The sequence below is a fragment of the Chlamydotis macqueenii genome, chromosome 9, assembly GCF_036417535.1.
Source record: "Chlamydotis macqueenii isolate bChlMac1 chromosome 9, bChlMac1.mat, whole genome shotgun sequence".
NCBI classification, from domain to species: Eukaryota; Metazoa; Chordata; class Aves; order Otidiformes; family Otididae; genus Chlamydotis; species Chlamydotis macqueenii.
The window spans coordinates 27,630,811-27,919,168 of record NC_141564.1 but is presented as its reverse complement, the minus strand read 5'-3'; the positions used below and the strand labels follow the sequence as shown (position 1 = coordinate 27,919,168).

The following is a 288,358-nucleotide window of genomic DNA, read 5'->3' as shown; positions in this document are numbered from 1 at the left end:
TGACAGCGGATAGGATTTTTAGGACTGGGTTAGAAAATTTGCTCTGTCTATACTTACAAAAAGTTGCCACCTTGTGTAATAGCGAGAGTATGCTTTTATATTGGCATATACAAAGCAACTCACACCTTAGGGTAGATGAAATTAAAATCAAAATCACAATATGCATAATGCTGCACTGTGTATCTGTGGATTTGCTGAATGGCCGCATATGGTATATACTTTTTTTTTTTTAAATAAAGAAAAGACACAGAAAATGGCATATGGATTTAAAATGAAGAGTAGCACTACTAGAATAATCCTTAGGATCAAGTGTTTACCATGTACAAGCAATACCTTGAACAGCAGTGCCCTCTCCAGCCAAGTTTCGCAATATTAAGACGTGATCACATCTATTCTTTATTGTGGATAAAACTAGCTCTTTCAACCTCTCCTGGCAGAATCTTCAAATCAAGATTTTAATGGTTTGTCTGGACTGGGTAGACCAACTAGATTGGTCTTTACTTTTCTCCGTATGAGGTTTCCAAAACAAGAGACTCCAGGCAAATTACTGTACAAGCAGAACTGAGAACAACAGAAGCATGACTTCTTGTGCCTTACAAGGCATACTGTTAATGAAACCGCTTCACATGGGCTTTTTCTTTTTTCCTTCTAGCAGCACAGGAATGTTGACTCACCCTAGTCTGAGGCCCCCCTAAAACCCTGAACCTTTACTCCAAACAGATAAAAAAAAAATCTACCTATTAAACATCATAAATAGGCCAAAAAATATAGACATAAAAACAAGCATCACTATTTCATAAGGAAACTTGAGGTTACTCGGCAAATTCCTAAGAGCTGAAGTCCTTCTTTGGAGTAGCTCCATGATCTAAGTCCTCCTGCCAACCCAAGACCACTGAGAACAGAACAAAGCACCTTCTGTCTGTCAGTGCTCAAACAAGGGAAAGAATTGCATTTTCCAGTGTCTCCTCTCTGCACATCTTGTCCCTCATGGTAGTATCAAATAGAGGACAGGAGAAAACAAAACAGTCTTGCCAAAGTACAGAAATGCATTCCAGACAAGCACAGATGTAAAAGCATTGCCTTGGAAAGTTAAAACGAGAGGACTCCATCCTTTCCTTTCAACCTGCACTTTTGCAGCTGGCTGCCAGCCTCACCAACCCATCTTGCCTTCACTCTGTGGTATATTCCTCCTCATCTCATGACAGGAACACCATCTCCTTACTATATATCTTTACAGCATCTCCTGCTGTCCCTTGCTCAGGCTCCTGATGAACTCTGTTCTGCTCCTCCCTGTTCCTCTTGCAGGTGCAGAAGGCCACAGCACAGGAGGTACCTGCCCTTTCTGTTACATCTCTTATGGAAGATCTTTCCCCTGAAGTCTGTTTTTTGCCTTATCCATGACCTATTTTAATAAGTGTTATGAAGATACTGATATCTGAGGCAACTGGACTGCTAGAGCTACCCCACAGCAGCTGTTGGTCTCCCTCACGAATGGAGGAAAACATGTTCTAGTTGAACCTGAAGTGTCATGGCTTAAACTAATCCCTTTTACCATGCCACTGGGAGGTGCCTCCATCACGTACAATGATCAGATGATAGTACAAAAGAGGAAGCTTTAGTACCCTGCTGACACTGGCCAGTATAACTCCTCCTAACAAAGCCACAATTCTGTTCCAGTTTGGTGCCTTCAACAGCTGAAAACGGAAGTGTTGGACAACATAGTTCACACTGCAAATCTGGTCTTTTCTTCTCTAAGTTTTTTTTTTTCCTCACTTCTTTATAATATTTGCCTTTTGCTTCAATTTCCTGGATGCATCTTGGCATTTGGTAGCTAGAGGACAAGGCAGTACGCTGGTAAAGAAGTTCATCTGTACTGCAAAGGAGAACTTAAAAGAACCCACACATCAACATGCCAAATCAGTTTAATTAACGCAGAAGAGGGACCTGTGTGTCAAAGGCCTACGATGGCATCTGAAATTAGAGCTCAGCTAGACAACATGTATGTTACCTGGCAAAGGAAAATACTTTAACTCCTCCAAGCTGACCAAAGACCCTTGTAGCTTCTGCAGAGGAAAGCTCCAGTCAATAGCCTGCAGAAGCAGGAAGGCACAGGAGGGATGCACTGGCAGGCAGAGACAAGAAGCATTCTGGGGCCTCCTCACAACAAAAGGGAGGAGGACCTGAAATAACTCTAAGGCAACTCTGCCCTCACTTTCCATTCTCTCCTGGGCAGCACGTACTGAAAGAAAAAGCTGTATAATCATATTACACAAGCCCTATAGCCTGTAGTTCCCACTGTCATATCTGCAAACTGCTGTGGCAGCAATAAGCCCACAAAGCATGACAGAATTTTCCTGGTTTTAACATTTCCATTTGCAGAGGGATCAGACATTTATTACCACACAGCAGGGAGAAGCAGGATCTTGAAAAGATGGAGCCTTAGGTTGTGCCTTGCTGCTGCAGAGTTCACATTTTGAAGCAGAACAAATGTGCCCGTATCAAATATAATCTTCTTCCTTGCAGATATGAATCAAACAGCTTGGGATTACAGAGTAATAATGCTACTGCATTCACCCACTGTTATCCCAGAAACAGTATTTGCTCATAGAAAAGTTGCACTTGTGAAAGCCTAAAGCTCATCCAGAGCCTCCTGGCATCAATAATCTTTGGAGTAGACCCAAAATTATCTCCAGACCTTTAGCAGATGTAAATCATCTAAGCTCTACTGATATCAAAATATAAAACACTATGGAAAACCTGAAAATATTATTACGAGGATCAAATTTATACTTGCTGCATCATCACTGATTTCAGGGGTTGCCTGCCCCTTTTACTGAAGCAGAAAGATCTTAAGTTAAATATGTAGTCAGATGAAAGCACTGAAGCTCTCCTGAGGACATACAACACTCAAAAGTCCATTTTCCTCCTCTTTGCTCTTTTTCAAAGTTTACTTTAGAAACAAAACTACTTGTCAGAGACCCGAGATCTGGATCAGACAGCACAGCTGTTCTCTCCCTGGCTTGAAATAAAGGCAAACAAAAATCAGGTCCCCGCATTTGAAATAATAAAGGGTCTGGTACCTGACTCATGAAGAGGGAGTGCAGCCACACTAATTACCGGTAGCTTCAAGACATACTCTTTTTCCTTTTTATAGTTTTGAAAACAGCTAATAGCCCGAGTGGGCAACGGCAAGATTTGTGACAAAGAAAAACTGCAAGTTTTTACTTAGAAGATCCAGTGCTGACTTTCAGCAAAGTTCCTACAAGCAGACACCACTCAGGACCAGTGATTTATCAGGACAGTCACACTCCAAGTCACTATCCCTCACATACTGGGGAGCCCTCAGGCTGCTGGGCTCCCCAGAGTGTGCACTGTGTCCAGAGGGGCTGGAGGTACTGCAGCTGCTCCACCAAAACCCGTGGGCTGAAAGGAGGAGACGTGCCAAGCGCAGTTAAAGAGCAAGCGGAAGGGAGACCACCTAACACATGGATGCTTTCTCCACTTCAGCCATGTCAACAATCATGGGGCAGCCAAAAATATTTATTCTGTTACTTCATGCCAAGTCTCTCGTGCCTCTAACAAAGGCAGCAAGGCAGGCCAAGCTCCTTTTCCAAGGCTGTCAGTGTCATTTGAGGTCACAATGCACACCAGTTGCCCCACAGCCTGTCTGCAATTATCTTGCTCTAGTGCCTCTCCAGTCTTATTCAGGCTCTGACTTGTCCTTATGTCTGACCACAAATTCTCTCCTACCACAAGGATTAAACTACACAAGGTCAACTCAAGAGGAAGAACATCTGGTGATGTCCCCGATGACTGGAAGAGAGGGAACATAACCCCCATTTTTAAAAAGGGGAACAAGGAGGACCTGGGCAACTACAGGCCAGTCAGCCTCACCTCTGTGCCTGGCAAGGTCATGCAGCAGATTCTCCTGGAAACCATGCTAAGGCACATGGAGAGCAAGGAGGTGGTTGGTGACAGCCAACATGACTTCACCAAGAGTAGATCGTGCCTGACCAATTTGGTGGCCTTCTTATGACAGGGCGACAGCATCGGTGGACAAGGGACGAGCAACGGATATCATCTACCTGGACTTGTGCAAGGCTTTTGACACATGGCAAATTTGAAACATGTTAAGGTAAAATAAAAGGGGGAAGGTGTCTCTCCTAAATTTGCCATACAGAATATTCATTGTAAAATCTGTGTTTTAACATCTGGCCAGATAAGAAATCACTGCAAGTCCATGTGGTGCATAGAAACACATTTTGGAAACCAGAAACAGTTTTGTAAAGAGGAAAGTTTATGTTATAGAATCATAGAATGGTTAGGGTTGGAAGGGACCTTTCAAGGCCACCCAGTCCAACCTCCCTGCAAGGAGCAGGGACATCTCCAACCAGACCAGGTTGCTCAGAGCCTCATCCAGCCTGGCCTTGAACATTTCCAGGGATGGGGCATCCACCACCTCTCTGGGCAACCTGTCTACAACCTTCATTGGAAATTTTTTTTCCTAATATCTAATCTAAATCTACCCACCTCTATTTTGAAACCATGACCCCTCATCCTATCACACCAGGCCCTACTGAACAGTCTCTCCCCACCTTTCCTGCAGCCCCCTTTAGGCACTGGAAGGCTGCTCTAAGGTCTCCCCAGAGCCCCCTCTTCTCCAGGCTGAACAGCCCCAGCTCTCTCAGCCTGTCCTCATAGGAGAGGTGCTCCAGCCCTCTCATCGTCTTCGTGGCCTCATCTGGACCCTCTCCAACTAGTCTGTGTCCTTCTTACATTGGGGGCTCCAGAACTGGACGCAGTACTCCAGGTGGGGTCTCACCAGGGCAGAGTAGAGGGGGAGAATCACCTCCCTCGACCTGCTGGCCACGCTCCTCTTGATGCAGCCCAGGATGCGGTTGGCCTTCTGGGCCACAAGCGCACATTGCCAGCTCATATTAAACTTCTTATCTACCGTCGCTCCCAAGTCCCTCTCCTCAGGGCTGCTCTCAATCCATTCTCTGCCCAGCCTGGATTTGTGCCTGGGATTGCCATGACCCATGTGCAGGACCTTGCACTTGGCCTGGTTGAACTTCATGAGGTTGGCACGGGCCCACCTCTCCAGCCTGTCAAGGTCCCTCTGGATGGCATCCGTCCCCTCCAGTGTGTCGACGGCACCGTACAACTTGGTGTCATCGGCGAACTTGCTGAGGGTGCACTCTATCCCACTGTGCATGTCGCCGACAGAGATGTTGAACAGGGCCAGGCCCAGCACAGACCCCTGAGGGACGCCACTGGTGACCGGTCTCCACTTGGACATCAAGCCGTTAACCACCACTCTGAGTGCGGCCATCCAGCCAACTCCTTATCCACCGAGTGGTCCGTCCATCAAAGCCACGCCTCTCCAGTTTAGAGAGAAAGATGTCGTGCAGGACAGTGTCAAATGCTTTGCACAAGTCCAGGTAGATGACCTTGAAAGGAAAACTTGTGGGTTGATACAAAGACAGTTTACTCCAATAGCAAAGGAAAATGACAATAACAACAAAATATAGGGATACTAAAATATACAAAATGAATGATACACAATTTCTCACCATCCGAAGTCCCAATGACCAATACAGCCCATCCCAAGCAATAATCACAGAAACAAAACTCAGCAGCAAAAAAAGGAGCAAGAGAGCTGCCCCCTGGCCAACCCCCACGTGTATACTGAGCATGACATTTATGGCATGGAATACTCTTTGGCCAGTTTGGGTCAACTGTATGGGCTATACCTCTCCCAGCTTCCTGCACCTGCACATTGGCAAAATCTGGGAAGCTGGTAAGTGTCCTTGGTCTCTTTAGCAACAACTAATAATATCAGTGTATTTATCAACATTCTTCATATACTAAATCCCATACTAAATCCAAAACATAGTGGCTACTGACAGCAAAATTAGCTCCATCGCAGCCGAAACCAGGACACTCTCTGACACCACTTCTGAGACAGAAAAGGGTTTTTAGGAACCTTACCTAGTGGTTCACACAGTACAGCTGGCTGTGGAGCAGGAGGCAAGTTTACTGCAGCAACAGGTAGAAATCATCACTGCTGTCTGCTTTCTGCAGGCAGGACTACGTCTCCTCCAGAAAGAGCTGGAAACTAATGGGCCAGCATGAGGGCTGCAGCCTCGAGGATTGGCTGAGCTCACCCTGCAGCCCCTTCCCTCCCTGCCAGACTTGCCTGGGCATAGCTGGGGCACTCCAGCTGGAAAAGCAGCTTGGTGACCTGGCACAAAGTGCCAGCCATGCCCAGGCTGTCCCTAAGTGTGCTGCACAGGGCTCTGACCAGGAGATAGCTCTCCATGGCTTGCAAGGGCTGAGGGCAGGAAAACCCCTGCCATTACCCTCAGATACCACCTCAGAGGGTTTCTGTGTGCCTGATGAGCCTGCCATTCCACCAGCCACCTCCCCAGCAGCATTACCTTGGCCATCAGTTTGTAGAGAGCTGCCAGGAGGGGCAGCTGGGGCTATGCACGGCTGGGACATCTGCGTCACCAGGAGCTGCTTCCACAAAGTGAAGGCACCACCCAGGCTTTTGGACAGAGCTGAGGGCACATGATGGGTCTGAAACACCTTGACCTAAAATCATGCGCTCCTGGAAAGCCTCTTCACAAAGGGCCCGAACCAACCAGCATCCTCACCGGTCTCTATGGCCAGGTTGAAGGAGATGCCATTGTACAGGAATCTGTCCTCCAGCAGCCTGCCTTCATAGTTGAGGTCGTTAGGCTCAGAGTCATGCAGGTTCTTTAGCCCCTAAGCTTTGGCTCTCTGTTCCCTCTTTGTGCTCTGCAGCAGGGGAGAAAGCAGTGGTGACATATGTTAAGAGACACCATGGGTTTTCCAGCAGGGTCTGGGTGGCTTTTGGTGGCCTCAATGCAGCGCTGAGCATTGCCAGCAAGGCTGAGGAGGGTACTAGGCATGTGCATGGAGCCTTGTGGCATTTCCGGACTGGGATCCTTTTCTGGCATCCCACAGTCCCCCTCCACCATCCCCACCCACCTTCTCCAGCTTGGACTCCAGGGTGCAGATGTAGAGCCAGAGCAGAGCCTGGTCCTGGTTGTGGCCACTCCCGGGCAGTGACTCCAGCAGCTGCAAGGCTTCACAGAACGAGTTCAGGGAGTAGCCACTGGAGAGAGGGTTTAGAAACAACCTTCTGCCCCCAAAACCCCTGGAGCATCTTAAGAGGAGGAACAGATACACCCTGCAACCCCAAAGAGAGCAAACAGCCTGAGCAATAACACTCCAAATCCTTAAGACTCTCCCTGAGGGCCCTCAAATGCTCCTTGGGGACTTCTGAGGACACAGAGAGGTGATCCCAGCATGCCAGCATCCACCCACCAGTCCACTGCTGGGCATAGGTGTGATCACACAAGACCTGGGCCAGTTCTGTCAAGCTGACAGCTCACTCATGCAGGCAGCCACTCTCCTCCAAATAGATCTCCTGCATGTTACAGAGGACTTTGTACTGTTCCTGCTCCATGTCGGCTCAGACCGACTTGTAAGCTTTCAACTCGGCAAAGACAATGGTCACCACGGTCTTTGTATCCACACTGTGGCCCTCCAAGCCTTCCTGGGGGAAAAGGGAGCTGTAGGGGGGCTCTGTGCCCCTCTCCCCAGCCCCTTAGGGGACCACAGACGCCCCAGCTCCGCTCCCCGACTCCCCTAGGGCTCACAGTTCCTCCCAGTTCTACTTCCCGGCCCCTCTAGAGCACACAGACCGCACCAGCCCCATTCCTCAGCCCACTGGGGCACACAGCGGGCCATAGCCACAGTCCCCGCTCCCAGCCTCCCTCCCCAGCCCCCAACCCCACTCCCCAAATGCTCACAGCCCCTCCGCGGTCTGGAGCACCCCTCGTCCACCTCCCCGTGACGTGCAGGCCCCGACCCCCGCGCTGGCGGGGCCTCATACTCACGCCGCCACCGGGCTGGAGGGCCCCGCCGCGCGCCCTGGTCAAATACCACCCGTAGCCAATCAGCGCGAGGTTGCGTAGGGCGGCGAGGCACGTCGGGAGTTGTAGTCCCCAGTGCGGAGGGGGTGCGCATGCGCAGAGCTCCTGGAGTAAGGGAGATGGTTTTGCAGGGACCCTTGTGCAAGGGGGCGGTCAGTGTGCGGAGACTCTCGTACAATGAGGGTCAGTGCACAAGGACTCTTATGCAATTGAGTTGGCATGCAGGGACCGTTGTGCAACGGGAGGTCAATGTGCAAGAACCCCCCACGCAATGGTGGTGATTGTGCAGGGACCCATATGCAGTGAGGGACAAGTGCATGGGGACCCTTGTGCAATGGGGGCTGTGTGCAGGGACGCTAATGCAAAGGCAGTGATTGTGCAGGGACCCTCGTGCAATGGGAGGGTAGGTGCATGGAGACCCTTGTGTGATGGTGGTGGTGGTGGTGGTTGTGCAGGACCCCCATGCGATGGTAGTGGCTGTGCAGGCCCCTGCTGTACTGCTCTGGCCAAGACAGAGTTCTTTTTCTCTGCAGCAGCCTTGAGTTTGGGAGCAAAATAGCCAGGGTCTGATACAGTTGGGCTGTTTGGGGTGCTGCTGAGCAGCCTCAAGGCCACCTCTGGCTTCCACGTGGCTCCCACAGTATGCAAGGACCCCCCTGCAATAGGGGTGGGTGTGCAAGGACCCCCATCTGCAATGGGTGTGGGTGTGCAAGGATCCCGGGCACTGGGGACGAGTGTGCAGGGAACCCCTACGCAACAGGTGTGGGTCTATGCGCACCCTGTGCAACAGGTGCAGGTGTGCAAGGACCCCCATGTAACAAGCATGGATGTGCAGGGACTCTTGTGCAATAGGGGGCTGCTGGTATGCATGCAAGTAGCATGCAACAGGGTGCTGATGCGCAGGGACCAGTACACAACAGTGTTATGGTTATGAGCAGCTCCATACCAGCAGCTGAAGGAGCTGAAGCCTCAGGCCCACAGGAGCTGACGCAGCCCCAACTTTCTGATAAAACTAATGCTTGCAGACAGAACTTGCTGGATCTGGCAGATGGAAGCAGAATGAGAAGGACCAAGGAGACAATTAAAAGAATCACAGGTGAGAAGGGACCTTTCCAGGCCACCCAGTCCAACCCCCCTGCCAGGAGCAGGGACATCCCCAACCAGATCAGGGTGCTCAGAGCTCCATCCAACCTGGCCTGGAATGTTTCCAGGAATGGGGCATCCACCGCCTCTCTGGGCAACCTGGGACAGTGCTCCACCACCCTCAGTGTAAAATATTTCTTCCTTATAGCTAGGCTGAACCTTCCTTCTTTCAATTCAAAACCATTCCCCTTGTCTTGTCACCACAGGCTGTACTAAAAAGTCTGTCCCCGTCTTTCCTATCAGCTCCCTTTACGTCCTGAGAGGCCACAATAAGGTCTCCCTCGCGCCTTCTCTTCTCTGGGCCAAACAATTCCACTCCTGCAGCCTGTCCTCATAGCAGCCCTCCAGCTGTTTCTGTGGCCTCAGACCTCACATGAACCAATGAGACCCCAGGGTCAGACCCTGCCACGGTGGCCAGCATGTATAAATCCGTAACAGTGTGCAGGGACCTCCCCCTGCAATGCCAATGGGTGTGCAAGGGCCCTCGTGCAACAGGAAGCTGGCATGCAAAGACACCTGTGCCCCACGTGTGCAGGGACCAGCGTGCAATGAGGCTGCTGGTGTGCAGCGAGGTGCCAGGATTGCTGCCCAACACAGCAATGGCATGTGGGAAAATGTGCAAGGGGGCGTGTGCCACATGGTGTGCAATGGAGTGCCTGCAGATCAGTGTGCAATGAGGTGCTGCGACATGGCTCTGTGTGGAGTGGGACAGCCACGTATTGTTGTAACAGAAACCCTGGCAGACGCAGACACTCAGTCCCTTGTGCACAAGGGATGATTGTGCAAGAGAAGTACTGGTGCACACGGAACCCCCACTGTGCACCAGGGATGACTGTAAAACATAAACACTGGTGTGCACAGAAATCCCCATGCACCAAGAACAGTGGTGCAAGCATGGCTGGCTGCACCGCTGCATGGGACAACAAGGTTCCAGTGTGCGACTTGCACATGCCCAGAACCCCATGCTGGGCAGGGGGCAGATCTGGAGCTGGTTCCCCCAGAAAAATGGGGGGGGAGGGCAAGGATCTGCAGAAATACCTTTCTTTTAAAAAAGAGGGAGAGAGAGAGAGTACATCTCCCCACATGCCTCCGCCCCCCTCCCCCCCCCCGGCTACCATGGAGGCGTTGGGGACAAGGATGTTTAGAGGGTCAGCAGCCACTTGGAGGGGCCACTCACCCTGTAGCAGTGGGTCAGGGTGTCCCCACGTCCTCTGCCTGGTCCCTCAGGGGGGTGACACCCGTCGTGGGACCCCATCATGGTTTGAGTGTGGCATCAGTGTTGTCTTGTCCCAGTGGCACGGGCAGGCAGAGCTCAGCCTCATGGTGGCTGAGGGCAAAGAGGCAGTCGATGGCCAGCTGCACAATGGCCGAGCAGATGCCAAACATCCTCCTGATGTCTGTCTGCCAGTCGCTGACTGACTTAGACAGGCCAGTAAGTTCAGGGGGAGGTGAAACCAGTTCACCAACCCCAGTTCACCAGTTTGTGTCAGAGGAAGTCCATTGCCAGGAAGTAGAGCCTGCAGGAGAGTTCAACAAGGAGGAAGGTGAGGAAGGACTCGGCCAGGCTCTCCTGGCTGAGGCTGGTGGACAAGGTGAGCATGAAGAGGGAGAAGAGCAGGAGAACAGCGAGGAAGAGGAGGTGGATGGGCTGGAAGTGGTACCTCTGGGAGATGGCCAGGCGGTGGAGCAAGGAGCCCAGCACACTGGTGGCCAAGAAGCTGGAGAAGACGATGCCCAAGTGAGCGCCATCCAGGATGCGGCGCCAGAGGAAGATGATGTAAGTGACGCTTTCAAACAGAGCCTGGATAGTGCCCAAGAGAAGGATGCACCAGTCAGAGAGCAAGCACTTCAAACCATCGCTGGATGTTTTGGAGAAAGCTTGTTTCTTCCCATAGTTTTCCTCTCAATTTTTCACGGCAAAGATCCCCAACAGCACCAGGAGGGTGATGGAGACCATGAACGGGGCCACTGGGCCCAACCACTTGGCTGCACCCCCCAACCCTCCTGGTGATGACGTTGTTCCAAAAAGCCACCTGGGAGAAGGTGATGGCGATGCCTTTGGCCGGAAAGTCGTACCACTCCATGTGCTCATGGATGTACCACTCCTTGAGGGTGGAGAAGAGCAACGCCATGCATAACCCCCCTAAAACCCTCTCTGCCACCAGCACCAGATAATCCCAGGAGAGTTTGGCCAAACCACAAATCAAGTAGGTCGAGGAAAAAAGGATGTAGGATTTTTTTTCTGACTCAGGTGATCTACTAAAGAAGAGGAAACTGTTTTCCCTTCATTGCGGAACAGGTTCATGCCCGGTGCCTCAGAACCAATGAGCACAGAGAGCTGAGATCCACTTTCTAACCTTTTATGCTGTTCTGTACAGAAAAGGCTGCTAGGCAATAATGTGCAAATCTAGCACAACTCTTTGGAGAGGTCATAGGCTTTTTATACAGGTTACAACAAAGGAGAAGTTGCACAAGTCTTACTCATTGGTCAGCTTTTAGTTATGTAAGTGGTGCAGTTCTGCACAGGTCCTGATTATTGACTAGTTCATTACACAAAGTTGGTCAGACATTAACATGTAGGGTGTCTTCCCAGGAGTGTGATTTTTATCATGCTAATTAGTGCTAGATTACTTTCAGGTAACCATACTATGACTCATCTTTGTCGATTCCAGCTCATTCCATACCCCCTTATCTCCCATCTCCCCTTTTGGGAAGTGACATATCTTACTGTAATTCTTCACTCTGAAGCACACAATTTCCCCCCCTTTGAGACAACAGACCTTACTCAGAGGTCCCATAGTTCTCACCTCCTTTCATACTTGCTAATTTCAAAAAATATTCCATGTTATCACTTCTCACCATGATTGGTTGGAGCCTATGACACAATTTTTTGGAAAATTCCTGACACACAGGTAGGCATTGTAAAATACAGTAGCACACTATAATTACCACAAGCAAAAATATAATAATAATGAACAATTGTTTTAACCACCCAAAATTCAGTAACCGTGAAGTCAACCATGAAAACTCAATCCTGGTGTTTTGTTTAATTTCCTGAACTAATGTGTGTAACTGTCCAATCCTTTCCTCAACCAGCTGCAAGTTATCTGACAAATTAAAACAACACATCCCTTTGAATTCCTCACATCCACGGCTATGTCTGAACAGAAGGTAATGTATGGCTGCCCTGTTGTTGAGGGTAGCCTCCTGTAGCTGGACTATTTCCTGACTTCAGGCTGCTAATGCCTGTGAAGTAGAATTTACGCTTTTGGCCATCGCACAAGTGAGATGGTTAATCAGGTGGCAATTCATGGCTACGCCTACTTCTGGTGTAAGGAAGGCAGCCGGGCCTATTTCTCCTGGACTAAAAAGAGTTATTTCAGATTTACAGTTTGGATTGCTTCTCTTCTCTTTCTTTGAATGCCTTTCTTTGATCCATCAGTTAAATCTTCTTTGGAAGGTATAAGCATAGTTAACCTGCCTATTGTACAATGGCCACCTGTTGTTACCTGAAGTTAACTCCCGAAACACACACAAAATATGTTTAGAGACGAGACATTGCATTACTCTGTGCAGGATGCAAGGTGGAAGATTTCCACTAATCAAGCACACCTACTGGAGTTTTCAGTTTAAATTTATACATTAAAAGTCAAAATATCATGCCTATTTAATACATATGCAGGCCTATCTAATACATATTCATTATACGGAGCAAGCATGACATGTTGCCCTCTTTGGCAATCAACCCAAAGTCTTTTGCGCCTGCTCCAGGGTCTCTGGTGGTCTCAGGTGGTCATTTGGGGAAGAGTACCCTTACTCCTTTTGTCCTTTTATGGTTATGGGTCATTTAAGGACACCAGAGTTCTTGTTTTTCCTGCTAACTTCTTGTAAGAAGCCTTGACGTGTTCTTTATCTGGTGTTTTTTTAGCTTGCTACCCAAATATTCCTTAAGCATTATCTATTCAAAACAAGTCAACTTTATGTATAGTCTAAACAATCCTTGGATAAAACGCATACCACGAATTCCATGTGTTACTTTTTTATTCCTTGAATTATATTACCTTCTAAAGTGATTAATCTATTTTATAATCTGTATTATTTCTATGTAATCTAAATTATTATATGTATTTGAGGTAACACTGTGACATTTGCTGGGATATAGGTATAGGCTTCATGACTACATAGTAGGAACCATCTTAGGGGCAATTTGGTATTTGAATATGCAAAAGATTGTTCCCCTATTGTGTTAACACTTTATGTGGGTCAAAGAATGGGTGAAGTTTTCACACTTTCCCGTACAACTTACAAACTTTACGCATTTTTCTGCCGGAAATGCACCTTTGACGTTTAGCCTTATCGTATCTTTATCCAGCCGGAGTGGGCAGGAGACAGCCCCGCACCTGCCAAAGGGGCTCGCTCACCTCACTGCTGGTCCTGGCCCCCACCTGCCCCTGGAAAGCGCCCCCGGCACACTGCTATGCTGTGGCATCAGCACAGAAGGCGGCGGCGCTGCTCTGTCCCAGCGCAGGGCCGACGCTGCAGTTCCGCGCTTTGCGCGCTGACCGACTGCTGGCACCGCGCCCGTGGGGCGGCAGCGATGTTTCCTTACCGGGAGGGAGCAACAAGCACGGCGGCACCGCACCGCAGCATCGCATGGCCAGGACCAGCGGAGACTCTGACCAAGAAAGTGACAGAAGCAGGGTTTTGCCTCACTCACACTGCTTAAGAGACAACACAAGTGGCCCAAGTCAAACAAATCTTGCTAGAAAGTCCTAGCGACAGACAGAACAGTGTGCCAGAAAGCAGAGTCAGGTTGTTCTGGTTTTATTTAGTGAGGGTGGGCTATGGTGGCAGCTTCTGTAAGAAGCTTCTAGAAGTAGTTTCCCCTTTGTTCAGTGGACTCGTCTGGGCCTAGGGCGGACATGCTGCTGGCCAGGGCCAAGACAATTGGTGACAGAATGTTCCCTGATAACGCCTCTGTGACAATTTATTTAAGAAAGGGAAAACTGGGGAAAAAAAAGGAAGATGTGAAGAAGCTGGAACAGGGGCAGAGAGGGGGAGGCGCAAGCCTTGTGGGCCTTGCACCCCTCACCCTCTGGCCTCCCGCTGGGCGGCCGACTGGGGCCGACTCGGCCTGGCCCGGCTGCAAGAAGTGGAGAGAAGATGTGAGAGAACCTGAGAGGCGTCTTCCTGCCCATTGTGAAGAATTTCTGGTGAGAGGAACACCTGCAGACGCCAAAGTCAGTGAAGAAGGAGGGGGAGGAGTAATGCGGCTCCTGGCCAAGATTCCCCTGCAGCCCGTGGTGCAGCCCATGGTGAGGCCGGCTGTCCCCCTGCAGCCCATGGAGGTCCACAGAGGAGCAGAGATCCACCTGCAGCCCGTGGAGGACCCCACGACAGGGCAGGTGGAGGCCTGAAGGAGGCTGTGGCCCATGGAGGGCCCGCTGGGACAGCTGTTCTGGAGGGACTGCACCCCGTGGAAGAGATGATCCATGCCGGAGCAGTTTCACGAAGGACTGTGGCGTATGGGTGGGACCCCACGCTGGAGCAGGGGAGGAACGTGAGTTCTTCTTCCCCTGATGAGGAAGGAGCAGCATAAAGTGACAAGCAATGAACGGACCGTAACCCCCATTCCCTCTTCCCCCCCTTTGTCATTTGGGGGGGAAGGTGGTAGAGATAATGTAAAAATGTTAAGCCCGAGAAGAGGGAGAGGTGGGGGGAAGTTATCTTGCTCTCTTTCTCATTATCCTGCTTTGTTTTTAATAATAAACAAATAGTTTTCCCCAGGTCGAGTTTGTTTTGCCCATAATGGTAACTTTAAAGATCTCTCCCTGTCTTTATGTCAAACCTGGAGCCATTTTTCTTATATTGTCTCTCCCTATTCTCTCGGAGGGTGGGGGGAGCAAGAGAGAGACTGCGTAGTCTGGTAGACGTGGCTAAACTATGACACAGGTCCAGGTTTCTGCTGCACACAGGCAGAAGCAGAAAGAAGCTGATGCAAAGAAGACACCAGTTTGCATTAAGACAGATCCATCAGGAAACAGGGCTTGATGCCAGTGTCATGCGCATGATGCAATCCATGCTGGGAGGTAACCCTGCATGGGCACTAGAAACAATGCTGTAATGGCAGACTGCACTGACATGGAGCACAGACGATGGCAGCTCCAGACTGCCCTACCACAGGCACCTGTCCTAACAGCCAATCAGGCTGCGCATCAGAGTGTGGGGTTCTGTCCCAGAGGGGAGCTGAGTGTGTATGGGTGCTCTACGTGGCTGGCTGGTTGCTTTTGGGTGCCTGGGGGGACAGCAGAAGCAACCTGTGACCCACTGGCACACACAGGACTGGGGAGTCCCACGGCTTTGGGGCAACTGTATGGGGCAAGCAGGGCTCAGGGAGGCCCACTGGAAATTTTCATTAGTTGGGCAGGCACCCACAGTCTGTGCCTAGGGGTGGGGAGGCCACAAGGTGCTTGGAGGTGCCTTTCTTTCAGCCTATCTTCCTGCTTCCCCCAATTCTCAGGTTGCTAACTTGAGGATGTACTTATGTACCTAATGAGTAGGACTGCCACAGCAGGACCAGCTGCCCCTCCCCAGCAGGGAGCCACTGCTCCACTATCCTGCTCCAGGGCTTGCCCGTTGCCCCACAGCTCCCAGCTGTCAGTGTCCCCAGGACAGAGGACACACACCAACTGCGGGGGAGAAACATGGCCCCTGAAGGGAAGATAAAATCTTCCCCGTGCTCCCGGCAGGCTCAGCCTCAGGCACCCTGTGACTGAGCGTCTCCAGGCTGAGACCCTCAGTGCACTGCCTCCAGGAAGGGATGGCCCCAGCAGGCAGGAGGCATCCGCAAGCCCGCAGCCACTGAAAAGTCTCGCTCACCTCACTGGCGTCCCTGAGCACTCAGCACCAAGCAGTCCCAATGCTTGAGGCCTGCATGCCACCGTCATGCTAGTTGCACGCACTGTGCATGCACCAGCTGCCGACGCTGCAGGTGGCAGGAAGCAAGGTAGAGGCGGTGGGAAATGATCGTAGCATGGTACTGCTCTGCTTCTGTCCTGTCCCCTCTCCCCGGCACTCACAGTGCGGTGCCACGCCGGTCCTGCTCTCTGTCGTGCTCCCCTCGCCGCGCTCTGAGCACGGCTCACTCGCACATGCGCATTGGGGCCCGCTGGGCATGCCACTGCATCGCGGTGCATCAGCAAGCGGTGCTGCTGTAGAGGTGTGTGAGTGCCGTGGAGCAGCTCCGAGACCAACTGTTCGTCCCCAAGACAACGGGGAGCACCAAGACGCCAAATCAGCCTCCTGCCGAGCTGAGCGGCGGGAAGAAGCGGCGCACACAGCTGGTGATCCTGCTGGCCTCTCGCGGAGCACCGCGCACGCGGCGAACTGCGCCGCTCGGCTGTGGTGAACTGGGGGCAGCGCTGAGCAGGACGGAGACAGCGTGCGCGTCGCCGCCCCACATGCAGTACCGGGCTGTGATCGGCCGACGGCAGCAGTGAGCCGGACGGCGGCATTGCCCGTGCGTGTGCCCCCACGCTGCATGACTGGACTGTGATCGAGAGAGGGCACCAGGGAGTACGGTGCGAGCTGCAGTACGGGGTTGTGGCCAGCCGGAGGCTACTGTGAAGACGGCGGCCGGCCGAGGCAGGATGCTGGGATCCGCCACGGGGAGCGGTGCGCAGCGCCGCAGTACTCCGCATGCGTACACCCCCTCCCAGCCCCGTACAGCAGTGAATTGCGATCAACGGTAAGCAACCGTGAGGCGGAGGCGGAACTGCGCATGCGTGAGAGGGCTGGCTGCAGTGCTGTGCTGGGATCAATCGAGGGAAGCGCGAGCGGGGCGCCGGTACTGCGCATGCGTTTCCCTCCCCAGCTGCAGTACTCGAGACCGATCAACTGGCGGCAACAGTGAGCACGATGGCCGCAGTGCGCATGCGTGTCCCCAGCCGCAGCACGGGGTCGGGACGAGCGGAGGGCGGGCGAGAGCGCGGCGGCGGCTCTGCGCATGCGTGAGGTGTAGAGTTGGCAGAGCGGCGGGAAAATAGCGATGCGGGCTGGAGAGACTGATTGGGAAGAAAAGAGACAACGGGCAGGACAGAGCGTCTGGGACAGGAAGAGAAAGGCAGCGAGCAAGCTCGGCAGACGGCTAGAGTTGGTGGGAAGGACAGTCAGGCAGGGCGATAAAAACAGAGGGACAGGGAGCTGGACAGAGGGATGGAGAAAGAACCTCTGCAGCTGCAGGAAGCCTCTCCGCGTGCTGCCACGCAAGCCGTGTGCACCAACGCCTAGTAGTGCTCAAGGCTAGCAGGCACTTTCCAACATGTATCAACTCCACTGCCTTGCTATCCGTTGTGACAGTAATTTGTCAGCTGCTGCTTGCTGACAGACACAGTAAAAGGCATCATCCTGTAAATGGATAAAGCCATGCAAAAACTGAAAGCCCTGGAGAAAAGCACAGGAAACCAAATTTAGTATACAAACATAAATGCTAATCTAATACACACAAACTAGGTAAAGGAGAAGATGCAAGCCACAAATGCTGCCCCTCCACCCCCGTTTTGAAGACTACCACAGCATTTGGGTTTGCTGCAAGAAATAGATCAGACTAAATAGTCACTACAGATTAACCTTTCAGAAACTTCCTGTGTCGACATTTTTGGCATAACTGTGCCACAGCCCTCTCTCAATTCAGGCATGCAAAAGCAGATCTACTTCTTCAAACACTTGCCTAGTTACCTCCTGCTCATTGCCTCAGGTCAGACCACAGAGCTGAATGCTGGCTAGCACCAGGGGAAAGATTTGAGCCCTCTAAAATGGTTCACAGTGTGCTGCTTGGGGTTCAGGGCTGACAATTTATTATCTAAGGATTTGCAACTTTTCATTTAACAGTAAGCTCTAAACCCTGAACTTTAAGTGTTAAACTACATATTTTAGTAGTATTATAGAATATATTTTAGAACCCCAACTATTGTTGGTGCTTTACAACTTATGGATGAGGTTAGATATTAAATCCCGCACCCTGATCAGTAAATAAGTAAACTGTCAGCCCTGACTGATAGATACAGAGTCCCACAGAATAAAGTCATAAACTGCCACCTGAGTGAGAAACTGTAAACAATGAACTCTAAATAGTTCACGGAATGTGAGTGACCGAACCCTCAGTTTTGAGCAATACATGCCAGAGCACATAAAAGCAGGAAAACGGTAAAAAGAAGCTGAGGAATTCTTGCCCACAGCTGTTAAAGTTTCCACTTCCTTTGGAAGTGTAGCAGAACAGGCGGATAGACACCAGGATGTGTTACAGATGCTGTTTGTAGGTCTGATTTTAGCCACCATATGCAAGAATCAATCCATAGGATTGCAGTAAGCTGCACTTCCACTGAACCTACCTGCATCATCACAAGCACTAACTCATCTCCATTAGAGACAATTAACATAATATTTATGGTCCCCTCAGCTCCATGGTCCAACATCCAGAGGCAGGGCCACTGACAACTACCAGCTGATTTTAAACTGTCTTGTCCCTTACCAGCCCTCTCAGGCAGGCCTGCCAACAGCAGGACCGTTGGCCCCCCAGAGTGCCACATCACCAATCCTGCTGCAGGGTCTGCCTTCCTCCCCACAGTTCCCATCTGTCCGTGTCCACATGGCCGACTGCACACTCTAGCTGGTTCTGGGGAGTAACTGGGGCCTTAAAATCAGGGCAAGGGGTGAGGAAGTCAGATCTGTGCTCTCAGCAGACCCTGCCTCGCATGCTCCTGCACCAAGCGGGCCTGGACCGAGACCCCTCAGCCCACACCACCACTTCCAGGCAGCCACAGTGGGCAGGAGCCATCCCCAAGCCTGTGGCTGCCAAAGGTCTCGCTCACCTGACTGGTGTCCCTGACCCTCACCTGCCCCTGCCATGGGGAAAGGGACCCTGCCCTCTGCCATGCCGCTTCTGGGCACTGCATATGCTCTGGCCACAAATCAAGGAGGAAAGCATGTTCCCAGGCACTGTGAGGTAAATTGAGACCTCAGTCTTATTTTTTTTCTGTCTCATACAAGATTCCTCAAAGATTAAGGCAGCCTCCTCTGTCTTTTACTTACCAGTCTGCGTATAGCACATGCATCTTAAATAACTGTGTTAACTATGAAGAGAAGGCTGAGGAATACGTTACTTTAAGAGTTATATTTTTTTTCCCAAATCAATATAGTAGGCAGAGAAAGTCAAGACTGATAATACACAACAGCATGTAGTTTTAGCACAGTTCCTCTTCTGTGCAGTACTTTGCAAATCTAATATCCTTAAGTTGTATCAGATACTTTAACCAAATCTTGCACAATAAACAGTTTACAGTGGTCAGTATTTAAAAGAAAAGCAAGAACAACTGAATGCTCTTCAAGGCAAAATGAATTTTTTTTTTCACAAAAACTTCACACAGCAACAAAGAAAGAAGGACTCCAAAAATAACTCATTAACAGTGCTTTCCTCCTCCGTGCTTAAATGTAGTTGCACTCAAATCTTTGCTCATGAAATGAGAAGTATTTATGAGGAGAGACTGACTGTACAGGCCCAGCATCAAAATCATACATGGGCTTCAATACAAATGGGGTTTTGACAACACATATAATCTGCACCTAGCTAATGAAATCTGTACCTAGCTAATGAATCTGTCAACATTATCAACCAAATCCAAGACACATGGATTAAAGTGGAAGAGAAGAGTCAAATTCTAAATCTCTCGAAACAAATGTTTCAGTTCCTACAAGGAGCAATGGCTAAAGAAGTTCTGGAGTGGTTAAATGTGTTGTTTAGATTTGTATCTCCTCCTCATCCACACTGACGGGCATGAATTCCCCTTCCCTAAGGGGTACATTTTCATTTTATACTGCATGGGTAAATACAGGGTGGCTTGAAAGCACTTATTTCCCGAAGTCTTACTATTCCACAGCCAGCACTGTTTTTGAGACAAGATGAGCTCTCCACCAAAATGAAAAAGGAAAGACTCAGTCCTCAGTAAAAGTACACAAGTCTTATGAGGAGCGGCTGAGAGAGTTGGGATTGTTTAGTCTGAAGAAGAGGAGGCTCAGGGGAGACCTCATTGCACTCTATAGCTTCCTGAAGGCAGGTTGTGATGAACAGGGGTTTGGCCTCTTCTTCCAGGCAACAAGCAGGACCCGAGGAAATGGCCACAAGTTGTACCAGAGGAGGTTTAGATTGGACTTGAGGAAAAACTTTTTCTCTCAAAGAGTGGTAAGGCACTGGAACGGCCTGCCCAGGGAGGTGGTGGAGTCTCCGTCCCTGGCAGCGTTCAAGAGGCGGCTTGATGAGAAGCTACAGGATATGGTTTAGTAGCTGTGGCAGCAATGGCAGTGGGAAGACGGTTGGACTAGATGATCTTATAGGTCCCATCCAACCATGTGATTCTATGATTCTATGATTCTATACAATTTCAAAAGTGACTATGTCTGTGTATGCCAGTTTTCAGACCCATAGCTTGTCTGGGAAAATGATCATTTATGAAAATTTAAGCTGAATTTTCAAATTTTAAAATATGTATTTATAGCCAGATAAGAGGCATACTAGTTTCTTGCTATTTCAGCCATCAGTAACAGGAAAGGTGATGTTATCTGAGTATTGAGTTTTATCATCATATTAAATGCAAGTACAATGTGAGACAATGAAACATATGCTGCATATAGACCCACCAAGAATTGTTCCAGCTAATTCCATTCCTTTATTGGAAAGTGAACGGAGTAGTAGCTCTGCTAAGGAAAGATGGAGCAGAAAAGATCTAATTGAAGCAAAGTGGGATACTAAGTATCCTGCAGCATTAGTAGCTGTATGCCAGCCCCAGTGAAACTGCTGACTGCATCTTACTCTTGCATATCACAATCCCCTGCTTTCCCAGGGAGGTCTTGCTTTAAAGAAGCTTGGCTAGTGCCCTTCTTATTTTCCACAAGTCTTTCTGGGCAATGGTTTCAAGAGTTACTGCCAAATGTCCCTACCTAACACAGCACTCCAGCTTGTCTTCAGACTTCTCTCCCATACAATTCTTTAGCTTCCCTATTCTCTTAGCCTCAGCACTGAAGAATTTTTAAAATTCATCTCGCTTAGTGTCACAGCCAAAGTCCTTGATTTTGTCTCTGCTCTCTTCACTACATCATTGTAATATCATCGCCAAGAACCCCGAAAGAAACAGAAGTTTTATTCTTACAGGTCTCTTCCTTTTCCAATTCTGAAAACTCCTTACAGCTGAAATTCTTCCCAGCCTTTCTTTTTCAGTTTCACTTATTCTCATTTATACTATGCCCTCTCCAGTTTCTCCTCAGTTTCCATAAATCTCTGTTTTTCCAAAGCCTTTCTTATGTTTTTCTTTCTGTCAACCATTTCCCTTTCCTTTACAGCTTTCCCTGCATTCCCACTCATTATATAGATGCAGCGAAATTGGTTTTTACTCCAGTGCAAGCTCGGCAACTGAGTCGCAGACCCATTCAGTTCAGCTGAGCTCCATCACTGTTTGGCCTGACTACTGTCTTCCATTCCATTATAAAAGAAGTCAGGGAGCTAGGCCACAGGATAGAGAAACTATTATCTCCTGTATGTTCTGTCTTTGTTGCAAAGGAACACTGAGAAATCTAAACAGACAGTTTCAGCTAGCACTGGCAAAAGGTAGAGCGAGATTTGTGTCACTCTATAATTACAACTGAGGCAACCTTGAAACCAAGAATAAAAATATTCCTGCTGCAATGTCCTAACATGCTGGGTCATTCAAGGACTGCAACATAGCAACATAGCAGATGCTGAGAAGGCCCAAAATACTCACACACTTCTGTTTTCATGTTATAAGGGACACATTTATCATTAAGTGTTTGTCACTGGATGTATCCGTAGCAAACTCAGCCATGTGAAATGCATTTTCAAAGAACCAGAAGTCCTGCAGTGGAGTCTGAACAGAAACTTGGGAAAAGCAGATAGAGGAAAAACAACATTGCAAATGTGCATGACTTATGCTCTTTAAAGATTCACCCCAAGGGGATGGGGGATATCATTTTACTGGTTTGATCTGATACTAAAGGTCTGGCAACAAAGAAGGGCTGGGAACAACGTCAGTGGTGGCCCTCGCATGAGGAGGCGTGCTTGCTTGTCCGGGTTTACTGACAGTCTGAGAACTTAACTAAGGTTACCTAGTGGTGCCTGGAGGTGATATCAGATAGTCTGTACAAATACTGAGAGCCTGCCTGGTTGGGTGGGATAACAGTTTGCTGTTTTACAGGAGGTTGACTCCTATACATGGTGTGACTGAATAAACAGTACTTCGCTTTAGAAAAGATGAGATGGTCAATAACCTTGTTGTTGCACAGGAAAGAAAGCAAAGCTGTTGCACTAATTACTCCTGCTACATCCCAGCACATTTCAGAAGACTGCACTCTGGAAGGCAACAAAAACAAATTTCTGCCCCACTAAGCTCGCCAGAGTACAGCCAAAGGTCTAAGTATCACTGAATATGCCTAAGGAGACAAGAAAAGGGTGAGAAATGCACTTAAATCAGAAACTGATATCAAAATCTGTCACAAATGTTACATGACCCTGGAAATGTTTTGCCTTCACAATGTTCAGAGTAAGACATACTTATATTAGGGATTACAAAGATCAGCATTTCTGGACTGCTTTCTTCTATGGTAAGCACTACAGGCTTGAAGACAAAAGTAAAGTGTAATAGTTCTTAAATTAACTATTTATCCTGTCACTGCTGTTTTCAGTCTAGTGGATCCAGTATGTGTTCAAGTTTTTCTTCATTCATTTTCTCATCCCTCAAAACTTAATAATTCGATTTGCAGATAGAGGTATTATGCTGCATTAAACCAGTTGCTGCAGCTGTAAAAAAAACCAGCCAAGCTTTTGAACACTCAGAGGCCTTCAGCAGGTCCAAAATAGATGTGGCAGACCTAAATAAAATTAGCTGAGCTAAATACAACTAGAAAGCAATTGCTCAGAGTTTAGCTAGGTGCATATCAGTTGGATCATCTCTAAAAGACAAGATAGCTAACACCTTAGAGGTAAAAGAGAAGTTATTAAGGGGATAAGAGAGGAGACAATGCTCAGGAAGAGAAACAGGTGGTTTGTTCCCTATGGAACAGAGAGGTTAATGAGGAGGTCTATTATGATACGCCATAAACCAGTAAGGCTATTCAGTCCATGGTTTTATTTGAGACTACAGAAGGGCTCATGTGTCCAAAAGATTGTCTAGTCTACTTTCTCCTACTAAATCAGCTGATCTAGTAAAAGACCTCTACTTACATATTCTGTTTCTTATGTCCTGCTCTGTTGTCCATGGTCATGTTTCACTAGCACAGACGTCATATGTAGGAAAGTGGAATTCCAGAGGTCACTCCCCGTTAAAACTCTCTTTGTACCAACCATGATTAGCTCTGAAGGTGTTATTTGGACACTAGGGTCTTTGAAAGATGTGATGAGCAGTTACAAGACAAGCATTATCTAGATTTCCCTATCAGAGTTGTTTAATATGAGCAGCTTTTAAAAAGCTGGATTAAAAATTCAAAGAAGCCTACTGTAATCCATAGCTTTTGGTCCTGTCCATCTCCGTTTATCTTCTTTATATTTTAATGACCACATTCTCCAGCATGACTCTGCAGTGCGTAATAGCTCTCCTACCAACTATCTGACATTTCCCAATTCTTTCTTCTATCACAGATGCTCCATACCACTACTCCAGCTGCTGTCTCACTTCTCCATCATTTTTCACTTCTTATCTGGACCAATGCACGGATTTGATCTGTCTTAACTCTCCAATAAGCAATACAAAACTGAAAAGATAAATAGTGTATAAATAGTAATCAACAGAAAAAGGCAGCGCTCTGTCCTTCATTTCTGTTACTCCAGAGCAAAACTCTGTCCTCTTTAATACAAATAAGTCACAAAAGGGTCTCATTAAAGATTGCTATATAATATTTGAAGCCTACCAATGGCTCTAAATATACCTAAAATACTAAAAGGTAAAAGCACATCAATTTAAGTGAAGCTATGGACATTAAATGCATGAGGGCTGAAGGAGACACTGGAACCAAAATATTTTGTACTATGCTTTTTGTAATTGTCACTGGCTTCATAAAGAGAGGTTTACTCTTTGCTGTCCCTTGACCTAAATGAAGCACATTTCCTCAACATGTAGTCACATAAGTGATATTGTGCTGTATCCAAATGGGCCTCCTGAACATAAGCCATATCAATGTTAAGTGCTTAATAACTGTAGGGTAAATTGTATGATTGCTTCACTGGACCATTATACCCATTAAACATTTAAAAAAAAACAATTTTCAACTCATGTACAAGTGGGGTGGTTTTATTTTTTTAAGCAAGAATCATGTCACAAATAATTCTGTACTATAGCTTTTATAAAAGCTATAAAATATATATTTAAATGAAAAATAATGGCTGGGAATTCCTACCTACAAAATTTTAATGCCTCTTGTAGCAGAGAACACAGCAATAAAATCCAGAAACTTTGTAGCATTCCTATGGGACCTAAAATATTCAGAACATCCCTTGTAAACAATGATTATTAGAAGAACATATAGGACCTCTGAAATAACAAAAAAGATGCCTTTAACCTTTCCTGAAACACTGAAACCATCACTGTAAGCATGGTTTCTCCAGAAGATACTAGGGAACACAAAATGGGAAGGATCTGTTGCCTATACTTAGCACTGACAAAATGTTAACTAGTGGAGTTTGCTTTTTAAGATGTTATAGTCAGAAGCATTGGAGGGCTTCTAAATGTTTTATGTATTTACAGAAAATAAAAATACGACCATAAAAACAGTACAGGAAAACTCTAAGGTTCAAAACCCACCTGCATCAGGTCTTAAGTGTCAGGCACAACAGCTATATCAGTGTAAACTGCTGTAACAAACTGACTGTCATAGGCAATAGGCTGCATCAAAATATAAACAGTTACTAGCAAAAGCATCAGAAAGAAGCAAATGGAGTTTAGGCCCTCTTATTATGTCAATCCTGGCTTTTAAAACAAACAACCAAGTGTCCGTCCATCCTCAATTAGTACTAGCTATGATTAAATTTGTCTTCCTATGAACAACTAATGTAAAGAATGCAGGGCATGGGTAACGTGACTCCTATTGCCCAGCCCAGTGAACAGAACTGCTGCATCTGCATTGTGAACAATCTGGAAGCTGTGGGGAAACATTGATGAAAATCCTGATAAAAGACAATGAAAAAATAACCGGACTGTACAGTGAGAAAAGCATGAGGTGTTTCAGTGTTTGCACAGGATAAATAATGCTATGATCTGTGTGAAGTATGCAGCTAGAAAATAATCATTGAGCCACGCCTGATACACGGGGACCAATTCATACGTGACGTGACGGCGTTGTCAAACTAATTATGCCCAGCTTCCTAATATAGCCCCAAAACATTTTTAAGAAACCCACTTCATATAGCATATACTGTAAGGTAGCTACATTTGGCAGCTATTTTAACTATGATGGAGGGTAAACTTAAGGATCAACCTTTTAACCTGGTGATATTTACTTGGAATGATACACCTGGGATAGCAAATGTACCCAGCACAGCCAACGTGGATGCTGTAAACATGACACAGCAAGAAGTTTTTCTCTGCAGACTTTCAACAGTAAAACAATTGCCCATCTCTTAAATGGAATTTACAGCACACAATCAGTGTGAATGAGGAATTCATAAGGCTGACTCAGTTAGCACACCTTTAACTGTTCACCAGGTACATTTCTGTTTATGTCCACCCTAAGTATTTTTCAGCACTGTGACAAGACCTCTGTCCTTCTGCACATATTACAGCGATTTTAGCAGAGAGGTGAGGTTTAACACCTAAAGGCCATTTTGCACTGCAATGGTTTTGATAACAAGGACTTCAGATCAATGTCTTGTAACCTTGACTAATGACCTTTTTCTTATGCAAATCTGAACATCCTAAGATAAAACTCCACTTCAATAACACCTTACTGATTAGCCCTTGAGCACACTGGCACACTTAGGTCAAGAACCCAGGAATGTGTACCTCTAGGCTCACATCATTCTGCTCTGAGAAGTACAAGACCTTGTCAGTGGGGTCAGGTGTGGAAGCTCTTACACCACAGATACATATTGCTGATGTTCTGCACAGTCCTGAGGAAGTTATGTAAGAAAGACCAGTGTTGCCTGAACTGATGGTGTTATGCAGAAACAATTATTCTGAGGCCAACTAAAATGACCTCCCAAGCAACACTGCTGTTGCTTTATGCTAGCATAAACTGCAAACTATCTTCCCATTGAATCTAAACGAGCCCTATAATCTTCTTCATTAAAAATGGATGTGGTAATAGTTAACTGCTCAGAGATAGGGGATTCATGCTTATATAGGTTTTCGAGAACTATAATTGCTGAGTATTATTGTTAATGTATCACTTCTCTAGAAACATTCTAGTCCTATACAAGGACTCTGGGTTTATCTGGTTTGGAGAGAAGGAGGCTGAGGGGTGATCTCATTGCTCTCTACGGCTTCCTGACGAGGTGCTGATCTCTTCTCCCTGGGATCCAGGGACAGGACACCTAGGAATGGTTCAAAGCTGCACCAGGGAAGGTTTAGACAGGATATTAGGAAGCAATTCTTTCCTGAGAGGGTGGTCAAATACTGGAACAGGCTTCCTAGAAAGGTGGTCAATGCCCCACACCTGTCAGTGTTTAAGAGGAATTGGGACAATGCCCTTAACAATATGCTTTAACATTGGGTCAGCCCTGAAATGGTCAGGCAGTTGGACTAGATGATAGTTGTCAGTCCCTTCCAATTGAATTATTCTATTCTATTCTATTCTATTCTATATTGATGCTATTATACTTCTTCAGCTATGAAAGAAATTGAAGCATCTGAACTTAATGACACTAAGGTTTTCCAAAAGGGACTAATTGAATTCACTTAATCAGAAATGTCACTTGCAGTATATCATCCTGATCTTTTTTATTATTTTCACATGATACTAAAGTTAATTACGTTGCCTAAACCGGAGGAAGCACTAGCTTGAAATACAGCACAACTCTAGCATGGAACTAGAGCACTGTTGTAAGTCAGACTAACTTCGTGAAAGTATTACCACTGCTTCTTCCCAAATCCCTGCTAGAATGCATCTCCAGGAATTTTATAATCTGCTAGTTTGTTTCAAGTATTAAGAATTTCAATGCTTCCTATAGTAAGGATTGAAATGCATGGTAAGATGAGGTACTAAAATCTTCTATTCTGTGAGAGTTTAAGATTCTGGTCAGCACATTTGTGCAAGCAAGAAACTGTAAGATTGATTGTTACCTACTGAGGCAGTAGCACCTACAGCCTGGATACATGACTGGGAGTCCCTTGTACAAATACATTAGGAAAGAAGAATGTGAAAGGTTGAAATGGATTGTGAACAGCCCTGAGGAGAAGCACTTGGGAGTGCTGGCGGATGAGAAGTTCAACATGAGCCGGCAATGTGCTCTTGCAGCACAGAAGCCCAACTGCATCCTAGGCTGCATCTAAAGCAGCGTGGCAGGCAGGTTGAGGGAGGGGATTCTGCCCCTCTGCTCTGCCCTGGTGAGACCCCACCTGCAGCGCTGCATCCAGCTCTGGAGCCCCCAGCATCAGAAGGACGTGGAGCTGTTGGAGAGGGTCCAGAGGAGGCCACGCAGATGATCAGAGGGCTGGAGCAGCTCTCCTGTGAGGACAGGCTGGGAGAGCTGGGGCTGTTCAGCCTGGAGAAGAGGAGGCTCCGGGGAGACCTGAGAGCAGCCTGCCAGTGCCTAAAGGGGGCTGTGTGTGAGGAAAGATGGGGAGAGACTCTTCAGCAGGGCCTTTTGTGACAGGACAAGGGGAATGGTTTTAAAATAGATGGAGGTAGATCCAGACTAGATAGAAGGAAAAAAATTTTTTTCTAGTGAGGTGGTGGAACACTGTCCCAGGTTGCCCAGAGAGGTGGTGGATGCCCCATCCCTGGAAACATTCCAGGCCAGGTTGGACAGGGCTCTGAGCAACCTGATCTGGTTGGAGATGTCCCTGCTCCTTGCAGGGGGGTTGGACTAGGAGGCCTTGAAAGGTCCCTTCCAACCCAAACCATTCTATGGATCTATAAATAAGCTGGAATGACAGCATGATATTTTGATTATTCAAATAGAAACACCAAAGCCTATTCGGTCCTATTGGAATAAGTTACATTATATTGAAATTGTAGCACTAGGAAAAAAATTGTGCCAAATTTTAAAATTCTATGCAGATTATTTTAAGTTCTCAAATAATAAATGTCCAGTCTAGCTTCACAGTAAGGTGAAGGTGAGAAGGGCTTCAAAAAGCTGAGGGGATGATCCAGAACAGCCTTTGTCATCAGGGAAGTTTGTGAGAGGGCAAGACAGAGAAGGTAGGATGAAAAATGGAAGCAAGCCTCTCACATATCCAGCTATGCACTTCACACTGTGGAATTCTCACTGTGGAATTACCATTTCAGTTGCAGTGTTGTAAAAACTGAATTCCAGTACTTTAAACTTGGACTGAATGCATGGAGTTGACCATTTTTCTTTTTTTTTTTCTCCAGATATTGCAGAGGCAGAAATGTTTTATTCTGAAAGTTTCCCTATAATGTTTTATTACTTCAGTGGTTGAACTCACTGTGCACATTTGCAAAATTATTCTATAGCTTAAGTGTAAATGGCTAATAAAGTGCTTTAGAAGTTTACACTTAACACGGTCCATTTACAGGGATAGCAGTTTCTGTTACTGCTGTATAAATCCTGTATTTCAAAGCTACTTCTTAGTATTTGGTGTTTTGAAATGTCTTTGTACTTAGGTTATAGACAAGCTCCTACTAAAATAACTCTATTAGTCATTAAAAGAAGGAAGTTCTATAATATGCAATGGTAATTTGACGTCTGTGACATGCATTTTGATGTAATGTTTTAATTGCATGATCACAGACTCATTTTCCATAGGACTTGCACCTCATTCAGTGCACCAGTATTCACCTAATGGGCTGCTATGTAGCACTTTGTCCATTCTTTCTGAATGCTGCCTGCCTCTTTAACCAGGAAAATCTTTTCCTTCTTCCCCTTCACCAGATTTTTATCAAGTCCTATAGTATGCTGACAAGTAATACAGTTTCCCTGGCTAGTTCCCATCCTCATATACTTATCTTTCACCTAGTCTTAAATTTATCCTCTTCCATCAAAACTGAGGCGAGTTTATTTTTGGCTCCGCTTATCCTAGGCTTAGATGCTTTCCTGTCTTAGCTCTCATCTCATGAGAGCTTGTCCCAAGCATTCCTCTCTTTTCCTGGCATTTTTCCGTCTATTCTCCTGTCACATAATCTTTTCTTCCATTTGATTTGGAAGCTAATGGGACACCTGATTATCTCTCAGGTTCTTCCTGTGACTTTACCCCTCCAGGTTGTGGGGAAAGGAGTGTAACCAGTCAGTACAGGGGCAGGGATGTATGTGCAATCCAGTCACACAAGGGAACCATAGAATTTACAACCTGTTCAAGCACGAACATCTGAAAAATCTCAAGCAAACATGTGCGAACAGCTGTATGCATAGGGGTGGGGGGAGCATTTCTCTGTCACATTTTCAAGCTTAACACTGACAAACCTAGGGTTTGGTTTTGTTTGTTTGTTTGTTTGTTTGTTTTTCACCTGGAAACCAGAAGGAATGACGCTTTTTTGCACCACTCTAACATAATACAAAGGGGGGGGGAGGGGCGAGGGCAATCACCAACAGTGGCTCTTCTATTGTTTTCTCTCAAAAACTTGGCAAAGCAACAAGCTAGACACAGCTGAAATGTGCTGGCCAAAAATTTCTCAAAACTTTCATCTGAGACAGACACAAACCATGCCCAACACCATCATGGAGCAAGTTTGTCAGAGCCACAGATACCTGAAAAAGGGCTGTATACCAGAAAATATTAGTAATCCGTGCTCACATACAACATTACCAGCTTTGCCTATAGTTATGATTCACGCATTTTTATGCATGTGATTTTTCATAAATTACTCGTATGCTCTAAAAACTTTTTTTTTTAATTGATGCTCAAGGACCACTTTCCTCATTTTGGTATTTTTAAAAGTAAGCAATTTCATTTTAAAACAGGTCTACAAAAATTGTCATAATTTCCCATATTGGGGAAATTTAGAAATGGTGTTCTTTGTTCATCAGTTTGCATTTTTGAGGGTTTGTTTCATTTTTAAATCCTTTCATGACAAAACCCATTTGCTATTTCAGGTTAGAAAGGAAACCCCTTCCTAACAGACTTTCCTCAGTTTAGTCTGGTGAAAAAGCAGGTATAGGTCATTGTCTTGAGGAAGATAATGGATTGCAGAAAAGGACCTGGGGGTCCTGGTGGACACCGAGTTGAACATGAAATGAGCCAGCAACATGCCCTTGCTGCACAGAAGGTGAATGGTATCCCAGGCTGATTAGGCAGCGGGTCGAGGGAGGGGATCCTTCCCCTCTGCTCAGCACCGCTGAGGCCACACCTGGAGGACTGTGTCCAGCGCTGGGCTCCCCAGTACAGCAGAGACATGGTGATACTGGACAGAGGCCAGCAAAGGGCCACAAGGATGACGAAGGGACAGGAGGGCACCTCTCCTGTGAGGACAGGCTGAGCGAGCTGGGAGTGTCCAGCCTGGGGAAGAGGAGGCTGCGCGGGATCTCACCAATGCACACAAACCTCTGCAGGCAGGGTCCCGAGAGGAAGGAGCCGGGCTCCTTCCAGTGGTGCCCAGTGACAGGCCCAGGGGCAATGGGCACAAACGGACACACAGGACGTTCCCTCTGAACGTCACAGAACACTTTGTCACCGTGAGGGTGACCCAGCACTGGCACAGGTTGCCCAGGGAGGTGGTGGAGTCTCCATCCTTGAGACATTCAAAAGCCATCTGGACACGGTCCTGGGCAACTGGCTCTGGGTGACCCTGCTTGAACAGGGGAGTGGGACCAGATGACCTCCAGAGGTCCCTTCCAACCTCAGCCGCTCAGAGATTCTGTGATTCTTTGGACTAACTCATCTCTTCAGTTAGAGTATCTTTTGTATCTATACCCTTCACTATTTTTCATCATCTATAATTGCTCAGTTTTGACTAGTAGGTAGAGTCATGTAAATAGCTCAGGACCTATGCTACAGTCTTAATACTCATAATTCTTGCAAGAGTGATAAAGAAGAGCACAATAAACTTATTAGCACCCTTCCTATATTCCTGAAATATACAGCTTAAATTTCTTCAAGGACTTAAATCGAGCCATAAAGAAAATTACTAAGTATGGGCATATATCCCCAGAGGTGCCACGCATCGCAACTGTAGCGGGTATGCTGTCTTAACAGAGTCATGACAGTGTAAGCCTTCAAATGAAAGCACTTGCCTTGCACCTTTTCTAGGGCCCCTCCTGCCACCGTGCAGCCCCCTGCAGTGACCACCACCTAACTGCCCATAATGCGGCATGCATCAACAGCTGCGTTTCAATGTCCGGTGGCGATCCCAGCCGTCTGTGCAGCTGCCTCATCTGGCTCAAAGCACTCCTCATGGGAACAGCATCCTCAGCTGCCATTTTGCAGCGGCATCACCAGCGGCCACAATACCCTAAGCAGCTGCAGGACTGCGGGTGTCTGACATGTGCATATACTGTATATGCACTACCCACTGCTGCAGGTGGCCCTGGGCCAGGCATGGTTTTACTCCATCTTCCTGCAGGGCTTGGCGACCTGAGGAGCGACGCTCTCCTGAGCCACCGGTGCTGCCAGCCTGAGCCACAGCACCCTGACAAGGGCTCCCACATCCGCACAGTGGAACATTCTCAAGCTCCGCTTGGCCTAGGAGGCACCGGCGGAGATAAGAGGTCCTGACGGCGCGGTCCCAGACCCCGCCTCCGCGCCTGGGCCGGGCTGCCGCCCCCGGCGCGCCCCGTGCCCCCTGCGCGGGCCCACCCCCGGCTGAGGGAGGGGTGACGTGCCGCCGCCGCGGGAGGCCATGGCGGAGACCCCGCCCCACGGCGACGCGGGGATTCCTTGGGGCGGGGCCTCCGCCGCCGGCCAAAGACGCGTCGCGCATGGCCCCGCCCCTATATAAGGGGTGGCCGTGGCACAGCCCCCGGAGCGCGGCCGCCGCCTCTGCTTCGGCCGTTCTGCGGAGCTGGCACCATGGCAGGTCAGTGCGCGCGGCCACACCTCCCCGCGGGCGCCTAGCGCGCGCACCGCGGTTCGCGAGGGCTGCTGGCGGCGCGGGCCGCGCTCGCCCAGCCACCGCGCGCTCCGTGGCCGCGTTCCGTCCGCGGCGCGGGAGCAGGGCGGGCCGCGGCGGCACCTATTTTTAGGCAGCGGCCTCTGCGAGCGGCCGGTGCTGCGGCCAGTGGGGGCTGGGACTGCGGCCGCCCGCGTGGGGGCGGGGAGGCATCCCGCCAGGCACCGCCGTGCGGGTGCAGAGGACGCTCGCGGTTCAGCAGTGCTCCGCGCCGCCTGCTTTGGGGCCGGGCCCAGGGCTCTGCCGTCTGACGGGAGGGACGCGGCCAACCTAGCAGAGGGCAGGGGGGTCCGGAGCGGCCGCTGTACGGCCGCAGCAGCGTACAGAAAGAAACCTCGCCCTCCCCCGAAACGGTAAAGAGGGCATGTAACTGCCGTGCATTTTGATACTTCACGGTGAGCAATTCCTCACCGCCTCTCCAACTATGCCTGGCTTTTTTCTTCTGTGTTGTTTTTGTTTTTGTTCCCCCCCCCCCCCCCCCCCCCGATTCTTATCTTACCTGAAGCTGTCAGTGGAGTCGTTTTCACTTTCAGATCTGGAAGGCTGGAGGAAGTCCGGTGCTCTGCCTTACAATGCATGTCTTGATTAGATGCTCCAGTCTCTTTAGGAATCCTATAGTCAAAAAAAACCCAAACAAACAAACATCAGATGTACTAGTATCTAACTGAAAGAACAAAGGACTAGGCAAACACCTGTGAACTCTGGCTATGCCTATGAAAATGCTTTTGGGGAAAGTTCTAAAACATCTGGAGCAAGCACTCTAGTCCCCTCCTGCGTACTGTCAACTGCAGGATTGCTCAGGCTCCCAGCATGCTCTTAGGTGTGTGAGGGCTACTGCAAAAACTCTTGTGTACAAATGCTGTAGCCTATGAACTGGGCAGCTAAGTTGTCTCTGAAGTAGTTCGGTTTTGCCTGGATAAATCAATTATGAAGCTATGCAGCTGTCTTGCATTCTCTGTGTTTTTGCAGCCACACTATTATTAATAGTTCAGTATGCCTCAGGCATAACAGTGATGTCTGTGCGAACATAACCTACTGTGGAGGAAATGTTTACAGAGAATGGAGAAGGGGGAGAGGATGGGAAGGGAGACCCACACAACTGATACACTTGTTGTTTAGGTAGAATGGATTAGTCTTTTGCAGATGTAACTTCTATATTGAGCAGCAACTGGTCATGCCCAGATTGTAGTATGGACTCATACACAACACAAGTCTGAATGTACTTGTGAATGTACTTTAGAGAAGGTATGAAATAGAAAGTTTTTTCAAAACTTTGGAAAGCTGTACTGACTTGGATGCTCTACAAGTTGCCAATATCCTCGTCTTGTCAAGCAGCCATGAAGTTTCCTACTGCAGTTGTGATGTAATAGGGGGCTTCTTAGCCTTTACTCCATCATTACATTAAGTCAAAGGCCACTAAGACCTTTGTGTGTGAATACTCAGTTTCAGTAAGATGAGGAGACATGGTAGAAGTCTACCTGCTAACAGTTCAGTGAAAAAGACTAGTCTTACACTGCTGGAAAACAAGACAAAAAACATTCAGATGAGTGTTGGGCACAATCCCACTTTGTCTACACTGGATTTTTAGTGAACTGTCAGCATAGAGTGGCAGACTTCTATTTATTGAGTAGCTGAGGAGTAACATGCAAATTCAGTAATAAAAAATCCTGTCCTATGAGGAGGATGTTCACACCACTTAAAATGCTACACACTTGCCATTTGTTAAGCTTCAAAGAAACACAAAATTGTTCTGTAGATTTGCTGAATTATATGAGCTATTACAAATTGGTAGCTAAAGTGAATTGAAAAAAAAAAATCTTTATTCCTGGCATTGTAGAAGCTTTTTTGAACTTTATAATTGACCACTATAATCTAAATCCCTTGGGACTAGTTGGTTTTGCTGCTAAGCAAAATAGAAGGTTTTGTAGCTGGTCTGTAGAGCTTGCAAACCAGGTTTGCAGAGCTTAGAGACAATTACAGTACATGACTCTCTGTTGTCAACTGTTAAGATGGTATGAAGTTAAAAAGATACTGATTACTGTCTCATCAGACTGGGCTGAGGAGTTGTACAAAACAGCCTCTCTAAAAGTACAGCAGTCAGGATTTTAATCTTACTACTAGATTTGATAATAAACCTTTAAGTGCCCAAAACCCTCACTCTCAATCCTGATTGAACCTAGTTAACAACTTCTGAAAAGAGAAGAAATCAGTTGCTAAAATGAATTTGATTGTGTAAATCTACTCTTGAAATTCTTAGGAAGAAACTACTTTGATGGTAGGGCCAAACCAAAAATGGTTTGGTAGAAAAGAGCACATTTTCTGCTGTAGCTTGGAAAGGATATATACATTATTATAGTTAACAGTCAGCTGAAGAAGTTTAGAAGTCACTTGTTTGCTTTTGTCAGTCCCACCATGGCAGTTTAAAACAATATGACAATTGAAAGAATGCAAAGCTTGTATTTTATGGCCTCAATAAGCAGTATATGGCAAAGTGATCCATCTTAATCTATTTTTAAGACACAACTGGAGCAGAAGATTACAGTAACAATCCAACCTTACCTCTTTTCACTTGAAGAGCGAAACTGTTGTTGCAAGTCTAAAATTGCTTAACATAGTACTGGTTACTTCCCATTTAAATCTTGCATTCTTGTGACAGAGCTGCAGCCATGGGTTCCAGAACAACTAATCTGCAAAATCCTGAGCTAGCAAACCTTAATACTGTTCTCCAAGATCTAATTCAATGCTTACTTTCATTTGAAAATTAAATGTAAGTTTTACGCTGCCCTAACTTCAGAGTTAAGAGCTGAGGCTAAAGTAACTCTACAAAACTCTGCTGTTACTAACTTTAGACCAAATGCAAGCTTGCCAACTCCAGTACTTTTAACTTAAAAATAGTACATTAATGGCCAAAATAAGGCTCTTTACACCTTTTGGATTGTCTCTGACATTTGGCATGACTTAGTTAACCTGTGGGCAAACTGGAACTGGCTTTCTCTTGCAACAGTCTTGATTTTGTGGCTTTCTTACTGCATTTTGCCATATGTCAAGTTACTAATAGCGAGTATAGCTATGCAAGTACAATCTGCTTCGTTCAGCCATGCAGGTAGGCCAAATATGCAGAGTTAAAGCGCGCGTCTTAGAGGTCTCACAGCATGATTACCTAACAGTACTAGGTTTCTAGTGTATTTGTCTCAGAATAAAGCAGTGGATCATGCTAACTTGACCAAGTTCCTTTCTTCCAGACCAGTCTTTTGTGACTTTAGCCACAAATGACTCCTATGTGAAAGGAGCACTGGTACTTGGTTCATCCTTGCAACAGCACAGAACAACAAGGAAGCTGACCGCACTCATAACTCCTCAGGTGTCAGATCTCATGAGGTAAGGTCACTTATATACTTCAGACTGCCACAGTTCCTGCTAATGTGAAGGCTGAAAAAAAAGAAGTTAAATTTCTTAATAGTAGCCTTCCTTAGCTTAACAGCTAAGCTTAGCAGAATTATACTATCTGGAATTCTGTAAGTTCTTCAAACATGAAACTGTTTGTGTGGGGTTTTTTTGTTTTTGGTTTTTTTTTCTTCCATATGATGAGTTAACAAATACTCTGTAGTTAGAGCACTGAACTGTGACTTGATACTGATATTTCAACTGGATCTTTGCTCTTTCATAGCCCTACTTAGAACTGTCCAACAATACAATATTGCCTGTGCATTCATTAGTGCTGTGTGTATGCATGTGGAAGTGGGAGTAGGGGATTGGCATTTACCTGTCTTGCAGAAGCGTTCCAGATGGAGATAATGTAACACAAGCTCTCTTGAAATCTAGCAGACACTTCAAATAAAATTTTATCGTGAGAGGAAAATAAGCAGAACTAAAGTAGCACCAAGTACATTAAATCAGGTCAACAGAGGCATCTAAGGAGGTCACAATAGTACAACAAATGAAATAAACAGGCAACTGCTTCCTACAGCCTCTCTAGAACAGTCTCAGTATGGTGTGGAATGGGTGTTCTTCCCACATGTTAGGGGAGAGTAAAAAACCAATTAACTTAATAGCTACATGAATTACAGATAAGTTAAGATCCTACATGGGGAAGTTCTTCTGAAAAGATACTGTCTCTGTAAATTACTTCTCTTAATTTACAGAGACAGTAAAGAAGTGGCTCAGTAATGGGGTGATTCTCCTTGGAGTCCCTTGGCAGCTAAACAGCCTTATCAATATCAAGATGTTACATATAGGAACACCCATTCTAGCACGTTAGATGAGTGTGCTCTTCTAAGGTGAATCATAGATGTGGCTATTTGCTAATGCAAGCCAGCTTGTATTATGCCCTTAGACTGGTGATACCTACCTACCTAGTGGTGTAACTAGAACTTGCATTTCTCATTCTCTATCTACTAACAAAGTATGCTTTAAGTTCAGAAGCAACTATCCGTACCAAACTGCCAGTATAAAGACAGCCTTGCAAGGCAGAGTTCTAAAATTCATTTACAAGCTCTGTGGCTGAAATTGTGTTGATAATTGCTGAGCATTCAAGGTACGCTGTAGAATAATGAGACTTTACAGATATTTTAAACAGCATGAACTCCTTAACCTCTCTTGAACTAATGGTCATGCTTTATTGATGGTAAAGCAAAGGTTGGATATCTGCCACAAAATTTCACTACACTGTCTGAAAGTTTGTTTCACCCTTAGGTGAACATGATGCTGGGTCAAAACACTGCTGTACCCAAAGCCATGATTAAGTGAGTCTTTAAAACTTTATGGGATAAAGAAAGTTTTAGCAACTGGGTCTAGTCAGATGTCCCTAACAGCCACAAATCCAGAACAGTGTTGTCATAACTATTGCGTAAACTTCTGTTTCAGTTGTTTATGATTCAGCTACTGTCCTGCTGAAGCTACTCTAACAGCTTCCCATTTCTTAATTACCTGCTCAAAGTAGACTTAACTTGCCAAAAAGCAGAATCTGGCTGAAAAAAAAAAACCTATGTGGAAAGTTTGTACTACATAGCCATGACCTACTGGACTTGATAGCAATGCTAACTAAAGCCTTGTTTGCGGAAGACAAAATAACCCAAACAAACTTCACTGTCTCCCAGAATGTGTCCATTACAGACTAGAAACCTTGAGGCAGACAGGTGTACTCATGCATTCCAACACATGCAATCAGCCATTATTGATGGCATAAGAAATACTGCTAGGTTCCCTGTTATTCCACTTCTCTTTATGGAATCTGTCATGTGGTCTAGTGCTGGAGCAACAACAGAACTAAATCTTGGCAATTGACTTTTTCCCCAGGAGAGTGCTGGAAAAAGTCTTTGATGAAGTCATATTAGTAAATGTCTTGGATAGTGGGGATTCAGCACACTTGGCGTTAATGAAAAGACCTGAGCTGGGTGTCACACTAACAAAGCTTCACTGCTGGGAACTGACGCAGTTTTCAAAATGCATTTTCATGGATGCAGACACAATGGTAAGTAATGGTAACTCTTAGTGACCTGGTATGGGGGTTGTGGTTTTTTTTTTTCCTGTGGGTTGTTTTTGGTTTTGTTGTTTGGGGTTGGGTGTTTTTTTGGGAGGTGGGTGTTTTTTGTTTTTTTTTTTTTTTCTTTAAGAGGAGGGCTAATAGAGACTTTTTTGCTATTTGGACTAGTATCTCTAAAAATGTATGTGCCTTTTAATCTAAATTAATTGTAATGATGTAATCTGTGGGGACTATCTCCTTAAAGTATTCCATAAGATGAGAGTATTGATGTGAGAACTTTTTTTCGTGTCTTAATGTGGATGTCAAAATCCATTAAAACATGATATCCCAATTCCTAATGTAAAAACTAGAATTTTTTTTAACTCCCTTTACAACTAGGTTTTGTCAAATATCGATGAGCTTTTTGAGAGAGAAGAGCTGTCTGCAGCACCAGATCCAGGCTGGCCCGACTGTTTTAATTCTGGAGTTTTTGTTTACCGACCTTCCATTGAAACATACAACCAGCTGTTACAGTTTGCTACAGAGAAAGGGAGCTTTGATGGTATGTGTTAATTTGTATTTCAATAAGTTAGACCAAAGTGGTAATAGTGGTTGGGATGGCTCAAGAACTACATACATGTAATGGGGACTCTCCTATTATAGGATTCTGAACTCAGTGTAACTACATAAAAATCATCCTTCTCACAAGAGGCTACCATTACAATATATAGTAGAACTACTTTTTTTTCAGACTTCATGAAATAAAAAACCTAAGAGTTTGGCCTCCAAACTAGCAGCTGTAAGCATTAGCTATGTAGAATCACATAACAAGAAATCTTAAGATGTAGCAAGTACAGCGCACATATTAGCAAATGAAACTGCAGGACTACACTTTGTGCATAACACTCAAGGCTTGAATGTTCAATGCTAACTCAAGTTGCTGTGTAAAAAATAGCACTGATCAACTTGAGTGCAGCTTCAGAGAAATAAACATTTGAAGATGAAACTGTCTCTTCGTATGCTCTGTGGTAGCTTCCTGTCATTATAGGGTGGTGGCCATCTTTCCCAATATCAAGTGCATGTAGCCTTTGCTGCTTCCCACTATAGGTCACTTGGGATCAGCCCAGATTTAAGCTTGAGAGGCCAAGTTCTGCTGTCCTGTAAGCCTCCTAAATCTACTACCATTACATTGCTTGAAGACTACTGTAGTTAAAGGCTTCTGAATGACTATTACTGTCTTGTGTCACTAAATTTCATTATGCGGCTACTGTGATACAAAACAAAGTCTAAGTGAAAAGGCTACAGAAGACTACATAAATAAGATCATTAAATGGAACTCTTAATAGAAGGTAATTAACCAGACTGTTGATGTAACTTTCAGTGCTTTGTAAAAAGTAAAAATTCTATATGTCACTCCTAGTCTGCAGAGTAATCCCTGTTACTGTGTGGACTCCTGTATGTGGCCTCCTAAAGAACATTAGTCACAGTTGGATGCTTAGCGCTACCATATGAACAAACTCCAGTGAAAATGAGTACTGCAGTGTAATGAAGGGTCTGTCTGTACCTTGCTACTGACAAGGTAGCTGTTGGTAGCTCAGGGAGTGCACTCAGATATTGGGTGTAAACTGGTCACCAGCTGTGGCAAAAGCTGTAGCACAGTACTGAATTTTTGTATTTAAAAAAACTAAAAAAAAAACCCAACAACCCAACGAACCAAAAAACCAGAAACAAACCCATATCTTTGTAAACTGACTGTTGAGTAGCTCCAGGAACATCTGAGACTTGGTGATTGTCTCCTCTGAGCTTTGTGTTTGACTGCTAGTGGACCTCATCTTCTAGGCCTAAGGCCCCTGTCCTTTAAAAGAATAGAACTGCTTCCACAATATACTTTCTGACTTGAAAGCTAAAGCCACACAATGGTGAAACTTCCTCAGTATCCTAAACAAGAAGCGATTGTTGCAGCTCCTGGCAGCAAAAATGGTGGGCTACTGGTTTAGGTACCACATTTCTAGAGCTGTAATTTGTACTTCAGCTTTAAAATTTATTAAGTTTTTATTAAATGGTAGCACTGATCTGAGTAATGAGAGCATGGAGACTTGCACTTACCTGCCTAAGCTGCTGCAGAGCCTATGAATTTGGTGGGGAGAAAGGGAACTTAAATTTATCTAGACAGTAATAAAAGTTCCTAGTAAACTTTTAATAAGAGAAACACCTGTGAAGGCTCACTGCCCTTAATAGGACACAGGGATGCAAACTCAACAAGCTACCAAGCTATGCATAAGTCAAGTCAAGCTCTAAGCACCTAATGTGCAGTACCAGTAAACAGGGAATGCAAGACTTTCCAGAGTGTTTCATGTTTCTAACAGCAGACAGATGCCTCCTATGTAATGCTGTTGTCCAGAAATGGTAGTGATGGCTAACTAAAGAAAAGAAATAAAAAGAAAGCTGGTAGTACTGATACCTTAAGAAAAGAACATTGCTATTGCTTCAGCAATCCTCTGGCTCTCTAGCATGGGATCTAAAATGGTGGTTGTTACATATAAAGATGTAATGCAGCAAGACGGTATCTGTAGATACATAGGTAATTAACTACTGCCCGATTCTTTCACGGTATGTCTAAGGTCCAGTTCATACACAAGACTATTGTTGAAGTCTGAAGTAGGACAGCTAAATGCTGCTTTCAGTGGCTGCTTTGGCATAAATGCATGCAATCTGAAAAAAGCCAAGTATGTAAAACAATCTGAGTGAGAGAAAGTCCTGCAGAATAAGTTAAATACATTGTTGCTGCCTATTCAGGTATGAGGTATTTGTTCTGAGAGGGCATCTCAGACTTTCTTCTCTTTTAGACGATCTTACTGTTAATATACACATTCTTAACACAGTATTAAGTTAGAAGTTAAAATAAAACATAGCTGAGTAAAGACCATGGGACTTGCCTGGTTTCTTTGACTCTGTTCTCTTGTGATGAGCACAATTTCAAAAGTGCTTTCCTTCCTTTATGGGTTAAGAGGCAAGTCAGAGGTTTGAAATTACTGGACCACATCTCTAGGCAATTTCTCTACCTGCAGTCTGCATGTATGCTGACAGCTGTAACAGGATACTTAGAATTTATATTTGTCAGTGTACACCTAAGTTTATACCCAGTGTCTAGATACTTCAGTGGCAAAAATCAAATTCTGCTCAAACAGCAGTGAGGGTGTAAACTTTAGTATGGCCTGAAGTCTTTTTATTGGACTATAATCAGAACTTTCCCGAGTCATCAGAGACTGAGTGCTTTTGAACATTGAAGATTAAAATAAAACATTATCTCTTTTCTAGCTAAGCTATCCGCTTACCTATTCTTCAGCAATGCTACTTGTGAATGCAGTCACAGGTGAAGGGAAGACAACAAATTAAAGTTGTGGGACTCCCTTCAGTCTCCTTAAGAGGAACTATTAGCACTTAAAGATTAATTATATTAACTGCAATAAAGAAATAATGAATATAAATAAGTAGCTTTTACTTCTCAGTAGCTGCTTATAAGCTAGTCTGCTTTGGGCCAGAGACAATTTTGTTTTGTTTTGTTTTTCTTAAGTTACTCTACTACTGATCTACCAAGCAACTTCAGACTCATTTGACCTTGTTACAACCCTGACTTGCAAACTAAGAGGTGACCCCTCCCAACACAGTCAGTCTGGCCATAACTTAGCTTGCTATCCTCACTTACGGGTTAGTCAGCAGCTTTTTAGTACAGATCTAGGAATGCCTACTGCCTGTTAAGGGATTTGATGAAGTTTTTACTAGAGTTGTCACCAAGACAATGTACTTCCCTTATCAGATCATGGTGTAGGCAAATGCATCCAGGGCTAACAGACCACCAATATGCAAACTCCAGTGTTGAGATGGTGGTCATGCATCTGTAAGCATAAGTAATAAAATTAATTGTTGGCACTTGATGATCTGAGTTACAGCTTTCCTGAAGCTGAACAGTACTTGTCAAGTCTTGGTTTTTTTTGCTGCTTTATACAGCTTGAACTTAAGCTGTAAAAGAAACTGAATGGCACGGTTTGTGAGCAGCTTGCTATCTTTTAGCAAAAGTAACACCACACATACTATCTCTTTCATTCTCTACCTTCTTTTGATTTTTCCAAAGGCTGCAAAGTTTACAGAGTTGTGCTAAACTCCTACTGGACATGACAACTGCATTACCAACTCTTTAATTAGTGAAATGATTGAAAAAGATCCTAAAACAGCTATCTGATGCTTGTAGCCTCTTAATGCTTTCTCTTTCAGGTGCAGATCAGGGGTTATTAAACACCTTCTTCAGCAGCTGGGCAACAACAGACATGAGCAAACATCTACCATTTATTTATAATTTGAGCAGCACTTCCGTATATTCCTACCTTCCAGCATTTAAAGCGTAAGTTCAAAATTCTAAGATGACTTTCAGAGCTTATATTTCTTCTAACAGAATGAACAGGCACAATGTGAACTTACACAGTTTTTTCTAAAGGGAGACCATTATTGCAACTAAAAAGTTATAACAGTTTCCTGTCTTTACAAAAAAAGGTTAAATTAATACTAGTTAAATGAATAGTCTCATAATAAATGCAGAGAGAAAGCTGTATCTGTAGCTTAAACCACTCACCTCTGGTGGTAACACTGAAGTTGATTTAGAGTAAGCACATTTGACAGGCCACTTGCAAAACGAAGAACCACTACTCCAGTATGGGATACTGTCTATTACAGCTCTAACCAAAGGCAGTAGCTCTTGAATCAGCTTGAGTTGAACTTCAGAGTGTCACTGGTGGTATTGTTCCCACAGAGATAACTTGCCCTTTCCTCACTCAAGTTACTTAGGGTATTTAATGACCAGTAGTTACAGTTCATCTAATCAACCTATACCATTCAAATAAACATGGTGAACAAAGACCTTGTATAAAGCTAGAATTCTCTCCCAACAGTCTTTCTGGATCTCGGACAGTTCTTCAAGTAATAGCAAGATGGAACAAAGACTATAGCCAATCACATCGCATGTTCCCTGTGTAAGGAAAATGACTGTATCCTCCCTAGCTGGCAGTATAAGATTTTGCATCTGACTAAACTCTGTGTCAGTGGCAGGGCTACTCAAGTCTTAAAATAAACACAGGAGGAAGGAGGGGAAGCATGGGAAGCTGAAATGTTACACAGAAACTCTTATTCATTAAGACATACATAAGTCAGGGGGAAGGGAAAGTACCAATTGCATAAAAACAATCTGATCTCTGAATGACATCAGGTTACTAGTGTCTAAAGCAGCAGCTAGCATAAGCAGGACTATTGCTGGCTCAAGATGAAACTGTCTTGTGATCAGAATACCATTTGAAATCCTGTCATGCTAAAAGTGGAACACTTATTTAAAGAAATACATGCAAGCTTAAGAATGACAAACTAGTTGGATAGCATTTGATAAGCTAACATCTATTGTAAAGTATGTCCTCTTTGCATGGCTGGCTGGTTGTTAGTCACATAGCCCTAAATTTACAAGTGACCTTGTTGCCACAAAAGACTAACTGTATCTGGGGGCTTTTGATAAAAATTCTATTTAACTGATTGAATCAGCCGCCTAACTGAAATCAGCCAGCCTTCAAAAGTAGAATGCTGGAAGTGCAGCCCTTTTAAGGAAATGCTCTGCTCAATAGGTGGAACAATTTCCCTTGGTAAGATCAGCAGCTACACGCCTGATAATCAGCAGTTGGAATAAAGTGAAATTTAAACCTACTGACATCAATAGCTAAGTTTTTCGCAGCTTTGTACAGCGAGACTAGATTTCACAGCAGTCTCAGTAATCCTTTTTCCAAAGGAAAATGCCAATTCATGACAAATGCTCTCTAACTTCAAAACATTGATGAAGGACTTTTCTGGGAGATAGGGAAAGACAGATTAGTTGCTGAGGCCAGTGTGGACATAAAGCTTCCTAACAGTTGAGCTTAAATGTCAAAAGAAAGTATTGCAGATCTAGAAAGTATCTAGAAAACAAATACTGAAAACACGATAGAAGCTTGGCATCTGTCAACTGTTGTACAGGTCTTAAGTGGACAGAATACTAAGAATACACTTCTCTCTTTGCAGCAAGTGTAACATAACACTTCTTAGGCATTCTCTAGCTTAAATAGCCTTGATTTTTAAACAATGACGAGTTTCCTCAAAACAGCAGCAGCCTAAGATGAAGAAAACTCAGGCTGTTAAGTAGTGCTGTGACAGCTAATAAAACTAAAGTAGTCCTGTTATGCCAAATCTTGACATACAGAGTTTAAAGTGCAGGAACTGACCTCTTTAAGACAGGTTGGTTGTTTTTTTTTCTTTTCCTTGCAGTTAGTGCAAATACTTGACCTTGTTTCGTACACGCATAGCTTTTCATTCTGCAGTTCAAAACACTGAACATGAATATTGAAATACAGTACAAAAACCTCCACCCAAATGCATACTGCCTTGTTTTGAATATTCTAAATTTTCTGAAACACACCTCCATAGTCCCCATATATAAAACTCTTTAAACATCTGAGTCCTTGTCAAAATCACCATGGCATGGTTAACAGTGTTAGACAAAGACGTTTGGCATTATCATCCATTCTAATCATATTATGTTGAGAAGAAATTCTAAAGTGATGTGAACTAAACTAGGTGAGACAGTCACTGTTTACTAGAGAGACTGGTATTGCTTATTCACAAAATTGACTCGAGCTGAACTCTAGTTCTGGAACCACAGAAGAATGGAATGAATGCTGTCTCTTTTAGTCTGAAGTTCTTCAAAAGGGGCGCATCTCCTCTACACTCTTAATGCAAAAGCCCATAACTGGTAACATTTGGGACAACGCTAGAAGTCCATTTTGAAAATTGAATGAAAATAGTTTTAAAAAGAAACAAACAAAAAACCTACCACTACAAGTCCCACCCATGCCTAAACTAAGGTTATTTAGAAAATAATGGTTGGTTGTTCAGCAAGACCCTGCTGCACCAAGATCAGAAATCCTCCCGAAATGCCTAGGTTATACAAAGCTATTATTTTGCAGGGATGGTCTTCCTGCAACAGGGCCTTCTAATGATTCTTTTCTATAGGGCTGTAAACTGAAAGGCTAACTCTTAACACTGACCCCTCTCTACATAATGCTTGTAATGCCTAACTATCTGGATCACTGACTTTGGAGTAGAATCTTTTTCACTCTTAAAACCAGTTCTGATTGCAACGGCTGCTTGAGACTGCTCTCTCCTGAGCTATGGACATCATTCTACCTAAAGACTTGAGTTGGCTGTAAGTACTTAAAGAGCCCAGACCATTAGGTTTTGGCTGTATTCTGACTATTGTAATGTAGAATTCAGTTTGCATTTTTTCTGTTTTATAGTGATGCTTTCAGTCCCAGTAGGCATGCCAGTTTCATCATTTAGTGTTTAGCCTCATAGTTTTGTTTTCTGGACACTTAGAGAAACTGCAAGTTAAAAAAATCTGTCTGCCAGTCAAAACTCTTGTTTTCTAGGCATCTGCACAAACTGTGGGTTCTAACTTTTTCTGTCCAACAGGTTTGGTGCAAATACTAAAGTGGTGCATTTCCTGGGAAGCACAAAGCCGTGGAACTATATATATGACTCCAGAACAAAAAGCATAAAAGGCAACATGGATGACCCTAAAATAGTTCACCCAGAATTCCTCAACATGTGGTGGGATACCTATACAACTAATGTTTTACCATTACTAGAACAGCATGGAATTGCTAAAGAAATTACTACAGGTGTAAACATGGTATGTGCTTTAATAGTCTTGTAGAAACTACCCAAGTATGGATGACAGGTTCTTTACCATTCCACTGATTGCCCTTCCCTCTGTCCAACTCAAAGCATGAGTGGTTTAGTTTGTGGGGTGCAAGTTTTTTTGTTTGTTGGTTTGTTTTTTTTTCTTTTAAGCTTGGAATAAATAATACTATAGAAGAGAAGCATGCTATAGCAGTCTTGAATGTCTGCTTGCCTAGAACAAATTATGTAAGTAGCTAATGGTGCACCAGAAACTATATTGTAGTAACTTCTTTAATATATACAGAGAAGGGCCCTATAACTCTTAATGTGTTGCAGCTAGTAAGGTTCTCAAGCAGAAGAACCCTAGTTCAGCATGCAATATGTACATACAGATCTTGCATGGTGAAACCAATCTAGGTAAGCCTAGAGTAACTTGGAGAATGAATACTTATGTAGACTGGCAGTGATGAATCCCAATACTTGCCAAAGCCAAAAGTAACGCTTCTAACTCTAGTTCTCATTCACAGAGTTTAGTAGCTTGCATCTGCAAGCTATTAAGACTGCAGACTTTATAGTCACTTAGTACATGGGCCAGTTTAAGTTCTCAACCTTTCTGAGACTGAAGTTACTGAACTCTTAAGATGCACTTTCTCTTGTTAATCTTACATTTTTCTAACAAACTATTTGCAGCTATCGGGCTTGGTCTATACTCTGGCTTTCTCTTGTGGCTTCTGTAGAGAGGTATGAAGAACTTAAACTTTTCTTTTTTTTTTTTTTCTTTTTTCCTTTTTTTTTTTTCCCCCCCTTCCCTGCTAACTTCTGTAACTCTGCTTTGTTATTTTGCTAGGAAAGCTGTACAATCCCTGCCCATTGGCAATGCTTGCTGCTGCGCATGATAATATCTACTTAATAGTCTCATTCTATGTCCTATTGCTCACTTTATCGATGCAAAGTATTTCTATATTTTTACTCTGCCTTTCCTTTTAGGCAGAGGTTACAGAGGCAGTGTCCCACATATCAATATCAACACCATCACCAGTATTACCAACTGTATCTTCAGAAGAACGCAAGGAACGGTGGGAACAGGGCCAAGCTGACTATATGGGAATGGATTCCTTCGACAACATCAAGAAGAAACTTGATACCTACCTTCAGTAGAAATACCTGTCTCAAACAGTGGTGATGCAAGGACTTGTTCCAGAACTAACAGCTAGAAAGGTGTAGATGGTGGTCAGTTACACTTGCTAGTAGCTTGATGAAAAACTTCTTGGCTGAAGGCCTCTGCAGTGCTACAGATGAAGACTGAGCAAAAGCTAGGAAGCAGAATTCCTTGGGCACCTATAACTGCCCAATTTCCAGTTCTCCCTACTAGGTAAAACCAGGTATTTTCAGCTTAAATTTTCTTCTGTTGTGATCAATTGGCTCAAGATATCCCTTGAAAGTGGGTTTGTTACCTCTCCCATTAAGGTGACTAGCATTGATTCCTTTGCTTGCTGTTTTAGATGTAAAATGTAATTCATGGGATTGCTCATACACTAGAGTGGTAGCCATTCTGCTTTACCATAAATCTATTAATGACACTGGGATACATACAGATGTAACAGTAATAGCACTGCTTTGCTCTTCCAGTCACAATTGCACTGAAGTTTTGACCAGGTTCTTACGCACAGTGCCTACAGCATGGCAGAATGCATTTTTCAGTTCTGTATACTATGGGACTAGTAAACTGAGTTTTATCTGTTACTTGCAATGTTGCACTTGATACAAAAATAAAAAGTTGTCATGCATTTCTGGCTTCCCTAAACTCTTGAGCAATTAAAAAAAAAAAAAGAAATAAAAAGAGGGAGCTCTGAAGCAGTCCAACTAAAATATTCAACAGGTATAACCATTAGGCTTTGCTAATGCTACTCTAGCAATCATTACCAAATGTCCATCTTTTAGTTCTCTAATTATTTACAGAATATACAGTCATTTGCCGAGGAGCTGTTTGGCCCTAAGTATAGGACAGGGCAGTAGAGGATGTACTTGCTGAAGCTACTCATACAGGCAACATGGAGCTTGGGCAGAGGGAGTCTTTATTTTGGTTACTAAAGAAACATCATCCCTAATGTAAGCCCTGTACACTGTGAACTTGTTTTTAAACACCATGGTAATGCTATTTTGGCAAAGAAAGACTAAATAGCTGCTTAAGTAACTGTACCTACTCTGGTTAGGAAAACTACTCTTTCCATGTGTGCAGAGAGTAAAAGAAAGGGCTTTTTTTTTTTTTCCACACTCAGGCTACACATTGTATTCCAAGACACATGGAAAAGCAGTAAAAATGCAACAATAACAAAAGCATGCTAAAGACGGACAGACTGGCTGTTATCTGTACTTTTTCAGATCCATCCTTTAGCCAAAAGTCTAAATAGAAACAAATTACTGAGTGTTCTGTCTTTGACAGCTATACTCTGTACTAGTCCATAAACACAAACAAAATGCTATTTCATTATTTCCTAATAAAGGAGGATTTTGACAGGAAGCTAGTGAGGGTGATAAACTTTTAGCCTAGAAATAAAATAAACAATCAACAAGGTCTCACCATTTGCTGGTAAAGTAGAAGACATAATCTGGGTATGAGACTTCATTTGTTTTAACTTGTTTTCACTACTTAATTGCTCTAGAATTTCTTGGTCACCATTTAGCAAAAATGCTAAAGATGAGGTCCAAACCAAAGTAGCTTATAGTTATTTAAAAGTACATAGCATCTGAACTCCCAGTTGTAACTAGCCCTTTCCTGTGTGGGTTTTTCTTTTGCTGTGTTGGGTTTTTTTTACTGATAAATTTGAAGTTGTGTGAAAGCAGGAGGGATTACTAGTTACAATCTGTAGTGACAAAAGTATACCTTATCCAACAAGTACAAATACTGGAGTTCTGCATGCTCACAAAATACTCTATGGAAAATGGTAAAATACTCTTTTGAAGACAACTAAACAGTCTTTAGTTTTGCTCCCCTTGTCTGTATTCATACTAGAGAACAGGCACGTTACTTCTTTTTAAGCTTAGTTGGAGAGAACTGAAAGTGTAAAAGCATGAGACTATATCAGCCTGAAAATTTGGTTTAGCATGTATGTTTTGTTACGTTAATACAAGAAGATACGAGAGCTGATGCTGAATAAGATGAAAACTTGCATGTTTTGGGTTAACAAATATAGTTAGTAAAGAAAGAAAACCTATAAAACCATTCTGTCCTAGCCTCTGTGACTCGTACTATGGTCAAGTGTTTACCCACAGCCTCAGGAAAGTGAAAGGTGTGACATCTATACCAAACTCTATGCAACTTATTTTCAATAAAGTGACCTTTATGTCATTATCTGCCACTATTTCCTTCATAATTACTGCAGGCAGCATTTGCAGAAAAAGATAGCCCTTTTTATCCCTTGTAACAGTATCACCTGATACATCAAACAATTTTCTGCTCTAAACCATAGGTACTCAAAGCAGTAACTGAATTAAAGCACTACACTCAAAACATCATTAATCAAAAGACTCACAGCTCTGCTTAGATTGAGACTCAGGTATTGAACTCCATTTGCTTTTTAAAAGCATATAATCTAAGGTGTTCCTTAGATGGTGACAACTCAGAGCAACTCTTCAAAGTTTAGAAGCTTTTTTTTTTTTTCCCATTTACATGTTTATTTTATGTAGGGGATTAAAAAAAAAAAAAAAACCCAAAATGATAGACTACTAACTCAGTCTTTGGAATTAAAAGTGTTAAGTTCATAGTTCCAAAAGCTCATTTCCTGAAGATACCACTGGAACTCCCAGAAAGAGAATACCAATAGCCAAGCACTACTTACAGATCATCAAAAGCAAAAAGAAACACCAAACATCCAGAAAGCTATGGTTTTTAACCACGCAAGTAACTGAACAGCTCCAACTGAACAGCAGGACTTTCCTGCTCTCAGCTTTGACCTTCAACTGTTCTCTCAGATACATTAATGGCTTTCTTGGGAGAGAACTAGCCATATAGCTTAGTACTAACTCCAGTAAGTTTTTATTTCACTTTGCAACAGGGAAACCATCATCAAGTAGAGGAAAACAGCACACTATCAGCACAACTGTTCTATGATTCTGTGAAGATGCGCTGATGATGTGGCTGAAAAATGATACTAGTAATTGTTTTCATAACCATAACTCAGCCACTCTGCAAAATGTCAGCATATTTTAACACAAGTAATCATGTTGCTTGACTAGCCATTGAAATGGGTCTCTCCCTCATGGAATTTTGACTTGGAAAATTAAAAGAATGACACAAAGCCAAATCTCTCATTCATAATCAGGAATTATTTCTCCAGCTTATCTCTAAACACCAGAATCTGAACCACAAAAACCAAAGAAAGTTTAACTTACATAAACTCTATGGAAAGAAAATAAGGGGGAAAAAAAAAAAAATAAATCACATGTAGGTCTGTGTGTTTTTTTGTCAACTTTTCCAGTGACAACCAGTTACTGGAGTTCACACGGTCTTCCATCATTCATGTCTTTTTCATTCTAACTAACTTAAAATACACCTTTCTCTATAGCTAAGATGCTGGGTCCCCCAAAATGGCATCAGCTTCTTAGGCACCATATTTTGAATTCCTTTCTCACTCCTTCCATTGTCTCACTGTTTCTCCAAACATCAGACATCTTCCCTTTATTTCTCAGTCCTTTTCCATTTCCTATGTTTCAATCTTTATAATCAGCTGTCTGGTGTGCCAAGACAGAAGAAAAGGTGAAAGGCATTAGAAGCAAATCAGATTCCATTTATCTGCTGCCAAATGCACTTCCTGAATCTAAACATAGGACCTAAACATAGCAATCTCTGCCTCCAATTGTAAGTCTGAGCATTACAGGGAATGCAGCAGTGTTAAGAAAACACGTAACAGAAGACTAGAATCAAATGGAAAGAGAAAGAAGGAATAGACAAGAATACTCAACTGTTCTTGAACCAAAATTCTTCAGTGCTATTTATTACTTTGCAGTACATGAACGTGAGTAGCTTGGCAAATTCTTCCTCTTTAAATCAAGGCATGTGCAGATCAGTATACCATTAAGACATATCTATGGGATTGGAAAAGCACTTAGCAGTGCAATAACGCTGTTAGAAAGCTGGCAGCTACTAAGATAGTATGTTTTGTTTAATCTATTTTGCAAGGGCTAACTGATATACCACTCATATTCTATTTTGCATATAGCACAGTTGTTCAAAGTGTGTACAGAAATTATTAGTGTGTTATCAATACAAGCCTATGATTCTAATTTTATCAAAATCACAAAACCTTTACTTTTACAAAAAAAAATCAGTGGAATTCTGATTAAGGGAAGTAAAATGCTAAAAGAAAGTGGTTTACAAATTTAAGTACTTAATTTTCACTAGCTTCTCGGAAGTAATCAACAGAGGAACTCCTTGCTGCACCTGTGTAGTATTCAGAAATACTAAAAAAAGATTTTGAAATTTTGAATTAAATACCACCTTTGAACATAGTCTGCAAAAGTGAGAATTCCTTATGAAGTGATCACAGACCACCTACTCTGAAACAAACAATCCACATGATCTGTTTGGTTATTAGGAAACATTGGAACACTAAGCTAATTCATTTCTTAAAGGTTTTGTCTGACGGACAAAACACGTTTACCTTTTGTTACCTTTTCACCTCTAAAAAGAGATTAAATTATTGCAAGGTAGAAAGCATAAATACGCATTTCTGCTTTGACATATTTTTATGTATTCTTATGTGTTGTACTTAATAAGCAACATTTCAAAGAAATGAACACTGCAAAGATTTCAGCAGTGCAAAACAAGTTTGTGCATTTCTCAATTAACATTTAGGAGAAAAACAGTTTTTGTAATTTATTTGAAGCATATATGTTTTGCCCACAAAGGCGGCAAAACTAAAAGTTAGCATGAGACATTAGCAATATTAACTAAAATATTAAATATTTACTCAAAATACCACAGTTTCAAGCTATAAATCGATTAGAGCCTTAATTTCATTAATTTTGGTTTGTTTTACTTCACTTGCTGAGGGCTTTTTGGTAGCAAAGGCTCCTGCTGCAAGTTCCCGCTTCTTCTTCTGAATTTTCAGCATATTTTCTTCCACTGAATCCTTCACAATGAACTGAAATACAATAAAAGCCCCACTGAAGTAAAGGCATTCTTTCTTTTTTTTTTTTTAATTAGAAGTTTAGAATGAGAAATGTAGGTATTTCGAAAAAAAAAAAAAAAATTAAAAGCTAAGTACCCTTAAGCACAGTTACATTATTTCATTATTACTTTGTAAAGAAAACACAAGAGGGTAGGGTTATAAAACAGCTGGAGGAAAAGGTTGGCATTTTAATTTTTTTTTCTTTTTTCCTTTTTTTTTTTTAAACACTTATTTGAAGCACATCTATCTCCTCTTTGCTACTTATATTAGAAGAGAACCTGCCTTCAGTTTCCCAAGTAATATTTTTGTGACTCAATATCAATGAGACAGACCAGCTGCTCTTCCAAAGCTAAACAAGCTGCTATGACTAAAGCAAAAGTGTTCTATATACCTTCAAGACAATAAACTGTAATAGCCAGGCTAGGCAAGAGCAATACTACCCCATTTCAGTCACTCCAGAGAGTTCAATGGGGACATCTAATTTCTAAAATTATTACTTCACAGGAAATAGATTACATACAATAAAATCTTACAATCCAAAGCCCACGCTTCAAAAAAAAAAAAAAAAACAAAAAAAAAAAACAAAACAACTCATGACAATTGAAGTTTACTGGTGAGACATATGACATCACAATTCATTTTAAAATACAGTGAAGCTTTTTTGAAAATTATTTATTTATTCATAACTAGAAAACTGTTCAAACAGATCATCTCTCAACTCACCTTAGTAATAACAACATCATGCTTCTGACCAAGCCTGTGACACCTGTCAAAACACTGGTCTTCTGCAGCGGGATTCCAAGCCTGTAAGTAGCAGCAATGAACAAGTTAAATAACCTCCCTTCGAAGTACACAGCAAGATGTGCATGGAATCACAAAGAAGTTACTGTACCATTAGCTCTCAAACAAATATTGCTTGCAGATTAATTATGCCCAACCTAATGTCTCACTCCTTAAGTATCCTGCTATAAAGAAAGCTTTGAGAACTCCTGGTTCTATATTCATAACAAGCAGGAACTTCAGGCAATTGCTTTAAAAACTAAGGTTGTCAGGAGTCTAGGAGACATCAAAACAATCTCATTATAATTTTAATTCTCAAATAAATACTGCATATATTAAGTGCCTCAGTACCCTTTTCCTGGTAGCAAAATCTAAACCAGCTGAACACAGGCAATTACTGATCAGTACAATAAGTCCTCTGACTGTTAGGAAAGCCCATGTATACTTCCATTAGTATATGCACTAATCACCAATTTAGGTAAACAAGAAACTTGCTGAACAGAAAATGGTAGTGTAGCAGTTCCTACTTATCCTTATGCTTAGGATAGAACACTAGATATAACGATCTGAAATGCCAAGTGCATGCTCCGCATTTTTCCAGCATGGTTTTTTTTCTATTTAAAGGTACAGAACTATTAGTTCTCACAGAACAGATATTTACATCTACCTAAAATGTAATAATGTTCTGTCTGTGCTAAGCAAGTCTCATGCAATGGGCTCACCTTGCCATGTCACGCACATACTGAAAGTTATCTAGGAACTCTTCTTAATGACTCCTTCTATAGAACCAGGGGCCGAGGGGGGGGAGGGGACGGGGGGGGACACGACACACGGACGACAACACGACAGCACTAGGCTAGCACAAAAAATTCATTTTAGATTCTAAGAGTCTCTGGTGCCTAAACACACTTAAGACATCAAACTGCAAGATAAAAGCCAAACAAGTCTTGTTTCTCCAGTCAGCTGAAGTGCAATAAATGATCCGTTGCTGCAAGATGAACATTCCTGGCAAGCTATGTATGGCAAACCGTTCTAATACTAATGTTACTACAAACAAGATGATGTCTTGAGGAAAGACCTAGCCCAGATGTTCACAAGCATGTTCCATTTTATCTTTGCCGTAGTCGAGGAGGACCAAAGGGTGCTACTCCCACTCTTGTTCTCTCGTCAGTCCAGCACAGGAAAACTGAATTGCAATACCTCTATGCCTTTCTGCAGTATCTCACACAGAGGATACTGTATTTTACATGGGGAAAATATGAAGAAACGTGGGCCTCGGAGTAACATCTGTAAACTTGTGATACTCTCACATTAAATGTCCATATTTCTTCCTAAAGGCGAGAATTCAGCAGATATTACTACATTTAAATAAATATCTTTTTTTTTTTAAAAAAGGAAGAAAGTAGTCTATGGCTGGAAAAATGTTCCTCCCTTGCACTGTGATATAACACCTCTCAGAGAAAGAATGGAGACCTCCAAGCTACAGTTCTACAACAAATCCACAGAACTTGAGTAGAAAAACTGGTTATTCCACTGGCTCCAGAGGTATTTCTGCTTCTTAAATTCTATTATTGTTGCTTATTCACTTCAAGGAACGCTAATGCACGACCAAATCTCATTTGGCACTGAACAAAGTGGGGTCATAAAGGATCACGTGGTCCCACTGTCCCTTCATCAAATACAAGTAGTCAACCGCTACCACCTGGGACAGTTACTGTCACAGGATGGTTACCTGCAGGATGAGAAGTTGTTCAATGGTGTATAAAGGCTGCAATTATATTTGGCTCTGGTTTGTGAGGTATAACTATATACCGTGGATGACTTAGTGTTAACAATGCTTAGCTTATTCTCTTACAACTGCTTGCCACAGGACAAAGTATGCATTATACCTCATTAATTATCTTCACAGAAAACAAAAATTCTCTTGGACTTTCCACAAGTTTATGCATTCAGAGAATTGGAATTTTTTTTTTTTTAAAGGCAGTTGGACTAGATTGTGTTGTACGTCCCTTCCAACTGAACTATTTTTTCAATGCAACACATACAGAAACAATACTTGTGAAGATGTACCACAACTAATGAAAAAAAACTTTTTCCAAGGCAACTTCTCCATACTTTCATTCGTATTTACCTCCTTCAGCTTATTAAGTAAATAGCTTTTGTCTTCATGCTGTTATTATCTCTAACCTGATGTCCAAGCTAGTACTTTTTCCTTACTATTGGTGTTACCAGATGCCCAAGTCCAAAGCAACACCATTATTTTTCATTTACTTTGGGTTTGTTTTCAACTGCATAAACCACAGAATTTATCGGAGTTTCCAACTGCCAAAACACTAGGACATCAGAGCAGAGGAGTAAATAGTGGGGAAGGGAGGAAGTAAACAGAAAAACTTTGATTTTGTACAATGCCACAAGATTATATGAACCAATTATGGGAAGCATCCATTTACATTTTTATTCTTTACAAATAATTTTGCAGTCTTGAGTGCTCTAATGAAAGGAAAAAAACTTCCTACATTTAGATGTCACCATCTTTCTCAGTCTCTTACAACCACAAAAAGTAACCTCAGACTACTGTCTTTATTTATAAATTCGCAAAAGTAACAGAAGAGACTAGAGCAGAGAAGCACTGCATTACAACCCAGAAAAAAAATATACTGTTCCTGAAATTCCACTTCATGGCTTTTGAAGTTATTAAATACAGCACATTCAAAAGTATCAAAAAAAGAGCAAGAAATAAAGAGGGGGTATCAAATGCTACACTGTAAGGTGCCACACCACATTGTTAATGGTAGCAATAGCATTCTTCCCATTCACGGTAGATAAACGGACAGCACAAAAATACTGTGTTAAAACAAAAACATGCCAGGGACACAAATGAAGAAAAGCCCTATTTGCCCTTTAACAGATACTCATCAGTGTTATCCATTCTCAGAGGGGCTTTCCTTCTGTCTCTTGGGAAAACGCCAAAGGAGCTTCACCTAGATTAAGCCAGATTATTATGAACAACCCATTACTCACAGGATCCATTAAAAACACTCGGGAAGCTGCTGTCAGATTTAATCCAACTCCACCTGCTTTCAGAGACAAAAGCATTACCGTTGGGGATCCTGCTTGGCTGCTTTGGAAATATCGAATTGCTTCTACTCTTTTCTTCTGTGTCATTGACCCATCCAAACGAGTAAAGGCAAACCCTGATTCTCTGGGAAGTAAAAAAGTTCAATTTAACCATCAATTTTCTGTGACAATAGGAAATAAATACATTAAAATCCTGACCTCTACTTTTCAATACATATTTAAAATTCTGCGTTTAACAGGTGATATACATTAAAAATAAATGAGACCCATAGCTTTATTCCACTAAACAAAGTATTTAAGTATTTTGTTCCTCTTCTGAAGTTCTAAAAATCAAAAGGATACTATATTCTTCGAGAGATCAGTCTAAAACACTGTAAAAGCACGTGTTTATTAAAAATTACAGTAGTTCTACTTACTTCAAGGGATTTTCTAACAGTGACAGGAAAGTTGTGAACTGAGAAACCACCAGACATTTAGCAGTTGGATTATCCCTTCGTAGTTCTATCAAAGCATGCATGAGAGCATTTATCTGAAATCAAATGAAGAATTATGCAGCTTAATCCGACTTGGTTAGATTTCACTCCTACAGATGCTTTGATAAAGTCCACATCAATTGAACTGTTCACCAATACTTTTAAAATGAAGGTATAGTTTAATCTTAACTTCTGTGGGTAGGGTTTCTTTTAGTTTCCAAAGGAAAGGGTTGAGCACTTTAACAGTCACAAACTACAGGGTGATTGATGGTGCTCTGGGGAAGAGGATTCATAGACCCGCTGACTCCTGACAGTGGGAAGTATGCCTGGTAAACAAGTCCCCTACCTCCAGAGCATATGAAAAAAAGGAACAGAATACTGGCACTCTGAGAAGTACTGCTTAAGCAAGGGACAGCCACAAGGCAAGCGCTCCTCTACTGCAGCGATATTCAAGATGCAAGAAAGCCTTCCCCAGGAATGTTCAAGTAAATAGCTGTTCAATCACAGCTATGCAAGACCCTTCACTAGGTAAGACAGAGGATAAGGAGGGACCAGAAACACTCTTGGGATCAAGCATGAGAAGAAAAGGAGCAAGGAATTGGATTTGACGCAGAACAACATTGCCAGTTTTCTCATGTAATGTTTAGCTATGATGAGGTAAAGAACCACTAACTAGAGAATGCAAGTAACTGCACCAGGTAAAAAATAATTTAAAAATAAAAAATAAAAAAAAAAATCTTAGTTTATTCTAGAGCACAGTATCCTAAGTTAGTTCTTAGGTCTCCACACATAGATTTTTAGAGAATAAATCTATAAACAACTTTGGAAAGAAAAATAACTTCATTACAAATTAAAATTAAAAATTTAGTATTTCAGAAAAGCAATCTCAAAACAAAAAAGGTCAAAGTACAAGCAAGAAGATTTAATGTCTGGCAGCAAACGCATAATGAAGGTGAGGCAAAAAATGATGTGGCCAACCTTGAGAAACAGATTTGCAAAATAAAATAAAAATACCTCACTAGTTTATCTGACAAGTGTTATACTGTACATATGATCCCCATTTAGTTTTCCCCTCCAGAGCAGAATATATATTTTAGACAAGTTTTAAGAAAGAAGGCCTTATTTAGATTTTTAGTCTCCAAAAGTAAATTAAGAAAGAGCTGAATAGTTTCAGTGGTTATAGGCCTACTCTATCTTCAGAAACAGAAACAAAAACCAAAGCAACAGCTCTTTTACTGAAAGTTTTATTTAATTTATACACATTTATGTCCTACACAATGACCAGCATCAAATTACAACTGGTGATTCTTTTGTCTTGTTTCCTTGCTGCAAAATGTGTTTCTGATGAGATTTTATTATGCATTTTCTCCTGTGCTGGTGAGACATACTGTACAGACTTTTAAGTAATAATTTAAAGTACGTTATGCATATGTAATGTATGTTCAGCATACTTACGTAAAAATTCTAGAGTGCTCTACAAAACCATAATGAAAGCCAAGTAAGACACAAGGGAACATACCTTTGAACTGGACACCCACTCCTGATCAGACTTCTTGCCATTACTAGAGTCTATTTCCCCTTCTGATGGACATTCCACCAAGTGCTCTACTCGAAGCTCTTTCCTACAGAGAGGGCATTTGGCATTTGGCTGCGAAAAAGCACAAGTAACATTAGAAGAAACATATTAAATCAATTATTTATAGTGAGTACTAAAGATCATCTCTACCAAGCACCTTTTATGAAATTATTCTATTGGTGTTCATACAAAAAAATCCTCAAGGAATACATGCATTCTTGTAACACACTGCTTTGTCATTCCTGAGATAACAATAAAAATATTTTATTTGTGAGAACATCAAGGTGACATAAACGCTACATGTTTTAAAAACACCCAGTCTTCCTTAAAAGTGATCTTCTTTCTGAGCATATTTATTGAAATAAGCAGCTCAAGATTCAAAATACTTGGGCTACAGGGAGAAGACTTTAAAATATCAGAAAAAATAAACATCTTTCAAAGACAAGATCTTTCTTAGTTACAAACAAAGAATGACCTTTTACCCTTTTTCTTCAAAGCCTGTACAGAAATAATAGCAGTCTGATGAAATATGCTTTGTCAGGGCCAGACACAGGGTATCTTCTCTTTTTCCCAGCAGACATGAGAAATAATTTAACACCAAAAGCTTTTTTTCTTTGAAGCATACTTCAGAGAAGTATACATATTTTGGAACTTAATGCAATAGCACTTCCATAGGACTACTCACAAAATTTGACAAAAGACTGTGCACTATACAAACACACAACTTTGTGAAGCAAAAATAACAGACGTGGAAAACTTTTGCCTAGCAGAGCAGCCCTTTGAAGTTAGCTAACTCAGTTTATATAGCAATCTGGCCAGAAAAACCAAGGCATATTTAGACAGGCTGCAAAGCAGACCTCACAAAGCAGATGAATACCAGGGGCTGCTAATCTGGAATGAACCTTCTTGTGGTTTTGTTTAGTGAGGGGGGGCCTAAGGTGGTGGCTTCTGTAGGAAACTGCTAGAAGTCGCTCCCCTTTGTTCAGTGGACTCGGCCGGGCCTGGGGCAGACCTGCTGCTGGCCAAGGCCGAGCCGACTGGTAGCAGAATGGTCAGTGATAACGCCTCTGCTATAAAGCATTTAAAAAGGGGAACACAGGAAAAAAAAAAAAAAAAAAAAAAGGTGAAGAGAAGATGTGAAGAAGCTGAGCGGGGGCAGAGGCGCAGAGGGGGAGGCGTGAGCCTCGTGGGCCTTGCAGGCCTCACCCTCCGGCCTCCCACCGGGCAGTGACTGGGCCCAACTCGGTCCAGCCCGGCTGCAAGAAGTGGAGAGGAGATGAGATGGATGATGTGAAGAGATTCTGAGAGGCGTCTGCCAGCCTGTTGTGAAGAACTTTTCTTGTGAGAGGAACGGCTGCAGATGCCAAGGTCAGTGAAGGAGGAGGGGGAGGAGTCATGCAGCTCCTGGCCAGAATTCCCCTGCAGCCTGTGGTGACAACCATGGTGGAGCAGGTTGTCCCCCTGCAGCCCATGGAGGTCCACGGAGGAGCAGAGATCCACCTGCAGCCCGTGGAGGACCCCACGACAGGGCAGGTGGAGGCCTGAAGGAGGCTGTGGCCCATGGAGGCCCCGCTGGGACAGCCGTTCTGGAGGGACTGCACCCCGTGGAAGAGATGACCCATGCCGGAGCAGTTTCAGGAAGGACTGTGGCGTATGGGTGGGACCCCACAACAGAGCAGGGGAGGAACGTGAGGAGTTCTTTCCCCGACCATGAAGCAGCGGCGTAAAACAACGCGTGATGAACTGACCGCAACCCCCATTCCCTCTTCCCCCTCCTGTGCCACTCGGGGGGGGGAAGGTAGTAGAGATAATGTTAAGCTTGGGAAGAGGGAGGGGTGGAGGGAGGTTATCTTGTTCTCTGTCTCATTCTCCTGCTGTTTGTAGTAATAAATGAATAGTTTTCCCCAAGTCGAGTCTGTTTTGCCCGTGATGGTAACTTTAAGGATTTCTCCCTGTCCTTATCTCAAACCTTGAGCCGTTTTTCTTATATCATCTCCCCCTATTCTCTCAGAGGGTGGGGGGAGCGAGAGAGAGACTGTGTAGTCTGGTCCTGATCGGGGCTGAACTACGACAAACCTGTAGCCAGTTTCAGAGGCTGGGAGTCACAGTCTGCGTATGTGTATTTATGGCAGAAATAAAGACATCCTTTCAAGAGACAGAATCTTAACACAAACAAATATGAAAGAACAGTCTCCAAAACGTAGTTACAAAGGAACCATTCCGGATTTGGCAGCTATCCAAAAATCCTGCCAGGATGTGACAAAATAAATGAATTTAATGAATCTGAAAAAGTTTTCTGTAAAAAAATCCTAACAGTGCTCATATTTTTTTTTTTAATTTAATAAAAGGCTCACATCTTTCTGCATCCCTTCTCCAATTCAGTACTGTAACTAAAAACAACAGACAGGCCAAAATACCGCCAAACAATGCCAACACATAGGGAAGAGGACTTGCAGTGAAAGCATATGAAAGTGACAAAGCGTGTCTCAGAATCAACAACTAGGGAAAAAAAAAAAAAAAGATGTTTTAATGCATATCTGGCAAGCTGTTACAAGAATGCAGTTAAAACACAAAGACATTAGATCACTGCAGAGATTTTATAGCTTTATTGGGCCTTCTGCATAGGATCATTACTTACTTGCACAACTCTGAAGCTAGCTTCAATGAAAGACTGAAATGAAGAAGGTGTTACTCTCAAGCTGTTAATTGTTAAAAAGTTTTTCCAATTTCAGTAAATACTTTCACGTTAACACAAGGAAGATAAAATGGTCTCCAAGTCTGTAATACAATGAAAGGCCAAACTTTTCACTCAGCAGTTTCCTGTTGGCAGTTTCACATCCCATTCTTTGCTGATGGCTTAATGTTCTTATTTGTATTTTTAATGGAAACCACAGGCATCTTGCCAGGAAGAATCCTGTTTGAACACAAGCTGTTTTGTGTGTGTTGGTTTGCTTTGTTTTTAAGGCGGTAAGTATCATACTTTCCCGAGCTATTTCCTAGGAGAGAGCTGCATTGTAACTATTTAGGCACAGAAACTACCCAACAGGAGATGCAGCGCTAGGATAAATACCTATCACGTGGAACCAGTGAATTCATTGACTCTGGAATTCAGGTGTCTGTTAGTGTTTTGGCTGGAAGCTGCAAAAAACTTCCTTGGAAAATTAATTCAAATCAGGAATCATTCTGAATACAAGAAAGGCTGGCTCACTCACTGCTTTATAAACTCATGATAGTTCAACTTCAAAAGAGCATAAGCTACACCCACCTCTGTTCAGACTTCACTACTATGTAAGCAATCTATGGAACAATGTGGGATTGGACAAAGGCCCTAGTTCTGCAGATTCCAAGGTCCTCTCTAGGGAAAGCATTGTAAATAACTGGACTGTACAATCAAGCGATATAGGTTCCATCACGTCATAACCTGATTTACTTCTCTGCATGCCTAAATACACCAGGAAGTTGAGTACAGGCACTGACTCTGCTACAGACACATGAAGAACATCTGCACTGGAACAAGGCCTCTGAAAGTGCTCTTCCCTTAGAGAATAATTTCACATCACTAGTTTTCCTCAAAATTCTCAGAATCTCTCAACTGGGATACCAGTTGATATAACAGACGAGGGCCACGAAGATGATGAGACAGCTGGAGCAGCTCTCCTGTGAGGCCAGGCTGAGAGCTGGGGCTGCTCAGCCTGGAGAAGAGGAGGCTCCGGGGAGACCTCAGAGCAGCCTGCCAGTGCCTAAAGGGGGCTGCAGGAAAGATGGGGACAGGCTGTTCAGTAGAGCCTGTTGTGACAGGATGAGGGGTGATGGTTTCAAAATAGAGGGAGATTCAGATTAGATACTAGGAAGAAACTTTTTACGCTGAGGGTGGTGGAACACTGTCCCAGGTTGCCCAGAGAGGTGGTGGATGCCCCATCCCTGGAAACGTTCCAGGCCAGGTTGGCCGGGGCTCTGAGCACCCTGATCTGGTTGGGGATGTCCCTGCTCCTTGCAGGGGGGTTGGGCTGGATGGCCTGGAAAGGTCCCTTCCAACTCTAACGACTCTATGATTCTATGATATCTGCATCAGAATCCTGTGTGTCTGGCAATGAAACAATGTCAATCTACATGCCAGACAGACAACACTTCCTACCTTTGTTTGTCTTGTTAGGTTGACTGACTACGCACAAACAGGGACCAATTTGTCCTCTGTTGGCTCCTATAAAGAACACCACCTAGGTTTAGCCTGGAACTTGCAGGTCTACTGTGGCTGAGTAGGAGCCAGAACAATTCCAGAAAGGAAGTGCAGCAGCACTGGATACAGATAGTGAGACTACCACGCTCTCAGATTGCCCTAGAAAGAAAAGCAGGAACAGGAAAGAATAGTATAGCTTAGAAGTGCATTAAAAAAAAAACAAACCAAACCAAAACAAAACCCTCTATCAAAAGATGCTCATCCACAAGCTTATTCTGGAGAGAGTCCAGAGAAGGTGCATAAATATGGCCCTCTGGCAAGGCAGGCATTTCACTGTAGAAGGTTATCAGCTTGGAATAAGGAGAGTAGACATTATTTTAGTTCAAAAGTCCCCTTCCAATACACAGCTTTTGTCTCTTTTAAGCACAATATATACATGCATCACATCACATACAAGTGGTGAAGAGGCACCCAGCTATGTAGAGGTCTACAATGCTGCACTGGAAGCCATCACAAAGTAAGATCAGCACTAGGGAAGAGGTCTTTGAAAATACTAATGGACCTTAACACTGTTGAGATTGACAGCTACTCTCTCCGTAGTCTGACTTCAGGCCAAGAGTTTTTACAATCCAGCTGATAACTAGGTTTATACCGTTTACCATTTATGATTTAAAAGAACAACAACAAGATGGCCTTCTGGTGATACCAGTTCATTGCTTTTGAATAGCTATTGCAATTAACTGTAACCATAGAAGAACTAACCTGTTCACTTCTGATGACTTCAAAAATGCATGGCTTACAAAACACATGCGCACAGCGTGTTATCACAGGAAGAGTCAGTGATTCCAAGCAAACTGCACATTCTTCATCTGAACCAGAGCTCAGAACCAACTTCATTTTACTCACTAATGTTTCATGTAGTTCTCCAGGAGTTTTATCTGCAAAAATAGAAAGATACTTAAAAATAGAGATTTCCATACAGGAAACACTCAGCTGGCACAAACCATTGATCAAAATGCAATTAGGACAGTTTATATACAATGAGGATATAGCCTACAACGTATAAAAACACAAAGGTGCCAAATACTACAGAAAATTCCAACCAACCTACCATTTTGAAATATATTAAAAGTAAGATTACTTGGAAAAAATGGTAATTAGAATTTAAAAGAACCTTAACTGCATGCTCAGGGATAAGTACATGTGCAAGACTGCCTAATGGGAACACGTAATTTTCATATGACAGCTGTTTAAATAGTAACAATCATACGGAGATGACACTATTTATAGTTAAGATTGCTTTATTTTTTAAGTAAAGAAATTCAAATCATACTTACTAGTTACTAATTAATTTCTAAATAACTATTGAACAATTTTCCAATCATGTCTCTATCCTGTATTTTTCAGGAAGATAAATGACAACCTTCTAAAAAAGGTTCTGATTATATCTCATTGGTCTTTTGGCTTCCTGAAAACCAAACAAAAAAAAATCACACCTATACCAATGGCATCTCAAAATAGGATTTTTCAAAATATTAAATTTGAATCAAAATCTCAAATTTAGTGTATTCCAAACAGACTATACTTTCTTCTGAAATAAATGCATGTAATTTTTTAATGCTATGCAGCCATACAGTTCCGGTTTGTCAAAAATAAAATTTGACTCTCCTTTCAGTCCTCTATGTTCACCCTTCCTTACAGCCGTAACAAAGTGAACAGTTTCCTATTCTGCTGAAAAGGCAATGGTTCTGCTGACACGGCTACCAATCTACAACGCTCCATTCCCCAACGCTCCTCTACATCATCTCTCCTGAGGCAAGGGAAAAAGAAAAAAAATGCTGTAAGAGCACTTCTGTAAATTATTACAACAGATACATGGCTTTTCAACAAGCCTTCTGCACTTGGGTTTGCAAAGTTCCTCTTCAGTCATTTCCGTATGGGCCGTTAAACCTTATTAACTCCTGCTTCTAGCCTTTGCAACTACACATACTTCATTGCTTTCGTTCATATTTGAGTGCTAGAGTACCCAATTCTCAGACAAATTCAAACATATTATGGTATGAAAAAAATAAAGGTATCAAAGCTAAAAGTTCAACATTCCAAGCTGAAAAGAGGAAGGCTGAAGCTAGAAACCATGAAAAACACACAAATGTGTTTTGTTCTTGAATGCAAAGTGCAAGTCCTGTTCTTAGAAACACAGCAACCAAAAGCATTCACTTACCAGCTGAAAAACCAGAAGATGTATTTATACAAAGATGAGGATGACAACAAAGCTGCCTCAATCTGAGCAGGACACCAAGGATGTCAGCATAGTGAGCTACCACAGTCCCTTCACTGAAAAATCTGAAAAAAAAAGTTTTATCCTTAGTGTGAAATGCTACAGCCTGACGTAAGAGATGACATCAAGTGACAAAGTTTAGCTGTTAGAATGATATTCTGATTTTTCACTTTCGTGTTTGAATGTATTTTCTCAAATCCTCTTCTGAAAAAAGGTACAAAATGCTACCAGCAGCATGTTCTACAAGAACTGCTAAAATGCGGTGATGAAAATTTTAAGGCCATTCTTTATGTATTTGGTATCCCTTTCTTTCTCACAAGACAGAACTCCTAATATATAGCTCTGCAACGGTCTCTACTTCACTCTTCAAAACTGAACAGATGCTATGCTATGCTAATTTGCCATTACTGGCTTATGGCATACAAGCTGACACACTTGGCTACTAGAGCCAACACAATCAAAACTTCCAAACAAGTCTGAGATCTCAAAAATCAACCTTCAGGATTAAGAAAGCCTTCTGCTTACCTGCTAATAGCAGCTTTGCCCTCCTTCTTCACAGACTGATAGACTTGTCTCTCTTCTTCTGTAAGCGTAACATGCTGAATAAGTACTTTACGTTCTGGTAAATCCAAAATGGGTTTTCCTTTAACTTTACTTGTTTTAGTTCTTCTAAGGGTAATACTTCTAATCAAAGACTGTAAACGCCTAAAAATACATATAATGACAATATATTACCCAGCTGGGCTTGGTTTGCAGTTTGGTTTTTTTTTCAGTTTATTCATAAATACATGTTCTCTACAAAATCCAAGCCCAGTGGTACAATATAATTCATTAATATGAAATATTAAATAATTTCAATAACTTAATATTTATTAATTTGAACTAAAAAAATTGAAATAAGAACTGATAACACACGCCTTTCAATCTTAAATGTGAAACACTAACTGGTCACATTGCCCAAGCACTGCCAATCATACTTGTTCACAAACTCTTTGGGAACACTTCATACCAAAGTCCTCCTGGAGCTCCCATTGTGACTGGACGCTGAATCGTTCTGTGCCACCACTCTCGATCAGTAAAAGGTTTCAGTTTTAAGAAGGAAATAAGAGACCACAAATCTTTTACAGAATTCTGAATAGGAGTGCCTGAACAGAAAACAAACAAACAAAGACTGTAAAACTTCAAAGAAACAAACAAACAAAAAAAATACCACAAATTTTTAGTGTTTAAAAAAAACAAAAAAACAAAACCACAACAAAAAACTCTGTGCTTTCTCCAAACCAAACAAAGTCTCTCATAACTAGGCTGACATGTCACTAAGTATAACACGTATTATTTTTTAAATTAAAATATTACAAAACACTTAAGTATGTAAATGGCTTTCAGCACTAGGAAGACTTGAATGTTTATCTTTCCATTTCAGCTTCACCAGCAGTGGTTACATCTTATCTAACTACATTTTAGGATCATATGCTTGCATGGGCCCTGGCAGTTTTTAGGATGACTATTAATTACATTTCAAAAAGCTATTGAGATTCAGACAAGTACATAAAAGTGTGAGCTTCTAACCAGATGTAACATGCCAGTTCATAAATAGGTCACTTTTTACTTGCACTTCCACCAAACCTTTGTATCAAAAAGTTATTCTAAAATTTGTGTCTCTGAACCGAATAAAAACAAAACAAAACAAAAAAAACACGCTCACAAAAAACACAGAAAACCAAGAAAACAAAATAAAAAACAACTAAAAGAAGACATATCTAAATCACTGCTCAAAGACAAGTTTAAAAACATTCCAAATGAATCTGACACAGACATACATTAACCACCTCCTAGCAAAAGCCAAAGGGGAAACACCAAGTGGGAAACACAAGATGGTGTCATACCAAAATGATTTGCATTGCATTTCCTCTGATGTCAAATATTTTACCTGTAAGTACCCATCTTCTGTGTCCCTCCAGATTTAAGGCAGCTTTAGTTTGCTGAGCATTTGGATTTCGTATAATGTGCCCCTCATCCAACACTATTCTCAGCCACTTGACTTTGTGCAAAGGGCTGTCACCTCTGATCTGAAACACAGTATTTTTTTAATCTTTGACTCAAATTAAAATACTTTTTTCCATATGGAAAATGGACTAGAGAGCAAATTAAAATGTCATCTTATATTTAAAGATGTTATCTTTAAATATAAAGATAACAGGCTTTTAAAATGGGTGGAATTTCTATGAATACATCACTTCACAAATACATCCCATGCAATGAGCTACTTGTTTGCAGCCCGTGTACAACAAGAACTATGGAATTACGTTTTTATATGCTCCACATTCTTTGAATTTGATAGGGGAAGGCAGAAATGGGAGCCTCATGCCACTGAAATTTGGGGAGATTTACACACTTGCCATCCTTTTCTATTCCCAACAAGTGTCCTCTTTAAGCTGTCATAATTGCAGATAAATTATTTTCTCTACAGAGGCAATCAATAAAAGACTCCCTTCATTACCACAGCTAATTCATAAGAAAGTACATAAAGCAAAACTATAACTATAACCTTTTGATTGCCTACCAGAACAGCACTTGACCATGCTGCCATGATTAGCCCAAATACTGGGAGTCTTAAACAGGAAGGGATCTTCAAAGAACACTTTTTCTCATTTACTTACTCCGTAATCAGCAGCTAAGATGTTGTATGTTGTCAGTACGATGTCTTGTACTGAAAGAACTGATGGGTCTTTGCTACGGTCAGAACCATAATAAACATAAATATTTACACGAAAATCTTGGTGGATATGTTGTTCAAACTGGTCCTGAAAGAAAGTTGTCAAAAGAAATCCAACAGATACTGTGTTACTACATGACTGTTAGAATAAAATTCTTGTAAGCTACCTTAACTAAAATCCAGTTCCTCTAGCTCTCTGACATCCTACATCCACTTACATTAAAAAAGCAATCTGAATTTGTGGTGTTTGTTGGGTTTTTTTTGGTTTTTTTTTTTTTTTACCTCTCTACCCAGATAAGCAGAGGGACTAGAAGTAGTCAACTCAGTCATCAGTAACAGACGCAGTATCACATTCTGATAACTAGCTCTACTTCCTGCACAGTATGCACATCCTGATGGCATACACACTTCAAAAAGCACTGTTCCTCCCAAACTGTAACAGAAGAGCGTTTATGTTCCTTTTCACTTTCTACCTTCATCTTTTCTTTCTTTATTCTTTCACTCTTCATTTAAAGCTTCTTCCCCTTACTGAGTTAACCACCTAAGTTTTAACCTAAATGACTGCACAATTGTCAAACTATTCATTTTAAAGCCAGTGTTTATATTCTCTACATTTGTTCTGTGAAGCACTCAGCATACAGTAATCTCGACAGCCAATAAAAATTAAAATTTCATTTTTGAAGCACCAGACACATAAGTTTTCTTTTTAAATACCTAATTTGGTTTTGCATTGACAAAACGACTACTTTTTTTTTTTTTTTTTTTACACTATTGAGGTCTCCCAGTTAAACAATTTTAATAATTTACCTACAATCTAAGACTAATTTGCTGCCTTTTCTTATTAATGTTCTAACCACAGAGAGCAAAAACTTCCAAATAAAACAAAACTTCAAGGTATCCTCTTAAAGTTTGTATTCAAATTTGTCATGAAAACAAACAAAAAAAATTAACTAATGGCAGACAGAACTAGAAGGGCCCTTCAGCCTGTTCATCCTAGCAGATCTGCTCCCACAAATCACCAACAGGATCACCAAATTACTGAACAGCTCTACTAAATGAAAATGACATGTATTATCAATAATGTACAATAATATTTTATTCTGAGCATGCAAGAGAGACTTGTCTCCTCCACATTCCTCATCTGATTTAAGGAGTTAAATCACACGAGTTCCAGAAGTGACAAAGAGAATCTGCCTAGTCAAAGCACAGAATGGAAAGTGAGCTCGTGCTTTCTGATAGTGGTGACCTCGCTGCTCATGGAACTGCACTCTCATTACAATAATACTTCAATTTTTAAGTTTCTACTAAATAAACCTCCCTTGTTAAAGCACCTCTGTTTCATAAAAAAGGAAACCCATGACCTTTTACTAGCATGAGAGACTACAGGGAGCACTATTGCTACAGCATCACAATCAACATATAACACATTTAGACATTAAAACAGCTTAGCACTTACAATCCAGTTGCTTAGGACAGATAGAGGACATACAATCAGTGTTGCTCTGGGGCTATCATCAGAATATTTCTTCTCAACTGACCGAATGCTAGCGGTACCTAAGAAAACAAATCATATTTAGTAGTGTAACAGTTCACTTTAAAGCAAAGTAGAAGTTCAAGAAACTTACGGTTGCCTGAAGTCCTTTCTAAATTTCTTCACCTGAACAGTATCAAAGCAATTTACAAAGACACAAGCTTCATTTATTAAGTCAAATATGTATAATACTTCAGCTTCAAAAAATTCAGAAGTTATTATTATCCATTTATCCCTTCATTACCTTTTCTCTTTGTTTGTCTTTTTAAACAGCTAGATGAAGGTAGAACAGACGTAAAGCCTGTATCCTCTTTGGTAACACAGGAAGTTGCTGCAAAAAGCCAGACAAATGTAGATTTTTCACACCATGCAGAGCATATGCATGCATTTATTTTTATGACAATTTTCATAAAAATCAAATTTGTTAACCGAATTACTTCCCCTCTCCAATATAATAATGTAGAATGTCTTGAGTTAGAAGGGACCCATAAGGACCATTGAGTACAACTCTCTGTTCCTTGCAGGACGACTTAAAACAAAACTATACAGTTAAGAGCATCATCCAGATGCTCCCTGAACTCAACAGGTGTGTATGCAGAAATATAGTGTCTTATACATCTATTTCAGGTTATTAATCTTCAGAGGAATGCAGTTTACCAGTCATTAAAAAAAAAAAAAAAGTCTAGCATAGGTTTCACTGCAAGTACTTTAAACATAAACTTAACTGCTTACTCCAGAGTACCTCTAGCCCTCCCCCCTCCTCCCCCCCGATACTTAGTTTAATAAATGACATGTTCTTGCCGCTTCATAATCACATTTCAGGTATTTAACACAAAAGGTGGACTTTATTTTTTGTATCTGTTTTTCCAACCCTAGTGCCCTGACAACAAGATTGCATCTAATTCTAAAAATCTTAGCAATTCTGTTTTTCACCATCTGTTTGACCCTGCTCATAGCTTGTTACACTACCACTTGTTCAGCTAAGGAAACAAACAACAAGACTTAGGACTAAAACATTGCTTTCCCATTCAGCAATTTCTAAAACTTTCTGCCTAAAGTTTTGGTTGAATAAAAAGAAAACCCCAAGTAGTTTAGTTAATTCCTCTTCCAGTTAATTAGAAATCCTCTTCAGTTTGGCTTCAGAATGACACCAGGTGTTACAGTAAGCAATTTAAAAAAAATTTCCTTGCAACTTACCTTCTGTTTGTTGCAGTAGCCATTCTTCAGACTCTCCCAAGTCACTGCTTCCTGAATACCTGGGTTTCTTGGCTTTATCTCTAAGGTATCATAATTAAGAAAACAAACAAACAAACAAAACCAAACCAAACACATAACTCTATTACTGCTTGAATTCACAGACTAAATCTCAAGAGCAGACAGCAAATGAAACTGATATTGCAAATAACATACCACTGTGATTTGAATTTTTTCTCTTTAGAAGGGTTAGAAAAAGTGAAAGCACAGAACACAGCTGCAGAGTGAATAATGCTCATGAAACTTGGTACAGATTATCACTGAAGTTCACATCAATTACAAGGAGAGGCTAGTGTGGTGGGATGGTTCAAACATATTAGTAAGCGTCACAACTTCATCAGCTCAAAGCTATCTCTCTATCAGAAGGATGCCTGCAAAGTATTTCCTAGCCACTTAAAAACCCAGTTGATACTAGAAGAAAGATTACGTCACAGACAGCGTTTCAGATGTCACACACTGGTGTTATTCGATACCTTTACTACTGAAAGAGACATCCAAGCATGCAGTCATGCAAGCCATGTAGAATGAGTTAATGTTTTTTTAATACCTTCCAAAGTGCAACACATATACAGAACACTTTTGATACATGTAAGCAGAAGTATAGCATACTGAAAGATGAGGAGAGAGCAGGAACAGATTTTAGGCTAAAGGTTAATCATAACCAAGTACCACTTTATTTTTACTTAGTATCTATGCAGCAAAGCAACAAAAAGATTATTTCAACTATCTACCTTTTTGGAAGATAACTTGAGTATTTCAGTGGAGTAGTTTCAGACTTTTTTACATTAGAAACACCAGGCTCCATCCCATTGCTAGAGTCTTCATAAAGAAGAAATGTGTATTAATAAAAAATATACATAGTCTTCAGCTTGGTTATCAAACCACATTTAGCGTAAGTTGATCAAGAGCAAGCACAAACTTCCTTTAAAACAACCTTAGTTCTGCACGGGACAAGTACTGTGATACTGCGATCACAAATGAAAAATAAAAATACTTTTAAAACAATCTTAAATATTTACAGAATCATAAAATGTGTACTGAGCTCACATGTGGTCAAAAACAGTCAAGACAAGAGGAAAAAGCAAATGTTAGCATTGTACTGTTAACAGTAAGAGTAAAGTTCTAGAAAGAAGTTTTAAATAATGCTAAATGATAAAAGTTTTTTTATGGGTCAAACGTTACTAATTTATGATTTCTACATTGTCTAAAACTAAATGAGTAATGGCAACATTAACAGGAAAAAATGCGCTAACATCACAGATGAACGTAAGGGGGGTTTTGGTGGGGGTTGCTGGGAGGGTTGTTCTGTCTACCAGCTCTGCCAATAACAGCATAACAGAAAAAGAAAACACATTAGGACAGAGCTGATATCAAAACTGAAAGCAACAGCGCTTGCAGAAAGAATTTTGCTCTAACTCAGGTAAGTAAATTCATGCTTGAATTCCAGATTAAAGCTTCAATAAAGATTAATTTTAATATAAAAAAAAAAGTTTAATACAATCTTAAAGACGGCAAAACTTGCAAAGACTCAAGAAATAGGTATCAATTTCAAGTATAAGAATGAGAAATGGGGGTGAGAGTTGTAAGGGTTTGAAAGACATCATCACTTTTTCAGATTAAATAATAGTAGAAACAGGCTCCCCTCTCACTGCTTTAAATAGTATCTTGTTAAAATGCTTGCTGCTCTGGAAAAAATAAATATACAAATACTCCTTATTAGTCTCTTTTATTTCTCTTGTTCTATCAGTTAGGCCATTCGTATTAAAATTCCTGGCATGGGAGGAGAGCAAGGGAAAGTTACTGCAAGAAAACTTCAAGCTCCATACATTTCTTTGGTCGCTTTCAAGAGCATGATGAGTTACCAAAAACATACTAACAGCAAATATAATTTTTCATGTACATCTATAAATTCTCCTAATACAACCTGAAAAGTACAGGTGTGACAAGATAAATTCTAAATACTTGTCATCTGCTCATTACTTAAAAAAAGAAAGTGACTTAATACAGAACTTAACTACAATTTAACTATTAATGTTTACTGTTTAAACAAACAAGATTCTAACAGATGCATTAAGTGCTCCTGTTTCATCTACAAGGAAGGAAAAAGGAAAGCAAAAGGAATCTTGAATCCATTTCCTGGATGTTTTAACTCTGCTGGCAGGGTGCAACTTTCTCACAAAGCACTTAATCTTCTCACACGTCAATTGAAACACCTTTAAAGGTATATTTTTAACTACTTCTCCGAGATACTTAGTTTGTCAAGAGTTTGTGAAGACTACCACTGACCACAGACTAACAGTACCCCAGGTAATAACATTATAATGCAAACATTACTGGACTTTTTGTAGTTTGCCATCACCTTTACATAGTCTGCGTCCAACGGTGTTCATGCTGTTAGTACCAGATTCCTATTGAGGAATGGAAACTTTTATTCTTTAATATAGCAACTGGAAAAAATGCCAATAACATTATTACACCTGTTTAACCAGTGATTAATTACTGCTCTGAAAGATGAAAGACTTCCTCAGTGGCAAGTGAGACAGTTACTTAAAGGTGCTGAAAAAGCTGTATTTTTTTTTTAGTAGCCACACACAGAATTAAACTGAAACTGTATAGAGGCAGAGGAAAGAAACTCAAGTCTACACAGCTATGCTAGAAAGAAAACACACTAAGAACAATTCTGAGGTCAAATACAAAGTATTATTTTGTTAAATTTAGACAAGTATGGTAAAACAAAACAAAATCCCCAGCCTTAATACCGTCAGGGAATATTGCACAATAAATCACCTAATCCTAGCATGGTCTTGAAAATCGTACCATAAAAAGCAAAAGGCACGTGAACTACTGTATCTAAGAAGAGCATGTGCTTTGGTGTTAGTTCACTAACTATAGTTTTCCCTCCTCTCTTCATTTCAAGTGTTCGGCAAAAACAAACTCGTATTTATTTATGTATTTTATACTAAGACCCCCTGCTTGCTGTTTTAGCTGTTCCAGGCACGTCCACCAAACCACACAGGAACTATGCATACACACCCCTAGAAGAAAAATAATTTCTATTTGTGCAGTCACAACTTGCCTATAGGAGAAATTTATAAGGAACTTAAGAATTTATAAAACTTAACATTAGACACGGTTACACGTTCAAAAATTCTTCCCAAGTATACTTAAGCATACATTCCTAAGATAACACAGTCTACAGCTCAGTTATACACTCTGAAGTAACACAGTCCACCTATCTTCACCTAACCTACCCTATTCTTCCTTTTACTTGATATAATTTAATAACTTTTTCTACAAAATGTATACAAAGTTCACCATGCAGAAACTTACTAGGTACAGGTTTTTTTAACTGCTATATTAACTCTGTTAAAACATTTTTTTTTTCTTTCATCTCACTCACCTCATAAAACTTATCACTTGTGATCTTTTCAACAGGAAGAGGCTTGCCATCTTGAAAATTTGTGAGAATCAACGCAATAGTAGTAAGCGTTTTACCCTGCATAACAGAAAATAATGTCGTATTTTCCACAGATTAAAACAAACCCAATCATCAACCAATCAAGAAAAACACATATGTGTTCTGTGTTAAAAAAAAAATTCAAGCTTGCTAAGTATTATTACCAGTCCCATATCATCAGCCAGTATTCCTCCAAGAACATTTTTAGGTCGACACTTTTCTGCAAAATGTGTAAGTATATTGTAATAGAAGTTACTTCTCTCTTCCCAAAATGGTGGCAAGTCATTACTGTTCTCACGTGAAACCATCCAAGCTAGAGCCTGCTTCTGATGAGGAAGCAAGTGTGTGCCAACAGCCTGCAAATTAAAGAGATACATTATGCACTATTCACGTATTAAATACAACATGCCATTTTTGGAATTTTTTTTTTTTTATAAAGTCCTTTGTATCTACTAATTATTTTTCCTGATTCAAGCATCTCCTGTGTCCAAAGCAGCCAAATATGCATCTAGATATTTAAGTATTTATATTTTTATAGAAAATGGCTTCTAGCTTAAGAAATACCTCTGCTCCTTCCATTTCACAAGTTTTATCATCTTCCTTCAGATCCTCAAACAATTTGTCAAATTCGCTTTTAAGCTGCATAAATGAACAAAAAGATTGCAATTAAACTTACTGCAATTAGAAATAACCTCACTAAATAATCAACGACTCTATTAAATTAGAATTACCTGTCCTATGGTAATCAGTATAGATAGCCTACCACTTCAGACTTGATTTGCTGGAATATATTTGTTAGCTACTGCAATATAAAAATTCAGTTTTTCCACAACAAATGCATGCCAAAACAAGCAAGAGCTTGAGAAGGGATAGCTAAATACATTCACATCCTTGTACAACACTCACTGAAGTAACTACTTCACTCTAATGTGAAAGAGGAAACAAAAAGCAAAAGCAAACGACCACCCAACTCTTCGTGTATCACCCCGGGCCAAATCTAAAGATCAAAGTCCGGAAGTCTGATTTTATTTTCATTTCAGAACGTAACATACTTGTTATGTGGTAAAGCACTAGGACAGAGAAAACACACCACTACAACAATATTAAAAAAAAAAAAAAAAAAAAATTGAACAACCCAAACCTCCCAAAATCACATGGGACTCAACGCTGTCACAGCTAAAACATCTGCTTACAGTATAAAAATGAGAAAGTTCAAAAGTTCAAGATGAGTTCAAAGCAAATCTGTGGTTCAGAAAAAGAAAACAAAAAAAAAAACCAACCAAAAAAACCCCACCCACAACAAAAAACAACAGACGTCCACTTCACAAGCATTGTTCTATTAAAGAAAAACCTAAAGGGCCCCCCTTGTTAAAATTCCAACTTCCAGGTGTTTAACTGTGAAATGCAAACCTGTTCAGTTGTCAACTGCACAGCAGCATGAACCGGAGCGCTGTAACTTGGACCAGCTCTCTCATAAATCCACTTTGATCCAAAACCAAATCCTGAACCTACTTGCCGTTAAAAAGATAGCATTTTGAAACACAACAGTATGATGACTTCCCAGTCTTAACCTTAATTGACTCATAAGTACAATGCTGATCAGATTGTGCATTATAAGACAGTATCACCATTTGTCTTTTAGCCTCAATTTATCCTTTACTTTCAGTGGGCCACAAATGCTTTCCACAAAGCTTCCCAAGACTCATGGGCAATGAGCTATGGGTTTGGGATCATAGAATGGTTTGGGTTGGAAGGGACCTTTCCAGGCCTCCTAGTCCAACCCCCCTGCCAGGAGCAGGGACATCTCCAACCAGATCAGGTTGCTCAGAGCCCCGTCCAACCCGGCCTGGAATGTTTCCAGGGATGGGGCATCCACCACCTCTCTGGGCAACCTGGGACAGTGCTTCACCACCCTCAGCGTAAAATATTTCTTTCTTATATCCGGTCTGAATCTGCCTCCTTCTGTTTTGAAACCATTACCCCTTGTCCTGTCACAACAGGCCCTGCTGAAGAGTCTCTCCCCTTCTTTCCTGCAGGCTCTATTTAGGTACTGGAACGCTGCTCTAAGGTCTCCCCGGAGCCTCCTCTTCTCCAGGCTGAACAGCCCCAACTCTCTCAGCCTGTTCTCACAGAAGAGCTGCTCCAGCCCTCTTATCTTTGTGGCCCTCCTCTGGACCTTCTCCAACTGGTCCATGTCCTTCTTGTGTTGGGGGCTCCAGAACTGGACACAGTACTCCAGGTGGGGTCTCACCAGGGCAGAGTAGAGGGGGAGAATCACCTTCCTCGACCTGCTGGCCACGCTGCTGGGGGTGCAGCCCAGGATGCGGTTGGGCTTCTGGGCCACAAGCGCGCATTGTCAGCTCATGTTGAGCTTCTCATCCACCAGCACTCCCAAGATCCTTTGAGAAGCAACAGCGTTTCTTAAAAACTGTTGTGTTACGTAAAATTTGACTTGGTAACAGTATGATGACTGATAATGCAAAATGCTTTTTTTACGCCAAACTCCTTCTCTGTACCTGCAATAGGACCTGTAAAATAAAAACTGAAAACTTGCTCTCTGCAAAACAGATCTACCCCTCATCAAGTGCTTATTTCTGCATGAGTCCTCACTCTTGATGACCACTGCTTCAACAAAGCCTAGTTCCAGGAGCATAGGTGCTTTTTGTGCAAGGTTGGCTTTGCAAAGCATCAGGTCTGCTAAGCTTATTTGTTCAGAGACATCTCATCTCCTCTCTATTTGCTCACACCTCACTAATAGGACACATGTCCTAGCAGTCTGCTAAAAAGCAGCACTGTCCCCGAAACCCTCACCCGATGAAAGGGTCTAACCTGTTTCTTAAAAAACTTGTTTTTCCCAAGTCTGGAGAAATGTAGGGAATCATTACGGATTTTTAAAGGAACTTACAGAATCAAGTATACTTCTGAGATTGCTCAAATGCCTCTCCAATTGCCGCAGGTAACATACTAGATAGGAAGTACACTTTTGTGTCCTGTGAAGTTTAAAATTAACAGCTGTGGGCTCTGCATTACTCCCCATCTAAGTTAAAAAAATCATTTTGTGAATGAGAAGACTATGATGAGGATTAAAATCTTAAACATACCTTCCAACAAGTGGCAAGTTCAATCTGAATATTTAAAAAAAAAATAAAATAAAATCCTAAACATCAAGACTTACCTTTCAGAGGAGGAGCCAACTTAAATCCATGCCTTTTTAGCTGATCTAGCACTGCTTCCTTATTTTCTTCTCTTCCCCAAAAGCTCATTTGTACAGGCATAGTAAAGGCATTTTTTGCTCCAAAAGGGACAACCCTGACAAAAAGCAGGAAAAAAAACCCCACAGCAGTAATCTTTTAATTGTTTATTTTTTTATAATAACTCTTGTAATTTCTTCAGCAAGAGGTACTCCAAAGTGCTTATTTTCATCAGAACACAGAATGTTACAGATAGGTACTAGCACTCATACTGCATAAACCTTTTATAAAATAACTGCATCTGGTCTTTTGTAAGAGTTGCACAACAATCTTTAAAGAACCTGCTCTCACTAGTGTCTCTACATTTTAACATATATGGGAAAGAACAAACAGTATGCAAGTAGTTCAACAGAAGAATTAAGAGTCTGAAAACATGAAGCTTTAATCATGTTAACTAGAGCTGTCATTTCCATCAAAAAAGAACACTTATAGTTTTCAGAATTAGCTAGTGTAGCAATAAAAATAAAAGTTTCCATTATTTATATTCATAGAATCAAAAGCATAATCTTCACACTTACCCTTCAACTAATGCTAGTTTGTTGTCGATAATGGCTGCCAACGCTGCTGCTAGTTCTTTTTTTATATGGCCTACCTGGTCTCCATTTACATTATTTACTTTCACTGCATTTTTATCATAAGGATTATTGGGCTCCCTCTGAAGTGCAACCATTTCATTGTTATTAACCTAACAAAGCAAAACAAACAAACAAATGCCAGAACACATTAATTGAGTTGCAAATTATTTGCAGAAATATCTAATATATATTTACTCAAATATTATGAAGCTTAAAGATTAATTTGGTATAGCATTCTGTTCAGTCAGTCTAACAACCTCAAAATGCCAAAAGCATTACAGAAGAGCTACCTGATAGATGTCAGCAATTTCAAAAGTATTCCTGAGAGCAAGAACTACCTTCAACTGCTAACACATTTTATAAAGCAATAAAACATCCCTTTTTGTCCATGTAAACAAAGACCTAATTTATTTTCAGTCACTTTCATTTTCCTTATGTGGGTGAACAGAGCTACCAAGTAACTAAATCAGATTTGAAAGCCTGCCACTTTTAATTAAATTCTGAATTAAAGTTTTAGATTAAGTACTTCCCGTGAAGAATATTGAATGCAGCAAGTTAGGGAAAAAAAAAACAAAACAAACCTATTAACATTAGGCTTGGTCAAGAGTTCTAGGAATTTTTGAAATTTAATTAAACTTATTTTTTCTGAAGTTGACAACAACTTCTTCTGCTTTACGATTTATCATGCACTTACAATCCCCGTATAGTATCGTAATCCAACAACACTTCCTCGCAAAGTTCCATATAAAATAGCTGAGTCTGTATCCTCCTCTGTTCCAAAAGTGTCATCCACAGAGTGGAAGTCTTCCAATCCAAGATTGGAGTAAAAATCAGAAGAGGAAAAACGGGAATAGTTTCTCTCTCCTCTGCAGATGTTATATTGAGAGCATCCTCTTGCAGAATCTCTGCAGAAAGACAAAGCGTGAAATATTTGACAATAACTTTAATAATAACAATAGCATTTTTATTATTCCTTGTAATCTATTTTACCCTTTCATATAAGGCTATGTATAAACCCCAGTTTTACAATTTTATTCAGACAATATTTATCTAGAAACATTTTTTAAAAAAGCTTTACATTAAAAAATGGCAGGCGAAGTTTTCTTCTAATCCCAAATAAATTAGTTTAAGCCAATTACAATAAAGAGCTGACAACTTAACTGGCTAAACTACAGTATTTGTGCATTCTGCCCCATCTCCCTGCACAGGATTATCTTTGTCAACAACATTAATAATTCTCCAGACTCAGTTACACCTCTAATTATACCTGGCACAGCAAAATTTCCATGTATTTTCCTAACACCATATTTTGTCGTTGAAGAAAAAGGTTAAAAATTCCTGTTCGTAACTGATTAACTCTGTATAACCTCATGTCTATCTTCAGAAAAGTTGAAATGCTAAAAAAACTCTTCCCCATGTATTGATTAAGTTTACCTTCACATCTTGACATCTATTATTAATACTTTATCATAAACTTGAGAGATAATCAGCTACTCCAACCCAACCCGTGTATTTACACTACGTATCTCTAATACAAACTTCCTTCAGCCAGGTTCCACTTTTGGTGGAGAGTAACACCTAGTAACTGTCATTACTGCACACTGAGAGACAGACACATCTCTGGGCATGCATTTAATGCGTGTTGAGTGAAAATCTACATACTAACAACTGTTTTAACCAAATAGTATGTAATAATAGACTCTCAGTACAACTTTCAACTGACGCATAATAATGAGCTTTGGTAAATCCCAAAACTATCCTACCGTGTTGCTGGATTAATTTAAGAGTACTGCCAATTTAAATAGTTAGTTTCCATATGCTTATTTTTTAGAGCTTGGTGTAGTAAACTTTGGTTTCTGTTGCAAATAATATCTAAAATTACTGCATAGTCGGCATTTCATTTTCTCTGACAAAAAAAAAAAATAAACAGTTTAAGAGGCTTTTCTCCGAGCTAACTGCAGATGAGCTAGCGAGGGGTTAACCAGAAGCCATTTTGCCACTGCCCCCGGGAGCCCTGCCAGAAGGCAAAAGCCACGTGAAGGACCTTAGCACCCAGCATAGAATCACAGAACGGTTCGGGTGGGAAGGGACCTTTAAAGCCCACCCAGTCCAACCGCCCCTCAAGGAGCAGGGACATCTCCAACCGGATCAGGTTGCTCACAGCCCCGGCCAACCTGACCTGGGATGTTTCCAGGGATGGGGCATCCACCACCTCTCTGGGCAACCCGGGCCAGTGTCCCACCACCCTCAGCATAAAAAAATTTTCCTAATATCCAATCTGAATCTGCCTCCATCTATCTTAAACCCATGACCCCTTGTCCTGTCACACCAGGCCCTGGTCTCTCCCCGTCTTTCCTGTAGGCCCCTTTTAGGCACTGGAAGGCCGCTCTAAGGTCTTCAAGCATCGACGAGAAGAGGGCGGCGGAGGCTCAGTTTCTACGCCAGCACCTCAGTCCGCCCCGCCGCCCGCCAGCACCTCGCCGCCCGCGGCGCCCCTCGCTTGCAGGACACGGCGAGAAGCGGCCGAGCGCAGGCCGGACTCGCCGCGACGCGGCTCAGCGCTCGCCGCCCACCACCCCCGCCTCACCTGGGCAGCCTCCACGACATGGCAGCTGCAGGGCTCCCGCCACCGGCAAAGCCCAGCCAGCTCCACCCTGGCCGCCGCTCTCCGGCCTTGAACCCGCGCTCCAGCCCCGCAGCGGCAACCACCAATCCCTGCCACAGCCTTCACAGACGCCGGCCAATGACGGCCCCACGGCCGGGAACAGGACGCGTCTTTCCACCCCGCCCCCAGCGGCCTTCCGGCGGCGCCGTGAGGCACCCTTCTCCCGGCAGCACCCGGCGCTCCTCCCACAGCCTCTAAGCTGCGTCAGAGCAGCGGCGGTGCCGAAACCCGCTATTGACACTGGCAGAGGACGCGGGCAATAACCGTTACTTATCGACAAGAGTTTGCAAAGATGACAATTAAAGAGGATGGCAAAGGGCAAAGCATGACGTTGTCGGAATGTGATTTTCTGAAAGTTTATCTTGTAATAAGAGTCTGATTTAGAAAGCAGCATCTCTGATACACTAAACAAGATAAAAGCATATGGTACACTGCTTTATGCAGAAATAGTATGTTGTTGAGAATTATTGAAGTATCTGTGTGTGCAACTCATCAATCATTGCCATGGTCAGTGATAATTAAAAGCATTTATATCCTTGCAGGATAGAGCCTTTTGAAAAATATTTTCACGTCACTGAAGTGAAATCACTCTCAAGTTTCATAGAATCACAGAACGGTTCGGGTGGGAAGGGCCCTTTCAAGGCCACCCAGTCCAAGTCCCCTGCAAGGAGCAGGGACATCCCCAACCACACCAGGTTGCTCAGAGCCCCGGCCAACCTGGCCTGGGATGTTTCCAGGGATGGGGCATCCACCGCCTCTCTGCACAGGTCGCCCAGAGACAAGCTGTTTCCTACAGCTGTTTCATACACCTTGTCCCAAAAATTGTAACTGAATGAGCCGTAATTTAAGTCAGATACTTGCTGTAACCAACAACAGATGAGGAAAATGGAGTTTTTCTTCTTCAGTGGCCTACTATTAAAAAAAAAAAAAAAAAGACTAGTTTTAAAAGCTTCCTTTGCTGAAAACTGAATGTGTACACCCACCATTCCGAAGTGCTGTTCCATTCCATTAAATCATTGAAAATAAGTACTCCCATGAAGTTACTGAGGCAGCCACTGCTATCTATTGAAAAAAAAAAGTTGTGTCAAAAAGGGATTTATGCAGCAGTCTTACTGGATAAACCTAGATGCAAGAAAACTATATAGTTTTATCTAAAGATGCAGGCTAACATTAAAAAAAAAGGGCAAACAAAAAAAAAAAAAAGAAAAAAAAACCAACAGAAAAGAAACCAAACCCCAGCTTTTCAATTACTTATCCGTAAAACTTATTTTGTGTAAGGATTATCATCACGGCAAAGTGTCCCAACATTAAAATCTAATGTAACTGATGTATAAATTCATTGGCTTATAATATATTTGCCAGACTAACTTTATCAGAGGCAAACACAGTAAAGGAAAACCCAGACTGTTAAGATTGATTTTTGATAGAATTTTATTCTATCTGAATACATAATTTCTCCTCTTTATATCTGGAATATAGCTTTGTGCAGAATTCTAAACACCAAAGTTAATGAGAATTAAATTTGATCAGCTTTAGTTAGGTAGTAATAAGAAATAAAAAATGTGCATTATCAGAGGCCTAAAAGAGCTTGGCTTACTTAATGGACTAAGACAAAGACTGAGAAATAGGGTACGATTAATTTTTATACACATAGCAACAGAGCAAACCACTAAGAGAGGAAAAGGATTTTGTAATCTAACCAAAATTGTTCACACAAGCACAATGGCTGTAGCTACTCATACATATATTTAGACCAGAATTCAATAGAAAAGATACTAACATAAATTGTTGGGTTCTAGATAACCCCTCCAGAAGGAATGAGACCAACATAAATTGTTATCTTTGAGATCAATATATGATAGCAAATCTGTGACATAGCTGTATCTGTCAGCAGGGAACTCTGCTTAGTAAGTCAGCACCAATGACATACCAGCAAACGTAAGAAAATTTGTACGTTCCTGTAATCTGGTACTCTCAGAAAGTCAATGGTCTGAAGATGCAAGAAAGAACATATCTGGAGTCTTGAGACAGAGAATGAAACAGATCTATGGGTCACTATGAGAGGAAACAGGAGGCATCTTGGGAGTATGGTAGAGCTCAAAGAGTCTAACTCACCCTGTGGAAGTGCCTCACAAATGAGTTGCTCTCGTAAGCTGTGCATGTTACATGGAATGGACAAGGGCCTCTGCCCCTGCTGTGATTCAGACCAGCTTGAACTATTGTCACACCGGGCAGGAATTTGAGGAGTACACAGCAGATTTGCCTAGCAACAATTTGACTAACATATTCATGCATCCCTAAAAAAAGAAAAAAAAGTTAACAAGCTAAGGTGATTTTTTTTGAAATTACAAAGGTGGCAGTGTTCATCTTTGCATGTTTTCTATTATACTTACCTTTAGAAAAACCCAGAGCACTGCAATTAGAAATACATCAGCTCAGGTTAGGCTCATGTTTAACATGAATTAAGCATCATTTCATTGCCTTCAATTAATTAACAGCAATTTCTTCATCTTAATTTTTACCAGTTTTTATTGCTAACTGCAAATCTGTCATTTACTTTTCCTTAGGATTTTGGAGGGTTTTTTTGTTGGTTGGTTTAGGGGGTTTTGTTTGGGTTTTTTGAGAAAAATAAAGAAGTTGCAAGATGCAACTGACTGATGTTAGTAGATGCTTTGCTTACATTTATTCTAGGTGGAACCTCATTTGAAGTAGTATCTTCAAAGACTGTTTTATTCTAAATCATGCTATAATTTTATACAGTTTAACAAGAACAATACATTAAAAGCATCAGTTTTAGTCCAATTTCACTACCGTTTTAGCTACTATTTCTGGTAAAAATGAAAAAGAAGTAATGACATTGTTCTCCTTTCTTAACAGTAAAAAAAAAAAAAAAAAAAAGAGAACTTAATTTATTATCTTGATTGTAAATATCCTAAAGTTATTACAGGGTGAGTTTTTTTTTCCCTGTTTGCTTGGAAGCTTGATTTCTTCCTTTTTTTTAAATTGTTTTATACTTCACACAGGAAATAACACTAATTACCACACAGAGTACTTTGTTTTGCTTGCCAATTACAAAAGCATAATATAAGGAAAGGTCTAGAAATTAATAAATTAATGTAAACAATGTTAGTAATGTAAACAATATTTTAATCACTGTAATTCCCACTGTAAGAGGGAGTATGTTTTTTAAAAATATAAGTTAATGTTGTCCTCTGTCATCTTGATGCAGCTGAGAATAAATGGGAGCAGCAATTTCATTATAAAAAATTCTATAGTACAAAGGAATAGATAACAAGTATTAGATCTTAAGGGTCATTAATTATTTATTAGTATAGCCTATATAGTAAGCAAGTTTGATGAACGAACAAGAGGTACTGATTAATGGAACCCCACAGTGCTATCAGATCTACTTGCATTTTATAGCCTAAGAAGAAAAGTGTATAATCTCTCCATTGCAAACCAGTGTAACCTTGAAAAAATGCTTGCTTTAGTAATTGCATTTGTGGCTGCTTCTTTACTAGATGTGCTATTTTATGGTACTTTTATACTAGAGAATCTACAAACAGGAAGACAGATTTCTAGTATTTACTAGTGAATTATTGAAATTTCTCTGCCAATTAAGGCATACTCTATTTGTGAGTGTTGTGGTTTTGTTTAGTGAGGGGGGGCCTAAGGTGGTGGCTTCTGTAGGAAACTGCTAGAAGTCGCTCCCCTTTGTTCAGTGGACTCAGCCGGGCCTAGGACGGACCCGCTGCTGGCCAAGGCCGAGCCAACTGGTAGAAAAATGTCCCATTATAACGCCTCTGCGATAAAGTATTTAAGAAGATGAAAACAGAAAAAAAAAAAAAAAAAAAAAAGAGACAATATGAAGCAGCTGAGCAGGGGCAGAGAGAGGGAGGTGGGAGCCTTGTAGGCCTCACCCTCTGGCCTCCCACTGGGTGGCTGACTGGGCCCAACTCGGCCCAGCTGCAAGGAGTGGAGTGGAGTAGAGTAGAGTGGAGTGGAGAGGAGATGAGATGTGAATGAGATGGAAAAAGATCCTGAGAGACATCTGCCAGCCTGTTGTGAAGAACTTTTCTTGTGAGGAACAGCTGCAGACACCAAGGCCAGTTCAGAAGGAGGGGGAGGAGTAATGCGGCTCCTGGCCAAGATTCCCCTGCAGCCTGTGGTGACGACCATGGTAGAGCAGGTTGTCCCCCTGCAGCCCGTGGAGGCCCACGGAGGAGCAGAGATCCCCCTGCAGCCCGTGGAGGCCCACGGAGGAGCAGAGATCCCCCTGCAGCCCGTGGAGGACCCCACATCGGGATGGCTGAAGGCTGCTGTGGCCCATGGAGGGGCCGCTGGAGGGACTGGACCCTGTGGAAGAGATGACCCATGCTGGGCCCAAGCAGTGTCTTGCCTAAAGTTATGTTGAAATGTATTAGACATATGGATGAAAAGTTAAGAATTATATACTTGTAAGTGTTGTCACTACTTAGGAAGTCACTGGAAATAATTATACCCCAGGAATGATGGCATGCTAAAAATGATGTTATGGCCACTTTTGCCCTCTCCACTTTTAATCCCTATCCCATCGTGGGTGCAAAGGATTAAACAATAGGCTTTCGTTATTGGGTCCAAAGACTGGGTGATGTTCCACCAACAAAGGAATAATTTACAGATAAAATAGTAAGAAAATGAAAATGTATAAATAGAAGTTTTTTTTTTTAAAATGTGAGAGGACTTCCAAGAGGAAATCAAGCCTTGTGGGCAGACCCCTAAAACAAAGAACATCTTTTGCTCAGCACAGCAATCTTAAAATACAGAGCAAGGATATAATTTACAGGAATAGAATGTGAATAGGTTGACATTTGTAATAACACATGGAATTTCTTTTCCCATTTCAACTTTCAGGCAGCTCTCTTAACAAAGTTTTTTTCTTCAACTTTCATTCACTCCGTCATAAACATAATAATCTGGACTGAATATTTCTATTGCACACAGCTGTTAATAAGCTGTACCCAAGTTAAAAAAAAAAGTCTAAATAGAAAAAAAAAAAAAAGGCCAAATAGATTGCAATGCCTTTCTGTCCAATCTTGACTAGAAGTATATTAAAATAAATGAAGATTTCTAGCTAGATTTCTTCCTGCAAGATTTCTGTTGGCCTGTTAGGCAGAACTAACGTTACAGAAAAATAATCTTCTCTGCTGATAATAAAAAAATTCATAGAGCATTTGCTGCATTTCGTGGACCAATCTGATCTCCTGCTCCAGCCTCACGTACCTACCAGGAAAAACCTCCCTGCAGGAATAGTACGTGGGGAGCACTACAGAGGATAGGTTGACCACTGGAAACGAACTACGTTTTGACAGAAAGGAAAGGGACAAAGGGGAAAGAAAGGGACAAAGACCCCACCTGTGGCATGGCTGCTACTCCAGAAAGCAACTGAGTGTATTCACTTCAACTCTGGACATCTCGCTTCACCTGTCCAGCTACCGGCCTCCTTCTGCTGACAGGGATTCCCGGGCAGCCGGAGGTCTCCCCCCGTCCGGAGCTGCACGCAGCCGCTCGGGCCACCCCGGACAGGCAGCAGCCTTCTCGCGCCCTCGAAAACGACCGTCACAGAAGCCCGCCGCCGGCCGCACCTCCCGCCGCCCCACGAGCCGGTGCGCGCGGACCGGATCAGGACGAGCGCCACCACCGCAGCCCGGAGGCGCCTGCCCGCGCCCCGCTGTACCGCCGTGCCCTGACACTCGCACGCTCAACGCAGATCAAGCCCCGCCCGCTGGCGACACCCCTGCTCGCGCGCTTTCCGGAGATCATGTGGCAATCAGCGCCCGACCTAGGGCGAAGACGGCCCTCGGCTAATCAGCGGTCTCCGTTCACGTGTAGACCGCCCAGGTAACAGCCAATGAGGAACCAGCACGCGAGGGGCGAGGGGCTCGAGGCAGTCAGCCGTCGGCAGTTGGTGCGGTTCGACAGCCGGCGGTGGACGTCGTGCGGCGCAGGCGGAGCCCCGCAACTTAGCCAGGCATCATGGTGGGGAACGGGGTCCTCGCGGCTGGGGAGAGGAAGGGTGTTTGGGGGATGCTTCTGCTGCGGCAGTATGAGGAGTTTATGACTGCTGCGGGGGGACTTACAGTCTCTGGCTGAAGTCCCCGCGATAGCAGTAAGGCCGGAGGATGGAGGAGGAGAGAAATTTGTGTAAGAGGTAATAGTTCAAGGGAGGCGGGGCATAGAAACTAGCCGGTGGCTAGGGAGGCGAGACAAGTAGAAAAGCTCCAGAAGGCTGTTCGTAGTGGGCGCTTCCCACGTGGAGAGGTGTGGGGCAGACTGAAACCCAACGCAGGCGGTAGAGGGACGGTGGGAAAGAGCATGGCGACGAGCAGCCGGATCCGTCCGCCATTTCTGGGTCCTCTTGGCGCGCAAAGTCACAGAGGCTTGCGCGTAGCCAATCAGAGGAGAGGAGTATGACCGACCCCCAGCGGCGTGGCACCGCATGCTCTTGAGGGGGCAGCACTGACGGGGCGGGAGCGGTGCTTGTTGGCGGGAGCCTCTCCCGCGGGCTGTGGGAGCAGCACCTCTGCTTTTTCATAGATAGCCTGTAACGTTAAGCTAGAAAACCAGCTTATTTCTGTCTGGGGTGTAAGACAAAATTGAGGTATTGAGAGATAAAATGTACGTGGTACAGCTGCTTTGAATCAAAGGAGCTGGCTAAAAGTGGGCAGATTACATTTGATTCGGACTTTCAGAGTATTTCATAGAGGAAACCAATGGGTATGAATTGCCAGAAGCTATATATCTCTATGCTTATTATGAAGGAAAATATACTAAGTGGTCCTATGCAGGAAAGATTCTTGCATCAGTTACGCAGTACATGATTTGGCAACAAATGAAGGAAACTTGGAGATGATATATTAAGAAGTCTTCCAAAACTAAAGGAATGTGAAGAAGAGACAAGGCACAATATTAAAGATAAAATACATGTGCAGTATGGTAAGGGATGGTGAATCTGTATCCACCCTGTGTCTTTATAGAGATGATGTTCCAATATTCTCCAAGTCAGCCCAGGTCAACTAAAGTGAGTAGAGTCTTGCCAGCAGCAGACAATTTGATGAGTTAAATTGTCACGCAAGCAACCTGGGAACACTGCGGCAGAGAAAGATCATGGAAAGACAGATGGGTAGTTATTATGAGAGTAGAATCTAGAAGACGGGTAGCTCTGTATCTCATCATTGTTCTGTTTTTAACTTGCAGCGTGAATGCATATCCATCCACGTTGGTCAGGCTGGTGTTCAGATTGGCAATGCATGTTGGGAATTGTATTGTCTTGAACATGGGATCCAGCCTGACGGTCAAATGCCTAGTGATAAAACTATCGGAGGTGGAGATGATTCATTTAACACTTTCTTCAGTGAGACGGGAGCTGGTAAACATGTTCCCAGAGCAGTGTTTGTGGACCTAGAGCCAACTGTAGTTGGTATGTACTCAGTATTAAAGATCTTCAGTGTAAAAGGGAAGATCCCCTATGGATTCTCTACAGTCTTTTTTGTTTGTTCAGAACACTATAGATTTTAAAAGATGTGTGTCTGGATGCTGTTTTCATATTTGAGGTTATTGTTGTTTGAAATAAATGAAATAATGCTCTACAGGTAACAACATTTGGAAAACAACAGAACTTTTTTACAGTCTGGATAATCTTTCTAGACTGCTGCACTGCATCCAGAGTTTTGTTTAGTTGCTGTATGCAATCTTGTCTATATCTATAATGTAGTTTTCTGAGTGACCTCTGTGTTCTCACGTACAAATACTGCTTTGTGAGTGCCTGATGTTTTCCCCTAAACACAGGGGCTGAAATTATGCCAAAGTTTTAGGCGAGTCAGACAAGCTGGGTATAGTCAGGAATGGTGTCTACGCTCTTGACATGTGCACTTAATGTGTAGTCACTAGGCAGCACACACAGAACTGATCAAATTTATGTTGTGCTTTGTTTCTTTGTAGATGAAGTACGTACAGGCACATATAGGCAATTATTTCATCCTGAGCAGCTCATTACTGGGAAAGAAGATGCAGCCAATAATTATGCCAGAGGCCATTATACCATTGGAAAAGAGATTGTTGATCTAGTGCTAGACCGCATTCGCAAATTGGTAAGAATTCATGCTGCAAGTCAGTATTTAAAATTATTGATACAGCTCTATAGCTCTCTTTAATGATAGTTTGCTGTGCTTTTTCCCCTAAGAATTTTGTGCATAGTTGATTGTTTATCTCCTTGCTCCCACCTACCCCCCTAGTTAAATAAAAATTCAGTCAGTAAACCTTAAAAAGTTTTAGGCTCTGAAATACCATTATTTGAAAGTATTTTAAGGATACCTCAGAAACATTCTAAAAGCCTTAAACAAGTGTAAAAACCTTGTTATAGTTTTTTGTTTGTTGTTTTCAGTTTCAATCATGCCATTATGTGTCACACAAAATATTTCTAGTGCCCTGAATCTCAGGTTCTGGTTGAATGCTTAGCAATTTTAGCTATTTCTCTAAGTTGGGTGGGGGTCTTTTGGTGGTTTGTTTGGTTGGTTTTTTTAAATCTTGGCATTGCATTGTGAGAAACCGACGTAGAATGATATTCAAAGCCAAACAGTGATTCTTTATTACAAAAATTAAAAACCCTCTTGTTTTCGCCTTCTAATTGATACTTGCTGAAAGCTAGAATGGGAACATAAACAGATTCTAAAGCTGTAACTCAGCTGTAATTTATAGTAACTTGTCACAGTGGTGCAGAGCTGCTCTTACTTACAGTAGTATTAAAATGGCATCAAAGACAATAAAGCAACTTTTAAATATTAAAATACTCCTATTCAGAAAAAGTTATGCAGAGGCACTGGTACTTTTGAGTAAAAGACATGCAAGAAAAAAGGAAGACTATCTTTCAAGAATTTGAAATTTATTGTAACTATCTAAAACTAACAAATGCTTTTGAAAGATTATTTTAATACTGCTTTCTCCAAAATAATCGATAACTTTTTTTATCTCCCACTTTTTTTTTCCACCCGAATATAGGCTGATCTGTGCACAGGACTTCAAGGTTTCCTTATCTTTCATAGTTTTGGAGGAGGCACTGGTTCAGGGTTTGCATCTCTGCTCATGGAAAGGCTCTCTGTTGACTACGGCAAAAAATCTAAACTAGAGTTTGCGATTTATCCAGCACCACAAGTTTCCACAGCTGTAGTGGAACCTTACAACTCAATTCTAACTACTCACACCACATTAGAGCATTCAGACTGTGCCTTCATGGTAGATAATGAAGCCATTTACGATATATGCCGTCGTAACCTTGATATTGAACGTCCAACTTACACCAATTTAAACCGATTAATTGGGCAAATTGTTTCATCCATCACAGCTTCACTGCGTTTTGATGGAGCCCTCAATGTAGATCTGACAGAATTTCAAACTAATCTTGTTCCATACCCACGAATCCATTTCCCCCTGGTAACATATGCCCCAGTCATCTCTGCTGAAAAAGCATATCATGAGCAGTTATCTGTGGCTGAAATTACTAATGCTTGTTTTGAACCAGCCAACCAGATGGTAAAATGTGACCCTCGCCATGGCAAATACATGGCCTGCTGTATGTTATATAGAGGTGATGTTGTTCCCAAAGACGTCAATGCAGCTATTGCTACTATCAAGACTAAACGTACCATTCAATTTGTGGATTGGTGCCCAACTGGATTCAAGGTACTTGCATAGCTTTTTAAGTGCTTAATATTTGGATTATTAGGAATTCTATAGTATTTGGAGGTAACAGTCATTCTACAGTGTTATAATGTCCCTGCTAAATATTTTGATGAAGTGCAAAATAACTGTAAGGTATTTTATTTGTTTGTAACCATGGTGATTTTTAATAGTTAAAAGAAGTAAGTCTTTAAGCCTTAGGACTCTTAAGGAAAGTTTTCATTTATTTTCTTTAAGGTGGGCATTAACTACCAGCCTCCAACTGTGGTGCCGGGTGGTGACCTTGCAAAAGTGCAGCGGGCTGTGTGTATGCTGAGTAATACAACTGCTATTGCTGAAGCATGGGCTCGCCTCGACCACAAATTTGATCTCATGTATGCAAAGCGTGCCTTCGTACATTGGTATGTTGGGGAAGGAATGGAGGAAGGAGAATTTTCTGAAGCCCGGGAAGATCTCGCTGCCCTTGAGAAAGATTATGAAGAAGTTGGCGTAGACTCAGTAGAAGCGGAGGCGGAAGAAGGAGATGAAGATTTAGAAAACTAAAGTCTGGAAAAATTGATGTAAAAAAAAAAAAGCAGAACCCTGTTCACTTGTTAGATTGTTTTCAAATAAAGTTTTAAAGGTTCAACCTTCAATTTTTTTCTTCTTTACTAGTTATGTATATACTCACTAAGTAAGGACCATTTGAGATTGCAGGTTTTGGTAGCATCTAGTCCCGTGGAAATTACAGAACAAATCAGGAAATAGCGTGCACTGTCCTGTGATCCCAACGTGTTCTGAGACATACTGTCTTTTATTTTTGGTTTCTCACAAGCAGGAAACTGTTTCTACCTCAGGCTGTTATAGTACGAACAATGCTTAATATTCCAAGCCTGTCTACACAATACAAAGGAACCTAATCTTTCCTAAAGATGTTTTCCCAGTAAGGCTGGCTTCACAGAACACTTATGTTAAAATCTCCAAAGTTAGTCAACAGAGTAATACTGTACTGAAGTGATTTACCTGATGGTAATAGCAGATGCCATTATACTTTTGAACAGAGCTAGCACTTATTACCAGCAAGATTACTTGCTGATGACAAAGTAAAGTTTTCCAACCAGCATGCCTCCCCCCCGCATTTGATTCAGATAAAAGAAAATAAAACAGTAGATCTGTTACCTGCTTTAGAAGAGCATTGCTATTTTCTACATTCCTATATTGGCCTACTAAAAAAAAAAATATAATGCCCTTTAACAGTATGTTCAAATGAATGTAGCTTTATAGACACTTGGAAACAGTTAAATTACCTGAGATACTCAGCTCAGGTAAAAACTGCTAACCCTCCATCTTAAGTTTCTTTTTAGTCCTGAATCCTGAAAGAAGAAACTTTAGAGGTTTTGTAGGTTTAGTTTTGATTTTTTTCCTTCCCTACATGTTCTGTAAAACCAGGAGGAAGAAAAAAGGCTGCGTACACTAAAGATACCCAGAAGTAAATTATTTTCAGATGGGCTTTAATATCTGTAGAGCATACCGTGTATGCACAATTTATGGAGTGCTAAAGAAAGAATTGCTGTATTTAAAAGCAAAAATGTCTTTGTTTTTGCAACTGGGAGACCGAAAGATCGCAGGTGACGGCAGCCTGATGCATGAGGCAAACTGCTGCTGGCGGCAGCTTCTGCAGCTCTCAGCTGTGCTCCGAGTCCCCGCAGTCACCCGGCCCAGAGAACCCACTCCACCTCCCACAGCCCTCCGCAGCAAGTTTTGTATTTCTCAGCCACCATGCCTAGTCCCGCCTCCCAGCCTTCCAAGCTTGGCCTCACACTTAGGAGCTCCGCCCCGCACGGAGGTGCTGGCCGCGGCCGGCGCCAGGCGCTGCGGTCGTACGGGGTCCCTGAACGTGCTCACACAGCAACAGAGTCACGCTCACGCTACACAGGCGTTCTTACGGAGCAACCCGCCACAGGCCGCGAGCTGTCCTCACGGCGGGCACGCGAGCACCTCCGCGCGCCACCGCCGACGGCGCCGCCGGGCCCCGCTAGGCGGCACGCCGCGCGCCCGCAGCCGGAAGGCGGTTCTGGCCGATGCGCGCGCCGCCCTGCCGCAGGCCCGGGGGAGCCGTGCGAGTGTAGGTCGCCGCGGCGGCCGGCGTCGTCGAGCGCAGCTCCAAGGGCTTCCGGGTGCTGTCTGCTGCTGTAGCAGGGACCATGGTGCAGCTTTACAACTTGCACCCGTTCGGGTCGCAGCGAGTCGTGCCGTGCAAGCGAGAGCCAGCGCACTTCTGCTGCGGCCGCGATGTGCTCTTCGTGGCCAGCACGGCGGCCAGCTGCAAGGTAGAAGTGTTCGCGGTGCGCGACCAGGGCCACTGCGAGCCCCTGGGCTCCTTCGCCACACTGGGTCCCGTGCTGCGCATGGCGCACAGCCAGGCAGGTCAGTGTCGTTCTCCACTGCGCCAGGGAGGCTGGGACTGGGGAGGCTGCTACGTGTCCGCCTCGACTGCGGGGAGAGGCCTACCCCCTCCTCCAGGCGGAGGGCGGGTGGCCTCCGTCGGCAGGGGCGAGGCGAGCGGAGGGGCTCGGTCTGCGCCGGGCCGGGGCGGGCGGGGACAGGCGGCGGCGCTCGGTCAGCGCAGGAGCACGTCCCGTGTTGGCGGCGCGGCGGGAGGAGGGCCTCGCCCTCCTTTTCCCGCCTCCCGGGCGCGGCGGGCCGGATCCGGCGCCGCTCTCTGGAGCGGGCCGGCTGCCGCGGGCCGGGTCGGGAAACACGGGGCTGGCACTTGCTGAGGCGTGGACACCTCTACGAGCTGCGCGAGAAGCTGCGAGTGCATGGCCACGACGTTGCTCTGCTTTTTTTTTTTTGCAGTCTTCCTCCGCCCCGGTTGGAGTCAGTGGTCTTGCCCTTGCGTATTTTTAGTTTCAGAGTATGGGGTGGGTGGTCACTGCGGCTGACAGCTCTTCATGAGTCTATGACTTTGCCTAGTCTTTAGAGGACAAAACATTTCCTCACTAATGGATGTTCTGGGGACACCCCCCCCCCCGCCTTTCACAATCACATCTCATGAAGGGGATTCACTTAGGAGTTAATCTGGACCTAGATCTGTAAGTCCTTATTTGTAATGGTATTTGAAGTGTGTTCTAACCCAGCAAAGAAACTTGCACTTTTGATTTTATTAGAGAAAAAAATGGTGAAAACTGTTTTTGGAATTTTATTTATGAGTTGAGAATTAGAGGTGTTCTTTGTAATAATATACTACAGGAGGTAAAGAGCTCAAAAGCTTTGTCATCTATTCTTTAATGATCTGTCAGTACCACTGCTTTCTTTTAAGGAGACTATCTGGTGACAATTGAAGAAAAAAGCAAAGCAACTTTCCTAAGAGCGTATATGAACTGGAGGTGCATGTCTGCTGGGAGTTCCCGTGTTTGTGTTCGGATGGTAGGTCACAAGATGGAAGAGTCATACAGTGAAACTTTAAAAGAACAGATGTCAATTGTGGAAATGCCACTTTCAGATCCTCCGCTGTGTGTTTCATGTTGTCCTGTAAATGGAGATCTCCTTGTGGGCTGCAAAAATAAACTGGTCATGTTCTGTTTGAAATACCTGGTCATAAACCAGAATTTGACTGTGTTAGACTTTGAACGCTCCTTAATTTTACACGTTGATAACCTCATTCCTGCTGAAGTTGCATTTTGTGCCAGACATATAGCCATAACAACAGAGCTGGATGTTCTGATCCTGAAACTGGAGCTGGTCGAGCAAAGTGCAGACAGGACAGAGCAATGTGCACGTAGAATTAATACACTAGAAAAGCCTGTGGATGGAGGTAAGTACAGAAATTACTTTTTTATTTTTTCAAAGAATCTGCTAACTGATTTCTGTTATTCTCAAAGTAGGCTGAAACAAGTTCATTGCCCTTCAGAAAATATTTCCAGATTGTTTTAGGACTGTCAGCTTAATATTCCAGTGCATGAAAAGTTGTACCACTTGCTGTTTTAAGTAACACTTAAATATGTCATCATTCTGCAGACACTTACAGGATAATGCAGCCTCCACAGACATAGAATTGGGGTCCCACCATGGGCCAGATCAAAGTGGTAGTAGTTCAATGTGCTGTGTTCAGAAAAATTATTCCACTGTGTCACTGCCTAAATAACTGTGTCTCTTCTATGGGAAGAAGCATCTCGTGAACTTTAAAATGGACCATGTATACTGGCTTACACTTTTGAGAACACTTCTATGGTGATGCACCGGCACTTTTGTAACTGTTAGTAGGCTTAGAGCCCACGTGAACAAGGTGTCAGCCAAGTCATCTTTTTTAGTCCTTTGTCTTATTCAGGGGCTTGCCTTAGGATCCTAGACATCCCAGAAATAGGTTTACGCAGTAGGTTTCATTCCCATGTATTGCAAGAAATCAATCTATATGTAATAAGTTCCTTCTTTTCCAAAAGTATCAGATGAACACCAACAAACCTTAGGAAGATCCTCCATTTATAATTGAAGAAACTTAAAACAGAAAAGGATGGTCTTTTAGAAATGGAAACTGTACCTAGAAAAATTTTAAAGGTAAATAAGGCTTGTCAGATAGGGAAAATGTAAACTGGAGTGTTCCGCATGGATCTTAACTCAGGTAATGGCATCCTGCCCCTAGTTGTTTTTATTACTGAAAACTACATAGAAAAGTTCAGATTACTTTCTGAGTGCTGTTAGGATTTGCTCTCCAGAACTTAAGTGAGTTAAAGGTCATGCAGCTTTCTGTCATTACCTTTTTCCTTCTTAAAACCTCTCCAACCAAATGACTTTTTTTGATGGCCAGCCATTTGCAGCACAGGTTGCCTTGGACTTACCTTATAATGAATAGTTTACCTGTTCTTTCAGAAATCTTGACTCATAGGTATTCATACTGTTGAGGCTTAAATGAAGGATTGTTCTCATATTCTAGCATAGCTGTTTTCAAAATCTCATGGTTTGAGGAGGCCAATGCTAGCTAGGTAGCTGTAGCTGGGGTGTTTAATTGTTGCTATGTCATAATTTTCGTACTGCTAAATTGAATGGTTTGAACACTTAATATAGCGTTTTCATTGTTAAGGTATAAAAGATGAAGGCCCTTCAACACATGCTTTGCAGCTTGAATTAGATGAGTTCATCATATGTCAGAAGCCAGTGGAACTGCTTGGGGAAGAAAGTAAGCTATGTGAGATACCCATCACACTGGAATCCACAGAGTTACCTACAGAAGACACAAAGCGTTTCCAAGTGTGTTATCTGCTTTTCAGGTATTACAAATTTATTTTCCCCTTTATGGGTTAATTTACTACAAGAAAGCAAAATGAGCTGTGCTTCACATCTTGTTGAAAGAAAAATCCCAGTATTTTGACCTGTGGGGTTTTTATAAGTTGGTGGTTTTTTTTTTTCTCTCTCACTGCAGAAATAATATGATACGAAAGGAATCCTTTTATGGAGTATAATAGGATATTTCAGTTGGAAGGGATCTGCAACGGTCATCTAGTCCAACTGCTTGACCACTTCAGGGGTGATGAAAAGTTAATGCATTTAAGGGCATTGTCCAAATGCCTCTTAAACACTGGCAGACATGAGGCATGGACTACCTCTCTAGGAAGCCTGGTCCTAGAGAGTGTTTGACAGCCCTCTTGGTAAAGAAAAATTTCCCGATGTCAAGTCTGAACCTTCCCTGACAGACGCAGCTTTGAACCATTCCCAAGTGTCCTGTCCCTGGATCCCAGGGAGGAGAGATCAGCACCTCCTCAGGAGGGTGTAGTGAGCAATGAAGTCGCCCCTCAGCCTCCTTCTCTCCAAACTAGATAAACCCAAAGTCCTTAGCCACTCCTCAGAGGACATTCCTTCCAGCCATTTCACCAGCTTTGTTGCCCTCCTCTGTATGCATTCGGCTGCCTTCACGTCCCTTTTAAATGGTGGGACCCAGAACAGCACACAGTACTCAAAGTGAGGCCACACCAGCACTGAATACAGCGGGATAATCCCCCTCTCTTGTCCAGGTGGTTATGCTGCATTTGGTGCACCCCGGGATGCAGTTTGCCCTCTTGGTGCCAGGGCACGCTGCTGGCTCCTGTTGAGCCTGCTGCCCACCAGCCCCCCCAGGTGACTTTCTGCAGGGCTGTTCTCCAGCCACTTGTCTCCCAGTTTGTGCTTGTGCCCGGTGTTACTCTGTCCAAGGTGCAGAATCTTGCACTTGGACTTGTTACATTTCATGCCATTGGTGATTGCCTAATGCTCCAACCTATCTAGATCCCTCTGCAAGGCCTCGTGTCCCTCAAGAGAGTCAACAGCACCTCAACAGCAGTTTGGTATCATCAGGAGACTTACTAATGGTGCATTCAACTCCTGCATCCAGATGATCAAAATGTTGAACAGCGCTAGCCCTAGGATTGAGCCCTGAGAACAACACTGGTGGCTGGTTGCCAGCCAGATGTTGCTGCATTCACTACAACCCTTTGAGCTTTGCCATCCAGCCAGTTCTTCACCCAGCTCACAGTTTGACAACTTTTAGCCTTGCAAATCCAAAGTTCATTTTATTTAGGGAATGCAACTAGTTGTTAAAATACAATAGAACTTTGGTGATTTTGCAGATCTAGTGATTTCAATGTCTGCTTTCATCATACATCTTTGTATGCTGTGAATGAAGAGCATGCATTCTTTTGTGATGTATTGGAAGGGATGGTCTTTTGTCAGTGTACAGAATGACAGAATCATTTAGGTTGGAAGGGACCTTCTGTGAGCATCTAGTCCAGTACCCCACCCCCTCCTTTCTCAAGCAGGGTCAGCTAGAACAGGTTTTCTAGGACGCTGTGTAGTCAGATTTTGAATGTCTCCACAGATTGAGACTCCGCAACGTCTCTAGGCAGCCTGTTCCAGTGTCTGACCACTGCCAGTTTTTATACTTTCATGCTGAACTGGCAAAACCAAGTTTTACACACCTTATTCTGAAGCAGCTTGTGTCAATTTCTGTTACTGTTTAGAGAAGCGTACTTTAAAGGATTGCAGACTGGACTGATAGGCAGTCCTATCTGTGTGGCCATAATCAAGGTACGGCCTTCTGTTTCTTTATTCTGCAGCTTTCATCAACTCCAGCTGAAGTGGTACTTATTTGAGTACTTGTAAAAAAAAAAAAAAAACTCCCTTTCTCCAGCTAGCGAAGGGAGTTTAAGAAAGCACTAAGAAACTATAGTTTTTACTTTGTTAATGATCAAAGCCATTAAACTTTTATCCAAAATTGAGGAAGTTATGGTGTTGCAGTCCAGCGGCAAATTCCAAAACAAAGCAGGAAAATGGATGATACATAATAGGAAACAAAAGTAGGATTGGAGATGGCACCCTGTTACTTACAGCTCAGCTGAATAAAAAGAAAGGTCAAAAAAAAGTTAAATTGATGTTCAAATCAATTGCAAGATGTCTTCCAGTGATCTGAAACTTTGACACATGTCTTGTAAACAAGCAAAGAAAGAGGATTTTTGGTTGCAGGAACTCCAGATAGTTGTTTCTTTGTGTGCAACATGCTTCTTGGCATTGTCATGCTAATTACATTAGTAGTAGGAGTGCACGTTGTGGTTGAGTGCGAGCTGAGAACATCAGCTGCGCCTGTTAGCGGTAGTGCTCTTTACTTCTCCGAAGTAGCTGATAATAATTTCTCACTAAAATCCCCTGTTGTTGTTTTGGACTTCTTTCTTCTAGACGTTTTACACCCGACCAGTCGCCTTTTGGGTTTTGTGAAGAGACAAAGTTGCACTCTGTTCAACTGCTTCCTGTGTACCAGACAGGTATATGGCTATGCATGGATGCATTATGGCCTGTGTCACGAGAGACTTGGGAAATGAAGGAGCTGCTTTGTATATTCTGTTTTGTACATTATTTCTGTATGATTTGTTTTTAAATGAAGGTCCTTCCTCCCTTTTCAGTGATTTAAACTGAGCTTCTATTAACAAAAAGGTCTTTAAGTTTCTCCAACTTGAACTAAAATGTCTATTCACCACACCAAAAGAGGAAGACTAAATCAGCTTTTATCAGTTCTCTGCTAATTAATTTTACGTCACAAACCAGTCACTCTTCCCATTGCATTAATAAAATTATCCTCAGTGTTATAAGACACTAGGCTGCCTCTCATTAGTCAACAGTGGAAATCAGAGTAGTAAGCTGTAATAATCATTAAGATAGAGGTTACCTGTCTGCCAGGCTTTAATTAATACTGCAGGTGATGAATGGAGATTTTTAGGGGTTCACTGATACACAGTAGCTTAAGCCCCGTCAGACCCATGGGAAAATGTAATGCTGTATGTTATCAGTCAGCTTTACTGACTGCTCACCCAGTTTGTGGTGGTTGTCTGTCTGCTAAGGAGTGAAGCCTCATTTAAGTTGCAGCTGACTCAAGAGAATGAGCTACTTGCCGGCTGTCCTATGTTCTCTTGTGATTCTCACTCTTTGACGAGAGGGTCTGTAGAATGTGAACACAGCCTCTAGCTGCCGAAGGGGCTTTATAAATAAATTCTGCCTTTCCCAGCCTTTCTTTCCCTTAAGTGAGGACCTGTATTTTGGTGCAGTTGCAGCTCTGGATGAGCATCCATCCCGGCTCACAAGTAGTTGTCAAAGATCAGGCTGATCATTCAATCCATGGATGCTTAGTTGTGTTGAATCTGCCGGGACTCTCAGATGCTATTACACCTATAGAATTTCTTTACTTGATGGTATATCCACACTTTTGTTAAAAATATCTCCAAATGAGATAACACGACATACAAATTTTTGATCTGTGAACCAATCTGACCTGTACACTGATTTTCACGTAGTTCTTTTTCTCTTCACTAGCTACAAACAAAACCAATCTGCAGCCTGGGCAGTATCTTTTGGGCATCAGGCTTTCAAAGGAATTGCCAAGTTTTGATTTATAAGGTATATAAAACGCCTTTCTTATTGTTACATCTAGGAAGTTCTGTGGCAGCCCATGAGGAAACTGAGAACAAGAGAGAACTACTGAGTCTCTTTTGCTTTTTCTCTTTGCCTTACGTTGGATATCTCTACTCTGTTGGGAAGTTAGTAGAACTGATTTCTACTTACCAATATTCAGAGAAGTCAGAGCAGGCAGTTCTCACTCCACAGTTCCTGCACGTCATTACAAGGTACTATGTTTATGATTTCGCTGATAGTATTACTGTGTTTCTCTGTGCTGCTGCCTTTTTTTTTTCCTCTTCCTTGGATGTGTCCTGCATAGTCTCCTGGAACTCTCTGGGTAGACTCCTGTGTTAGTGCAGCAAGCCCTCCTGCTTAGGCTTCAAGGCTCATTTCTACAAAGGAAAAAGATCTGATTCTTTGTAGTCTTGGCTACTTGATTTTTGCAAGTGTTCATTTTTTTCCTTCATCGTTGTGGTTGCTTCTTTCCCTCTAGTGAGAACCTGCAGTGTTTCACAGTGCGATGCAGTGCAGCAGCAGCTCGTGATGAGGATCCATATATTGATACGACCGTGAAGGTGCATCTCTCATTATCTTGCTAAAAGAATGGGGGTAGTAGTATGGTACTTAGTTTCCTTATGTTTCCTTCTGAAATCCTTTTCGTTTCTATTGGCTGAACCAATAAATAAACATCCAAAATTAGTATTTTACTTCAATCCATTACATATTGTATTTTAATGGTCTACAAATGTCTAAATGAAACAATTATTATTGCCATTTAAGATTCTAGACTGTTAGTATTCAAAAGCATCAAAAGCTATACAGTCACTTACATTTTAAACTAAATTTCATGCTTTTCAGTATAAATCTGACTGAAGGGTGTGGAGTTTTTCCTTACTGTGGCTGATGATGTTTCCGCTCTCAGGTCTCCTTGAAAAAACAGTATTTGTAAGGACACTTGAACAAGTCTGCTGCCAAATACTTACTGCATGTTTTTTAGGAGGAGAGCTTTTGATCCTTGGAGGTCTAGACTTTTCCCCTTCCTTAAATTTCTTATCTGTAAAAATCTGTTGAAGTGTAAAGGTTGGAATATACATTAATAAAAATGCTAGGAAAGATAGACTGAAGTGCATTTGAAGTTAGCATTTAAGGATTTATTTTGAACGTGTAGACAGGAGGCATAAAGAAACCATTGGACAGTAGAAGTCGTATAAAGTTGTCAAGAGCTGAATGCATATTCTCTGCTCTCCACAGAGGTACTGAGATAAGAATACAAACACGTGACACAATCTGTCAAGTCCCTTCTCCAGTGTCAACTTTCTGTGTTTTCACTGTGGGTTGCATTCAGTCTATCACAATTCCTCCAGTCAGGCAACAGGCTGCCTCCTGCCTCATCAGGAGGTTTGAGGAGGTGTGAACATAATGGTGGTCTGCAGGCTGCAGTCCCTCATGGATAGCCATACTGCAGCTTACCCTCCACAGACTGCAGACCCACTCTGGCATGGGTCCTCCATGGGCTGCAGTCCCTCAGAGGTGTCCCTGCCCTGGTATGGATTGTCCATGGGCTGCAGTCCCTCTGGGGTCCCCCTGCTCTGGCGTAGGTTGCCCACAGGCTACATTCCCTCAGGGGTGTTACTGGCCCAGTGTGGGGTTTGAAGTGTGGTTATGGTTCTTATTATTATTTATTATTCTTGTTTTTCTTCCTGTTTTTTCACATGAGTTTCAGAGCTGGCTGGTTCTGGTTCTGACTAGCCCAGGGCAGTTTAGAGCCTCCTGATCACCATTGCCTCTTTACAAGAAATTTTGAGATGTCTTCAAAAAAGCAGAGTACCCCTATGATGCTGTGTTGCCTTGCTTCACTGTATATGTTAATTTGTAAATATGGTATTTTATCTTCTTAAACCTGTAAATTTAGAATATTTTTGGGCAAATGAGGTTGCATTTTTCCATTTTTAGTCCAGTATAGATGATGTATCAAGTTTTACCTGAAAGGTGCATATTGAACAAATCAGGGATGTAATACTGGGTATGTAATGTAACGGTAGGCAAGCAAGTTTAATACTTGTACCTATAATTGCTTTTTATAAGCAACTGAAATAAAGACTTCTGTAATTACCTCAGGCAATCTTTTACAAGTTGGTTAAATTAAATCTATTTGGGATTAAGTTTTCTATATGTTAGGCATCTCCCTCAGGCTCAGTTATTTTGAGACACACAGCTAAAACTGCGTAGTTGCTATGAAGAGTGAAATATATTTTTTTTTACTCATTGTTAAATGATTTATGTCATAGTTTTATGAGTATTTTTATTCTTGCTTAAGTGAAACACTCAAAATTAGGAAAGCCAATGAATGTTTTTAGTGTTGGATCATTGGACAAAGGTTACATTTTTTTCTTATTTATTTACTTATTTAAAGATGCAAAGTACATAGTAACTGAAGTTACAAAACAATCACTTTCCTTTATAGGCTTGTCCACCTGTCGCACTGGATGTTTGCACGTTAAGAATGCAGCTTTTTATAGGACCAAGAGCTATCTGTCATTTCAAAAACCATATAATTCTTTTGACTAAGGCGGACACAGAAGATATTACTGAAAGAAGAAAGCCTACAAGAAGGATGCTGTAAGGAGTTCTGTCTTTTAAGGAGGTGGTTTATAGCTCTGTGTACAGTGCTGAATTTGTGAGTGCTGGAGTTGAAGAGAGATTCCTCTGTGGAAAACCTGTTTGGGGATAGTTCCCTATTTGGTGCATGAGAAGAGAAATCAAGCATTTATTTTTTTTCAATTCTACGTTATTAACTGACATAGGAGAAATGAGAGTAGAATCACAAATGCTTGAAATAACAGAATAAGTTACTCAAGATTGTAAAAAACTTAACTTTCATAAGTAATGTTAAAATAACATTGCTAAGAACCTATATCTGCTACAGAGAAGAAAACATTTTTATGTTGAGAAACAAAAACATGTAGGAGTACCGAAGCTACAGGCTAACAAAAAATGTGTTGTAGCACACAACAAATATGTCTACATTTAGCTAAGAGTTCTTTCCAGGAAAAGTTATGAATAACACTATAGTAATCCATGGCGAAAGAAAGATCTGAATTTGGCCCAAGATGCTCTTGTAGCATGTATGTAGCCAGAGGCATTTGTAACTTTTTATCTATTTCCATGAGAACTGCTATTCCCATTGTTTTTTGAGGGCTTTAGAATGGCTAAACAGGTATTCAGAAATCACATTTTTTTAAGTCAGTTCAAGTTCATTAACAAAAGTGGAACAGCTATAGTTGATTGACGAGTTGTTTGAACCAGTATTTCTTAAAGCCTAGAATAAACATTATTGAGGAGAAAATGAGGATAAGCCCATCAAGAAGAATGGTAAATCAAAATGCTGTGGGTTTCTGTGTATAAACCACAGTTTCCTCTGCCAGTTGTGTTTTACTTCAAAGATTACAGGTAGTATTTGAGGAAGATACGCTTTTTACCTTCTGTAAAGAACATAAGTTGAACAAATACTTGTCTGCTCAACACAATAATTTGGAAATAAATATGTAAAAATCCCAGAACAGTTAAAACAAAACCAAAACCCCCATAAACAGAACAAAAGAGTCTGTGTTTTCCTACAGTGTTTTAACCTTAGGACATTACTAGACCTAGCCGATGTGTTAGAGTAAAAACATTCAAGTACTTTTTTTATGCCGTCTTGGCAAACACTTTAATGAAGCTGGAGGGGCAAGCAGTCAGTAAGTCCTTACAGGAAGTAAGTAAACGTTTTGACTAATTGGAATTACCTAACCTCATGTAAGTATCTGATACTACCTGGTGTTAAGTCTGGGAGAAGATGTAGTAGACAGATAGATAGTTTTGATGGTGTTCCTGGTGTATGAACATGCCTGTCCCCTTTTTGTTATTAGCCATTATGACTGAAGTTCACAACTTAACTCTCAAGCGTTTGCTAGCCTGCAAACATATCTATGTATGCATTTAAATTATCAAGTGAGTGGGGGTTTTTTTGGCTGCATGGTGTTTATTTGGACACTGATAACTCAACTCTTTTCCTTCTCTCTAGTTCCAGAAAGGCTGATGGCATCAAATCCAGAACAAATTCTGAGTCAGAGCCTGGTTGGAATTTATATATTATAAACACTGTTTCAACCATTCAGCTTTACAGAGAAATGGTATTGCCCAACTCCCGTTTTTGTTGTTTGGTGACTGAAAATAAGTCATGTTAATTAATCTCTGATGCATGTCATTGCTGAATATAATGCAATGTATTTCTCATGAATAGCCCATAATCCTATTTCAAATGGTGGCTACCTTCATTAGAATTGTTCCTGTATATTCTTATTTTTTACTAGCAGCCTAAGCATATCCTGTGTCTGTTCTAGGTAGATTATAGCAGAACTTATGAAAATGTGAAAACAGAGAGTTGCATCCATCTTCTAAGTGAGGCTCACTTGCTGGTCAGAGCAGCTATAATGGACCCTAGTTCCCTTAAGTCAGATGAGAAAGAAGAACTTCTAAGCGCATTCAGAGAAAGTTGTGCCTTCTTAGGAGACTGCTACAGCAGGTATGTTTTAGATGTCAAAATGATGTAGGTGCACTTCTGTTTCCAACAATGTAACCGTAAAAGGAAAATCCATCGTTCCTTGCTGTTTTACGTTAGTATTGTATATATACGTATTATGCTTATTTAGGTCCTATGAAAACAGCTTGATCTAGTAATCTCTTCAGTATCTGGTTGTCTTTATTGTCAGTGAATGCAGAGTACAACATTACATTGAATGTGAGCTATGTATTTGAAGATACTGGTATGTCTGCAACTTCGTTTATGTATTATTTTAGTTCTTAGAAACAGTGATGGCAAAAGTCTTGCCCTTAGTTGCTTTGTTCTGTTTTTCCTTCCTCTCTGTTACCTTCAGGTTTGACACAAAAGATTACCACCTTGCTTTGCCGTACTACAGAATGTCAGGTTTATCCATGACTGAAGTTTTAGAGAGACTCATTTCAGAAGGTGAAGAAGTGCAGACATATGCGAGAGGATTTATATTTTACTTAACTCACTCTCTTAGTGAAGACTTAAATGAAGAATTAAGTAAGGTAGAAACAATATTCTTTTTCTTAATCTATTGATTTAATTCTGATTTTAAGAACTGTGCATCAAATTTTAATTAAATTCCCTTTGAAAGTGCTGCTCATTTAGTTTTACAGTTGTTCTTTTTCACATGGTTTTTATTTTTCCATTTTTGTTGACAAAAGAGCAAGCAGCACCTGTGATGCTTTGGGCTGCTTTCAAGCGATGTATTACGGGTTTGACTGTCAGGATGCATGTTGCTAATGATCTGGTTCCCACTTGCAGGCAGAGATACTTCTGTTCTAGGAAAGCTTTGCCTCAAATTTACTTCATCTCCTATTTCTGTAACAAATAAACTGTTTCTTTGAACATTGCCAAATTTTACGGGTTCGTAATACCAATTCACTGTGGTGGTGGATGTTCTCCTACCACCTTAGAATATGAGTTGAATCACTGCCGATTAGAGATCATCTGCTTTTACCAGTAGTGAGGAAAGAAGCAGGAAAGGCATTGTGATTTGATGGCTAAGCTGTACTGGTCTATTTTACAAAAAAAAAAACCAAACAAAACAGAACTGAAAAACAAACCCACAATACGTTCAAATGGGTTAGAAGACTGTATATCTGGAAAGGTCTAAACTGTGAAATGGCTTTCATTTTAATAGGAATCAGCAAATAAAGTTCTCCAGATATTCTATCTTGCTGACCCTGTGCAGCTGCCTCATGTCCTCTGCAGCCCCTGCATGAAAAATGTATGTCCTTTGACAGCTGTGAAGTATCTTCAGAAAGTAGAAAAGATAATGCCATCAGTGGTCCTAACGCTTACTAAGGCTTTCATGGCTCTGAAAATGGGAGACTTGATGATGTATGAACATGAGATGGACTCCTATAAGGAGGTAAAGTATACTGAAAGCATGCGCTATTCACACTTTGCAAAGCTCATGTCAGTAGGTTTGGCTTGTAGTTGTATTTTACAGTAAAATAAACCTTCAATCACACCTCTTCCTCCATACGTGCTGTGTAGGCTCCACTGAATGTCTGCAATAACAGTGCAGAGCCCGTGCTCTTCAGCAATATGGCTGAGTTGTATAGTAGCATTTTTACACCCCTCCAGCTGTAATTAATATGTGATGTGGCCATGAAAACACCATCTGTATGCAAACAGCCCTTACAAAATTACTTTTGAAGCAGAGTGTCAATGGTGCACACAAACTATAGTTTCCGTATACAATTTTCCATCTTTCCTACATGGAATCAAAGCATTTAATCTTTGTTAAGACCAGATCAGGTCCTACTTCCGTGCTGTCAACGTAAGAATTCCACATCAAGGTGGGAGAGAAGTGTTAGTGAAGCAGTCTCGGCCCTAGATGTTCACGTGGTTTTAGACTGAGATCAGTCTGTAAATTTCTTCTTGTTAAAATTGATCAGGACTGGTGAATGAATATTCAAAGGGGACAGAGCTTGAAGTAACATACTCTTTCTGAGAGTGAGATACTAGAAGTCTAAAACTTTTAAAATAAACTGATAGCTGTTCCAAAATTTGATATCGTGCTTTGGTAGAAGTCCTGGAGAGCTTTCAAAGTTAGTAGTTTTTGAATTGCAAGGTGGGTAGTGTGGAGAGCTGTATAAACAATGATAATCAGCACCACTTACTTTCTAACCATTTGCAGCATGACCAAGTGAAATTGCTGTGTTGTGAGCAAACATACGTTTAGAGAATAAGGTGGCTGGGGTTTGGGTGTTGGATTAGTTTGTTGGTTTTGGTTTTGTTCTTTTTAATCTGATCTATTACAAATGTTCTATTGCAGCTCTCCTTTAAAAAGCGTTTTGTTGTAAAGTAGGAAAAATAAATAAGAAAGGAAAGATTGTTGGTATGCATAGCAGGGTGAAACCTGAATTTTCTTCCTATGTCTGCCTTACATTTACTGTGTAATTAATTTAATCTGCTTAGGCATCATTTCCCCACTGCCTTTAAGTGGAAATAGTGTCTTGTCATGCTTACCTTCAAAAGCACCCAGATGTCCAGAAACAACTTACTGTTGCACATAGTGCAGCAGCACATTTTGGTCATTGTTTCGTGGGTATTTTTGAAATAAAAGTCATACTTTAGCAAAGCAGTCTACTGAAATTTAGCAAAAAGTAGTCCATTGAAATTTCAGCCCGTGATTTTTCAAAACACCCTGTGTATTGAATGTCTTTGATTTCGTAGTAAAATCTATCCTTCTTATGTGCACAATAACTCCCGATTTCAACAGCATGTTACTTTCAGTGGTCAGGCAAATGGCCTCTTGCTCAGGAGTCACTGCTCCGGCACGTGGTTTGGACCTTGGTTTCTGGAGATCTGTTCTATAAATTGTAGAAAGGATTTAGTTCCTTCCCTGTACTGTCCTTCATTTAATCTATCATCTAAACTTCACTGCCTGAGGAAATACCAAGTTTGCTGAGTTGAATCATACACAGATTGAATTCTTTACCTGACTTCTGTCTGACTGTGTTTGTAGACAATACTGGCTTGTGGCTTCATTGGGCAACCAAAACTCTTGAGACAGCGTAAGGAAGGAATTGTTGTTCCAACTGAGTTTGCTGTTCACCTGAAGGAGATGCAGCCTGGTTTACTGGTGGCTGCCATTGTGGCTTTACATGAGAACAGTAAAATTAAACTGGAAGAAGCAGACGCCTTTTTCAAGGTTGGCCTGTGATAATTTTTTGCTTCTGTTTTTGTCATAGTGATGTTGTTACGGGTAAACAAAGTCGCCTCGGTTGCTCCTTCACTCACATTTCAGCATTTCTTCAGAAAGAGGGAGATGAGGGTTTGGCATATTCCAGTCATGGTAGGTGACTATGAAAAGGTCAGAAACCAGACTTTTTGGAAACAAATACTGGTTAAATCAAGAAAAAAAAAATTCCATGAAGTTCTTTCTTTGTTTTGACCCTGTCATTCACATGGAGAATACCCTCATCTCAGAGGTCTTTCAGTGGCTTCCCAGTAATTTGGCTTCCTCAGGCTACTGAAGTGTAACAGATTTTAGATAAATCAGTTCCCTAAGGACCTTTTGAAGAAAACATTAGGACTGAAACATACTTCTAAAGAAAAGAATCAGACTGAAATATGGAGGTATATAATGTTGTGATGTTCTGTATAAATTTCTGAAAGAAGAGTGCGTCTCTGCAGTTTATACAAAAGATAAATAGAATAGTTTTTCTGGTGTCACTGAAGTTTTCTTTGTTTAGATTAGATTGGAAATAGATAAACCTTTTCTCTCTTCTCTACAATGAGTAACATCATTGTTTGTATTCAAACTGTGTGTTCTTCAATGTAGGTATGTTGCAGTGTTACATCTGTTACTGTGAAAGACCTGTATGAGAAATGCCAAGTCATGAAACTCAAATTAGAACAAGCGTTGTTGTTTAAAGCCAGTTGGAAACCAAGTAGAAGTCGTTTTTGCTGTCACACCAGACCTTAAAGCATATTTCTTGTGGGTCCTACCATTATATGCAACTGAGCTACGGCCTTTAGATTCTTCTTTTGAAGATACCTGCTTGGCTATTGGCATATATGTAGTTCTCCGAATTAGCAGTCTGTAAATACTTGCTGACACTGTGCTGACATTTCTGGCAGTGGAGTAAATCTTGAGGCAAAAAAACCAAATCTGTCATTCAGAATTGATTACCTTAAAATAATTCCATTAACTTTTTACTTTGCCTAGCACTGTATTATGTAGAATCACATCCATTAGAAATACATCAAGACAAAAAAGGAACCAAAATTCTGTTTCTAGTAAAAGTGAAAAACTCTTCATCCTGTCTCTTCTAACTTCTGCTACTAATAATTACCATAGTCTGTGCTAACTTGCTGTCTTCTAACGTTTTTGTTCTTAGATGCTGTGTAGTAACAGTGAAAACACTATTCCTCAGCTCTTGGTGGATTTCTGGGAAGCTCTTCTTGTAGTGTGCTCTCAGGAAGAAATACTTCAGGAGCTTTTATTAAGGGTTACTTCTCAGTATGTTTGGAGACTATCAAAGCAGCAGCTTCCTGAGACTAAGCCGTTGAAAACAGCAGAGGATCTGGTAAGTGTACCACTCAGAGGAAGTTTTATGATTGCATTGTCCCTCCAAAATCTATCCAAGTACTATCCTTAGTATTTTAAGTCTGGACAATTTATCTTTTAAAAGAAGCAAGACTTAAAGCAGATAAGGTAGTGTGCAGTTACCAAATAGGTATTACTGGCTCTGGGGAGTCCTGCTCTTTGGGGACATTTCCAAATACACTTCCAACAGGAATCTCAGCTCGGGACAGAAATAAGGGCTAAAATGAAACACTGGGAGTTTGTCAGGTAGAGTGTTTGCAGTTTTACAAAGCTGACTAAATGAGAAAAATGTGAGAATGATTAATTTTGAAGTATTCTGAATGGGAAATATGAAATACAGAATTAAATAGAAGTTTCCACTTTATTTGTTAGTAAATTATATGAACCAGAAGGAGTGTCTGCTGTTCTGAATTACGTTATTTGAAAGTGAGCTTTTCTTCACTTGTGATGGGTTTCACATGGAACTGTCACTAATGGAAATATTTCTGTTATTGCGACTTGATTCTTTCTTGTGTAGATAAACTCCTGTAATCACTTTGGGTTGATTTTTCCATGGGTAACTTCCATAATGTCAGTGGAATCTCCATCTAATGAAGATTACCATGACGATATCTCAAAACTGCAGGTATAAAAACCTTAAATCTTACTGCTTACACCTTGGATCCATTCTGCAAATGTTCATATATTTATGAACAACTTTCTGTAGCAGACTATCCTCCTTCCCCTCCTGATTGTCCAAGTTGAACTAAGAGGCTCATTGAAATGACAGAAGAAAAAAATATTGGAGAGATGTGTTGATAACAATGATACTTAACATTTGCAGTCCACTCTAAACTTGCTTTCTCAGTTTTCAGTAGCATTTATTAAAGGAAATAGTAGTTCAAAACTATTCTGATTAGTAAGGGCTTCTGTTCTAAGGTTATGGTTAGCTTTTTTTTTTTTTTTCCAAATTTGTCTTAAATCCACACAATACTTCTTCTTGTCTTCAGTCTCTTTTATGTAGTCAATCAATCAGTATAGCTTCAGCTCTGCCCGTCTTGGAGCATCTGGCAGAGGCCGGCAATGTTGGCCTCACCATCCACGTACTCTGCAAAACCCGACTAGGCAAGTATGAGGAAGCCATTGACGAGCTTCTCAAAAGATGTCCTGATGCAGCTGTATTATATGCTCAGCACGAGCTGAAAGATGACAATCGGGTGAGCTACTTTCATTAGTTGTTTGGTATTTTTTTGTTTTGTTTTGTTTTGTTTTTCCCTAACTAAAATGCTGTTGTGTACAGATGGACTCTGAATGGATCAAATAGCCCCAGCTCTCCAACAAAGTGAATTGCTTAGCTTGCTTTGAACCTCTTTTAATGGAATTTTTTTTTCCCCAGTTTCTTCTGTGGCTTCTTGTATTCATTCTAGTAAATTTAAAGCATAGTATTTTCATATGACAGAGTGCCTCAGAAAAGGGGGAGTAATATGTTCTCTCTCCACTGTAAATGAAAAATTAGGTAGATTCTCACTAATCAGTGTTCTGAATTGTTTGACAGTGTTGTCTAATGTAAAATGTCTTATCACCGTTAAGACAACATGATCCTTCAAATAAAATCCCACTTCAATATGTTCTTCCTGTGTTCTAGTGACATCTTCTGATTTTATAACATCAGAATGGTACTGGTGCACTAGTGGAAAGGTTATGTTCTTTATGTCCTGGTTTCCCCTTAGGGCTCTATACAGTTTTAATTTTGGAACTGATTTTATTCTAGTGTCCCAGGAGTTTACTTCCACTGTCTGTCACAGTTACTCAATTAATTGTACACAGTTTTGCTTGCCAGCGTCAGCAAAGGTGCTCCTCTACCAGCTGGATGTACTAGAAGTTTGTTCAAAACCAGATTTGTGCTTTTTTTAGTCAGATCTGAAAGAAGTTTCTTTGATTGTTTTCACCTTAGTTAGAGAGTGGAATGTGAGGTTGCACTACTGAATCTGAACACAGGTGGGAAAAAAGTTATCATATTTAAAAAAAGAAGGAAAGTCCTTCCCCTCTCTCCATTCTCATCAACAAAATAATTATACACAAAACATAATTCACTGCTACAGCTGTTGGAAGTAGACAGATTAGGTCAGGAGACAGAGCAGTGTTCTTGTAGTAATGTCATTTATCACTTTGCATGGAGCTGTTGGGGGGGGGGGGGGGGGAAACAAAACAACAAACACACCACTCCACAAAAACAAACACACCTTAATCTGACCGCATCAGTCTTGCTAATTCTGTGACTTTTTTCTTACATGAACTTTTATCTATAGAGGCACAAGGGGGCACTGTGTAAGAATGTTCAAGTATTAAAAAAAAAAAAAAAAAAATCACACTGAAAATTGAAAATACATCATGTGCAAAACCACTTCATTTCAAAGCATTATATAAATTAATTACTGAGTTCATTGTAACCTTCTTGTATTTGTCCATATCTGAGTTTAGTTCAGTGTACTTGTAGCAGGTCTTTCATACTCTTAATTGCAGTCGTTGTCAATTTACACTTGTGCTGTGGGTTTTTGTGGATTAGGCTGTGTTGTGGAACAAGCTGCTTCCTGAACTTTGCAAGAGAACCAGACTTACTGGAAAGGACTGCCCTGCTCTTATCTCATCACTGAAAGGTAAATCAATTGATTGCAAGGTAACTCCAGAAGCCTTTGCGCATCAGCTGTCGTTCTAAATACTGTTCAGGCTAAGGACTACTGATGGGATAATTTGGAAAAAAGGGACCTTTTTTCTATGATTAAAGCTAAGACAGCTCAGCAGGCTTTCTAGTCATTAGCACAGGATTCTGCAGTATACAGTGTGTTGCCTCATATAAAAGTCATGGCATTAATTTTGTTTTGCAAACAGTTAAATTGTGGGAATCATATTGTTTCTATATAGGTCAAGAATAGACACCATTAAAACAAACCTTACTAAATAGAGCTAATAGATAGTAATTGTTGGGGTTTTTTTTCTAGGCTAAGTGATTATATGGTTCTAAGCAATGACAGCTAACAGGCTGCTGTTGATAATACAGTGGGCGTTTACATTTGTATTGATGATTAGGTCAGTGACTGAAAACAACACACTGCGTTACTACTAGACGTACATAAACCAGCCTTGGTAGTTGGTGTAGTCCTATTGTTATGTGTGTGTAGGAAGTCAGTAACACTGTGTGTAGCGGAGGGGCCAGTGTGTGTCTTGTGACAGAACATGAAGATTGACTGAAGCACTTTTTTCTTTTTCTTTTTTTTTTTTTTTTTTAAATACCATCGTAATGCCTGAAGGCAGAAAAACCACCATCACCAGGTTGCATTGTGCAGCACTGATTGCTATGCTCTATCATAAAGTTCAGTTTCTAGTGACAGCAGTTCTTCTGTGGAAATGTTTTCATGCAGTAACTGTGCTGTAATTGCTTAAGGACATAATGTTAAACAGCTTGGTCTGAGAAGCTGGTTGCAGAACATCCCATTTTACAGATAATGCTGAGCTAAGGTACTAGTACAGAGTCCTAGAGCGTCCATTGCATTTGATACAAAACACGTGAAGTACTGGATCGGACATCCATGAGCAGTAGTGCCAAACGTAGACCTGATGAGTCAGGATAAAAATACAGTTTTAATCTAAGACATATTTTCAGTTTACTTTCGAGATTTCCTAGAGCTGTATTTGTTCCTAAATGGATACGTCTCAAATTTAATTCCAGTTGCAACATTTAGATAATTTGATTACTTCAGTGAGTAATTACATTGTTAATGTTTTTTTCATTTCTTTGTTCTAAAACAAAAAAAAAACCTAAATATTTTCTCCCCTGCTCTGAGCAGAAACTTTATCAGTTGTTGCAATGGAACTGGAACTAAGGGATTTCCTCAGTCTTCTACCAGAGGATGGAACTGCAGCATTTTTCCTGCCGCATCTTCTTCACTGCAGCCAGAGGAGGCTGCTGACCTAAACAAATAAAGGTCTGCTATGCATTCAAATACAAAGAATGCGCTGGAATAAACCAGTAAATGAAACAAACAGTAAAACTACATATAAGGTACTGTGGAACTTCCCTCACCTGAATCACCTCATTTCTCAGTTGAAACCTTATGACAACTAGGAATGACAGCTAGTGTCTGAGGCAAAGCGTCTGTTTTGAAGCTAATACTATTACACTCTGACAAAGGTCAGCCAACCAGAACTTCTGCCAGGTAGAACTGAACGGTGGTTGGACTGGTAAAAACATAATTATTCAGCTGTTAGGCAGGATCAGTCATCTTCTCCATGAGAGCAAACTGAAGGCCAAAGCAGCTAGAAAATAGAGACACTGCAGTCCAATTGGACATACAGTGTTCACTGAAAGTGAAGCAGGAGGTCAGTCTGAAGTCTAAGTTAGTTGGATCGCTAAGCTAGGGAGGAGTTTTAGCTCAGGCATGCGTCTAATGGTATGAGTAAAAGTAAGTGCAAGTGGAATTGAGCCCCACTTACTTCATTTTGCAACATAGACATGCCCTTGAATTACAGCTGGTAAAAACTAGCTGCGCTGTCATCTTAATTACATACCCATGCAAGTATTACACTGAAAAAAAAGTTTTCATTTAGCAATTCACAAAAAAAAAAAAGACCACAAATCAAAGAGAAGTTGAAGTGTTCCCAAGGGCAGTGGAAGATACAGACTACTGCTTGCTTGGTGTTTTTTGTTTTCTTTCTCCTGTTGTATTCAGGCAGTAGGCAAGTATATGAAGTATCACTAGGTCACCAACCCATCTGAAAACTCTTATTTCTTCTAGTTTCTTTGGTAAGCATCTGTCGTGGTTTTGTTAGTGGGGGGGGCCTAAGGTGGTAGCTTCTGTAGGAAACTGCTAGAAGTCGCTCCCCTTTGTTCAGGGGACTTGGCCAGGCCTAGGGTGGACCCGCTGCTGGCCAAGGCCGAGCCGATTGGTAGCGGAATGTCTCGTGATAACGCCTCTGCGATAACGTATTTAAGAATGGGAAAACAGAAAAAAAAAAAAAAAGAGAGGAGAGAAGATGTGAAGAAGCTGAGCGGGGGCAGAGGCGCAGGGGGGAGGCGCAGGCCTCATGGGCCTTGCAGGCCTCACCCTCTGGCCTCTCGCCAGGCAGCCGACTGGGCCCAACTCGGTCCAGCCCAGCTGCAAGAAGTGGAGAGGAGATGAGAAGTGAATGAGATGTAAAAAGGATCCTGAGAGACATCTACCAGCCTGTTGTGAGGAACGGCTGCAGACGCCAAGGTCAGTTCAGAAGGAGGGGGAGGAGTAATGCGGCTCCTGGCCAAGATTCCCCTGCAGCCTGTGGTGACGACCATGGTGGAGCAGGTTGTCCCCCTGCAGCCCATGGAGGTCCACGGAGGGGCAGAGATCCACTTGGAGCCCGTGAAGGATCCCGTACTGGGGGAGGTGGATGCCTGAAGGCAGCTGTGGCCCGTGGAGGGCCCGCTGGGACAGCTGTTCTGGAGAGACTGCACCCCGTGGAAGAGATGACCCATGCCGGAGCAGTTTCAGGAAGGACTGTGGCCCGTGGGAGGGACCCCACGCTGGAGCAGGGGAGGAATGTGAGGAGTTCTTCCCCCGACCATGAAGCAGCGGCACAAAACAACATATGATGAACTGACCGCAATCCCCATTCCCTCTTCCCCCCTGTGCCGCTCGGGGGGGGGGAAAGGTAGTATAGATAATGTTAAGCTTGGGAAGAGGGAGGGGTGGGGGGAGGTTATCTTGTTCTCTGTCTCATTATCCTGCTGTTTGTAGTAATAAATGAATAGTTTTCCCCAAGTCGAGTCTGTTTTGCCCGTGACGGTAACTTTAAGGATTTCTCCCTGTCCTTATCTCAAACCTTGAGACGTTTTTCCTTATATTTTCTCTCCCTATTCTCTCAGAGGGTGGGGGGAGTGAGAGAGAGACTGTGTAGTCTGGTCCGATCGGGGCTGAACTACGACAGCATCTCAGGTACTTGTGCATGTGTGTACTGATGTTTGTCTTTCTTTTGGGTGGAAAACATCCTTCTGTTCCTTCAGCTGGAATTCGATCATAATAAACTGTCACAATGTTTATGACCTTACTGTCAATGCAGTTTGGTTTTTTGAGCATCTACCACAAATAAAACAATGACTCCATGGTCCTGGAACTATCTGACAGCCTAATTAGCTGACATTTCACTGAAGCTGAATGTTACTTAAACCTGTGGAAATCAGTCAGAAAAGATAATCTACCTTGCAGATAAAAATATATTAAGAAAAAAAAAGCCAAACTCAATGATCTAATGTACTAGTAGAGACTACGCTGGTTCCAGTGGAATCATTCTACCTTAAAAAAGGCCAAAGCAATTTAGACTTGTTACAGAGAAGCACCTTCCTTTGCTCTGGTAGCAGTAAAGCCTGAATGTTTTGCTCTGCCTGCATGGCTCATACATCCTTCCCTCTTGTTTGACACAGGTCTAACATACGTGGAGTGAGTTGGGCTATTGAAACACAATGCAATGGCAAGATGATGCCTGCTCCTCCTGCTTTTGTTTTTGACCAGCACCAGTCATGCAGTAATACTGCTGCTTCCAGCTGTCAAGAAATGCTTAATTTCCCTAGCTCTGCGCTATGTAACTAACAGCAAAAAGCTTCTGCTGCAGGAGTTGTTAAGATTCATCAGAGCAAAGCTTCACTGCCTGAATTTCATCAGGCTTATTTCAGCATAACTTTGTCTGTCTTGTAATTATTTTCATAACAGAAAACCAAAAACATCTTGTGCAACCATGATCCCTCAGCCATTGTATCTTTTAAATCCACTGTTTTGAAAGATGTTACTGGATAAAGTTATAAAGTAATTCAACAAAAATAATAGAACTATTTTGTTAGCTGTTCAGTTATACAACAGTATATATATTTTAAGTAAGTGTGAACCTACGGCTGAAGTGATAACCAAATTCCTATTTTCCAAGCAAAATAGTAAAATGTGACAGCACATACCCCCAAAAAATTTTGCTGTTACACAAGGTTATTTACAAACTTTAAAAAAAAAACCCAAAAAACGAAAAGGAAAGTACATTTCATTTGGCTCTTCCAGCTGTTTGTCAGCAGTTAAATAACATGCATTAGGTATCACCTAGAATATGTTTTGCTCGCAAGAGACTATTTTTATTTAGAGAAAAAGCTATTTATAAGTTGTTACATCCATTCAGCTGTCTTGGTCTGTGGCCCTTTGTTAGCTGTGGGGCCACCAACTGAAATCTTAGAAAACACACGTGGAGATGAGTTGTCCAGGAGATAGTGTTTCTGAAGAAATGCTTCACATTGGAGAATCACTGCGGTGAAATGTTTTTATCATTCTAGTGTGCCTGCCATACCTTTACACTTGAACTGTTTGAATAATCTTGGGAACAAAGACGATTTGTCTGTAAGGGGGAAAATAGCTTTTGTTAGACACATCTCATTAAAACAGTAGTCTATGCACATGGACCACAGAGTCCAACATGAGAGCAGCGGATCCCAGTACCTTCTAGACATTGTGATTTAGATTTTCAAACAGCTTTAAAATGCACTGAAGAGTACATTTTAATGCACTTTAGATGGCTGGTTGTGAAAAATCCAACATATTGCTTCTACAAGTTAAAGTCTGAGTCTGCATCTCATTTCTGTGTATTCTTAAGTCAACTTTTTAATCATCTGTGCAAGTCTGGCACAATACATGCTGTAAATCAGAATGGTTTGTAAAATGGAACTAGATTGCATTTAACATTCCAGTCTGTGTTTTTAGTATAGACACGCATGTACGTTGTATATAGTTGTATAGCTATGTATACATGCACACATTTTGGAATGCTGCTACTGTTTTCTTTCTGTCAATTAACTGTAATGCATACCTGTTGCGCTCTATCTTTGAGTATAGGAAAGTATTGCTTATAAAATTGTATTAACTTTCTAGAAACAAGAACCTATAAAATCCTTCAAGATTCAAGCTTTTTCACAGGTAAAATTGCTCAAGTAAAGCAGTAATGTCTGCAAAGCTAAAACGTCCTTTAGAAAGAAAATACTATTTTAGTTTTTTGGTACTTTAACTGTTAGGGATGGTGACGTCAGCTTTGTTTACCAACTGTTCTTTTTGTTTTAAATGAAGACTGAGAGGGAGTCTGACACTACCGGAACTTCTTGGGTACAGAAATACTCTTGTCTCATGAAGAATTCTTTGTAAATAAAAATCTCTCATTTTGGTTTCACTGATGGGAAGCTGAAGTTAACATCCAGCCCTTCAGCTACTTCTGTTTTCTGCGCAGCAGCGCTAAGGTACATGTGATTGGCTGGCTTGCAACGTTCTGTCCTCCAGACATCAATATTAAGCCACGAAATAATGCTGGATGCCTGAACCGGTTCCGAATATGACAGCCTGTCTGTGAGCCCCATTCTGCATCTTTAAACATAACGAAAACTGTTGAGATAGATAAGCTCCTACCTTCCCTTGGGAGCACTGTGTAGGTTGCTTCCATGCCTGCATGGATATGGTCAGTAACGTGACAGTGTAATAGCCAGGTTCCAGGGTTCTGCGGGGTCATTTCCACAGTTTGAAATGTCCCAGGGAACAGATCAAAGACATCTGCCCGATAAACCCCTGTTTGCTTCAGGACAAAAAGAAAGAGTGGTTAAACACTGTGGCATTACAAGATGGCAGTAATTTAAGCTACCTTTTATGCATACTTCCATCAAACTTTTTAATCACAGTTGAGTGAAAAGACATCTACTGTATGTCGTTTCTACAGAAGCATCACTTTGCACATCACTTCATGCTTAAAAGATTAATAAGCTAGCAACTAAGTGGAAATGAAGGAAGAACTACAACTGCTGTCTTACTACAGCCATGAAAATTCACAGCTACCTTGTCAAAGCCACTTGTGAGGTTACCAGTCAGCAAATGCTACTGGCAGATATTCGCTCTCTCTTGTATGTTGATCAAATACAGATTTGGGGCATAAAAACTTTATGGTCAAATTACAAGTCCGGCTTAGTGTTGTAACATCTAATGTTTCCCTGGAAATTACAGTCCTTGGTATTTGATCTACCTCTCATTTTGAACACAGCAAGAAATGAATGGAAAGGACCTGTTACCTTATACTCAAAGCTGTGGCCATGGAAGTGTGCTGTGTGAATGTCTATTTCATTGCCCATTCCCATCAGATACCAGCTTACTTTATCTCCCACATACATAGTCAGACCGTGTAAATTTCCAAACACCTTGCCATTAATGGCTAAAAAGAGGGAAAGAGCAAGACAGAGAAAACAAAAAAATGATTTTGTGTATTGTTGTTCTCTAAACTTTAATAGAATACAAGATTTGAAAGCCAATGCTAGGCAAAAGTAATGGCTTTGAATGGTACATAAAACAAAACAATTAGAGTGCGTATTATGAATGGGTCATATTTAACTGGGAAGTAAGACTTAGTTAAAAGAAAAATCCTTTACTGTACACTAGTGCTAATAGTGCTGTTCTTAAAGATCTGCATTTCCTGCAGCTCTTTGAAAATGGTAAGATTTACCAGGACATGTTTTCAGGATGCAGATTGCCTTTCCAACTTAGCCAAAAGAGTTGTTTGCTGACATAAAATCAAAATTCCAAATTTCAACTTTACTCTTGCGCTCCTCAAAATTTCCGCGTGGAACCATTTTTTTTTTTTTCTCCATAGGTTTTTTTTAAAAAAAAAACAAGTCATTCAGTGGCATTAATGTTTGCAGATAGTTTGAGCTAAATTTTTCAGGCCTTCTGCCTTGGAACTGGAAATTCAGAGGGGCTGAGAAAGTCAAATTTATATGCAGTACTTTCAAATGCATAATTTTATAGAGTTTCTAGAGTTACATTAACTAAATTGGGAAACATACCATGCATTTTATTACTTTCACGGAATTCCTCGTCCTCTTTGTCAACAAGGTGCGGGTTGGCAGAATAGTTTTTAATGTTTTCATCCAAGTACCATGATTCATTTTCATCAAAAACCATAAAAAGAAGAGCAAATTGAACTTTCTTTTTGGTATGAAATGATGGCAAATAATGTCTATGACACACAACAAGAGTGCCTATTAATCCACTGTAAGTGTCCTGAAATTACAAATGAAAAATCATACAGTTACAAGATGTGACTAAGCAGAAGTACTTTCAGTGCCAGCCATGAATCTTCTTTACTACTTTTACTGCCGTCAGTATCTGGGAATACAGGTAGCCAGTGCCAGATAAACAATGTTATTTCTTTACTGTTATGTGGTACCCATGGATCAAGTTCAATGGACTAGGAAAAGTAACTGCCTCTTTGTCATCTCTTGCTAGGAAATAAACATTTATTCCATTTTACTTCCCTGCTCATCTTTTTTTTTTTTTTTTCCTGAATTCTTTGTAGGCTTTAGGAGTTTGAGCTTGGATTCCATTCAAAATAAACTTGACACTTTTTCATTTGTGTTTGCTGAGGTATGAAGGAAAGAATACATTAATTACCATTAAAAATTATTAGTCATGTTAATTTAATGGGTGCTTGTACAAAAGTGGCAGATTTACGTTCCACAGCTGCATGTTAGTTTTCCCACACGAGTGATTAGATGCTAAGCAAGCTATGAAGTGCTAGCTTTAGGAATGAAATTGGAGTGAGGTGATCTATACTAACAGCAGAAGAACCAGGGAGCAAGAACACGAAGAGCTGTGACTCCAATTCTGCCCTGACTTTCTTGCATTATTCAAGAGAAATTTAAGTTCAAAGTATGGTAATGGAGGGAGTGACCTGACAGAAAGCAGAAAGAGTTCCAAGCTCTTCTCCCTTTTGCTTTGAGTGTATTTGTGTTGAATTAATAAACAAAATCCTTTAGATTGACAATATACCTTAATGCTGTCCACTGTTGAATGGTATGCCCATGCAATACAATCTGGATCTCCTCTCTCAGAACTAGATCTCTCTGGGATTTTCCAGACATACGTTTTTGTTTCACCTGAATTAAGCAAATATCAATCAATTTTAGAAGTTTTCTGTGTGCTGATCTATAAGAGGCCATTCTGAAACATGTTATCTCCCATTTACAGCTTGTATTTGTCTTGAACTTCCCAATTACTGCGCTGGCTAGCTTACTGTTACTTCCTTTCTGCAGATCCCTGACTTCTTGCCAATGTTTTTGGCTACACTGTCCAGTTTACCATACTTAATACAAACAATTGTCTCTTTCATAAAGATCACAGAGGAAATAATAGCTAGCATAAGCTGTGCTCTCCCTGTGTAGCCAAATCTGTTTGCTTTCATGAAAGGTGCACGCTGCATCAAAAAATTACTGATCTGTCAAGGGCCAGAACACATAACAGTAGTCAGCAGGGCCATTTTAATTGTAAAAAATAATTGTCATAATCAGCATAAAATATTTAAAAACCTGAAGTAAAAACAAACAAACAAAATCAAAGTCTTTCCTGCTATTCTAAAATGAAAGCTTGCTAAACCTTACTGGAAGGCTTGATGTTACCTGTTCAAAGTAAACAAGGATGCTTTGATACCTGGATCAGTTGCAGCAACAACAGAACTGTCTGTTTTCACTCCATGGGCATGTATAGAGTAAGGTCTTGATGCCAAGTTCTTAAAAACTATTCTGATTTTATCTCCAATGTTTGACATAAGTAGTGGCCCTGTTGGATTGAAAAGAAATGTTAACTTGGTTTTACAAAAGATCAGAGCAGAGAGAGCGAGTTTGTTGTGTTCAAATACACAAAGTCACTGGCTTATAATTCAGCTAAAACTATACATGGATAATGTCATTCCCTACAATATGCCAACTTGAGCCGCAAGTTAGGCATTTCAGTAGAAGCCTAAGTTTCAAAAGCTCTGAACACCTACTGTGTGTTTGAAGTCAGTTTGGATGTTGCTGCCCAGTTTTATGCTTTGAAAATACTGACCTGTGATCAGGCAGCAAACCAGAAGGGTTTTTTCTTGTAAGGAAAATACCGTAATAAAAGTGGCAATTCCACGCAGGCTTAGGGGCTTTGTGCGAGTAGAACTGTACTAGGGATTATTCAAATAGTACCTTCTTGTTTTGTTTCACTGCATTTTTCACAGTTTCAAAACTGAAGTTCATGATGACTATACCTTGAATTTCCAGGTGCTGCTGCTCCTCTGCTCTGTTTTTGGGAGTACTGAACGTCTCATCAGTGTACTCGCGATATACTACCTTTCTGTATTTTGAGCCAATGAATTTGTCTTCTTTACTTAAAAATGGATTGCCAGGGCTAAAAAAAAAAAAGAAAGAAAGAAAGAAAGAAAGAAAATACAGATAATAGTATGTTGTACATTTCTTCATGTATTTTAAAACATCTTTTGCAGATATGTCAATTAACAATCAGACAAAAACCCAGCTCAGTGAAACAGTAATCTCATAGACTGCTGGTATCTTCAACGTGAAAACCGTCTTGTTAAGCTGGGAGGTTTCTCTTAACCTGGAAGGTTAAAAACCACTGTAAATAGACCAAATCTATCTAGTTTTTGAGAGAATGCTGAGTACTCAGACTAGCAGGTACTTCAGATTGCAAGAAGTCATCCAGCAACTTGCATACTGAAAAACAGACCCCTTCAGTGACTTCTGTAGATCTGAAATGAAGCCTAAAACTTGTAAAGCTTAAGTGCCTTGCTGAAATGAAATGTGAAGGACTGATCCTCTGCTGAGATCATGGGGGCTGGAGAAAAGGAGGGGGAAAAGGACTGATAACAGCGTAGTCCGAATTCTTGTGCTTAGAGCTATGACAGAGTCCACTGTGGTGTGCAGGGCAAAGAATGTGCTATGAAGCTGAGGAAAAACAAGAAAATACAATTAATTCAATTTAAAAATATAGGCAGTTACAATCTACTACTTCAACCTCAAATGAAGTTATACAGGTGGAACATATAAATTAATAAGTTGTTTAGCCTCTTCTGCTAATTGACATGAATTATTTGATCCAATCACTTCCCTCTCATTGAGATTCAAATACTGGGAATAAAACACCAGGGCAACAAGCTTCATAGTGAATGGATTTGGTCATGGACTTATCTTGTGTATGCTAACAAAACTGAGAGGCATAAAAAAGAACGTTACTCAGCGTACAGAAAAACATGAGACACGGACATATTACATATTGTACGTAATCAAATATCAGGACTAAGTAGTCGTCGTACCTAGAACTTAATGAACATTTTAAGCATTCCACATCAAGGACTGAACCAACATCAGTAAATAATAAATGCACATGCGTTAGCCATGATTCATGAAAATCTGCAGCTGCCCCACATAAGATTTATGCTGGACCATTTCACAAACTGTCTGGCTCACAGTTACATAGCAACATTACTGGAGAAGGACTAGAAATTCAACTGAGCCCTAAAAATATATATGCAAAGAAAGTGTGTCTAGAAGTGCCTGGAGGAGGAAAAGGTTGAGAGAAGCGAGTTGCTCCTTTGCTTTTTTGCATTTTATCCCTTGTGCATATTCCAAAGTACCTTTCCTCATGGTATTGATGCCGCTCAAATTCCCATGTCCTGTTAGGAGAGTAGTCCCATTCAACTTCCACTGCAGCAATGTAGTAAGTCTTCTCATGCAAATACATAGATAGATCCACATTCCACCAGTGGCATTGTTTCACCTTGTAGTTCTGCTTCATGCCTGCTGCGTAGTGATCTGTTGTCAGGCACGACACTTCAAAAACTCCTAGAGGTCGTACAAGAAACAAGGACTTGAGGATAAAAAAAATCTGTTACTAGTAGATCTTGAGATTGTATTACCTATGCTGATTTTGTGTTTAGAGACTGAGACACAGGTTATTGCTCATATACCAATCTTGATAATAATTCTGTGATTCTGAATTCTGAAATTCTTTGTGTAGTGTGGATACTTGTAACAAAATTTAGCATACACCGAAGCTAGAAGAATCAAGGCTTTAGCATTACATCCTATGAAAACAAGTTTGCTGCCCTCCAAACACAGCTGTACATAGTTTTAGCACTCAAAGGATCAAAATATCAGCTATTCGATATTTCATGTCTGCCTCTAAGCATAAAATATTCACAGGTAAACAGTTCCTACACTAGTAACAGGATTTTTAACCAAGACATTTACCTTCAGAATCAGGCTTCATAATAGCTGTAAGAAATGTATGTGGAAACAGGTTTGCTGTATCCCTTCTTGTTCCTTTAGTTACGAATGTGTTTTCTGAGAAGTATATCCCATGGACATCAACTTCTGACCCCAAGCCCATCAAATGCCAGGAAACCACACTTCCTTTACACATCTCAAGAGCAGGTTGATTTCCGTACATATAACCATTAATAGCTGTCGAAAATTTGAGGAAGCAAACCCCACTTTGATTAACACATTACTTAACTCTGCAATACTGAGTAAATAATACACACTTCAGATGTAATGTTATGCCTTAGACTGACAGAGGAATACCGATAATAAAATACTTTATCACATCAGCGAAACTAGAAAATCAGTTCAAGCAAAACAACTTACAAAACCAAGCAGTTGAAAACAATTTCTAACTGTTCTCCTTTTTAATGTCTAGAGCACAGGCAGCTGACTTGACCAACTGGAACTTCCACTGCTTTGTACCCGTGAAGGATGCGGGATGCAGAAAGCATCCTGCTGTATCCCCTGCGAGACCCTCCGGCCAGTTTGAGTTACTAATCCTTTCTAGCTACTCCTGTGCAAAGCTTTCAAAGCCTGGGCCTCACAGGTACTACTGCATGCTCAGTATCAAGGCTCTGTAAATGGTAGGAATGCCCCTGAGGGCAAAATTCAAGAAAGGGCACAAGCAAATATTTTTAAAGACTAGGATTTATTTGCAGGACTATGTACTGAAGATAAAAATGTTCTTTCACATGAAACTTGAAAGACGTTTCTACAGTACTAGAAAATGACCAGTGTGAAACTCAGCTCTGAGCTCCTAAAAAGCAAAGGTTTTCATTCTGAGGGGGCCACAGCGCTGCTAAAGGAATCCAGACTCAGCCACGGACACAAAATGAGCCAGCAATGCGCCCTTCCTGCACAGAAGGTGAATGGTATCCCAGGCTGATTAGGCAGCGGGTCGAGGGAGGGGATCCTTCCCCTCTGCTCAGCACCGCTGAGGCCACACCTGGAGGACTGTGTCCAGCGCTGGGCTCCCCAGTACAGCAGAGACATGGTGATACTGGACAGAGGCCAGCAAAGGGCCACAAGGATGACGAAGGGACAGGAGGGCACCTCTCCTGTGAGGACAGGCTGAGCGAGCTGGGAGTGTCCAGCCTGGGGAAGAGGAGGCTGCGCGGGATCTCACCAATGCACACAAACCTCTGCAGGCAGGGTCCCGAGAGGAAGGAGCCGGGCTCCTTCCAGTGGTGCCCAGTGACAGGCCCAGGGGCAATGGGCACAAACGGACACACAGGACGTTCCCTCTGAACGTCACAGAACACTTTGTCACCGTGAGGGTGACCCAGCACTGGCACAGGTTGCCCAGGGAGGTGGTGGAGTCTCCATCCTTGAGACATTCAAAAGCCATCTGGACACGGTCCTGGGCAACTGGCTCTGGGTGACCCTGCTTGAACAGGGGAGTGGGACCAGATGACCTCCAGAGGTCCCTTCCAACCTCAGCCGCTCCGAGATTCTGTGAAAAATCCTCCTTTCATCTACATCATCTGTAGGGCAGAGGTTGGTTTTCTCTTGCTGCCTGGTTGCATCCATAGGGGTTGCACATGTGCTACAGGCCTAATTCCTCCTTCTGTCTGCTCCAAGTGATATACAACAGTGCTAAATGCTCAACTGCCATGCAAGACACTGAACAGCTGGCATTATGTTTTGAACTACCACATTTAGCTGAAATTGAATTGCATTCAAACATGGTTTTGTTTCCAACAGAAAGGAATAAAAAGTCTCTGCCACTATACATACAGTCTCCCAGTCTCCAACATGAGATCACAAAACTAAAAACCTTATTGCAGAAATGAATATTTGGCTAATAATTTTCTTACAGTGCATTTTGTTAGACTCTTGGAAGTCCTCATCATCTTTGTCAATTTTATTAGGATTTAGTGTAAACATCAAAATATTGTCATCCAAGTACCAGCTCAGATTCTCATCAAATACTGTGGCAAGTAGAAAAAACTCCATGTTCACATTTTTCTGTTGAGAAGAAATAGCACAAAGGAAAATAGAAATAAGTTAACAGAAAATGTCAGGAAAAAAATTCTATGTACATAACAACTTATGAATATAATTCACAAAGTAGGATAAATGCATACATTGATACTTCATAGACTCATAGAATATTTTGGGTTGGGAGGGACCTTTCAAGGCCACCCAGTCCAACCCCCCTGCAGGGAGCAGGGACATCTCCAACCAGATCAGGTTGCTCAGAGCCCCGGCCAACCCGGCCTGGAATGTTTCTAGGGATGGGGCATCTAACACCTCTGTGGGCAACCTGGGACAGTGTGCCACCACCCTCAGTGTAAAAAAATTCTTCATTCTGATAATATCAAAGATCTCTAATGGCTGTAACTGGTGACTAGATATCTGCTGCTAATGAACTTTCTACCAGCAGGAACCACCTCTGTAAATTAATGTGTATTTGATCTTTAAAGTCTACATTTTTCTAGTCATTCTCATCCTAGCTGAGGCTTCAATGCCAGTGGTTGCTTCCTGAGACAGTAGTTTCGCAATACAGTGTCTGTCTATTGGGACCCAGACTGATTTTGCTTTTTTTTTAAAAAAAAAAAAAACAAAAAAAAACCCAACAAAAAAAAACCAACACAAAAATAAAAAACAGACCCACTTTCTTCAGGAAGCTAAAGCACATTTAGCTACGATGCAGATGCTCCCATTTTTCTTCTTTGACTGACCTGTTTCCCAGAAGGAAGCAGAGCTCCTTTCCTGCACACCAAGAGAGGACCCACAAGGCCAGAACTGGTGTCTCTGACACTATCCACAGCTGAGTAATAAAGCCAGGTTAAACAGTCTGGATCTTGGTCTGTGGGGCCCACATCTTCCGGCACGTTCCACTCATACGTAAACGTGGCACCAGGACTCACATTAGAGGCTGGCGATTCACTACCTATTAGAGAAATCAACATTAGGATTTATGCCTAGTAAATATTGTTTATTTTATCACCTTTAATATATCAATGTGTACAACAGTTTCTTCTCTGCAGGATCCTCACCTATAGGCACACCTCTGGAGGCAGCACCATACAATGCCCCCTCGTCACTCTTGCGGTAACTCACACCATGGGGCTGAATGCTAAACGGGCGGCTGGCATTGTTTCGGAAGGTCACCCTGATGCTCTCACCCACTTCAGCCTTGATAACAGGTCCTAGAAAAAAGCACATGGTCTAATTACAAGATGTTTCTATTAAATGACATACACATCACTATGACCTTATAGCAATCAACGTCTGGCTGCTTTTCCATACGGCACGTCCCTGCCATGTGGCCTGAATTACAAGGCAGCCCAGCCAGCAACTGGACTGTTCCATTCCCAGTTCCTCACGGATGCCCAGTGACATGCAGGACAGGTCCTCTCTTTGGAAAGGGACATACAGACATTAGCACCAAGCTCAAATTCAGTTTATAGCCGTGCCAGAAGCAGCTAGGTTATAAACAGGGCTAGACCTGCCTAGCCTGGCCTTGTAATTCAGAGCCTGACCTTCAGAGACCGTAGTATATTCCCACAGGCAAGTTGGAGACAACCACAGCATTGCCTTCAAGAGCTTTCTTACACCCTGTGGTGTCTCTTGGAGGAGGCCACAGGCACCAGCATCAGCAGTAGGCGGGGAGAGCCGAGGGCCCCTCCCTTGGAGGTGGAGGGGCACTGTTGGCTAGCCACTGGAAGCGATAGTTTACTCTCACAAATCTTTGACATTAAATAATTTTAGATATCTTACCTAAGAGTCCAAGATGCGCTTCCTCTGTGAGTCTTTTTTTATGTTCAGTGAAGGAACCGTCTGTATATTCTTTGTAAATGGCTTTTTTATAAGAGCCACCAATTCTTGTCTCACTTTGTTCAAAAAATATGCGAGATTCACTGTGTAAAAGAGATGCAAACAGTTCAAGCCATAATGCTTAGCTTTACAAAGGCAGTTAGGACCTCAACTCTATTTTCAGAGATGTGACGTGCTGAGTTTGTCTTTTGGGTCTCCTTTCAGTGATCTGGCCACACGCTTCTATGCAGTCCCATACAAGGATGTGCAGGAATTCATTATCACTAAACTATCTTTAAGAAAAAAATGACTGTGCTGTGTTGCCCTTTTAAAGCCAGCATGCTTAGAGATTCATCAACAATAATTTCTAGTCCACATTTTGTAACCTAACGTTTACTCTTATTTTTATTAAAAGTTACAAATAATTCAAGAACAGTAGATACAAACATCAATAATATTTAACATCTAAATAGAAAGTGAGAAAATTTAGTCTACTCTTTCACTCTTCAAAAAAGGACCTTTCAATGTTTTACAAGTACTATTCAAACAGTGAACTGTGCTTCGTCCCTTGTGGAGCAGGTACGTGTTCTTTAACTCACAGATGAAGGAATCAATTGTGAATTGATCCAGGTCTTAAATACGCCAACTCAGAGCAAAGGGTGAAGCTACCTTGTGCAAGTCATTTGGTAGCTGAGACAGCAGCATGATTTTCATCAGCAAAGGAGATGATAATGAATTCTTAGTTTTGTTCTCTAACTCAGAATAATCAACCATCCTGAATCATCAGAGGTCACTGCCTACATATGACATAGCAAGTGATCTTCATCCTAGTGAAGTTACTAACATTGCAGCAAAATTTACAGTAAGGTTGCAAGGAAAACAATAGACCTAGTCTGCTCTGATATTTATCTTGGCATTAGTATTTAAGCAGAGGTAAGGACAATGAGAAATTCCGCTTAGAAGTCAGTTCTACCATATGGCTTACCTTATTTAGCACGTCTATATCAAATCTGCCTGGAAAGTAAAACTTCTTTAATTAGAAGCATCTACCTGTCAGCGATTAATTCTTGTCCTGTAAAATGGTTAATTGCAGATGGCCCGTAATTCCAGATGATCTCTTCAGCAGCAATGAAGTAGTGTCTTAGCTTTGTACTCTCATTGTGAACTGTTGTGGATTTCCTACAATCTTTTACATTAAAAAGGGCCTGCATACCACCTGGAAAAAAATGAGGAGGTAGAAAAAACTAGGGAGAAGGAACTGCACTTGTTTTCTCTTTCCCCGCTTCCACTAGCTCTTCTCTTCCCTGGCGAATTCCCATACCATTGATGGATAGGCAAATCACCAAAGAAAAGGAAGATGAATGATACAAAAGAATGCACATTAGCTGAGCTAGGCTGTAGCAACACAACCATGGTATTTACAGTAGGCAGACAGGTGTGGGGAAGTGCATTCTGCTTGTAAAGCTGCAATTGACAGGACAGTTAGAGAGAAGATTGGGGTGGAGTGTAAACAGTACTGTCAGTCAGCACTTCAGTCAAGGCCAGGTGCTACCAGATTGACCATCTTCCCTCTAAATCTAATCAACAGCTTACTTGTGACACTCATGGGTCTCTGCACCCTAGGAGAAAGGTCTTTTAGCAAATCTGCTTGCTGGAGACACAAATAATACAATCATAGAATCCCAGAATCGTAGAATCTTAAGGTTGGAAGAGACCTCCAAGATCATCAAGTCCAACCACGAACCGAACACCACCATGTCCACTAAACCATATCCTGAAGTACAGCTATGGATTCAGCCAGTTTGTAGAATTTAAGTCTTTCCCAGGATGCTTCAACCACATCAGGATGCTGCTTGAAGTGATAGCTATTTCAAAACTTACAACCTCCGTGTAGTTGAATCTGTAGGTTTAACATACTCCTTTTTATATCACAATTTTCAAATCTTGGAGAATGATTTTGAGTTCTGTGTTCCTTCCCACTTCTGTGACAAACTACTTCTCTAACTCACATATAAGGGTATAGATCATGGAAAAGTGTGGAATTAGCTTCTAAGTATGGTTAACAAACACTGGAAATACAGGAAGATACAGGGAAGAGAAATGCAGATCATCTCTGCTTATTAGCCAGTGCACTTTCCAGAACATGTCTTTGTCAGCAGGCAAATCTGCTAGCCTGCCTGTCCTCTACCCCTTGCCCAAACATGGAACGAGCCCCAAATCTTTTGTTGGCAAGCAGAAAATTCTGATTAATTATCTTCAGTAAGAGGCCAACATCATGCTAGTGTTTGTCTGAAGTTGAGGCTTGCAGAAGTGCAGCTGTGCCAACTGCTGTCAACTGGTAACAGTTTCCATTATAGACAAGAATTTCCTTGATCTGTGTGGCTACATGCTCAAGCCCATCTAATACACTTCTAGGCTTTTCAATTACTATGAGAGTTTCGTTACCTAGAGGAAAATATCATCTGGCATATAACCAGGTCAGGAGTACTGCTAAAGTGACACAGTAAGCTGTTAACTCAAGCAAAACAAAATTCTGATCACTGGAATTTGTTCTGTACCTTCGATATGGTCATTCACTTGGCAGCTGAGCAGCCATTCTCCAGGACCCCTTGGTGTCATGACAGCATCAATAAACGTGGCTGGGAAGAGGCTGATGGTGTCAACTCGATGATGCCTTTCTATTAAGGTCTGTCCATGAAAGTAAGCTGAATGGATATCAGCTTCATTGCCCATACCAAAAAGATGCCACTTTACCTTATCTTCCACACACATTGTAAGGTTTGGCAGGTATCCATACATGTACCCGTTGATTGCTAAAAGAAATGTTATTTGTTACAGTTACCTTCACAGGCCTTAGGTTGTTTTCTTCAAAAGCAGGTGTCATACAACCATTGCTCTATTCTTCAAAACAGAAAGGGGCTCAAAACAAGACTCCGCACCTTTGAAAGTGAGCAAATATCAGACACACACTTCATCTGCACAACTACCTGCATGACCAGCAGTTCCTGCTATGATTCTGGAATCCATGTCAGAGTCAAAGGTATCTTCTTTCTTGACACTAACAGTAAAAACAGTTTTTATCAACTATGATATTATAGTAGAGAGTTAAGGACTAAGAAACAGAACAAAGTAACACAACTCTGTTCAGAGCGCCTGGGAAATTATACCAGCAAAGAGGTCTTGGCCCCTAAGAATTTTATATCACAGCTTCAAACATTTGATTGTACAATATGTGCTATCATTTTAATGGGTTTTTTTTGTTTATTTTAAAAGGGTCTTTCTTAATCCTCCAAGAAAAAGCCCTGCTTAAAAAAAAAAAATTATCTCTAGTTCATCTTTAAAAGAGACAATACATAAAATTATTACTTCACCATAGCAATGACAAGCAATGTTAGTATAACGTTCTCTCACAGTGCATTTTATTGCTTTCCTGGAAGTCCTCGTCATCTTTGTCAACTTTGGAAGGCTCAGAACAGTATGTCCTGATATTATCCTCTAGATACCAACTGAGATTTTCATCCATCACAGAAAACATAAGGATAAATTCAGCATCAAAGTGTTTTTCACTGCCCTTATTCATTGTTTCTGAAAAAGAAAGCAGTATATTAAAAGGCTTTGGCAACTGACATTATCTTTTCATCAGCTTTAAGTGCAGTATCAGTAGGACTGGTCACTGTTTACTTCATGTTTTGCCACTTTTCTTGTGTACACATAAACTTACAGACATGCTCAGAAAACAAAAACTGGTTTTGATAGATAATATAAAATAACTTTCCTAAGGATAAATATTGCATGTGATACGATTACAGTAAATCTGTTTCTCGTATCAGTATTTACACATCCTTTTGCATTACTAGCATGAACACGTCTAACTCATACGGATTTGCGGACAAAGTATTCCGCAAATTATATTTGCTGGCACACACAAAATCAAACTACTTCCTATACTATTGAAAGGCAGCTAATTGAGAAGACAAAAAGCTGCTATTTCAAAATTAACTGTGATCTTCTCCTCTTACCATAAAGTATTTCACTGATATTTCTCAATAATTGTTATTGATCACCTTGCATATGTATTAATTTACTTGTTATTTATTTATGGTTTACCTTTCCTGCAAATTATTAAAGGCCCAACAAGCCCTGAGGCAACATCTCTTGGAGCATCTATGTGGGAGTGGTAAACCCTGGTTATGCAGTCAGCATCTCCCTTAGCTGGACCTTCATCTTCTGTCACATCCCATGTATAAGTGTACTGGCCTCCAGGCTCCACAGCATCATCTCTCTTTTGCAAGTCTTTGGTGTTGTCAGGATAGAAAGCACCTGAAGAATGCCACACAGCCACCATTAACACAACACATTCACCATACGGTATCAGGATAGCACCTGCAATGCTTTAAAGCTGACTACATGTTGACTACATGGACAGAACATCTGAATACAGGTTGAAATCATTAAAATCAGGTAAGTAGATATTTTCTTTCTCTTCAGGTGACTCTTCATTTGCCTTTGCATTCCATGGGAGTGCTTCAGTTAAGAGCACATTAAATTTAGTCCTCAATTTATTAGGAGGGCACTATGTACTTCTGCTAAAAAGATAACAATTCAAATATTTGTAAAACATTTGTTAAATATTAATCTTGGAAACTGTTCTAAAATATTGCATATGTCCTCAAGGAATATAGGTGTCACTGGAATGAGAGCAAGAGAAAAAAAAAAACATTTAAGCATTGTTCCAAAATTGCCTGTACTGCTACACAACACACTGTTCTGCTCCCACAGAATGTGTCTATATCAAGCCACATATTAGTTGCAATTTAAAACTTCACAAAATATTAGAAGTTAGGCTGATACTTCATAAATTCTTCTAATGAAAAATTTTTAAAGACTGCTTTTGAGACATCACACACTGTTTTTAAGGGCCACTAATAAAACAGCCATATTCTGTTGCTGTCGGGTGCAGGAAATCCCCCATTGCCTGAGTGTGACAAGACCAGCTGTGGCAAGGGCAAATCATCACAACAGCACCCCTACACTGCATCTTAAAGTGTGTCAGAGTTTTATCTCATTAATTTATTAATAAGCATCAGCTGTTTCTCCATTTTAAAAAATTCTTGTGTATCTTGTATACAATATATTCAAATTTAGTGTTAAGAATTTGGAACTGTAAGCTATCCCTGTTAATAGTATCTTCTTCACAGCAGCATCAATTTTGCCTTTACATGTCCTCAGTACTTGCATCTTATATACCTTCATACACTTACTTGAGGTGAAATGCAAATACCCTTATTTCAAGTGAAATGTTGATCTAAAATGCCTTCTTTATGAATTCCACTTTTGGCTTTGTATTTCACTCTTGAAAAAACTATCAAACATCTTAGCTCCTGTTTTAAGTTGATTGTGTCCTGGTTTAAATATTTATTTACTTGAGCAGTCTTCTCTTCTATGAGAAAATATCACTTACAGAGAGGAATCATTAACTTTTGATAAATTCTGGCACAGAATGGACTCAAGTTTACCTTCATTTTCCTTTGTGTATCTCACACCGTGTGGATGCAGCGTGTAGCTTCGGGAAGCAAAGTTTTTTAAGTGAATAATAATGGAATCTCCAACTTCTCCCTTAATGATAGGGCCTAAAAAACCCAGCCAAGAGGGTTTGTCAACTATCACATCATATAAATGATTGGTGTACTGAGTGTAGACAGCCTTCTTGTAAGTGCTTCCTATCCTATGCGGTCCTCTTTTGAGAAAGACTCCAGCCTGCCTGTAAAGAAAATATACAAACACATCTGTAGTGTCAGATACTCATCCTATATTTGAATGCTGTTAATTAGAGTCTCAAATAAAGACCAGGTTTTCGTAGCACTGTACACAACTGTATCTGTGTTTAGGAGCAAATATGTCTCTTACTGTACAGAGTGAGGCCTTCATATAGTAATTAAATATTAGGCACTAACCTGATTTTTTTTTCTACTTGTTTTGTAGACCAACGATAAGGGTATTTGATACAATTTTGATCAAATTTGAGACCATGTGGACAAGGCAAATAACAGTTCTTATTTCTCAAAACTTCTGTACTGGCATACTTAAATTGCTGTATAACTTTCCATGGTCTGTTAAAAATAATAATTTCCATCATCATACTATTATGTTGACTGTATAGTCCTTGCTCCATTGCAATGAGGAGCAGACTTTTCAGCTGTAAAATACATTTAAGATGTCTGGACATGAGCAAAACTACAAGACACTGCTAATGTCCAGTGTGTGCATGGGGAAAGTGGGACATGCAGAGTGCTGAAACGAGTGAAACCAAGCCCTCAGTAGTCATAGATGAAGAAGAATCGCAGCCTCAGAGAGCTTGATACGGATTTACCCTAATAAGGTCTAATTTTTACAGATTCAGTCCAAGAACATAGAAACAGGTTACATGACAGCAAGGAATTAGCAATGACCTCCTCAATCACTAAACGCCTTAACTACTGGACCATTGTTCCTCTCAATTAATTATCAATTATATTACGATTAATTATATTTGAAATGACAGCTTGGTTAGCAAGGGAACAGCCTAGCCCATGAGCTAAAATGAGACTGATGGCGATGGTATTTCCCGCACGCGGTATCCATACCTCTGAACCGCGTGGCTCTCGTGGCTACGCTGCCCAGGCACCACCGGCCGCAGGTGAGAGGTCACCTCATGTCCCTGACAGCTATCAACTGGGACCGGCTCTGGAGCCGACCTTTGCCTGTGCTGAGGATCAAGTAACTTTCATTAAATATTTTAGTCTCTAAGAAGAGCTATCTTTGTGGAAAAAGTGCTTATATTCGCTAAGTACAATGGCAACAGAAACTGCCAGCGCTGGGTGTTCAAACCAGTAGCGCTACTGTTCACAAATGCTGTTAGCCCAGACTCTACAGGCTCTTTAGCCACAAATCCTCCCATGCGTTTCCCTGCCTGTTTCAGGAGGGTTAGCTGTGGAAGTCAACCTACTCCAGGAGGAGGCAATCCCGGGAGACAGAGCTACACTGCCTGAAGTTCAGCAGCCTCCTGATTTCTCATCTTCCACGACGAGGAATGAAGCCAACCTGGTTTCATATTCCCAGTAGGCCGTACTGTGAAGCAGTTAATACTGCCCAGAAACGCAGTGTTTCCCACAAGGCTGAGCATTGTTGGAGCATGCGGGGAAGTAATTGTTTGTACGTTGGCAAGCACAGATCTGAAGTGTAATTAAAATGCCAATTCAGAGCTCCATGAAACGTGGAGACCATAAACTGAGCTGCAAAGACGCAGTTAACTGAAGTCTGAGTGCATGAAGCTTTTTAGCCACAAACTAAATAAAAAAAATACATGATGGCTCTTCTTGGACTGTTTAACCTGCTACCATTTAATTGTAGAACACTCTTTCTAGCAGGCACACCGCACTCTTCCCTTCTGCTCTTCCCTGCCTGTAGAAATAACAATCTCAGTACAAGCACAGCCTCATAGCTGAAGGGTTCAGGAGAGGAAGAATCAGAGAAGCTGAAAATGAAAAGTACTATACAAGAGACCAGCTTCATTGCAAGCATACAGCCGCTGAAAAACTGGAATTCATTCAGCATGCCACAGGTTGTCACAGAACAGAGAAAAGCAGTGAAAGTGTAGTGAACAGTGGTAGCTTGTTTTATGACAAGGCTGCTCTGCAATTTTCAGACAAAACGCTCTGCTTCCACCATTTATCAGAATTACCAGCCTACTGAATCACTGTCTGTGTCTTACACATCACTCGCTTTATGAGTTAAAAGAAAAAAAAAAGTTGACTGCTTGGCCTTATGCCTGATGAAGTGGCCAATTATGGCTGATATTGTTACTCTCAGTAGAGAAAATAAACATCTAGAGACTAAATGAGAACTGCAGTTTTGAGATTTTTTTTCTAATTTCTCATTTATCTCATTTTTATTTTAGTATAGTCCTATGTAATTTTAAAGGCACTGAAAAAAAATAGAAGGAAGGAACATTTTTTCCCTCACAAATATTTCTCTGATGTTTTTTATATCTAAGTTTTCTTTATTGATTATTCCTATCTTGAGGGTGCTCCCCTCCTCCTCACCATACTTATCCTCACCCTGCGTGTCGCACTCGCTCTGCACAGGACCCTCCTTGCCTCCTAACAGCCATCCAGCTCCTTCACTGTGAGGGGAAGGACCCAGGTGTGCTGCTGCACCTCCAACGAGGGAAAATGACCACTGCCAACAATGAATAGCTAAAAAGGAAACCTGTGCCCAACAGGAAAGTTTTAAATTTGTCAATTTTCTGCATTTATAAACATGACAGCAAAAGCCTTCTCTTCAGCACTGGCACCTCAGCCATTCAAAATTAAGCATAATTTGACATTCAGGTCTCTACTTAGCAAATACTTCATTCCCACAAATTCACAAAAAACCTGCATATTCCAATGCTTTTAATTAGCAGTGTTGGAATTCAATTCTCAAGTAAGCCAGGAAAGAATAACAATTCCCTTAAATGTCTGACAGAAAATCCACTGACATCAACTTCACCTGCTGCCTACACCAGCTTTTCACTCTGGTCCTAGAGTCTAAAGCAGCCAATGCTGGAAAATCAAACTCAACCAGTGTAAACTGTTTTACTTACTCTTCCTCTGCAAAAAGCTGTCCAGATACGATATTTGTCTTGCCAGGTGCATAGTTCCACTCTGTCTCTGTAATGCCGATGTAGTACTCCCTGTTCACTGCCCAAACTTGGCAACAGCAAGAAACCAGCAAGCAACTTAGGAAGAACAGCTTCATTCTGCGTTCATGAACCTTGTGGAAGATGTGAAATAAAAACACAGGACGGGCACAAGCAATTTCCCTTTATATGTTCTTGTCTCTCCCACCTCCCACCCTCCTTTCCTTCCCCCTCCCTGCTCCTGTTTGCTTTGGTGAATACAACAAAATGTTGCACAAGGTCTCTGTGTGTCAAGAGTAAACAAAAGATTCTGGTAACTTCGTCAGTTCAGATAATCTTCAAAGAAATTTTTTCAATTTCTGCCAACCTACTATCACGCAAATTACCATTTAGACAGTTATCGGATTGTAAATTTTGTAGTTGAATTGAAAGTGCTGTAGATTTAAGCAGATTTACAGGCTTAAGCTTAATTACATTCTTCACTATCTTTATCACTCTCTACAGCTTCTTCCCCTCCGTGCAGCAATCACTAACCTGGTGCGACACAGACAGATGAGGGAGGACTGAAGTCACTGGTGTCAGAGCAGAGCTTGCACACTGATGTACACGTGGAGTAGCGCTGCTAACCCACCACGCTTCCCTTGGAAATGTAATTTCAGCACAAAGTGTAGCATACATAGCCAGAGAAGAAAAGGACCAGAGGAGGTCCGCTCTGTTCGCAGACGGAGGGGAGGCGTGTTTGCATCTTATTTCCAAGGAATTTCAGTATTTCCCAAATGGAAATGAGGCTCAGAAATTCCACAAAATTAACTCCCTGTGTTATCTTCCTCCTAGTCTACCACCAGACAGGATAAGCCACATTCTTCAGTGATTAAAAGCATAATAGATGTATAAAGCTCAAGATAATCTTAACTGCCACCATTTCCTAAACGTACTACCCAGTGCACAAGGCTATACTTTTGCTTTAGTCAAGTTCTGTAAACATTTTGTATCTGCTAGTCTCACTGAAAAACAAGAAGAAAATCAGACCTTAAACATGGGACATTTAAAAAAGCACCTAAATGACATTTGCAATTGCGCTTTTTTCAAGTATACATCCATTACATCAGGGTTGTGTCTGAAGCTTTGGACATACAAAGCCACCCTATAAACTTGCAATTTGTGAAGACTTGTATTAAAAAAGATATCTCTTCAGTCACTTGAGAATTCTTAAAAAAAAAAAAAAACCTCTTCTGCACTGACACAGTCACACTCATTCTAAATGACACTTTTCATTGTATGCCAACTTAAAAAAACATGTAATAACCACAATCTTCTTCAGATATCTTCTTAATGGTCAGAAAAACTATGATTATTTTGGACAGAAGACTAAGATTCAGAACATAACTAAAGGATGACAGGTTTCCTTTAATGACATACAAATCAAAATCTTATTTACCAGGATTTTGTTATACAGATAAAGTATAATTTTAATCATTAATATTAAAAAAAAAATATCAGGTACTGCCAGAATACTGAAGTTCATAATCTCACCTTTTGGAACCTTCTACAAATCTGCAGTAAGTGGAGGAATCTGCTTCTGTCTAAATGACTGTGGCTGAAGCCAAGTTTTCAAAATCCGACCAAATCTATGATGAAATGCTGGAGTTTCCCAGGTTGGCATCACATGCTCAAAACGATTTCTGTAGGGACTTTTTTTTTTCTTTGCCATGGATGAAGGTCAGTGGTTCAGTGGAAAGATCAGCTTGTACATGTTGCATATGCCCCATCTGTAAATTAACTGAGGTAAAAACAATAAAATGTTTATAACCTTTATACTACTAAAATTGAAAGTCATTCTTTAATATGCAGCTAATAGAATTGTTCTTATATATGTGGGCTATTTGTTTTATTTTTGTTCAAACTTCCTTTGGACTAAGGAAGAGAAAAAACACACAAGCATTATCCTTGAAACCTCCACGTTTATTTGAGGATAAAAACAAGTATTTCTTTGCCTTAGTCCCTCGACTCCCCCTAAATTACTTTTTCTTGATTTGCAAAAGAATTGCATGTTGTTTTTATTTAAACATGAAACAAAAACTTCTGACACACAAGATTTTTCCATTACAGCTTTTAATCGTGCCTCATCCAAACTTTAAGACATTAATGTGTCTGAGCAGTCCTATTACCTTTCTCTTAAGGAAGTCAAAAAACTGACACAAGTGACTGAGCTTCCAAGCCTGTATTATTATCTTCAGAGGGCGTTTGGAGAGCAGGAACCTCTCTCCTCTGGTAGACAGGGCCTAAAAAGACTGAACATCTCATTTAATTGGTTAAATTATGAGTCTGCAGTTTGGTGTCTTGAATATCTCCTTATTGTTTTAAACCACAATACCACTTTTCTCATACTGATGATGCTGAAATGCTATGGCTATTCTGAAAGCCCTCAAAATTGCATTGAAAATATAAAACTGATCTTTTACTTCAAAAACTGTCCTTGAGAAAAAAAAAAAAAAAAGGAATATTTTGACAAAAAAAACCACCTCCTAACAAAAGCTCCCAGTGAGATTGTCTTGAAACCCCACAATTTCATCATTCCGTAATCTGAACAATGTGTTTATAGTCTACTGCCCGTGTTATTGTTCTGGCCTCTTGCAAACCTTTGCAGTTAAATACCCTTCAAAGTTCTGGGGAGCTTCATTCGTCCTCTGCCACTGTATTCTTTTTCAATGTGGAAAAACCCCTCCACCCAGCATGTGAAGAATTAGCTCACTGAAGTCGTACTTCAGTGAGACTCACTTTTTTCTACAAGAGGAATAACGTGACCCAAAATGGAAAGGTGGATTGGGCTCCACAGTATTTTACTACAAATCTCTGCCCACAATTATTTGTGATCAAAACTGAATCTCTACAGCTATTTCCAGTTCCAGTGTTTTAAATTAATGACATTCCTGTTCCAGACACAACATCATAATACTCTGTGACGAACAAATAATGCTGGAACTCTTACTTCCAGGTTTCAGCATTAACTCCTCACTTAAATAAGTTTATTAACTCAAATCTGCTGCTTTCTTCCAGGTGTGCCTGGGGTATTATATGAGTAGATTTCAGCTGGCAGCACATGCCAGGTTCAAAAAAAGGATTTAATATATGCAATCATTGTGTGAGCTTTGTCCCAGCCCTGCGGCCCACCTCTCTCCACTGCTGTCAGGGTGAAGTCTGTATTCCACAGCTGGAGAGCCCAATTGTTGCGTTGCCTCAAACACCACCACCAGAGTTGTCGGTTATGTCTGGACTTCAGGTCAGTTAACATTCCTTACAAGAATCTTGGTTTTGGTACCAGGCACAATTCATAGCACCTCTTGCTAGAGGTACCATATTTAGGATTGAATCAGGACTTAAGTTGATTAGATCAAGTTTAACTTTGCCTTATATCCAAAAGTCTTGCGTGAAGCAAGTTGTTACCTTTGTAAATGCAACTCACTGTTAGCCTTTCGCATTCGTACCACCAATTTCAAATTAAAGAACTGCCCATTTAAAAGCTGAGCCGTCAAGTCACAGTTGGGCCTGGCTATGGCAATGGAGATGTCAATATCTGGGTTATGGATAAAGAGGGCTGCAGAATCAATATGTCCAACAAGAACTAAATTACAGATGTCTTTCTTTGATTTAAGCCACTAAAATAGGAGATACCAGCCTGCGGTAAAGTGGAAATGTAAATTCAGAAGACATAATCACAAACAAAAAAAAAAAAAAAAAAAAAAGAAAAAAAAAAGGATGAATTAAAAACAGTCAAGCCTTGCCAGTGGTTAGGTATAGCCACTAATACTACAACTATGGAAAAAGCTGTCAAACCAGATACTGTTCTTTGTGTCTCCTCTCTGCCAAGCTCAAGACTTTCCATGATCAGAGAGAGAAGTTATTGAAAAGTGGAAAGGACACATACAGAGGCAAGATAAAGGGTTAAGATTTCCCAGGTGTAACTTTAAGGTATTTCATGGCTCTCATCCAACATATCAAAATATATCCCAATAGACGCTGTTTACCTAAAGGTAAGCCTGTATTTTCCCCATGGCTGAGCTGGAGTCTGAACAGAATCCTGTTTGCTTGCTTTCCTCTGTGAAATGGCACTATTCACTTTAAGGATACTTAGCAGTTCTAGGGGTTTTCCACTTTGAATGTCTACCCCATACATACCCTTTTTGATTCAAATAACCAAAACCTTTTTTTAAAATATTTCTAACATTTTCAAAATAAACAGCTCCATGGTTTGCAGGCATGAAATCAGCAAGATTCTCCAAGATGTTTGGCAGGAGTATAGGTTGATTGTTAAGCTTTATTTCTTTTCCTTCCGTCCACAAGCAAAATCCATAAATCCATAAGATTGTGGGATTATCATTTAAGTAGATACCTGATATATATACATATATGTATATTTAAGCCTAGGGACAAACAAATGTGCAGTTGTAAACAGCCTCATTTTGTAATCATGCCTTTTTTATCATGCATCTCTGAACATCCATGCCACCTTGAACTCTCTCCCAAAAGACTAGCCTTATTCTTAAACATTATTAATTTCTTTATTACTTCTTGCAACTTAATAGAAACTAAGCAATTAAAAGTTTAGATGCATTCTTCAAAAAGTACAGGAAGAAATCAGCTTTTCAAAACAATCTGATAAAGAAATATCAAGGCAAAATCTCAGTATTGCCCTGAAACAGAATTAAATGACTGATATATTCTATGTTTTCTAAATACATTACCCACAGCTGCCACTTATGGTTTGGTTTGCAGTTCTAACAGTGTTGAATATTAGATGTCAATATAGCTGAATCTCACTAGTTCTGACGTAATAGGGATACGTGCATTATTGCAAGTCTGAAGTACATATTTCACTTTCCTCTGGGTGTTCTCTCTCTCAAAACCAGAATGCTGAACACAGCCAAATGTTGCCCATGCAGCTGCAAATGATCCATATGTCCACTTTATTGTGAATCTCTCAATTTTCACTAGGAATGAAATAATAATCTTTTGAGGAATTAAAGAGATTTTTTTAGATGCTAATTTTAAACGTATTATTCATTTTCATCTGATTATTATCAGGTGGCAGACGCCTCTCAGAATCTCTTCACATCATCCATCTCATCTCCTCTCCACTTCTTGCAGCCGGGCTGGACCGAGTTGGGCCCAGTCACTGCCCGGCAGGAGGCCGGAGGGTGAGGCCTGCAAGGCCCACAAGGCTCACGCCTCTCCCTCTGCGCCTCTGCCCCCGCTCAGCTTCTTCACATCTTCTCTTCTCCTTTTTTTTTCTGTTTCCCCCTTCTTAAATACGTTATCGCAGAGGCGAACTTCCAAGATGCAGTGAGCAGGACAGGCTGCCTTTCATGACCATCATGGTCTGTCTGTAACTAAAATTTATTCATTCAGAAATCACACCTTCATCTAGTGCAGTAATTCTCAAGGAAACAATCCCATCTGGCATAATGGCCTTTGAATCAGGGCCTTTGGGAACAACAAATATTCCTATATTCTAAACAAAGAGAGGGGAGTATAAAAGCAGTTCTACAGCAGTTTTACAGCAGTTTATTCAAACAAAGGCGATTTCAATACAAAAGCAGTTCCATGGTATTTAAATCTCCCTATTGTCAGAACAAGCTGGAGGGTAAAAAAAAAAAAAAAAAAAAAAAAAAAAGAAAGAGTCACTGCTAGGGACAACCTGACAGGTTAGAAAACAACTAGAAAAAAATGTAGATGTCAAACAGTTCAAATAACTTCATCCAAAATAGAGAGGTTTGAGAGAAAGATTTAAGACAAAGGTTTTGTTTTTCTTTGCAGCACCCAAAATCTACCACCGTAAATGCTGGAGAAGCCATTTCTCTCTGTTTCTGAGGGGTGGGGGAGAAGATCTCTTGCCATTTTCAGAGAATCCTGGCCTGCAAATAAAAAAGGAAGGAAGTAATTGTCCTCTTTTTTTTTCAGCTCAAGTGAATATGGAAGTTGTTCGACCGTTCAACATCCACATCCAATCTAAATCTGACACACACGCAGAGGTGACCTTGCGCTGCACCTAGGGACAAGCTGATGGTATTGCTTTTGCCTTCACTGGAGGCTGGGCTGGGTCCCAGGCTGATGATGCTCTTTCACTGGCAAGTGGAATGTTTTGAGAGAAATTGCCTCAGGCCTTGACCTTATCACAGGTTGCTGTTACGGTAAATTCCCACAAGAAGCACTTCTTTGTCTGCTTGCCCAAGGCCCTCCAAGGCATTTGCTGTTCCCCTGCCCTGGCTGACCAGCACTGGTCAGGAGACTTCAGGCTGCAGAGGCACTGCCATCCCACCTGCTCTGCCCTCTCAGCATCTCCCGCTTACATGACAGAACTAACCCTACTCCGTGCATATGTGTGCAGGTGTACGCATACGTGCGTGTGGGTGTGCATGCATGCTTCTGGGGGTTGCTGCTTTTCCTAGTTAGAATGTGCTGTCATCACTGAGATTGCTGGCTACATAAAAACCCTGAGGGCTCCTTGATCCCAGTGCAGATGGACAGGGAAGGGTAAGCCTATCTAATTGCACCCTACTTCCAAAGCTGGGGAATGCCACGCTAAACTGCACCACTTCACAACAGCGTGCAGGTTAGCAGCATTAGTCACTTCAGCTCTGGGGTTCCAAGTAATTCTTCTGCCCAAAGCAGAGCCCTCTCAGTCATTGTTTCAATAACCTACTGAAAACATAGTAAAAACTGATGCCCGAATCACAACTGCTACATATTACCTCTTACAGCTTCTTCTGTTTGCTGTGAAACCCACACATTGATAAGAACAACTTTACACTGAACGCTAGAAGAAAGGTGCTCAGAAACCTCTGCTGACATATGAGTAATGGACTCAGTAGTGGTGCTGAATTCCCAACCACAGTGCTTTTCTTCTCAGTCCTAGACTTAAAGGTCAGAGTGAGCAGACACCAATCCTTGTGTACCACAAGGAATTAGTGGATGAATCAAACATAATAGATTTATTATCAGGACATATCCTCTGGTAATAAAAATGCAGTAGCATAGAGAATGCATGAACCAAAAAAGCTAGGTCAACTGAGAGAAATTGCTGAAGCTAAACTGACTTGGAGATGCTGAAGAAATTACCTCAGATATTTTGTTACCTGGACAAAAACAGAATAGGTCCCACAGAGGGTCCGTTTCAACTCAGCAGCCACTTTGAGAAAACAGATGATCAGCTGCAGTCCACTAAGAGCTATCAGAACAGAGAGTAAAATGATGTTCCACTCCACTATGTTAGCAGGTTCGGTGCACCGAGACCAAGAAGAGTAATCTGTGAGGTACCTATTAGAGAAAAAGTAACATGAAGTAAATTAAATGTGGTGGGTGCAAATAATTTAAACAAACATTATTTAACCTATAATATACAGAAAAACCATACTGGGCTCTATATGCTTCAAGTGTAGGAGTTAGACTCTATTTTTCCATTTCACCAGTGTAACTCCTGTATACGTTTGTCAAACTCAGCTACGTGAAAAGACATATTTACCTCAAACACAGCTTCATTAGTTTCTCTGTTACACAGTCAAGTGTTAGAAAGACATTACCATTTTTTTTTCAAATGGCAGAAGCCAAATTTAAAATGAGAATGTTCCTTTTATTGATTTAATTTCAGCTTTAGTTTAAGTTCAGCTGACATCAGTACAGTGCAGAGAGCAGGAACACCCCATCATTTTAACAGGTGCATGCAGCCTAAATGGCAGAGTTGAGGTAATTGCCACTGTATGTGATTTCCAGTTGTTCTAGAGCCATGCTTTGCATCCTTGAGGATAATGTGCACAACTGATGCGCCCTTTTAACTGTGAGACATGCTATAGCCTGGAGGTTAACTCTAAGAACCTCTGTCAGACTTACTTGCTTAGTTTCAGTTGCTTTTCTTCTAAACATTCATAACTGAAATGCTTTGAGCCAAATCTGTAGTGCATTAGTCAGCATCTGGCCCTTTACCTTGAACTCAAACTTTGATTTTTCTATTTCCAAGTGGGATGGTAATGGCTGGTCATACGTAGCAGAGATTGCAGGATGCACTTCAGCGTTCTAAAATAAAGCTGACTTAAGTCAGAGAAGGCCATGGTTTAGGAACTATTCCTACTAGATGCTGAAGGAACTTGTTTGTGATCCTCTGACATGTAATCTGCAGTGCATTCAAATGCAGCTGGAAGAGCTTGGCATTATATAACTTGAAATATTCAAGTCTTACAAAACATTGATCTTTTAAAGGGAGTTGAATGTAAAATCTTGCAAAAGCAGCCTCAGGTTACAGACCTGAATCAAACCTTTCATGCCTCTAGGAGGCTGGGACACGGACAACACTGTCTACCTCGCTTAGGTGTTTGATGAGATACAGCAGCTGTATGCAACAACTATTGGTGATCCAACCACAGACTTCATTGAGCTTTAGGAGTTAAAGAGAAATCTATGGAGTTATTAAATATAAAAATGCCATCTATAATCTTTGAACCAAAAGCTTGAGAAATTTGAGAGAATATTCAGAGAAGTATCCATCTACACTCACTGTAGTCTTTTATTAATTCTTTATTCCATTAATTCTAATTCTTTACTACACATACGATTGTGACCACCACCAGATAGAGGGACCTCTCGGTCTGATCAGCACAAAGATTCTTATATTTAATCTTTCCTTACAAGAAGGCAAATACTTTTCTTTGAGAATTCTGGTGCTCATTCAAGAAGTTGAAAAACCTCAATCGCCAATGCAGGTCTTGTGTTCAAGAGACTGTGCCATTTTGTGTAAAACTCAGAGAATTTGTCTGACTATTGTTTTCATGAACCGTTTCTTCCAGAAGAGTTACACTGATGTTTCTTACCGTCCAGCAGTGTCTTTGAAGATATAATCCCATCCACCTGATGAATTGCAGAAGGGGCCTTGGATCAATCCCAAGGTAAAAATGATGCAACTGTATCCAGAAAAAGCAACTCCAAGCAGGGCTAGCACAATTGAAATAAAACTCTGAAGAAAGAAAAACATTACTGTGTGGGGACAGTGTCCACAGCAAATAGTCATTCAGCCTGCCTAGCTACTTCCTTGGGGATAAATTTCACATTTGATTGTCCCAGTCTTCAATACGCAAAAAGAAAAATACCAGATAAAGAATAGTAAGCTTATGCATTCAAAATAAAGATTAAGACAGAGTTTAAGACAGTTTCGCAACTCTCAGTTAAATATTGTTTGGGGATTTATTTTTTATTAAACTTGTATTTTTGTAAAACTGTTTCCCAAAATGCTAGAGGAACATAATCACACATTAAATATGTTTGCATCCCAGATAGTGTATATCGAGTTGTTACTGGAAAAAATAACTTCCAAGTAACACAAGCAAGGGGATTAAGCTATTTAGTTAGGGGACTTAATTGAAACTCTCAGGCCTTCTATGTTCTTATTTCATTTTACAAGGATTTTTTTTTGTTTTTGTTTGTTTTTCTTTCATCCTGCTTATGCATCAAAAGGAAGGAGCTACATTTTCTGTAACTTCTCAACTCAACTTAGAACCCTCCTCTGCAAAAGGAAGTGGAAACAGAGCAGTGGACATGGCAGAAGGATGTGCTGGAAACACAGGAGCAGGAAAGCACGCAGAACAGATGCTAAAGAGACACACAAAAATAGAACACAGACTCACCCTGTAGGTTTTGTTACAGCTCTCACTCTGGCAGCACCGATAGAACACGCTGCACTCCAGTGTTATTAGAATTACCGCCAACACAAGGATCTAGAAGGGGACATTACAGAGTCAGTGAAATGACTGCAGATATTAAGCCAAAGTCTCCCTTGCCTATGGAAGGTAGGGACTGCATCTGTTACGCTCTGTTGAGATTTTAAAGCTGCTCCGTAGGAAAGCACAATTACTCAAGGAGCACCATGGAACCAGACCGTTTTTATTAGGCTGTTACTATACTTGTTTCCTGTACTTGAAAGACAAGAGTACAGTGTCTCCTGTCAGAGCAAAGTGTTATTAGCATGGACACAGCTACACCAGTGAAGCTGAAAGAATAAAACCAAGCTCACAAGTAAAAGCATCAATACCAATGAAAGGAAGGATATTCTGTTGACACAACCACATCAGTTCAACAGCTACTTGCTGGCACAGTTACATGAATCAGCATACCACCTTCCTTATCAACACAGTTATGCTAGAAAAAGTCAGCAGTACAAGCTTTTTGTAAAATTCACCATTTGCTTTCTCTGTCAAGTATCCATACGGTTTTTCTCAGACTATTGGATTACTTACACCTGACACTACAATCATTTCAATAAATTAGATTTGGACTCCAGAACCACAAACTGCCAGAGAGGCGCTAGTTTGAAAGGGGAAATATGAAAAGGGAATGTTTCTGAATCACAGCACTATCCTCTCACATGCTGCTGCCCTGTCTGTAACAGGATAATATATATGTTGTTAATAAACTGATGATGACCATAAGGCTAAAAATGCTTCAAAATATGAATGTCACTGTTGCAGTTAACTTTTTCCCAAATTTTCAACTATGCTTTTCTGTTCAGATTCTCTGCCTGATAGTTGTTTCCTCTGCTGGAAAAGATTAAGTTTTTCTTCTGCTTTAGGAAGAACACACAATTTCAAAAGAATGTCTCATGTCTTAATAACTCTCCCAGTTCAGCACCTTCATAAAAACACTTTCTTACACAGATGAGACCTTTTTAAATATTGATTGTGTGCATGCAGTTTTATCACATAATTGCTCTCTGTCCCTGAGGCTACAGTTCTTTACGAACGTATTAGAAATGTAATGGAGAAAATCCTACTATGCCAATCGCAGTGAGACAGTCTTCTGTATTTAGCCTAACAACAGTGGCACTTGACACACTCTGAACTGTATCTAGTCCTCTAAATACCGGACTGCATACAGCTCTTAAAAACATCTGAACAGTTATGAGAAGTTTTTTTTCAGGTTTTGTTTAATTCTGTTCTGGTAAAAGAGCTCTAACTCAATCTCCATGAAGATTTAATTAACATATTGTCTTCCTCCATAATACAAGTGTAAATTGCACATAAACAAGAAGCCAGCAGGAAAAAAAAAAAAACAAAAAAAACCATCAACCCTACAAAATTACTTACATGAAATTAAATAGTATACATAGTATGTAATTCCATATATTCACATTTTTTTCAGTTTGATCAAGTTTTTCTACCTGCAGTGTTTTTGCCAAAGTAATCCATATTCTCTTTAAAAGCACAAATACATTGCTGCGTAGTAACCCACTATTATTTGCAGTAGAATGCAATTCATTAAAAATCAAAAGAATCAACACTTACCATCACACCTGAGAAACAGATCCCTTCAAAGTACCACACGTAGTTAGGAAGCTGGTAACTGGCAGCATGTGAAGCTCTGCCATTAGGGAAGTACAACAGGATGTTAACAACAATATTCCAAAGTGCAAGAGGTATCAGCAGACAACTCAAACAGCTTCCACATGTCTCTAAAGCCATGTCTCAAGAACTTTAGAAATTTTGCTCTTATAAGCTACCAAAAGATTACAAGGTTTTAAATATGAAAAGTGTTTTGACCTTCTCAGTTTGATTCAGTCATTTCGTATTCACAGGAACCGGGTGACCAGGGTATGACTGCAGAGACAGAGAAGCGCTTAACAGCAGAACAATAGATGAATATCGCTGTGTAAAGTCACTATCCTTTCTAAGCTTATGCCTTTAAGTAGTAGTTTCCCTTCTAAAGGATCCTCCTCTGTGATCTTCCAAATGTCTGGAAGTGAGACTCAGGAAGGAACTTCGAAAGTCTCATTTCCTAGTGACTGCTTAGAAACGCGCTCCTCCCGAGAATTCGGATGATGACACAGACATTTTGTGACATGAGGCAGGTTGCTCAGCTGTACTGTAGCTCAAAAGATTTTCTACCTTACATAGGGAAAGGGCCGTCAAGTGATAAATATGTCCAGTCTCATACAGAAGGCCACAAATTGCCTCACACTACAGAGAAGCAATGCCAGAGCTTGGCAGATACGGCCTAAGGGTGAACTAAGCTTGCTGCTGACTTGGGGTAGCCTCACAAAAACACCAAGCCAAGTCTCAGCCACTCTGCAGAGAGTACAAAAGCCCAAATAACACTGGTTAGAAATTGTCAGGCAGACTTATTGTCACACTTTAACCAATTATGCTTTTCCACAGCATTATGCAGCCGAACTGCTTCATGAATTAAATCCTGCTGTTTCTCCAGTTGTTTTACTCTGTGATTACAGCTGAATATGCATAGCTACAGATCTGACCTAAGTACACGTGACTTCTTGTACAGGACAAAAGGTCTGGCTGTTTTTTGAAAGGCCTGCTGTTTTGCACTGTGCAAAGCCAAAGCCAGACAGTTTCCCCACTTTCATGAGTCATCATTCCCTAAGCAACTAAACATCCATCCCAGTAACACAGACCCAGAGCTGTCTGAATGCTCAAGGCACAACCCAAGCATTCTTTCTATGCTCCTGTGAGTCATCAGAAAAGTAACTCAAGAGGGTTTACTCAATAGGAAAGTAGTAGTCAGAGAACAAAAAAATCTGAGCTCTATCCAAAGTGAGAAGGCTGATTTTAGAAGCAGTGGTATCATGGCATATTTTCTTTCTGTTTCCTCATGAGCTGATTTAGGCTCTGCACACGTAAGGCTTCTCTCATGATCTCATAAAAGCTGTCTGGGCTGCACGTTGTAACTGATTCCTTCCTATTACTTCGAATGAGATCACCAAGGAAATGGGTATGGTGGTAGTCAGGCAATTACACAATTTTCCTACCCGTTCTCTGCTGTGACTCTCCCCTGTTTCTCTCGCACCCCTTCTTGTTTTAGGAGGTTTCATTTTGAAGTCCTCAGTCTTTACTCTGAGGATCTTCTCGTATTTTCTGTTTTACTCCCTAATCACTACAGACACTTTAATCGAAATTAGTGGCAAACCTCCCTCTGCAGGCTCACAGGCATGCTCGTACCGTCCACACTGCGCCTTACAGACCAGAGAAAACAGCTAAATTAAAAGCAGGCACATCACATCCCCAGGATTGATTTTTTTTTAATCAGAAAACTCAGAGACCATGTAATAGGTTGAAATCTTACTTAGTAGTGGAAAATAACATCTGAAATACTGTTCATTCTGCAATGCAGCAATCCACATCGAGAGTTATTTTGTATTTAAACTGCACTCTGCAAATACCACATCAAGTTGTGTTTTTCTGGTGGCATACTATACTGCTAGAACAGGAAGCAACCATTTTATACTAAACATTAAGCAAGCCTGGCAACCAGTTTCTCAAATATCTTACCAAGTGTTGCAAGAACTGCTTTCCTGTTGCTGCCAATATCCATGGGTTGATGCCGAGCCCATTACCGAAAAGCCATGTTTACTCTGGATGAGTGACTTCTCTGCTAACTGAAATGAATTTAAAGAGAGAGTAGTAATGAGAGTAGTAACGTTGTGCATTAGTGCCACATGGATATGAGATTAAGTTTTAATTCTAATCTCTAGCCTGATCTTTTTGTCCATTGGAATTTCTAAAATTGTTTCAGTTCTGTAATTAGTTGTGTGTACCAGAATAACAAGTAACAATTATACAAGCATAAAGGAGGGAAAAAAAAAAAAAGAACAAAAAAGAACAAAAAACCAAAAACCCAAACACCAAAAAAAACCCCACAACTATAAGTTGTGTGGGAATTATACCCAATTCCATCGAGATCCTCTTTTCCTCCTCCAGTCACTCTACACTTAATTTAAACTTGCAGATCCTTTTTCAAACAGTGCTTCTTCACATACAAAGACACGGTACTGCACAACAGCAAGGAATTTTATGTGTGTATACACACGTGCACAGGCATATTCTCCTCCTTCCCATAGCAGGAAAAGATAGAGATAAACACAACAAGCAGAAACAGTATTAAAGACAGCTCTCGACTACTTCTATGTATTTATGTATGAAGAAACAGTATTGCAAGAAGTTGATACCCTGAGATTCTAAACAAACTCTTCCCATCTGCAAGTTCTTTTGTTGCCATGGATGTGCAATTTTGTTTTCACAGTTAACTTCTTTTTTTTCAGATCTGTATATTTACTGGGTACACTTGGCTGTGAGGACAGCCTGAGATACACCTCAAGTTTCTGGCTACCTTTAAAGACCACTCTCCTAGTCAGAAATAGTACTAAATATGCACTGACACCCACAGGAAATTCTTTTTCTCCCATAAACAGAAACTAACTTGCTTGTTTTCAAAGACAACATTAACTGCTAAATTCCCAAACTGAGCAATAACGGTAATCAGCCTCATTTATTTGAAATAAATGGCATGTCACATTTTGTTTTCCACTTGAAGAATGCTATTGCCAGTAGCATACTGACCTTGCCAGCAATGCCGTTGGCAGCATGCAACTGAGATTTACTTTGCCTTGTGATAAAACATTCACCGTAATATGCTACAAGCCACACTTCAGAGGTTCTTGCACAGGATTATAGAATACTGCGTCCAGGCTGCTTACTGGTGAAGTCAAATATTTCAGATTAATCTGTCACTGCTGACCAGAATTTGCACTATATTTTTTGAACACTGCTATGCCTGGGGGTCTGACGCGTGAGGTAAAAAACAGGACCTACACCCACATTTTCTTTTCTCATGGTACCACTGCCCTTTACTCTAAGGCCAGGAAAGCAGTGTTTCAGCATGGATAGAGAAAGAATCACTGACACCTGCTGGGTACTTTTAATACAAATCTTTATTTGTGAAATACAGGAGAAGTTCAGAAAAACCCTGGAAAGGACAAGTACCAACAGCAGAAGGACGTGGATCTGTTGGAGTGAGTCCAGAGGAGGCCATGAAGATGATCAGAGGGCTGGAGCAGCTCTCCTGTGAGGCCAGGCTGAGAGAGCTGGGGCTGCTCAGCCTGGAGAAGAGGAGGCTCCGGGGAGACCTTAGAGCAGCCTGCCAGTGCCTAAAGGGGGCTGCAGGAAAGATGGGGAAAAGCTCTTCAAGCAGGGCCTGCTGTGACAGGACAAGGGGTAACGGTTTCAAAATAGAAGGAAGCAGATTCAGACTTTGCATAAGGAAGAAATGTTTTCCAATGAGGGTGGTGGAACGCTGGCCCAGGTTGCCCAGAGAGGGGGTGGATGCCCCGTCCCTGGAAAGATTCAAGGTCAGGCTGAGCACCCTGATCTGGTTGGAGATGTCCCTGCTCCTTGCAAGGGGGTTGGACTGGATGGCCTGGAAAGGTCCCTTCCAACCCAAACTATTCTATGAGTCTATGGCACGTATCTGCCCTTGATCCACATTTTACTGCTGCTTTGTTTTTGCTCCAGCTGAGTGTTAATTTATATCCAGGCCAGACTAGATTGGGTGTGTGTTCATTCCAACATGGTCAAGAAAGTGCAACTTTACTGAGAAAGCAGCATAAAGTACAAAGCTGTTGTGTCGGGGGGGGGGGGAAGGCATCTTTAGTGACATGTGTTCAGGCAGTTGCCCACACTGCAATAAAATGAACCAAAGAAATTCAGGATGCATTTTGCCTCTAGATACAGGCAGGTTAGTGGAAAATCTGCATGTGACTCCAACAACAAAAGTTGGTCTGAAGTCAGTTAAATTGATGGCAACGGCACATTTTAATATGCATGGAATATAAAAAAACCCTACAGAATACTCAATATACCACACACATGCACCGACGTCAATACACTGTCAGGTTTCTAGCAAATGTATGTCTGTGGGAGGAACAAAAAGAAACACATATTAAGGGGAAGAATATTAATATTGTATCCAACTATAAGAGCTAAAATTAACCTGACCATACTTAGACAACCACAGCACGGATCTTTTATACTGCAGTTACAGCATGGAAGACAGGAGTGAGAAGACAGTAATAGATGTGAAAGAGCCCCAACATTCAACTATGTCAATTAAAAATGTGAAACACATTCTTAGCTATAATATGTGTGCAACATAAATCATATCTGGTTCATACCTTAAGCTATTGCAATTCCAACACTACCACGACAATACTGATTTTAACAACATGCTCTAACTGTTTACAAGACTCTAAAGAAATCTGGAGGAAATTCTTCTTCCTCACTCAAAAAAATTCCCACCTTCAAAAAACCCTTCAGATCTATCTGCAGGTTGTTAGCTATGTGCAATTTAATTCCTCTTTTCCTACTTTTATCCTACTTTTACTAACCAAGGCCAGGATGCTGCAGCTTTCATTACATATGGCATATTCTCAGTAGTCTATCAGCTGCTGTGAGCAAAATGCAAGGCTAAAGCAATACAGTTAAAACAAACAGTCCACCACAAAACTGCACCATCCTATGCATCAATGTTTTGGGCAACAGGAAAGTCCATAACCAGCAGGAGATTTGTATTTCAGTTATATCACCTATATAGTGCTGATGACCACATGTGCCATATGGGGGGAAAAAAGCCTTCCAGCTCCTGTGCAGACTAACTTCACTGTGACAGCTGAGGAATCAGCTGAAAGCACGCGGTCAACTACTACAACAGGGCTACAAAAAACTAAACCAACAACAACAGAGAGTTGTATGCTGAATTGTTACTTAAGAATACCTAAATAGCTACTGAGTAAGGCTCCAGTAGCATCAGTAACAACAGTGTTTCATCGGAGAAGTGTGGTTATAACTACAAATGGCTTACCTCCTCACGACTGCAGCACAATCCACATAGTCCTCCAAGAATGCCATTAATTATCTGTATGAAGCACAGAATGAACTCTATTCCTCCCAGAACAAGGAGGATGGAAAAGAGGGTGATGTTCCACTGCACGATGTTTTGAGGTTCCTGACATTCAGACCACTTGTTATACTCAAACAAGTACCTGTATGCAGCAATTAAAAGTATATTAACATTGTGACAGAGTGGGATGCTTGCCGTACACTAGAACCAGATTATGTCTAGTCTGTAACTGCACCAAGGATAATCACTTTAAGTGCAAATAGAAAATGAAATTGTTTATTCCATGTGAAGTTTGGTCTGTTTAAGAAAGTATTGAACTATCAAACATACATTTTTGTTAAGTCTTAATTCCTTTTAAAAAATATCTAAGCTATAAAGGCACAATCTTTTATCACTGATTAAAGTGAGACAAAAGCTCAAGAAAGCTGAGAGCAAAGCTATTTCGCAAAACAACCACAGAGCTTTTCAGGACTAGGCCTTTATCCTAAACACAGCAACTACTGATCTGGAGCAAATGGGTCACTCCCTCTCTTGTGCTGCTGTCTTTGAGCCCTCACATACCTACTCTGGAAGAGCCAAACACAGACCAAATTTAAAGGTATTGCAGTATTCTAGCTGCTACTCCTCACCCACATCTTGAGAACATCAGTACTGATGAGCCTTCAGGAAGGACTTGACTCAGTCCTTCATTCATAATTGTTGGGGGATGAAAGAGGAGGAATGCCCTCTCTTGGGAAAGATACAACTGGAATGTAAAATTCAAACTTTGCTGCAAAGGATCTTTGGCTTCTTAGTACTCAAACTGTCTCTAGTCTGGCCTCCGCCATAAACTGTTACGAGGTTGCCAACCACACAGGTACTGTAAAAGCTTGTCATGACTTAAACCAAATCCTCTTCCAGCCTACAGGATTTGTGGGGGTAAATGGGGAATAGCATACAACTCAGCTACATAGGCTTGGTTTGCTGGAGAACCCTAATTAGGGATAATTAAGAGCTTCTGGCCCTCCTCACCCTGCAGTGAACGAAGATCCTTAAAAACATTTTCTAGTTTCATTGACAAAGGTTCTATGCCATTGGCACTAACGAAGGTATTATGTCAGTTTACCCTGCCACAAAGTAACTTCAGAAGCAAGACTCACAAACCAGGTTCTTACACAAATAACAAGACAAATTTCATCACAACTGCTATTCACAGTTTGTAAATCCCTTAAAGTTCTAAAACTTTATGTTAGAGATGTTCATGGACATGAACAGTATATGGTATATAGATATTACCTATATATACGTATATACGTTCAGATCCCTTTTTGTAGGACAGAGGATTAATATTGCTTTGGTTTTAAACTATAGCAGCGTGGGTAACTGACGCCATCTGTTTAGCTCTTAGAGAGTGAGAAGCATAAACTTATGAATGGATCTTGGTATACGGTACCTGGATATTGCTAAAAGGTACTGAACTAAACACTGGGGGAAGATACAACACCCACATGAACAGACAACTTACCCTCCAGAAGATTCAGCGAAAGGATAGATCCAGTTTCTTTCTAGGTGAGTAAAACAATATGGTCCATGAGACAAGCCCAGCGCTGAAATGACTATACAGTATCCAGAACCAAGGATTCCAACAAAGGCTGCCAGAACCGAGGACAGCATCTGCACAGCAAACATAGATATGAACTTTTAACGGGGCCATCCTCTTGTCTTTGGGATTATCTGGGATGGGAGTGTAAAGGCTCACTTACCGCGCAGCTTTTCCCACTGTCCTCATGGCCAAAGCACCCACAGCAGTCATCATTGTGAAGCCCAATGAATACTGCAGCTGGAATGAGTACCTAGGTAGGGAGCAAACAAACCACACTCTTCTGTTTTGCTGCATAGGCAGGGCAGATAAAACACAGTCCTCGCATCGCACTCATTTATCCTACTTCTTGGCAGGGGCATTGTGGGGCTTGAGCCTGTATGGATTATTCAGTCTTACTCCTATTTAACGCAGTAGGCATCTCGCTACTGGTATCAGTAGCGCCAACACTAGGACAGGTATATTTCTATTTCTGCTTTGTGTATACACAGGACTTAAATGCATAAAGAGCCAGTTGATAAAGTGCCTGCTGTGGTACTGCTGCAATTTAAAGCACTTAAATTTTAAAAGTTTTTGTTCACATTAAAGGCTGTATCCTGCAAATAAAATGCATTCACTTTCTGCCAATTGAGGACTACAAGGTAAGTCACTCACAATTATTTTGTTAAAAAACAGCTACTACCAACATATTAGTTACTAAAGAGTAGTCATCACTGCCTCTGTGACAAACAAGTCTGACTAAAGTAGAAAGTCTAGGAATATTTTGCCCAGTTGAGGCAAACACCTTATTACAGACATCTAGCTTTTTCTAAGTTTTCACAACCAGTTTCCAGTGATAGAAGTGCAAAGTTACAAAGCAGAAGCTATGTGTAAGAAACGCAAGTCATCCATACTCCAGAGCTTTTAGCATAAAATCCAGAAGGAGCAAAGTTGATTAAGCAGAGTATCCTCCCCATAGCACTAAACAGGACTTAATAACAGTTTGCACTTATAAAGGTTCTACACCTAGGAGTATGCTGGAAAACCATAAAGAAAGAGCAAGTTGTTATCTGCAGACTGCACAGATTTGCTTAATGAGACACTAAAATAAAACAGTTGAACAGTTACATACTTGCCAGCCCTTTCTCAAACCTATTGCTGAGCCCCAGTGCTGTAGGTCCAGAAGAGGCTGTACAAGTGTGCTCCAGGAGTAGCTCCATTGACTTAACTTGCATTATTCTGTGTGTAAAGCCCAATCTTTGCAAATCCCAGTCTAGGTTCCAATGGAGCTGTAACAGAGCTGTAAGCACCTCTCACAAGACAGAGGGCCTTATCATGCAATCATTTTCAACCTGTGATTTGCAGACACCTTGAGATCTGTAGCTTGCTTCTAAGAGGAATTTAAAAGCAAATGAAAAAGGAAGCCTGGATTCAAGCAACTTAAATATGCTATGGTGTGATCCACAAAATTGAAAATGTAGAAAATAGCTTTAGATTAACAATGTCCTACAATGAACACACTCAATTCTTCATCCTTTGCTGTTAATTGAATGCAAAGCCTTGATAACTGCCACTCAATTCCTCTGAATAAAGAGCTACGGCAAAGAAATAACTCCCAGCATCTCAGATAACAGAAATTAAGGAATTGTAGCTAAATGCTAGTTACCTAGTAACATTTAAAAGGAGAGTAGTTCCATAGCCAAAATGTAAGATTTAACCCTTCACGCAAACCGTGACCTGCTGAGAGGCTTGGTTCCAGTTTTGTATTTGGATTCCGCAACCTACACCCTATGACTTTCTCAGCTCTAAAGTGACATAAAGTTGCAGATAAGATAATCAATAGTAACTAATAATACCTATGGGGAAATATAGCTAATTTATTTTGATAGAACTCCAGAGATTCCTGCTGACAAGACATTTGATCAATAAGTTAATGTAACTGGTAAAGAAACTGCAATGCCAAGTAGCTCCAAAATAAACTTGAAAGAAATCACTAGCTAATTACTTACCAAAAAGCCTCCACCTAGAATGCCATGAAGGCACTCCACGTATTTGCCGAGACGATGCTCTGAAGCAAATCTTGTTTCGCCATTGGGAAAATAAAGTAAAATGTTGGCCACAATGCTGAGCAAGGCAAGAATGAGCAACTTATAACCAATACATCTAGTGCACCTTCCAAAACACATGTCCTCAGCTTTACAAATCCTTCTTTCTCTAGTCCAATCCAATCTATCTCATACCTGTCCACACCTAGAAGATCAGCCTTTATTCTCACTTCCTTAAATACTCATGGTTACCTAGCTACCTAGATGATGTTTACACCTCTTCATAACTACCATTCCCAATTGCAGAGTGAGTGAACAGGGATGGCAGAAGGCCACCACCCTTTTTAAAAGCAGTAATTGTCAAACCAAATGCAATCAAGGAAATATTGAATACTAGGTAATTTCGCTCTAATACACGATGCTTGAAGTGATCACCAGTGAACATGAACAGACATGAACAACAGGCTTAAACCACAACACAAGTGCTATTAGCAACTGAAGGAAAAAAAGTTTTGTTTTCTTTGTTAGAAGCAGCTTTGATTTTCAGGTTTATAGACTGATTCAGAACAACCTGAAGCCAGGGAAAGACTCAGCCGACTTCAACAGTATTGAGTCAGAGTTTTGGGTATAAATAGAATAAGGTCTACAGCAATGAGTAGTATGTAGAGCAACCTCTTGCTTTGCTGCCCTGTTGATGGAATAAGAGCAAACCTCAGCAGTAAATAGGTTGGAAAATAAACAAAATGGACAGGTAGTCTTCTAAGGAGTGTCCTTGTTCTTGCCATTTTAAGACAAGCTGAATTTATATTAACCTTCATGTTTCTATAACACAAAAAAGAAAAACCCCAAATAGAGAGAAATGTGTTATATCAGGGGTTTCCAAACTGTGTTACACGTACCAGTAACATTAGTTTGTGCAGTAAATGGAGATACAAAGTGACTCGGAAAAATTAACATTTAGCCTTCTCTCTTTTCCCTCATTCAAGTCCTGCTAAAACAGCCCAAAAGTTCCTTCTTCACATACATACAGCTCAACACAGAGGGATGAGCTACCATGCCCACTACTACCACAGGACAGAAGATAACTAAGAAATGCACAGGCCCAAACTAGATCCAGGAGGTGCTGCTGCTGCCATCATCATAGTACAATGTAATTTTCATTGTAGCTAGACAAGCTGAGTTTGGGAATGTACAGGATATTGGAAGATACTGGTGAGATTTTTTAAGTTATTTAAGGTGAAAAATACTTATTCAGGTGTTTTGGTTTGGGAGGAGGGTGTGCGTCTTATTTTTTTTAACAGCTAAACAACACTGAAAACAGAAGTCCAAATCAAACCCATAGTATTCTTGCAAGTGACATGAGTAACACTTCAGCTGAGAAAGAGAGCACAAGCGAGCAAAGAGAAAAGGTGGCGGGGTGGGGGAAAGCAGTCTTGCGCAGGTGTGGTTTTGTGATGTAACTTCTCCGCGTATTGTAGCTGTTGACCTTGGAGACTTCCTTCATTATGAGAAACATCCTGCAATTGTAGAAACATAGGCTTACCATTATTGTGCACTTCACCTCTGATGACTAAAACAAGCATAAGCATCATCCTGCAAGTTTCCTCTGCAGAAGGAGATGGCTGCTTGACTGAAAACTCCCTTTATTGTGTTGTGCTAAGAAAACCAAACCACTCCCCTCCAAAATACACCAACCAACACCCTCCCCACCTCAACCACCACACCGTACATATGGCCACTGGGAAGTAAATTTAAAATCTGTTCTATTTATAACCTGTATATTTGTTTTCTAAACATTTGATTTGAAATACAATTTCACATTATCAATAACTTCCTATATTTAAAATAAATTCTGTACATTATCAAGCATGCGGGGCATTTCATCGGCACTGCAGTCTGCAGTTACTACCACTCCCAAACAATACAACAGTAGTTCAGATCATTCTCCTGCGTAATCTTATAGGTCACAAAAATCTTGAGTTTGTTTACTTCATAAATCCTAATTTTACTGCTTAGTAAAGTGAGCAGTGGTGGATTTTTGGAATGCGTCGTGGGCATGTTGAGTTTTAAATTATGAAACTGACCCACACACATGTGGTAGCCAAAGATGAGCTTCTCATCAACCTGAGGAATAGCGGGTCCCAAACCGCAGCTTGTAACACGCTCCAGCACCACAAGACAGCAGAATTTACAGTAGTGTAAACAAAACCAAAATTGTGTTTTGAGTCTTTTATACACAAACGACAGTGTTTGCACATAGGGAGGCAAGATAATTGCTTACTCACTCACAGATGCTTGCCCATGGGAAACTCCACTATTTCCCTCTTACAGGACTATTCCTGTAGCTCTGATGCCTGTCCTGGACAAAGAACACATATTAAAAGCAATCAATCACCTAATGTTATTAGAGACAATAAAAGTCTAATTCTGGGCTAAAGCCTAACTTTAGACTGTTGGTCTAGTCCTCAGTGCTGACTGAGAAGCACCTACTGCAGTGTCGTACAGGAAGAAGAAGACAACCAAAGGGACAGTGAAGCAATTTTGGTAGCACACTCTAAGGTCCAGCACTACTACTACTCTCCTACTCTAAGGTAGGACCACTATGAAAGACTTCCATATCCTCTCCTGGCAAAAGGCAACTGGTTTAAAAACAATTACAGCATCTGGCTTGTATCCCCAAATTATCAGTTCTGCAGGATAAAGTTTGTCAGCAGGACAGTGCTACACGGAGCAGACATTGACCCTTTATGCCAGAGAAACGGCTAAAATTACGTGACTTATCCAATTACTGAGGGCAAGCCTAATTTCAAATGGGGTCCAAGGATCCAGGAGCCCCTCTATAAAATAAAAAAAAAAACAAAACACCTCAACAGTCTTTGTTGCTTCGGCTCTCCTATCGCAGCAGCAGGACAGAAGCCTGCTTCTTTCACAAAATAAAGACGTTAGAGACTAGTGTTTCCTGATGCCAAAAAGTGAGAGATCTCAAACAGCAGAAGAGCTCTTTACATTCAGCCTCTGAAAAGCTGAGCATTCTCCAGCTTTCTGTACCTGCTCCTCAACCAGCAGGACAGGCGTAACAGAAACTACTTTCTCTAGCTCAGCGGTGTATTGGAAATCCTTGCTATATTTTTGGACAAGTCCTAAGTCTACCTATTGTAAAGAGTAGCAGTTTATCAAAAACTGTCAAAGCTATCACAACTTGCAAAGCTACCATGCTTGCAGAGAGGGGACAAAAACTCCCAAACCACAAAATTTTAATCAAGAAAAAGAAAACTGAAGTATCACATTTATCCTACAAAAGCAAATTACTCCAGCTACAACCACATCAGGCACCTCTGCCCTAAGCCAGATTCCCAAAGTGATTCATCATAATCAAAAAATGAAACTGAGTTGCAATAGCAAAGAAAAGTGCCATACAAAAAAAGGAGATCTCTGCACTCCACTAGTAATGGCCACAGAAATCCTGGAAACACCCATATCCCGCTACTGAGGAGGAAATCAAGAGGGAGATGGATATCTGCAAGATAGATACAGAAGTGGTTAGAGCCAGACCCATCATGTCAGAGTCAGCACGCTGTCAAGAACAGGGTCACGCAGACTAGGCTGTTTCCCTCACTGGGCATGTCCCCGTATTTGAACTTGTTGCACAAGTATGCTGTAAGGCTCCTGTGCTCTGAGGATGTCACAGAACCCTCCTTCCTTAGCTCTCTGGCACACGGTCAGGACAGTCTCTCTGCTATTTCCTTCACGGAAATGAGATTTTTATAGCTCCCAAATCCCCAGCATTAATCTTGCTAACCCTCCCTAAACAGAATGTTGCTCTCTTTTTACTATTTTAGCATCTAAAGAAGTTCTCATTCCTTATAACCAGACAAAGGATAAAACATTTGCAAGAAACATTTCTGCCACCAGTGTTTACTGAGCAAATATAAGCAACCTTCTGATTTAAAGATGTCAGAAAGATGGAAAGAAAGATGTTGCTCTAGTGAGAAGTATGACGTGTTTCTTCCCAATAGTTCCTTCTAACACCTCTCATGGCCAGTTCTACTGCTTTACACTGCCTTATAGCCACCCCTAGATGTGGTTTGCTAAAAGACACAACAGTGATCAAGAGACACAGCTGAAACAGACACATGACAAATGTCTTCCAATTACCTTGAAAACAATCTAAAGAAGAAAAAAAAAAATCAAAAAGCCTTGAAGAAAATACATTTTTTTTTACATTATAAAAACTGGTCAGATGTGAATCAAGAAGGCTTTACTAATATTGACATTTGGACACATTACGGTAGAACTTCTACCAGAGCGTTTCTCATTGTAACTTTTCTTGCAAAACTTCTGGTCCCATCCACCAGCAGCAAAAGGTTAATGGGAGGGAATTACCTCTTGTGGAAGCACTGGCAGAGTGTGGTGACTGCATGGCATCTGTAGATGAGATACCACCTGGGAAATGACAGCCTGGGCTGCACAGATGCATTTGGAAAGATGGCAACACAACAAATGTCTACTGGAGTACTGCGTCCAGCTCTGGAGCCCCCAACATGAGAAGGACACGGACCTGTTGGAGTGAGTCCAGAGGAGGCCACGAAGATGATCAGAGGGCTGGAGCAGCTCTCCTGTGAGGCCAGGCTGAGAGAGCTGGGGCTGTTCAGCCTGGAGAAGAGGAGGGTCCGGGGAGACCTTAGAGAGGCTCCCAGTGCCTAAAGGGGGCTGTGTGTGAGGAAAGATGGGGAGAGACTCTTCAGCAGGGCCTGTTGTGACAGGACAAGGGGTAACGGTTTCAAACTAGAGGGAGGCAGATTCAGATTGGATATTAGGAAGAAATTTTTTACAGTGAGGGTGGTGGAACCTCGCCCGGGTTGCCCAGAGAGGTGGTGGATGCCCCATCCCTGGAAACATTCCAGGCCAGGTTGGCCGGGGCTCTGAGCACCCTGATCCGGTTGGAGATGTCCGTGCTCCTTGCAGGGGGGTTGGACTGGATGGCCTTTGAAGGTCCCTTCCAACCCAAACCCTTCTATGACACAGGTTATGAACTCACACTGGTACTCCCTTATAAGCTACTGTCATTTGTTCTTCCCTTACTGTTCAGCAGGTTACTGCTCACAGCAGCAAATACTAGCTCAGAAAACTGCTGGGAACGTTTGATGAAAGTGCAGTCACCTGTTATCTAAACTAAGGGAAGCCTCTTGGCCAGCTGTTCAGACAGAGCTCCCAGTGACCTTTGGAACACCCGTGACTTCCCTTTAATCCAATGCAGAAACACCGTCCTTGCTACCATCCATTTCTCAATGTCCAAGTGATGCATTGCTCATGTTTTCCAGCCATTGTCCACAAAAACACTATACAGCTATGCTGTAACTATAATTGTCCTCAGGCACGCCACCTCACAAGTGCACATCGATCAGCAAACTCCACCTAGACAGTCACAAGAGGAGACTGCTCCCCTGAAGTCCTTAGTGTCTATGGTCTCCTGGCCACAGCCAGAAAGAAGTTTCCCGATTGCCTTCATTAATTACAGGACAGCTCCTCGGACAAATTCATGAACTACCGAGGGGGAGCAGCCACCTGTTGCCATGAGACGGATCACTGAGCATGAAATCCATCACTCCTTACACAGCTATAACACACATGCATACGCTTGCTTGCTATCTCTGCCAGCACCTTGAGACAGAAAGCTGATCTGAACCGTAGAGGTCAGCTTGAAGCAAGCACTCACAGTTTTATGTAACAACACACATTGACACATGTAGAGAAGATTTAATTTATTAGTAATAATGCTGACCTAAGAAGGAATCAGCAATGACACAACAACAGTAGTTTTGACGCTTAACCAACCAGCTTGGAAATGCAAAAGCTTACGATCAGGGCAGAGCTACCACTAAGTGCGCATACAGAGATTCCTCTCTAAAGAAAAGCCCATAAACCTTACTTAAGAACAACTATTACTCACCCTAGACTTGCTGCTGTAACATCATTCCACAACCAAATAAACCACTTCAAAAAACTGTCTTCTGGTGACATATAAGAACCATAAGAATGTGGCCTGCTTCGTTACTTCTTGCAACAATGTTATTATTATAAAAGTAGGACATAAGACAAATTCTATTTCTGCCACAGTCCGTGAGCAAAGTCTTGGCCATGCAAAATGACCAACAGAATTTTGGTCATTTCCCTTGGACTACAGTATTTACACACAGGCTTGCATCTATGTGTCTAGTCTATCCCTAAAATGGTGACATTTTTGCAGAAGCTAAACAAGCATGAAGCATTATCATCACTGCACTATAAGCATACTGTTCTCTACTGCATGTACATAATGGCTGTATGAATTGGAAAACGGGCATCAGCGCAGCATACGTCTCCGCATAGCACAGCTTGATGAACAGGCAGTTTTCACGCTTGAAGGGTGCCACTTCTGTGACTCCCCTGTAGCAATATGCATAACAGATGTCCTGTAAAAGACATCCAATTCTGATACTTCAGAGAACACGGAACAAAAAATATCACTATTATGTCTTTGGCTCTAGTGGTGCAAAAGTCAATCACTATGCATCTTTGTGTTTCTCATACAGTGATCCTGTGAGTAGTTTTATACTTACCTCTAATCTAGGAAGGAAAAAAAAAATCTTACCTCCATCATATCATACATTTTAGATCTGTAGGCTCAAAAAAAGGAAAGAAAAAAATAAAAGCAACAAATTTAATTACCCCTTTTGTTTCATTAGCATATGTTTCATGCACTGTCATGCAGTCTTGTCTCCGGAATTAGCCGTTACTAAGTTCATGCCAGTTCAAAACTTAAAATAGTTCTTTCTGAATGATCCCACAACTACTACTTGGCTAGGAACAGTCTATGTATTGATTCCATAGCAGTAAAATGTGAAATTCAGTGTTTAAAAATAAAGTCTTTCATGTTATCACGACTGATATTGCAGCATGCTGCATTTGCTTGCAAATCTTTCAGCATCAGTAGTAACTGGATCACGTACGTCACAATCAGAAGAGCAAATCGTACATGACCACAAGACTCTTGGAAGATGTTTTCCTAAACTGTGCTCCCACCCTTCCATCAATCTTTGCTATCACCATTTAAATTGGAATCTCAAAGTGCATTTAACAATGTACACACAGCGCACTGAATTTTTGCTACCAGCTGGTCCTAACAAGGCCATCAATCATATAGCCAACTATTTCATGGTCATGTTCCCCCACCAGGCACATCAGGACCTCAAAAATGCTATACAGATGTAGCACACATTTTTAATAACAGAATGTTAATTTTAAAAACCCCACAGTTACAAACTACAGTTAAAGAATAAATCCGATTACAGAAGATCTCTTTTAATCTGAGCAACATTTAATGGAAAAAAGCAGAAGAAAATATTCAACACTGATTATGTTTTAATTCATTTAGTCTTTTTTAAAGGAAACATGCTGGAAGAATACAACTGAGACTGTATTCTGTGTAGATATACAAAATACCTGTCTGCCATATGGTGCCTGTACCACATACAATGCTTCACTGTAGCTGCTCCTTTCACAAAGTCCTTCTAACTCATATATGTGGTGCCATTCTAATGAACCACAATTTGGTTTGGAGGGTGGGGAAAGACTAAGTTCCTGAATTAAGAGTTTTATATTCCTTTGGACTATCATTACAGCTGAAAGTACTCATGTCGCCAATGCACCTAAACATGGACGTTAATGTGGCATAATTACACACATGTTCATTCCAGAGTAGTACTCCATTGTACAGCCATCTCCTTAGGGGTCAGATCCTGCCCACAGGACTTTCCGCAAGTGCCTGGAAGACAGAGTCCCAAGATTTCCACCAGCTCCCTCTACTGATAATCAGGCTATGACCAAATAGGCTCTGTTGTGCCCACTCACAGGCCACTGGCTCCAGTGACCTTCGGCTCTCAAATCTTCTACAACAGCTCATGAAATATTGTCTTGAAGTGACAGACACCACCTGCCTTCTACATAAGATGATGATGCTCAGTAAGAGCTACTGATGGCACAGGAGTCAGGAACAACGCACTCTGCAATAAGAGGAACCCAGTGAGTCAAATCCTGAAGGCTTCAGTAGGGCTGGATTGGTTCAGGTGCTAATTCCAAAAGAGAGCTCTTCCAGGAAGAGCCCTACTATACGGCTAAGTCAAAAAAAGAAAGTAAATCAACTTTCTTGTTTTACAGATCTGCACAGCAGATAAGCAGTCCTGCTCTTTGCTCTCCACAAGCACAAAGGGAACAAACAAAAATACTGGAAGTTTCCTCTAAAGACAAGGACAAAAAAAAAAAACCCAAACAAACAAAACAACTCCACAGACCTTCCCTTGTATCTGAGTTGAGTCAAACGACACTTTCCTCCAAAAAGGCAGGCATTGTCTTTGAGGAAATTGCAGCCACATCAACAATAGCACTTGTCTGTCAGGCAAAACACCTTGGGGTTGTTTTCTTTTTGTGTGTGTTATTCTCCATTGACTCCCAAGATCTTGATCAATTACATTCTACCCTAAATTGAAGACATAGGGCTTACTAACTGAGTGCTACTCAGGGCATACAAAAGGCTGAAGGAAAATTAAAATATGTCCTATCGAACAATTACAATTATAAAGCCATTACACAGTTCTTCATATGCAAACTTTGTAAATGGGCTACTGATTAACCCAGCCTGTGATTAACACGCAATAAATATAAAAATATCACAACAGGAATGAGTTTCCACATCATCTCATAGCAAGTTTATTTCATTTCAGATTATGCACTAAGCAAGCAAAATACTCCTTTATGAACAGGCCTGAAAAGACCAGGCAGGTATAACAGTACAGCACAACCACTTCTCTGCTGCATAAAAATAATGATGAGAACTACTGCTTACGTGGTCCTCACAGTCACTTCTGCTACTCCCTGTGCTACGATCGGAAATTCCTGGCTCAACTCTTCACTTTTCAAGCATTAAATTAAGATTATACTTGTCTTGGAAGTGTTCAAGCAAAACCAGGCTGCACCTAAGGCTTCCTGAGGATTCATCCCGAACGCCAACATATTTAGTAGCACCTTTAAAAAGAATAAGCAGAGTTCTACAATGAGGTAGAGTATATAATGCAGCAAATATCACAAAACATTCTCTGACACTTCCTGTGAAGACTGCTATTTTACACATAAGCTGCCTTTGTGGCAATTTTAAATTCAGCTTCAGAGGCCTGATTATTTTTCCTTGTAGAAGGTTAAGGCTGACACCTCTAGGCTAGCAAAGTCAAGGGTTTGTCAATAACTGGAAACAGAGGCTGAAGCAGAAGTTTGCTTGCTTGTCCTATATTGTCCTATCCTTGAGCCTCTATGTTCTAATGAAAACACATCTCGAGGCTTTACAGAAAAGATGTGCTCTTGTGTGACACAACAAGAGCTGTAGAAGAAAAACAGGAACAGAAGGTCTTCCTGCAGCACGTAAAAGCATCACAAAGGGAAGGAAACAGGAAGAGGATTACTGTCGTGAATAAATCAGATGTACAAAAAGCAGACTAAGCTTAATCCAACTCTTTGCCATAACTGCTTTAGCTACATTTTTTTTTAACTGTTTGCAAGCTTGTTAGCTCTCATCTTCCACCAGCAGGGACTACCAATAGGCATATTAAACTAAAAATGACGTGTGACATCTAAGGAAAGCACAAAAACAGTGAAAGAAGTGATTCTAGACTCTGGCAGTCTAACTGAAGAAGAAAAGCAGTTCTTCAGACAGTTCCAGCTCATCATCCTCTCATTGCTCCCACTTACACTTTCTATTTATCACTAGCACATTCCACAGCAGTAATGAAACAGAATAAAAATATGCACAGATCACTAGAAAGGACTTTTTTACTCAAATTTCCCTTTGAGAGAGCACAGCTCTTAGATTCCTGGATGCGAAGCTTGCCTTCACAAGTATTTTGCTACCTTTTTTGTAGTATTTGCCAATTAGGAGATTTAGAGGCTCTTTTTTAACAGCAGAAAATAAGTAAATACACCCACAAACACAGGTCAGCGGGCTAAGTGATAATACACAAAGATGAAGGTAGGAAGGCTTGGTGCAACTGTGGGTTTCTACATCCTGCCTGGAGAGTTAAAATGTTCTCCAGAGCAAAAAGCAGTGAAACTTTACATCTGTCAGTACGCCGCCATAAACCAAATGTTACCTGCACCTGGCCTTGTAGTTGCACGAATTCTCCCATCATTCTGAAAGAGCACAGAAGTTCTTCACTGCCTGCAGCAGTCGTTGGAGTGGGACTGACAGTGTGATACGATGCTTCCCTGGTGCAAGGCATTTTCAATGGCTGATAGAAAGTGAGAGGTTACCTCCCCTACTCTGAAAAAGCATAATATACCACATACAACCAAATTGATGTGATAGATTATATTTGACAATGTTGTTGAAAGAATAACCATCTTACAGTGATCATGTATGACAGCCAGCAAGACCGATCTCATCAGCTAGTCTGTGACTATAACATCTGAGATGGTACACAGTGACCCTCACTGTACCGAGAAGCAGGCAGGACTGGCGACAGCCTGTGAAACATTGTTGTGGTTTTGTTTAGTGAGGGGGGGGCCTAAGGTAGTGGCTTCTGTAGGAAACTGCTAGAAGTCACTCCCCTTTGTTCAGTGGACTCAGCTGGGCCTAGGGCGGAACCACTGCTGGCCAAGGCCGAGCCGATTGGTAGCAAAATGTTCCGTGATAACGCCTCTGCGATAACGTATTTAAGAAGGGGAAAACAGAAAAAAAAAAAGAAGAGAAGATGTGAAGAAGCTGAGCGGGGGCAGAGGTGCAGAGGGGGAGGCGTGAGCCTTGTGGGCCTTGCAGGCCTCACCCTCCGGCCTCCCGCCGGGCAGTGACTGGGCCCAACTCGGTCCAGCCCGGCTGCAAGAAGTGGAGAGGAGATGAGATGGATGATGTGAAGAGATTCTGAGAGGCGTCTGCCAGCCTGTTGTGAAGAACTTTTCTTGTGAGAGGATGCCAAGGTCAGTGAAGAAGGAGGGGGAGGAGTCATGCAGCTCCTGGCCAGAATTCCCCTGCAGCCTGTGGTGACGACCATGGTGGAGCAGGTTGTCCCCCTGCAGCCCATGGAGGTCCACGGAGGGGCAGAGATCCACCTGCAGCCCGTGGAAGACCCCACGACAGGGCAGGTGGAGGCCTGAAGGAGGCTGTGGCCCATGGAGGGCCCGCTGGGACAGCCGTTCTGGAGGGACTGCACCCCGCGGAAGAGATGACCCACGCTGGAGCAGTTTCAGGAAGGACTGTGGCGTATGGGTGGGACCCCACAACAGAGCAGGGGAGGAACGTGAGGAGTTCTTCCCCCGACCATGAAGCAGCGGCGTAAAACAACGTATGATGAACTGACCGCAACCCCCATTCCCTCTTCCCCCCTGTGCCACTCGGGGCGGGGGGGGGGGAAGTGGTAGAGATAATGTTAAGCTTGGGAAGAGGGAGGGGTGGGGGGAGGTTATCTTGTTCTCTGTCTCATTTTCCTGCTGTTTGTAGTAATAAATGAATAGTTTTCCCCAAGTCGAGTCTGTTTTGCCTGTGACGGTAACTTTAAGGATTTTCTCCCTGTCCTTATCTCAAACCTCGAGCCGTTTTCCTTATATCATCTCCCCATATTCTCTCGGAGGGTGAGGGGAGTGAGAAAGAGACTGCGTAGTCTGGTCCTGATCAGGGCTGAACTATGACAAACATTCAGCAGAGGATGCTCAGCATACACACCTGTAGATAGCGATGGTTAAAAGGGGACTATCAAGATAGACATGCCCATGACTAAGGCCACTTTTATCTCCGAAGGAGTCCATTTCCAGCTGCATGTCTCTATTAAAAACTGGGGGAAAAAGAAATCCCAGAGAGCAAAGTCACACTCACAGTATTTACACAGAGTTAGATGCTTTCTACAAAGTGACAAGCAGAGCAAACACCTATATAAAATACAGATGTGGCCATCATAAAGTAACTGATGTTAGAACACCTAAACTTCACATCATACGATGTCACTTTGGCCCTTGTAACATTCAACTGAAGATGGCAGGGGAAAACAACAAAAAGCAAATGGCCCCACTGAGGGATTTCTCTAAGATACATATTGTCATTTTAACACCCGCAAAATATTTGTGAGTGGAGCAGCCAGTCTGTCTGCTCAGCACATGAGCATCAGGAATGCACCAGCCCTGCAACATATTTGCAAGCTGCTGTTCTAAGCCTGCTACTTGCAGACAACTGGCATCACTGAAACGTGTATTCAGGAGTTTATTTCCCCCAGCTGCTGCCTAAGGTCAGACATACAGACAGAAAAACATCTTGTCAGTGAGCATGACAACTGCTGCATGTACAAAACGCGGCAGATCTATGTCAAGGAAACATTGTGCACACTATAGTCTAGGAACCTCAACTTCAGTGCAGTAGTCAGGACTTAAACATTTTTTTTGACCTGATGAGGAAGCTACAACTCTAACAATCCAATAAGCATAGAGGAATTTTTTACCTTGTTGTTACCTTCAGTCTTCCAATCTGGATAACTATGCCTATCTTTTTTACCTGCCACAGCCTACCAGTGTAAACATATTCACAGAATCCAGCCTGCAAGCCTCTAAATGAACCGCCTCAAATTTTCTTCAGCATAAAATAACCATGACTTTCGGATGTTTGTGTGGCTAAGTCACAAGTTAAATTTTCCAGAGAGAATCAAAAGTTGACACTTCCTGTTCCTTCTCAAAGTTACAAAACATAAATGTTAGTTGGCATAATGCTATAACGAAATATCCGGCAGCTGGATAGTAGTATACATGCAAACACCCTTACGGATTGCTCTCTCCTACATAGTGTCAGCTACTGTATATCTCTTGAGCTGTGAAAGCAATTTCAGCTATTTAAAAAAACCCAAACACTTATTAGTATTTATACTGTTTAACTCCACTGGTAGAGTTAAAAAATTGCAAATGCTTCAAACAGCATTAAGCCTCCCAGATAAAGATGTGCGTATCTGTGATTAGCAAATAATCAAAGTTTAATATATTACACATACATTTTAATTTAAGCTGTGCAGAAATTCTTTGGGAATTAAGAACTGTACAGCCCTCATGATACGATGGCTTTCACAAGTATCAGCAGGAATCAGCTAGCTAATAGACAAATATTGCCTTTTTCCGTCTGACAGGAAGTAATTTTCTTTACAAAAAGACAATTTCTTCACAGAATAAGACCAATTAATTCAGTTTAAAAAGTTACATTGACGCAAACAAAATGCCTAAACAGTACATTGCTATTGAAGTTTATCATTAGTAACCCAGTCTTGATATTTCTTGATATTTCAAGCATTGCCAAAGCAGAATTTGGATTTTTTCTTTCCCCCCCTTAAGAACAAAGTTTGAGAATTTGCTGTCTATGCCAAACCTATATTGCTATTGATCTTTAACAAAAACTAAATTTCTGCAGCAGTTTATGTTGCATTTCATATTTAAAAGCAGCAACTTACATTGCATTACATATTCAAAAATAAACCCTACTGGTTATTATATTTGATGAAAAGAGAATCATACAACCTGCTATGCTTGAAGTTTTCAGGACACCTCTTTCGCGTGTAAAAGGGGAGCAAACAAAGAAAGAAAAGGGCAGGAAATATATATAGCAACAGAATCCTTCCAAAGAGATGAGCACAGAAACTGAACAAGGACAAGAATTTCCCCTTGTGAAAAACAAGTAACAGAGCAAATCCTGTTCCTGTGTGGGTGCTTAACTGGTGCAAAGATTATAAAACAGTAATACAAGAAATAAGACATTTCTATTTTTCTCTCAGAACAAAATTAAGATCTAGAATTTACAAGCACGTCTTGCAAAGAACTCAAAGATCTTCCTTAACAGAGTAAATTATTTTTACAAAGAGCAAAAAGAAAAGTTAGCACCATCGGTTACACATAAGAGTTCTATACATTCGGGTTACAGGGTACACAGTTGTCAGGGCGATATAACCATGCACTGCTAAAGGAGTCACTTTTCAGTATCTTAGAAGTCATGGAAGATATTTCTATCTTTCCTTGCCTTAAAGAAAAAAGGCTCACCTATGGCCACAGCACTCCAAATGTAACTTCACCAACACTCTATTTGCATAGTCTGCATGGACACAAGGCTGACATGTCGAGGCTAGAGAAGGTCTGCGACAACCTCACCTCCCAGACTCGGCCAACGCACGCGTCAGTCAGTCCTCTCCTGGAATCTCACATCTGCTAGGCAGAACAAGAACGTGGGCAAAAGAGGCTGGAATTCCACCTCTGTTGTCCTGTTGCACAAAGGCAGCTTTGTGCAAAACAAAAATGAGTTCCTTTAGTCAGACAGAGCTTAACAACAACAGGAAATATGTACTTTAAAAATGTGAAAATTAACTACCCTATTCTGTAAGAACAGTCCAGTTTGGACTCCCTGATCATCTTCTCAAAGAGTCTTCACATGTACTTAGGACACTGGGAGATATTTTCTCCCTTGCAGTGTAAATCCTCACCCATCTGGAATCAGTCCTGTGCCAAAGCCCATGCAGTTGCACTTGATGAAAGAGCCCGCACTGCCTTGAGGATCCACCACAGTGAAGTAACTGTCTCAGTTCTAATGGCAAGGCAATTTCAGAACTACATTTCTTACTGCTCTGAAATGCAGAAAACAAAGTTCAGCACATAAGAATTCTGGCTCAGTTAAAAAACAAACCACTGTATACCTACAGGATATAACTCACTCCATCTTGGGATCTGTCCTGGAACCAGAGGATATACTCATACAGGCAAATGAGAAAAATATGATCCTAATCCATACTTGCTTTATTAAACCAAAAGGCTGGATTCATGTAGGCTCCTCATGCCAGAAAAGAACTGGGGAAAATTTAAAGAGAGTAACTCCAAATTGTTAGTATAAACTGTAATCTGAAACAAATGTGACACATCAAGTTTCAGATGGACACTTTGAAATGACAGATGTTATCATATGAAAGATAAAGTACTGGCTGGAGCCAAAGTCCTCTTATAGCCACGTAATGTTTATATCAATAAGGTATTTCAACTTGATAACTAACATTTAGTTAAGTTCAAACACAATCCTGCCAATAAATTAAAGTAAACACATCTATCTAAAGTATACAAAACCAGACTAACACAGCCTGGTACTTAAACACATGGGAATTTCTACCTGTGCATGAGTAATTACTGTGCTCACAGGACTTTCCTCATTTTCCTTCAGTAAGGCTGGCATTGTACAAAACATTAAGACGACTTTTAGCTACAAGATCTTGCTAACCAAGGACCTTACTGAATTTGATGAGACTGCAAACCTCATCAGCCTCTAGTATGTCATTTCTGCCTTTCAAACACACTAGCGAAACACAATCATTAAATAGAAGGAACAAAGCTGAAGGCTGGCTGGTAGGGAAGCGGAGCCACGTGTAGTGTGTTTGGGGCACTTTACGACAGCGTTCACCTGTTCCGGGGTTCACCTTCCACTTTCTGCTCCGCATGTTTGTGCGCGGGTGCAGTTCCTACCACACTGAACTCTCGACTGGGGCCAAAAATTCGGGGCCTGAATATTTGCCACAGAAAGCAGCAGAGCTGTTAGGAGAGCTGCAGTCATCTGTGACTGAAGGCAGGTGCCCTCCTCTCCCCTCCAGGGAAGGATGCTGCATTTACTGCCCCTGTGTGATACAAACCAGTACTGAAGAAACCAGTTGTCAAGAGCCACAGACACCAACAGAGATACAGAAAGATTTAATAACTGTGGGGTGTGCCATAGCATCCGTACGATTCTCTGATCACGCTGACGGAGAGTTAAAGTTTGAGCCAAGTTTTTCCTATTTTTTTCTGTTCCCTCACTGTCCAAGCGAAATGTTTAGTGTTACCCTTAAGCAAGAGGAAAATATCATGTAGTCACTATGGAGTAACTTTTCAAATGGAATACCTTAAAGCATTTTGTTTAAAGTTAGATTAAAACATTAGTGCAGCTCTTCCATTTCTATACTTTTTAGTTTATTTAAAATCTGCAGACAAATTTTTTCTAAGTCTTTACTGCAAATTATCAATTTTTATTTGCTCTTTTTCTACTGCCTTTCTTTTTTTAATTAGTACAACAGTATATATGGACTGATGTTATACAAACAAACAGCTTTTTGAGCCAAATTATTTAACAGGGATAGATATATTTCAAACTAAAGAATTCTGAGGGAAGTCATAAGACCATCATATGTACAGAAGCAGATTAAAATCTCCAGTAACAGAGTTCCTCCTCATACTATAGACTATACTTGCATGCCTAATGCAAGAGAAGAGAAAATTCATGAATTAATTAGTTGGGAATGCTCCTTAGCGTAGGATCTGGACAGGCTTTTTTTTTCTAGATATCAGAACTTTGTCAGAGTCAGCACAGATTGAGAGTGCATCAGTGAAGCTGAGTTTCATGGCCTCAGTCAGCACATGCAGAGAATCAGCTGTATTATGACCCATGTCTGAAAGCAGCAATCACAAAAGTACAATTGCATTAGATTTACCACACATTTTAAAACATCCGTGTTACGGCATAAAGAGCACTGTGTATCCAGACATTATTAATAAACTTATTGAAGGTATTATTCCTATTGTTCACAGAATTGCGCTGTAGTTAGCTATGAGGAATTCCAAAATGGTATAAAGTTGTTTAAAAAAATCAGTTAAGTCATACTAGAGATTTTCTTTGAAGTTTATATTGTAGCTTGCAAAACATAGTATTTTCAACACAAAAATGATGAGAGTTTCATATTAAGAACTTCTTTTCAATAAAATCACATTTTATTTAGTAGTAGAAAACTACAAATTGTACGGTTTACTTGACCTGATGTCATGCCTTCTGACAAGGCTTCAATAAAGACTTTACTTGAACTGTAAACAGCTGAAAATTTTTTTACAGATTAATTCTTCTGTGTCTGAATCACACTTTCAGAGTTGGCTAGACATGAAAAACAAACACATGCCTCAAATCTCTTACTGGATATAAAAGCCATACTCTTAAAATACAATTCTCCAAAATGTTTAGGGTGAAAGCCGTGATCCCTTCTCCACTTGGAGGTACTTCCCAAACATTCACACACTACAGCAAGAAAAAAAAGCTTATTTTGCCTGCTTTAAAAGCATTATTAGAAATTTTTATTAAAGCCAGCATGGAGTGAAGGCAGATCTTCAAAGACAAACACACAAACTCCCAACAGCACAGCATAGTGACTGCACAGAAACAGCAAAGGAATACGGAGCCAGACTAAGTACCAAGAAGTTATAACATCACTAACTGCAGAGGTAGTGGGAACAAGAGAAAGATTTCTGCTTGAGGGCTTCAAGTGTTTCTTGAAAACGTGTAACTACTCCAATTGGTGTTCATACTGAAAGCTGGTTGCAGTTCACACACCAAACCCCAAAGATTTCAATTTGTGTACTGGGATATTAAGCACCTTGAAATTTAGGTCACTTACTCTGCTGCATAAATTGAAAGGATAGGTAACCCATTTTAGAAATCCAAGTGTGACAACATTGTCCTTCAGTTGTACTTGGTTATAAAGAAGGAATGCAGCCTATATCACAGAAAGTTGGGGAGATTTAATGTTTACACTGGTTTGTGATACTTTGATCAACAGCATTCTATGAAGTGGAATGGTTTATTAAAACACCATGGAAAAAATAATGCACATCAGTGACTTCCATTTAAAGACAGATAAAAAAAAAAACACCAAGAAAAGCATTAAATAGGAGTTTTGACAAGTCAAAGTGCAGATCTGCTGTGCCTGGGAGCACCCAGTCCTACCTGCAAGTATAAACATGGCTCTGAGCATGTGAGTGAAAGATGAAACTGCTGTGCATCCAAAGCTCCTCCTACTCCTGAATCCCGGATAAACGGCAATTTTATCCCATGTACATGCACATATAAAGTGGCTTAGCACATCTGAATGCTGTTGTCAAATTTACTGGATGACCTTTACACTCAAATTAAAGAGACTGGTAAGTCAGTAAAAACAGCAGAATATAAAGATGAAGCTGGGTGTAAGGATGACACCTCATGTAGCAGGGCAGGTAGCTCTGAGTTACCACAGATAACTCCAAGAGTATATTCCAGGAGACAGCAGCTGAAGCACTTGCACAAGGTCATATAGTAATGACAGCCAGAGGAGCTCAGGCAAATCCCCTGTCAGGTCAATTAAGCACACCCTGGTGTGGTATTATGACACATACTGGTGATGAGCTAAAAGAACCTACTTTGCTACAACCAACCTGCAAGGTTTACTGAGGTTTTGAAATATAGTCGCCATTTTCAAAATATTTTAATCCCCCCAATTTAAAAAAAAAGAGTAACAGACCTGGCTAAATTTTTTGAACGAGTTATTCTCAGCTGCTCTAAATGATGTAATGATTAGCTACCATCAAGTTAACAAACATGCAGCAATAAAATCAATTCACACACACTGAACTCCCTATTAAAAGAAAACCCTTAGTACCACATATGTAGTTCATACGTAAGTCCATTCTTGGTTCCTAAGATCACCCCAGATTGCTAGTTTGTCCAGAAATGAACTAGGGAAAACAGAAACAGATACCTCAAAAATAATTAAAACAAAAAGACACCTCACATTAGGCAAACCGAGGCAGGAAACTCTACCACAGTAAGTTTTTGCCAGTTTCCACAGCAGCATCCTGCTGCTAACCCACATCTCATACAAATTTTGTTAAACCCAATGCTGATACATATTTTAACCACAAGTGAATCTGACTCTGGGATCCAAGCTGCAGTATGAACCATGTGAGCTCTGTGGCTTGAGGCTGTCCCTTCCCAGGGCAGGGAACACAGGGCAGCACTTTGTGGAGACCCACTTCCAGAGTTACCAGCCACCACACTGCATATTCACTGCCACTCCTTTAGCAAGAACAAGGGAAAAAGCCTGCCACAGCCTTGTTTGCTCTGTGACTGCCTACCGGCTGAGCAGGAGGGAGGGCAGGCAGAGAGGCCTGCTAGGGGGTTTTTATCCCAGACACACTACACAGCATACAGCAACATCCAGAACAGCAGAGGGACAGAAAGAGCATCTTGAGAATGCTGCAACTTACACATTTCCACCATCAGCAGAAACATGGGGTTTTGCTTCCACCTTCCAGAAGAGCAGTAGGAACAATTTACACTGAATATGCCAGGGATTTCTCTCAAAAGTGAGAGCTGGGAGCACCTCAGCACACCACCACCACCCCAAAAGCAAACTCCCTGCATCCACCCAGCTCTCATTCACGCTCACTTTAAAGGAGCTGAATTCCACCAAGGTCAGCAACATCTTCCTGATGAAGCCTCTTGTTAATGAGGCCAAATTCAGACCTGCTATGCAGAACAAGCTGCAGCCAGCATTGCCTTGTTTTATCTTAAACTCACAGAGACTGAGGGAATACAATTGGAAGAAGTTATCTTAACAAAACCAGCTATCCATAAAACTTTAATGTTACTGCATGGAGAGGCCCAATACCACACCAGTCAGCTTCACAGTCTCAAAGTGCAATCTAGCAGTTGACTTAAACTCATCTAACTGCAAATCATTGCTAGAGGTTCAGTTCTGTTCTCTACTTGAAGCTACGTATTCCTGCTTCTGCCCTGATATTGGTCCTGGCATTCCTGTGGCCTTGCTTGGACCAGATCAGAAACTAATGTGGATGAAAACTAGCCCAGCAGTGGAAATTAAAAAAAACAATGAACCAACAAGTAATTTTCAGCCAGATCAGCCCCTTGATCCTCTGCACAGATGAATGAGCACTGCTGCCAACAAGCCAGTGCCGTGCGGCCTCCTCCCGGGGGTGGTGGACGCCCAGGTGGACACAAGCCAGCTGCCAAGCTGCATTCCTGGTCACAGCAAGGAGCCGAGCTCTGCCGCCCTGGCCACGGACGCGTCAGCCCTGGAGGCTACCACTCAGCCGCGGCGGACGGAGGCAGCCACGGCGCTCCTCTCTACAGGGAATGCATTTGCTGTCCTCTTGTTAAAGTATTAAAAACGTAACAAAGGGAGAAGGGGGAGAAATCAAAGAAACTTAGCTAACTGCCAAAGAGGCTAAGTCTATAAATTGTTGTGCTGCTTTTCCAGATCCCTGTTTCTGCAGCACAGAGATACCTTCTTAAATATTTCTCTTATCAATGTCTCTCGCTTGCAGAAAGACTATGGTGTGCTGAGCAAGCACGGACGTGGGTGAGGGCCAGGGAGGTGGTAGGTGAGGCAGAGCAGCGAGCGGGGCAGGGAAGCAGCAGCAGAAAGCAGCCATCCCAGAGGCACAGCTGAGCTCAGGCACTGGTGACAGGAGGTGGGGAATGAAAAAGACAGCTTAAAAGACAGCCATGAAAGAAGTGATATATGAAATCTAAGGGCTGCTACAGTCCCTTTACCTCAGGCCAGCTTCAAAAGGGTCAGCATATTTTTCACAATGAGATACAGATAACTAGAATTCTTTCTAACTTATTTCTATTTTTTTCTGATCTAATTTATTTCTAATCCCTATGAGCAAGACCAGAATTAGGCTCTCGGAATATTAACATTTGCACTGTTAGGATCCATCAGAGCCTTTACACAAAGACGAATGCAACAGAAGCACCAAGCCTTTGAGGCTACACAGCATGCTCTATCCCAGATACCTGGTATTAGGGCAAGAGATGCATTATCTCTCAAAACAATATGGGAGTGTTCTGAAAGTAACAGGGTACAGCCTGGTACCATACCATTAAATATTAACACAAGCGATAACTAATCTACTCAAGGTGAGTCAACTCTGACCACAGTTTTAACCATTTACAAAAAAACAAGTTTAACAAATCAAGTCTATGTAGATAAATTACTGTAAGACATGCTACATTACAGTTTTCAGAGGAAAGGTATATATAAAAAAGATCAGAATTTTATTTGCTATTTGGAAAAAAAAAAAAAAAAAGTTTTACAACCAATCCCGAGCTTGCAGTTCTTACAGTTTTATGGAAAAACCTAGTCTTTTGCATTCAACCTGGATTACTTCCATGCCTTCAGAAAAACCAAACCAAACCCTAAACAAGGAACATGATATATCTCTAGAATAAACAGTGTTCTGGTAAACTTCTCTCTAGGCCTTCTAATTGCATGGTAGCCAACTTCAAATTTGAAGCAGCAACAGGAGCAAGAGGGTTTTTATAGAATAGGTTAACAGTTTCCTAGCTCTACTTACACTAGTAAACACAATAAAATTTCACATCAGAAAGAAAGAAAACAAAAAAGCAATGCATTATATTTCCTGCAGCTGAGATCCTGTATGTGCTTTTAGCATGGATGAACTGGCACTATCAATAGGCTCTCACTCTCAATTACCTGTGTATTTTTGCTGACATTTGGTTCTCAGCAACCTGTAACATTCCCTACACAACAAAGTTAAGTGCTTATATTTATCTGTTCACTATATGAAAATTTATTGTAGTTGCCCTCTTATTACTACACAGAAAGGCCTATCTTCCACTCACTTCAATCTTACATTTACTGAAATGAAGTTATCCAGGAAGCAGAAAGAGTTGCCATGGAAATAAAACCAATCTAACAGAGGCTGCTGCAAAACCTCCATTAATTAACCTACTTACGGTAAAACCATCTATCCTCTCATTATAGTTGGTATCATTTCAGCGACACAACAAGAAAAATAGAGCTTCTCTTCACTTCTTGTATATTCCATGCTCCTGTGAGAAATGCATCAGCACACAGTCTTGCACCACTTTTTTAATACTTTGTGACAGAATTTAAACTGAAGTGGTAAAAAGGAATTCACGATTTGTGTCGACCTTGAGCACACAAGTGAAGGTCCATCTATAAAACTGAATATAAGTTGTTCCTGAAAAAAAGCAATAAAGATTTGTCTTGCTTGTTTTGAAAGAAAAAGATCTGATTTAGAATGTAAGTTTAAAATCTGTTTTCACTTCTGAAATTCAGACTGTCAAATTCTTTCAGAAAAATGTATCAATCATTAATGTTTTCAATAACTATATTGACAAAATGAAACAGTCCACATCAAATCTCAGGAAATAAAAGAAACTTTAAACAGATAAAAGACAAATCTGTGAAATAGTTAACGTATTCTAAGTCTGCTCCTAACAGAATGCTAGTATACTATATCTGAAAACTCTATGGGCTTTCAGTGAGGGAGTAACAGCTAATTCAGTTTCAAGTTGGGGAAAAAAAAAAAAAAGAACGTGTAACTAAATGAAGGAACAGCTAGAATATAATTTTGTTTTGTAACAATTCAGCAACAGAGCCCTGTCTAAACTGATACTGCATAGTGACAATGACAATAACTATGCCACAAGGAGGGACAGCGCATACCCAGAGGCAAGATTTTCAGTGCCAAGGATCATATGAAGTTCAATGTGGATGCTGTTACCAGCAGTATAATTCTACTCCTAGCCTGGCAAATTTGATAACAACAAATCAGTAATGACCAGCCACAAACAGTATGTAATACAAACCAGTTCATATGCCTTAGACCATCTGGTTGTCTGTTTACACAGCAACCAATTTCTTGCTGCATCTAAGGCAAATTTCATGATTGCAAGGTGATTTGGTGGAGGGTCAGAGAAGAATTATGAAAAACGCACCACTCCTCATGTGAACGCTCTGAAAATAGGAAGAGGGTAAGCTTCTCAAAGCTGCAACAGCAAAGGAAGAACTGAAGGGGCAAAGAGGCTGGGAAAAGGTGTGAGAGTTGTCCTGTCCTCCCTCCAAAACTCTAGCCGAGAAATTCAAGCTAAAAAAAAGTCATAATAGTCTGATAACAGCGATAGTGCATCACATCCTTGCCTCCAAGGGCTTTTTCCTTCAGATAGCATGGAGCTGTCAACAAACAGCATACAGTTCACAAAACACCCAAGATCGTATACATTTGCAACTGGTTCATAAAAAGAAGAATACAAACTTTCCCAGAATTGGTGAGAAATCAGACTTACCACTGCATGATCTGTCTCATTCTTACATTTATTTGTTAACTCAGAAATCAATGAACGACAACCATGCAAAGACAACTTGCTCAGATTCAGCTCTCCACTAAAGCAGTGACTGCAGGTAAGGCCGCAAACACGTAGTCACGTGTTGCCCATAAGGACGGGGGCTCCAGAGCCTATGGAGCCTACTGCTGACAACAGGAAGTACAGAGACAGCAAGGCCAAGCGCCCAGCGCTTTGAGACATGTTGGATAAATAATGCAGTCTTAACTGTGAAGATGAAGGATTTTGGTAAGACAACTCCGTTCTGCATTTCTTCTCCAACAAGGCTTCCCACAGAAGTCAGTGGGAACCAGGGATACATACAGGGTACGCAACTACATCCTTAATGTGTAACTAAAAATTAAACATTTTATTTATTCTGGAAAAACAAAGAAAAATCACAATGGTGAGTTCTAGGCATCCCAAAGCTAAAAATCCAACTGGCTGCTTACAGAATCATAGAATCACAGAAGGGTTTGGGTGGGAAGGGACCTTTCCAGGCCACCCAGTCCAACCCTCTGCAAGGAGCAGGGACATCTCCAACCAGATCAGGGTGCTCAGAGCCCCACTTTTACCATGAGGGTGATGAGACACTGGCTCAGGTTGCCCAGAGAGGTGATGGATGCCCAGTCCCTGGAAACATTCAAGGCCAGGCTGGACGGGGCTCTGAGTACTAATTATTAAAGGTATTTCTGTGGTCCTTAGATGGCCCACAGCAGTATTGAAGTTCCTTTGTTTTCTGCTACAGGCATTGTGGTTTACAAAAAAGCAACTTTCATTAGTACGTAACAAAATACCTTTTCTGCAAAGGTACAAAAATAAATATCACAAGACTCAACAAACATAATAGTAGTAAAAAGAGGCTTTACATACCCATAGTTATGTAATTTTTACTTACTTACAAGTCATGTAAATCAGAGAAGCATCAGAGATTGTTTAGGGGCCACAAGCCTATTTGCTACTGGTTGACAATTAGTTTTGGCCCCATGGTTAGAGTATGCTTTGAGGAGAATGAAGGAATGGGATTATTAAAATCTTTAGAGAAGATGTTTCATGTAGAAAAGGGCATTTATGGGAAAGCTGGCAAATAGGCAGCGAGGGCAGGTAAAATCAAAGCAACAGAACAGCAAAGAAGTATAAAGTTGAGTTACAGTAAAGCTGTAAAAGTCCAATTAGTAAAATAAATTTCTTTATAATTTAACTTTAAATGAAAATGTCAGTAACTTAAACAGATGTCTGACAACAATGGAAACCAAAACTTATTTTCAAATATTCTTCTCTAATAAGAAAGGACTGGCCATAAAATATCAGAGTGATGACATGGAATAAAAACTTTACTTGGAATAGGACATAAAGTTCAAGCTTCTTCATCTGACCTATTTCCATTCTCTAGAGATGCAAAGGAATCTCCCACTCTAAGCTGGCAATTATCTACCTATAGTAGATACTCAGTCTAGGACCTAATTAACTTGATTTTTCTTGGAAGCTGAAATCTACCTAATTCCTGACCACTGATAGAAGAACTGCCCACACAGGACATGAATCCAGGCTTGGTTTAGTTCCAACATGCCTTCCAGCCCACTTCTCTTAAATACTCTTCATTAGCATACTTTGCTTTTCTGTATTCACAGTGATATCAATGTGCAACTTAAAATGCCACCTAGGTCAAGCTACATCTGTCACGAGCTCTTATCTGAACAGAAATGTCAGGAAGAGAACGAAGGTCAGACAAGATTCTAGGGAAACTGTGCATGTTACCAGTCTGTCCTCAGATCTGAGAGGCAAGTCCGGCAGCTGGGGCTGGGATAGGAAAACACCATCACAGGGAAGCCCATGATACCTAGTTTACTCTTAGACATTTTTCCCTTCTCTGATTTCACATTCTCACCACACAGCTAGCACCCAGAAAAGTCTGTGAATAGAAAAGGGACCGAATTCCTCCTGTGTCAAAGCTGTGGATAAGGGTGTGATGATGGCTTTTAGTTTGCATATACACAGCCCCACTTATGCGGCCCCGCCCTTAGCATCTCAGTGATACGTATTCCATATCCATGCACTTCACCGACAAGGAGTGGCTCATCTGAATCACCAGCAGAGTCTGTCCCCTCTGTATGTCTACTTGGGTTTACTGCACTGGTATCAGATTTGGGGGGCTTTCCTGTGTTCTCCAAATGAGAGCTAGTACTAATGCAATCCTTCACTGCAATGAAGATTAGGGCAGTATGAAGCGAGACATTTTTCAGCTCATTCTTCTGTGTTCTCTCCGCAAACAAAAGGAACATGGACCACAGTTACCAGCCTCCCTCTGGTCCTCAAAGGAATGGAACAAAAAACAGGAAATAGAACACCGTGTGAAGTGTGTTCAGAGTGACTTATGCAGGTACTTCCTTCTGTATTTAGTTCACAGAATCATAGAATATTTTGGGTTGGAAGATACCTTTCCAGGCCATCCAGTCCAACCCCCCTGCAAAGAGCAGGGACATCTCCAACCAGATCAGGGTGCTCAGAGCCCTGGCCAACCTGGCCTGGAATGTTTCCAGGGATGGGGCATCCACCACCTCTCCAGGCAACCCAGGCCAGGTTCCACCACCCTCACTGTAAAAAATTTCTTCCTAATATCCAATCTGAATCTGCCTCCCTCTATTTTAAAACCATCACCCCTCATCCTGTCACACCAGGCCCTGCTGAACAGCCTCTCCCCACCTTTCCTGCAGCCCCCTTCAGGCACTGGAAGGCCGCTCTAAGGTCTCCCCAGAGCCTCCTCTTCCCCAGGCTGAACAGCCCCAGCTCTCCCAGCCTGGCCTCACAGCAGAGCTGCTCCAGCCCTCTGATCATCTGCGTGGCCTCCTCTGGACGCGCTCCACATCCTTCTCATGTTGGGGGCTCCAGAGCTGGATGCAGCGCTGCAGGTGGGGTCTCACCAGGGCAGAGCAGAGGGGCAGAATCCCCTCCCTCGACCTGCCAGCCACGCTGCTTTAGATGCGGCCTAGGATGCAGTTGCCTTTCTGGGCTGCAAGTGCACATTGCCGGCTCATGCTGAGCTCCTCATTAACCAATTTCTTGCTTGAGATAAGTGTGTCGACATATATGTAAGATATATATAAACACACATACACACAAATTTACTTGCAGCAGCAGAGGCTTCAACGGACCTGGTTTTAGCTATGCTACTATAAATCCAATCCTACCCATAAATTTGTAGCAAAATTCTCCCTGGCTTAATTGGAGGCATGATCAGTACTTCTCAAAGAAGCTTATGAAGATCCAGATAACCAACCTGCATTTAGAATATGGAAGAGAGCAGGAACTCATGACTTTGGGTCATAACTGTCTCATGAGTTCAGTCATTGACAGCAGAACTGATCAAGACACACCTATCTATGATTAAAAATTAATAGCCACATCAAAACACACATTAAGCCATGTTCATCTATCTGAACAAAATAAAAATCTGATTAGCAAGAAATCCATGGCAACAAAAAAATGGAACTTCTTGTGATAATAGTACTGGTGGTATCTCAGAGGCCTAGCCCAGGTTCTGAGAAAAGGCGGTTAACTACTGTATGCTGCATCCAGGATAATTTACTCTACTTTTCAGGATACCATCTATGCTACATCTGGTTCTGTTTCGAGATTACTACTACTTCCAGCTATTGAGCTTTCTCATTTACAGCTACCAGCTACCATGCACTCTGAAGGTTTATATATAGCCACAGGGCATGTAGCTGTATTTATATTTTTCCTTTATATGTATCAAATTGTCTGTTCCTGTCATTTCTCGGTCTCCACATAGTTTGCAGATTCATTGCCTGTCTGCGTTTTAAGAAAGCAGACAAAGAATTGATAAGGTATCATCACTACTTACATCCTCCTGAAACTACCCAAACTATCTGAGTGGCCTTCCATTTCTATTATTTTTCCACAGGAAAATATGCCATTTCACCTTTCTCTGCACAGCACGGACTCCGTATGACTTAGGAGGTGAGGAGAGGAGGAAACGCCCTCTCACAGCACGCCAGAAAGGAGTGCCTTCCATCATGACTCCACAATTGCTAGGAAAATGCTGTTGAACAGGATAGGATGACACAGCATTCAAAGACTGTCTCCACCCCAGTTACCAGCTTTCAGAGTCTCTACAACAGAGTATTTATTCCAGGACAAGCAGTTGTGGCTAACGCTTGACAATGGGCTCACTGGTCCTCCCAGATAGATAGCCAGAGCTGGAAAATGTGGGCTAGAACGGAAGGGAAGAACCCTTTTGAGAGGAACTGAGTGTGCAAGTCACTCCGTTTTTCCCTCAAAAAATACTTGGGTCAATCTGAGTTTTGTTTTCCAGCTCAGGCTTCCTCCTAAACTATCCCTGCTGGAAAGTAAGTGTAACTTAAACCCTCACTTAAAGGTTGGCAGTAGTTTAAAAAGACCATGCATACCTAAGAATACAGTTGAACAGAGGAGTCTGCCTAGCCTCCGTGGTTCTGACGATGTTGGTGAGTGGAATAAGAGGGAAAGAGCAGGATTGTTGTGACGCTCAGCTTCATAGCCTGGCAAGAGCCTGGCAGAAGTATCTTCAGGATGGCAAGCTGCTGGATGCAATACGATTTAAACATTTTCCCCTTGCTGCAAGCCAGGATTCACAACCGCAAAAAAAGCCACATTCTACTCTGATATGGAAGCGGAAAACAAAACAAAACAAAACCAAAAACCAACAAAGTAAGATTTATGTTCCAGCTACAACAAATACCTTCCCTATGGCTATAGCACTATGCTGTAACTGGGAGCCAAATTACAGATGCTCTCTACCCACTGGGAATGTCATGGAGTCCATTTAACACATCAGGTGAAGTATGGAGAGTTTTCAAGTTCAGAATCTTTGCCACAGAAGCAACAGCAGGCTGTAGAAAGCCATGAAAACTGTTTACATTGGCCTAACTTCAGACATCCCGCTGAACACCACCTGTAGACTGCACTGTCAGTCAGAACTTCTTCATTTGTTTCCCCGTCTGTTTTTCTGTTGCATAACAGCTATCCTTCTTGGAATGAAATGTTAAATTTATGAGCATAAGCCTTTCAAGACGCCCTCCTCAGTGGTCACGTGCGCGCTGCTTTTATGCACGTGGGACCAGGTGCTCCTTTCTCCTTTAGGGGCTCAACTAACAATCAGCGGCAACGCCTGCCACAGTGTCTGTTCCAGGAGGAGGGCAGGTACATCCAGCTCCCAGGCTGGATATGATACAGGCCGAAGCACGCATGGCCAGCGGCAGGAATCTCCCAAAGCCCAATGGCTCTGGCTGAGCAGAGTGGGACGTAAGGAGTCATGCTTTCCAAATGGATACCAAACAACTTCTGTTGTTCACAGTCTCCACTACTTCTAGCAAAATGGCTAAGAGAGGAGTCACAATGACACAACAAGAAAAACAAATACAACACAGCTCCCAGAAACTGTTCAATGCATCATCAGTTACTGGCTCCTCCTAAAACCATCTGTGCCACCAGCACCGAATGCACTGTGCTTGACAGGGATCTTCCAGTCCACTGGGAACAACCACTGTCACCGTCCAGGCTGTTCTGCTAGATCTGCTCTGTGGGGTAACGTTGGAAGGGATGCACGTACGCTGGAGGGGCGGTCCGTGGCAACTCACGCACTGGACGCGGATGAATCCATCAGTGCAGGGGTTAGGTGTGTCCATGTACGTGGTGGGCACGGATAAGTCCAGAAGTGCAGGGGGCAGGTGCGTCCACGTACGTGGTAGGCACGGATAAGTCCATGAGTGTAGGGGTAGGTGCGTGGCGGGCATGGATGGGTCTATGGGTGCAGGGGGGCAGGTGCGTTCGCGTGCGTAGCGGGTGTACGGGTATTTAACCCTGTGTTGCGCGGCATTAAATTGAAGGCTTGGCTTGACGGTATCCGTGTGATGCCCTGCTTTCCCCGGAGCGGGGCTCCGGTGCGTGCGGGGTAGGTTAGCCGGCAAGAGAAGCCTGCATGCTCTTCACACCAAGGGCCTGTGGACTTCAATCGTGTCGCATTATATGCAAACTTGAGAAGATACTCAAAGTTTGTTTTACTAAATACCTGAATAAAACTCTTTTTACAAAGTAAACTAGTGTGATTTTCTCAGGAATCACGAGTCTGCTCAGCACGACAGATATCAGCACCACAGGTATGTTTGTTCCTAAGAGTGATCCTCACAAAGGAACCATCCTCTGTTCTTCTTAATACACAAAAGAATGCATATTATTATTTTGGCAGTGGTGACAATAATTTCTTGCCATCCTTTATTGAATAGGCTTAGGTATATATGCTGTGAAACATTCTCCCTTTAAACAAAAAACTGTATGTGTTATCCTAAAATGTGGCATATGCCATAATTTCAAAATACTGTCTATGGAAGATACATTCAGGTTTTGATTCATCTTCATCATATGACAATGTTTCAGTGAAAAGAGCTATTTAAAATTAGAGCATTTCTAAATCAGTCCTTCCTGTAGTCCTGCAGTTTCCAGAAATCACAAAATAAATATAAAATCAACTTTCCCAGAGAAAAGAAAATTCACTAGAACTTTTCCATTGCACACGACTGTTGTTAACATCAGCTGATTTGTTACGTTTTCATGTCAGTTTTTACAAAGAAGTATTTTTACAAAGAAGTGTGAAGAAGGACCATGTGTTGTAAAAACGATGATCCAGAACTAAGAAGGATATCTACCCATGACCTGAGCCCAGATAATGAGGCGTCTCATCCACATTAGTAAAATATTAACAGAGGTTATTGGTTGTCATAGTAAAATGAGAGGCTGCACCGAACGTAATTTCATTTACGGACATTCAGAAAATTGACATCACGGCTGCGAGAACATATAAGTAACAAGCGCACTGCTTTTCTGATCGACTGCAGCAACATCTCTGAAGGAACATTCTACAGGCTCAGCTCCTCTAAGGGCGCAGCAGAAACTGGATTTTCTGAAGTACACCGAGGAGTTCCTTTTTATAAAACAATTCTGAGACCGACTGAAAGATTTTTCCTCTGCCTTTAATTCTGTTTGCCACTTCTTTAAAAAAGCATGTGCACGGGAGGTTGTGCTAAGTGCCTGGGAACCACTCTTATCCCCCTGGCTGTGCTATGCACCCTCGCTAACATTTTGTTGTTTTTCCCGGGAGGAACAGTGGTTGAAAACAATCTACACATTACAGATGAGGTTTGGTACTTCGGAGGGATCTTGGGATCTGGTGTATTGGTGAGTATACAAATTCAGACATTCCCATCTTTCCCCCCCCACCCACACCATGACTTTGCATTGCTGAATTTCCTCAGTACCTCAAATGCAGGTTCCAACACTGCAAATTCTCTTTGATAAGCAAATAAGTTACAAGTCATCCAACAGTTTTGCAATAAATAACTTAATTTAGTGATAAGGAAAAATAAAAGACATAGAACTATTATATGTAAAAGCAACTGTAACTTGAATTCATCCCAATTCAAACTGTATTTCTGTTATTGGTAGATGATCTTTCCTGCCTTGGTATTTTTGGGCCTTAAGAATAACGATTGCTGTGGATGCTGTGGTAATGAGAGCTGTGGAAAGAGGTTTGCGGTAAGTGAGAGGAAAGATGGCAAAAAAGTAAAAGCTAAACTGTTACTGATACGATGTATGTATCTTCTGCTCACAGTCACCGAGAGACTAGACAGGTGCAGTCCAGAGTGTAGGACACAAAGCCCTGCCACTTGTCTGAGTGCTGGAAAGTTGAAATAGCAGTTATGCCTTTGATACTGTGCCACAGGTACTACAGCTGTATTGCCTTGTTGTATTTTGCTATCACAAGATTCTTAGAGTTGCTATCACAATTAAAACTAATTTCTGAAAGATCTGCATTTTGTTTGGCTGAGCATAACAGTTCTCTCTTTAGCCAATTTTTCTCGGCAGTTTTAAAAACTGTTCTGACAGTTTGGCACTACATTCCAACTCACTGCAGACCCATGCAATGGGCTGTGAGTATCTCACCAGGTTCATAGCAAATTTCAGATTGGAAAAGACCTCGGGAGGTCACTTCATTCAACCTCCTGCTTACAGCTGGGTAGAGCAGGCTCCACTTTGAATTTATAGCTTAATTTCACACTAGAAGTGAAAAGTTTGAAATGGATGACTTCAGATACTAGTAAACATTTCAAGCATTTTAGTTTAAAAATGAGATTACAGAAAAAAAATATTCTACTAGGAAAGTCTGTCCTTTTGAAATGAGGCTCAAGCATATCATTACACTTTTTTATAAAAGGAACAGGTTTTCAATTGAAAAAAAAAAAAAAGGAAAAAACAAATAGGAAAAGAATCATGAGTGTGAGGTAACAAGGAGCCTTCCCTAAATCCTCCGTCTTTGATGCTATCTTCATGCAATTCCAGCAAAGCAGGTGGAACTTGGAGGAGTGGGAAATGGAGCCACGTATTTCTCTTCACACTGTATTATCAATTTTCTGTCAGCAGTGAACATATCTTAGTTTAGCTTTGAAGTCCACGTATAACTTAGCAACTACCAAACTACTGACATTTTGCTGCCAGGCTGCCGCTCAAGGCACTGCGCTGCAATGCCACTGACCCGGGCTCATGGTTGTCCTCAGGGGCAACCAGCCGCGAGCCCTCGCTGCCTGGGCTCCTGCTGGCGTAGGTAAGATAAACGTCTACGCACGGGGCTGCCCATAAAGCAACCCATGTTCTGCAGTGCAGGACCTTGCTGAGCACTCATGTTAGAGTGCAGCTGACTGAAACACTGGGAATATCAATACAGTCACAAGTACTAAGTACACTGTAGTAAAAGAGTCCTGGTGGCCTTACTGCACCATGACTGAGAACTGAATTTGTTCTTATATGTCAGCAGAAACACCGGTATTAGGATGTCTACTACATAAACACGTTTAAGTTAGCCCCATCAGATATATCAACAGAAAAATGCATGCCAGCATTCACAGCAGGAGTCTTGTGATCACGTCTGAATAAAAGCTCACAGACCTGAAAGTACGTTTCTTCTTTTCCCCTCCACCTACATCACTTTGATCCCATAAAAGAACCTACAAACTATTACAGCTACAAGTGCTTCAGATTCCAAGCAGGGCATTAGTTTTTGCGTCATTTACTTACATATTAGTATACGTGAAAATGCTGTAATGGAAGGCCAGAAAAATGAAGCCATCCTTTCCAATCCATTCCAATTGCGCTATTAGAGCTAATGATGACAAGTACCTGCGAGGAGATGCAGTATGCTAAATGAAACCTGAAGGGGAGACTCAGGAAGGAAACATAGCATTACTTAGTCCAAGTATGACAAAGATACCAAAGCTAACATGTAAAGGGTACTGCAGATTTTTTTCTTAATGCCTTGAATAGTCCACGACTTCAGTCTTGCTTATAATCTCTTGAGAAAGACATCCACTTCAGCGAAACACAGGACCTTGAACAACTACAAGGTCTACTGGATAAATACTGTCTAAAGGGGAGGAGTGCCATCTACTGTGTCAGCATCAGCCCCTTTCGTCTTCGGGCAAATGGTGCTAATTCCGTCAAAGTTTCTAAATACCAGTGCAGGTATGTGTTACACATTTTTTATGTAATTGCAAACGAATATATTTTAGCTGTTCAGGAGTTTACTATTTTTACCTTTAAGAGCTGAACTTAGGGAATGTGCCTTCACATTAACAGGGTACATTTCATTGTCTGAATAAAAACAAAAATAACATTGTTTTTCTCTTCAACAGATGTTTTCTTCTATAATATTTGCTGCAATTGGAGTTCTGGGAGCTGGATACTGCTTTGTTTTGTCAGCAGTAGCCCTAAACAGAGGCCCTAAATGTTACACTGGAACAGAGTGGACCTATCCTTTCCAGGATGGGTAAGATAAGACAATCAGAAAAAAAAAAGTTACACGTTTTAAGTTTGTGATATAATCTAACTTCCAAATCCATTGTATAGAAATGAGAATTATACTGTTTGTCTAAAACACAGAAGCTCTTAGAAGAACACACCGCAATACTAAACAAGGTTCAAGAGCATGGATGTAAAGACTAGCAAGTACTTGTTAGTTTCAAAGCAGCCAGTAAAGAGAAATGCACAGCCTTCTAGGTTATTCTTGGGATGATAAGCAGTATACAGGGATAAATTCCACCTCAATGAACAGCAATGACATTATATTGAAATTTTATGGTATTCAAATAGTTCGTATCTGTATGTCATTTCATCTTGGTTATGGAATTTGGAAGCTGTCTGTTCTTCACACTCCACAAATCAAACGTTTGCTGTCATGTACCTTTATCACTTTCAGAGAAATGGCGTGAAGAACATGAAACCCTAGCAATCCAGTTGCTCAGGGCTGAAGTCAGCAAAGGTCCAACTGAAAAGAGGGTACAATGTGGTACCAAAGAGAGTAGGACAGATCGATAACGGGTGCAGTAAACCCCTCATCACCTGAGAATATTTAATGCAGTCTTCCTCAGTGAGGAGTGACCTAGCAGTGTTTCTTGCATAATATAATGCAAGATTGTAGTTCCAATTAAAAAGAAAAAAGAGGTATGTTGTGTGTTACACATTATTTGTTCATGGGCCAGTGAGGGCTGGAAACCAACTGCTTTGGTCTAATTGTGGGAGTATTTGGAAAAATATGCTCTATTCCAAATACAATTTTGGTTGCAGTCAAGGAATCGCTTGACAAGAACACAAGAAACAAAACAGCATTAAGAATATACAGAGGAAATATAGTAAGTAGTTAAACAATTGAAAATTCAATCAAAATGCGAAGGTAAAAATTGTGGCAAATACTTTTACCTAATACTGCTGTTCTTTAGACAAGGCATCTAGTACAGCAAAGGTTGTTCTTTTCTGCTCAATGAGCAAGAGGTGACCGGTCTTATAGCATTTAACAATTTGTTAGGAAAACTGAGTTTATTCATCTTTTATCATTCTGTTTTGATAAATCACTTGTCTGTATTACAATGTAATACAGTAAATTAAGACAAATCTTTAGGGGCAGACACACCCCGTCTCCCCTGAGTTTCTGCCAAGGAGGAGTTATAAAAGGTGCCACAGTCCCAAGGAGACCCTGTGAGCCCCCTATCTGTAGGGGTACGCTTTGGGGGTGCATTACACACTGCCAGATGTCAGGGCCAGAGAACACCAGTAGCAAAAACACCTTTGACAAAAGACCTTGGCACAGATGAACATCCATTTGGTACATGCTTGGCTAAGATCTCTTCTTCCCAAAATACCGAAAACTGTTTACTTGTATCTAACACATACTCGTTTCTGATTGTTCACTTCTGATGCCTTGTCTTTTCAAATCAATTGCTTCAATTGATCTAGAAACTCAATCAAAATCACATTCTAGATAAGTAGTACCAGCGCAATCACGGGGATTCTTTCTCACAGTACTGAAGCTGACAGAACATCACAACAGTGACAACTTGTCAGCTGCAACAGACCCCCTCTCTGCGAGCTAGCGTCATCTTCTTCACAACTGTTTTGTCCCCCCTCACCAGGAATTACCTCGGTAACCACACATTGTGGAACGCGTGTCAGTCACCCGAAAACGTCATCCCGTGGAACCTGACCCTCTTCTCCTTGCTGCTCATCATGAGCGGGATCCAGGCAGTGCTCTGTGGCATTCAGGTGGTGAACGGACTGTTCGGAACAATCTGTGGGGACTGCAAATGCTGCGGATGTTGTGGGGTGAGCAACTGATAGTTTCATTTCATCATATTCTGTGCAGATTATAGTTACATATACATGTGACTAGATGACAGTCTGAAAAAATAAACGAGCCTTCATTCAGTGCCATGATCATGTTTTCTAAAGTACAGCTGAAACCCTACGGTGTTGCCAGGTGCTGAAAATATCTCAGTCCATATTTATGGTGTTTATCTGACAGCTTCCCATAGCCCCTGGGAAATAATAAACACCTTTGAAAGTCACAGGAATAGTAGCCACTAAATTACCTCTGTATTTTTATTCTTCCAGGGAGATGGAACTGTCTAAAGAATATGAATACTGCAGACAACCCTCCTTATCTTGAGAGGCTCCCTTTTGCAACTGTTCGGTAAAGCAACCCTCTGATGCATCATCTCTGGCTAAGAAGATGAGAATGAAGGGCACTTCCCCCCACTAATGTTATGAAGCCCGGACTCCCTTTCTAGCTTTCCTGAAACCCCTCATCATAGAATAAAATAATTGAAATTGAACTCCCACATTCATATTTATTTTTGTAAAACGGCTTCCATTTAAAAAGAGGTGATTCTCTGACAAAATATTTTCTCTCCTGAATCAGTTTTCCAACTGAGGATCACCAAATGCTGCTGGTACAAGCTCGGCTGTAGTACAGTTCTATTTATTTGGAGATTTATCAGACGGAAATATCACAAGTCTAACTTTTTTTTGAGTATACTTTTACATTAAGTGGAAAGGTAAGGATTTCTCTCTTCCATACCTGCTATGATTAAAATTTAGGTTTAGGTTTGGATATTAGGAAACAGTTCTTTACTGAAAGAGTGATCAGGCACTGGAACAGGCTGCCAAAAGAAGTGGTAGAGTCACCATCTCTGGAGGTGTTCAAAGAACATGTAGATGTGGCACTTAAAGGACATGGTTTAGTAGGCATGGTGTTGTTAGGTTGACGGTTGGACTTGATGATCCTGGAGGTCTCTTCCAACCTTAAAGATTCTATCACTCTATGATTCTATGAAAATGCTCTCTATAAAGAGAGTCTCTGTTACAAAAGAGATTAATGAACCTCATGGTGAGGTCTCTTCTTGACTGTGTCTGACAGGTGGGTGTATTCAGCAGCACTGCTGTGCGAGTAAGTGTAGGGTGAAAGTAACAGGCAAAAGAACAGAGTGCTGTGGATCCCTAGTCTGAGGTGTTATGGGTCACCCTGGACACCACGACACCCTGCTTCACACCAGGAAGTCAGCGAGAAAGGCCAATTCACAGCCATTGCTCAGCAAGATGGGGATCCGTCTTCTTCACTAATTCACAACCAATTTTCCTCCAGTCACTCTCTCCAGAAGAAATGTAACAACACAGTATGGCTGTAGAAGATGAAACTGAAAACAGAAAGTACAAGAATATAGGAAGCTTGTAGAGAGACTTTCTCAGCCTAGAATTCTTTGTACTCCAGGGACCTCCTGAGACAGTTTCCATCTCTGCATTGAGCTGCTCTTGAGGGATTCCTTTTCCACGAAGCTGTCCAGTTGTTTCTTCCATAGTCTAACTTCATGTTGTAGGAAGAACTTGCTTTGTTTTAACTGTGCTCCTTATGTTCAATGCCTCCTAGTTCTTGCCTGCAAGAGCACAAGCCAGTCCTATCCCCTCTTCACCATGATACCTGATTTCATAGGGTCTCTCTTATCTCCGCTCAGTTGTCTCTTTTTTTAGCCCGAAGAGGATTAGTACATTTATCCATCCCTCATACAGAAGTTGTTTCATCTTATTTGAAGTTTTTTCAACTCTCCCCACTACACTCTGCGATGGGAGGGACAGAGCAGCAGTGTTCCAGGTACAGGCACTCTGCCCCAGCCATTTATTCTAACAGCGAAATTCACTAGCTACAGAGACAAGGATGAACCGCAACCTGATCAGTCACTGCTGTGAATCCCACAGGTCTTGTCTTGTTAGAGAGCAAGCTGATTTCTCATACGGAACATCGTCTTCACACGCTGGCTCCAAACAAATGGTAAATGAAGCCTTGTTTCTAGAAAATCAAATAAATTTCCACATCTCTGATACAACATAAAATTGGTACCCATGGAAAGGAGAGGGACATACCCTATTTAAATCCAGCTATGTGATGAGAAAACAACGAAGCTGGTGAGGGGTGTGGAGAACAAGTCTTATGAGGAGTGGCTGAGGGAACTGGGGTTGTTTAATCTGGAGAAGAGGAGGCTGAGGGGAGACCTCATCGTTCTCTACAACTGCCTGAAAGGAGGCTGTAGCAAGGTGGGGGTCGGTCTCTTCTCCCAAGTAACAAGTGATAGGATGAGAGCAAAAGGCCTCAAGTTGCACCAGGAGAGATTTAGTTATTATGAAAAATTTCTTCACCAAAAGGGTTGTCAAGCACTGGAACAGGCTGTCCAGGGAGCTGGTTGAGTCACCATCCAGAAAAGATGTGTAAATGCGACACTTAGGGACATGGTTTAGTGGTGGACTAGGCAGTGCTAGGTTAATGGTTGGACTCCATGATCTTAGAAGTCTTTTCCAACCTAAACAATTCTACGATTCTAAGATTCTATGGTTCTATGAAAATTAGAAAGATTTTCTTAATATGTAATCATGCATCCACCTGGCACAATGCTGTTCTCTTCCCAGTGGGCTCATGGAAAAGTCTTCCTCTTCACAGCAAACTTTTACATAATTGTAGACTCCTATCACATTTCAATCCTCACCTCTGACAAAACCAAAAAAAAATTCACTCTTTCATCATAACTAATGTTTTTTCACAACTCAGTATTCATCTTGTCCTCCTGTAAGCTTGTCCTACACTTTCCAGAAGCTGAACACTGGACTTGTGACTTTAACACAGGTTACAGTTTCTATTCAGTCGAGCTGAGTAGCTCCTAAGTCCTCTTCTTAAAGCTTCCAGTCATCTTTTTGCAGAAGTTCAATTTAGCTGTGTTTGGCACAGTGCTATGGAAGAGATATAAAAGTGTTGTCGTTTTGTTTGGGGGGGGGGGGGGGCAAGGTGGTAAGGCAAAAAAGAATTGAAAGCAAAAACTCTTTTTAGAAAGAACTAGTCTTTTAAAACTTAAAAAGAAAAAAGAACAATTTCCCAAAGAAATCAAGGAGGAAATAAGGAGGACTGGAGAAGTTTGAGGGATTCAGATGCTTCCTAAGAAATTCCTGATACAAATTTTCACAAATCAGCTTGCCAGACTGGATGTCTTAAGGCTTCTAGTTCATCAACGTGTTTGCCACATCTCCTCCCTAAAATTTTCCTCTTGAAATAATGATTCTGTGCCTGTGCTTTCAGAAAATGTATTTCACATACTCTGTATCTAAACTAGAGATATCTGAAGAACTTGAAGTATTTAAAACCACTAAAAGCTGATGAGCAATAAGCAAAAATGTTAAAATAGCTAGATTGAGGTACTAAGAGTTACATTAATAAAAGCAAAATGGCCTGAGTGATACATTATGCAAGATGATAAAAGAAATTATTAAAAAGCCTCTTTAGAAACAGCTGTCTCTCCCACCTGTTTTACCACATTGCTAGGGAATTTGAGAGTACCCTTTATATCACCACCCACTGATGCAACCATCTTACATCTATCCTTTCATCTGTGGTTAGCAGCTGTCCTGCACCTCATCTCGCATTTGTCTTGTTTTATTTATACGAAGCCTTTGGGAACATGGAATGTTTCTCATCAGCATTCAACAAAGGGATGGGTAGCTGCACAGTGTACAATTTAGATACATTAATAAACAGAATACATAAATCTTCATGGGATACTTAGGATAAGAAATAGCAGACAGGCAGCTATAATACCTAAAATAAAAAACAATAGGTGTTTAGTGAATCAGTGCTTCTAAGATGCCCAACTACACGGTGGTTTTCTAACATGAGCTAATATATAGTAGATACTGAGACAAGACACACACGGTTCACCTTGTGATCTGGGCTGCATTTGCACATTGGCCTTCGGTTGTATTGAACAAGCGTAAATGGACCGGAACCAGCAGCTCAGCTGATCTAGCATTTCAAAGTGCCAACAACAGTGTTCCTAAATCTACTAATTTATGGTTAACACCTGAAGCTCTCCCCTAGCATTTACTTTCAAGGAAATTAGACTTATCTCCAGTGTCAGTTCTGCAGTAACTGGAGATTGCTCTCTGTGTTTTTACTGAGTGACGTGTCCAGCAAAATCGAGGAGTAGGACTGTTCACAGATTGCTGGACCAGAAAACTATGCAAAGAGCCAGTGGTACTCCTGGGAGAGAAGTCACGGGTAAAGAGAGGACAACGATAGACAAAGGCAGAAAGATGATGGCAAGAGAGGAATCACAAACAGAGAGAACTGAAAGTGTAAAACCAGATCTCAGTAGTCCTGACCAACTTGAACCCCACACTCAGCTTTAGTGTGTACAAATGTCAACTGTTATACAGGTGTAGAAGTCCTAGTAGCCTAAAGGAAAAATATTGGTATAATTTATAAAATCTCAGAGATGCACATATCTGAAGCTTCATCATTCACTCACAAACACTGGCTGCTCAGTGACTGGTTGACTAGGGTGCTGAGAGCACGGCAGTTTTGACATTGCGTGGCTTTGTTTCAGCTGAGAGTTTACATAAAAAGAAACACATAGGTTATTTAACAACTCAGATTACAACATGTGGAGCATGTGCACGTGATTTTGAGACCATGCATTCCAACTCTAGCCTGACAAAACTGGTGCCCCTGCACAACTAAACCACATACAATTGGAGCTCTCTTTACTGATTGTCTCCAATAAATATACAACAATATGATACGTTAACCACAGTACAGTGTCACCTGACAAGGAGCGATGCACTATTTAACTGTCAACTAGTTTCTAAAATTAGGAAGTAACATAACCAACGTTAAGAGACATTTGCAAAGGGTGTTTTCTAGCATAATTCTGGTCTTGAACGTTCATCGCCTGTCCCAAGCTCAACTTTAGCTCCCCCTTCACAGCTTCTACATTACTCGTGGTGTAACCAGCAACAAGGCAAACAGCAGCAAATTCTGGAACAATCCCTCCTGCCCAAGGATGTGGAGGGACTTGTTCTGTGCCGTTCATATGGGTGGAGTCTTTACCCCAGAAGGCAGAAACTGGTATCACAGTGATGGATGTGAGTAAAATCCCTAATAAAACATCCACGAAGTTTTCTCTTGCCAAATTACTTTTTCACTGGGAGACAGGAGGCAGTTTAACCGAAATTACAAAAGCTCTGCCAATACAACGGGACTTTCTTACAGACATCTTCATTATCCTCCACTTGTCACTGCTAATCTGCTGCAGGACACCTGTGGATCCAAAGAATCCAAACAAGAAAAAAATCACTACTAGGCACCGAAAGAGACTCAATCTGCTAACTCCTTGTGCTAGTCAAGAGCAGTGTACGGCAGCGTGTGGAGCGAGGCCGACACGTGCGGAACGCAGTGCCAGCAGGCGTCCGCAGCCTCTGCCTGTACCGGCTTCGCCCGCTGCCGGATTTCACGGCTGGCCGGAGGCGCGCCCCGGCCCGCCGCGCTCCCCAGGGCGTTCGGCCGGCACCGCGGGCTGCAGCGCCCGCCGCCGCGGGGAACCGGCAGCTCGCTGCAGCCCGGCTGGGGCAACGGCACCGGGAGCGCTCCGCAGGGCCGAGCACCGCCCGGCGCCGCCACAGCCCCCGCAGGGGCGACCCACCCCGCGCCGCACCCTCCTCGGGCCGGGCCGGGCCGGCCCAGCCCTCGGCGCGGAGGCCAGGCCGACGAGGCGGCGGGAGCTCCCACAGGCGGAGGCCTCGGCCCAGCCCCGCGGGCCGCCGCCACCGCCCGAGGAGGCGCCAGCGCCTGCCCTCGCCCGCTCTCTCCTACCTGCCGCCGGCCTCCGTCCTCCCGCCCCCGCGGGGCCGGCTCGCTCCAGAGGAAAGGGCGGGAGCTGCCCGCGGCGCCTCCCGGAGGGCGCCCGGCCCGGCCCCCGCTGGGCGCCATGGCGACCTGAGGCGGCGGCGTTCCCGCCAGACCGCGACTCTCGAGCGGGGCCGTCTCGCGCCGCTGCCGCCGGCTCTGCCCGCCCTCGGCGCGCCGCGCGCCCCCAGCGCTGGCCAACGCCGCGAACCGCAACGCGCAGCTCGAGTTCCGGGGAAAACGACACGCGCGCCGCCCGCCCCACGCGAGGTCTTGACTTCTGTGCAGTGCTGCGCGTGACCTAGACACCCCGTTTTGAAGAAGTAAAGATTCCTACTCTAAGGACCAGGTACAAAACAAGCGTAAGAAAGATTTTAACTGAAGCACCACACTAAAAATAACATTTTGGGGATACGTGTCCGCCCCCCCCACCCCTGAACCCTACGGACACGGGTGCGAGAGGTGAAACTGCCGCTGCTCACCCACGGGAAAACACCGGCACGGGAATCCAGGGCAGGCCTTGCCGCTGTCGGTGCGGCCGGAAGCGGCTTTCCGCACTGGGCACGGCCACGGGCGGGACCGCCGCGGTAACGGCTGTCCGGGAAAGGCACAGCACCGGCGGGCTGCCGCGGAGCCGGCTGGGCGGTCAGCGCGGCCCGGCCGCCGGACATCGGACAGGGGTTTGTAACGGCTCTTCGGTGACGGAACAGAGGAGCGGCAATCTGCAGAGAGCACTGCTGACCCGCCTGGAAGGAAAGAGAGAGATCTTCCAAGATGTCAGCTGGCATCACTAGGCGCAAACTGAGCGACCTGCACAAACACGCACGCCGGCAGTGCTTGAGCCGAAGACACTCGTTCCTCAGTAAACAGGCCGCGACTTCACAGACACATTTCTCAAAACAGCGTCAGAAGCGAACACGCTTCGCACTTCTGTTCGGTGGAAGTTTCTAGAGCTTCAAGCAACATATTGTTAGAAGCATTCTAACAATTAGAATAAATTATGTAAGGGAATGATTCAAGGAAGAGCATTAAAATGAATTAATAGCAACAGTTGCATTGATCTTAAATCACCCATGTCATGTACCATGACAGTAAAGACTAGATGTTCAAATACAACCTAGATGTTTAGGTTTCATGGCTTGTTCCTAGGAAGAAGACAGGTATTTTCTTAATGGATCAGACTGAAAACAATGCACTATTTAACTCCCCAAAACAGAACTTAACAGCAAATGGACTTGGTGCTGACTCTTCTGCTTAGAGATAACTATATTAAACAAATTGTAACGAAACATTTGTGTTAGTAAATGAACTACAAGGTGCCACTAAAGGAAACAGGTGATGGTGGCACTGGGAAGCATGTTGTAAGCATTATGAGTAAAACTGTAACCATCAACAGCGGCCATAACAACTACTAATAAACTGAAACATAATGGTAAAATGACCTATTTCATTTGCTAAGTGCTCAGTGTTTAATTCAAAATGTATGCCTTTGCACAGAATAGTATGTCTGTACATTTATTTACTCCAAGCAGTGTTCTGCAGTTCCCTGGGAAGCACATACTAAAATCCTCCAAAGAAAAAAACCAAACAATTTAATAAACCAATATGCATCCAAAATCTTTTAAGCTCATTTATATTTGCTTTTCATGTACAAGATCAAAGAAATAATAAAAAAAAAAACCAGAACCAATCCTTGGATACAACAGTTTGATCTGATTGCTTTTGATACATACAATCTGTTGCAAGGTACTCGAAATTAAAAACAAATGCTCACACGTCATATAACAAAATGAAAAAAAAAGCAAATAAAAAAGTTAAAAAGTACTAGCATGTACATGGATGTAGTATATTAGGAAACAAGTTTATTTGAACATCCATATTTTTCTGTATTTAAAATAGATATTTTAATCCTCCTCTTCCCCCAAACAGCATCTGTTCTCAAAAAATCAAACCTCCCCAAGTTCCATTCTAACAGTATTACCAGAATACAAACAGTAATTAACAATGTCTCATTACTTCTGTATCACCAAGACTTACGCATGCCACCCTCAGTGACGGTCAACAGTAAAACTGTCCGGCTGGCACATTTACTGTATTTACAGTGCAAGTGGGCAGTGTACATTTAGTACAGTGAAATATTGTCAGCAATAAATTTAGTTTCATACGAATTATATATGCTTTGAATACTTAAAAGTTCTGCCATAGGCCTGTGTAAAGCCAGAAACTTTTTTTAAAAAAAGAGAACTTTAAAGAATAGCTTTTATCGTTGCTGCACTTCATCTGATACATCCTCTCCATTACAAAAATGAAAAACTTACAGTCTAAAAAATCACTTTTAACTTAACCATGATTTCTTTCATGACTGAGTAGAGATCTGACCTAAGATTTTGGCAGTTGTTTTACACTGTAAGTCGTGTTTCACATAGCACCCTCCTCTTCCAAATCTGCTGCTGATTTATTATGGAATATAGAAACATGGGGTTTGATTTTTTTACCTCTTTAAGGACTTTGAACCAAGACACTTACCCACCTGAAACACCAATGAAAGAAGAAACAAGTTTGTAGGTTCACAATTCTGATAAACATCGCTATGTGATTTTACTAGGAAACTGCATCAGTTTTCATGGTAAGAGGTATGGCCTTCAGCTGAGGAAAATCAGTGTAGGCACACCGAAGTCAGAACAGGTTGACTAATTCATGCTAGCTGAGAACCTGATCTGCTTGGGATACCTTTTAATATGATAAAACTTACATTTACAATAGTCCAGACAAATGAACAAACTGCATTTCTCAACGGTATCTAATGAATGAGCAACACCAACTGAATCACACTAGAGCTCAGATGTGCAGCTACTGGTAATTGTCCCGGCACCAATGACACTCAGTTTGCTAGGCCAATCATGCAGTGCTGGCGAGCTGGCATCACCACCAGATGACACAGAATCTCCTATTCTTCTACCAATGTCAGTCATGCCACTAAAGAAGAAAGCCTTAGGACCATCTGTTTGTCATTTAGGCTGACAATTTGCAGAAATCCTTAAAATAGAGATTAATCATAATAACAGTAATATTGGTCAGCCCTGCCCGGTCCCCTGTTTGTTGAAAAGATATTTCTGCTATCTCAACAGTTAGCACTAGCAAAAATAATAATAATTTTAAAAAGTCCTCCAAAAGAATAAAGGAAACACAATGCCCATTCAGTAATTCAATTCTGTGCAGATACAACTCTTCTGTGACATCTCATTCTCTATTAAAAAAAAACCCACAAAAACAAACATAAAACCAGCTACTTTTCCCTATGTAATATAACTTCATGACTGTAGGTCTTTGCCTTCCATCTCTTCTTTCAAAATTTTGGGATGTGTGCTTTTTATTTTCCATGTTCTGATATCATGTACCCACAGCAGTTAATCATTGAAAAGGCAGTTTATTATATAAAATTCTTCTATTCTGTTTTTTTACTGAACACTGGTGATTCGTTTTCTGGGTATCCCTATCTGCAGCCACCCTTCCCGGCAAGAATCTACATTTTTTACGTAATCATTTGTCTTCCAAACCTACTCCATATTCACATCACATCACCTCTGACCTTTTCACCTACCTTCACTCAAACAGATGGAAAAATGTCTTAGGGATCAATATTATGGTGCATCAGCAAGATCTTGGTAAGTGTTATTAGACCTGGCAAACACACATTTACGCTGAGTGCTACATCTCTTCCTCTCTCTGCATAGCCTGGATTAAGCTTAGAGAAAAGTTTCAATGCCTTTCATAAAAAGACATATTTTTCAATATAAAAAGCTTAAATTCATAGATTATAAATAACTTCAAAATATTTAAGAATTTTAGGACTTCATTTGCATTTCAGGGGAACTGCAAGCTTAATGTCCTTGATGCCTTCTCAGTCCCAAACCTCTGATAAAGAAGGATCCGTAGGATATACAATAGGTAGAAATACAAAGAACACTCCCTGTGTCCTGTACACCAGTTACAGTAAGTGAAAGACTTAAGAACTGAGCAACTTCACCAGACAAGTTACAATACTGCTTTAGCATTGCCCTGATAAAGTTACCATCTTCTTTCATGTATACAACTACATGTATTTTGACACTGTCAGTTAAAAACATTCCTGAAAACAGTAGGAGGAAGGGGTTTTTCCCACTACATATGACATTAAAAAGATGTGCCACATTTTTCAGACCTGATTTTAAAAGCATGTTTTCGCACTTAAGATATTTGCCACAGATTTTATATATAGAAAAAACTGTTTGTTCATGTGTTAAGTTACAAAATTGTAGTGCTTAATATTTTAAACATAAAAATCTAAGATCTTTTTAAAAAATGCTTGTTTATAATACATCGCTTTATTTTTAAAAGGCAGCAGTCAGTACCAGTCTGGTTTATTTTGCAACAATACTGTAGTGTAAAAATGTTGCTAAACAATTCTGGTACTTTCAAATTGGAAGTATTTATTTTCCAAAAACTATACAGTAATATACTGAAAAAAAGAAACTGCAATAGTACTGTTTGTGCCTTTACAAATATATAATGAGAATTATTATGGCTGATATGGATCAGATTTAATCTATATTCCATACAGCACAGTTTTACTAAGAAAGAAAAAAAAAAAAAAAGATTTTTGAAGCTGAAGTTGATTAAAAAAGCTTCTGATACTATTGTCATAAACATAGTAATAAAACCGCTCTCATGGTCTGATGCTGTGCAGGTTTATTGAACCAAGTGACCTAGTAGTTAGCTTTTGTGATTCATTAAGGGTTTGTGATGTTAATCAATACCTAGGACATCACTCAGGGACATACACAAACACGATCCACTTTCTGTCCTTAAAATGAAACATTTCTGCCTGGTCTGAAAAGGTTAAAAAGTATACAGATGTGTAAAATAGTGTGCTTTTTTTTTTTAAAGAAGAAGAAATATATATGCATATATGTATTTATATATAGATATGTGTATTTTATATTTAAGTTAGTGTCAATCAAATCAAGGCACAGATTAAACTGACCATAAAGATGATGTAACAAAAGTCATTAAGGCAGGAAGTTTTATCTCTTGAGAATTTTCAGATATTCTAGCTGTATCTCAAGAGGAAAAAGAAATGTTGACTTGCATTGTAGGACAAATCAGCATTGAATGATTACAGCCAGGTAAGGAAGGGCTCATTTTTGTTGAGGACTGACTCCACATCATTGAGAATAGGGATCAAGTCTTCTGACTCCAGAGTCCCAAGATCAACATTTGTTCCTGGAAGACAGTCGAGGAAATCAGGGAAACGTGTTTGTTGTGGATTTATGTTCATCGTTGTCTGTGCTGTAGTTTCTCCTAGGAAAAGTAAAGAAGAATAATTCACATACCAAACTCTTCTTGCGGGTAATTTACAGCAACACAATTGATATAAAAATTAGACTCCCCTTTCCCACAAGCACTTGTGAGCATTGCTATTCTCTACAAACATTACCTCAAAACCATATTTGCTTGCAGAATGCATATTCTTGTAAGAGTTAAATTCATATACTTGCTTTGCTCTCGAAAGCACAAAAGGCTCTTTCCAGCAGTGTTCAAAGTAATCACCCTCTGACTGTCCACTTGGGAAGCATGATTGTTCAAAGTTCACTAGTCTGCACAGGGAGTAATGCAATTGAGTTTTACATAAACCCTCTACCCTGCTCTCTGCACAAGGGCGAGTGCTGTCCACGGGGCATAACTGAAAAAAAGTGTTTTAGAGCAATTTAGCTCTGCAATATTATAATACTTTTTTCATAAATTAATAATAAAAAGCATTAAAATCTTCAATAGAGAAACCTTCACTCTTTGCATCATCTAGAACTTCTGATGACTTCAAAAGGAAGTTTAGGTGAGGAAGTGCTGAGAATTTCACTATCTGGAAAAATACTTGTTGATTTCCTAGTAATTTATGTCATTATTTTAAACACCATGAGAACACTGATATAAAAATAAATACATACCAAAACCTAAATACATTCAAACATTCTGTTTGAAGGCAAATCCAACTGTAGCATTGTAAGAGATTTATTAATGAGATTGATTTCCCACAGTTAGAAAATGCAGTGATTTGCACCAAGAATGTAACCCAAGACCAGATTTTTACTACTCCTACCTGGGACTATGGTATGAAAACACAAATTAAGGCTCACAATTACCAACTTTTACTTGTTTTGTTTAGTATCAGTCTAAGGTAAAAGGGTAGAATCTGGACGCAAGATAAAGCTGAGAACCTTCTAGGCACTAAATATCTTTCAGGCATTTTTCCCCACAGTCTCAGTCTGTTCTCTTGAACAGGAAAGTGAGAGATTATTGTCCAGTTATGCAATTATAAAACATTACTGATTATAACACAAAGCTATTAATATCATTCTATTTTAAGATAAATCAGAGTATTCTACCTGTATCCATCTCATCTACGTTGCTGAGGAAGTCTTCAGGTGTTGTTGGTATACTGTAGCATCCTAATCCCAAGCCACTGTCTGTACTCTGCTCCCTGGAATGGTATGGCCCACTATAAATTGAAACACGAAAAACATCAGTAAGGATGTTCTGTTAGACAGCAGAGTAGGTTAAAGTTAAATACTGAGTCATTAAGCCTCATTCTCAACTGTTGGCCACTAATGTGGTCATGTTACATCAGTCCAAATATGAAAAAACTGAAGTGAGGCCACTCTTAAATTCTGAAATGCACACATGTATATATAACTCTCTAGACAAAACCAGTTCTGATAGCCTAAAACATATGAGTTTGTTTATACTGAGATAATGTACCTATTCTACCTACAGTCTTCTACATACACCTACAGCACAACTAAAAACACCTGTTACCATTTCTTTGGGTTTTTTTAAGATTCCTTCTTCAAGTATAAACTGAAAGATTTCAAGTCAGCCACTCAGCCATAGCCCCTGTTCACAGTAAGTACGAAAGATGATGATATAGGAAACTACTTGAGAGAGAGAGCTTCGAAAGGGTAGAGAAGGCAACAGACCAATTGGCTCATGAAGAGGGAGTGAACTTGCCTGTTCAAGAAAGGATCAGATACATTATTTGTAACAGGCCTCATGTCTTGTGTCATGGCAGGTGTATTCACAGCTGTCTGAACCGGGGCCATGTTTTCTGAGTCCATGGGAAGTTGTCTGCACAGAGCAGCTTCCTGGAAAGGCAAATAAATACAAGGGAAGGGTTATTCCAACAGCTCAGAAGTACTGCAGTCTTGTAACAAGTGAACATGTAACATACACACATCTTCTTACAAGGTGACTGATGACTGTTTACATGACTGTGAAGAAAATCATACTGCAGACAGCTAGCGTCTTTCCTACCCACCTGTGCTGCCTGAAAACACTGCAGCATCTCCCTCTCGGTGACTACCACAGCTGGAAGCCAGTCCCAGAGTTCAGCCAGCAGGCAGATGTGTTGGAGGACTTTCTAATCAGCTTCACCCTAACCAGAGAGCCCATTTGCCTGTTTAAACCAGCCTTGCTCTTTTTGCGTGATGCAGATCACGAAACGCTCATATAAATGGCTTTACTGGCAGAGCTGTCACACTGGCAGCCTCTAGCGAGGGGTAGTGGCAGACAGCCAGGGGAAAGTCAAACCTTGAAGAAGCACAACTACCTGCAGAATGACTGCACCTCTACAGCCTTGCTGGCCACAGATACAATCCCTACAAAATCAAATTACCTATGCTATAGCTTCGGACACCTTGTATGTCACCTCATCGTAAAACGCTGGCAGGCCTGCACATTACAACTGATTGTTGACAGCCTGTCCACGCTTCATGGGCCAGCTGACTCCAGTTGAGGGTTTTCACATGCTACAGCTGTGTAACACTCAAATTGCAATTTCAGGTTACTCTTCAGTGAGGCCAAGTTCTCTGAGAGCTGAAGCAGCAATAATAATGCAGTTTAAAACCTACAGACTCAAATTTTATCTCCCATGTATCTGTTTCTAGCAGCTTACCTTACGTGAAATCGCTCTGTTTAAACTGGCGCAAAAGAGAGCAAAATTAGGCACTGAAACAACGGGAGCTGCTAGGAGATGACATCATTTGCTGTACACCAAAGCAGAAGAATATCACTTGCATCCATAAAGTACTTAACATGTTAGAAGAAAACCACTGGAACCAAGACTTTGACCCAATAATCTTTAGAAAAAAGCCTCTGCCTATTAATATGCATCTGCCTAACGACCTGTCTCATGTATACTGTCTTTAGGACGACAAACGAGCAATGAGAGCCCAAGGAAACTCGTTTCAGAACTCTTCCTGAAAGATCAAATCTTCTAGCACCATCTCTGCGAAACAACCATGACATCTAGTGGTACCGAGGCCTCCACAAAGCTGGTTTGGCCCCACGGGGATGTTCCAAACAAACATCCTAAGACCTTAAAATAATAAAGCTGTATCTGTTTTTCACCTAGCTTGCTCAACCTTATTGTTTTTTTTTTAGATGAAATAAGCAAAGTATTTCATTTAAATCCTAGTAGAAAGCTTTTATCCACTGAATCAATCATTCATTCTCCCAAGTACAGAAAATATTAACATGTTTTTGAGGCTAGAAGATGGTGTTTTACTATGTTTTCAATTTATTTCTTCATTGGGGAGGACGGGTCTGATCTCTTCATGAATAACGCACCAATTATTCATTGAGTATTAACATATATTGGTGCCTATCGAGGCAATGTTTCCTTTATAATCAAATTATCAATATATTCACTGATAAATAACAATTTACATTAGATTGTGTAATTATTTAGTAAGTGCTAAGAATAAATAGTCTGAAGATTCTTAATAGCTTATGTATATAAATAAATCAGCTGGAGTCTAAAAATGTACGAACCTCAGAAAATGGGCAGACTGGCTTTTATAACTGTCTCCATGAAGATACTGAAAGTATTTTTTTAAATATAAGAATATAGCTGGATGCAGAATTATATATTAAAAATCATTCGTGGGTTTATGGGGGTTGGACTAGATGACCTTTGAAGGTCCCTTCCAACCCTAACCATTCTACGATTCTATGATTCTAACAGCAACTGCAGCAACAGAAGCAAGGTGAATACTAGAAACATAGCAAGAAAGAAAAAGAGAAAAGACAGCCAGAAAAATACAGAAAGAGAAAGGAAGCAAGAAGAAAGGGAAGACAGATAAAATGAGGCAGGATATACTTAGCTAGGATTTTGTTGTTGTTAAAGTCCAATCCAGCAATGAAGTTCATATTTTTGATACTTTGGCAGTGGATTTTCAAATCTCACTGGACATTGTTCCACACTAATAAAGATAAGATCAGAACAGGGGAAGAAAAAAAAAGAAGGAAAAAAAAACCCTTTCCCCTAGTTGCCAACATGGGAAATAAATGTTGGTTATCATTCCGGTTCCTGTCATTTCTAAAAACCAAACGCTGTTACTAAAAATAAAGTACTGAGAACATGCTGTTCAAGATTCAAGTATTTGCCTCTTTCAGAATACTGTGACTAAGTCCTAATTTAATGGAAATAATTTCTCTTTGCTACTGTGCACATGCTTTAGTGCACTGAAAATACTGCCCCAATACCACCTTTTTTTACTGTAAGGGTGATTGAACATTGGAACAGGTTTCCCAGAGAGGCTGTGGAGTCTCCATCCTCGGAGATATTCAAAACCTGACTGTATGCAGCCCTGAGCAACCTGCTGCAGTTGACTTTGCTCTGAGCAGGAGAGCTGGACCAGACAATATCTACAGGTCCCTTTCAACCTCAACTATCCTGTGACTCTAGGAATCAAGGAATGTCCATGTGCATACATACATCTTTCTGTTCAAAGACTGCTTTTCTGTTTTGGACAATCTTAATAATTTCTTGCCAGCCTTCATGTCATTTTTTTTTTTAATTATCAGACTGAAATTCAATTGTATTGCTCAATAAAACTGCACCACATAAAACATAAGCCTGACAATTTCTTGCCTGTAGGAGGTGGTAGAAAATCTTTTCTGTATCCATCAGCTTCTAAATGGATCATATAGGACAAATCAGTGTCTCAGCTTGTTGGGGACTGTGTATGTGTGTGTTGTGGGGGTAGGGGAGAGCTTGCCAGGCTCCATGATCATGAAAGAGAAAAGCTAAACTGAAGATATGCTGTCGAGAAAAATGTTAAAGCTGAAAGTTGATAATAATGATTAACCAGAGATGGCAAAGGCTAGCAATCAACTGTTAGCCACAGAGAGCAGTGCCAAAGAAAATCTATGAAGGAAAAGTCATGCACCTGTGGAGAAGAAAGTCCATTATTTAAGGGTGTATTTGCTGACAATTAGTAGGTGGATTAACAGCAAGAGTTTTGAAACTCCTTTGATTAAAAATGCCAGATGCCTAACAAGGGTGATATTCTAGGAAGTTCTGTTTCCAAAATGGGTAATGACATATTGACAGCCTGAAGTTCTATCAGAGTAACTAATTTTACATAATTGTTCTCACCGCCAAAGACAGCTTATTTCTGAGACTAGTTAATTCCATCACTCTGAAAGACTTGTATTCACTCTGCTGCTTTCCACAGCCATTGCAGAAGTACTGTATTTAAGACAAAAGATGTCTACAAAGAAAGTAGGGAAATGTTTCCAAAAAACACTGAAAAATCTGTACAATTCCATGCTTTTAAATATAGACAGAGATAAATACCTTCTTTATGGAACACCTTTAATTAAATTAGCAAAAAATCCAGCACTGCTATAATGATACATGCTTTTCTAAAAGGCACTCTGTAAAGGCTCAGATGTACGACTTTTCTTGTGACACTCATACGGAGTCTGAGACCGAGCAAAGCGGATCCAAAGGAAGACTGTAACACCAGAGGATGACATTAGCATTCCTGAAAATTCACTTAAACACAACACAAAAAAATATATTTTGTAGCTAGCCATCTAGTTAATATAATAAATTATCACAGGAAACATGAGGCCTTTCTCATTCTTCATGTCATGCCTTCTTTGAGCTCATTACAGAAGCACAAACACACCGCTCCTCCCTTGAGTCTATGATTCCTCTGGTAGTTTTCCAAAACAGCAGATTTCTGAACCTCCAACTGATTACAGAATGCACTTGCACAGAAAATCAAACTACACTGCAAAAAACATAGTGTTGGTCACGAGGGGAGTTTCACATCTTTAACCCTCCATGAAATAAATATTCTTCCTCTCACACTGAAATGCACAGAAATAGTTAAGAATTTTCTTACAGCTTTTCATTTCTCTTACAGTCTGACTCAAAAAATGCCCAGCCAAATAAACAACACCGAAGAGAGTAGAGAATTTCTTATATCTACTGCTGCTGGCTTGTTCCATCTGGCAAAGCCAACCAGCCAAAACTGCACCTGAATTGCCTAAATTTAGGTTTCTACAGACACAAAGGCTGCATTTTAAGGACCCTCCTCCCAGAACAGCTCAAGTTCCAAGATGAGGTTTCTCTAACAGGGAGTAAGCCACTCGATGACCAAGGTCAGTATGTTTTTCTGAGTACTGAAAGCCCTGAGCACAATGTGCACACTACTGCACATGCAGTCTAACTGCGCTGAGCATGCTTAGCAGGTCCAGTTCTAACCTCTAGCTCTTTCACGTTATACTAGAAGAACTTTCTGATAATGCAGTGTCTGTGCCACTTCAAAAGACAGCTGTGACTGCACTTGGGACAACCAGTTACAGCTACCAGGAGCCAAGCGACAACAGAACAGGTTTTACTGGGGGCTAGATGCCCAAGTAAGTGCTAAGGGCAAGCTTATATAGGCCAAGCTGAAACTTGTGCTGCTTCGATGTCACAGTCAGTGGCCGCCTAACCGCAGGTTAGCCTACACTTGCTGCAACCATATTTTCTTTTTACAGAACAGACACAGGCACTGCCTTCCTCCAGAAAGACACAAATATTTTCCTGTATCATATTGTAAGGGGAAAAACCTGAAACACTGGTAACCTCAGTGACTTACTCCCCATTTCCACAGTAATTTAATTTCCAGAAGTAGCTCAGCATAGACTATTAATGAAGTAAGAACAAGGGCTCAGAGACTATGTTACTGCTAGACACCAGGCTGTTTATCCTATGGTCAGTATGATAAACAGTCAGCTATTTGAGAAGGATTTTTATTAAACTTGAACGTTTTTCACTGAACTGCCTTCCACAAATAGCAAGGCATTGCAAAATGTCCATTCTTCCCAGGGCACTGGACTGCTCCTGCACAAAGCGCTGTGAATTTCAGGCGTACGTGCAGGCCGTAGCGCTGGCTGCCTGCCTTCTGTCCTGCAGTGGAGCTCTGCAACCAGGGCATTCAGATAGCCATCTCTTTGGAAACACGGTACCAACTACTGCCAGGTTCAACGCAGAGAGATTCACACCCAGGTTTATTAATCATGTCCCCAGATACAGTGACTGGCACTCCGGACAGCAGGATCAACAACCCACTCCAGGAACTTTTAATCTACAACATGATTTAGACAGGCCTTGCAGAGCAAGACAATTTGTAAGCTGAAAAGCCTTCAGCACCCCCCAAAGGAAGACTCACACTAGCATTCACAAAATCTAAGTTCCTGTCTCTTCTTTGTTGCAAGAAACACTACATTTATAGAATCATAGAATCATAGAATAGTTAGAGTTGGAAGGGACCTTCAACAGTCATCTAGTCCAACCCCCCTGCAAGAAGCAGGGACATCCCTGACTAGATCAGGTTGCTCAGAGCCTCATCCAGCCTGGCCTTGAACGATTCCAGGGATGGGGCATCCACCACCTCTCTGGGCAACCTGTTCCAGTGCTCTACAACTCTCATTGTAAAAAATTTTTTTCTAATATCTAATCTAAACTTACCTCCTTCTAATTTAAACCCATTACCCCTTGTTCTATCACAACAGGCCCTACTGAACAGCTTCTCCCCATCTTTCCTGTAGGCCCCCTTGAGGTATTGGAAGACCGCTATCAGGTCTCCCCGGAGCCTCCTCTTCTCCAGGCTGAACAGCCCCAACTCTCTCAGCCTGGCCTCATAAGAGAGCTGCTCCAGTCCTCTGATCATCTTTGTGGCCCTCCTCTGGACCCTTTCCAACTGGTCCATGTCCTTCTTGTGTTGGGGACTCCAGAACTGGACGCAGTACTCCAGGTGGGGTCTCACCAGGGCAGAGTAGAGGGGGAGAATCACCTCCCTCGACCTGCTGGCCACGCTCCTCTTGATGCAGCCCAGGATGCGGTTGCCCTTCTGGGCCGCAAGGGCGCATTGCCCACTCATGTTGAACCTCTCGTCTACCAACACTCCCAAGTCCTTCTCCTCAGGGCTGCTCTCGATCCAATCCCCGCCCAGCCTGGATTTGTGCTTGGGATTGCCACGACCCAGATGCAGGACCTTGCACTTGGCCTGGTTGAACTTCATGAGGTTGGCACGGGCCCACCTCTCCAGCCTGTCCAGGTCCCTCTGGATGGCATCCCTCCCTTCCAGCGAGTCGACAGCACCACACAGCTTGGTGTCATCGGCGAACTTGCTGAGGGTGCACTCTATCCCACTGTCCATGTCACTGACAAAGATGTTGAACAGGGCCGGGCCCAACACGGACCCCTGAGGGACGCCACTGGTGACCGGTCTCCACTTGGACATCGAGCCGTTGACCACCACTCTCTGAGTGCGGCCATCCAGCCAACTCCTTATCCACCGAGTGGTCCGTCCATCAAACCATGTCTCTCCAGTTTAGAGAGAAGGATGTCGTGCGGGACAGTGTCAAAAGCTTTGCACAAGTCCAGGTAGATGATATCCGTTGCCCGTCCCTTGTCCACCGATGCTGTTACCCCGTCATAAAAGGCCACCAAATTGGTCAGGCACGATCTGCCCTTGGTGAAGCCATGTTGGCTGTCACCAACCACCTCCTTGCTCACCATGTGCCTTAGCATGGTTTCCAGGAGAATCTGCTCCATGACCTTGCCAGGCACGGAGGTGAGGCTGACCGGCCTGTAGTTGCCCGGGTCTTCCTTACTCCCCTTTTTAAAAATGGGGGTTATGTTTCCTCTCTTCCAGTCATCGGGGACTTTATTATAAAGTTACTTGTCCTGCTCTCACGTTGGGAGTGGTGTGGCACCTCCTGTGTCTTTATGTCAACATATTGCATGTTGCTTGTAATACGAAGTCAATGTGCACTGTATAACACGGAACAACAGACTCATGCATGATGGGGTCAGTCAGGCTGAGGAAGCGAGTAAGAGTACTGGCTCCACCGTATGATGACGTGTGCTGCTCCTCTGCCGCTGCCTGATGCAGGCGATTTGGTCAGAAGTCACGTTATCATTTTAGCACTGCTACACACTAGACTTCTTTGCCTCTTTGATACTATTACAGCAATGGTCAATAGTAACAGATCAATTACACAGCCACGAAAGCTGCGTGAGAGCTTGTTACGTCCTGTTCTCTATTCTAAGCATGACTACAAAGTTCTTAGGCAGCATGTTCAGGAATCTCCCGCCCTAGGTTAAAAAGCCTGGCAAAAAATACCAGAGCCCTCCTGCAGCTCTGTGAATGGCAATATTGCAGTCGCAAACAACATGAACAGCCTTCATTACTCTAACGAGCTTTCATCCCAGGTGCCGGCGTGCCTCCTGTTGGCTGGCAGAGACAAGCCTCACCACTTCGTTCAAAAAGGACCAAATGCCCATAATGATCTGCTTGACATGACAGCATACGGCTATTTTAAAAACCCAAAGTGGACTTTCAAAATAAATAACAAAACAAAAAAAAAATGTAAAAGCCCACAGTACTCTGACATGACAAAGGCACGTCAAAAGCTTCAGTGGTTATTTGCAAAAGTCTTTGAAAGTTTCAAAGCATTGCGGTGAGTTGAATTACTCACTGCCTCTGACCACAGTTCTGATGTAAACTCTTTTTTAGCTGCATGCCAGACAAATCTAGAAATTGTCGCCTTTACTGGAACCCTCCCTGGCAGAACTGAGCTGAACTCCACACTCTGCTGCCAAACAGTTACCTCCAGCCAGGGGAGATGAGTGAGGGCATTTTTATAGCGAGTTTGCATTGTGAGCCACTTCTCTTCCAGCCCTCATACTTAGGGTGGAAAGTGACAATCTAGATATTGCCTATGCCATCAATAAACCAGACTATGGGCCAGCCTGTGCAGTGGAAGCACACAGCAGGGCATTTTTCTGTTCAGGCCACAGCAGGCCAGTAAGATTCCTCTCTGGGAGGACAAAAACAGTGATAGATCTTCCTCTGCATCCCCATACACCGCTCCTTCTACAGCCTCTTCTGAGCCCCTGTATCTTTCTGTGCATGTATTTATGGAATAGGGTTGGGAGATCAGAAAGGAACCTCTGAGAAGCGTTCCCTTTTTGTGACTGTTTGTACCCTTCCAACCAAGGAGCAAGATGGCACTTGTGCACCCAGGGAAATGCTGGGACATCTTCCCTGTAGGACGCTTTCAGAGATTCCTCACTGACGTCACCTCTAACTACTTCCACTTCCAAGAGCTCTTGAGCAGCATGCAGACTCTTCATTTTCCTTTGGAAAACTGACAAAAACAGATCAGTAAGAAAGAAAATTAACTCTTCCAGAATGACAAAACTGAGGAAGGGAATATTTATATCGAAAATGTCACACTGGTTTTCTCAAATGCTGCCCTTCTTGTGATCCGCTTCCGTCTGCAGTTCTAGAGGCTGTACCAACTAAAGGGAGCGGAGGACAAAGAAGGAAACAAATTCCCTAAGCAGACAGCTTCCAGAACTGCGTATTCCCCCGGCGGGGTGTGCTGCTCCGCCCGAGCAGCTGCAGCCAGGAATGGCTGTGGGGAGCCAGCAGCTGCTGCCAGGCTGAAAGGAGGTTTGTGACCCTCCAGAAGAATTCCTCCTCTCTCACTCTGACTCTCTGCACCTCCTCGCAGTTGCTAGCAGCAGTGTGCCACTTACTCAGAGTTTTTCCCTTAGACAGGTTACACTAGAAAAGCAAAAGCAGCAGTGAAGGGTCAAGGCAGGAGTAATTGTGCTTGAACATCGATGAGTCCGGCGGGATTTGTTGCATCCTTCTCAACTGCCAGGATTCAGGAGCGCTCAGGTTACTGGCAGGAAGTTCACAAAGTTCTGTTAGGAAGGATGGATTTTGCATCTTGCTTTCCTTGAGCGGTAAATGTGTTGCTCCGTAAGAGCCGCACCAGTTCTGAAAACTTTATTAATGCAAAGTGATACTGTCCTGCTTTATAGAACATGGAGCTCAAACAAACACCATAGGTGCAGGGTGGCACTGGGCATAATAAATTAGAGGCTTGATTAAGTATGGCACAGCTGCAGAGCGCTGTGTGTGTATTAGTTTCAAAGTAAAACACAGTCAGCAGAGCAGGGAAACCAGCCCCTGTGTTAATGGCACAACTGTTTGGAAGTTTAATTTGCTCTTGTCCTGGAGCAAGAACAGAGCCAAAGAGAGTAAAAATAGCTAAACATGTTATTAGCACGATGACAATTATGACTAAGCTCACACCAGATATCCCCACTCTCTTCCCACACCCATCTCCGTTATGTTCTGAGCTCTTGCCAGTAGAGGAGAAGCTATGCTAAAGCCTTGAGATCACTGCTCCGGTCAGAGAGCACCACCTTGAACGTCGTTCTGCGCACACAGGTAATGTATCATAATGAAACTTCCAAAAATTAAGGGTAACGGAAATGGAACATGGGCATAAGAGGTTGGTACCTGTACAGTTTCCAGACTCAGGTCTGAACCGTGAAAGTCAAATTCAGCCCTGATGTGAGCAGGTAAAAAAAAATACAGACACTTCAGTGGAATCAGATCTGCCTTTCATGCCTGTTCAGCAAGAGCATTGAGCACTCGCCTAACTTTAAGCACGTACATATATTCACCAGAGATGAAGGGAATAAGCACACGCAAAGATAGCCAAGTGTTGCTCCAGAAGCTATAAAAACATATCATTTCAATGCTTTTTTTTTTAAAAAAAAATGTAGCTAGATGGTGCTGTATAGTTTCAAAATGTATTAATGAATTTTTGTTAATTACTTTTGTTAAGCATTTTTTTTTAAAAAGTTCTTAAATATATTTAGAGGCAGGAGGGAAAAGAGTAAAAAATATAAATTAAGCAAATATATTGTTCTAAAGTGTTTTTACAAATATTCTCACTAATGTTTTTGTGATTCTGCTCGTCAGACATTCATTTTCATTTCATTATCAATCTCTCTTTTACAAAAGCCTACTATACGGTAGTACGTATATTCATCCTACATTTCGTCTTTTTGTCTGCACAAGATGAAGTTAGTAAGGTTCCAGTGGCCTAATGGGAGAGAAATTTTAATTACATATAGTTTGTACATGGAAAGAAAAGTACAATCGTATTCTTGTTGACAGAAGTCTGTATTATATAAAGACCCTCACCAAACTGCATTTTTTATCTGCATATGAAGAAAAAAAAAAGCACCCTCAATACCATTCTAATAACTTTTAATTTGGTGAGTGATTGCAATAACGCCTATTGCTACTTTTTGAAAAGTGATGTTTGGGTAAAATGCAATTAGAAATTTTTTGTTCTGAAATAAAAGCATGGAAAAAGAGCACCTCAAATTCTCAGTCACTGTAAACATTAAAGACCTTTTCTTCTATTAATTTTACTGGGGTAGTTTTTAATTGCTTAAAAAAAACTCCAACTCCAACATATTTAGCAAAACCAACATGCAAGGGCTGCAGAGAGGAAACAAAAAAGCTGGCCATTAATTTGAGGTTTTCATGATTGCTGCCTCTAAAAGATGACAAATCCTTTCTGAGCACATCTCCCTCCTGTTAAATCTGCTCTGATCATCCAGATCTCTATTTCAGATGTAAAGGTTTTAAAGATGTATGTGTCCCTTTCTTTGGTACCCACAAAGTCTTCCAGAGGTCACTGAGATGCTCTAGTTTGTTTTCATCACTAGTCTGTTTTCTCTCAGTCATTCTCTTCCGGACTTGGAAGAAAAAGTGGATCACTCCTCACTTACTTGTGGCTAGTCAACCTATGACATCTATATCCTCACCTAAGTGTGAGGATTTTTCTTAGGCTTCTTTTTGCATTTTACACAAGTCACTAACATTTCAATATATTACAGTAACTTATGGTTCTATAATAAACAATCAGAAAAGTCTCACGAACTGGCGTTGTTAGCCCAGTAACAAACATGCTTCTATCTGCTGCAAAGAAATGTCACACTGTATTTCTAAATAAAGTACAAACAAACGTTACCCTAAAATAACCATGAATTGTGGTACAATCCCCTAGGCAAAAGAGCTGAAGGCATGAAATAATAATTTCCACAAAACTATAATTTCCACAGAGGATGGAAGTAAGGATAGGCAACCTGGGAGGAACACAGAGACATTGTCCCAGCACATCGGGATGAGGTTAGGAAAGCTAAAGCCCAGCTGGAATTGAATCTGGTCAAGGGATCAAAAACAACAAGAAAGGCTTCTGTAAGCACCTAAGTGACAATGGGAAGGCTAGGGAAAATGCGGGCGCACTGCTTTTCCTGTGAGGACAGGCTGAGCGAGCTGGGAGTGTCCAGCCTGGGGAAGAGGAGGCTGCGCGGGATCTCACCAATGCACACAAACCCCTGCAGGCAGGGTCCCGAGAGGAAGGAGCCGGGCTCCTTCCAGTGGTGCCCAGTGACAGGCCCAGGGGCAATGGGCACAAACGGACACACAGGACGTTCCCTCTGAACGTCACAAAACACTTTGTCACCGTGAGGGTGACCCAGCACTGGCACAGGTTGCCCAGGGAGGTGGTGGAGTCTCCATCCTTGAGACATTCAAAAGCCATCTGGACACGGTCCTGGGCAACCGGCTCTGGGTGACCCTGCTTGAACAGGGGAGTGGGACCAGATGACCTCCAGAGGTCCCTTCCAACCTCAGCTGCTCTGAGATTCTCTGATTTTGTAAAAGTTACCCTTTTGAAATGTACTTAGAATTGCAACTGCAGTATTTACAAGGCCACCAATAAAGGCACTGTTCTTGATAAAATGTATTTCATTCACACTCTTCCTGAGAGAAACAGGTTATTTATTTTCTCTAAGAAAGCTGATTAATATGCCATGCAAAACACAACATCACCAGTGGACTTGTCTGTAACAGAAGAAACACAATTGGTAGAACTTTTTATTTCCTTAAGGAAATGTGAAAGAAATTACGTATCTATTTTGTACAATATGAGTCATTATATAGAGCTGAAACTTAAGGAATAGAACAATAAACAAAACATCCATGAAGAATCATCTCTAGAAGGTCTTCAAATTAGAGGTGTTCATGTAAGATATGAATGTAATTTTATTTTAATTCAAAGGCAGAGGGTGCAAGTCGTACAGTTGGGATCAGAGCCAAAACCAACTCCGTATGTTCTGCCATTATCTTCACTGAAGCATGAATATGGTCTGCTATGCAAACCAAGTTAAACTGGGAATTAATCAGTGATAGTTGCTCTAGATTCATAAACAGACGCAGAACAGAATTTGTTCCTTACACTACTATTATAGCTAGTGAAAAGACACCAGGTTTGTAACTCCTGACAGATGGCTGTTTTGTGTTCTGTTCAATTTAGAGAAAAAAAAAATGAAGTGTTCTGTTTATATTAGCTTTTCAGTTACTCTTACCTAAAACAATGATTAATCTTGACAAAAAATAACAGAGCTACTAATTCTACCTGGTAAAAATTTGTATTATTTGAACTAAAGCCTCTTGAACAAAATACAAGATACAAGCAGAGTATCCTTGGCGTTACCTGTCGCAGTAACTCCTCCTGACGCATCCTAATTCGCTCCCTCTCCATCTGGATTCTCTGGAGCCTCAACTTCTGCTGCTGCTGCTGCTGTGTGGTCAGTGCGCTGGGCAAGTTCAACAGCCCCGGCTGCGGAGCCTGGGGAGGACGACTCTGCTGCGACATGGCTGTGCTGGCTGTTACCTGGTGCTGGTGATTCATGACTATGGGAAAGAGAATAAACCATGGCTGGTTAAGCAGAATTGTACTTCAAGGTAACAGAGGGCCTAGGACACATGTTGCTCATGTACAGTTTAGAATTATTACAACTACTGTATTTCACATGACTGAGATAACTACTCCATCTGGCAAGATCTGGTACTAGTAATTACTTCATAAATTATTTTTAATATTTCATGTGTGTATAAAACATGAATACCTATAATACAGCAAGTATTTATACTCATCCTGGTATGCTCAAATATTTACCTAATGATAAGTAGTAAATGACATGCAAGTTTTTTCAGTTGAAAATTCCTCTACAAACGTGTCTATATGTGTGCCTAATACGCAGTAAGCTAGTAAAAATGTTTTCAATCTTAACATTTTCTTCAATGACAGATCTAAATTAATTATTGTAAGAATAACTACCAGCATAACTAATGTGCCCTGTGTGTATTTCCCACCACTGTGAAGGAGATACACACTTTTTTCAACGACACGCAGATGAGAGCTGTGCCTGTTCCAGTTAAGCAAACCTCGTAGGAGGTCCTGTTCCCTGGCAGGCTGTAGCCTTCCTGTATTATCATGAACAAGCCACAATCTCTGTGTACTCATCTACAAATGAGGGTTAATATTATTTTAATATCTCACAGAAGTGTTTTAAGCACTCCTTACCTCACAGGCACTCACATATTACAGCGACGAAAAACAACTCGAGAACTGTAACTGAAGGGAAGAAGTGCAGCTAAGGAGACCCAGCGAGAAGCCGGACTGTCAGAAGTCACATACTGTGACTTCGCATACTGTTTCAAAGCAAGTCAAATGCAAGGAAAAGGTAGTTAAACTGAAACTGTACCACATCCATAAATAAAAAAGCAAAGTAGTGAGAATCACTACTATACATTTGTATATTGCTTTTTATCTTTCGCTCATTGTTTTTACCATATGACAACTGAAATCTCAACTCAGTTCTGTGCTTCTCAGACCTGAACACACTTACGCTGCGTACGCGCCTGACCTTGAAGGACACAGTACAGCAAGCACTGTGAGAAGTGTGCATTCAAAGAAAGGGGCTGATGATTTTACAGCCTGGATCAAACATATGATACCCATACAATGCCAAATGCTGAACTTAACTTACTCTGGCAGTTCCAAGTAAAACAATTGTTTTAAAGGTTGACTTTATGCTAGCCAGCTTTCTGCCAAACCAGGTACAGTCATGTCTTTCTGCGACTGGGGTAAGGCAGGTACGCAGGCACTAGGCCAGCATAAGCTCTGCCCTGCGTCGCCTGACAGAAATATTTACACGTGCTCACGTCAGACCTGAATCAAACCTTTTCTTCTGGGCCATCCAGCATCACCCAGGTCCAGCACGCAAAGACTGTGGAACCATTTGAGAGTGCAGCTGCACGATATTTTAGCTTCAGTGGCAAATCCAGCTCAAGAAATAATCCAAGTTAAAAGCAGCCCTGCAGTAATATAACCTTTTCACGGATTCAGTTTATGTGTGGTCCACAAACAGCTGTATCCACACAAATGACACCATGCTTCCACATGAAACCAGTGCTGCTGTTTACCATCTCTTCCACACCCAGCTGCTTGTTCCTGCCCACATGCTACCCCTTTCCTGAGCTGGCAAAAGCATTTTTGTGGCCACACAGCAAACTAAAAATTGCCTAGGGGTAAAAAGAAGATGTCTTCTGGCTAGATGAGTTCCCAGCTGAAGTAACTTGGTAGCCATGAAAACGCTTATGTGCAACCAACATAAGAGTCCAGGTGGGAAAAACAGGCTGGCTGCAGGAAAGAGGGACCAAAGCCAGCACTGATCAGTAACTTTTCAGCGGTAAAAACCCAGACAGGTTAGCAGACTGCAGTGCTGAGGGGGGAAAGACAGGAATGAGAACTGGGTGCAGAAATCCAACTGCTTTCATCATGGGAAAACAATGTGTGGAACCACATTTTAAGATGCAGTGAATCTTATTCACATTAAAATAAGTAAGAAATAGTCTAAGTACAATTATATAAATTGTATCAGTGTAAATATGGTGTTAAATTGACAAGACCATAAGGATTTAGGCAGGAATTTAACTCTTCTCATATGCATAAGCATGTGCTTAGATTTTGCGCATGTCAGTTGTCCAGTGAATAGAACAGCCATGCTAAGATTCCAGGCTGTCTGAAGGATTATCACAATACAGTAAGTTCTCCATAAGAAAACTGCTTTCATTTAAGCAGCACGTGCAAATGATAGAACCAGGTAAAGTTAAGTAAAGATTAACAGGCTGTATGGCATGTTGGGATACACTCCGGGCTAGCACCTAAGTTGTAGGACTATTAGTCATGGCTATTTGTTGCCTTTGCTATATAAAACACTCCCTCCTTCTTCATCCGCTGATCTGCACCCATGTTGTATCACAGCTGAAATTATACATGCAAGAAGGCAAAGAGCAAGGCAATATGGAAATGCTGAGGAATACTTCTCCCTGAGCTATGGTCCCCAACAACCCTCCAAGTCATTTCTTCTCATGGGGACAGACAGATTATTTTGGTCCAGTGAACTCTGTATCTCGGAGTACATTTTCTTTCAAGTAGTACTATCCATTGTTACATACCATCAAGGAACTACAGGAAGCTCCGTACAGTAAGTAAAGTGAGCATTCCCACACCCCAACAACAGGAGTATAGAAATTACCCGACACCGAGTCTCCGACAAGTCACATATGCCGTAAGTATGTGATCGCATTTCTGAGAAACAACAAAAATCCATTCTACTTCTAAAAAAAGTTATTTACATCACCTGGGTTTGACAAAGCTATAGCTACAGCAAAGCTTTACAAGTTGCAGTGCAGGAGATGCCCAGAGGGCAAAGAAGTAGGCAGGAGCCATCCTCAGCCAGTTCCACCACCTGCATTACTTGGCTCTGCTCCTCCTTCTCACCAGAGGTTTGCAGGTCTAAATCTCTGGACCCAGGCACACAGAAAAATAGATCTCTTCAAAACTACGATTAATTGGAATGGCTTTTAAAGAACAATTGATTGCAGTCATAGAGACAAACTTACTGGAGGTCATTGGAACCCGCTAACATCACATTTTTCTCCAGCATATACTGCTTCAAGAAAAACACACTACTTGGGTAACTCTCCACTCGGTCTGAACACCAGAAACCTACTCTCACAGCAGCCCAAACTGGACAGAAGCAGAAACATTAAGCATAGAGGGGTAACGTATCTTTGCTTTCAAACAAGTACAGATAGCTCTGTCAAGGTATCTGAACAGAGTATATTTACGATAAAGTCTAACTTAAAATGGAGCATTAGACTGACATGCTGATAAAATAAATTTTCTTTTTTTAATAGCACTCAAAACCAGTTTATAAATGCACAGACGCTAAGGCTCAGGTTTTGATCCTACCAACTGCATAACAGCATTATTCCACTTGAATTATTCTTGAGTGCAATCACGATAATACCCCATAAGCAAATTTAGGACATATGTGGTCTACTTTTGTGAAGTCAAATCTTGTTTTTTGGCATGTGCATGCACACGTATAACGCACATTAAGTTAATCTAACCTAGCTCAAAACAAATAAGCATAAAACACGACACTGTTAGGTGATTCTTTTTTTATATCTACTATAGAAAATAAAAAAAAACTGGGGCATTCGGCAGCACTTCCCACAACAACTGCTACATTCAGCTGCTCTAAAAATATATCCTAAGGGTCAAAATGTTACTTGTGCAGTAATAAAACAGCTGACTCTGGGAACTAGCTGAAGAGTAATTAAATCATGGCAGATCTGCTAGTACTCTTTTGCACTGGTTCCACTGCAAGGCACTGAAATTATGATGAGCAAGCCTTCAGATCACGTGTTAAGTTTTAGGGCACTGCTACACCAGCAGTTCACATGTGATGGCAAGTGAAACGTGTCCTCTGCAAAACAGCCTGTCCAAATCGTCCTCCACGTGCCTCATGAGCGGCACGGCCCATCACCCTTCTGGGGGCTGCTGAAGCCGGGGCCGTATGGAACGCCGTGTCTCGTCTCCAGCTTGAAAGACTCCCCCGGGACAAACCGCGAGGCCAAAGGCCAGCTGTGCGGGGAAGATGAAGTGCTTGCTCCTTTGCCCCTCAGTCAGCAGCCACCCTGCAGCCACTGCCACGTTCCTCAGCACAGCTCTCAGCCACGTTTGGTGACTGGGGCACTGAAAAACTCCACACAGTTCATGCACTAGCAAACACCCATGGGCAGCAGACAAATCCTTCAGGTGTCGTGCTTCCCTGCTTGCTCAGTTTCCTGTCATCCTCCTGTGTGGAGGGATGGGACAGTATTACTGGGAATAATTCCCCAAAGTAACACAGATGTAGATACACTGCGAGATAGTAATTATGGGTCATCTCACATACTTGAAGAGTCCCTGACCCAAGACAGGAAACTTTCACAGAAAATGTGACTGTGGCTCTAAGGAAAACAACGTAACTGATAGCAAAACATCTTCAAGTACCCGGGAAAATACAACTGAAACATCCAGGAAAATGAAGACAACAGTAACAGCCAGCAGTGCTGAACAAGCATACGGGCTCCAGCCAAAGCAGCTCTGAGCTCAGGAGACAGGCCGACTGAGAAAACTGGTAAGCACAGGAAGACAGCGGTGAAAACTCCCGGATTGCACACAACAGTCAAAAGACTGCGAGGGGCAGAACCACTTTAAAAATTCTGGTGCCAGATATACCCTTGGGCACCTCACAGTGTTGTGTAAATGTAGCGACTGTCAGTATCAGCTGTTTTCAGTGAAGAAGTCTGCAGTTGCACAAGCAAGTCCAGTACTTCAATCCAAAGACACCGTACGGGCTCCTGATTTACACAAGACAATAGTTCTTCCTGGTTGTGGTGCTAAGAATAGCATCCAGCATTGATAACCTCCAGATAAGCCTCCAAGATAAGGAACACAGTGGATTTTCACAGTATTAACGATACGGTTTGTTAGAGTGCAGATTAGTTTTAGTGACACAGGTCAGTCCTAGCCGCATGGCTCAGGTGCAGGTTAGTCCTGTCTGGAGGCAGCTGTATTACCCGTAGGTGGTGCACAGCCCACATGAATAAATCCCTCTAGACCTTGTGGAAAGCACGTCGGCATCTCTAAACCATCTTTGCAATCTGCTTTCAGAATCAGGTGTTCTGGGGAGTATAACACAGAGATGCCAGTGTGTCATCCAACATGACTTCTCCAGAGGTGCACAGATGTCATTCGACCCCCAAGTTAAGTCTCCTGGAACTGCAGAGATGCCCACTTCATTTTGTGAATGCATATCAGCACCAGCTTTGAGAGGATCATTACCAGACCTGGGCTAGATCTGCACACAATTTCAGATTTGGGATTCACCGCATAACGCTCTTAAGATGGCTATACTACTGGAACGCAGACAGGCTTATTCTGAAAACCGCAGCTTCCCACATCAACAGCTATTATCTCTGAGAAATTCTGACTTGAGGAAATCAGAAGACCTAAAGAAATGTCAAGGTCAAGGAACACAAAGAAAGTCTACCAATGATAAATCGTCTTTCCATGTTCCCTGCAAACCTAGTGGTAGCTGGAATACTTGAGACAAATGATGCACAGAAAGGAAACGTGGCGATGTGACAGTGGCGCAGAGACAGGCACTGGCAGTACTAATGTGAAACCCTCCTAAACGAACTATCGGACCAGAAACCCTGCAGTCTGTCAGACTGAATGATGCATCAGAAAACCTAATGCACTAGTGCTGCACAAGCTGCAACCAAAATCATTTGCCATTGGAGTTCTGACAGACAGGAAAAGGAGACTTCTTGGTGAACGGAACAATTCCACTAGGAAGACAGGTGGCTACAAGGCTTTGAGATGTTTGGCAGAAACAGAATCATAGAATGGTTTGGGTGGGAAGGGACCTTCAAAGTCCATCCACTCCAACCCCCCTGCAAGGAGCAGGGACATCTCCAACCAGATCAGGTTGCTCAGAGCCCCGTCCAACCTGGCCTGGGATGTTTCCAGGGATGGGGCATCCACCACCTCTCTGGGCAACCCGGGCCAGGTTCCACCACCCTCACTGTAAAAAATTTCTTCCTAGTATCTAATCTGAATCTGCCTCCCTCTATTTTAAAACCATCACCCCTCATCCTGTCACACCAGGCCCTGCTGAAGAGTCTCTCCCCACCTTTCCTGCAGCCCCCTTTGGGCACTGGGAGCTGCTCTCAGCTCTCCCCGGAGCCTCCTCTTCTCCAGGCTGAGCAGCCCCAGCTCTCCCAGCCTGGCCTCACAGCAGAGCTGCTCCAGCCCTCTGATCATCTTCGTGGCTTCCTCTGGACTCTCCAACTGGTCCAAATGTGCACGTGCTATACAGTGTGTGCAAGTACACAAAGCAAATTCAACAATTTGGGGCTTACTGGGCACAGGTGGTGCAGTATAGTGCAAACGTGCAGTAAGCTCGTCCACAGTTTTTGAAAATTGCAGTTGTCCTGCAGGCGGATTGGCCCCCCCACCAGCCAGCAACTAAGCCTCCACGCAGGCAGTCAGTCAATTCCTCCCCTGCCAGCAGGATGGGGGAGAGAACTGGAAGAGGAAAAGCAAGAAAAACTTGTGGGCTGAGATAGAGACAATTTAATAAGTGAGGCAGAGCTGCACACACAAGCAAAGCAAAAAAAAGAATTTACTCACGAGTTCCCACCAGCAGGCAGATGTTTAGCCGCTTCCTGGAGAGCGGGTACTCAGCACGTGTAAGGGTTACGTGGGAAGAGAAATGCTGCAACGGTCAATGTCTCCCCTTCCTTCTCCTTTCCTTGAACTTTTATTGCTGAGCACGGCATCATATGGTATGGAATATCCCCTTAGGTAATTCAGATCAGCATCACCTCCCAATTTCTCGTGAACCCTCAACCTCCTTTGAGTGTGGAGCAGAAACAGAGGGAAGAAACAGAAAGCCTCAACACGCTGCAAGCTCTGCTCAGGCACAGGCAAAACACTGGCGTGCTATCAACACTAAGTCACAAATCCAAAACAGCACCTCAGGGTGCTCTGAAGCTAACTCCATCCCAGCCAAGCGCAGGACAAACGCGGGGTGAGGGCACAGCGCTTGTGAACCAAATGCTTCTGTAAAATACTTTCTGTTCAGACACAGTGCAATTGATCTGACGTACTCTTCAGTATGTTCCAGTCAGGATGCTGGAAACTAGAAATTCAAAAGGAATATGAAAAAAAATCCATAAGCTCTGCCTGCATTCAAGTCTGGGTAAAAAAGGAAACTAGGTCTGGAGGCACCTGGACATACTGAGCTGGCTTCCCTGCTGGAGACGAGACTGCAGATGTTTGGAGATGTCTCAAACTTTCTGAGTGCACAGGGAAACCTTCGGCAAGGTACATCTGGGAATAAACCAAAATACACTGGCGAGTGATTTGTGTTTTGCTACATATGGAAAATGAACTTCACCTTATACCAATCGTATTACATAAAACAGCTTTATACATTGTAAAGTTAAAGGATCTGCTCATACTGGTCCTGCGTATGCTACTCCACATTTCATGACAGAAAATACGATTGTTCGCTTTCACTGTGGCAAAAAATATGGAAGTTTCCAATGTAGTCCTGGAATGACACAATAAATATGACTGGCCCTTTCACAAAATAAATTAAAATCAAGGTTCAGATTTGCTGGAGCGCTTTTTTGTGACCTGTTTTTTGTTGAAAAATCAATACACATTTTTACCTTATGTATGCTTACAAAAATGACCCTGAAGTTTACAAATCTGTACAAATTAAAACCCCGCCCTAGACAGAACAATTCCAAAGGTAAGTCTCAATAGAGTATCTGAGTCTTGCTATTATCAACCTCTAGTTTATACATCAATTGATAATGAAGTGTGCTTTCACAGGCAATTACCTGTATCTTTCTAGACATTTTCTTTACAGAATCAATACCATTAAAACTGTGGTCACATTTGTCTCCCATATAATTGTACCAACACTTACGATATCTTGAAACGATTTCTCTCTTTCTTCTCTATCCCACTTCCCCTCCGTATTGTCTATGCACAACACTGTATGTAACATCAGGTACGTTTTATCCTGCAACGCTATCTACTTGGGCAAAAAACCATCCAGGCAGAACTCCAGCCTCCTCAAAAGAAGCGTGGAAAAGCATGATGATATCGACTTCTCACTGCTTCTGCATTTTCCACTGTGTGAAACAAAAGAAAAAAAGAAAAAAAAAGAAAAAAAAAGAAAAAAAAAGAAAAAAAAAGAAAAAAAAAGCCTGTGGTCTGGAGAGCCTTAGGACTTCTGTGCTGTTTTTCAGAGGTCAAAAGGTAACTAAGGAAAATCAACTGGTCTTCAGTAAGCCTAAATTCACTAGGCAGGGTTTGGCACTCTGAGTGTAACACTTCAAGGTTCTGCAAACAAAGGAAAAATATAAAAAGCTCAAACCTACCACTCTGTGATAAAGGAGATTTGATATAACATAGCGGCTGAAAAGTATTTACCATTTTAGTAGACAGACTCAGGGTGGCCTTGAATTCAGTTCTCTTGGGGAAAAACAAATTTATTTTGCAAAATGAAGTAAGTCTCTTCAATAAACAGCCATTACACAATTTTCCAGCTCAAATGAAAGCAAGTAAAAACCTGGACTGTGTGGCCACAGTTTCATTGCAGTCCATGGAATTACAACTATTTAGTTCACATCCTGACTTAGACCCATGTAATTTTCTTTTTCAGGTCAGACGAAAAATTAAAAAAAAATATTTTATTGCTTTTGTTCGCTTTTAAATTGATAATGACATTGGAGTGAATAAGGTTTTCTGACACTGTAGGAGACCCTTCTGTTGATGACTTTGCTGGATATATACTTATTAAGGATTATTTTGTGGGCAAGGGACTCTGCAAGTTGCAGAAGCCAAAACATCAAGTGTAAATTGTTTCTGACATATGTGTTGAACTGCTTGTACCAACTGTTATTATTTTAGTGTCAGAAGTGTCTGGATGCAACTGTGGATTTTTTTCTCTACTCTGTCTATAGGCAGCCCAGAGCCCAATTCATGTGAACTGGTCAGCGTCAGGTGTCACGCAACACAGTCTGATGCAAAACAAATGTCTATAGAAGTTTAAAAAAAACTAACAAACCCAGCTATATTACAGTTTTGACTTAGTCACGACATTGTGAAGAAAAAAAGACTAGGCTCCCCTCCTTTTCTCTCTCCACTTCTGCCAACAAAGAACTGCTTGTTTCACTTATTTCCCAGAAACAGCATTAGCCTTCCAACAAGGTCAGCAAAAAATGCTGCTTTTCAGTTCTGGTGCGTTTAGTTCCAAAAATCTGTTAAGTATTAAACCAAAAAGTTGTACTATCCCAGTGCACAGACACTCCTTTATTCAGATTTCTGGGCTGAAAATAGCTATACAGAAATTTCTCAACAGTTTCAACTGTTATGTTAAGTTCTGTGATACTCACATTTAACTAATCTTTCCTGTGTTCAATGATCCAAGCTTCAAAAATCCCAAACAAACAACCTGCAGGTGCAGCATCAAAGCTGTGATTTAGCAGAAAGTTATTTAAAAGATTAGAGATTTACTCTGTTAGCACTTTTAACAGTAAATCAATAACAACAAATAACGGTGGGAGCTGCTTGACTGGAGAGATAGCTTTAATGTTAGTGACCCATTACTGATGACCATTATTATTTTTAAATATTTATTAAATTATTTTTACTTTTGTTTCATGCAATCTTCAGCTTTCACATTTAATTCACTTCGAAACTACGAAAATGACACTCCACTGGCACATGCTTGCATCACTAACCTTGAAGGAAATGCTTGCACTAACAGGAACTTCTTTGTGTTGGAATTAAAAATTACTAGATGTTGAAACAATACCAACATCTCTTTTGAACACATCTCTTTAATGTTTCAAATCTACTACACGGCCAGCTGCTGGTTTAAAGGTGTGCATCCTTTGAGATATCTGGATTTAATTCCCTCGATACTGAAGTTAATTCCTATTAGTTTCTGGAACTATTAGCCACTGTCCTTAAAACATAAATAAATTACTGCATTTGAAATCTGCCTGATAAATTACTTAAGAGGTTTTAATTGCAAACAACAACAAAAACCACCCTGTTCTTTTCCAGAGTTGTGTCATAAAATGCTCATTTCCACAAAACATGCAAATCCTCTACAATGCTTTCAGCTCTCCTATAAGTATTATTTCATTAACCAGAAGCAGGTGCCAAAATTATTCATACTGACCACTGTATCTGCTTCTTTCAGGATATCCAGTAATTAAACATGACCTGGAACAGGAAGCCTTTGCACCGTGCAGGTGGGGTGAGGGTATGGGCTATACTGAGGGAAAAACATGTTCGTCTCAATGTTACATATTTGTAGCCAAATTTCCAGCCAAAGCAAACAAAGCCTTGCAAAATCTAGATCATTTCATGTATGTAAGTTATCACTAAAACACATACCACCTGTTCTCAAACACTTGAGGAGTTTCTGCGTTCTTATCTCCAGAGTCTCACTTCGACACAGTACCCAAAACTGCAGTTTATCATCCTCAAACAATAGTAGCTGCAACTCTTTTATCGTGGCAGGATATGGAAACTTTGATTCATGTGTTTATTGCTCTTAGACAGGATTATTGCATTGTTTTATTGGCTGGATTTCCTGGCTGAGTAAAAAAAAAACCAAAAACAACAACAAAAAACAAACCAAAAAAACCCCAAGAAAGCAGAGGCAAAGCGCCATAACCCCTAGTTGTCTCCAGACCAAATTAAATTACTGTTAGCAATACAGCTGAAAGCTGAACTTTTTAGACTCACAGATTAATTTCTATAAAACAAACTGTTGTCAGCGTGAGAGGGTCTCCACATTAAAATCTATTGTGTACTACACGATGTCTTTCACCGAGGAGAGCCAGTGTATTCAATAGTTAAAACTATCCTGCTTGTATCACTTGGGCCATGCCTGCTGCTGGATCCTGACAGAGCAAGCTTCCAAGGCAAGGAGCTTTCTCTTCTTCAGTAGGGAAAAACAAATGTCAAATAATTCTTCATCTGGAGTTTGACGCAGTAAGTTAATACGGTTCAACTCTCAGGATCAATGCATACACTGGCCCTAAAGAAATTACCATTGTGTCTTCCACTGTTTTATGCCTGAACAGCTTGATCTCTGAAACAGAGATAATATTACCACCTTCCACCATGGATGTGCCCATGTTGTTTTATTTTTCTTATACTCTACATTTACACGTGAACCGATCAGGTGAAAAGTGCAGGTATCAAGTTCAAACAAAAGTATATGTAGGACCTTTCTCCCTCTGCCAGAAACTGTTCTCTGTTCTTAAGTGTGTATTACAAATTCTGAAACTCCACAACCTACTGTTGACAACACAACACCCGTTTTCTTTCTGGTGCCAGTTTCCTACCTGATGAAAGCATGAGAATCGCACCAGGACCCTCTAATCTGTCACAAAGGTTTTCAAGACCTAATTGCATAAAGCCCTGAGCAACCCGGTGTGATCTCATAGCCGACTCTGCCTTGAGCAGGAGGTTGGATTAGAGATCTCCCAAGGCCCCTTCCCATCTGAATTATTCTGTGATGGCTACAATCTTAAATTTTGCAAGGCCCCAGCCCTAAGCCCTGTGTGGAAACTTATCTAGCTTCTTTCCTTACCTCAGAATAGGCATACTTACCTTTCCAAGCTCATAACATTATTACTTACCTTCTAGCAGCTGTCTCGCAATTCAGTACATCTGAATGAGTTGACAGTTTCTTATCATACCTCTTTGAGGATGCCACTAGCAGGCAATTGATAAAAACCCAGCAGCAGAGATAAATTATCCAGATACAGATAGAGTACTGGAACACTAGAAACCTCAGGAATTAAAACATTAAGCATCTTTAGGATTTTTTTTTCTGCAAACATACATATTAATGAATTCATCTTGACAGAACCTGAGAGAACATACAGTTATGAGGTATTATGTCACTGTTCAGAATTAAGAGTGATCCAGGTACATTTTCTGAAGGCAAGATTAGCTGGGCCAATAAACCCTATGCACTAAGACAATAATTTACAAGTTATGAAATTATCAAGTTATCAGCCGTCATCACAGAACAGCCCAGGTTGGAAGGGACCTCAAAAGAACACCTCAACCAAACTTACATGGAAAACAATAGATCACAGAGGAAAAAACAGACAGGGTAAAAGAAGATAGCTCAGCTCTAACGCATAAGGAATCTACACAAACACAGCTCTGCTCGTCTCTTTACTTCACTCCTCGCCACTTTTTCCCTGACAGCCAGCTCACACGGGACTGCAGCTTTTAAAAGCCTTTCCCCCCATCAGTCACCCTCTGTGCAAAGACTGACAAGCCACACCAGTTCTCTTGTGTCCCGGAAGTGGAAAACGCAGAGTGGTAAAACCAGGTATGCGTTTCTGTTCTCGCTGATGCCAGACTGTCCGTTGTGAAGAGAGACAAAGACGACAACTGCAGCCAGGCTCTAGGGAGCATCAGGGACGTCCAGCCTGGGTGGACTTTGGTGAGTTTAGTCAGACCAAACACACATTTTAATCACCGCTTCCAGTTAGATAAACTGAAAGCCCCTATCCACATCCAAATAAACTCAAAGGCATTTTAGAAAGTGGCAGAGTGCCCAAGACTCTCAAACCACCAAACTCCGGGCATTACTTAACACACAGCTTAGTCACTCACACCAAACCTGGAACAATGGGGCCTTGCAGTCTGCAACGTGTGTTTACTGTCAGGCCTAAATTCTAGAACGGTACCATGATGTATGCCACGTGGCCCAGAAGGTCCTCTGAGTTCTTCTGCAGACAGAGTCTGGTTTTTTTAGCAAGAGCTTTTCAAGGAACTCACACATATAAATTCAAGCTAATTTATATAGAAAACATAAATACTATCAGAGGACTTTACTATTTTATGTCAAAATAAGTTGCAAATCATTAAACTTTAAAAACATTTAAATGAAGACCAGATTGTGCTCAGCAACTGGATGAAGAGTACAATCACAAAAGAAATCTCTTTCAAAACCATTGTTATTTCCATCCTGCTTCCTTCAAACTGTTTTAGTGTTGCAAAATGTAGAATAGAGAAAGACTATAAAACAAGCAGCATTTAATTAAAAATTGTTGCAAAAGAAACTTTTATAAGGATCTAATTTTTTCCTCTAAATCTTGCTACACATAGCCAAAAACCATACTCCACAATCCTCTCACACCAGTGACTGCCACTAAGGCAGACCAGCTTCCCTGGCCTGGACGTAGGCACTTCCACAGCACAATTTAGTCATTTAAGTCAGGCAGCAGTTTGACCATTAGCTTAGGTGCACTACACGTGCTCTCTCCGTCCTTTCATTCACACAAAGTCCACGCAGCTTGGCCTCCCAAATCAGGGACCTAGGTTAGATGTCTAAAACAAGAGTATACAAATACCCCTCCTTCCACATAGTCTTTGATTCTACCACAATAACGGAGTTGACTAGCAATAGATAGTTAATACTTTATCAATCAGCTGAAAAAGACTATGTTTCAGAATGAGCACAAAACTAATACATGTGTGGATTCAGCGCTAAAGTAAGGGGGATTTATGGAGCACTCGCGAAGATGCAAGAAACATGGTGTTTCTGGTCGTCTTCAGTCAGAGGCTGATCATTTTCCCTGTTGCATTCCAACAATAAAATACACAGCTAAAACATCCCTGTTAATGTTGTCCTCTCCTTAGCATACCCATCTACAAACTGTCTTAGAAGAACGACAAAGGTAAAATATTTAGAAAAAGCAGACTGAACAAGACTGAATGCATGCTAACCTGCAACAATACGCTTCCAATCTCCGGGACAAATTTCCCTTTTCATTCATGAAACTTCACTGAATTTAGTGGCAGTGTGTAAGTGAGCATAGAAACCTGCCTAGTATGTATTAGTTTTCTGTAAATTTAACAAGATGCATCAAAGGAAGAAATACCTTCAGATGCCTTTGTTATATAACATTTGAAAACCAAAGCTTTAAATGTTAGTGAGACAACTAACACTGCTGAAGTTGCAAGAAAACCACTACGTGTGCCTCATAAGTGGACCACAAAGTCACAGTACGAAAAATACACCAGATTTTCTAAGGTATGTCTACTAATTTCAATCAACTTTCACTATATGTTTCTCTAGGTCTCAAGCATAGGCCTACTACGATTTGGTATCCCTTAGTCACACTGTGTGCTTTTGACAGAATGTTTATAAGTGCCTTTCGTGCACTTCCCAGCAAATATTGCTGAAAGGAGTTTATAAACCAAAGCAACAAGCTGTACAGAACAGTCCATATTTTCCATCTCTTCATGAGGAGCACAGCAAGGAAAACACGTGTTAGTAATTGGGAGTGCAGACCAGTATGCAGACCTGGAATACTTAAATCTTTCTAAGTGGCACATCTTCAAAAGAATAACTTCTTCTAATTCCTACCATAGAAAAAAAAACGCTAAGGCAAAAGACAGATGCATAGACTTCATTTGCTAAAAAAGTTACAAAATTGTGACCAGAAGCGTGGCTTCACTTAGTACCCAGTTCCCATTTCTCCTCTGACGTTTGTAAGATGCTGGCACAATCCCTTCTGGCTTAGAGGTCTGACTGCCACAGCACCAGACTGCTCGCTTCACTGATTGAGCAGACTGAAGAAAGCAGGTTTAGCAGTAACCCTGTCAGCATCACAAAAGAGCAGAAAAGCCCTTCCTTTTGGCCAAGATAATTTCAAAATAGAGACTTTCTACTTCAGTACTGGAAACTGCATTCACATGTATTTTAAACTGTCACATGAAGTATTCAGAGGCTACTGTATTCTGTTCAGATTACTGCAATCTCATAGGTTCTGTATGTATATATATACGCATGTTTCTAGATTAAATATTTTAAAATGTATTTTCAAATAAAATAGTATCACACTTCGTGTGTTCAAACACATGGATTGGAAAACCAGGGACTGTGATGCTGAATTTAGTAATACGGTACTGAGATTGCAGTTCAGCTGTGCAAATAGATTTGCTTGCTCCCAAAGTGTCACAGCATGCCTTTCGAAAGCCATCAGAATGAGAAAAACTTCACCAAAACATATTGACAAAATATTTTCTTGATTAAATAAATACGGACAGTGTGGAAATTTTTACATACTATTTCTAGTGGGCTAATGTTTAGGAAATTCAGTCATGGATCTGAGCCACTATGACAAGCACTGTATAAATACCTGCCCAAAAGTTGAACCCCAGCTATAAATGTGAAGGGTACTGAATGAAATACATTTGATGTGACAGATTATGAAGTCTGTGAAAATGCTCCCATTGGGCACCTGAAGTCCCTTCAGGCACAGACTCTTAATTAGGTATATGCTTTTATTTCTAATCTTTTGTATCTTGAGAAAGATCCTCCTCTAAAATTCAGTATACAACTGTTTCAGTACAGGATTTGGCTTTGATTCACTTTCACCGGCAAAGTGGGGGGGAAAGCTTACTGTACACTGTCCTGATTTACGGTCTCTTCTTTGTTTTTTAATTGGAGAGAATGTAACAGACGTCAGCATAAGCTGAGGAGTTGGTACGAACAAAAAACTCCACTGTCCTATTCGTACCTCCTGGCCATTTCAGAATCGCTGTGAACAGACTGACCTAAGGGCAGCTGTGGTTTGACGTAACAATCGTTACAAAGCACTGTTACTCCTACCACGTAGTATGACACACGGCAGCACACCCTAACCTTTCAGATTTTACTCAGGCTTCTTCTTCAGATACCCACTCTCATGACACAATTTGCTACTGTCCACTAACAACCAACATCTTCTACTGAACATATTCAAATAGGACAGCTTTTGAGAGAAAAGCAGAAGAACTGTAGTTAGTTACCTCGGGGGACAGCCTAGGTGTTTATTACAAATTTAAGACAGAAGTAAATCTGTATATTGCATTACTGCTATTGGTGACCACTGGTAGTCAAATGTATACCATTTTCTTGGCATGCGAAGACACAGCCCTGATGAACCACACTGCAAACGAACAATCATGAAATCATAAGACCAACTTTCCAAAAATTAACCTGAACAAGAACCTGATCCGTGTTTTTAACACTACCTGTTTTGACACAGGTTTCTGATCTTGAGCCTGTAAGCTGACCCATCTGTTCCTCATTTTCTAGAATGGCACAAAAGTTAAAATTGCAGAAGTGAAATATTAGGGATTATCTGTAGTTCTCAATTTTTCCATTTACATCTTTTCTTTAAAATTTTCTAAGTGTTTGCTTTATTTTCACTTAGGCTCATATCTGGCAAAATCAGAGGAATCTAAGTTGATGCTTAAATTTAAGCTTGAAGTGCTAAAAGGAACAGCAATGAAGCCACACCATTTATAGAAAGCCTTTAGGTAATTTATACTGCAAAACAGATTTTTTACTATTTTGCAAGTAGCTTCCTCGGCAGAACTTAACTATGCGAAAAAAACCTACCACCATAAACAAACAAACCAGCAAACCAGCTACAACCTCTGACCTGAAGAAACACAGGAGAGACTGCAGACAGATTATCTAACAGCACTTTGCACAGTAAGCTTTGAAAACCATACGGTGGGCTTGTAGAGGTGCTATACCACCTCCGAATGAAAAAATATAGGAAGAGCTTATTTTTCTGTGTTCAATACTACATCAAAAATCTGCCACAGAGGCTCTAAAATAAAACTTCACCTCAAACACAGTACAAATTCACTTGCTGCCCACTCTACAGAGAGAAAAATAAGAAAAGGAAATGCAGAACATAGTTAGGCGTAATAGCAGAATCAGAACTATTCTTCTTGAAGCAAAAATTATTTTGGCAAACAAGTTAGTAAAAGGTAGCTCTTCTCTCTCTTGTATACTCACCACAGAGATGACATTCAGTACTCACCGAGATTTGGCTGAGACATTGCCATAGACCTCTGTGGTATCGGTGTGGAACCAGCAGCAGGATGGTGGCTCATGTGATTCAGCGGTTGGTTCATAGTTTTGCGAGGATCTTGCCACGTTGTAATTTTCTCTATGTGACTGAGAAAGAAAGGATAAAACACAAGCTTAACACAGAATGCCCAAGTATATTACATACATGGTTAGGCATAACGTCATGAAAAGTCCTATTTGCTTTTCTTATTCCACGTTTTTCTACCCTTCTCCTGTCACCTAACTCATGTGAAATTATCTATCATCTTGCCATTTATTTTTTCTTCTGATCTTCTGCCCCTGCCATTCTAACTTTTTATGCATTACTGTTGATTAATTACCTTTACTTGAACAATTGTTGAATTCTATTATGATATTGAAAATCTGTAATACACACTCACCTGTCAGATTATTTAACTGTCCAAGAGTTGTTTACTCTTGTCCTAGCAGTCTTTTTCTACATACCCAAATACATGGCCATTCTTCACTCGGCAGTATATGGTTGTTTTGCTGAGTTTTGAAAAGACATGCGCTCGTTTTGCCAAATCCAACTGCTTTGTTCCTTACCACACCATGAGAACTAGTCTATCTGTATGTCTCCAAGAACATCAGAATATATTCTCATTACCTAAAGGGGCTGATTATGTCCTCATGACTCATGTGTAATCACACATTCCTCTGTAAAGGCACTAACAGTTTTTATTGCGATGTAGTCAATGTAGGTCAACAACGGCTCTATCACCCTAGCATGTAAACCCTCACAAACTTACACTACCCAAAAACTACGGAGCAGTGCATAGATCTGTAAGAGATTTTACAGTCAGATAACTATGAAGTGTGATGTCTATAAAATATTTTTTGCCACAGAATACAGTAGTGAAGGAACTGTGGTTTTGTGGCAACTGAACGTTTTCACTGAAATGCATTGGTTTTTAAAGAAACTTATCAGGACAAGGATTTTAATGATCAGCATGTAATTCTTCTTGAAACAAGAAAAGAAAAAGGAACTGTCTTAAAGCAATAGTCTCCTGTCTATCTAGGGACTGCCTGGTTTCATATCCAGCTTTCTGTCCACCTGACTCAAGCTGGACTCGGATGGGTTTTCCTCTATTTTTTTTTTTGCTAGAAAACTTTAGAAGAGGTAAGTCTTTAAGAAGAACATATAAAGAAGAATAAAAATTTAAATATTCTGTGTCTGGAAAACGATTCTAATACACCTTTCATAAAAGCACCATTAAACACCACCTTTACTGAGCTCGGTCTCCAACCCGTCGCTGCTACTTTCACCTGCGTTATCAGCACTGCCACTGACGGCTGTGACCGCTCCGCTCCGTCAGACTTGGCTGGTCGCCAGTACGATTGCACAAGGGAGCTTCCGTCTATTCTGGCGCTACCATATGCAAATTCTTTACAGTAAATCTCTGATATACCCAAAATAATGTGAATTACAAGGTGGAGTGGAGGGAACAACCTTGAACCACTTTTTAAAGAATGGAGAAAAGGAACACTGTCTTTATCTAGTCTGTAGCCATTTTCTTTTCTGAACATTTTACCTTTAACGTACAGTTCCAAAACTGTATCTGAAGATCACACTTTCACTTCGATGCTTGCAAAAACTCAGCCTCTAGGCTGCTGAGTCACTTACTATCTTCATAGCTTCCAGAATATGTTTGTTATCATTCACAATGAAACCACTCACCAGTGCTTCTCCCTAGCATTAAAACGCTTTATTCTCCCCTCATTGTACCTTTATTATATTTTAGTTTTTCTTCCTTTTATTCTTGCTTTTACAGTGTCAGAATTCTTCTATCCAGTTCAGCTAAGTGACCTTTTTCCAAAATTAAGAAACGTCATTCTGAATGAAAGACGCTGCTATAGTAATGTTTTGTGTTAAGTCCTAATCGTGCCTAAATGAGATGAAAAGCATTTTTATTTAAAGTTCCACTGTTTTGTTTCTCAGGCACTGTAATTCAAATAAAGAAGCTACCCTTAATCAAAGCTATGAATTTTGGAATACCAACATATAACAGAAAAGATATTGCCCCAAACAGTGAGAAACACGTTTTTAAGCATAAGCTTTAGTGATTAAATAAATATTGCCTTGATGAAGTTTATATGTAAACACATTTCTCACTTTGAAACTTTTTTTATGTATAAAGACTGTAAAATTTAAGAAAAAAAAAGTTAAAATTAAATCAAGACTTTTTTTTTTTTCCTGTAATGTTCATCTCTAAAAACTGAAAGCACAAATTCCAGTTAGGAAAACTTGAAAGTTAAATCATATAAAGTTTAGGTAACTAAAGTAATAAAAATATTCTTCAGCAATGCAGTTTATATAGCGCTGAGAGTAAATATTATCATCAGCTCAGCAAAATCTTATCCAAATAATGACTTCGAAAAAAACTTAAGAACAGTACTATGTTAATATTATCCTCAATATACTTTAAAAGCTGGAGAGTCAAGTGGTAGTTACTCTTTTAGAAATACATCTGGCATTGCACTCCCTGTTAAACACGTGGTTTCTGATCACCAAATTAGCATGAAATCAGCTGCAGTTCTCTATAGAAAGGAGCTTTTTTCCACGTTGTACCTGTGACAACTCTCCATCCCTTTCCTGTTTTTTTAAAATTGGGGTTTTTTTTAAACCAATAATACTTTCGTTCAAAATCTCTTTTATCCTTTTCATAGAGGAAACAGTCTGTACTTTAATTACATATGTGAGAAGCAGGCAACGACAACCATTTAGCAATGCTGCTTATCTTACACGAGAACTGAAAAACTGGTCAAAAACAAAAGGATCAGAGATCTTAAAAGAATCCAACTGCATTTAAAATGAAACAAAACAAACCACAGGCATTTTCTGTGTAAACACAGTAACTTCCCAGCAGCCACAGCCAGGATCCAGGAGTGGCCTTGCCTGTCCTTCTCGGTGCCATCCGGGCCATGTACAAACATGTCTTCTTCACTAAAAAACACGCAGACAGAGCATCTGAAACAGAGCCCTCAAACACGGCACTGACGTTCTGACTGACGATCAAGTAACGGCTGCTTGGTACCAGAATTTACTGCTATGACCACTGAACTGAATGGGTTTATCCAGTACTAAAGAAAAGACTGTTAGACATCAGACAGTGCTTATCCAACAACTTCACACAGCAGACTTGAAAATCCAACAGCTCCCTAAAATCAGCACTAAGATCCTAAAATAAAGGGCTTGGTTTCAGGCCAGAGAAGCCTCTCCCTCCCTGATTACCATTGTTTATGTAAATACTCCGCTTTATTTCTACATAGGTATCGGAAAAGGCTAGAAACAGGTACCAGTTCACTCCACTTGAAATGTATTGCCTTTATACCGGGATAACAGATTTTGGCCCAGTACCTTTTTATTTATATAGGAGAATAAAAGAAAATGTAGCAGTGACAGAAGTTAGCCGTCTTCAGATTCTTACAGCCCCCGGGGTATCGGAAACAACAAAGTTCAATTCAGAACAGCCTCTTTTTCCTTTAAAGGCCAAGGGTAAAACATTACAGGTGGATTTCAAACACTAAAATGCAGAATGGTGTCCTAAATTTCAAGATCTTCATTATCAAAATCCATTCAAAGGCAGTTACCAGCCTACAGTGGGCAAATGACCGGTGGCTCCTACCCATAACCCTATCACAAACCTTCAGTAACACACCCTGTGTTGAGCAGCCAGATCAGGTTCAGTCACAATGAGCAGATGGAAGAGTAGCATTTAGCTCTGGACTGCTTGGTTTTTTTAAAGTATGAGATTCAGTCCAGTGTTGGAGTAAGACAGACTGAAGCTGCAAGTTCTCAACTGGCTGAGGACAACTCAAACACAAATACAGGCTGGGCGGAGAATGGATCGAGACCAGCCCTGAGGAGAAGCACTTGGGAGTGATGGCGCATGAGAAGCTCAACATGAGCCAGCCACATGCGGTGGCAGCCCAGAAAGCCAACTGCATCCTAGGCTGCATCTAAAGCAGCGTGGCAGGCAGGTCGAGGGAGGGGATTCTGCCCCTCTGGTCTGCCCTGGTGAGACCCCACCTGCAGCGCTGCATCCAGCTCTGGAGCCCCCAGCATCAGAAGGACATGGACCTGTTGGAGTGAGTCCAGAGGAGGCCACGCAGATGCTGAGAGGGCTGGAGCAGCTCTCCTGTGAGGCCAGGCTGGGACAGCTGGGGCTGTTCAGCCTGGAGAAGAGGAGGGTCCGGGGAGACCTTAGAGCAGCCTCCCAGTGCCTAAAGGGGGCTGCAGGAAAGGTGGGGAGAAACTCTTCAACTTCACTGTTGTGATAGGATGAGGGGTCATGGTTTTAAAATAGAGGGAGGTAGATTTAGATTAGATATTAGGAAAGAATTTTTTTCCAATGAAGGTTGTAGACAGGTTGCCCAGAGAGGTGGTGGATGCCCCATCCCTGGAAACGTTCAAGGTCAGGCTGGAGGAGGCTCTGAGCACCCTGATCTGGTTGGAGATGTCCCTGCTCCTTGCAGGGAGGTTGGACTGGGTGGGCTGGAAAGGTCCCTTCCAACCCAAACCATTCTATGAACCCACGTCCACGCTGCTGATGAGAGGGAAAGTCTCATGTCCCCAGTCACGCATTCTCATCCCCTTTCCTGGGCTGACAGCAGTGATGCCGCAGCTGTGCGGTCTGCCAGATAGACTAAGCAAATCCTTATGGCTAATACTAATCTCATATTCTTTTCTGTGTTGCTGATTCCATTTTTGCTGGACTCTCATCCAACCAGCTGTACGTTTGCACGAGGAACGGAGAGGCAATTCGGAGCCTTGGTGGCGGAAGAGCGGCGTTTCTGATTGTGAAACCACACCCTTTTATGACTGCTTATTTCAACCCTGGCAAAAAAAGCATTTTGCTCATATGTGGGAAATTTCATTGTAATGAAGACCACTTATTCAGCTCTCAATGTGTATCTGTACACAAGAAAGAAAAACACCACGGAGAGAAGCCCTAAATATCCTCATCTGGGACTGTAGCAATCCATCTGTTCCTTGTTCTATTATTTCCAGAACTACTAATCCCAGAAGGATTTTTCTCTTGGCATACATCAGACAGCCTACAACGAGACAGAAAACAAAGCTTTAGACAAAGGCAAATAACACAGACTAGAAACCTTGCCCTCATTGCTAACCTGTACCACGTGGGTGACCTGCTTGGAAGGCAGTAAAAGTCCTACTTCTCTCAACATCTCAGCTTTACACTGGTACTGGACAAAGATTAAGCATTTAACTTTCAGGATCACTGAGACAATCAGGTGTCACTGAGTTAAACCCCTGGTCTAAGTGTCCCCTAAGGCACTGACTTGTATGCTAGTTTTACTCGCTTTATCAAAGGAATTATATTGTTATAAATCACTTCACACAATCAATTCTGGTGTAGCAGCTTCTGTACAGAAAGATAATCTGTTACTCTAAATCTATCTAAATTAATACTTAATAAATACCTCTAAACATCTTTCTTTCATTCAGTCCAAAGAGCTACAGTCTGTTTCTGTACGTTGTAAGAAGTTTCCACTTCCCTTAAGACAAAAAAGTATTTTTAATAATTGCCAGTTTATGCTTTTAATTTTTGCATAATTTTCTGCAAATTATAATGACATTTTCACTTCAAAAGTTTTTCATAAATTAACTCCAAAGTTATATAAATAATATTTTTCAATTTCCCTTGTCACTTTTACTGTCCTTTTCCCCCTACAAGGCAGGGGGAGAAGAAAACAGGAGATGGACCAGTAACACAATTTTTGTTTAAAAATATATATGAAAAACAAGTGCTGATCACATTTAAATACACTTTCTGTTCATCATCTACACACATTATCCAAAGAGACAGTGTAAGAGTCTGGGAGAGAATTTGTGAAACAGTTCTTTGCTATAAATTTTGGAGCTGTGTCTCCATTGCATGAGTATGAATCCAAAGAGAAGGAGCCCCAAACTTTAAAGATATCTTGCCTAATCTGTAGAATTGAAGCTTCACTACGAAGCAGAGAGATGTCCTATGTAGAAACGTAAGAAACTTACAAGATTTGTTTTTCATAGGATTCTTATTTAAGGAATATTCAAACACATGACAAAGTAGCCCAAAAATACATACTCAAATTCTCACTTTCAAGTTTTTCAGAAGCAATCTTTGCATTTCTTCTTATTATAAATCCTAGTACCAGAGCAGGCTATAGCTCAACAAGGTCTTCATTCATAAGCACGCAGAGTAGGAAAGAAAAAACATTCATTTTAAGTTCTTCTTCTGCACGACAGATGAGACTGACGGGGGTCTTCATAGGCAAACAATTTCTGAACATAAGATTTTCAAGAATACACAGCTGGGAGCTAATACCGTTCCCACTGAAATCAGGGAAAGTTGAGTATTTACAACTGAAATGAGATACATCAAGTAGCTGTCAAATACGACAGAGAACATGCTACTACAAATGCCGCCCCCAAGCTGCCCCAGTCACGGCATTTACACCCATAAAGCCCCACGACGCACAAGCTCAGCAAGGGGTAAATTGTATCCTGATGGTGGCCCCTCATCAGAAAAAAAATGGAAGCAAAGCACGGATCTAAACAACTCCATATTTTACTAGGACTTTTTGATTCTGTTCCACCTGTTGTACCTTGGGCTTTTGTTAAACGCCTCCTGTTCGGGTGTCTGCTTCCCACTTTGAAATGCCAATGTTCTTCCGAATTCGAGCTACTGCTGTGTGCTGCATTTTTAACTGCGAGGCTCTAATCCCTGACTTCCACTGCAGCCCTGCCAAGACAGCTCAGTTAGTTTAAATTAGCAAGCAGCAGCACAAAGCATACCAATTCTCCTTCTGCTTGTACTAACTCCACCAACAAATGTACCTCAGTTCTACTTTCAGCTGGCATTTTATTTCTAGTATTAGGAAACTCAGATCTACTAACGTAAAAAGGTTTAAGGGGAATTGAGGAGAAAGAATCGATGTGAAATACAGTGTGCTGCAGGCACGCTCTCACCTGAAACGACACAAACATAGCATCCGGCTAACGCGGTAGTACTTGTACGGGGTCCTTTACCAGGGCTTTGCCGCACATACGGAGAGAGAGGATTTTGTGACTGAGCCACATCAAAGTAAAGCTGCTTCAGGGCAAGAGGGAAGCTGATGACTCGGCAGCAGCCCTGTGTCCTGACGCACTGACTGCTCCAAACCCGGCCACGGCTCTCGCTGTGCTGGAGCACGTCCAGTCAGCCGCTCCCGGCCGCGCCACCCGGGCTAAACGTTGGGAAATCTGTTTACATCTCTGCAAGCAGAGCCAAACCATTGCCCAACTTTTTCTCTCTGTCCCTCTGTTCCTTGAAAACAAAGAAGGGACAAAAAAAGAAGCTTGTCTCAAGCAAGAGTTGGCTCACAGTGCTTCGATGCTGCATGATGTGGCAGATACATTTTACACAATGGACAGTTTTTTAAATTTAAGAAAATTACCTTGGGGCCACAACAACCCAGTCTGTTGTGTGAGCTTGCTCAGGGTACTGCAGTGCAATTTCTGGTAAAACTCCAGCCAGAGCCAAGCCACGCAGTACTGCAGTAACCGTTATCCTGAGGATGTAGCAGCAAAAGAGAAATTGTCTATCATCAACCTTCAGGGCCTTCCAAAATGCCTTTAACAGGTGCTAGTATAAAACTATCTATTGACACAAAGCAGAGATGCTGCAGTAACTACAGGAGCAGCTTCCCCCTCCTCCCAACCAGCCGTCCCACCACGCTCTCAAGCAGGGCTCCCTCTCTCAAGGCAAGGCGGGTTTTCTCCCCTGAGCAGGAGCCAGCAATGGTGGCCCTCCCTGATCCTGATGAAAGCAACCGGTAGTTCGATGAGTCAGCTGGCCCAGGATTTTTGAGAGACCGCACCCCAGAGGAGCGGCACAGCCCCAGCGCAGCCTGAAGACAACTACCAGAAATAACAAAGAAAAATCCACCTTCATTTTCGTTACTGCCTTCGCCTTCATCTGCATAGGGGCCTAACCCACAAGGGTGCTAAGCATTCATCCCTTGAAAACATAAAAGATTCAGTGGAGTTTAAAGTCCTCACTTGTTTTGTAGCACACTCCATGAGCCAAACACTATCTCAGTCAGTCCTGCGCCTTGCTCATTCCCATCTTCTGCGGCCTCTGTTCACTCACTGCCTGCCTAAAAGGAGCTAAAGAACTAACCTCACAACACAACGGGCAATTGCTAAATAGAACTGTGTTTGAATGTGCTCCTGAACGCACATAAGCCCATTTCTGTGGAAAAAAGAATCAAGAGTGAGCTTTTCCCAATTATTTTCTAAAGTAAATTTATTTTGAAACTTCACTCTATTTCAAATAGTCAATAACTTTTGGTCTGGGAGAAGATTCATACAGTACATTCACTTTAAAAAAAAATATGAGTATCAAGAGCAAATCAAGACTTCATCTTGCATATCCCAACTGATAAATAACACTTTAGCATACTCCTAAATTACAGTGGTACCTACTAGCATATCTTCGCTTGCACCAAACAATAAATGCCCATTGTTTACTGCACACATCAGCCCGGGTACATTCACGCATCCCTAAAAAGACGGTCAACTGCCCGAGGGCAGGGAGCAGCCACGGCTGGGACAGTCCCTCACTTCCTCTCGTGCGGAAGAGCATTCAGAGGAGCTGGCGTCCATCTTTCCCTGTACCTTTTATACTACAGTACCTGTTACCACGTCAGTCCCCTCTGCAGACGGGTCACTGGATTTCTGTTATTCCAGGTGCAGTTAAAAGTCACTTCTCATTTTAGAACTGTCAATGCACTTGACTCAGCCAGTTTCACAGTACTTCATGATTTAATTCCCCTCCTCAAGCCCTTTACTTATCTAGCTTTGGGTTGATCTCTCTCTCTTCAACCAATTTGTCTCAAGTAGACAAGGTGCTAGGTTTTAGGGTTGGTTTTTTTTGCAACTCCTTCCATTGAAAGAAACATCCTATATGGCTTTGCCTTGTGAGCTCCCTCATAATTCTTAAATATTTTCTCCTTTGCTCTGCTTTTAAACTTATTTCACACGCTAGTCCCTTTCACTAGGGTTCGACTTCACAACTGCGCAGTCAGCGTTAGATGGCACTTAGTGCAGGCTGTTTTAAAGAGCCTACAAACACATGCGGGAGTTTGGTGAGCTGTGCTGTAGACTGGAGTGAAAGAAAATATCCTAAGAAGCAGAAATAAACAAACAAAAACCTCAGCTTCTTGTAAATTACTTCACAAAGATTAAAAAAAAAAATCTCATGTTCTCGGTGGTCAAAAAGATCCTTTCTTTCTACTATGAACTCTGTCTAGCTTTTCACAGCCTGCTGTATTTGAGTGAGCTGGGGAACAGTTGATTCGGGTTGTTCACAGATCATGAATTTGGAGAAGTCTGGTTCGGTTTTCACTTACTGTTAGAGATATCAGATACATAAATACGCTTCTAGCTCCCAATCAGTTTTAACATAAAAGCTATTTACAAGAAATGTTCTTTTTACTCCCTGGCTTTTACAAAATGTTTAATATTTCAAGAAATGCTTCTTCCAGGCTTCACACAGTCTAAATTTTATAGCCTTTTTTCTAAATATGGCACTGTTAAAGATATTGTAAAAGCTATTTTTCTACCTGCAGTTCAATTGAAGTGAAATTTATTTTAAGCCTTGCCATTTTTTCATGTCACAATTATTCCTTGAGAGTTATCTGACTTTAAAAAGAAAGTGTAAAGGTACTGAAATTAACTCACTGATTTTTCATGGTAACGTAGATGGAATCAACATTTTGAAAAGCCGATTGCCCGTACCGTAGTACTTCGAGATTTTCAAATGCAAAATGAACTTGACTGGAGTATGAAATTACAATTTTTTAAAACAGATTTCCTGAGAACTGTTTCACTAGCCTCTAGTATCATCAACTTCTTAAAAATCTTAACTCTATCATTATTTCTTAAGTGACCTTTATGTCTTGCAGTTACAAGTGAACAAAACTTAAGGTATGAACTGAACTGAAATTATTTTTAGCTTTAGAAACAATTACTCTATGTGCATGTGTCCAACTCCCACAGAAATCAGCGCAATTTGTGTGTATATACAGACAATACACTATCGTGTTGTGCTAAAAAAAAAAAAGGATGAGGTTCGTGAAGATTACCGGATCGTTGATATCGTGCAAGTGAATAAGTACAAAAGGAAAGACCATTGAACCAATATTCTTTGTCATTAAACAGAGAATTCAAAAACCATCGCTAGAATCTAAAGCAATGAAATCTACCTAGTACAGTCTTAATTTACTAAAAAAAAAAAAAGTCGCAAGGTTCTAATTCACCCCCCAGAAATCACATGAAGTCACTTTCAGAAGCATTATTTTAAGCCTCTAAGGTAAACGGAAAAAAATGTGCACAAGTACTTCGTCCTCTGTAACACTCAGGATGAAAAAAAAATTACTAGGCATATAAAAATAACCTTTTTTTTCCTTACAAAAACCTTTGATCTCATTTCCCTCACACATTTCAGAATGTTTTTCAGGCCTAGTGTCTGTTCCTAGGAAACTTCAATAGGAGAAGGGTGAGACTCACTGTGTAGAGAAAAAGAAAAATACTGTTTGGGGTAAAAAATTAACTCACAAACGAGTACTTTTAAATGCTTAACAACAGCAGTTACATTTATCGGCATGTTTAGTAACCTCCAAACCCACTGCTCACTACAGAAACACCACCAGCTCCCTAAGGATCGCAGCATCAGCGCGCCGCTGTCATACCATCATGAATGCCTCGCCTTAAGGTTAGCTCCATCAAGGGTGGGGACAGGAATCTCTGAGGGGGATGAAGGGGATCAAGGAAATTCTATAATTAAGTGATATTTTACAGCAGCTCATGGCAGCTGTTGGAACCAGCAGGAGGACTGGGTGGGGATGCCAGAACAAGGAGCAAAATTCCTCCTCACCAGGCCACGTGCAGCCTGAGCACTGTCCCTGCCCCACGTCTTAGCAAGGCCACCGCATACCAACAGCTGCTGGCTCTGCCGACTTGGGGAGGGACTTCGGTTACGGCTGTTACACCGCTAATCCTGAAAGGGAGGGAACTTATTGTTCCTTTCAAAAGGTAAAGGAGAAACATTATAGATTGTCTCTAACAAGAAAACTGTACATACGCTATGTGCTCCCTTGGACAGGGAAAGAGAATTTGTGAATGCTTCTTTGGAAGAGTCCTCCATTAAGCACTCCTCTTAATTACTAACAAAATGCTAATGGATTACTTAATTCTCAACTTCAAGTAGTTTCAGTTTCAAAAGATGAACCTTCAATGTTGGATATATAGTAATTTATATATACAAATATTTTCTATTTCCCTGCAGATTTCTGCCTTCTCCATGGCCATCATATGCACAAAAGAAGGGCCGGACAAGGTTCAGTAACCGTACGAGAACACCCTGATCTCTCTGTAGCATGCAGTTGAATTCCTCTTCCTTTGCCATGCTCCCTTCCCCTTCCCTCTCCACAGAGCAGAAAATTTCAAGAACCAGGCTCTGCCTCTCATCACAACATGAAAAGGCTTGACAGAATCTACAGCACTGTGTCCTAACACCACGCAGCCACCTATGCACTCAATAGCCGTAACTCATTAAGTAGACTGCACCAGTCCCCACAACACGGAACTGCCTTCCAAAAACATAAGACAGTCGTGTCTTAAAAATGTAAAGCTTGAAGATCATGCAATAATTTCAGTAGGACAGCCCAGTTTTTATGGCTTGTCACTTGTTCACAGCTCTGTTAAATGCCAGCTGAAGTGGAAATGAGACTGAGTTAAATTACGATTTGAATCAAATCTTGTTAATGACAACGAGCTTCACTCTGGCACAAGCCCACACAGAACATGTTTGGAGGAAAATCTTTACCGGTATAGACAGTTTACATGCCAGACTGTGCAGACAAAGCATCAATTTCATTAGGTTTGCAGCTGTCTTAGTTTACATTGCATACATAAAAAAGGGAATGTGAAAAGTTTAATACAATGAACCACAATAACATACTTGGTGTTAGCTTCTTTTGGTCCTCTCATGGCTGTGCCCTGTGACACCACTGTTAATTATACAATCACTATTTTTCCAGAGAGTGCCTGCATTACTTACGAAGTGCTTTTGACTAGTCAAAGGCTCAGTTACTGACGTGCTACTAAGTACTTTATCTACCATGCAGCTTCCTCTCTTATTTACTGCAAAATTCTCAAACTCATTTCTAGTGACAGATGTAATAAACTGACTTTAAAAGATGATGAGAAAATCATCATAGTGCAACTTCAGAGATTTCCATTCAGTCTTCAAGGCTGTCCCCATTTTACAGATCAGGAGTACAACGTATTTAGAAGTAATTTCTAGGCCCTGACGTACAAAATCAGTATTGCTTTTGTGTTCAAAACACTGCATCCAGTGACTTCAGCTATCACTGTGAGTGCCTGACATATCTAGAAATCACAGGGGGGCGAGGGGGAGTTATTGTAGGTCAGGAAGTTCTTTCTTTCGAATACATACAGACAGTTAAATGGAGATAAAAATCCATTTCCATACAGCAAGCACTAAAATAGATGAACAGAAGATGAAGGAGAGCAGCCTTTCTCTAGGGTATCTTCTGAAGACACAATAATTCACAAAAATATTTTTAGCAAATAATGGGTAAAAATGGCATTCCCCATAGACAACACTTATCACATCCTTCTCCTGCACCTTTACCACCTGTAACAACCACACTACAAATGAATACTATCTGCAGAACAAGTACTTCTCCATTAGCCTGACATTTTCCAACATCATATAAAGAAAAGTTGATGGGTCTGGTTTTCTTCCAGGTACTCAAAGAAGAATGCTATTGCCTTCTTTCTCATACACACAAGTGGAATGTACATTTATTTTTAGATGGGTCCCATCTCCTCTAAGAAGATATGTTTGAAATAATGAGCTCTTGTAAAAAACAGGCAGTGATGGCACTACAGGAGAACCCAGACAGGCTGGGTTGGGCTCCTGGCGTACGCACGGACGGCTGAGCACAGACACAGACTATTTGTCTGGCACTGGCCTAGGTCCAGGGCCATGCTGCGGGCGTGTGGTACACAGTGCTGGTCAGCTTGACGAACGGTAAGACTCTCCTTTCACAGGACAATACTCTGAGGTAGGAAAATCAGACAGTTGCTGTGTGTTCCCTGCTACCTGTGTGTTCCACAGGTGACCTGACTAACATGTTGATGCTTTTTGATGTTTCCAAGCTTCTAGGCAGACTGTGGGACACCTGGGTTGTTGCAAATAAAAACCAGATTTAAAGTCTGTTCTACTTCTCTGTGGTTCTAAATCACAAACAATACATGAGGCAATTTAAGGTCCCAATTCAATCTCGGTAGATTGCACTAAAAAACCACAAGCAGGGAGCCTGTGCTCGCTACCAGAACATCCCTGTGGTTTCAGGCCACGGCGCTGCTGGAAGGGGTGGCCTGCCACGCTCCCACCGCCTCCTTCATGTCAGTCCCAACAGCTGTGCGGTGGCAAGGTGAACTGAAAGAACACCTCAGTCAACTTGTTGGACCTACGGAAACAAACCTCGCTGATTATTTCAGCTAGATTAGCAAATCAGTCTGACTGACCCTGCAGCCCCATGACTGCTACTCAAAACAAAATGGAGAAAAAGGGTTGGAAATACAAGGCAGGATCAGGCCACTCCTTCAGCAGCACCCTGCAGCCAGAACAGCTTACACTGCGAGATGGCTGGGTTGGTTTCAGCCTATTATCATATTCAGTCGTGGCCTAGTAATTTCCGACAGAGGAGGGAAGAATGGAAACGATTAATGGAAATCTACAGCGATATTTTCATTTTATACCAAAAGCAGACATCAACAAACACCTTTTACAACTTCCCTCTCCTAAATGGAAGGCGTTCGCCTCTTCTCAGGGCACTCTCGGAGCACGCGTGGCCACACGAGAGCGAGCGCGTGCAGCGGGCCTATGGTTACAGCTGCTGCGCAGCACCGGGGTAGGCCCGATGAGATCCTTCAAACAACTGCTGGCAGGCAGCTGCAGCAGCCGCTAAGTATTATTTTCTAACTGCAGCAGTTTAATTATCTGCTGACATTAGTCATATTTAATCAAGAAAGCAAAATAGTTTGCCTTAATGCCAAAACGTCAGTAGTATTTTGCAAAAGATGGTGCGCGCAGTAGGTACGCACTCGGCTGAAGAGCTTAAAGCTGCATGCTATTGACTTAATTTATACTGTTCATGTCAACAGTTGGAGAGAATAAGATTTTATCTTTCATTGTATCACGAAAAGCACACAAATACATATAAAAAACAGTGTATCTCAATCACTTCTCCTTTGAAAGTGCAGAAATTAACATTTAAGAGTTCAGCTATTCATTACTGCCATGGGTTCAAGTCACTGCCTACAGTATTCCAACCTGCAGGTTCAGCCAGCAAAATTCATGGCACTTGCTTTTTCAGACACCGATAACGTTTCATGAAAATTTCATGAAGCTTTAACAAGGAGACACAATGTAATTATTAAACTGATTGAACCACAGACTTTGTTCTCCTACTGCATGTCCATCGTCATTTCTAATCATGAAGCTGGAACACTTCTTAAGTATTTGAATATTTATTATCCTATGCTAAGTACTAATTAAAATAACTTCTTCAGTGAAAAGAGTTGCTCTTTTCCTGAATTAGTTTCAGCATTATTTGCTGCTGTGAAGAGAACTTTAAGAATGTCCTGCTAAGCTTCCCTGTAACTCACTGATTCCATTGTTAGTATACGCTGGGGACTTAAAAAACATTAAACTAGTTATACAAATGGAAACAAAACACCCTTTGAGTTCTATTGACAACTTAACCTTTAGAATTTGGATGAAATCCCAATTCTCAAGAGAAAGGAAAAAAGGGTACTGAATGAAACTATTATATAGAACACTGTTATGGGATTTTTTTAATGTATACAACGGCATTAATGCATTTGTTTACTTGATGGATGCCTGTAGCACTCTCATTTTAAGAGCTACTTTAATGATTCTTTTAAAACCATGTTTATCTTATTTTGGGAAAAAATGTAATAATCTGAAGATAAAATATTCCTTTTGAGAAAAACATGACATTTTCTGATTCATGAAGTTACAGAAATTGTTAAGTCACAGAATGAAAAATAATTACTGTCCTCCACTTGAGTTAGTGGGCTGTAATGAGGTTTTGTTGTGAACGCCTCTATTTACCAAGGGAAAAGCCATGTCGAAAGTGACCATATTTATCAACAGTCAGGGTTTACATACATGAAATATAAAATGGTGCTGTCTTGTAACAAGAAAGGGAGAAGCAGCCCAATCTAATAAATATTCTTTTACTACCAAGCTGGCATTTCTAGACAAGCTGTAATTATTTTAACATATTCTGCATTCCAGTAAAAATAAACAAACAAACAAGAAACCTCCCTTCAACTATGAAGAATCCCCTTTACAGGGAAATAATCCAAATCTTCCCCGGGCAAAACATAGTAGGACAGACAAACAATCTAGAACAAAATAGGACATAAAATCCCTATGAAGTTATAGAAAAATTATCTTTTAAAGTTGCAGAGGCAGAGAAATGTGTGACACTGCGGAATTCAGTCCCAGAATTCTCTTCTGCAATCTAGATTTTTATTTCATATTTTGCTTTCTGAGTCTTTCAGAAAATGACCATTAATGTTTCCAGGGCATTGTACATGTTGCATGTGCGTGAAAAATGGGATTTTTTTTTCCCCAGTATCAGTGCCCTTTTGATCAAAGAATTAATAGGGCTGAACTCATTGCCATACCGATAAAACTCTGCTATTTGTGCTATTTAACTAACTGTCACGTACTGTTTTGTCTTTGTAATTTGAAAAATAACTTCATAAGCTTTGGATCATTGCAATAAATTCAAGCACATTTTTATAAAAGGTTTTTGTTACACAAATAAATTACTTTCCACTCCAAAAGCAGGCACATCTGCAATCCTGCCTACCTTCTGGTTTTGGTATCATACAGGGACCAACCTTTCTAAAAAAGACAACAAAATGGTATTACCGCAGTCTCTAGAATTTCTTTCCACAAATGCACAGCAGTTGTTCTAACTTTTTCCTATGACAAGCTCTCTTTTTCCAGTTCTGCTTGGTCAGAGTTTCCAAATGATAACATGAATTGGCTTGAGGAATATATTTCCCAAACAGATGATTCTCCTTCACTGGAAACCGAGCACTCTGCCTCAAAACACACACACTGTGCAAAGCAGTTCCTGGTACTACAGCTCTCATTCAGGGGCCATTCTCATAACCTCAGCTTTCAGGTCAGTACATTTATTAAGCTCCAAAAAAAGTCAAAATAGCTTCTGCTCTCTGAACTTTACAGGCAGCAATCTTTATATTTTAATACAAATGCCAGTGGCTACAGCACAACAGACATGCAGAGCCAAGCTAGATCCTAAAACGTATTGTCCCTTTTTCCTCAAAGCCCCAAATCCCTAATTCATCAGACCAAGATTTGCATCTTATCAGTACAACATAAGAAATTTAAAATAATGTTTAGGCAACAAGCCTCATTCACTGTATCACAGGTATAAACTACTCAGGTGAATAAAATTACTTTGGATGTACATTTATCTACCACAATAGTGGCTATGAGGTAGCTAGAATTATTTAAAATTTCAAGTGCCTCAAATCTCTCAGTATTTCAGAAAATAATTTTTTACATTATTGAAAAATTGTCAGGAACACCTTTGTGACTGTTAACTGTAAGTGCTGACGTTTTATCAACTTGCCAGTGATGCAACGCATCACACTGTATTTTGCAGATTCATTTAAAGAAAGAAGCGGACACTGAAAAAAGGGCAGCTCGCATTACAAGATCGACTGCTGCGTGTGGAAGCAAATCTTCTACTGATTTCACTGGGAGTGATGCTTGTACAAGGAGCACGGAATCGCTTAGTGGGTTAAGAAAGAATCAGTGGTGCTTCATGCTATTTATCTAACCACCAAATTCTGGTTTTGGGTCCCTGCTCTCCTTTCAGTGTTATACAGTGTACAGTAAGAAGCATTCTTTCAAACCCGTATGTCTGAAGCTAAAGAAACACTTCTAAGCTTCTTTTGTAACGAGTAATTATGTATGTAAGGATGTGGACATGTGGTGCCTTGGAAGAGCTGTGCCACCCAAGCGGCTCGCAGGACCCTGCCCTCCACACCATGTCTGTACTAACTAGCCTGCCGGTCAGCGGTAACTACACACAGGTGATGTTCTTGCAAATGACAATCTCAGCCAGAGAGGTGGAGGGTCTGTGGATGTTTAAAAAACAATCAACTAACCCAGCTCCCCCCCAGCCCCAACCCCACAAATCCCAGACTTTTAGATCTCATTCATACAGTGGAAAAAAAGTTAGACTCTGGACAATATGGGCAGAGAACAAGGCTATCAGGATGCCTTTGACACTTCCTCCATAAAATAAATTCAATGGGAGACAAATCTGCTTCATTTAAACTAAAACTGAGACGCCCATGAACTTCAATGGATCAGGACTTCACCCTACTTCCTCTACTTGGACCCCTTTTATCACTACTGAGAATACAGTAAGGACAAAAGACTACTCATGATAAACATAATTTTTAACAGAGAGAGGGGAGAGCAGAATGTTGCCCTCTTCGTAAGTCCTCCTAAGGTGAGGAAAAGGAAAGCAATCAACCAAGACTAACTGATGTATGCCAAGGAAAACAGAGCATAGTTCTCTTCTCTTCCCTGTAGAGTAAGAAGGAATCCATCAGGGCTCCCAATATTCAAAAAACACCCTACCTCTTAGGACCTGAAGAAACATCCGCCAGATTCTATGAAAATAATGACAAAAGTCTGTCTCTCATCAACATCTTCTCTACTATTCCACATTACCCATTCAGGGGGTTCCCTCAGAACATGTGAAAATTTCCAAGGGTTCAATCTCTTACATGGCATACGCACACAAGAAAAGTCCCACCACTTCTTCCAGTGAACTGACTCACAGGAAGCAAATTAAAATTGGCCAGACTTCCGGTAGCATCTGTGGGTTTACATGTCTCTATTACTCCCTTGCTTTTAACTTTGAAGGTCAGCTTAGAATATTAAAAGAGTTTAATAAAGGAATTGCTCTTTTCACAGTCAGCACTGGTTATCCACTGCCTCCTGCGCGCACAGCTTTAACTCATGGGTTATGTGCTGCAGGGTCCTCAGTACCTCACTCCACTAAACAAAAACAGGATTAGCTTAGACATCGCTTTTTCAGGAGCTTCTTACAAAACTTGGACTTCCAAAATATTGGTTCCAGCTCTTCAGAAAGTTTCAGTACACAAGGGTCAGAAGGTATCCTATTTCAATTTTTTTTTTTTTTATGATACGTGGTGGAGGTGATTAGCCAGCAGATGAATTTTTCTTGGACCCTATTGCTACCTTCCATAGGATGAGGTGATCAGTCCCCATGGAAGAAAAGGCAGTACAAATAACCATGTTAATCACTAGAGCTCAGAAAGCTGGCCTTTTACAATCTCAAACTACTGTGTATCCAGGAAATCCTGCCAGACAGTCACTGTTTGCAAATGGTTGGGAAATGTGAGTGTTTGCCACGAAAAACAGATGAGAAGCAGGATCTGGTTAAAAGACCAAGTCTCTGCCCAAACAAATCCTTTCCAAAATAAAGAAACAATGTCTGGTAGCTGACAGTTGACCTCAGCTGAGGAAGGGTGACAGTTCTGCACTGGTGCTCTCTTTACATAATTTTAGAATTTTAAAACAAGGCCAGAATTTGAAATAAGATTCAGCTGAACATAAGGAATTGGTGTCAATTCTGATACTGTAGTAACATTCCGATCAAATGTAGTCTATTTGAAAGGAAATCTGGCTTTTAAAAATGTAAGAACAAACATGGACAAGCAAGGCTTCCCTCAGGCTGACAATAACGTACACAAATATCAGACATTTAACAACACAGGTGCAACCCACCGATTTACAATGGGGCGCACTGTTCAATTCTACATGCAGGTCTGCACTTTTTTTGAGGATTGCCGGTACAAGTATGAGAAGCTGTGTACATTTCAAAGGAACACAGCGTGCTGTACTTAAATAGAATAACGCTGTGATATCGAAGCAGCACGTATCCTCTACATTGTTAGCGGTTCAGACACAGGCCCTAAGTCTATCTATTTAGTAACAAAAAAGAGAGTGACTGACCAGGTGATGTTTAACCTACACATTAAACCTGACTAACAAATATAATTTCAGGACAGAGGGAAGAGAAAGAGGCTTGCTATCCTCAGAAAAAGTGTGACTTTTTTTTTAAAATGTAACAGAATGCTGTACCATAGCTATGAGAAATGCTGACACTGATTGAAAAAACATTTTTAAAGCAGTGTCATAGAATGCTGTAAAATTTCCTAATAAGACATTTAAAATCTGGTATCTAAAACCAGATCTTTAAAACCTAGCAGGAATGAAGTAATTTAGGCCAGCTTCTTACGTGGAAAACAGTCTGCCTGAGTCTCAATTGGACTTCTTATTAAATAAATGCAGAATTATTTCACAGAAGCATAGAACATCCTGAGTTGGAAGGGACCCATGAGGATCATCAAGCCCAACTCTTGACTCCACGCAGGGCAACGTACAAGGTAAAGCAGGTATCGGGAAGTCACCCCAACGCTTCTGGAACGACAGGCTCGGGGACTTGTCCGCCTCCCTGGGGAGCTTGTTTGACCACTCTCTCAGTGTGGACCTTTTTCCCGTATCCAGTTCCAAGCCATCCCGTGCTATCAGGGCACCAGGGAGAAGAGAGCAGCACCTCCCTGCCTGCTGCCCCGGAGGGGGCTGCGGGGGGCAAGGAGCTCAGCTGCCCCTCAGCCTCCTCTTGTCCAGGCTGCACAAACCCAGGACCTCAGCTGTGTCTGCTGAAATGGTGCCCTCCATTCCTTTCACCACCTTTGTTGCCCTCCTTTACAATTTCACATTGTAAATATTTTTGATAGGCTGTGTTTTATTGAGTTCAAAGCCTTAAAATCCTTTACGGTCTTTAAAAAAAAAAAGGCAAAGAATTTGTAATATCCACATTCAATGAAATAGTAAATAAAAATTAACTCTTGACCCAAAATAAACTACTAGGAGGCAAAAGAAACTTTATGAGAATGCCAATTAAGATATGACCTGCAGGGAGCTCTGTCATGTTGAAGATTTGTGGTGTTCTATTGGTGTACTGAGTTCAGAAGAGAGGAATAAAGTAATTCTATTTTAAAATGTGTCTGATAAAATTTAACCATGTGTCAGCACTTTCATGACTTACAGTAATCAGATTATTACCTGACTAAGAGGTAAGAGCCATCATCCTGTATTTTTGTTTTCAGTTCAGCTTCTATCAGCCGAAACAAAATCCGAGTGTTTTTCTCTGGGTGCAGCTGACTTGTGACCATCGGGTCAGACACATCAGACACGTGCTCCCAAAGCCACGGCTGCATGGCTGAGGAGGTCCGAGGGTACTGACACTACGCTCCTTGACGCAGGCAGCTTTGTGGCGGTGTCTCTGCTCTCACATCACGAAGCCAGGGCAGGGAAGCGACGGAAGCCATTTCCTTCTCTCATCAACCAGGGGTCACACCAGACCAAGAGCAGTGGGAGGCCGCTCACCAGCCCCTTATCTCCATTAGCAAAACCAGCAGCAGGAACGAAGGCCTCACAGAGGAGCAGCTCTGCCCCTGCCAGGGAAGGCACCGAGGAACGCTGGACAAGAGGCGCAATATGAGCCACCTGCGGGCCAGCCTGGAGGCCTCTGCCAACGGAACCACCAAAAAGGAGGGGAAAAAACACATTCTACGCTTCACTTTTAAAATCTGCTCGTCTCACTCATCTACTGGGTCCGACCGACTGTACACACTTTATTTTTTACATTCCAATGTCACAGTATCTTCCAATATCAAAGATAATATTGTGCTGTTATTTCCATTGAAGTCAGTGTCAGTACTTACGCTAATTCCCGTTACACAGACTGTATGGTACAATACAATCTTACATACTGATTTGTTGACATGAAATATATAAACAAAGCCAGACAAGCAAAGGAAAGAAACTACAATTGCTGTTTTTTTCTCATGGCAGCTAATTGTGTGCTGCTGCCACAAATGCCTGACCCAGGGCAAGTGCGAAGCCATCGATCTTGCCTGGACCTTCCCAACTCTAAGACATGAGGGTCTCAATAAATGAGCTGAGACAAATAACAACTTAATATTTCCATATGGTTTCCGTTCCCCCGGAGCTTTTCTGTATGCTCTCTGGAAACAATGGAATAATACTCGAAGTACGAACATGCTAGACACGAACAGACAAACCCCCACAATATTACATGCCACGCCATTTTTTACAGACACCATCTTCAAAAACAGACAAGTGCATGTTTTTCTACCAAAGCTGAACATATGGAGAAACAAAAAACAAACCAGACTTTTCTTCACATTCAATCTGAAATGAACATTTCATGTAACAGCTTCTGCTGGGAACCCCTAGCCTTAATAAACGTTCTGCAGGTCACCCCGTTACAGAGCTCAGCTTTGAAAGATGCAGCTGAAAAATACGAGACTGTTTTGTGCCTGTAATTTACAGCACAGTTATGTCACCCACGCTTAAATGTTATCTTAAATAAGGAATTTTTAAGTATACAGTTGCCTGACACAAATCAGACAGATGATGAATTCCTCTTTTATTTTACTAGAGACACATTTGGAATCTCACAGCTGGAGGAAAACTACAGATCCAATCATTGTTTCTCAGGCAATCTCTCATAACTAGGAACGGGACTGCACAGACGAGGAAAGTTTACAAGCTTATCCACAGGACCAGCACCGCTCACCAAAGGGCACCGCAGAAACTCCAATGAGAAGATGGTATTGCTGTCTTCAGAAAAAGTTCAATAGTGTGCAGCGAGGTATGAGAACAGACGAGAGGAGATGAAGTAAGGCACCTAGATGTTTATTAAACGTGAACAGTTCATCTTGTGCAGTGACCGAATCAACAAGCCAGGGGAATAACAGGCAAGAGTCTAACTAAAAGACAGCTTTAGCTGTGAAAATAAAGGTTGTGCAGGCAAATAAAAACTGGATCCAACAAAGCAGCAGGGAACTTCATAGAAAAAAATTAGGTTAATGGGCCTGGTTACCGTAAACATGAATGACAAAAGAGAGGGCAAGAAAAGATGGGTTGAGAAGTCACAGTTGTTCGGACACTAAATTGCTTGCAAGCTATACACAAGTTTCAAATCCCCCTGATCTTTTTCATGTAGAATGCACATCTGGCTTCTATTTCTAAAAAAGTGAGTTGCTAACCATTCAGTTTGTATTAAAAAAAGGCTTAAAAGGCCAGCAAGCATCTCCGCAGAGTAATCAGCTGAAGATCAGTAAGAGGTATTCACTACACCTTGCAGCAAAGAAAATTGAACTTAAGTGAGTTCTGCATGGCCATAAATGCGTAACTCACTCACTGCTGTATTTGTATTTGTATTTCGCAGCAGGCAGTTAGCCTGCTAAGTCCACCGAGCACCAAGCACTGCCTAAGCAGAGGGGACCCTCTGCGTGCCTCGCTCCTCCAAGGACTAATTCCGGAAGGGGCATCCTACTACAAAATCCCAACAACAGAATGATGCCTTTGGTAGAAAGAAACACACTTCAGATTTCAGTCCAACCGTGCAGCTGCAGCTCTGTGATCAGAGAAATAATGGTGGTTATTCCCAGAACAAGTGATTTTCACAGATGTTCCTAAAAGACACAGTTGTGGTAACACACGACGTTCTCTCTGTATCTTGTGCGACAGAAGTCCCTTTCTTTCTGGCAGCTGTGATGTACCTAAAAGCAAGACTCTCTGTCATACATGCCTGTTCACGTCTTCAAAACTAAACCCACTTCCACCGTCTCACCTAGCATCAGCAGAAAGGAATGGGGGGAGGAGGGAGCTGAGGCAAACTCCTACAACAAAGCACCTTCCCCACAGCAAGAGTAGGAGAGCAGTCTCCAGCAGTTACAGAAATCAATTAATTATCCCCTATGTTACGGAGCACTGGCTTACCTTTGCCTGTCTGTGAGCCGCTCTATGAACAATTCCTGATGAATACTTACACATCTCTCATCTTTCTACAAAGCAAAAATCCCTCCAGATAGGGATCAGCTGTTTTCTCTCAGGTGCCAAACGCTGTGCACTTTAATCCAACACTGCAACTGATTTCAGTCAGTATTTCGCTTAGTGAGAGCCAAAACCACCAACTCTTATTAACTCAAAAAACACAAAAACTTAAAACTTAACTTAAAAACACAAAAAGTGTTTCAAATGAGAAAAATCTCACATTCTCCCTCTTCAAGAAAAGCCTTAAAAGGCATTTGTATTCATTTACATCACTAGCATAGCCTCTAACACTGCAAGAATCACAAAACACCACATTGTATTTCAGTAGAGATGCATTTAATGAGTCCTGAGAATCAGCCCTCCTACAAATGGGCTAGAAATGAGTAAACTATTCGAACATTCTGTAAGTTCAGGTCACAAGCAGAATTGTTTAAAGTGGGTAGGTGTCTTTGAAAAGGGATCTTTTTTGCACTCCGACTTAAGGCATTTAAATGAAAAATATTCTTCATGGATATATCTTTCTCTCTGACACAGAAAAAGAAATTATTCGTATCTTAGCAGTTCCATTTTTTACTAACCTCATGAAAAATATTCTGAAGATTTTTAGCAACAACGGTATTATTCAATACCAAAAAGCACCCGGGCACCACATGCCATGACAGCTCATGGAAGGTAAGTCATTTATCAACTCTGGATTTAAAATTGTAGTCCTTTTAATGGCATCATTAGCCTCAGTACCTGAGGTTTGACCGCATATAGAAAAGAATGGCCAAAGCAGCTGTGTGAACTGAAGAACAAGTATGTATGCCTTGCTTATGCTTAAAGTGATCATCATCTTGCTTTAGATTATTTTAAGCAGATAAGCATTAAGTGAAAGTAGAATTAGCTTAATAATGCTAACAGATTAAGGATTAAAATACAGCCTGGTCATTACACCAATTACAAATGTCATGTCAACACAAAAAGCTACTAACTATCTCACCAAGATGACATGACACAAAGAAATGGATCTGTTAAAGATGACTCAAAACTACGAAGTAAAAAATAAGGGATCTTATCCACTGATTTCAGTGACAGTTCTACAAAGATCCTGTACGTCTGTTACAATGATAAATAATATTCCCCTTCATAGCATTTTCCAATTAAATACCTCTGGGACTCAGCCATGTTCAACCAGCTCCGGATCCCGGTTAGTATTAGTCTCCTGGCTTACCAAGAAAAAAGTATGGAAATAGAGACCGAATGTTGCATTTGGCCATCGTGCAGTGATGGACTGGAATGGAATGCTGATCAGCTAGCTCTCAGTCCTGTTTCAACCACTGGAAACCAATATACTGAAATATATCAGAGATTTTTCCGCATTGGACTAACAATCCATTACAAAATACATTAAAAGACAGTCTTGTCATCAGCTACTTCTGCTGATTTAAAATGTTTGCTATTAATCTTCATTACAACTCACTTTTTAAAAAAAATTCCAAAGACATTAAAGACAAAACTCTTTATATCAAATAGTGAAAAACGATACTTGTATTGCAAACTTTGTGCATGCAGATTGCATTAAAACACATAGGCACTTTTTTAAAAAAAAAAAACCTCTTTTGGAATAAAACTTTTGCATATGATCTTCCTTTCAAAGCAATTCACCATACACTTTAACAAATCTACATATGGTTTGCATTGTGTGTTTCTTTTTTAATATTCATTAAAGCAAAACTTTTCCCTGTAAACTCCAAATTGTCTTAGAATTAAACAAAATTGGCAGGCTTTTTACCTTTATTTTGAAATATCTGTATTTAAAAGCTTTATACTACAGTGATCTTACCGGGATTTTAAGTTGAAATAAAATAAATGTTTTTTAAAATGAGAATTCAGTACAAGGGAAGAGTTTGCAGGATTTATTTAGGTCTAGCAGAGATGATCTGGCAGGTCAAGACTCTTGCATATCCCATCTGCAATTATACTATCAAAGGAATATTCATTCAGATGACTCAAAGGAACGAGCCATTTGTAAACTGCAATCTCTCAGCAGTTAACTTTTTTTTTAAGCTGTGGTTTATGTAAAATTTCACATATCAAATAAAATTTTGAAGACTGGCATGGCTTTGTCTCAAAGTCCCTAAAGGTAAAACACCAAAAGCAGCCTTTTCAACTCTGCTTTTTTGTAAAAAGGCTGGACACTGAGCAACTAGAAAACATTTCCCCTCTGCGCGTAATCTAAAACGCTGTCTAAAAAGGCAGCCAACAAGCCGCAGCGCCGACAGGCACAGTCAGGACAAATGTCACGGCTGTAGCGGGTGGAGTTTTTGCAGCGATACGCTCTTTCCGTATGGCCCCAAGAGGAATTTTTTTCTTCCCTGCTGTCCCCAGTACAGTCATCAAGAAAAAAATACCACTTCAAAGCAGCCAAAATTATGAGAAAATCTCTGTTCTGCAATCAAAAGCCCAAAAGCAATTCTGGAGGTGGGGACCAGGATGCCCGAGAGCTGAGCTGGTACCAGCGAAGCACATCGTTGGCAGCTGCAAACTATCAACTGTGCGCGAATCGTTTTGTGCAATGAGTCTGCAAGGCTGCCAACCAAGGGGCACGGCTCCCCACTTGGATCTGCATCACAGCTTCTCCGCGCACCTCCTCAGAGGCAGAGCCCTCAGCCACGCGGATCAGACTAGTTTCTGACGGGTCTGCACTCCGCAAGCACTGCTTAAATATCTTCACAATAATCTTTCACGAAGTATTTTATTTATCTGGAGAAGCAAAAACTGAACTTCACCTATTTTCAACACAGCCATTTCATCACAGGTTTTAGGGAGTTCATTTTGCATTTGTCAGAGGGCAAAAGCACGAGGACAAACGAAGATTTTTAATGTGACTTTTCTTAGGATGCATCCCAGTTAGATTTCTAAGCTTCCTTCCACTGTCACGGGCATTACAACACGAGGGTCTAATCTGTAACAGCACTTGTGTCAGGAGAATAATTTTTCCCCAAACGCACCGTGACAGCGAAGCCTGCTGCCCCAGGGACACCGAGCGGCGACCAGTGTGCCGGAGCGGGGCACACCAGGCAGGTGCGCGACTGGCACCGAAGCACCGACGCCGCGCCACGCGGGCAGCGCTGGGACTGCGCACGCCTAGGAACCGCCATCCTCCTGCCGCCTGCGCTGCGGGACCTGGCTTGCAACACTCCACTTTCCTTCAGCACGCAGCCACTCTGCTTTTTAAAGTGCAAGCTGCCCTTGGGTATTTCCAGCCTACAGAAAGGCCGGAATAACAGATCTGTGCGCAAACCTGGGAGGAATCTGCCTTTAGTATTCATCATTGCTGTAGCAAAAAAGAGCCATGCTTAGTAACGTGATTATTAACACGTGTTTTTTTTCAGGCTACTAAAATTAACTGGAACATTTTATCCATTAATTGTGTAATTCCATTTTAAAAAAATCTCAAACTCATACAGGCCAGGAGGAACTTCCAACTCAGATTTCCCCACGCGGTGTTTCTCCTGTTTGAGAGGCGCTCGCAGTCAGAACCCGCTCCCGCCACGGCGCAGCGGCAGTACCGAGCACTGCACGGGTAGCACCCTTCCGCGGAGCTCAGACTGCATGTTCCCGAAATACACGCTGCTGTGATGAACCTGCTTTCATCTGAGGCTTCCATACGTGTAGGTGGTTTTTTTTTTTTGGTTGTTTGTTTTTTTTTTTAACAAGCTCATCTTAAATTGTTCTTCACACGAGGTTCAGATAATATGAGGAAAACAGAAAAACTGTAATATTCCCTCAGTATCTAACAAAGAGTTACTTCCAGTTTGCTTTATACCTTTATAAATTAAATTGCAGGTATTAATATGCATTTCTTTTTCAGTCTGTCTTCTTTACAGCTTCCTGGTTTTTTTCTAGAAAAATGAATCAGACATTTGTTTCTCCAAGATAAAAATACTGAAAATATTGTTCTAGTAGAGGCCATCGTGACAGAGAAGACAACATCCTCAGTGCAAAGGCATGGTTTTAGTACAGCAAATCAGACAGTACCCTAGAACCGCTCAAATACAAACACAGGTCTGTGCCTATGGGAAAAGTAGCACAAAGTGGAAACTGACAGTGCTCCTGTGTCTTAATTGCAACCCCATTTGTTTTATATGCAGGCTTATGCTTTTTCCCCCATCTTTTAATGTACTACTCTGTTACAAGAAAGACCTGCAATCATAGCTAAAAAAAACAAACAAACAAAAAGGCACGTCAAAACCTCAAAATTTAATGGATGTTCTGAGTAAGTATTTGACTATAAATAGACTGCAGCAAATACTGGAATCAATTACAATGCCTAAGTTTTGGCAATTATTTGATGAGAAAATCAACACAAGAGTCTCCATACGATAAGCTAGTGGGTCTCTTTAGTCTGAGGTGTTTTTTAAAAAGCAGACCATCAGGTGTGAATAGGATGGCTCCTTTTACCCTAGAGCACGCAAGAGCTGCTTTTGCTATGCTCTATCATATCAAGTACTTTGTCTATCCTAAAATAAGAATGCTGTTCTTACAAAGAGAAATACTCCAAGGAAAAAACAGTACATTTGTTGTCTGTATACTTGTTGTGTTTATGTGTTCCACCTCTGAAAAAACATCCACTGGAAATCTGAGGAATAAGAAACTCCACAGAAGTGGAATTGAATCCGGCCAGGGATATAAAAAGCAACAAGAAAAGCTTCTATAGGTATGTAGGGGACAAAAGAAAGTCCAAGGAGAATGCAGGCCCCCTCCGGAAGGAAACCGGTGTCCTGGTTACCCGGGACATAGAGAAGGCTGAGGTACTCAATGACTTTTTTGCCTCAGTCTTCACCGACAAGGGCTCTTGTCTCACCACGCAAGCTGTGGAAGGCACAAGCAGGGATGTGAGGATGAAGAACTGCCCACTGTAGTGGGAGAGCAGGTTTGGGAACATCTGAGGAACTTAAAGGTGCACAAGTCCCCGGGACCTGATGAGATCCATCCGCGGGTCCTGAGGGAACTGGCGGATGAAGTTGCCAAGCCACTGGCCATTGTATTTGAGAAGTCGTGGCGGTCTGGTGAGGTCCCCGATGACTGGAAGAGAGGGAACATAACCCCCATTTTTAAAAAGGGGAACAAGGAGGACCTGGGCAACTACAGGCCAGTCAGCCTCACCTCTGTGCCTGGCAAGGTCATGCAGCAGATTCTCCTGGAAACCATGCTAAGGCACATGGAGAGCAAGGAGGTGGTTGGTGACAGCCAACATGGCTTCACCAAGGGCACATGGTGCCTGCCCAATTTGGTGGCCTTTTATGACGGGGTAACAGCATCGGTGGACAAGGGACAAGCAACTGATGTCATCTACCTGGACTTGTGCAAGGCTTTTGACACTGTCCCGCATGACATCCTTCTCTCTAAACTAGAGAGACATGGTTTGATGGACGGACCACTCGGTGGATAAGGAGTTGGCTGGATGGCCGCACTCAGAGAGTGGTGGTCAACGGCTCGATGTCCAAGTGGAGACCGGTCACCAGTGGCGTCCCTCAGGGGTCCGTGTTGGGCCCGGCCCTGTTCAACATCTCTGTCGTCGACATGCACAGTGGGATAGAGTGCACCCTCAGCAAGTTCGCCGATGACACCAAGCTGTGTGGTGCCATCGACACGCTGGAGGGGACGGATGCCATCCAGAGGGACCTTGACAGGCTGGAGAGGTGGGCCCGTGCCAACCTCATGAAGTTCAGCCAGCCCAAGTGCAAGGTCCTGCACACGGGTCATGGCAATCCCAGGCACAAATCCAGGCTGGGCAGAGAATGGATTGAGAGCAGCCCTCACGAGAAGGACTTGGGAGTGCTGGTGGACGAGAAGCTCAACATGAACCGGCAATGCGCCCTTGCAGCCCACTAGGCCAACCGCATCCTGGGCTGCACCAAGAGAAGCGTGGCCAGCAGGCCAAGGGAGGGGATTCTCCCCCTCTGCTCTGCTCCTGTGAGACCCCATCTGGTTCCTTCATTAAAGGAACGGCTGTCAAAAATGATAGCAGGTATCTCCTCTGCAGCACGAAGGGACAGTAAGAACCACAGGCACTACCACCGTCCTGCTAGCAGGCTGCCAGGTCATTAGACGAGCTCTAGATTGCATATACACACATTTAGTCACTATTAAAATCTGGCCCACAGTTTTTGCATTAACTTCGTATCACATCAAATCCTCATTTTTGACATGTGCCTATGCAATTACATCACACACATTTGCAAAAAAATATTTTTTTTCTTACCTCTGAAGGCAAAAGCAGTTACATTTCTGTTTAAATACAAACAGTAGAATGAGCAGCATGACAGACGTTAACTAGGAAAATGTAGTGTCAAAATAAAATGTGAAATAAAAAACCTTTTGTTAAGAACTCCCACATTAAATTCTGCTCTTGAAACACAAAAATGTTGACCTTTTACTACATTCCCCAGAAAGCTCCACAGCGATGGCCAGGCAGCACGGGCTGTCCCCGTCCCCAGCTGTGGAACCACAGCCAGGCAGGAGGCTGCGGCACAGCCCGTCTACACAGCGTGACCTCCTACCTGGCTCTAAACAAAATCACGCAGAACGGACATTAAGATTAGAAAAGCTACTGTAGTCCAGCCTGTCCAACCAAGCAGGCAATCCAAAGCCCTTCTCCAGTGGTAACTACTTTCTTTCCTGAAGCTTTTGAAAATACTGTATTTGGAGAAAATTCTGAAAACAACATTTGCATTTGCACCTTAATGCGTACAAAAGGTTGCTTAGGCAAACAAATGACACAAAACAGCTTGATTTTGTTCTTTTTTTCTCCCTTCCCTTTTAAAAAAGGAGATTTGAAACCCACATCCCCCAAACAACTCATCAGGGGATGAGAAAGAGAGACAACGAGAGACTCTGAAAACACGGTATGTGAATCTAAAACTCCAGTTGGGCAAGCTGCCTTCCTCTCACAGCGGTGGAGTCCGCTCCTACAAAAAGTTCTGTTCCACCTCCAAACGTCTGGGGTGTTGCTGCAGTCTGCACAAACGATAATTAGTTCTTTTACCAGCCCACAGGAGAAGGATATGAAAGAGCAACCTGCAGTCCTCTCCAGGGATTTTGAACGCCTGCTGCTGGCAGAACGGTGGAGAATCACCAATGCCAGTTCTACCACGTTCTGTTGGCTGACGTCCCAGCCGCCCATGGAAACACAAGCTTTGTATCTCCTCGGAACGGTAACACTGCAAAAGGATGTAAGCTTACATCATCAGAAAAAACTTCCACAGAGCAAAAATTTAGTGTTTATTCTGGTGCACTGTCTGCTTCAATACACAGAAATGTTTCACGGACAAGAACAGACACTGATCCGTTCTCAATGCACAGGCCCTGCGTTACCGGTGTCGCTGTATAGATACTTGTGAGTCTTGTGCTAGTGCCTCAATCTTCAACATGCTGTTCACATGAAGCACTAGAAAGTGTGAAAACTTATTCTTCTAGTGCTACGCATCGCAAATGCAGGCAGAGAGATGATGTGATTTCCTAAGGGTCACACTGCAGCACAACAGGAACCGCACTGCTCTTTCCTTCACCCAGGTCAGCTTCCCAACGACTCGCGCTTCCTTCTCCTCTGCAGCTGTACGCGGGGGCTTCACAGCCAAGGTGAAGCCGAAGAAAACATGTCAATCAAGAAGTTTTGAGAACTTCCTAAAAAAACCAACCAAACAAACAAAAAAACACACCACACAGAATTTAAGTCTGCTAATGGCCTTTAAGAATCTCACACAACCAGAAATCTCACAGTTCAAATACAATTTCTGATTTTGGAAACACAACACACTTTAATACAACCTTTAAGAATTTCTTGACAGAAGACTGTTACTTCTTTTTGTGATGCTTGCACCATTGCTTACCAATCAGTCACTGAAAAATAGGAACATAGAACATTTAATAAAAACATCAGCGGTAGATAGACTAGGAAAATTGATCCCAGGTAGGAAAAAAGGATTACTTGTGGTATAGGGGAAAACTCAGATGTACCGTGGAAGTGTCCTTCTATTCACAAACCTGAAGCACTGTCAGAATATCGAACCCAAAAAGGATTAGGGACAGATCAATACCCAGTGCACAAAAAGGAGCATTCTGACCAAGAAAAGAGTGAGGGGCCGGCAGATGTTGCAGGGGACGCAGGCAGGCACAGAAGTCTCTGTAGGAAAGGCTGTCCCTGGCCCCACAGCTCTGCCGTGGCCGTGCCCAGGCCGTGACTGCCCACCGCTACCAGCCCTGCGCAAGTGCCAGACAGCCAACTCCTCTTCACAGCCCCCCTTAAGTTGCAGTCATTTGTGGTGACACGCCAAGCAAATAATTCAGTGTTAACACAATACATTCTGTTCAGTTCTCTACGCAAGCCTGTATCTGTCTCTTCCCTGTAGCTTCAGTCACATCTGCCTTAAAAATAGCCACAGGTAGGGAATACCGCGGTGCCACACAATGTTCCCAAGTTTTACGCTCTTGAAGAGTTCCTACAACAGTCACAGACATTACCATTCACACTAGGTCTGGACTTTGATTTAGTCAATGTAAAAAAATTCCTCCTCCAAAAAACCCCACCCCACCTCCATATCACGCCCCCTCCCCTAAAATGAAGGGGAAAATGTCACAAGTCTGTATGTTGAAATCCAGCCCACATGATATTTCCTTTGGGTTTAATTGCTTCCATTCAATTTGTATCTGCTAGTCACGCCAGGCCCCCTGAGCACTAGAAGCGCTCTTACAAAGAAGCTCTTGTCCCATAATAACCTCCTCAATCAAAGAGACGGAGCTATGTGTAAAGCCAATGTTCAGCTCCATCCAAAGTATCCAAACAGGAAACAAGTCAAAGCCCAACCACCAACCCCTCCAACAGGATCCGAAGGAGCGAAGAGTAAAAAGGGAAAGGACAGACTCTACAGATTCTGCATTGTCAAACCTGTTTGAAGTCGGACATTTCTGCCCTGATAAGACCCCACCTGGAGTACTGTGTCCAGTTCTGGAGCCCCCAACACAAGAAGGACATGGACCTGTTGGAGAGGGTCCAGAGGAGGCCACGCAGATGCTGAGAGGGCTGGAGCAGCTCTGCTGTGAGGCCAGGCTGGGAGAGCTGGGGCTGTTCAGCCTGGAGAAGAGGAGGCTCCGGGGAGACCTGAGAGCGGTCTGCCGGTGCCTGAAGGGGGCTGCAGGAAAGGTGGGGAGAGACTCTTCAGCAGGGCCTGGTGTGACAGGATGAGGGGTGATGGTTTTAAAATAGAGGGAGGTAGATTTAGATTGGATATTAGGAAAATTTTTTTTACAATAAGGGTTGTAGAACCCTGGCACAGGTTGCCCAGAGAGGCGGTGGATGCCCCATCCCTGGAAACGTTCAAGGCCAGGCTGGATGAGGCTCTGAGCACCCTGATCTGGTTGGGGATGTCCCTGCTCTTTGCAGGGGGGTTGGACTAGATGACCTTTGAAGGTCCCTTCCAACTCTAACCATTCTATGATTCTATGTTCATCAACTTAAGAAGCATACAGCTCTGCATACTGTCGTTTACCAATTATGGGGTAAAGATCGCCAGGCAGACCATCTTCAAAATGTTGGCTATAGCAGCTCACAAAACCTATAAAAATAAACCTACTATTCATTTTTCTTTCTTTGAGCAACGCAAACCCTTAGTGAAGACAATACCCTTTCAGACGGTTCCAGAAAAACCGTATGGTTTTCATGGTAGCGTTCTTAATTAACACCTCTAACTACTCTATATTTATCTTTCTAAAAATATGATAATTTATATTCTTTTCTAATGGTTAATGCATAAAGCAATTGTATTTTCAGCTCCTGTACTGACAGTTTTCATCCACTAATGCACAAATACTCCTGGACTTTGGGATTAACACTAATGGACTAATTTAAGACAAATTTCATTAAACCAATGCAATTCTCTGCATGCACATTATTCATTTATTAGCTTAAAATCAACATTTATTAGCTCCTATCAACACAACAGTGTGTACAGCAGGTCACAGACTTCCTTAAATCACTTAGAAGTGCACACATCCAAATTTTGTGCAACTTTTGTGTCTAGACAGTGGACACATCTCCTTAAAGGTAACTCTTCTTGGTAACGCTCCCAGGGTCAGCAGAGTCTCGCCCAAAGCTTTATTCACTGGCACTTTACAGCCAAGTAAAAAACGTAGCTTGTATCCTAACTCAGAAAAGCCGGTAAGAGAGGGAATTGGATCACATCCTGTAAACCAAATGTGTCCTCAAAGCAAGGTTATTCCAGATCTGCCTTAGGCCTGAGATTTTATAGAGCACCACATTTTAAGCACCACATTAACCACCAAACTTTATTAAGCACTACAGGTGACGTTAGTTTTGATTCTGAGAAAATAGCTTATTGATCATGAAAAGACACCATCTTGGACCAGAAAATAATTGTTAGCTTTCATCAGAAACTCTGTAGCCGTTCCCTCTACCACATTCAGAGGAAAAAAAGCAGCTCAGATATCCTTGGTGGGTTTTTTAAGAGGGACTCCAATGTCAACAGAAAAATCAGCTCAATTTTTCTTTTCAGCTATGCTTTACAAATTTATATCAAAAGAAGTTATTTGTCTATCCAGGTGAAAATTTCCTCCAGTGAATCAGTCTGATTTTAAAGTAATCTATTCCAAATATTTACAATTGGCAATAGGAAGAAAACCTTTTAATTTCCACAAAGTTAAACAGACATATGAATGACGGTTTTTTCACTTCACTGTAAATTGTAAGCTTAGGCCTGGCAGATCCTACTGTGAGTAGTCGAAGCAGCCTTCACTGAACAGCCCATTTACAGCCAGCGTCAGTAAACACGACCCCTCGCTCTGGCTCAGCACATTTGTGGGGTCAGTCTACAGCACGGCAGCCTAAGCCACCACGTTCTGCTCGTCCCACCAGCTCTCTTAAGACAAGATCCAAGAGAGAGACCTACCGGACGTGAAGATGCGGCCCAGCTCTGAACAGGACCATCCAAAGACCCTAGAAATAGTTTTCCACATATCACAGGATTTCTGCTCTAAGGCCTTTGTTGTAACTAAACTTGCGTGCTTGACACATCCACGTGCCTTTGGCAACAAACACAGTTACGTCTAAAAAGTCTATTACTCCAAAAGCAAGAACTTAAGTTCATCAACCAAAACGTGGTCCATTATAATGTTAAATTAAAAACACTTCTGACCTTCTGATTTGTAAAAATCCATGTATTAAATTACAAAGCTCTTTCCATAAACTACTAGGCCACCTGGTGTTTCATCATTTAGTTTGAAAGTACGAAGTTTTAGAACACCAGGAACCAGCTGCCCAGAGAAGCTTCAGATACCCCATCCCTGGAAACGTTCAAGGCCGGGTTGGCCAAGGCTCTGAGCACCCTGATCTGGTTGGGGATGGCCCTGCTCCTTGCAGGGGGCTTGGGCTGGATGGCCTGGAAAGGTCCCTTCCCACCCGAACCGTTCTGTGATTCTACAGAAATTAATCTCAAGATATTATTTCTAAACTACTGTCAGCAAATGAATGCATAAACTTGTTCTTAACTGTCGTATTTAAAAATATAATTTGGGTAAAATAATTATCCTAATCCAACAATTATTAACATGTAAGCTCCAGAAAAATACAAAGAGCAGATACAGCCTGAAACCTTCTGTTAAATGGAAAGATGTTCAGTTCACCAAATTCAGTAGGAAGTCAGTGAAAATTAAAAGCACTCCGCACTTCATAAGCTCCATTCTGTTGCGAATGAAGACATAGTCTACATTTTAAGTTGCACAGATTTTACAAAGCAGATAATTTTAAGTCCTTACTGAGTTAAAGATACGCAACATCGAATACAGGCGAAACCTTTTTCATACACAAAATGTGAATTTTGGCTTGATCACAAGAAAACACATGGTTTTGCCTCACTTCTCCTGAAAAATAGGTCAGCAAGAATACTCAATTAAAAGCAACTGAGCTTCAAAGATGATGCAAAATGCAAATTTTAACCAATGAAACAGTTCAGCCAGACAATTCACTGTTAAGAGAAAGAACTAATTACACCTGCTTCGCTACCAACTTTGTTACTCACAGCAGTGAGACCTACCCAGGCTTGCACTTTGTGTATAACAAGTTGATCACATTTATTGCCCATTCATTCTGCATACCACTTTAATTGCCCTTATCACTGTTTTACTCCATGTACTTACTCCTTTGCACTGACAGAAGCACAAAGAAATTAAATTGCTACAGTCAAACTTTTTTCTCTTTTTCTGTGGAGACCATTGCAGGTCTGTTTTCAGTTCAGTCCACTACTTTAAGTTAATCTATTAAACCTTTCAAATCAACAAAAGAAATAAGAATAAAAATTAAAATAAATAAATTAAAAATTCCATGTTGGTACTGTTGTACTTAAGAGCTAATCATAGAGAATTTTCTTAGGCAGTATATATATTCTGTTTAATGCACTTGTAAAAGAGCCATCTAAAACAGAAGATTAACAAACATTAAAAAAAAAATTTAAAAACAGTGTAGGCTTTCCACCGATCACATGAACTTCATTGTTTGCTCTGTCCGAACATTCCTATCAAGTCACATGTTTATATCAAGCTGAATACAATAATGAGAACTTACTCATTATTTAATGGAACATATCCATAAGAAAAATTATTATACATCAAACAAGTTCCTAAAAACTACCAGAAAACTGCATTTCCTTCACATAATATTTAAAAAAAAATTAATTTTGTATGCAGATTATTATGAAATAGTTACTGCCATAGTTTGTCAGTGTTTATTATTTACTACATTTCCCAAGTATGGTAATTAAATTAAGCTCATGCAGACGTATCGGTGCACACATATTAAATTGAGAAACTTTTAAAGCTACGATGGCTGGAGTGTGAGTTCTGACTGGAGTCAGAGGCACGCAATTCCCAGGAAGCAGAGCAGCCCACCAAGCACGTATCAGCAAGAACGCGGCGTGGCGCCGACGGCTTTCACTAGTACGTCCCAATAACAGCAGGTTTTAATAAAACTTACTAAATGCCCTTGTGATTACCAATTCTACTGAATCACTCTCGTGATTCCACTGTACTTTAAGATTTACACAGCTCATTTTGGGAGCATATTCAAATTCACACAGATAACTCTCCCCTACCAGAAATTTAGACAACATTTTGTACCGAAACAAAACAATTATTCCTGAATAACGTATAAGGTCAACTTCTGAAATTCTTATTCTGTCTGCAATTGGGCAAAAATTCTATCAAGGCTTGATTTTTGCAGTAAACTAACTAGCAAACTAAATTAACTGTTTTGAAAGACAACTTTGAAATTCCTTCGTTTTTCTTGCTGGTACATAGTACCACAGATTAGTAAATCAAGCGAGTAAAACAATTTATTTCTAATCCCAAAATTCTGTCTCCTATTTCTGTATATTTCATATTTTCATCTGTAGGAATTAAGTGACCTAGCCGCGCACATCGAGGAGCTGATCCCCTCTCCTGTCCGATGGCACCAGGGGTCCCTTACAAAGCCCAGGTTTTGCCAAGATGAGATCTGGCCCCATCTCGGAATCAAGAGGCTGAAACTACTCCATACATCACGTTGATCTCGGGAAGATAAAAACCAATTCTCATTTGCACAGAAGTTAGGGAAGTTCTCTGGATTTACCACATCCTCATTACAACACCACTTGAACCACAGACTGAGTTAAAGTAGCCATCGGACAGATGTCTAACGCTGTCCGTCACAGCCTGCACACTCAGTTTTGATGTGCACATTCCAATCTCATAACTTCCCAAGCTTCTCTAAAATGAGCTACACAGGTGAGCTAAGGTTGGCTTTCCACCGATTAAACTCTGGTACCGTATCACGGCTCTCCTGGCCGTTAGGAGCTCTTCAGTGCACTCACCCAGTCCGATAAAGGTCGTTAGCAGGAACACAGCTCCGTACTGCCTTGCGCAGCACAAGTTATCTCCAATAAAGGGAAGCTAGCAAGGGGAGCCGTTCAGGCACTCAGTCCCACCTGAATAACCGCTGCAGACGGGGAACAAACTGGATCCCTTCAGGTGTGGGCCAAGCGCTCCAAAAGCCGTAGGCTTCTGCAAACGTCTGACGCACGACACCAAAACCAGCAAGGACGCACGGCCTCTTCCTTTGCACCATTTTTCTACAAGGACCAAAGAAAGCTACGCTGACAAGCCTCACCTGACGTGGCACGCCTCACATCCACACTAACTGTGGTCATAACCGTGGAACAAAGCTGCAAGAGTGGTGTACAAATACAAAGGTGTCAGCGTTTTCCATGCTTTTATCAGAACTTAATGGAGTAACTATCTCATGCACTGACCATCTCCTCCCCCATTTCTAGCTGTGTAACTACATTCCCGGGGCAGAAAAGTACCTCTGTGATGAGTCCTGTACAGCACCAAACACAACATCAGTACAAAATACTAAAAATCTCTACAGAATTAACACAAATGGCTTCCAGGGAAAGGCTATACTTGGAAACAACGTGAGCACTTCAACTGTCTTAGTATTGTTAGTTTTGTCATTCTCAGGAGAAAAAAAAAAAAAAAAGAAGGATTTTCATAGTATTTACATTATTTTTCTTCTCTTGTTGTCTCGCTGAATACATTCAGTGATATAAAACTGATCATGTGTTAAATCAAGCTTCTCCACCAACAGAAACCAGTAGGAAAAAATCTGAACACGTTGAGTAAATAAAATATTGAAAATAATTAGGTTTCTTTCCCCCTGGGCAGGATTTACTGGCAAATACGTCCTGGTATGGCAAACGTTCACTGTTACATTTTAAAAAACACAGTGTGATAAAGACAACAGCAGCAGTAGCTCCACAAATCTGCTCAGTGCAAACACCCTACTCTCAATATTCTGTTTATCTTCTGGAATGAAATCAGAGTCTGACCAAGAAGCACCATACTTACACTGAGAGAACACTAAAACTGTAGTCTTACTCGGAAATATGAGGCTGTACCACCTAAAAACAAATTGGTGGGAAGTAATACTTGAAAAATTCTTTGTACAGAATATGTGTACACAGCTCCGCATGTGGATCGATACGCAACTGATACTCCCACTTACCAACACAAGAGCTTCGCAAGGCAGCTGGCCTGTCTTTCCAGAAACCCATTTTATCAGAAATAAATCACACTTACATTTTTTTCTGCACATGCACACACAGAAAAATGCTTTAGATAACATTGCTGTAAGTGTGCGTTCGTTTGTCTGATTTCCATCCCCCACTTCTGCGGTTTGGTATTTAATTACAGGGTGGAGTGGTCCCCAGGCTACTTATGTTTCTTCCAGTCACAGCCAGAAAATTTCTGCAGGAACTGACACGCAGAAGCACGACTGCTTCAAGTTATAGCTGGTTCCCTGTCAACAGCATTGTTCATGGAAACTCCCACCACTACTTTTGTTCAGTAACTCTTGAAGATGTGTTTAAATACAACAAATTGCATTCTAAACTTCAACAGAGAATAAAGGCTTTAATAGAACCTAATTTGGCTAGTTACTTTTAATTCTCTTCTCAATTTTCTTTTGATAATGACTATAAACAAATCTTTATCATTAAGCTGGAAAGACATGGCTTTTTTTTCCCCCTTGATTATAGGAAGTGTAACCTTGTATGCCTGGTTTAACCAAATAGGATTTTCAAGCACATCATCTGACTTGAACCATATATATTATTGCACATAGTTTTAAATGTTGCTTTCCATAAATAACCTTAAGTTTCTACAAGAAATTCTATTTTCACTTGAAAAAAGATTTCACCACTTGTACAACATTATAATTCATATGTAATCATTTTATAACTATTACTTCCAATAGCATTGAGGTCTAAAGAAACACATTATAGGTATAAAGAAATCCATTATTCCAATTAAATTTATACAAATGAGAAAAGTTCTGTTGGATAAATAAAACTGGGGAAACAAAACTAAAACTAACTTAGATAACAAATTATATACACAATCAGAATCTTATTTTATATGAAAAAAAGGATGTTGTTAATCAGAATATTACTGTTGACAGGATTTGGGGGGAAAAAAAAAAAGACATTTTGGGTTTCTATCCATGCTTTTTTTTTTACTAAAGGACTTGCATTTTTGGCCTAAGCAACAAGAATCCATCAACTTGGAAAACTCGGTCTCGACGTCACAAATGTGTGACAGGAAGGTGAAAGCACATGGAGAATCCAAAGCCACAAGGCAAAGAAATCACCACAGAATCATGTGAATTAGGCATTTATTCATTTTTCTGAACAGTAAACATTCCCCTTCCCTTCATGCACTGCCTGTATGCCATTTATTACGGCTGAAAACACACAGGCAGTTGAATACGAACTCAAGATCCCGCCCTTCTGGCTGAGAAGGCTGTAGTAAAGGGGTAAATAGTTCACCTAAATGTCGCCCTGGCAATTTAACTCCTGCGACATCCTCAGGTAGGTGCTTCATCAGTAAGTGCTTTATTTCATCAGTAAACATTTTGTCACCGCATATTTACTGGGTTAATACAGTGCTACTTAATTTGCAATGAATCTGGAGCAGATACGGAATCTACCAAAATAAGATACTGCCGCCCTACCACACATCGCAATTATTACGTATTTTCACGCCTACTAAATTGCTTTGAATCAAATTCCAAATGTCATAAATAAATCACTCGGGCCAAAATTACTGACCAGAAGGGACAGGCAGTTATGTTACCAAAATCTGTCACTAAAATAAGGCAGCCTCCGCCCGCGCCCCCGGAGATGCGGCGCTGTCAGTACCGCACGCACCCGCGCCCTGCAGCAGCGCGCTCCGTTAGCGGAAAGCGCCCGACACGCGGCCGCGCCGTCGAAGCCGGGCCCGGGGCCGGGGAGCCCGGGGGACGCAGCTCCCCCGTCCGCGTGCTGCTCCCACACGCTGGAAACCTCCCGGAACAACTGCTATTAAACTTATTTTTCAAAAATTAGGTCCTGAATCTCAGGCGCGCGGCCAGGCAGCAAAGGAACACGGGACGCAGGGGTCACGGGCAGGGCTCCCCCGGGCTCCGGCAGCAGCCCTGCAGCCCGCGCCCGCCGGCCAGCTTCATCCCGCCCTCCCCCCGCCGACAGCGAAGGCGCTTCCTCCCCGGGCGTTCGCATCCCCCCCCCCGGGCTCGGAACGCCGCGGCCCCCGCCGCTGCCGCCCCCCGGGCGCCCCCCGCCGCCTCCCAGCGCGGCTCCCGGCCGGCCGGCAGGACGACCCCCACCCCCCGCCCCGCCCTCGGCCCGCCTGGCCGCCGTGAAACTCGGCCGAGAAGCCTCCCCCGGTGCGGACCGGGCCACGGAAACCACCCTCCGGCCCGGGACCCCGCGCCCGCGGCTGCCCCGGCCGAGCCCCCCCGCACTCACTTGAGGAAGTACCGCTGTCCCGTGTGCGTGAGCGCCATCTCCCAGCCGGGCGGCAGCGGCAGCTCGTCCGTCACGTCGTAGGAGCGCTGGCGGAGGTGCGCGTGCTGCTGCGCCGCGCCCGAGCCCACGAGCGAGGCGGGCGAGGAGTGCGAGCGGACGTGCTGCGCGGCGGCGGGCCGCGGCGGGGGCCCGCCCGAGTCCGTGCTCGACTGCCGCGAGTGCGAGCCCGAGTCGGGCTCCTTGAAGAAGGACTCGGGCAGGATCTTCTTCCTCCAGGAGCTGGGCTTGGGGTTCATCACCGCGTTGAAAAGCGCCTCCAGCTCCGTGTCCAGGTCCTGTGTTACGTGGATCACCTGCTGCCCCGGCGGCGGAGGCGCGGGAGCGGGGTTCATTTTCCACCGCTCGGCGCCCGTGGCGGGCGCTGGCGTCCCGGGGGCAGGCGGCGGCCGGGGCCGGCCTCGCTACAGGCCGCCGCCGAGGACGCGCCCGTCGGAGCCGGGCGGGCGGCTCGGGCGGCTCTCCGTTAGCAGCGCCGCTCTGCTGCGGCGGGCGGCCGGCGCGCAGAGTGCCTCTGCGCCCCCGCCGGCAGCGTCCCCGTCCCGGGCGGCCGGCGGAGGGGCGGGCGAGTCAGCCCTCGGGCAGCGCGGCGCCCTCCCCCGGGCCGGGCCGCAGCGGGACGAGGGCCGCGCCAGCCCCTCCCGGCGGCCCGGCCCCCGCCCCGCCCGCAGTTATGCAACTCCCGCGGAGACGGGGGGTGCTCGGAGCCGCGGTGGGACGGGGGCGGCTCCTCCGCGCGGTAGAGGGGCCCTCGGGGTGGCGGGGACACGGGCCGGGCCGGGGCGCCCCTCAGGGCCCATGGGGATCGGGGCCGGGGCCACTCAGGCGTCCCCGAGGGCCCGCCGAGGCCGCGGCCTTTCCTCGCGGCCCTCCCGTCCCGCACGAAGTTGGCGAGGGCCGCGGGAAGGCGGTGCCACGGGCGCCGGGCGGGGCGCTCGGGGGGAGCGCGGCCCCGCCGGCCTAGAGCCCCGCCGGGCTGGAGCCCCGGGCGGTGCGGGCGGCAGCGGTGCGGGGTCGTTGGCGGGAGCGGCTGGCCTGGCCCGGCCGCTGCGCCTCCGTCACGCAGCGCTGTTCACAGCGTTGCTTTGGTGTTCAAGGAGCGCTTCCTCTCCCCATGCAACTGAATTTCTGTCAGCCTAATTAGATTTGCTTTAAAACCACTATTGCGTAAGTTCATGGGTGATACTAATTTCTGGAAGGAAATTGATGGTTAAATTAGTTCACCTACAAGCTTTGAGGCATAATTTAGTGATGCTATGGCAGTGGGGGTCACGTAACAGGGACAGGACCATTCGTGGTGACATGGACTACAGCCACCATGTTGTAGTGCGGGCAAGGCTTGGCCCTGAAAGGCTGAGCCCTTTGCCATGCAGTGCAGAGCTGTACCATAAACCTCCCCAGCCCACTGTCGGTAGGTGGTGTGTCGAATACAGCTGTGATCTTCATGCATCTATCCTGACCGCCTGTGCAGTCACTTGTCCTCCATGTAGTCTACACTAGAAGCTAGAGCTGTCATAAAAATGCTTTCCTGAAGCTTTCTAGAAAGTAAAAGTAACACATACTATTTTTTTATTTAATCATGCCTTTTATATTCTAATTTTTGGTGCATTTGGAACAACTTTTGCGTGGTCATGTGACTCAGAATTTCCTTGAATTCCCCAGCTGCATCTGTAAAGAATAGTATTGTTCACTTTCCAGCTTCACATTCAGTGTTTTTATGACCGCACACATATATCACACATTGGCTGTACAAACGTACAACTTTATTTTAGTAACACATTTCTCAATATCATTTCTGCATTTTGGACGGACTCCGGGCTATGCTGGTTGATAAGAATACATCCTCCTCAGTAAACAGAATCTACATTAGAAAAGTCTTAGGTAAGTAATTTTTTCTGAACTTAGTTATTTATTATTATTACTTATTTCTTAAGAAGCAGCATGAACTATTCTGAACTTCACTTGGCTTCTCCAGCTTAGAGCTTGGACCCGACTCTTGAACAATCTTTCTCCCCTGATCAGTGTTGCATTTGATATTGGTGATGTAGGTTCGGAGATCCACAGTTCAGGCCTCTACGTGAACTCCCGATTAGGATCAGCTAGCTCTATGGAACATGTCTTGCTTGTGTGTTTCCTGATTTCCTTGCTTCAACAAATATTCCCTGTCATTTGTTTTTCCTTACATTTCCTGTTCATGTTTCCATTGCCTAGGCAGATCTCCTCCTTGGGTTTTGGGTTTTTTTTTTTGCCACATCTGCTATATTTCGGGTCAGGAAACCCAGTACTCCTGGGACCTGTTTATGCTTCCCTTCCCTAAGAATTTTCCATGCTATCTTTTGTACCATTCTTCTGCTGCTTCCTTACCAGGTCACTTGCTAGCATTTTTACTGCGTCAGACAGCTGTGCTAATTACAGCACCTGCTCCAGGGTTAGGCAGATATTACTTTTTTTCCCCCCTTGCAATTTCCTTGTTTAAACCTTTGGATATTAGATGATGGTGTGTGTGTGCACGCATGTGGTTATTGTACAGATAGTGATCTGAACATGAGTGATTTTTCATACAGCCTTTACAAGGGCTTTTTTGCTTCCTCCAGGCCTCTGTGTCCTTGAGCAAAGACACACCCATCTACCTACTACATTCCTTTCCAGATGACATGCCTATTCAAGGCAAGGCTCTGATAATCTCATTCATGGTGACATCTCACCTACGTTAATTAGACCATGTCCATAATACAGTGTGGCGTCTCATGAGAAAGTAAATGCACATCTGTTCTAAACTTCAGCAGTGTTTGTTACAGCTAGGACTGTCTTCTTCAGCAAGAGGACACTATTTCAGCTGCACTTTTTACTGAATAATGTAATTAGCTGCTACTGTACCACTTGGTCTAGGGTAAAGCATCTTTCTCCACTAATCTGAAAGTGATTAAACTGTAAGAATACATTCTCATGTTATTATTCTTTGTTCAGAAATCAGTAACTTCCTCCTTTGGACACAAAAATAGGATATGACCACCAGCCGTTACAGGGTATGATTCAATATGTTGAAGTTCATGGAAGACAATGACACTTTCATCACAATGGGATTGGATTAAGTGATAAAGGAACCAAACCACAAATGTAACATAGAAAGCCTCCTTATCATTACTTCTTTCTTCTAATTACAATATTGTACATTCTAAAAAAAAAGATGAGCATTATTTTATCTCATGTGCTGTTCAGATGTTTTCAAATAGCACAGACTTTTTTTTTGTTCAACTGAAGGATTTATAAAAGTACAGTACTTTGAGTATACCCTATTTGTCACACATTTTCTAGCAGCAAATTCCATCTGTCCTTCAGTGGAAAGCCGAGCAAAAAGATCAGAAGAAGTAAGTGCACCTTCAAATGTACCCTTAGACAATGAGCATCTAATGGTTTAAAGAAACAATACCACGCTGTAATTTTCAATCTAGATCCATCACTGCTTCGTATCAAAGCCCTACATACATTAAAATTTTGCTGAGAAAGCCTAGATAGGTGAAGATGCATGTCTGATGTCTGTTATAAAATAAAACATTCAGGATTCTCTGGAACAAAAATCTCATGACACAGTGCAGACCAGGAAGAGCATGCACGGTTCCTGCCTTCTGTTTAGGAATGCACTGTGCAAAGAGACTTTAAGCAGTCATTAACTACATCTAGTTGTTTTCATACTCTTCAGTGAAAGAGAGCCATATATAAAAAGAAAGCTTCTGTTCCTCAAAAATAAATAACGGAGAACAAATAATAAAATGGACCTGAAAACACATTACATTAAGTTTCACTATACAAAGGTACACACCCGCATCATACACACACGTTTACACCTTAAAAAACATAGTTTGTCATGCAAATTAATGATTTTATTTGCACTTGTGGCAATTGGTTATTGCTCGATAGACATTTTTGTATATTATGCTTTTGCTAATAATTCTATATTAATCTAATTTTCAAGGGACGACTTCTGGAAAAATATACTTCAGTAAATGTGTTTTTTAACAAAGGGATCAATGCTTAAGATGTTGGGTTTTGTCTGTGTGCATTTCACAGCTGTCTGTTTCTCAGGTAGCTAACAGCTTCGAGACTTCGGCACCTCAGAATGCACACAAAGCATATCCTATATAGCCAACTGTGATGTGGTTTATTTAATACAAAGACCTGGTGCATATTACAAAGTTCCGTCAAAACAGCCATGTCAGCACACCTCCCCAGGCAACATTTCCAAGCCAGCAAAACCTCTAATGTGGACACAGTCTGGTAGCAAAAAAAAAAAAAAGAACTTCTGTCAGCTTGGTTTGTGTTGGTTTATAAGTTGATGTAATTTCTCTAGCAAGAAAGCTATGTGAACATCTATAGACAATGAGTGCTCAGACATTCATTTCAGAAACAGCTGTACTAACCAAAAAAATTGCACCAGTGTTTGTGTCTCAGAGGTTATTCCCCTCACAGCAAAGCCAATGGAATGGGACATACCAACACTGCTCATCCACATCAATACAAAGTCAGATTACACTGCAACAGTTTGCAGCAGTGATTTGGGAGAAGCTGTGGTGTCTCGACTGCAGGCAGCTGAAGCCCTGTCAGAAGTCACCACGCTGCAGCTGCCTGTTTCACCTTCTTCACTGCGGTTAGCACGCCCGCTCCCCGGAAGATGTGGAACCGAATACACAGGCACACCATAATCAGTTTGTCTCGGGAAGTTTAAACTGCTGATGAAAAGGAGGTTTGCTAATACAGCTGACTTTGCAGATAAATTAATTAGGAAACAAACTGACACTTGTGGAAACAGTGGTAATGTTAAAGGACAGAAAAACAGCTGGTCTTTAAGACTTTCAGTTACTCGAGACAGATTGGAAAGGTGATTTTTGGCCAAGCTCCGTGCAATAAGTCCTAAAATAGTAATGTAAAATAGACCGGGACCCAATCTGCTCTGGTGCTTCAGAATAAAAGTCTGGAATTGCTAAAAGGAAAAAAAAAAAAAAGGAATTGCTAACACAGTATGATCTTATTGGCAAGAGTTGCTCTGGAATAGTTAAGTCAGTCTGGCTCCCTGTGTGAACACTGCTGACAGTACCAGAATAACTACCCAGCTAACAAGACTAAAATACACAGGAGTAGCTACAAGAGGAAAGAATATTCTGTAACAGCTCTGCAAACTTTAGCAGTAAGATACTGAGATTCATACTGGCATGAAAAATACTTTCCTAGCATAATTAATTTAACTTGCAGAAAGATACAGTAAGATATGGTTTTCATTTTTGTCAATAAAAACTGCATGTACATGGAGAGGGTTTTCTGATGTAGATTTTGCCAGGAAACAACGCTAACAGTTTAATTACAATCATTTGGTATTTTGGGAGAGTGTTCCAGCTTGAATTTCCTGTGTCAAATACAGAGGGCATGTGATTTGCTCAAGCTCAGTAGGGCAATTGGAAACGGAGCCTAATTATTCCGACATCCTGCTACTGCTGTTAGCATAAAACACATCAGTTGTCACCTCATAAGTGTGTGTGTATATATATATATAAATTAAAAGGCAGCGTCATGTATTTCTTAACACATCTTGAGCACGTTGTTGGTTGTACTTGTTGCTCGGTGCTGTGTATTTCGCCTTTTCCCCTCTCTGCAGAAGATAAAGCCTACATGACTTCTTCGGTGTATTTTTCAATTGCAGGATCCTCAACTTCCCCGAGCGAGCAGAGGTAACATCCATGATCAGTATTCCCTGTTTTCATCAAGTGTTTTCTTTTTGCCTGGAAAGTCATTCTTGATACTAACTTTTAACCTTTGAGGGCGAATGAGCGGAGATGAGAGGCAGATTGTTGTTCTAGGAAGCGTTAAACCAGTCATTTAAGATCCGGTCCTGCCAGCGAGCACATAGGTGACAGCAGAGACAGCTAGCGAGGCAGAAGGAGAAGTACTTCTTCCCTTCCATGTCCCTTTTTGTTTAGCTGCACAGGGAAAAGCCCAGGAGTGGGTGCTAGTATGCAGGCCAGTGAGAGCGTTTGTTCTTAGGTGGACAGAAATCAGCAACCATCTCCATCTGTTAGCTGAGAGACCATGAAGTGAAGGCGTAGTCTGACAGAAAGCTGGACTTTTTTTCGATACCTGGGAAGAGTGGGAGACGTAGTATTGCTTTCCTTCTTGTTTTGGTTTTATCATTTTCATGAGGAAGATCTGAAATATTGGACCTGGTGCAGCAAGGTATTAAAAATTACCATGTGTGATTACAGAACTTACTCAAGAAGGATGAAAAAGAAAACTTTTTATGGCAAAACCAACCTAAATAGAAGGACTCAAAATGCATGTATCCTTTTCAGGATATTTGTTGACTGATTTAGAAAAGGCATGTATCCTACTTTATTGTGAATTCTTGATTGCATCTACTATAAGACTGAATGCTAGACTTCTTTGCGATACAAGATTTTAGATACAACACATCCCTAAATTACCCACCGTTAGGAGGAAATTCCCTCAACATTCACATCATGTGCAAAGATCACTGAAGAAAATATTTTTTTAAATTGCCAGAACCTCTAATAATTACAAAATCAAGACAAATTACAAAGTCTCATCTTTATGTAGCAAAGTTCCTCAAAAGATCCCAAGTTAGCTTTGCTGGGGGCTTGAACTCTTGGTTCTCAAAGCGCTAACTATTTTAGATCTACTTGGGACAGTGCCGGTTGCTCTCGTCCCTCAAACTGCTTGCAGCCACCGGCTGCCTGGATGCTGCTGTCCAGGAGGGCTCAGTGGGCAGAAGGGAACACGCAATGCATGGTCTGTGTTCGTGCAAAGCTGGCCAACTCGTGCCAGCCTCGTGAGCGCTGCGGGCTGAGACGGCTGCCCTGTTGCTGAAGCGGGGAAGGTGTGTTCCCCCTTTCCCCTCCAGACAGTTAACAGTCTGCCAGCAAAATCCGGAGCTGCTGTCCCCAGCAAGAACTGCCATGTATTTGGCAAATGGGTGAACTCCTAGATCCGGAAATTAGAAGACACATTTGGATGTAGACAAACATAAAGGACGGTTATTTTAAGGCGACTCATGTCCAATTATTAACCAACTGAAATTCAGAACAAAAATGTTTACAACAGGTTTTGTCTCAGTAATAGTTTAAGTACCAATGGAGGGATTACTCTGAAATTAGGGCTTACTTAAGGCTTCTGCTAAAGACAAATCTAACAGAACAGAAAATTTTCCGTTATCTTTTGGCAGATCTGTGAACACAGGATGAGGCCTGGAAGAGAACCTTCCCGACTTCTGCAGTTCTGACGTTTTAAGTACCTGTTAGGAGCACTAGGAATACTACTTTGAATGTTCACACACACAAAAGCACACTATGGAGTAAGATAAAAATTCCGTAAAATAAAATTCAGTTTTATTCTGTTTACTTAAGTTTTCCTTTTGCCAAAAAAATAACATTTTGACAGAGCAGTAGATAGGGAAAGGAAAATAGTAAGATCAGTAGAAGGTTCTTACATATTTAATGGTGGGGAAAAAATGTATTTAATGTGTTTCGTAGCATACTTGGTCACTATGGCTTGTATCTTAGCCTGAATAGTATATACATTTTCAGACAATCAGGATGCAACTATTTAAAGTAGTGTTCCTCTTACGAACTTCATTAATAGGATAGGTGGACTGAAGGATTGCCTCTCCTTATGTATCTAGAATAAGTTGTCATAAAGAATCTAGAATAAACAAGTCATAAAGCTGATGATTATAGTAACTCCTAAAATGTATTCTAAAATTCTCTTTCACAATCATGGTAAAAACTGCAGTTTTATGCCTGTAAAAGCAGGCTGCTCACTAATCCATCTTCAGTATAACTACTGGTAATGTTTAAAAGCTGCCACACTTCAAATAAATCAGAACCCAAAACTCTAAATGAAGTGTTTTCTATTGATACAGATAATCTGATGGGTGAGTGAGATCTCAAGTTTCAAGATACAACTGCAGTAATCAAACTGTCACAATTTATGCTTACCTTAAAAATAAAATCAGCAAGAGTATTTTAAAAAGAGATTGTGCTGTTATGTACCCGACCCTGACCACAAAGCCAAGCACAGACTGGTAGGAGACTTCCTTCCCTTTATTTAGATAAGTGAGAAACAGCAGAGCTTTACTCCTGGAATTTTGCCAGGTTATTCCTAAAATTGGACTTCCTTTCCTACACGCTATCTATTGTTAATATTACAAAGCCACAGCATAGGAAACAGGCATTCTTATAAAAACTAGAACTGAAACAAAATCACCATTCATACCTCTGAGTCTATACATGGACACATTTCATAAAAAGCACTAAATTTAAAACGAGTCTAATACATAAAACATTAAATTCAAAATAAAATGTTAAGACAAAATCTTAGTTCACTGGATTTTCTGTTAAATGAGAATTGTACACCTAATCCAAAGTTCAGATACTGATTTTATTTACACGTGTATATATAAACTAACTCCATACCTATTTAAATGAAAACAGTTTTCCCCATATAATTCAAGGAACATTTAATTAATTAGAAAGACAGTTAAAAAGTATTTAGTCTAGTACATTGAAAGCTTGCCAGGAGTGGCAGGGACAAGCAAAAGTGCAACAAAATAAAGCTTGTGAGAGAGTCTAAATGCACTTCAGAAATGGGGAATTGGTTAAAAGTTGGATCAGAATCTTGAAGAATAGATTTTACAAAATGGACAGTGATCGGACAGAGTTCATTCAAAAGGATTTAAAAAAAAACAGGAGGAAGAAAAGCATTGCTGCTGGAGTTTACTCAATGCTTAAAAGAATACAAACTTTTCACAACATCAAATTACATCCTCCTGAGTTTTAAGAATAGGGTTATATTATGTTCTTTGCTAAGTGGCTTAGCAAATTAATTAGCAGGTTCAAGAAAATGTTTTACAGTGGTTGAAAACTGGAAGTTTTATCATTTACAGTTTAAAAATGATCACAGATTTGGAAAATATAAGGTGAAATACATTCCAAGCTAAGTCTTGAGGCTACGAACAGTTCTTATTGGAAGACAAACACTGTAAATGACTGTATAGCGAAGCTCCTCTGTAGATTACAAAAACCAAACTTTCTGCCCTCTGCTGTTTAGACCAGGAAAAAAATAAACTGGGATACAGATCTGTTGAGAGGCATATAGTTAAGGGCTGAGACTAACTCTACTTTTAAGAAAATCATCTAGTTTATGCTTCAACTAGTTGGATTTTTACTTATTCTATGCACTTGGAACTCTGTACTGGCACAAAGTTTGCCTGAATTCAGTGGTCTGTCAAAATAGTGCCAGGGATCCACTCACGAGTCGCTTGCTTCACAAAACCAAAAGTTCCTTGACATCCACAGGAAGGGCAGTTCTGCAGAACAAAGTTAAATTTTGCAGTAAGACAAAACATACAAGAGTTCTACGCTGAGGCTAACAGATTATGTTCCACACTTAATGAAATAGTTACACACTCAACTTCCTCATGGATTATTCAGAACTTAATTGATGTTTGTAAATTGCTTGAAGATTAAAATGCTGCACTGCCTACAACTCAAACTTGTTCAGTCACTCTGGAAAAAGTTACTTAACTTTTTAAGAGGTAAGTTGAAAGTCACTTTTTTTCCTGTTATAAAATCAACAATCAGTTCTTCTAGACTTGCAAAGGAACGGCCTTGAATTTAACTTTGCTTTTAGTGGCTAGGTATCAGAGCAAATTTTTAAAAGCCTATTAAAAATAAAACAGGTTAAAAGTAGCAATGCTACATATTTCTTTCCTTTTTTTTTTTAATAGCTTGTGAATAATGCTTTGTACTCAAGGGTTTCTATAAAGGAATTGCAAATTCATGAGAGGTAGCAAGTTTTATTAAATATAGCTTTATGTGTCACCTTTAATTTTGGATGGAGTTCACATCAAAAGTGAAAAATCAGATCCACAAGCGAATTCTTATTTTACCACTGTCTACTGAAGCAGATGCTTTTTCACTCTCCAGCTTCAACTGCCCTGCAAAACAGCAGCTATACAAATACCACCATTCCAGCACTGCTAAAACGCACATCAGTGTGGTTCCATCAACAGCAGCAAGCATCATTTGCTGTGCGTTCGCACCAGTGATTATGTTCTAGACACAGTTCTGCTCTGTCTGCACATGAGTACTTCTGTCGCTGCAGCTGCAAAGCCCTCCGTAGCTGCAGTCTGTGCTGGGAAGACAGGGAATGGGGGAATTTGCAGAGCTGTAGAAAGGCTCGTTCCAACCCCACGTAAAAGCAAATGTACCTTTTGAATTAAGCTGAAATCACTAGCTGCTGAGAAGCTGCTTTTCTAGGCTCAGTACTTCTCCCCAGAACAAATAGAAAGCTACAATTCGAAAGCAGCATGCTTGGTGTAAAAGCTCTCTCTCCTTACTTTTCTTCTTGAGTTTCTTAATGGATCACTGCCAGAGTTTGAGTTTATTTAAATTTCACCCAGCTTCGAAGCTTAACCTTAACCATCCTCAATTCAGGTAGTTTTTTGTTAGAGGAAACAAGACCATTCAATGTGGCAGTTTTTACTTGAACACTATTGTAATAAGCTTCAAAAAGGGATTACGCAGGCTTTCTAATGACTTGCTGTGTTCACTTTAAACTGTCCCTTTTACTCATGGTCACTGAGGGAAACCCTCCCCTTCTTCTAGCACACGCTTCAGACATGACACATGTATACTGCCAGCATTTACCATGATGCCAACTAGCCCTACAGTAGCTAGTTTTATTTTTTAAAAAAAGTTTAAGAGACAGAAAGGTCAACAGCTTCAGATTCACAGTGCAGTAGTGAGATGAGACACGGAAACATTACAGGGCTTGTATCTAAAACTTGTGTTTTGCTGCCATGAGTTCTAGACTATGGCTATCTAGACTGTGGCTAGTGAGGAGAGATGTAATAAAGAGGAAAACACTGGCCTACGAATAGGCTGGTCTTGAATTTCACCTGAAACTGTAGGCTAATTACATTAAAAAAATACTAATCAGAAATCATCAGTAGCAACATTTGATCACATTTAATTACCACATACTGTATGTGGAGAAAAAAAATCACCACATACAAATGGTAAATGAAACACATTGCTGATTCATATATGGGCGAGGAAATTAACTTTGTTCACCCCATCACCACTCTATATAATGCAATTGCAGAATAAGCAACTCCATATTCTAGAAAACTGACTTTTTAATAGTGTTGATCAGAGTACCTCTGCCATGCAGCTTCATTTGAAACAGCACCTCTCAAAGGTAAAAAAAAAATTGAAAATAGTAAGAAAATAATGCATTTGTAAATGTAGGAACCCAATTAATACAGAACTTTATGGTGCTGCTATGGAAGACAGTACGTATACAGTCATTGCCAGAATACGTATGTTAAGGTTCTCTCTTGCCTATTTGTCCTCTCAAATATACTTTAAGGGCTTTATGATGCACCCTCACTAGCGACAGTAAAACATTGATTAGTAAACCTGTTTAACCTTCGTCACAAAAGCTACAAAATAGTGCATTAGAATACAATTGAAAAATGACTTCTGGCATAAGCTTTGTTAGACATTTTTCTTAAAAATGGAAAAGCATCAGTTATGTTGCAGTACTTGGCTACTCTTTCCTTTGTGAGCACACCATTCAAACGGGGGAACAAAAATTGTTGCATCACAACATGAAGATCAGATTTAGCAGAAATCAACGCTATTCCTCATCTGCCTCCTAGCCCATGGTTTTACTTTTACAATTTTTCAGATCATCTTTACATAAAGAAATAAATCAGTATGCTAACATGTTTAGGGCACTGGGTTTTCTATGGTACCTACTACCTGCAGAAAGAATGAGACTGCCTAGTAGGGGTTACAGCTAGTTTTGTTAAAATTGAAGTGTTAGCTTGATTATATTTTCTTTTGTAACATAAGAACGCTAGAAAAGCAGTGTAACACCCAGCCTCTGCGTTTACCAAATCCTTTGGAGGAAGGGGGCAGTAGTGCCACATGTACTCTTACACATACATGAGTCTGTATGGAAGAAACATTCTTGTGAAGTATCATTCCCACCAGGTTTAAAAAAAAAAAAAATCAAAACAGACACAAAACTAAGGAAAAAAACCTACTTGATAATGTACAAATAAATGTGCAGCTTCATATAATATCAAGACAGCTCTACTTAACGTAGGAAAGCTCTTCAAGAAGAGCTATACTTACTTAAAGCTAAAGAAATTCTTCACATAAAGGGCTGAATTTCTCCATAGGTAACTGGTTTTGCTTTACTTACATATCTCATAGCAGGCAGGTGTGCAAAGTTAGCACCAGAGGACATTCAGCCTGCAATTACTGGCTCAAGATCCTGGCACAGGAAAGCATTTCATCTGATCCAGATAATTTATTTTTCCTCAAAATGTATTTGTGAACATTGTGTTCAGTCATTTCACAAACTGCTTAGTAAGACAACAGCCACTAATGAATACTATTTCATGTTGCGCACGATTCTCCTGCAATGGTTGGTTTTCATTTCCCCCAACGCTTGTTCCAATTGCTGAATTAGGTGGAGCAGGGTGGAAGGGTCAGTTTGCAACACTTGGGCAGTTTGATCTTCATTCTCATTAAGATGTAGCTTTATAGTCACAGCAGGCTTAATCTGTTGTCTCAAGCTTCTGCTTGCAAGCTGCAAGAGGGAGTTGAGATGAAACGGGAACAGGGAAACAAAAAAAAAAAAAACCAAAAAAAAACCACAAACGAAAGATGATTATCCACTTTCATATTTACAATTCACAGCAGGTTTGCAGGACCTGCTTGGAGGACGGTTTAAAAATCCTTTTCATCCACATCAAAGATACACACGATCTATTATTTAGTTTTATCATTAGACAACAGTAATCCATTTTAATCAATGCTTTTGCAGTATTTCTGAAAAATTTGGTGATAATTAAGACCAAATATATTTAGTATATGTTAACATTTTTAAAACACCAATGGGCCAGGAATTCAGTTTTCAGAAAGCAACAGATACTTTGCATCATTATGTATGTATTCATCTCCTAACCAGCTATCTGTGGTGCCATAACAAAATTATGTCAGTTTTAGATACATGAAAAACTGCTGCCTCAATTAGTTTGAAATAATATAAACTCATTTTAGTAGTTGTTTTTGACGTTAAAAAGGTAAAGTAAAATACAGAATACTGAAAACGTAACAGAAGTTACCTGCACATCCAGTCTCCATTCAAGACTGTGATAGCTGGGAAGCTCTGGGGCCAGCTCACTAAGAACGCTTCTGATCTCTTTCCTGTTGTCAAGGTACAGCTGGAGCAATAATGCGTTCAATTCATCTGAGAATCCCAGAACATGAATGGAATCCTGGAAGTCTACCTCCGAAATCTAGAAATAACAATTTAGGCCTTAATACAGAAGTGTCTAATAATCATTATTTGGTGAGAAACAAATAAAACTGTAAGTAAATATTACACGTATGGTATGGTGCAGTTCTTTTCCTGCAGAAATGTGTGAGGACAATCCTATAGCTAGGACAAAACAAACGATCCACGGTTTATGCGATTTACACATGTTGATGTATTACTGCTGATTTGCATGAGCTTCAGGAATGGTTTTAGGTCTGGTTTTTTTAGAAAAACGTTCAGCATCCTCACATTTAAACAGAGAAGACAATGCAACACAAAAAAGCGTCTGAGCTTTGTCATGAGGAAGTACGTATTTCCATCATCAATTTATCACCAGTATGTTAACATAATATTGGCGCTCAAATTATAAATACTCTGAAATGATCTGAATGTCTGCGCATGTCAGTGAGCATCCGGTACACCTTTAAAGCTCAGGTTACAGTAACTCACAACAGCCCCAAGAAGTCTGTTCCCACAGGTCAATGCCTTTGCAAGGAGCTTCGATCATCACTGTGGAAGCACTTATTTATTCAACAGAAAACGTCGTACCTGTGCACTTTACAATGCATTCATACAGTAAACACATTCTTTGATCAACGATATTCTACTGTAATACGCTGTAATTTATCTGTCAGTCAAGTCACCTTACTTGAAGGGAAGATTCTGCAATATTTCGATCCCTTTCCCACCTGCTCTTCCGAACAATGCCTGAGTTTAGTTGGAAATTGCTTGTTTCTGTATCCCTTCTCCATGTCTATATTCTACTATATCAATAGTAAAAATCTTTCCAATGGAAAAGAGTAATTATTTAACTATTATTCTTTTCATATCTTCTTACACCCACCCAAACTTCTGATGCCAGGAGCTGAAAAAAACTCTCAAACCTAGCAGTTCAGACAACATAAGGAATACTTAACAGAGGGGAGCACAGCACACATCCTGTACAGTAGCTGAACAACAAAATCTTCCCTCAAGTTTTGTTATTCAGAACGAACTTAATCCTGATGTATGCTCCTCTATACGGATTGCATTATTGTATGTTCTGGCTACACACTATTAAAATGTCAGGTTTTAGCTTCAGACACTGAATACAAATTGGAGTCATCCACGCAGATGGTATTTCAATAAGAGAACAGCATAAGAAACACCTTTTTCTAAAAAATATTAAAACAATACACGTAACCCAAATTTTGAACTATGTTTTCCCCATTCATCAGCATTTTCAGCTGTAAGCGTTGAGAAGACATCTCTTGAGCGTATCTCTGAATTCATTACGCAAAGGCGCCCTTACCATGAGCTTGGAGCTTTCAGTGAGAAGGTAGGTTAGCCCTTCCACCCCATGCTGAATGGTGTCAGCAGCAATGTTAAGTTTTCCTTTAAAGAAAGCACAAAGTACCTTTTACTTCCTTAGTAAGCTGCCACAGCAACTGTATGCAAAACTGCAACTTTATCCAGAGCTAACTTGCAAAGTATACGTAGGAAAGAAAAAAAAAAGAAAAGTAGAGGGTTGAGCACCCTTCCAATAATAACGGAAGGGGATCAAACAGCAAGTTAGATCCCACACCCCAAACACACAAAACAAAAAACCCAAGGAAAGCCCGAACCAAGCCCTTCCGGTACGGTATGCGGGAAACCGCCCGCTCACGAGCGGAGCCTCGGACACCCAGGCACAGAAGGGCGCGACCGGCAGACGGGGCCCCGAACGCGCCCCGACACCGCTCGGCGCCACAGCACGGCCCGGCGGCAATCACCGGCCCCCTTCCGCGGCGGATCCGCACCGCCGGGGCTCGGGCCCGGCCGCCCCCCCGCGCCCCGCCCCGGTTCTTACTGGCGGCCGCCTCGCAGGCCCGCGGCGCCGCGCCCCGCCGCAGCAGCTCCACCGCCAGGCGCCCCAGCTCGCCGACGGCTGAAACGAGAAGAGGTCACCGCGCTGCAGCGCCGCCCGGCCGGCCAGCCCGGCTCGCCCCTCGCTCCCTTCTCCCCGCCGCGGCCTCCCCGCTTCCCGCCGGACGGCCCGAGCCCCCCCAGCCGGCTGCGGGCGCTGCCGGACCTGCGCCGCCCAGCCGCGGCAGGCAGCCCAGGTGCGCCTTCTGCTCCTCCGACAGCACCAGCAGCATGGCCGCGCCGCCCGCCCCCGCGGGAACGACGCGCCCTGCCCCTCTCCCTGTCCGCCCGGCGCGTGGACGCGCCTGCGCGGGGCCACGCGCGAAGGAGGCACTGCCCCCGCCCCGCGCCGCAGGGCACTGGGGGCGGGCGGGCGCAGCCGCAGTCTGTGCGCGGGCCTGGCGAACGCCCGGGGGGCACGGAGCCCGGAAGCTGCGGGGGAGAACGCGTGGGCGGGAGGTAAACGGGTGCTGCTGCTGCCCGCCCGGTTCATCTGCCCGAGCGGGGGGCGGTATTACTCCCAGAATCTCAGGAGGGTTGGGGTGAAGGGACCTCAGAGCTCACCCCGCTCCACCCCCAGCCTGTGCGGGGACACCCTCCGCCAGCCGCGCGCAGGGACACCCTCCACCAGCCCAGGGCAGGATTTCTTCCTTGTACCCCATCTGAACCTACCCTCTACTGCACTCAGGACA

At 41.7% G+C, this 288,358-nt stretch overlaps 11 protein-coding genes and 2 long non-coding RNA genes across 22 annotated transcripts; 6 read left to right on the top strand and 7 right to left on the bottom strand.

The window, feature by feature from the left end:
• Window positions 1-7,504: 7,504 nt before the first annotated feature.
• LOC104482989 (solute carrier family 61 member 1) lies at window positions 7,505-11,415 on the bottom strand. The gene is given in 6 exon segments (XM_086754164.1): window positions 7,505-7,588; window positions 8,466-8,623; window positions 10,531-10,599; window positions 10,602-11,104; window positions 11,106-11,350; window positions 11,353-11,415. Coding segments are annotated over 6 exon segments (1,122 nt in total).
• A 5,317-nt stretch (window positions 11,416-16,732) lies between these two features.
• LOC147599757 (uncharacterized) lies at window positions 16,733-23,967 on the top strand. The gene is made up of 3 exons (XR_015259401.1): window positions 16,733-16,857; window positions 22,458-22,623; window positions 23,809-23,967. It is a non-coding gene; the product is annotated as an uncharacterized LOC147599757 (long non-coding RNA).
• An 8,213-nt stretch (window positions 23,968-32,180) lies between these two features.
• GYG1 (glycogenin 1) lies at window positions 32,181-47,381 on the top strand. Of its 3 annotated transcripts, XM_086755006.1 has the most exons (9): window positions 32,596-32,740; window positions 35,630-35,765; window positions 37,080-37,129; window positions 37,683-37,857; window positions 38,248-38,410; window positions 42,121-42,247; window positions 45,385-45,604; window positions 46,285-46,335; window positions 46,582-47,381. In XM_086755006.1, exons 3-9 carry the CDS (start codon window positions 37,086-37,088, stop codon window positions 46,750-46,752), a joined length of 951 nt encoding a protein of 316 aa, XP_086611132.1. In that variant the 5' UTR covers window positions 32,596-32,740; window positions 35,630-35,765; window positions 37,080-37,085; the 3' UTR covers window positions 46,753-47,381. The 3 variants fall into 3 exon arrangements, with proteins under 3 accessions (XP_086611130.1, XP_086611131.1, XP_086611132.1); XM_086755004.1 differs by lacking the exons at window positions 32,596-32,740; window positions 37,080-37,129 and adding an exon at window positions 32,181-32,294; XM_086755005.1 differs by lacking the exons at window positions 32,596-32,740; window positions 37,080-37,129; window positions 46,285-46,335 and adding an exon at window positions 32,181-32,294.
• Window positions 47,382-51,454: 4,073 nt separating this feature from the next.
• On the bottom strand, window positions 51,455-79,600 carry HLTF (helicase like transcription factor). Its single transcript, XM_086755003.1, has 24 exons — window positions 79,498-79,600; window positions 77,605-77,815; window positions 76,854-77,020; window positions 76,260-76,393; window positions 74,495-74,592; window positions 73,649-73,723; window positions 73,249-73,440; window positions 73,028-73,123; window positions 71,987-72,035; window positions 70,359-70,446; window positions 69,571-69,650; window positions 68,618-68,704; window positions 68,299-68,396; window positions 66,787-66,930; window positions 66,057-66,195; window positions 65,136-65,271; window positions 64,652-64,831; window positions 64,070-64,191; window positions 62,611-62,786; window positions 57,615-57,743; window positions 56,039-56,151; window positions 55,566-55,746; window positions 52,488-52,568; window positions 51,455-51,737 (listed from the first exon to the last, which is right to left on the bottom strand). The coding sequence occupies exons 1-24, from the start codon at window positions 79,515-79,517 to the stop codon at window positions 51,585-51,587; spliced, it is 2,949 nt and encodes a 982-aa protein (XP_086611129.1). The 5' UTR covers window positions 79,518-79,600; the 3' UTR covers window positions 51,455-51,584.
• A 5,828-nt stretch (window positions 79,601-85,428) lies between these two features.
• LOC104474787 (tubulin alpha-3 chain) lies at window positions 85,429-89,832 on the top strand. The gene is made up of 5 exons (XM_086754353.1): window positions 85,429-85,593; window positions 86,812-87,034; window positions 87,556-87,704; window positions 88,612-89,292; window positions 89,527-89,832. Exons 1-5 carry the CDS (start codon window positions 85,591-85,593, stop codon window positions 89,830-89,832), a joined length of 1,362 nt encoding a protein of 453 aa, XP_086610479.1. The 5' UTR covers window positions 85,429-85,590.
• A 1,520-nt stretch (window positions 89,833-91,352) lies between these two features.
• Window positions 91,353-113,562, top strand: HPS3 (HPS3 biogenesis of lysosomal organelles complex 2 subunit 1). Of its 4 annotated transcripts, none has more exons than XM_086755020.1 (18): window positions 91,355-91,695; window positions 92,702-93,085; window positions 94,349-94,535; window positions 96,970-97,055; window positions 98,216-98,408; window positions 98,675-98,756; window positions 100,646-100,800; window positions 102,245-102,353; window positions 102,564-102,745; window positions 103,098-103,275; window positions 103,914-104,144; window positions 105,750-105,935; window positions 107,128-107,316; window positions 107,854-107,961; window positions 108,326-108,532; window positions 109,882-109,972; window positions 111,161-112,129; window positions 113,282-113,562. In XM_086755020.1, the coding sequence occupies exons 1-17, from the start codon at window positions 91,473-91,475 to the stop codon at window positions 111,286-111,288; spliced, it is 2,919 nt and encodes a 972-aa protein (XP_086611146.1). In that variant the 5' UTR covers window positions 91,355-91,472; the 3' UTR covers window positions 111,289-112,129; window positions 113,282-113,562. The 4 variants fall into 4 exon arrangements, with proteins under 4 accessions (XP_086611147.1, XP_086611146.1, XP_086611145.1 ...); XM_086755018.1 differs by having other exon boundaries at window positions 91,356-91,695; window positions 92,591-93,085; XM_086755021.1 differs by lacking the exon at window positions 105,750-105,935 and having other exon boundaries at window positions 91,353-91,695; window positions 92,591-93,085.
• Window positions 113,563-114,433: 871 nt separating this feature from the next.
• Window positions 114,434-135,562, bottom strand: CP (ceruloplasmin). The gene is made up of 20 exons (XM_086755017.1): window positions 135,443-135,562; window positions 133,874-134,043; window positions 130,767-131,011; window positions 129,358-129,570; window positions 128,662-128,835; window positions 127,809-128,063; window positions 126,301-126,466; window positions 125,215-125,354; window positions 124,491-124,643; window positions 124,173-124,384; window positions 123,306-123,456; window positions 121,417-121,629; window positions 120,801-121,008; window positions 119,418-119,557; window positions 118,832-118,960; window positions 118,175-118,281; window positions 117,190-117,406; window positions 116,422-116,561; window positions 115,772-115,934; window positions 114,434-114,716 (listed from the first exon to the last, which is right to left on the bottom strand). Exons 2-20 carry the CDS (start codon window positions 134,026-134,028, stop codon window positions 114,646-114,648), a joined length of 3,252 nt encoding a protein of 1,083 aa, XP_086611143.1. The 5' UTR covers window positions 134,029-134,043; window positions 135,443-135,562; the 3' UTR covers window positions 114,434-114,645.
• A 4,025-nt stretch (window positions 135,563-139,587) lies between these two features.
• TM4SF18 (transmembrane 4 L six family member 18) lies at window positions 139,588-145,598 on the bottom strand. Its single transcript, XM_086755022.1, has 5 exons — window positions 145,231-145,598; window positions 143,578-143,667; window positions 142,768-142,910; window positions 141,043-141,223; window positions 139,588-139,821 (listed from the first exon to the last, which is right to left on the bottom strand). The coding sequence occupies exons 1-5, from the start codon at window positions 145,405-145,407 to the stop codon at window positions 139,807-139,809; spliced, it is 606 nt and encodes a 201-aa protein (XP_086611148.1). The 5' UTR covers window positions 145,408-145,598; the 3' UTR covers window positions 139,588-139,806.
• Window positions 145,599-147,224: 1,626 nt separating this feature from the next.
• On the bottom strand, window positions 147,225-195,524 carry LOC104485860 (uncharacterized). The gene is made up of 6 exons (XM_086754162.1): window positions 195,340-195,524; window positions 194,821-195,154; window positions 152,374-152,463; window positions 152,136-152,284; window positions 150,593-150,773; window positions 147,225-147,335 (listed from the first exon to the last, which is right to left on the bottom strand). Exons 1-6 carry the CDS (start codon window positions 195,522-195,524, stop codon window positions 147,225-147,227), a joined length of 1,050 nt encoding a protein of 349 aa, XP_086610288.1.
• TM4SF4 (transmembrane 4 L six family member 4) lies at window positions 184,074-189,537 on the top strand. The gene is made up of 5 exons (XM_010128204.2): window positions 184,074-184,490; window positions 184,758-184,847; window positions 186,998-187,131; window positions 188,771-188,960; window positions 189,249-189,537. The coding sequence occupies exons 1-5, from the start codon at window positions 184,317-184,319 to the stop codon at window positions 189,264-189,266; spliced, it is 606 nt and encodes a 201-aa protein (XP_010126506.1). The 5' UTR covers window positions 184,074-184,316; the 3' UTR covers window positions 189,267-189,537.
• A 946-nt stretch (window positions 195,525-196,470) lies between the features above and the next one.
• On the bottom strand, window positions 196,471-273,174 carry WWTR1 (WW domain containing transcription regulator 1). Its single transcript, XM_086754407.1, has 6 exons — window positions 272,325-273,174; window positions 231,756-231,892; window positions 214,612-214,811; window positions 201,898-202,031; window positions 201,276-201,388; window positions 196,471-200,193 (listed from the first exon to the last, which is right to left on the bottom strand). Exons 1-6 carry the CDS (start codon window positions 272,714-272,716, stop codon window positions 200,009-200,011), a joined length of 1,161 nt encoding a protein of 386 aa, XP_086610533.1. The 5' UTR covers window positions 272,717-273,174; the 3' UTR covers window positions 196,471-200,008.
• Window positions 273,175-276,374: 3,200 nt separating this feature from the next.
• On the top strand, window positions 276,375-278,050 carry LOC147599756 (uncharacterized). Its single transcript, XR_015259377.1, has 2 exons — window positions 276,375-277,728; window positions 277,770-278,050. It is a non-coding gene; the product is annotated as an uncharacterized LOC147599756 (long non-coding RNA).
• Window positions 278,051-280,471: 2,421 nt separating this feature from the next.
• COMMD2 (COMM domain containing 2) lies at window positions 280,472-287,966 on the bottom strand. 5 transcript variants are annotated; one of them, XR_015259360.1, is made up of 6 exons: window positions 287,833-287,966; window positions 287,611-287,688; window positions 287,074-287,156; window positions 285,589-285,762; window positions 282,267-285,050; window positions 280,472-281,751 (listed from the first exon to the last, which is right to left on the bottom strand). XR_015259360.1 is itself a non-coding variant. In XM_086754636.1 (5 exons), the coding sequence occupies exons 1-5, from the start codon at window positions 287,897-287,899 to the stop codon at window positions 284,853-284,855; spliced, it is 600 nt and encodes a 199-aa protein (XP_086610762.1). In that variant the 5' UTR covers window positions 287,900-287,966; the 3' UTR covers window positions 280,472-284,852. The 5 variants fall into 5 exon arrangements, 2 of the variants coding, with proteins under 2 accessions (XP_086610762.1, XP_086610764.1); XR_015259361.1 differs by having other exon boundaries at window positions 280,472-282,381; window positions 284,661-285,050; XR_015259362.1 differs by having other exon boundaries at window positions 284,661-285,050.
• Window positions 287,967-288,358: the final 392 nt, after the last annotated feature.

Coding starts and splice junctions, on each gene's coding strand:
- HPS3 (XM_086755018.1), top strand. CDS start 91,473: ATGGTGCAGCTTTACAACTTGCACCCGTTCGGGTCGCAGCGAGTCGTG. Junction 100,801..102,244: donor AAGCCTACAAGAAGGATGCT/GTAAGGAGTTCT, acceptor CCTTCTCTCTAG/TTCCAGAAAGGCTGATGGCA. Junction 107,962..108,325: donor ACGATATCTCAAAACTGCAG/GTATAAAAACCT, acceptor TCTTGTCTTCAG/TCTCTTTTATGTAGTCAATC.
- LOC104485860 (XM_086754162.1), bottom strand. CDS start 195,524: ATGTCCGGCGGCCGGGCCGCGCTGACCGCCCAGCCGGCTCCGCGGCAG. Junction 195,155..195,339: donor TCCCGTGCCGGTGTTTTCCC/GTGGGTGAGCAG, acceptor CGGGGTGTCTAG/GTCACGCGCAGCACTGCACA. Junction 152,285..152,373: donor ACAGTGGGAAAAGCTGCGCG/GTAAGTGAGCCT, acceptor TTTGCTGTGCAG/ATGCTGTCCTCGGTTCTGGC.
- GYG1 (XM_086755004.1), top strand. Junction 38,411..42,120: donor AGAGAAAGGGAGCTTTGATG/GTATGTGTTAAT, acceptor TTTCTCTTTCAG/GTGCAGATCAGGGGTTATTA. Junction 46,336..46,581: donor CTTGTGGCTTCTGTAGAGAG/GTATGAAGAACT, acceptor CTTTCCTTTTAG/GCAGAGGTTACAGAGGCAGT.
- COMMD2 (XM_086754636.1), bottom strand. CDS start 287,899: ATGCTGCTGGTGCTGTCGGAGGAGCAGAAGGCGCACCTGGGCTGCCTG. Junction 287,689..287,832: donor GCCGCGGCTGGGCGGCGCAG/GTCCGGCAGCGC, acceptor TTCTCGTTTCAG/CCGTCGGCGAGCTGGGGCGC. Junction 285,763..287,073: donor CTGAAAGCTCCAAGCTCATG/GTAAGGGCGCCT, acceptor TGTTATTTCTAG/ATTTCGGAGGTAGACTTCCA.
- LOC104474787 (XM_086754353.1), top strand. Junction 87,705..88,611: donor TAGACCGCATTCGCAAATTG/GTAAGAATTCAT, acceptor ACCCGAATATAG/GCTGATCTGTGCACAGGACT. Junction 89,293..89,526: donor GGTGCCCAACTGGATTCAAG/GTACTTGCATAG, acceptor ATTTTCTTTAAG/GTGGGCATTAACTACCAGCC.
- TM4SF18 (XM_086755022.1), bottom strand. CDS start 145,407: ATGGCTTTAGAGACATGTGGAAGCTGTTTGAGTTGTCTGCTGATACCT. Junction 143,668..145,230: donor TCTGTTTCTCAGGTGTGATG/GTAAGTGTTGAT, acceptor GTCCCCTTCTAG/ATCCTTGTGTTGGCGGTAAT. Junction 141,224..142,767: donor TTCAAAGACACTGCTGGACG/GTAAGAAACATC, acceptor TTTCTCTAATAG/GTACCTCACAGATTACTCTT.
- TM4SF4 (XM_010128204.2), top strand. CDS start 184,317: ATGTGCACGGGAGGTTGTGCTAAGTGCCTGGGAACCACTCTTATCCCC. Junction 184,491..184,757: donor TCTTGGGATCTGGTGTATTG/GTGAGTATACAA, acceptor TGTTATTGGTAG/ATGATCTTTCCTGCCTTGGT. Junction 187,132..188,770: donor ACCTATCCTTTCCAGGATGG/GTAAGATAAGAC, acceptor CCCCCTCACCAG/GAATTACCTCGGTAACCACA.
- HLTF (XM_086755003.1), bottom strand. CDS start 79,517: ATGTCGTGGAGGCTGCCCAG. Junction 66,931..68,298: donor CTGTCCTAAGCAACTGGATT/GTAAGTGCTAAG, acceptor ACTTTCTTTCAG/GACCAGTTTGAACAACATAT. Junction 52,569..55,565: donor GAGTGTTTTTAATGGATCCT/GTGAGTAATGGG, acceptor TGCTACTTACAG/GCTTGGAATCCCGCTGCAGA.
- WWTR1 (XM_086754407.1), bottom strand. CDS start 272,716: ATGAACCCCGCTCCCGCGCCTCCGCCGCCGGGGCAGCAGGTGATCCAC. Junction 231,893..272,324: donor GGACAGCGGTACTTCCTCAA/GTGAGTGCGGGG, acceptor TTTCTTTCTCAG/TCACATAGAGAAAATTACAA. Junction 214,812..231,755: donor AATGTCTCAGCCAAATCTCG/GTGAGTACTGAA, acceptor TCTTTCCCATAG/TCATGAATCACCAGCACCAG.
- CP (XM_086755017.1), bottom strand. CDS start 134,028: ATGAAGCTGTTCTTCCTAAGTTGCTTGCTGGTTTCTTGCTGTTGCCAA. Junction 124,644..125,214: donor AGCGCATCTTGGACTCTTAG/GTAAGATATCTA, acceptor GCTTTTTTCTAG/GACCTGTTATCAAGGCTGAA. Junction 121,009..121,416: donor TATGAAGCCTGATTCTGAAG/GTAAATGTCTTG, acceptor TACGACCTCTAG/GAGTTTTTGAAGTGTCGTGC.